This window comes from Cydia pomonella, chromosome 11 (assembly GCF_033807575.1).
Source record: "Cydia pomonella isolate Wapato2018A chromosome 11, ilCydPomo1, whole genome shotgun sequence".
Classification (NCBI taxonomy): domain Eukaryota; kingdom Metazoa; phylum Arthropoda; class Insecta; order Lepidoptera; family Tortricidae; genus Cydia; species Cydia pomonella.
In genome coordinates, this window is record NC_084713.1 from 5,623,388 (window position 1) to 5,839,174 (window position 215,787).

At 36.3% G+C, this 215,787-nt stretch overlaps 7 protein-coding genes across 10 annotated transcripts; 2 read left to right on the top strand and 5 right to left on the bottom strand.

The window, feature by feature from the left end:
* Nucleotides 1-15,729: 15,729 nt before the first annotated feature.
* LOC133522701 (general odorant-binding protein 68-like) lies at nucleotides 15,730-21,973 on the bottom strand. Its single transcript, XM_061858117.1, has 6 exons — nucleotides 21,739-21,973; nucleotides 19,717-19,794; nucleotides 18,529-18,645; nucleotides 17,393-17,538; nucleotides 16,677-16,764; nucleotides 15,730-15,862 (listed from the first exon to the last, which is right to left on the bottom strand). The coding sequence occupies exons 1-6, from the start codon at nucleotides 21,769-21,771 to the stop codon at nucleotides 15,782-15,784; spliced, it is 543 nt and encodes a 180-aa protein (XP_061714101.1). The 5' UTR covers nucleotides 21,772-21,973; the 3' UTR covers nucleotides 15,730-15,781.
* Nucleotides 21,974-24,367: 2,394 nt separating this feature from the next.
* Nucleotides 24,368-28,990, bottom strand: LOC133522700 (uncharacterized). The gene is made up of 5 exons (XM_061858116.1): nucleotides 28,848-28,990; nucleotides 27,045-27,125; nucleotides 26,175-26,294; nucleotides 25,110-25,340; nucleotides 24,368-24,566 (listed from the first exon to the last, which is right to left on the bottom strand). The coding sequence occupies exons 1-5, from the start codon at nucleotides 28,881-28,883 to the stop codon at nucleotides 24,483-24,485; spliced, it is 552 nt and encodes a 183-aa protein (XP_061714100.1). The 5' UTR covers nucleotides 28,884-28,990; the 3' UTR covers nucleotides 24,368-24,482.
* A 12,333-nt stretch (nucleotides 28,991-41,323) lies between these two features.
* Nucleotides 41,324-46,264, bottom strand: LOC133522686 (uncharacterized). Its single transcript, XM_061858091.1, has 5 exons — nucleotides 46,158-46,264; nucleotides 45,709-45,759; nucleotides 43,963-44,049; nucleotides 42,656-42,889; nucleotides 41,324-41,471 (listed from the first exon to the last, which is right to left on the bottom strand). Exons 1-5 carry the CDS (start codon nucleotides 46,191-46,193, stop codon nucleotides 41,442-41,444), a joined length of 438 nt encoding a protein of 145 aa, XP_061714075.1. The 5' UTR covers nucleotides 46,194-46,264; the 3' UTR covers nucleotides 41,324-41,441.
* A 9,514-nt stretch (nucleotides 46,265-55,778) lies between these two features.
* On the top strand, nucleotides 55,779-70,049 carry LOC133522687 (uncharacterized). Of its 4 annotated transcripts, XM_061858093.1 has the most exons (7): nucleotides 56,135-56,153; nucleotides 56,832-56,912; nucleotides 59,342-59,428; nucleotides 63,241-63,375; nucleotides 66,074-66,219; nucleotides 68,182-68,269; nucleotides 68,984-70,049. In XM_061858093.1, exons 2-7 carry the CDS (start codon nucleotides 56,868-56,870, stop codon nucleotides 69,116-69,118), a joined length of 636 nt encoding a protein of 211 aa, XP_061714077.1. In that variant the 5' UTR covers nucleotides 56,135-56,153; nucleotides 56,832-56,867; the 3' UTR covers nucleotides 69,119-70,049. The 4 variants fall into 4 exon arrangements, with proteins under 4 accessions (XP_061714079.1, XP_061714077.1, XP_061714076.1 ...); XM_061858095.1 differs by lacking the exons at nucleotides 56,135-56,153; nucleotides 56,832-56,912 and adding an exon at nucleotides 55,779-55,867; XM_061858092.1 differs by lacking the exon at nucleotides 56,135-56,153 and having other exon boundaries at nucleotides 56,247-56,912.
* Nucleotides 70,050-75,728: 5,679 nt separating this feature from the next.
* LOC133523115 (uncharacterized) lies at nucleotides 75,729-79,913 on the bottom strand. The gene is made up of 4 exons (XM_061858625.1): nucleotides 78,744-79,913; nucleotides 78,209-78,380; nucleotides 76,959-77,149; nucleotides 75,729-75,786 (listed from the first exon to the last, which is right to left on the bottom strand). Exons 1-4 carry the CDS (start codon nucleotides 79,823-79,825, stop codon nucleotides 75,729-75,731), a joined length of 1,503 nt encoding a protein of 500 aa, XP_061714609.1. The 5' UTR covers nucleotides 79,826-79,913.
* A 659-nt stretch (nucleotides 79,914-80,572) lies between these two features.
* LOC133522699 (uncharacterized) lies at nucleotides 80,573-92,115 on the top strand. The gene is made up of 5 exons (XM_061858115.1): nucleotides 80,573-81,069; nucleotides 82,140-82,208; nucleotides 83,523-83,651; nucleotides 90,081-90,320; nucleotides 91,899-92,115. The coding sequence occupies exons 1-5, from the start codon at nucleotides 81,022-81,024 to the stop codon at nucleotides 91,977-91,979; spliced, it is 567 nt and encodes a 188-aa protein (XP_061714099.1). The 5' UTR covers nucleotides 80,573-81,021; the 3' UTR covers nucleotides 91,980-92,115.
* Nucleotides 92,116-92,128: 13 nt separating this feature from the next.
* On the bottom strand, nucleotides 92,129-206,810 carry LOC133522693 (mucin-2). The gene is made up of 5 exons (XM_061858105.1): nucleotides 206,573-206,810; nucleotides 164,210-164,264; nucleotides 97,855-97,939; nucleotides 93,630-96,912; nucleotides 92,129-93,280 (listed from the first exon to the last, which is right to left on the bottom strand). Exons 3-5 carry the CDS (start codon nucleotides 97,911-97,913, stop codon nucleotides 92,450-92,452), a joined length of 4,173 nt encoding a protein of 1,390 aa, XP_061714089.1. The 5' UTR covers nucleotides 97,914-97,939; nucleotides 164,210-164,264; nucleotides 206,573-206,810; the 3' UTR covers nucleotides 92,129-92,449.
* Between the last annotated feature and the right edge of the window lie 8,977 nt (nucleotides 206,811-215,787).

Genomic DNA, 215,787 nt, shown 5'->3' on the forward strand with positions numbered 1-215,787 from the left:
TTCTCTATTCGTAGTTGCTTCCCTCTACAAAGCGGGAAAATGCTGAAATCGGCTACGAGCGAGCGTAGCGCTACGAAAACGTTGGCAGTGAATGTGCACACTGACATTAGTATTTTATTTAGTCATATGGCACTAGTAGATAACATCTGTACGATATCTAATCATGCATTTCGCTCATATTTGTCCGTACATGTATTAGCAAGACGCACGATAACCTACGATCATTTAGTTGTAATGTCAGTATACATTCAAATTGGCATGTATGTATGTTGAACGAACAAAATTGTATTTGTAGTCACATTTCTCTAGCGATTCTTGTGGAATTTTGCGAGCGCGAGATAATTATGAAAATTTTTGTTTAGATTAAATTTTTAGGAAATTGAAGTTGGTTGCTTAACTTACTTTGGTAAAGAAGATATCTATCCTACATTATTACGGCCCAAGTAAGTGTATATTTATAACTGACCTGTCAAAAGGAGGAAGTTATATAAAAATCGTATAGGGTTACAGTGGACCCCGGGTTCCTTTAGTGAGCAGTTTCTAAAATCCGAGACAATGCTAGAAATATGACAGAGAGAGTCTGGTTACATGCACCTTTCTTCTAATATTATGTTTCTAAAATGTTAAATGGACTTTAATAGCAAGTATATTTTCTAAATATTCAGTTTTCTAAGAAAAAACAACAAATCTTTTATTTAACCGCTGAACATTCGTTTTTATCTTTCTCTTTAATGTCAATGTATTTTTAGGGTACCGTAGCCAAATGGCAAAAAACGGAACCCTTATAGATTCGTCATGTCCGTCTGTCTGTCCGATTATGTCACAGCCACTTTTTTCCGAAACTATAAGAGCTATACTGTTCAAACTTGGTAAGTAGATGTATTCTATGAACCGCATTAAGATTTTTACACAAAAATAGAAAAAAAAAAACAATAAATTTTGGGGGTTCCCCATACTTAGAACTGAAACTCAAAAAATCTTTTTTCATCAAATTCATACGTGTGGGGTATCTATGGATAGGTCTTTAAAAATGATGACTGAATAGTTTGCGCGAGAGACACTTCCAAAGTGGTAAAATGTGTGTCCCCCCCCCCGTAACTTCTAAAATAACAGAATGAAAAATCTAAAAAAAATATATGATATACATTGCCATGCAAACTTCCACCGGAAATTGGTTTGAACCAGATCTAAGTAGTTTTTTTTAATACGTCATAAAATTTAAAAAAAAAAAATAATCAAACCCATACGTGAGGGGTCTATGGATAGGTCTTTAAAAATGATGACTGAATAGTTTGCGCGAGAGACACTTCCAAAGTGAAAAAATGTGTGTCCCCCCCCCCCCCCCCCGTAACTTCTAAAATAACAGAATGAAAAATCTAAAAAAAATATATGATATACATTGCCATGCAAACTTCCACCGAAAATTGGTTTGAACGAGATCTAAGTAGTTTTTTTTTAATACGTCATAAAATTAAAAAAAATAATAATAATAATCAAACCCATACGTGAGGGGTCTATGGATAGGTCTTTAAAAATGATGACTGAATAGTTTGCGCGAGAGACACTTCCAAAGTGAAAAAATGTGTGTGTCCCCCCCCCCCCCTGTAACTTCTAAAATAACAGAATGCAAAATCTAAAAAAAATATATGATATACATTACCATGCAAACTTCCACCGAAAATTGGTTTGAACGAGATCTAGTAAGTAGTTTTTTTTAATACGTCGTAAATGGTACGGAACCCTTCATGGGCGAGTCCGACTCGCACTTGGCCGCTTTTTTTCATAAAAACTGCGGAAAATCTATCTGGCACTATACATATCTAGCACTAAAATTTGATGATTTAAAATTATTAGTAAAATTAAATTAATAAGAATAATTAAATTAAGAGATAATTAAAATAGACAATAAAAAATAAAAACAGGTCTCATTAAATGTCATTTATCATAACTTACTAATGAAGCATGCGACTTTGCCCAGTGACGAACTACCTATACAGGGCTGTAATGAAATTGCTCCAGTGCAGAAACGTATCACTTTCTGCACACTTCATAGAACAACAATGCCACACTTTCGTAAAGATATAAAAATAAGTAAATTTAATGATAGCTCTAAAATCCTAAACATCTAGTATATGCAGTAAACGTTTGCAATCGTCTCACTTCAATGTAATCCTATCGTCCTACTTAATATTCTAAAAGCAAACTGGGTTTACTATTTGAGAAAATTAGTACTGTCATTGATATTCACATGCGACAAAATATCTGCTTATTTCTGAAGGGTAAAGAGAATTTTTTTATTACTTATTACATTTGCGTCTTTATGATAAGCACTTTTGATCATGGATTTACTCATCCGTCTTTTGGGCACTTTTCATCTTAATACTTGACTAAAATGAGGTAGGTCGGAGGCTTTTTAGTTGCCTTAATGACTATTTTGTTATTTTCATCATGAGACATCGGATTTGGGGTGAGATTTAATGACAGGTAGGATGATCCTATATCAATACAGTAAAACTAATAATACTGGAGGTTAATTTTCGCGTTTTCTAGGCAATCTATTGCCGAGTTTCCTAAACACAGTATATCATCCAAATATCTAACTGAGAGTAGACCTTGAGATCTTAAATTTGCCGCAACAGGTTGTAAAATCTTTGTAAAAATGTATGGCGCAGAACAGATTCCGAAGGGGAGAGGAACAAATTCAAATAAATACTTTGTATGACTTTCATGTATAGGTACTAAAATATATTCTTCTTTAAGATCTGTATTAATTATGTGTCAACCCGGAGACAGATCTCCGTTAGCTCGGCGTCAGAGAAAATTGGCGTGAATTCGCGCAGGACCTGGTCAAAATGGCGTGATCTTGTGTGTCATTGCGCCAAACTAGTAAGTAGTAGTAAATTATATCATGCATTGTGTTATACAGGTTATTTATTGAGTAACCTGCAATAATTTACAGGGTGAATATAAAACTCATACTGAGCAACTTTTATTATAGGACCAACCCAGCAGTCACGAAAAGAAAATTGGCGGTTTCATACATTATGGCTGTCTGACCTTGACATTTTCTATAGGAGAGCATATTTTTTTTGGGATTTCTGAATTGGTCCTATAGTAACAGTCGCTCAGCATGACCTATACACCCCGTATATTATTGCAGGTGACTAGCTAAATAAGCATCCTGTATGTCACACTTGTAAAGAGTGGCGATGTCAACAAGAAGTAAGGTACTTCTTATTCTAAATAATTAATAACTTATTCTAGAGTGACTAAAGTTCATGTAACACCTCTAGCCTCATGAGGCTTTGTGTACATACACGATGAAATTGTTAAACAATAGACGGTCTGAGGTCCTAACCAAGATGACAATTATTCATAGAAAATGCCAATCGAAACTTAAGACGGATGAAGGACTCGCACGAAATCGCCGTTTCACACAAAAGTAGTCCTCATTTTCCTCTCTGAATATCGACGACGACCGGTCTGGCCTAGTGGGTAGCGAGTCGCTACTAGCGACCCTACCGCCGCGAGGAGCCGATGGTCCCGGGTTCAAATCCTGGTAAGGGCATTTATTCGTGTGATGAGCATGGATATTTGTTCCTGAGTCATGGATGTTTTCTACGTATTTAAGTATTTATAAATATGTATATATTATATATATCGTAGTCTAAGTATCCGCAACACAAGCCTTATTGATCTTAATACCGTGGGACTTAGTCAATTTGTGTAATAATATCCTATAATATTTATTTATTATTATATTATTTATTTATTGAAAATATTCTGACACGATTTCTTGTATATCAATCACAGCTTTTCCACGTTAGTTTTTTTCGATTTTGTAATATAGATGTCAATTCGATAAGAGTAAGGAACATTTAAAATTTGTATGAAATCTGTTTTTCGCGACTAACTACAATAATAATCAAAAAATCTAAAGAAGTTAAACGTACGAGCATAGCTTACACAAACATCATATTATATATAAATATTTTCCATAATGTCAATATAAAGAGAGGAAACTGGGGACTACGTCTGTATGCTGAAGCACTTCCCTTTCCTCTTAAATAATTTGTCACGTGACTTTTCGTAGAATGCTACGAAAAAAATGACCAATGAGTTATCCCGATATATTTTCTTTTCCATTGGCTTTTGTCGATGTACGATTGGCATCGTGGCTACGCCCCCTGAACGTCACTACTATCTATCTTCACACTATCATCCACGATGACGCGCAGATTTGTCGAATATAACCTTTAATTACACGGTAATAAGAGTCAAGGTAGTCGGAGAGCAAGACCTCATGCCAGATGGGCAGACGACATTATAAAAGTAGCGGGGCCCTGCTGGCCACAAATAGCTCAGTAGGGCTAAGATGGTTGGCTCTTTATCATTTGTCACCATGCTTGTCACGTTCTAACAAGTATGTAAGCGCAAAAGTGACAGGCATAGCGACAAGTGATAAAAATGGAACCATGCTGCCACCGCAGGACAGAGAAAAATGGAAATCTTTAGAGGAGGCCTTCACCTAAGAGGAGGGGTTCGTGCAGCAAACAAAAAAAACACATAATATATAATTCATTTTACTTTTTAAATTAATTTTAGTTTGTTCTCACCTTAAAAACTATGTAACTTTTATTCTTTGCATGAAATAAAAGGCTTTTTATTTTATTTTATTATTTATAAGAGTCAAGGCACGCGTCTTCGTAAATGACACGATCGATACCTACTATTTTCCAGCACTGCATCAAACCTCTTAACTCTCTAATTCAAGTTTCATCGATGCATTAACCTGCACATAGTTCTAAGTTGTGACGCCACTTATCGTCTCACAACTAGATTACGAGACTTTGAATTTTGAACGTATGGTTCAACTTTACCTGTCTGACATTTGATGAACATACAAAGGTTTGAAAATCAGAATACACCGGCATTACTGCTGCAGTATTGCAGCGCGACATTACTACCGACTGCATTGCTGCCGCAAATGACAAAAATACGGGCAGCAACCTACATTTTGACATTGGCGGCATGCAGTCAGCGGTTTTACTTTTAAGGCCGGGACTCTTAACCAGGTCAGCACAGTTCCTGGTTCATTCCTGATCGTGCCGTCAACGTGGGCGCCGTCTCAGTCATTTCAGTCCAATCATCCTTTGTTTGCCCATCGTCTCCCACAGCTATTGTCGGGAAGAAAAACTGAGCGTTATCAGCGGTTCTCATATTAAAGTCGCTTCGATTGTCTATCAAACAATTACCTTAACATATTCAGGCTGCGTAACCAACGTGACAATTGTTAACGCTCTGTAGCATATCGTAGTCATTTCTCTCACTCTTCCATATTGGTGCGACAGTGACAGTTGCATTTCGTTCGCTACGGAGCGTTAATGATTCAAGTTGGCTACGCGGGCAGTACCTACTTCGGGTTCTTAGGTTATTAAAACTGTGGTCACCTGAGAGGGTGCATAAAATTTAGCATACATACGAGTATTGGTGTTGAAACTGTATGTTTAATTTTTTATTTACTTCAGAGTTCATGTAGGAGTGTATAGATGGTGTATAGTGGCTTTGTTTTTTTTTGGTTGGCGGATTTGCGCGATTTACGATATCTCCGATAACTGGCGGGAGATTGCGCAGAAACGAGACAACGGGCGTGTACTTGTGTTAGAGGCGAAGATTCATTTTGGGTCGCTTCGCCATTAAGTAAGTTGATTGACAATTAACAATTAAAAGAAATAGAGATTAACAAAATACATATTTTTATTTAGGATTTTGAATGAAAACTTCAAAATGTACAACATTATAGATAAAAGTTCGGCCGGAAAGTTCACGTTTGTCCCATCCAAAGAGATAATATCTTTTAGTCCCCCATATACGCTTGACCTTCAATAAAGCCTTGTTGTAAAAGGTTTCAAAATCTCACTTATACTGGCTGTGTGAAGCCATGCCATGCGCGCAATTAGCAATGGTAATAGAATTTCTAAGTTCACGCTCGGATTTTAAGAGACGAAAGCTAGTGTTTGCATTGCCATCTACGCATCCGTTAGTTCGGGGGAGTATTTTCGAGGTTTGTTTTTGTTAGTCTGGCGACATCCTTAATGAGCTTTTACAATTTTCCCAGGTACCCCTACTAATTGCAGTGTACTTGATCGAGGTGTCTGCTAAAATAAGAAGTTACACTAGTCAAGTTATTAAGAATGAAGTGGAGATTGAATTCTATACTGATTATGAAAGATTCAAATCATTTTTTTGAAGATCTAACGAAAGTAATAGTTAAAATTCATAAAGAGACCTGTATATCGTAAGTGATTATTGATATTTCGTATTATAAAAATGTCTTTGTAGTTATACCTTACAGAGATTATAATTTTGTATATAAAGGCATATGTATTTTGAAAATATTTTTTTCCTATATCATACCAATATTACGATTGCGATAATCATAATCATAATCATTTATTGTATAATTTTATAAATAACATATAATTTAAGCTTTAAAAATTCGTCGATGCTGTAAAATGTGTGCTCGATAATAGCTATTTCTGTGTATTTGCCTGTGAGATTTTACCGCTCAAACCATTAAACTGATAAGTCGAACTAATCTGTTGCATAAACTGTATTTGGGAAATTCCGACTACTTCAAACTGTCGGCTAATTCCGAAAATCACCCATAATCCTATCATCAAAATTCGGAACTTTTCAGAATTATCCACATACCGAAATATTTAATTATAAAAAATATATTAAGCTATTATCACACAATAATGAGACCGCTACTATGACAAAGTCCCTTTTCAGCGGAACATTAAACGTTTAAGTACATTGTAATAGTGCGGCGCCGTGTTTACTGGCCCCTTAAGCAGTTGCATTACCAATAAACGATATGACAGACATTACAATACTATTCTATGGCTCAATTTTAAAATGCATTAAGTGCTGAACGTGCTCGTAGTTCTATATGACATTTTATAAAGTTCAAAAAGTGCAAATTTTACTGGTAGAATATTTGTATAAGTGCTATACATATGTATAATCTGACACAGTTTGCAATCTTCTAGCATTCCAAATGCTTCATTACTGTGACCATACTCATTTTCGAATTATTTATTAGAAAAAAATATATGAATAAGTTTTACAGCCATTTTGTTACAGTACAAAGTAATATTACCTGCCGATTACTCAAAAACGATTTGTTTATAAACAAAATGATGCAACAAACACACAGTGGTTTTGACACGGTCGCATATATAAATTGAGACTGTCATTTCGTACTAACCCCGCTCTGTTCTGTTCACAACAAAATTGTTCGCGACTGTTACCAGTATCTATTTAAACTTTCTCTTTCCAAAACAATAGGGATAACGACACATGTTGAATTCTATTAAGGAAAACTAGTAAAATATAAAGCAAATGAGCAATTTATCATAATAATGTGGATATCAAAATAATAATACGAAATGATAAAAAAATAAAAGGCCTGAAATTTTCAAAATATAAGGGTTTTAAACTTCCCAAAAGGGAGGGGGATGTTGGTAAGGGGCGTGGTAGGGTCTTGATTGGTACTATTGGTTGTGGTGATGGGAGGGAGGGGGGAGAATCGTCTACCTTTGTTGCCGTGGCTGCAAAAAGTTTATATACAAAAACGCAATATTTCACCGAATCGAATTTCTTGTTTCCATACTTCAAGATGGGCTCTCAGTGATCGTGACGTCACATTCGCTTAGGTCAGATGTCAGTCGCTTTTTATGAAAACTGACCTTCCAACCAAGAGGGTAAACTAGGCCTTATTGGGATTAGTCCGGTTTCCTCAAGATGTTTTTCTTCACCGAAAAGCGACTGGTAAATATCAAATGATATATCCTACATAAGTTCCGAAAACTCATTGGTACGAGCCGGGGTTTCAACCCTCGATCTCCGGATTGAAAGTCGCACGCTCTTACCGCTATGCCACTAGTGCTTTGCCGCCAGTGATTTGTTACCTTCATAGTGTTACAAAATAAACCTGTTTGTCTGGCATATCCCGTTTATGTTAAACCGGGGATTACATTTACACTAGTCGTCTGTATTGAAGTGTTATTATTATTTGCGGATAACAGTCTAGCTCCCCTATTAACTACGTTTACACGATATGGAGTCAGGCAGACAAAATGTTCTGGACATGTGTAGTTTCGTAACCATGAGGCCAATTCAAACTTGCATTGTGACATTAAAATGATATTTAAATGATATCAGTTGCGCGTGCATTTCGCTCTTACTTGTCCGTAAATGTATTAACGCAAAAAAGACGCACGAGTGGTCGACTGACATCATTTTGATGTCACGATGTAAATTTGACTTAGCTTCTACATATGTCTCTGACAGATAAATAGCCTATAGGGAGTATCTCATTTTCAGGTTTCAAGAAATTTCGATCTCTATAGTTTACTTGTTCAAATATCGCTGATAATTTGAAATCAAACAGTAGATTGTTAACCAAGGGATTAAAGGCACCCATTCTTGTCGAGGTAGTTTGAGGCTTGAACGCAATATATGGCGATACATCCCATGACTGGAGCAAAAAAACATACATTTAATTTGTTATAAATATTGAAACCAATTGCAGTAGCTTTCATTCAATACATAGAAATCATAGATGAAAATAAGACATTCAACTTTTAACGCATAAAGCGGTAGAAATTTTCCAGGTGTCGGTTAAATATCAAAAATACTACAATTTTTCTCTTTTATATGTCCCATGATTGGTTCCGTTAACATATCAATCTTATCGCGAGGTCTACAGCTCTCCGAGCCACCAGTAATTAGCCAATATCATAGGATGCAAAAGGCTGGATAGCTTATTAGCGAAGGGTAATAAAGCGTGAGATTGCTGGGACGATATCGTGTCACTAGGTGATAAAACTACGTAGGTACGCTCGACACTATATATGCACACGTTGGTTTACATAAACAATAAAAACGGGAGTTAAACATGAGGGTTTAATACCAAATTGAACTGCGAGGGAAAACTAAAATCAGTTTTTATTTTTTTTCAATAGTAATTAGTAACGTTGTTGCAACACGGACATTATATTTAAATCCACCAAACAATTGAAAACTATGACATATCAATGACATTTCAAATATCGGTCGTCCGATATCCGAGATAGTACTTGCGTTTAGTAGCTATACTAAACACTAACCAATACGTAAACAGGTCCTAAGGATAAAAATAAATCATTGATTATCTCCAAACTGGAGTTAATTAGAATACCGATTTCTTTGAGACAGTAACTTAATTTAAGCTCAGGAATTCACCTTTGAAATTAACGGACTTTAAAAATACATCGTGTAGGTAAAACGGTTCTAAAAATGGTTGAAAGCATTATAACAAATTCGCCTTATTTATTCTTCTCGAAAAGTCGGTGTTTTGCAATGTTTTAAATAAGCCCCACGAGCCTATATATACCTCTTTATTCATAATATACAATCATACCTTAAGAGCGGGAGTCCTACAGATTTCGAAACAACATTTTATAAAAGTTTGTTTATCGGTAAATTGGTATTTGTATTTTACCGATGCTACGTTCCATCAAAATTTCTGTTATTATTATGTTGTCAATTTGTATTTGATTGACGTACTCAATATATTCAAATGTAGGTCTTTAATATTGCTCAAACGCACGAATAACGATCCATAAACGCATGTAACACAAATGTGTAAAATCTACTATTGCCGACGAAGTGATTGCTCGGTGCTTATAAATTTTATTGCAAGACATAAACCATTAAGTGTGTACATAGTTGCAATCTATCCTTCCATAATGTCTATTCGATTGTTCTTATTTACACAGTGCGTGAAAGCAAGGTAATTAAGAAAACCATTCAAGTTCAAATTGATAAAGTCCTTTCAACTTTACTTTGAGTATGTAAATAATAGGCTAGCTAGGTGACAAGTTTTTATTGATTAAAGGATGACTCACGCTTGACCGGCCGGGGCCGCGGCCGGGCTCGAGCGTCCGACACGTCATTTTCTATGACGGCTGATCGGTGATCACGTGGTGCTTTCCATGGAAAACGAAGCGCCGAAAGCTCCGGCCCGGCCCCGGCCCGGTCTAGCGTGAGTCATCCTTAATGGTATCAGTCAATCCGCTGTTTTAAGGCTCAAATGTTTACATTCAGTCAGTCAGACAATCGTACTCTACTTAGTTACTTACATCCGTAACGCCTCTTACTAAACACAAAGAGAATTTTTTATAGAGGCGTATTGTCAAAGTAAATTTTGTAGTCAACTAAATTGCTGCCAGCTTTTGACACAGGACTAAAACTCTTAGAATTACTTACTCGTATGGCTATTTGACCCTTGTTTTTTCACTGATTTGTGTTAATTATCAAAAGTATAGTATCGCTATCTATTCGAGCATAAGTTTTTCTTGATTCTTGGAGGCACTTTTTTAGACTTTATTTATCTTATTCGAGTTAAATTGAACTGATACGGATATATTTTCTAAACGGTACTCAATAGTGACGTCAAGTTTGAGTAGAAGTCGTATTGAAGTATGGAAAACAAAACCATTGCCTTTTCTGATGGCGTAATATTGCGTGAAATATGTAGTTGCCATACAACCTTTTGTTTTTTGAAACTTTAAAATCTTGTATTTTTTATCATTTCCATTTTTTAGTCCTCAATTTATTTTAATAAATTGCACATTTTCTAAACTAGATGTTGTAATAAAATTCAATATGAGCCTCCATCCCAATTCAGCCGACTACTTTGTTTGGACTGCACATTCATCGCCACAAGCGCCAAGTATAATTAGTTTTTATCAAGTCATGTTTTGATGATAAATCGCGATAACTAGTTATTATATCGTAGCAAAGATATCAAGTGGCTACGTCAGTGACTTAAAATCGCACCAGCGACGCTGTTAGCGGTAGAACGCAATCGCTATGGCCGAAAGCTGTATAGTGGTTCATCTGATTTTTTCAAACCCCATTGAGCACCTTCTTAGACATAATCTAGACAATTATAGTACCAAAATACCTGTACAAAAAGTGGTTTTCGAGCTACCGCTTTTTTTTGATACTTTATTATTTAGTTTATTTTTATAGTCAAATCAAGTCCTTGAGACAAATACCTATTTTAAGTTCTACTACATTTTTTATCTGTAATAATAGTGATCTTAAATAAATGGGATTATCTAATCATTCGCAACTAAAATGTGTTTTTTTCTGTTTAGCTACACACAAAAATTATGTGTCAAAAAATGCTTACAATTAGAGTAAAAATGCAGCCATCACATTCAAAAACATATATTAATTATGTGAATTGAGAACCTCCTATTCAATTCTGAAGTTGGTTAAAATTACATTTAGCTTAATGAGTGTTGTTAAGATATAAAAGGGAACGTGTTCACTTTGTAACGAATTATATTAAGCATACGACATATTTAGACGTGATTTAATTGCTTAAGTCATTTAAATCATATTCCATGTCAATCTTTATTAAGTAAGAGGCATCTCGCTGCCGCTTTCGACGCTTAGTGATATGCTACTGGAAATTTTTCCTTACCGGGAAATTGCCAATAAGTAAAATGCCAGGAAGATCACTATTTTTCCGGTTAGGTATATTTCTCTAGAAAGGTAACGTTGAATTTATATTTAATACAATTAATTAAGCGTTTCCGATTTTATTGCTTTAACATAAACATAGGATAGAGAAATGTTAATTTAGTTGGAAATTTTATTTATATATATATTTAATGGTAACTCTTGATTTGAAATTCATTGACGCCCGGAAATACAATTATTGTATTGTACTGCACGGCTACCATGAGTTGACATTTGACATTTACTCTACTGACTGCGTAGACGTCAAGTGTCAACGCATGGTAGCCGTACTGGAGCGCAAACTCGTTGACATGTGTATTCTGCCTGCCCTACCCTACGATGCCCAAAGTGGGTCACTCACACAGATTCAGAAGTCCAAGCTGAAGCTTTGTCCTCTTTCGTCTTTAGCGGAAAATTAGGAAATGGGAATGAATTAAGATCTGGTATTATTTAATAAAAAAAGTGAAATTACTTAAGATGCAGAGTTAGTTAGTTCGTTTTGCTGGGAATTTTCAGCAAATCGACATTCATTGTGCCTATTTTGCGTATAACGAGGTAGCGCTACTCTAACAACCCCAGCTCCTCCACGAAACCTAGCAAAGTCCTCAGGTTGCTACCTGCCTCCTTCAGTGTGCACTGAGTCCCTATGTATTTGCTCCTATATACCTACTTTTACCTGTTTACAGTCTAGGAGAATACGTTTTATTATTTCCTCTTCTTCCATGACGCTCTCCACATGGGGCTGTCTGTTTTACCCATAATTATGTACATCGGTGTTTGCTTAGTGTGTTATGTTCTGTTATTAATCCTAAGATGCAGACTTTTTTAATTATTAAATAATACGTCTCTCACAAATAAACCCATAAATTATCCTTAAAATTCAAGAAACTGCTTATAGATAAATTAGGTAATAATTGCCGACACGCCAAACACTTGTTTTATATCAACATAATTCATGCATACAAATCTCTAACAATTTGTTTTCTTCCTATTAAAGGCCGACTTTTGTTGACGTATAACTATTCTGGTATCCGTTGGCTCGTTGGGTGGATAGCATTCGGAAGATTGCGGGTCACTTCTGGATGAGATTGCCTCAGGACCGAGATAAGTGACATACTAGAAGAGAGGCCTATGCTCAGCAGTGGGCGATAAAAGGCTGATATGATGATAATGATGATATTCTTTCCTCAAACCTTCTACAGTGACGTGTCAGATTCTAGGTCACAGTCCAATTAAGAGTTTAGCCAGTTAGTCAATAAGGTGCTTGCCGGCATTTGCTCAGCGTTTATGTCGGCGTGCGGCGACAAGTGTTGGCTATTTATGGCGGCCTAAGCGGTCGAAGCGGCGGGAAACAAGCTAGAGAAAGATCTTGGATAGAGTTCGCACAAAAACTCGGCCGATATTCACATTCCCATACAAACGGAGTTACGTGTTGGATTGTAATGAAACTTTGCACATACAATGATATGAGGTGTATCTATGCCTGTAATTAGTTAATATAGCTTCAGCTTATAAAAGTACGAGAAATAAAACAAACAAAACAAAATGGAGCAAAAATAAGTTTTGTAGGTATGAAAAATTGAAATTCTGTATTTTATTAACTACGGTATCTGAATACGGTATAGATATACCTTATTCTATTGTAAGTACAAAGTTTCAGAGCAGTCTAGCAAGTCGTTTTAAAATGAGATCGTAATTACGTTTGTATGGAGAACCCAGCTTGCTGCGGATTCTTAAATCCTCAGTTATTAAGTTTCGTATTACGAATTTGATGATGAATGAATGAATGGATTTATTGCGTATTTGGAAATTCAGGTTACAAAGTAGCAGCTACAATTGCAGAAAATGCGTCACACCGAACCCTACCTTTACAGGTGTACACGCTATTACATCTATTTCTAGAATTATATTAAATACAAAATAAAAATTACAAAATGTCAATTAATATAAATAATATTCAATTATTAAATGGTTATGGTGGGTCCAAGTAATCATTACGGCTGTAAAAGTACTTATTTATAAGCCACATCTTAACAGTATTTTTAAATCTGTTACTATTGAGATTCTTAAAACTATCTGGCTATTTATTAAATATGTCAATACTCATCATAAAACAATTATTACATGTCAGTTTTAGTCTAGCTAAGGGCTTGTATAGTTTATGTATATACTGGCTTCGAAATTCTCTGGATGATAATTCCTGGACCTCTTGAAACATGTATTTGTGCTTATGTACAAATAAACAAACCTCCAAAATATACAAACTATGTAGCGTTAGGATGTGGTGCTTGATAAAGTATGGACGGCATGATTCAAGTAGTTTGAGTCCAAATAAGGCCGTCATACATCGTTTCTGAATCAAAAATAAGTCCTCTCTGTCTGTTGAATTTCCCCATGTTACAATTCCGTATCGCAAGGCCAAATCCACGTAACCATTATAAGCAGTAATAGCGGCCTGAAGAGACACAACCTGACGATTTTTTCTTAATGCATAAACAAATTTATTTACTTTGGAACCTAAAGTTTCAATATACGCTTTCCAATCGCAATAACTGTCCAATGTTATACCTAGAAAGGTCATTTGCATCACTTCTTCAATTGGGACACCATTATAATTTAATTTATATACAAATGCACCTTATTTCTCCGGGATGTACAAAATTGCATAAATTTAGTATTTGTCACATTCACTTTTAAGTTATTTACAGTTAACCAGTTTATTGTTTGTTCTAAAGTCATATTAATATTATCATTATAATTAGTCAAATCAGTCCACTCTATAATTATGGTAGTATCGTCAGCAAATAAAATGGAATCATTAGATAAGGATTTGGGCAAAACATTAATATAAATTATGAACAGCAATGGGCCGAGGATACTGCCTTGTGGAACGCCATATTTATTTTCTATAAAAGATAATTGGTGTGGTACAACAATTCTATCATCAGCACGGTAACTTAAAGTCTCAACACATACACACGTAACGAATTATATTAAGCATACGACATATTTAGACGTGATTCAATCGCTTAATTCATTTAAATCATATTCCAGAACCCAGAACCCTAGTGTACATTTTTTCGATAACGTGACGTTACATGCACGTTTGTACCTTTGTACCTCACGTCTCGCTATCGAATAAATTTACACTAGAACTTCATATTACGAAACTGAATACACCACGCATACACTAGGTGTAATGTAGTAGTCAAATAGGTGAATGAAGTAAAGTCACTGTTTATTATTATAATATAACGCATATTTTTTATACCAATAGGCGGAATGCGAATCAACCACTAATTTGCTATCAACTTGGTGCCTAAATGTACATATGTACCCATTCCTATATACAAATTTTTTATATGCTTATTATGTTTCTTTTCTTTCGGCTTGTTGCTTGTTATTTCCCGTGATTCTTCTAACTTGATGGCTGTATTGGAATCTCATGGTTGGACAAACAGGAAAATGTTTTTAAGGTCCGGTTCGTCGTCGTTAAGGTCGTGTTCTTCTTACTGAGCATAAGCGCAAGCGTTATGGATGTGCATGCTCGGAAGCGCAGATATCATGTTTTGGTATTTAAACAACACATAAACTCGATTATTTTTCAAGATTTTGTTTTTGTCGGTTATTTTAAAATGACGTATAAATATAGAATTTTATTTTGTATTTTACTTGTTTGTACGTTTAAATAACAAAATGAATCATCAAGTTTCCTCAATCACGATATTGCCGATTTTTAGAAGCAAGTTTCATATTTTTAGCTTTTGTGAAAAATTTAAATTATTATATTTAAATTAGGGTCGGCAACGCGCATGCGCACTGCTTCTGGAGTTGCAGGCGTACATAGGCTACGGAGACTGCTTACCATCAGACGGGCCGTATGCTTGTTTGTCACCGCAAAGTATTAAAAAAAATAGAAATATTACCTTTGTTCGTGATTTTTTTTCTATCGAGCCAAAGTCAAAAACTCAGGATACGAATCAATTAAGTCCCTCGAGAAAGGTCTCAAGATTGCAAATTAAATCTATGGCAGCTGTATTGTGATCCAAAAAAGCGCTACCACCTTTTAAAAACTCCGTTTCTTGAATCTACTGTACCTTAACTTGGAATTGTAACCTGATGGTATGGGGAATAGTTTTAAAGCGATTTTAGCAAGTTTAACATTCCTGTTTTATATATTTCATACAATTCACTATGTTTAATCATAATAAGGCATGCAGCCTTCTAAAAATGCTCGTGTTGCAGTGCAGGCTTGGGTTTCCAACCAGTTAGGACAGTTCTGAAAATTAAATAATTGTCTAAGATAAAAATAGTGCACTTGGAAAGGTGGGCCGAAATGGTTACCTACTCAGTGGGACCCACGGAACACCATAGACGGTGCAGGATGGGATAAAGGCAGACCGAAAAGGAGATGGGCGGGACGGGACTTGAACGCATTCTATCCAAAATGGTGGGAAAAAGCCAATGACATGATCAAGTGGAGAAAACGAGGGGAGGTTTTTTCCCAGCAGTGGGATACAAAAATAGGCTACCAAAAAAAGGGTACAAGCAGGGCGGGGCGTGCGGCGTGCATGTTAAACACATGCAAACGTATAGTAGCGGCCTTAGTCCATGCTGCTCAAATCCCTTGTGAGCCCGACGCCATGCTGCACGCCCCGGCGAACGCTCCGCTGCGAGCGTCCACTCAGGCCTCACACTTATGCTTGTAATATACACGATACTTACTAATTAGCCGTCGTTTGGCCTGTTCTGACAAAATGGTAACAAAGAAACCCTACACTGAGCATGGCCCGACATGCTCTTTGCCGATGTTTTCTTAGTGTTAGACCTAGTTGCGACGAAAACTGTTAATGGTTATAATAATTAAGTGATACATTTCAATATACCCATATCACCCATCGCAATAGCAATGCGATAGTATGAAAGGTGAATTAAATTTGAAAGGAAATTGATGTCGCCATTTTCTGCAGAAATAAACCGGATTTTGCCTATGTTCTGTTTACAATGAATGCCATCTACTATCAGTGCAGATTAATTGACAAGTGTTGTCTTAAAATGTTACGAATTAAAGAGAAAGAGATGACAAATCTTACGTTATAGAAATTAGATGTGATGCAGAAAAGTAGTTTGTCCGCTTCACACATCTCCTTTGGTCCAAGCATAGGCTTCTTACCAAGGCAGCTGCAAAATTACAATATTTTTTGTCAAAAATGTAATTTTTATTACAAGTTTTTATCGCTGACTGTATTTTTCTTACCATAGGCTAAATGCCTGACTGAAACTCATCGAGATAATTCTAAAAAGCCCAAAACAAAATTAGGTTGTGTTGTTTAATTACAGAGTTCCTATGGCCACCTCCTGTCTCCATCATCAGATCAGCTCGATGCACCATTTGCGCAAAATCAGCCAAGTTAAGCCGCGGCCGACCAAGAGGTTGTACTACACCTTCTAAATATTCAGGATAAAGGCCAATTGTATATCCTTCCTTAATCAACTTATAATAACTTTCTGTCGGTGAAGGAAAACACGGTGAGGAAACCGGGCTTATCCCAATAAGGCCTAGTTTACCCTCTGGGTTGGAAGGTCAGATGGTAGTCGCTTTCGTAAAAACTAGTGCCTACGCCAATTCTCGGCATTAGTTGCCAAGCGGACCCCAGGCTCCCATGAGTCGTGGCAAAATGCCGGAATAACGCGAGGAAGAGGAATAATTTTCTGTCGATGTATGGGCTAGTACTCAAGTGAATGTAAGAAAAATAAATTTGCTCTGAAATCACATTGAAATTAAACTAAGATAAAGATAATCACCCACATGTCTTTGACAGCATTAACTGCAGGCAAGTAGTCCCTCCTCTTCGCCACCCACCCGTTCAAATACTGCTTAACGGCATCCTTGTCAATCTCATCGTTGTCGAACAGCAAATCGTTGTTCCGGAGTAAGCAAGTTCTTTCTGCACACTATAGAATAAAACTAAGGTTAGTATAATTGAAACACTAATAGGCAACAGGTACAGTCAGCATCAATAGTAGCGGATGAAACAACGCGCCAAAAGTATCTGATATTCCGGATAACTTTTCCAAATATAGATAAATATCTAAAATTTACGTTCAAAACTATATATTTTACCGTCTTCATCGTTCTACATATATAACCACCACATTTTGTTAACACCACCACATGCTGTTTTGGAATGGTAGATACTTTTGAAACCTTGTTTGATCCGTTACTTTTGATGCTGACTGTACAACTAGAGATACAGAATTAGTTTATTTAGTATTTGGGTATAGCCATAGAGAAATAAGTAAGCATTGTGTTCACTCCATACATCAGGGGCAGTAGCAGTAATGATAAATTAGCTACTTGACGCTAGATGTCGATTACGAAAGTATTAAGCATTTTGGTAAGAAAACTTATGTAAGGAGTGAGCACTCTATGCTTACTTATTTCTCTATGGTATAACAAATATTTGTTCGTGATGTATGGATGTCGTCCGCATATCTAACTATGTTTTATCGATATATGTAGTAATACATAAATTGCCTTAAAAGCTAGGTTTATAGGCTAGGTCGATATGTGTATGATTACCCCACAATTATTAATTTTATTAAATTTGTTAATTTAATGACCGGCAATTTTAAACTTTAGGCGACTAAGAACATGCAGTCAAATAATAATTCGCAACCGATACTCATGAAATATTATGAGCAGGATGGATGATTTTTTTTTATGTCGATTCAGTTTTTGTAAATTTTCAAAATGATGGAGCAATACATTTATTTCGTTTTAAGATATGCTCGCGAGGTCTACAGCCAGAGCCACTAGTTTAATAAGATTTAATGGTAATTTTTCACGTCTACATATTTGTATTCACGCTCGTAATTAGCTAGGGTCGCCATTGCCGATCACGGCATGGATAGCTATATAATATATGTATAAAGATTATGTACATCAGGTGATCCACGATTGGCGAAGGTTTGCACTTCTTCATGCTTCCCACTACTGCATCCCGCTTTCGTTTCTATTTCGAACAGATCTGGAAAAATGCAGCATCGCTTGGGATCTTCCTGAAATCACGTAGAACGTCATTATACGTCTGCCGTGCTGATTCAAAAAGACGCATGTCAAAAAACTCAATTTTTACTTTTTTTAATTTAGTCAATAGATCAGATATGAATGCATCTTTTTTGTATTACAAATAAAAATTGTTTGCAATATTTTTCAAAAAGTTATTAAGAAAATTTAACACATGTCCAACCTCATGACCTATGTGCCAGTGGTTAAACAAAAACTCGTTATCTCCATTTTACTAATGACTCTAATGAGTAATGTCTGTTTCCCAATGTCCAAGTAAATTACTCAATAGCTAATTTACAAATAAAGTAACTTTCAGATAAAACTTTCTGCAAAACTTAGCACTTTATCTACCATTTAAGCTTATTTGAATATTGTGAAACGCCAACGATGACTTCATTTATCAGATAATAAGTGACTACTATCTTGTGGCATGGTGACAAATGATAAAGGGCCGACCATCTTAGCCCTACTGGACTTTATTTGGACATTGTGAAGCAGACCCTTAAGGACGCATATATCTAACATGCGCGTGCGTCTTTATAGATTAGTGAACGTGACGAATTAACTAGGATTGAAGTTAGATGGATAAAACGGTACTGTAACCAGTAACAGGCCCATTCCAAAAATATAATGTGATACTGATCTAACATGGATTTGACAATTTCTTTATGGCCTGGTGACGAGACTTTAAGCCATGGATCTGACATCATTCCAATAAAAGATGGTTCCAATCTCTTTTAGAGACCTGCTGAATTGCGCATTATGTCAACCTTCAACCAAAAACGTGGAGGTACTTCCCCAGCTGTTCCCTGCTCTAGATCTGGAATGACATCCGCTATACTGTGCACTACCACGCAAAGCGAGATGACATACACAGTGTCCATAGCTCTCGAAAACATATCTGTGGTTATTTTACTTACGTTTGTATCAGAGAAAATAACGACAAATATTGCCGTTTGTACTACACATTAGAAGAGGGCAAATTATGTGCAATCTAGGTGTCTTCAAGGCAATTTGAATAGGCTGCATAGGTACTACTGAATCAGTGAGCTATTTCTTACCACTGGTAATTGTTTGCATTGTGGTGATGACAATTTTGTTAAAAAAGCCCATTGAGCTGCATCTTGAGCAGAAATAACCTGGAATATTTTATTAAATCAGAAAGTGCATAACTAGACACATAAGAGAGTACATTGTGCAACGAGGGGAGTAAAGGAAATTTGGTAACGAATGCGATAATTCCCACCAGGCTGAAGGAAATTAAAGACCTGAGTTTGCAATATTCTTACCCTCGCACACAATGTTTTTCATCACACTTGTGAAGAAAAAAACTAAATTTTAAACGAAATAATTCTTAAATACGGTGACATACCAAACATGCGTCCACCATGTTGTTATTTCTTGACAGGTTAGGAATCGAAGGCACATACCCATTCGGCATTCAGCCATGATTGAAAATTATGTAAAAACACTCACGGGTAAATTAAAATATAGGTGTATTTTGTAAACCGCTACTAGATTAAGTACTCAAAATTGTGAGAAATATATTTTTAAGCGGGTACTCCATACATGTAACTAATTGTCATTACTTAAATGGGTCTTTAAAAATAACTTCAATGTTACTAAAAACTTTTTCTGGTAAATTGAATACTTTTGAAAAAAACCGTTCGTAATTGTGTCGTAATCGTGTTTATCCCTCTATAACTTTCGAACCAAAGTAAAAAAAAACATGAAAAAATATCCGGAGATTAGCCGTAAAAAAGTGTACCAACTAAAAAATAATTCGAACATGATCCCTTAATAAAAGGTCGTAAGTGCAGCATAAACACGCACTTTTGCGCGACATGCAGTTATCTAGAACATCGATAGAAACTTAAGAGGCTGTCAATACCGAAAGCGCGCACACTGTCTATTTATATCGGAGTAAATGAGATAGCACTGTCGCATGTTACTGGGCCTGGGCAAGGGAATAATAAGAAAAATATTTAAATAAAAAAAGTGGATTATTAGTGTAATATTTTACTCAATAGCGGTTTAGATATAAATGTTTTGAAATTGTGATTTTAATTGCAGACCCATAAGTCAAAACCATAAAGACATAGAACCGTTTAATTGTGATTTTAAGACCAATCTATGCAATTTTTTTGTATGGAGCCGATTTCGTTCAATCATGTATCGAGTACAACCACGGTCTTTGAAATATAATTAATATGAACATATATTTTTCTTACTTGACTAAAACAAATAGTCTTTCTTAAAAAAACTGTTTAAGTAACATCAATTTCAAGGACACAACAAAATTGGTAACTACGCATTATCACTAATTACTTCTCACTGATGATTACCTTTTTTTAAAAAAAATTAAGCGTCCTACATGCTTTTTTAGGGTTCCGTAGCCAAATGGCAAAAAACGGAACCCTTATAGATTCGTCATGTCCGTCTGTCTGTCCGATTCTGTCACAGCCACTTTTTTCCGAAACTATAAGAGCTGTACTGTTCAAACTTAGTAAATGGATGTATTTTATGAACCGCAGTAAGATTTTCACACAAAAATAGAAAAAAAACAATAAATTTTGGGGGTTCACCATACTTAGAACTAAAACTCAAAAAAATCTTTTTTCATCAAACCCATACGTGTACATACCCATCTATGGATAGGTCTTGAAAAATGATATTTAGGTTTCTAATATCATTTTTTTCTAAACTGAATAGTTTGCGCGAGAGACACTGGTAAAATGTGTGTCCAAAGTGGTAAAATGTTGAACGAGATCTAGTAAGTAGTTTTTTTTAATACGTCATAAATGGTACGGAACAACGGAACCCTTCATGGGCGAGTCCGACTCGCACTTGGCCGCTTTTTTATTATGTAAATATTGTTAATACACGTTAACACTCTTCAATATAAAACAATTTATTTCTTAAATGTCACTATTAATGGTTTATTACCAATCGTTGTTACCCAACTAAACGAGAAAATACGGCTATTTATCGGGTGCTTTTAGTAAATACCGAGTAAACACATTAAATATTTACTCTCCCCTACCCATCTATATCATATATTTATGAATAAAAACAACACTTACTTTTAAAAGTAATACTAAAAATATTATTTGCATTATACTTTCTATTGTTTATTAATGTTTTTCCTTTTTTAACTTAACAATGCAGACTTATTAAATAGTATTGGTTACTATAGTTTTTGTCTCTCAATGACTAAAATAAGAATAAGTATAGTGCAGAACAATGAATGAAGTCATTATAAACCATTCGTATTGTTTTGTATTTAAGGGGGATTCTCCTCAATTTTTTTACTAGTCTTTTTTTTTAATTGTGGTATATTGCGTATTGAGTGATATTCAAAGGTGCGGGCGGGGTAAAATAAAGTAAGGGATATCTTTTAGTAAAATGTGTCCGAGTATCAGATAAGTGTCAGTCAGTCGGTCCATATGGATCATCTGACTGAGAAGTTTTTCGATGAGCTAGGAGATTATTCTATACATATTCCGTCTAATTTTTCAATCTAATTGATAGAATGAGTGACAGATTAAATGTTCCAATCGCGACAATAATGCGGCAACGATTACACAATTCATCAAGGAAATTGACAATGTCGTGCTGCTGAAACGCTGCATTTAAGTGCTGTTCGGGTATTAACTGCAGCTGCATTACTGTTGGGACCGCGATATATACGTTTTGTTGACGCTGCTATATAAGTCGTTTTCATTGGTAAAATGAGTGATGGAATGACCGATGTAGTTTGATATGATGTCAAGAGCCAATTTCTATCACCGCACCGCTCGCCGTCGCCAGGTTGTTCATCCTCACACCCTAGCAAGGCTCGGAAACGGTTAAATTTCCAAACCGTTATCATGTACTTGGCGCAAAACCTTTTAATTTTTTCGGTTTCACTCGAAAAACCGTTATTTTTAAACCAGTTTTTATGAGAACAGTTCTTGTCAATTTAACCGGTTTAGAGCAATAAAAACCGGTTTCTTCCTATGTGAGTGTCTATGTTTACGTGTCATACCATCAAGCCGGTCGGCCATTTCATCGCTCGTTGAATAAACCGGTTTTTTAGGTTTAAATAAAATTCTTAAAACGTTCGCGTTCTTATAAAAGTTCGGGGGAAACCGAAATAAACCGGTATTTTGTAAATCAATTCCGAGCCTTGCACCCTAGAACCTAAATAGTCGAGTAGTGTGCGGTTTAAGAGGAATTTTACCTGCGGACGCTCCGGCTGCGGAATGCGCTCCCTTCCGAGGTTTTCCCGAGGGTCTACAGTATGGGGTTCTACGAAACAGGAGTGTACAGGTTTTTAATGGGTCGGCAACGGGTCCAAACTCTACAGTTATTGCTTACCATCAGGCGGGCCGTATGCTTGTTTGTCACCGACGTGGTATACATAAAAAATAGCCGCGGCAGTAATGCGGCGGGTGAACTTTTAAATGTGTCCCCTTAAGAGATTGTTTAGGAAACACGGAAGCGTAAAACTACTAGGATCTAATGATTTATATAAGCATTGCATTGCTGTATCATGTAACACTGCCGGTGTCCTATTTCGTTTCCTTCCTATATTATGTGTCAATCAATAACTAACCAACTTTAAAGAGGAGGATTACCACTCCGAAAGTAATTTGTTCAGTATCTACCAATAAAATAACCACCATACATAATAAATACCAATAAAGGGGAGAGCAAATGATGATGTTTTTATATAAAAATAGAGGATTGGTTTTTAATATATATCTAGAGGTTGAAGACATATTTATTTCTCCTTGTCTTTTCTACTAATATCTCTACAGTTTTTTTTTTATGGAAGCAATTTTTGTGATGTTCGTAGTTTAACATTTATCCCCGTTTCGGGGCAAGTTGTTCCACATATAATAAATTATCAATTTAACATAGCTTTCCCACCAACTATTAAGAGTCTTATAAGAATTACGTACGTAATAAGTAATGTAAATTATGTTATAATATTTTATTGAATATTTAATAATATAATTCAATGTTCAAATTTTATTTTAATTGTAATTGTGTATGGCGTACTCTTTGTGTCTATGACCCTTGTTGGTCGAAATAAATAAATTTATGATTACGGTTTATGCTTCGTGAGACTAAACGCAATTTTTTTTTCAATGTTTATGGCCACCTTTTTCGCAATTTTTTACTACTTTTGCTAAGTTAACTTTTTGCTTAATATTTTAACGTTTCACCTACTTTTAGACTACGCTTACGGTTTCGCCATCACAAAAAATATTTGGTACAAAAGAGGTCTATCAAAGTACAGAAGGATTCGTTTTATACAACTCTGCGTATATTGATCAACCGCTTACTATAACGTCATTACTGTGCGAAGTTTGGTCTCCATATAAAATTCTTATGGTTGAGTTGCTACTATAATGGTTGCCAAAGCTGAGCGTTTCTTGACATTATTAATACGTGCTTCAAATAGGTTTTGATATCTTTCATCCTTACAAAATTATTACCGTCGCAACAACTTACCCCGGTAACTTCCAGCCCCGCTCTCCCCTACTAAAGAATAAACATATAGTCGTTATATACTGGGATAAGAGAGGATAGGGTAAGGACGGGATTCGGGGCAAAACGAGGTAAGTTGTAATTTAATTTAAAAAAGTAACTAATTAGATTCATCAGATGCATAATTATTATAACGTTATCCCCGGCTTGTGATTTTATCGATTTAAAAACTAATTACATAGAAAACAAATTTAATTTCGGATGGTATATTTACATGTCTGAACGCCAAAGCCTACTCTAAAAATAAATACAATAAAGCAAAGCAGAAAAATTTAATTAAATATTATATTTAGTTTGGGAAAGGAGGTCTGCAGTCATCCATGTGAGTCCTAAGTGCTGTGCATCCCTCAGTTTCTTGCCAAGTTGGACATTTCTGTGAAAATATAATATAAAATACGTTATTTAACAAGTATCAATTATTTCACTTAACTTAAGCATTTTAAGCACTTTTTTAGGGTTCTGTACCCAAAGGTTAAAACTGGACCCTATTACTAAGACTCCGCTCCGCTGTCCGTCCGTCTGTCTGTCCGTCTGTCATCAGGCTGTACCTATCTCATGATTGACATGAAATTTTCACAGATGATGTATTTTTGTTGTCGCTATAACAACAAATACTAAACAGTACGGAACCCTCGGTGGGCGAGTCTGACTCACACTTGTCCGGTTTTTTTAATATAATAACCGTTGTACTGAGAGGTACCGTATACCTAATTTTACTTATCATTTCATTAACACTTAAGTTTACATCTTTTGTCTTTGTAATGTATGCTTATGGTGTAATAAAGTTTAATTTAATTTAAAATACCTACATTATGCTTATTTTATTTCGTTTTTATCTTGCTAATGTATGAGTCATTTTTACAGCATTTCAGTTTCCATCCAGCGGGCTAAGCGGGAATAAGCGTATCCAACTTACATCAAAGATAGTCGAGCTGACACAGAACACGATCTTATTAGCTTCGCAGATCTGCGGCGGTCCGAATAGGTTCTTCCCAATACATCGTTCCTTGGCAGCATCTGCTGCTGCTTGGAACTCTTCGTTCTTCGCTGCCCAGTCGTCTAGGAACTTCGTGATGGCTTCTTCGTCGATGTCCTCTTCTTCGTTGAGGAGCTCGTACTTTTTCAACATGCATAGTTGTTTTGAACACTGCAATAGATAATAAAAGGTAACATAAATAAATAATAAATTTAGTCACCTGCAATAATTTACGGAATCAATGTTTAAGAAGTCATACTGAGCAACCTTTACTATAGGACCAACCCCGAAATCGCGAAAAAAAATTGACTCTTCCGTACAATATGTCAACATCAGCCAACCAAAATTTATGGGCTTATGAAGCTCAATTTAGATTTAAAAATTAGTAATATTTGATACGAACTTGAAGATCGCTCACGCTGCATCAACATGCATGAGAAATGAAGTGATATGCGCAACCAATCACCAAGACGATTGTCAAGGGCATATCAAAATAATCACAAATTATTAATTTGGAATCGACTTCCAGGTTGAAAAGTGTTCATCTTATCCTAGTATTCTGCTTGTCTCCTCTTACCCAAGACTTGGAACCGGTTTATGAAATACGGGTTTACTTTGGTTTTCCTCCGAACTTTTATAAGAACGCATATGTTTTAAAACCTTTATTTATAACCTAAAAAACCGGTTTATTCGACGAGCGTTGAAACGGCCGGCCGGCCTGGTGGTGTGCCACGTATTACATACCGACATAGGAAGACACCGGTTATTTTGACAAGAACTGTTCTAATAAAAAACCGATTAAAAAATAACGGTTTTTTCGAGGGAGACCAAAGTTAAAAGGTTTTGCGCCAAGTAAATGACAACGGTTTGGAAATTAAACCGGTTTCCGAGCCTTGCTTTACCCCACTTGACACCTATATAATAAATTTTATTCTTATGACATTAATGTATCTTTTATAGCTGGTGGAATTCCTTGTATAAATAAATACAAAAAAATATGGTTACATCAGGTGGTCCTCGTGGTTTGGCATCAGGATCACTGTCATCTAGTTTTTGGAAGCCGCACTCAGCAAAATCCTCGTCTGTGAAGAAGGGCGGGATGGGACAGCATTCGTGAGGCTTTTCCTGTCACATTTAAATATTCTAAATTAAATCATATATTAAATAATTCCAACTACACGTAATGTAATAAACCCGCGATTTTAAAAGTTAAAATAGATCGCCTCGTCCATTAGTAAAGCAGTAATTATGCTGTCAACGTACAGTACGATTGCCAATCAAGTTACGGCGCTGTAGAGCGCCATCTACTCTAGCTTCGTATACGGCGTAAATACTTTGCACTTTTTTATTCATCATGTTACCTAAGGTAAACTAGCACGAGTCATAAGAAATCAAATTTCAAAAAATCAAATTTGTATTATTTAGGTTTGCAATAAATTAAATTATGTGTATGCGAAACGCCCCGCCGCTATGAAGTCAAACCTGACAGTTGACCCTATGATTACAAAGAAATACAATTATGATATAAAATAATTATTAGAATTAATAATAAAAAATATAAGTAAACTATAACTAAATTGAATCTAAAATAAATCTAAAAATGGCCCCTGCGGTATCGTACCGAAGACGCTGGGAGCATTTCCTCGCTAGATCGTTACACTGATGCGCTGTGCTAGGAAGCTGCCAGCTCTTTGGTCCCCTGTGGCGTCTCTGAGTCTCTTAGATAGATCTTTGAAGATATTGACCCTTATATATACGAAGCTAAGACCTACCGTTTAACCGATAGCGTTAGTGTCGTATGTATAAGGGTCAATTTTAACTGGCAGGATTGACTTCTTAGCTGCGTTTTACTTATAATTAATTGTGTATACTTACAACGGCTGGGGGTGGTCCTAGACATTTTTGAGGGATGTTTGGTGGTAAACTTGGTGGAAGTTGGCCTTGTGCGAAAATCACCTGAAAAACAAAGAAATAATTTTACTAAATATTAAAATAAAAAGAACAAATAAAAATCCATTTTCTGCAAAAGAGATGGCTTAAAAGTTAAACTAGACATTATGAAATACTTACATTATAGCATCACATAACCCATATAAAACAAAGAGGTTAAACGATAACAGACTTTCGACCACCGACTTAAAGTCTTATTTAAATAATGGTTTTATTTAAATAATGATTTTCCCACACCTGCATAGCACTAAGTTGTCATTGTTTGGGCTTGTATGGTCTCATTGTTTGTCACGCAATTTTTTTTATGCTGGTTGTTGGATAATATTTTGTATCTTTTATTATTTAATGAAATGCACGCACACAACCACTATTATGTCCAATACGTTGTTATGTAATTTTATATAATTTGGCAAAATGTTCCTTAAAATATGTAATATGGGTTAATATGGTTTCGAAAAATTTGCGTCATTATTCACGATGGGCAATGTAACTAATAGTTAACTAACAATGATAGGTACAAAGTAAAATAAATAATATGATTACGAATTCAGCGAACAAAAATTCTCTTTAATGTCTATATATTCCATGATTTCCATACTGTAAAAGTTTATGATCTCTTCATTATTTCGGCCGCGTAGACTTCGTAATGGGTACTCTCATACAAAATAGGTAACATAATACATAGCACTCCCCATTTCACTTGAATAGCTTTAGCACACAAATTCGCCCGTATATGTATTGAGTTTTTAGCGAAACCTTGTTAGTCTTGTCTTCAGGGTCATGGACAAAAATAACAATAGCCGAATAGTCAAATGCATATTAAGGAAATAATTACACGCGTCAACGAAAAATGTAACCTATAGAAAAACTAGACACTTTTTATACGAGGTGAAATTTTAACCACCGTTCATACTCTGCGTTGTGACTTTATAGGTAAAAAGGCGATTAAAAGTTTAAAAAATTTTGTCCAATCAGCGGCATCACATCAGCCGGAATGTATGAAACAGTCAAATTTTTCTTCGCGATTTCGGCATTGGTCCCATAATAAAAGTTGTTCAGTATGACTTAATATAAAGTCACTACGTAGTGTGAACGGTGGATAAAATTTCAACCTGTATATTATGATTTGCCTACCTAATGGATTCGGCTTATTGTGCCAAAATATTGGCAAATACGCTATACTCATAATCAACACTTCATCAAAATTCTTTGGTATTCACAATTTGATTTTGTTACTTAAAAGGGACAAAACAAAACACATTTAGGTACAGCCACGGACTTTAAATGTTGACCCATTTGGGGTTTACTTTACATTGGACATTCATACCGTTAGTATTGGCAATCAAATCAGCTTGAACCCTAAATTACTCAACAGTCCGTGACTGTACCTAAAAATAGAGGGTTAGTTCACATCGTATTGTCATGCTAGACTATATCGATAGTGGTGTTCTCAGTTGAGCTATCGATACATCACTCAAACATTTTTTCAATTACTCCAATTTTGCACCTTATTCGATTTTATATTGAACAGTCGCGCAAATTAGTTAGCAAATTTGCCGATAGATGGCGCTGTACAAAAATGTATGCTTATATTTCTGGTCAAAAGTCTTGGTTGTACAGAGCCCTTGGTGCGCGAGTTAAACGAATACGCACTTGACCGGCTTTTTAAAGGTAAAAGAACACAACTCCTGGCCGGTCTCTATTTTTCGTAAATAAACTGTAACTTACATGGATAACAGCAAACAACACACAGCCTCTGAACATGGTGGCGAATGACGCCGGTGCGCGGACGCACCGTTTTATACCACCATCGTAAGGTCAACCATTGTGAAGTGTCGCCATAGAGGAAACTGATGGGTAATTGACAGTGTTTTATTGCTAGTCTGGATCTTAATCTGATATTGGTTGCAAAGGTTTAAAGTGTTCCGTGATGTTATTGCACATGTAATGTTTGATGACCGGTCTGGCCTAGTAGGTAGTGACCCTGCCTATGAAGTCGATGGTCTCGGGTTCGAATCTCGGTAAGGGCATTTATTTGTGTGATGAGCACAGATATTTTTTTCCTGAGTCATGGTTTTTAATGTATTTAAGTATTTATATTGATAACCCATTATGAGGCTTGCTTGTGTCAAGCCCTACGATCTGTCGCGGATGGTCATACTATTGGCCCGGTCCGAATGGTCGGAGTGTGATTTACCCAAGTTATGCCCGTTTTCCGTGTCATTATGTATTAAATACTTTATTTAATGATGTATGGTGTTTTCTCCTTTAACAATATATTATATTTATCGTTGTCTGAGAACCCACAACAAAAGCCTTCCTGAGCTCACTGTGGGGCTTAGTCAATTTGTGTAAGAGTTTCCATTTTTTTTATTAGCCTATTTGTGGGTCCCACTGCTGGGCAAAGGCCTCCCCTCTAACTTTCCAATCCTCCCTGTGCTGAGAAAGATCCCGCCAGTCCCGCTGAAACGCATCGAAGTCTTCACGCCATCTCTTTCTCGGTCTGCCTCTGCCACGACTACACTGGAGATGCCTGCTAGTGGCTATTTTAGCCCATCACCCGTTATCATTCATCCGGCAGACATGTCCAGCCCAGTCCCACTTTAGCCTGGCGGTCATATTATTTCTTAATAGGACATCTTACTTGCGGATCAAAACCTGTTAGTATAAATAAACTTTAAGATTATGCGGCTTGCCTTGGGTATTACAAAATAAATGGACTCAAAAGCCTAGGTCATTATTTTCTTAGTTTATCCTTATAAGCATGTTAACACCTATTTCTTAAAAGTTTCATGATGAATGTCTTAGAAAAATGTATCTAAATTAACATTCAGCAGACGCTGGTTTTCCCGAACATTTTTGACCTTTGCCAGTGGCAAGCCCCAGTATCTTTAGGTAAGTCAGAGCTTATTTTGCTGGCTTAAATATATTTTGGGGGTTCCGATGGTCACCTTTGAGAGCGTCTGACAAGCACTTCCGGCAAAAAAATACTATCGGATTTCGCTTTTCTGTGTCTATCAGTAAATTTCTAACTGCTGCCACAACTATTATTTGGGTATCAGATGGGTTAAATCAGCCTCCCTTTTCCGCACCGGTAGTGGCCAGCTTTTTTATACTTTCGCAAGTGCTTTCGTAACAGACTATCAAATTCGGTTTTATCATCACTTTTATGATAAACCATTGTGCATTGCATCGCGGTATCAAATTGATACGAAATTTTGCATTCGGCTCTTCTATCATACGCCTAATGAGTTATTAACTAAACCTTATTTTGACGACCAGTCTGGCCTAGTAGGTAGTGACCCTTCCTATGAAGCCGATGGTCCCAGGTTCAACTCCTGGTAAGGGCATTTATTTGTGTGATGAGTACGAATATTTATTCTTGAGTCATGGAAGTTTTCTATGTATTTAAGTATTTATATATTTATCGTTGCCTACGTACCCACAATACAAGCCCTATTGAGCGTACTGTGGGACTTAGTCAATTTGTGTAATAATCTCCTGAGTATAATATATATTATTACATATTTATTATTAGAATGAATGATTCAATTAGTGTAACCAACAGTGAACAACAGTACTTATATCTTATTATCATAAATTATATGACAAGAATACATTGAGTGATGATGTCTGATTAATAAATATGATATATATAATTCAAGTCACAGCCGAGACGCCCTGATTGAGACACAATTGACAACGAGACAAAGTTATTCTATAAACAAATAGTCCTAGGTATCTTATTGTGCCCAAAAACAAATTATGTATTTTCTTTATTTATTATGGTTATCGCAGAGTTTCTAATTTTCCAACTGCTAATTCATTTCGGACTATTAAATTTACTATTTATGTATACAATAACAATATTGTACACGATACACATGTTTCAACAAAGTTACTTTTTTTATTAATTATAATTGGTTGTTTATTACATGTCAAAAGGTATTAGGTTAGGTATTATAATTTTAATTAATCTAGGATTGATTAGGTATGTATTAGTGTAGGAATACCTACAGCGACTACACCCACACGTAAGTATAAGCCACATACCTTAGTAAATTTTTCGCCAAAACATCGTTAAGTTCTAACTCTTAAATATGTACCTAAACATGGAAACAAATTAGAGGAACACGTATATTTTCCTTTGCAGAATCAATGTGAACATGATTACTATTTATTATGATTACTATCATGATTACTAGAGATAAGATAAATATAGTTAAGGTAGGTAGCAATTGAACAGTGCATGACTACTTAATGATCAGAGATGTGAAAAATAGTTTATAAAAAGTATTTAAATACAAAATACAAATACTTCCTTGATATACTATTTCAAATGCAAAATACAAAATAGTTTTCAAATTAGTATTTAAAATACTAAATACAAAATAGGTATTTTCAAAATGCTTTTTTAAAATACAAATACTTTGCGATAAAAGGTACTCTTAAGTAGTGAATACCTAGTCTGAAATAAAAAGTTAGAATTGCTCGGAATTTATAAGTTGGAAAGGCTTTCTTTATTCTTTAAAAATAGTGTGTATATCAGTCCTCTAGAGTGCAAATTTTGTGTCTCCTCATGTTTACCGGTTGAATGGACTTTTAAGTGATGGTTTTTAACGGTCGATTATTAAAAGCATTCATTTAGATTTGTAATGTTTTACAGCTAGCATATACCTCTCGTTGGTCGGTGAAAACGTCTCGTTTGTGTTTCACCAGGGCAGAAAAGTTTGTTTACCTCTCGTGCCTTGAAACCCTTGCAACGCTTAAGATTCCACATTTTTAATCTCTCGCTATGCTTGTGGTCATTTGCGGCGTTACTAAACAGATTCACCAGTTCCATGTTAAAATAATAAATAAATAAATAAATATTATAGGACATTATTACACAAATTGACTAAGTCCCACAGTAATAAGCTCATTAAGGCTTGTGTTGTGGGTACTAGACAATGATATATATAAATATTTATAAATACTTAAATACATATACATAAGGTCGATATTTAAACGATAGATACAATAACAGCTTCGACAGGAAAATATAACTAAGTATGTAATAATAGTCTTAAGCAAAGTGGCTTATTGTGTTAAACACTGTACACACACACAAATAAATAAACAAAAAAAAAAAAAACAGAAAACACCCATAACTCAGGAACAAATATCTGTCTTCATCAGGATTTGAACCCGAGACCATCGGCTTCATAGGCAGGGTCACTGCCCACTAGGCCAGACCGGTCGCCATAAAAGAATGAGAGAGTTGCAAGGATTGTAACGTCAGAAGAGATTGTAACTCCTACTTACTTTACCTAATAAAAAGTATTTTGTATTTTGAAAATAGAAAATAGGTCCCAAAAACTATTTGAAATAAAATACAAAATAGTTTTCTTTAAAAGGTATTTAAATACAAAATACAAAATAGGTATTTTGCATTTTGTATTTGCATTTTAAATACAAGTATTTCAAATAAGTCACATCTCTGTTAATGATTATGGTTGTGAAAAAATATCTTCACGGAAACTTTAAGCGTAACTGCGCCTGACGCATAATAAAATTATAAGCGAAACTATTTTCCTTCCTGGACAATATCAATTCATAAACCAGTAAAGTGTGAATTCTGATCACGTATAGTTGATATTAATATCCAGGTCACAGATGTATGGTTTATCTGAGGCGATATTATTTGTTATTATAATGCTTGGCCAGCACTAGACTGACATTTAACCCTAACGACTCCTACTATTCAGTATAGAAAAGATGTAACTGACTTGTATGCCCTACCTAGGTTTGCCCTTTTTATGACTTCTGAATGGGGCAGAGGAAAAATATGTCGCACGAAGTCACTTTAACGAGGATCAAACTAATGATCTATTTAATTTACTTGCGTAAATGCGTTTGAATAAGCTTTTGCTTCATTGTTAATAACAATAATAACTGATGAATGTAAACGATTAATATATGCCTATTGTTTTTATGAAAGTCTTATGTATGCAAATGGGCTGTAATTTTCTTTTTAATAATATCGTTAGTCTTTTTTGATGACCGGTCTGGACTCTGTCCTGGTGGGTAGTGACTCTGCTTATGAAGCCGATGGTCCACGGGGTTCGAATCCTGGTAAGGTCATTTATTTGTGTGATATACACAGATATTTGTTACTGAGTCATGACTCAGTAACAAATATGGCTTTTTTCTATGTATATAAGTGTATGTACTCCTAACTCTTTCAAAAAGGGCGATCTTTACTTTAGGAGGATTGACTATGAAAATAAACAATAAAGCCAATATATTAAAAATAATCCTAAACCCTTATATACAAACCCTATAAACATTTCAATAGCGTGATGTAGAAATCGCCGCTCCCGGTACAGCGCCATCTCACGGGATATTTGGTAACAGTTTATATTAAAGAACTTGACGGAAGTATGGACGCGAACAATAAGTATGTATTTTTCTATATACATAAGTAGGTATGTATATCGTCGCCAGTACCAACAGTACAAGCTTTGCTTAGTTTGAGGCTAGGTCAATCTGTGTAAGATTGTCCCCAAATATTTATTTATCTTATTCATCTCCAGATATGCTACAAAAGGATAACTTGATCCTTGACCCATTAGGAAACCTCTCAACATTTACTACGTCATTGGTATTACATTGATTTAAAAAGAAAAATCGGCCAAGAGCATGTCGCGACATGCTCAGTGTAGGGTTCCATAGTTACTCTTCCATCACAATAAGCTAAACTGGAGCTTAAATTATAGTAGATTATTAACCAAGGGATGAACTGTGGATAGTACGGCTTTTTACTATGAAGGGGAAACTTTTTGCAATAACTCTAAAACAGCTAAACTGATCATGTCCGCTATAGTTTTCATTTAATGTCTTTCTTAAGCTCTACTTCCACCATTTTTTTCATATTTTTTTGACCTGTGGTTCAAAAGTTAGAGGCGGGGGGGGACACATTTTTCTTCTTTCGGAGCGATTATCTCCGAATAAATACACTTTATCAAAACATGTTTGTTGAAGACCCCTATTAGTTTTGAAATACCTTTCAAACGATATCCCACACTGTAGGGTAGAAGCAAAAAAAAAAATTCACCCCCACTTTACGTGTAGGGGAGGTACCCTAAAAAAATAGATTTTATTTTACGACTTTGTCGTCTTTATTGATTTATAAAATTATATAATAAATTTCAGCTTTCTAGCACTAACGACCACGGAGCAAACCCTCGGACATACAGACAGACAGACAGACAGACGGACATGGCGAAACTATAAAGGTTCCTAGTTGACTACGGAACCCTAAAAAGTAAAATTATTATGATTAAGTTACATGGTGGGTAAGTAATCAGTTCGATTGTACGTACGAAAATTTCTATTTACTTATACTACGTCGGTGGCAAACAAGCATATGGACCGCCTGACGATAAGCAGTCTCCGTATCCTATGAACGCCTGTAACTCCAGAGGAGTCACATGTGCGTTGCCGACCCTAATACTCCGCACCCTCGTTGAGCTCTGACAACCTTACTCACCGCCAGGAACACAACACTATGAGTAGGGTCTAGTGTTATTTGGCTGCGATTTTCTGTAAGGTGGAGGTTCTTCCCCAGTTGGGCTCTGCTCTAGATCTGGAATGACATCCACTGTGCTGTGCCCTACTATAAAAAGCGAGATGACATTCAAAATGTCCATACCTCTCTTTTGGACTTAGATTAAGGGCGTACCGGGTCCAAAAAGTGGTGAAAGTGAAGTCCAGAAAGTGATTTACCCTCTCGCATAACCCGACACAATGATGTTAACACAAAATTACCGGAACGATCTATAAACCGTAGTTTTATTAAGTATTATTTTTTACTTACAGTGAGAAAATAATATTATGCAGAACATTAATAGTTTAATGCTCTGTACTAACATTTTATTGATAAGTTAATTAAAGCTATACATACATTTTACATTTATACTATGTAGATACATAAATAATGAAAAAAAAAACATTAAAATTGACTATAAACTAAACAGGAGTAAAAGTAAACAAAAAGAAAGACACAAATACAAAAATTAATCAAACAACCCGTCCCGAGCCCTCCCAGACGCAAAGGTGCCCATCACGCTCGCCGCGTTGCCACGCTGAATCGCGATAGACAGCCTCTGTATCAGGAATGACCCGGAACGAGGATCATGACCCCTCTCCCTCAACCGCCGCCCCAATTCGCCCAAGAAAATTTTGGCCTCGGCACACCAACACCCGGACGTCTCTACCGCTAACGGGCCTCTAATGCTCTGTATAATATTATTTTCACACTGTACGTAAAAAAGGATACGTAATAGAAAGATATAAGAGAAAACTTAATAAAATAATTTATATTTACTTGTTAGTACAAGTAAATATATTATTATTATCGTATGGCTTTATTGGAAAAATAAAATACAAATCAAGTTTACAAAAGTAACATTATAGTCAAAGTTTAAGGTCTAAGTTTGATAGCCATTTCCTGGCATCCGCAGTTATCGCGTGCAGTTCTTTCATGCCTCCAGAAAAACATCTCATGGGGCATTCCTCCACGATGTGCGTGGTTGTCAGGTCTGGCGCGCCACAGTCGCAGTTTGGTGAGGGCTTATAGCCCCATTTATGGAGATTATGGTTGCAGCAGCTGACATCGGTCCTTATTCTATTCAGTGTAACCCATATTTTTCGTGTCTCATCAAGCCCGGGTGGTTCTTTTGTTGGGAGTATACATATAATATAGTAGCTTTAATAATAATAATATATTCAGTTAAAATAAGAGCCGCATCATTTCGATACTTCTTTGAGATTTCCACGTTACCGGCTGATCCTAGTGTGGGGATCATTATACTGCTTCTCTTATAATTCCAATTTCTTTAAATATTTTTATTTATTAAAACGTGTAAATCATTAATATATAAACTATAATTTTGTGTTAGCCCACTCATAAATCATACCTCCGTACATATATGTACTACATATCCTACAGCTGAACCCATTTGTTTAAAAATAATAATTTATATAAGTAAGTATGTGACCACATATGAATAAAAATTTTGGGGGATCATTTTTTTTGAGCTCGATTAAACATCAGGAATTGATTTAAATTTGACTTCTAAGATTTGATCCACACATTTACATAACTGATACGGTAAGTTAAATAAAAGCTTGTAATAATGACCTATCAGCTCAGCACAAGCATTATAAAAAGTTATTTTACAGTACATATGGGGCTACTTTATAGCACTAGTGCGAGAAGTAGCATATTACGTTACTGTGTCGAACATTTAAAGGGCCATATGTACTGTAAAACGTTGTACGATACATGTGCGAATAGGTAATTCGCAACTCGTGTCGATTTAAAACACTCCCTTCGGTCGTGTTTTAATTTATCGCCACTCGTTTCGAATTTCCTATTTTTCGCACTTGTATCGTAATGTACTATTGTATTTTTTTGGCTATTTTGTTGTATATTAAGGTTCTGTGCTATCCCCAACGCTGTTTCTGCTGCACATCAATGACATGTTGTCTATCGGCGATATTCATTGCTATTCGGACGATAGCACTGGGGATGCCTTTTACACAGGCCGCGCTAACATCCCTCGTTCTGAGGTGCTGGAGAGCCGTGAAAACCTTGTGTCGGATATTGAGAGCACTCTATCCAGAGTTTCGGTGTGGGGTCGGGATAATTTAGTCCGGTTCAACCCCACAAAGACACAAGTTTGCACGTTTACCGCTAAGAAAACCCCATTTACTGTGGTCCCACAGTTCCAAGGCACAGCCCTTACCATGTCAGGGAGTATTGGGATCTTCGGTGTCGACATCTCCAGTAACGTCCAATTCCGTAGTCATCTGGCAGGGAAGGCTGCGCTGGCATCTAATAAACTCGGTGTGCTCAATAAAGCAAAGCGATACTTTACTCCAGGGCAAAGACTGCTACTTTATAAATCGCAAGTCAGACCCCATATGGAGTATTGCTGTCACCTTTGGGCAGGAGCACTTGGATGCCAGCTTGGGCCCTTCGACTCAGTTCAAAGACGTGCTGTACGAATCGTCGACGATCCCAAACTCACAAGCGGTATTGAACCTTTAAGTCTAAGGAGAGACTTTGCCTCCTTATGTGTGTTCTACCGCTTGTACAATGGGCTGTGCTCTGAAGAATTGTTTGACATGATGCCCACGGCTACTTTCTATCACCGCACCGCCCGCCGTCGGCAGGGTGTTCATCCTCACACCCTAGAACCTAAATGGTCACGCACTGTGCGGTTTAAGAGGAACTTCCTCCCGCGCACGCTCCGGTTGTGGAATGAGCTACCTGCCGAGGTTTTCCCGAGGGTCTACAGTATGAGGTTCTTCAAAAAAGGAGTGTACAGATTTTTAAAGGGTCGGCAACGCGCATGTAACACCTCTGGAGTTGCAGGCGTCCATAGGCTACGGTGACTGCTTACCATCAGGCGGGCCGTATGCTTGCTTGCCACCGTCGTGGTATAAAAAAAAAATATATTGTTAATTTTGTTTAAGTGGCAATATTTTTTTAAAGTTACTGCCGTTTAAATATACTTAAAATTCTAACATGGCTATATTTTAAACAAGCGACCCCCCCCCCCCCCCCCCCCGGGTTCGCATGAGTTACACAAAACCTTACCAAATCATAATACCTAAACCTTTCTCAAGAATTACTCTAACGATAGGTGAAAACCGTATGAAATCCGTTCAGTAGTTTTTGAGTTCATATACGAACAGACAGACGCGGCGGGGGACTATGTTTCATAAAGTGTAGTGGAGCTGGCTAAACTCAGCTATAACATTTTAAACTGCATCACCAAGATGACTAGGCGTTGTAAATCTGGAACCTTGACTAAACCTTATTCTAAAACAATTAATTTGTCATCAGACATGCATTCATCTTAAATCGAGCCGTAACATACTACAGAACTGATTTACCTAACATTTTAAATCTTATTTTCGTGCCAAAAGGTTTAGAATCGGTCAGCTATATCAGTTGCTACGTTGCCGCGGTCTTTAAAATTACTGAGCGCTTTAGAAACTTGTCATTGTTTGAGCTGATATATTCCATCCACCCAAGCGTTTTACGCGTCACAGTAACAAAACTGAAATACCCATAACCACTTAATAAGTACAAAACACATATCGCTGCAATATATGTAACTAGATGGTGTAGTCATTACGTGTTGAGGTGTTGCCGAGCTCTTAAGGTTCACGCCGCGCGCTGTCACATTAGTTTCCAAGCGAACCCCAGGCTCCCATGAGCCGTGGCAAAAATGCCGGGACATCACGACGAAGATGATTAATCTAGTATACGAACGCAACCTACTTATGTAAATTACAAATATCAAAAATATCATAAGGGTAACCAGAGCCTGTAAAAGTGTAGGTTGCACTTGAATTCGTAAAAAAATAAGTACTTATAGCTTATGTAAACCACGATTCTCGTTTGTTTAATTTATTTAATGTTCATTCTTTTTAACCGACGTTCTGCATTCGGTTGTGGCTATTTTTTTTTATGTACGTTCACCGATTACTCCGACACCTGTGGTCCAATTTGAGTAATTCTTTTTTTTGTTTGAAATGTGTTATCTCCAAATTGGTCCCATTTTAATTTGGTTCTGATCTGATGATGGGATCTATGAGGAATTGAGGGAACTCCTCATTTTTAAAGGAACGTGTATGGTGATTTGGGTGTTTTCTTAAGCAAATCGAGCATTTTCTCTCAAAAACCATCAATTTGATGAAGTGGATCTGATGATGATGATTTTTTTTAATGATTATTTGAATGTAGTATGTTCACCAATTACTCCGACACCCGTGGTCCGATTTGAGTAATTCTTTTTTTGTTTGAAACTAGTTACCTCCAAGGTGGTCCCATAATATTTTTGGTTCTGATCTGATGATGTAATCTACGAGGAATTGAGGGAGCTTCTCAATTTTTAAAGGCACCGACTAAAAACATATCAGTTGGTAATGCATATACTTAAAAAAGGATATTTTATTTTATCCTTTTTGAAGTCGGTTTACTTTTTATTATTGTTTATTATTTTATTTGACACACTAGTAGCTCTTGGAGCTGATGCGTGTATATCGCAGCACTTGTGTTTATTTAGCACCTTTTAATGTTCTAAAATGTGTATCTAGTCTATTTTTGAAAGAGTTCACTGACGGTGCACTAACAACAGTTTCTGGTAAAGAGTTCCACACATTTACTACACGATTTGGCAAGAAGAGTTTCCTAGGGTTGCTAGCAGATGGAGGTTTGACTAGTTTTTAAGAGTGTCCTCTCAACCTTACATTCTGGCTTGATATGTATAGTGTAAATATTTGGAACATTGTAGTGTCCAGACAAGACTTTGTATGTCTCAATAAGATCACCTCGCTTCCTTCTGTCCTTCAATGTTGTAAGACCTAATTCCTGAAGCCGTTCTTCATATGGCTTGTCTTTCAGTGAAGCAACCATTTTAGTTGCTCTTCACTGTACTTTTTCCAGCAAAGTGATGTCCTTTTTAAAGTAAGGGGACCATATCTGAAAAGCATACTCAAGTAAAGGAGTACCAATCCAACCAAGTCCATATTATGAATAAAAACTTTTGTAAGAAGTTTTTATTCATAATACAGACTTGGTTGGATTGGTAGTTACAAAACAAACATTTACCTTACTACCTTTTTCTATAGTCATACACTGTCCGGATGCGGCGTCCACGGTCTAAGAATCAGTGTCGGGGCCTTGCGTTGACAATTACACGTTGGCTGGCCAAGGGGGTCAACGGCCGGAGATAATGCTGAGATAATGGCTAATTAATTAATGTGAGGTTCATTTGGGATAGAGGTCAGTGTGGTAGTAAGGTCGGACTGACCGGGGGCCTAGCCAAGATAATGAAGAACCAGGGGGCTTAGTCAAGATCAGTATTGGGATGACAGATGCTACAAAAAAATCACATGACTATTTCCATATGTTGTTAGGATCGAAAGACATATCCACTCAAAAATAATATAAAAAATCCAAATCTAAAACGTAAGTTTGGGGTACAACTTTAAATAGAAATGCCCAAGCCTCTATTTTCACCACGCTGACAAGTGCGACAGTTGTCAAAAAAATTACAGACCCCTGTTTCACCACGCCAACATTTGTCGGTGACATATATTGATTGAAAATGGCCAAGTGATAGGTGACACCTTGACAAGTGACAATTTCGTAAATTATTTTGCGTTGAAGTACTCATAAACATGACAGGCATTATAGTACTTGTTCATCTTATTTTGTGAAACAAGAATAATTTTTACAAGTCGACATATTTGTCAATTTGTCGGTAATTCTTGACACAAGATCGTTGCTTTCTACGCGCCATGTTGTCATTACCCGAATCCATTTGATGCAGTGTGTACATTGTTTGTTGACAATCCATCCAGCATTATAACAAATATGGACTGTATTAGTTGTCTGAGAATAAATAATTTATATTATATAGGTATATTATTTTTTACCTACAGTTTTTTTTTAAATGAAAAGTCAGTGATGTCAAAGGAGAAATCTATTCGTGATTTGTATATTATTCCCTTGTATGAGAAAGAATATCACTAAAACTGCTTTCAGGGACACTTCTATACAAAAATACTCGTAGTTTACAAAATTGTCACTGTCACCTGTAACTTGACAATTGTTATTCGACATATGAAACTGACCAATGTCGGCGTGGTGAAATAGGGGCATGGTATCAATTGTCAGCGTGGTGAAATAGGCGACTGGCGCTATCGATAGATATCATGCACATAGCCAATAAAATAGTAAGTATTCATTGTATTTCTTCGGCTAATTACCTTAAATGCGTGCAGTTTAAGCTTCTTCCTTATTCTGCGACCAGTAATTTAGTATTGCACTGCACTGCATAATTAGCCTACTGAGGTAAGGACATACCAGGAACGGGTAAATGTACAATTGTGTAACCCAATGTCATCAATGAGGAGGATATTAGGCATACTAGTAGAAATATACAATTTATCTGTGTGTGTACCACGTCTAGACTAAGCAAAAAGAAAGGGCTGTGACATAGCCTACATTTTAATTTACAAAAAAGGAGAAGGTTACTTAACTATTAAAAATAATAAAGTCGACTAAATGCCAAACGTATAACTTGTTTCTAAATTGTACTTCAAAACATTGAATAACAGTGGAGAAATAAAAAAAAATATTAAGAATATACAGATTTATTAATTTAGAATTTAAAATAATTATGACGGAGATTTTACTACTGTTGATGTTGTTCAAATAAATACTCTTATATAAGTAATCTAAGTACGTGCCTTTGTTTAGCATTTCCAAGCTGATTCAGGACATTTCTGAAAAAAAAATACAGCAAATAAAGAATAGTTTTTTTTTACGTACACATAACATTGCGTAATCCTTACGTATTCATATTCATTTATTCATAAAATTAAAATTTTACATGTCATTGGTGTAATATTAATAAGTATTTCAGTTAAATCACAATTCATTAAAATAATTATCATCAAAAAAAAGAGTATATTTAATTAACGTCTATTATGACAAACGGTGACAGGATGACGACAATTTTTAAGTGCATAGGTATTAAGGTGACATTCGGATAGCAACTGCAACTACTACATTACTGTTGCGGCCTTGACACGGGTTATGTGACGGATTGAACGTTCTAATCGCGGCAGTAATGCGGCTGCGAACGCCACTCATTTTACAAGCTATAATTTAACTTGCCGGTTTCCGATGAAGCTGAAAATTTGCATACATATGTAAGTCGAATGACAATGCAATAGTATGGTACCATCGAGCTGATCTGATTAAGGAGACAGGAGGTGGCCATAAGAAATCTGTGATGAAACAACGCATCCTAAATATGTTTGGGGGTTTTTAGAATTGTCTCGATGAGTATTAATTGTCTGTGGAAAGAAAAGTACAGTCACCGATAAAAGCTTGTACCAAAATTTTTTTTTTGCCAAAAACTTATAACCAAGGGAATTGCCGTAGACGTTTAGCGGTGTGCGGCATAACTAGAGTCAGACCCAGCTAAGTTACTAGGGCTTGTTATTTTGATAGCCCAGCCTGTGCAAGTGTTAAGTAAACGTACTTACCTACGTCATACTTTCATAGAAGTTTGACGTGTAACACTTACACTGTCTGCGCTGTCAAAATCGCTACCAACTTAGCTTAACCAATTAATTAATATAAAAACGTATGTAACAGACAAATTAACAGTCTTAAGGCAGATGTCGCTAGGGTACCTCCCAATAAGGCTCTTATGGTAGAAATATTTTCTGTATTGGGTAAGGTCTTGGTAGCTCAGATGGTAGGGCGATCCCAGTGGTCGTGGGTTCAAGTCTCACCCAAGACAGCAAATCTTTCCACTTGCACTATATTTCTAAGTTTATTAGCATCGTTTGCAGACATATCTGCTTGATAAAAAAATAATTTACTACTAGCACCATCTGTTGGCGAGTAACGATAACACGAATATATTGTAAATATTGTAGTTTTATCGTAAACATACCTTTAACATAGCGATACCAGTGCAAGTAAAGACATCGTACGCCTTACAGGAGTAGTCAAGGTATTGTCTTAAGTCCTTGTCTACGCAGTCGGCTATAGCCCGTTCGACGGCTTGCGACCAGCCGCTGTGCGCCTCTGACCATTTCTTCAGATGATTGCGGTAAGCTTCTTTGTTGAGTGTGTTTTTGTCGACGAGGAAGCCTGACTTTTCAAAGACGCATTGGACGTCGTTACACTGGAAAAAACATATTTGTTATGCTTCGGTGCCAAGTACAGTAACGAACTTTAACTGTTGAGATATTTAGGGTTTACTTTACATTGGATATTTTATACCGTTAGAATTTTTTTTTTTGTTTGGTTTTTTTTTTTTTTAAAGCGACATAAAAAAAAAATACCAACCAAATAAGCTTGAACCCTCAATGGCTTAACAATTAAAGTCCGTGACTTTACATGCAGCGTCACATTATTTATACTTTACAATATGACGCAATACGCAATGAAAAAATGTTTTTGATTTTTTTTTTAATTAATGGAGGAATAGAAAAATTTATCAACCTATATCTGCGGTGGCAGCATGGTTCCATTTTTATCAATTGTCATTATGCCGATATTGTTTTATTCAGAAACACACCTATGGCGAATCTGACCTCCACAGAGTCGGGCCCACTCAGATTCCGGCCCAAAACCAAACTGTCTCAATACGAATCTGCCCCGGCCCGCCCAAAGGGTATATATCATTATAGTTTATTGCCGGAAATGTGTTGTGATGAGTTTATTTATTACTCATTGTCAATTGTTAACGAGCATATTGTTAAGCATGACCATGATACTCGGTCTATAAATATACAATATGAAGATGATAATTATAACTGGATCACAATTAAAAATTATCAAGTAACTGGCGAGACGTGATTCATTGTATATTTTAAGATAAATGTGCGCGAATTATGTTTGCTTAATCACTAACATAAATATGTTATTATTTACTTTAACGGGAATTAGTAATTTGTCGTTCTCCGAGACCACGCCGACAATGTCGTCCTCAAAGGTAATTTTAAAGTTTAATATACGTGATGATGTCGCATTAATGCAGATAATGATGTGTGAAAATCGTGAAAGTTTCCATCAGTGTTTAACAATAAATACGAGGAGTCAGACCAAGATAAGTTGGGAGCCATTTTAATAGCCCGGACGGTGCAAGCGTCAAGTAAATGTCATAATAGAAGATTGACGTTCAAAATAATCCATGCACAGTCTGGGCTATCAAAATCGCTGCCAACATATCTTGGTTTGACCTAAGGTACTTACTGGTCCAGGCAGTTTAGGGTTCGAGCACTCAGCTAAATGCTTAGAGTCTCCTAACTCCGGAATATCACAGCAGGCTGACAAAGGTTTCTGAAAATATAAAATAATTCTTTTTTTTATAAGGAATTAGCTGCTATCTGCATAAAACATAAGAATAGACCAGGAACTCAATATGAAAGTAACAAGCGGATTTTGATTTTAATAAGACGTTATGAATTAGATCTGGATTTGATACATATGGATCTGATATATCAGTGCCAAAGTGACGTTTTTGGTTGAAGAAATCTTACTTTTGACACTGACAGATCGGATCCATATCTAATCCAGATCTTTTCTTTATACGTCGGTGGCAAACAAGCATACAGCGGCCTGATGGTAAGCAGTCTCCGTAGCCTATGTACGCCTGCAACTCCAAAAGAGTTCCATGCGCGTTGCCGACCCTAACACTCCGCAGTCGTTGAGCTCTGGCAACCATACTCGCCGACAGGAACATTAGGCTGCAGTTTTTTGTAAGGTGGTGGTACTTCCCCAGTTAGGCTTTTCTCTAGACCTGAAATGACATCGACTGTGCTGTGCCCTACCACACAATATGAAATGACATTCACAGTACCCAAACATAACTTGTTATCAAAATCAGAATACGCCTGTAAGGTAAGTACAAAGATTTTAGTATATTTTGTTTGTTATAGGTAACGATTCCATAAAGTGTTTTTCTTACCTCGACGTTTGTCTTACTCTTCTCACTTAAACCATTTTTTCATTCCCTTTGTTTCATCTGTTTATGTTGCCTTACACAGCGAACAGTCGCAATTGTAATGTCGGTTTCTTATGCTTTGCCAATATCAAAGTGTCAGGCGCTAAACTATCTTAGCCCGAACCCTAGAACTTTAGCGTCTAGAGTCTAACGTCTTTTGAGCGTTGGCGGCTATTTAGCGCTATAGAAAATGGCGCTGCTGTTCAGGCTGCGTAGACAAGATGTCAATCGTTAACGCTCCGTAGCGAAAGAAACGCAACTGTCTGTGTCACACTAATATGGAAGAGTGATAGAGAGAGATGACTACGCTACGCTACGGAGCGTGAACGATTGGCATCTTGTCTACGCAGCCAGGACGCGTAGCCAACGTGCATATCGTTCTCGCTCCGTGGCAAACGAAACGCGACTGTCACAGTCGCACTAATAAGGAAGAGTGATAGAGAGAGATGACTACGCTTCGCTACGGAGCGTTAACGATTGTAACGTTGACTACAAGGCCAGTTGCACTAACGTTGCGTCGAGCAGCAGCCATAGAGATGACTAAACGCCGACTCTCGTGAGACGCTATTGTGGAGTGACCCTTAGTTCTACCACATAGCAGAGGGCCTAGCCAAGATAACAATCGTTTGCAGAGAAACGCTGTCTCTATCGCACTAATATGTAAGACTGATAGAGAGACAATAGTGTTTCTTTTCGTTTTCGGCAAGGATTGTCATCTTGTCATGAGGTGGTTGGTAAAATTAGTTTTGTGGCCCTTTTCCACTTTGAGATATTCGGTATTGAGATTAAAGCATCAAGTTGCGGTTTACTTCTTAACACCCACCACCCACCTCGGTTAAGTGGTTGGCTTATAGGTAGCTAGAATAGGGTAGTTAGCGTTAGTAAGTAAACCGTATTGTAATGTCAATTCAATGTTAAATAATTGTTGAAGAATTAAAATAATCAAATTCCTCAATATTTAATTGCTATAATAACAATTCCAGTGGGTACGTTACCAATGTGGCTCCCTTCCGCCTTTGTTGTAGCAGTAGGTCAGCATTTACGATCTGAAATTTTAGATTTAAATGTCAAAAATAATAATTAAACAGTTATAATCAATACGCTGATAACTTCTAGACTAAAGGTGACGTTCATGTGGCAACACTAATGCAGCGGCAGTTGCCATCCGAAGTACACCTTTACGGTGAGTAAATAATTCATTTTATATACATGCGCTAAAAATAGATACGGGCAAAGTTTAAATCTGCATTATTTATAATATAAAACCCAAGTCATTCAGTAAATTCAGGTTTAGGTAGAATTGTAATTTTAGAGCCCTCATTTACTTTAACAACAAATAATTTTAAGTTTAATTGTAGCAACATTTGCCATAACAAATGTACCAACTAAATGCGCGCGAAAACTGTGATTACAATCTATATGTAAATAATAAAAATACACAAACCGAACACATCAAAAACAACGCGAATATTTTAAACATTTTTGCACGATTTGCACAACAGTTGATGAGGAACTGAGCCGGAGAAACTTATCAAGCCATAACGACTAGTCTATTTTATAAACAAGTCTATCTGCAGTCAAAGGTGAACATTCTTGGAAAAGACTTGTTGTGACATTTTATATTAACGGGAATGTTGAACTGCGTATGTGTTAAATGTACTTAAGGAAAATAATAATGAATAAAACATAAAAATAATGGCACCTTGATCTTGAATTGTAATGACGCATAAAATACTTGAAGAGAGACAACGAAAAGAATTGAGCAAGAAACCGATTCCTGAATTGAAAAATTATTGTAACACACGTGTGCACACCGACAATCATTATTTTTGAAAGATGTATTCGACTCCCCACACCAGAACCAGCGTATCAGGAAAATAAATGTATCCCGGCTTAAGTGGCAGTGGGCGGCCCATGTTGCTGATGGGGTAGAAAGGTTCTCGACTGGCGACCACGTACCGGAAGACGCAGCGTGGGAAGGCCTTGACTAGATGTGCTGATGATCTTGTTAACGTCACGAGAAACCGTTGGTCAAGGGCAGCGAATGATCTATTGTTGTGGAGATCCAAAGAGGAGGCTTTTGTCCAGCACTGATTTCATGATTTACTATTTAGAGACATAGACCAACATAAGGGCTAAGCCAAGTTATGAACAGACAGAAGGACTGACAAATATATGAACATAGCGAACCCATACCTAAAGGTTTCCATATTGACTAGATAACACTAAAAAAACATTTAAGATAACTAAGCTTGGCCGCAGATTTCCAACGCATTTCTCAAATACAATACAATACAATATAATACAATACAATACTCATTATTGAACACCTCACATAGTTGACAATAAATGTACAGAAACAAACGAAGACAATTTGATAGAGGTAACAAAAGGCGGTCTTATCGCTTAAGAACGATCTCTCAAATTTCAACCGTTTATCAAAATCTTCGTCAACACTCTCTCAAACGAAAAACATGTCGATCGCAGAGATTTGTAGATTTTTAGTTTAACTGGAGTGGTTGTAAATGGGACCCCAGTGGGACCTAAATAAAATTACAAAAATAATTATGCCTCTTGTACAAATGTAAAAGCACTTAGATTTAATAAAACTAAGTTGTTTCATTAACTTCCGTCTTTTTTTCCTTCTAAGTTAACTCTCGAGGGAGAGATCCGACATTTCTTCGCCAAATTCGAATAATGAGTCGCAGTTTCTTTAGGGAGGAAAAGTATACCGCAGGTGGAATTCGTGAAATCGTTACATACATATTTCTGATTGTTCTTTGGGAGATTATTTAAAAATAACTAAGCATAACTAACTAACCATTATTCAATACACAGCGTAAATTTATTTAAATTATTTCTAAAATGAGACTCCGGAGTAAACTGGAAGACTTTTGAGCTAAAACAGCGAGTCGTCTAAAATAATGAAGAGTGATTTTTTTTTTACGCCCATGTGATAGTGGCCAAACGGCCAAGAAACATAAGGCCCGATTCGAAGAATGAGATACGATAACGATAAGTTCTCATTTAGATATCGTTTGTGTGTTGTATAATTGACAGAACCAGTTCGATTTGGACAACCAATGTCACTTGAACGTTACAAATATCGAAGATAGATCTTATTGGGATCACAGCGGAATCGAAACAAACGTCAATTTTGACATGTCGTTTAGTTATCGACATTTTAAAGATCTTTCCAAGATCTTAAACGTGTCTTAATCATTCTTCGAATCGGGCCGATATTTTGACTTAGGTGTATTTGAAGAGTTTGTGAAGTTAGGGCGTGAAGAGTTAGAAGCTTGGGTCTACTTGAGATCTGATAAGTTTTTGACAGTGCGAGTCACATGGTCTTGTCTTGGCAACATTTTACATGAAAATGTTTTTGGTGGGACGACAGATGCTACGAAAAGTCACGTGACTATTTGCATACATTATTTAAGTATCGACAGACGTTTTCTATCAACGATTGCAATCTTGGCTAGGCTCCTTGGACGCATTTCTCGCTGTCTAGTGGAACACTAGTCAAAACTGAGAAATGTGGCAGTCAGGAAGCCTTTGCCCAGTAGTGGGACTTTTTAGGTTTTTGAACCAATAAATCTCGAATAAATTGTGTGCATGACATCACGTCGATTTGTCATCTCCTTTATGACTGGTAATAGAAATGAAATTCAAAGGAATATGTATATTATACATTAATATACACAAATAATATTCAAAAAGAGACAAGATATTTAAAAATCTGCCGTGCACCTTGAATTTGATGGATTTTATATGCAATACTACTCCATCCAAGCTAATTTGTAACGATGTGAATAGAACAAAGTGAGAGGGTGTCATTATAAAGGTCATATTCATAGAAATTTCACATTAATAATAACAATCCCACACTTTGTCATTGCAAATATCATTCAAAGTTAGTTTGGTCCAACTCTAAAGCCTAGTAGGTAGTGACCCTGCCTTATGAAGCAGGAGGTCCCTGGTTCAAATCCTGGTAAGGGTATTAGTGTTCATCACAAATATTTGTTGCTACGTTATGGATGCTTGCCGTGTATTCAAGTACTTATCTCTGTCTATCTATTATATATATAGTCGTCTAGTATCTAATAAAAAACCGCCCAAGTGCGAGTCGGACTCGCACAGAAAGGGTTCCGTACCATTATCTATAAAAACGGTCACCCATCCAAGTACTGACCTCACCCGACGTTGCGTAAATTCGATGATTGCATGAGAACCTCGCGATTGAAAAGAAATATTTATTTTATTCTATTTTTAGTAATTGTTGATATAGCGGCAACAGAAATAGATAATCTATAGAAATTTCAACTGGCTAACTATCACGGTTCATGAGATACAGCCTGGTGACAGACGGACGGACCGACGGACGGACAGCGGAGTCTCAGTAATAGGGTCCCGTTTGACCCTTTGGAAACGGAACCCTAAAAACTAGCCTTATTAAAATAACTGCGGGGAAACATCAATTTGTGTAAGAAAATCCCATAAAATGTATTTATTTAAATATCAACGTGACGTCAATACTCGTAATTTGTGTAAAACACGTACAAAACACCGTTTTTCGGCTACTACGCAGAAGTTTCGAAAGCCTTTTGGGCTGCCTGGTTTAATTTGTCTCCACCAAGGAAAATATTTACATAAAATTTCTCTCCATAATTCCTTTGGGGTTAAAATACATTTTCCTTGTAGTTGTTTTACATTAACAAGACAAATGAAATGCTTGGCTGTTAATGACAGGTTTTACAAATATCGATGGCTTGGTACAGTCAAAATATTTAATTTGTGACCTATTTCGTACCTTGTTACAGTGACAAACAACATGGTACGAAATTGGTCACAAATTAAATCTTTTGAATAACCTAACCAAAGATCAACGTTTAATTCAGGCTAAGCGTCAAGGACTAAGGATATTGTAGGCATAATTAAAAGATAAATGAAATTTCATTCTCTAGTGATGATTTGTAATTATGTTACGTAAAAAGGAATATAAACGCTTTCAAGAAATTCTATATCAAACATGTATAAAACCTTCAGTCCAGTCCATTAAATTATAATTTGAAACTTTTTACTACTTTATATTATGATCATAATATATTATGTATGTATGTATAAACTCTTTACACAAAACATAAATATGGAACAAGATAGGCAGTACAACAGCGAACTTATCCCTTTAAGGGATTTATACCAGTTAACCTTTGAGTAGATGAGAATTGATTAATAACGGTAGACAAATATAGTACAGAGTACAATAGACTATATGTATTCTTTTTTCGAAGAAAATAACCTCTACTTGGTTAAAAAAAAATTAACACCGGAGCTGTACATCTTGCCGCCTGAGGATAATAAATCAAAATTTCTTTATTTGCCTCTATCACTCTTGCATAGATAGGTATTCGAGCATTAGAGAGGCAGATAACGAAATTTAGATTTTCGCGATAGATCTGATAATTTGTTGCAGGAAGGGTTTAAAATCTTTACCTAGCAGGCTCTGGGATGAAAATCTTGCGTAAATTAGCATACAAACCTTTCTTATTAGGTTGCTATTGAGTTTTGCAACACTGATGGCATGAAAGGATTCAGCCATGTCTATATAATTTGAACGTGGTGCGAGAACCAGTCACGTGTATTGTACAGATGGTAAAATTTATTCTAAATTCATTTAAGTACCTAAGTAATTTATTTTTGTACACTGTTTTATTTACACATTATATCAACATTTGCTAATTTCGAGCGTATAATTTATAGCCCTATAAATAAACAGCAACTTTATACACCTAAATACAACACCTGGACTCGCTGTTGCCATCGCTTCAAAAAACTCATTTAGACTAAAGAATTCATTTTCTTCAAGCTTTATTTAAATACTTTCCACGTTTTTTTTAACGTGATCGCTTAAGCCATTATTATAAAGTCTATTCCAAAAAACTTCTTTACTTATTAAAAATTCGCAAGTAAATTAAATAAATTCCGTAAATTCGACACACACTTGACACACGAATTTTTACATAGCTTTTTATTTTAAACGCACAACACTGATTTTCCGTCATTACTAAAAAGTAAAATAAAAGCGAAAGCAGACGCGCTAAGGCGCGTGCGACTTGCAATTAGGAGGTCGCATGTTGAAACCCCGGCTCATACCAATGAGTTTTCCAGAACTTATGTACCAGAATTTGATATTTACCAGTTGCTTTTCGGTAAAGAAAACCTGAGGAAACCGAACTAATCCAAATTAGGCCTAGTGGAACGTCAGATGGCAGTCGCTTTCGTAACTGGTGCCTATGCCAAATCTTAGGATTAGTTGGCAAACGGACCCCAGGGTCCCATCAGCCGTGGCAATAAGCCGGGACAAACGCTAGGAAGATGATGATGATGACTAAAAAGTAAAATAAACCTTTAAAAACTTGCAAAGTATTTTTTTAAACCTAGCTCTTTAACTTTTCCTACCTCGGCTGTGCTATAAGTGTAGATAAAAAAAAATCGTTCTCAGAAAAAAAAAAAACAAAAAGATAACTAGCAATTCGGTCAGGATCCTTATCACACAGAGACAAGAGGGTAATTCCGCTCTTACCAATATAAAAAATATGATGATGATACTCCTGACCGATTTCCGACACAGCGACTGTGTGTTCTTTTTAATTACCGTTAACAGAGTGTAACTGTTCCACTCTCTGGTGCGCTTTTAGATGGCTCGGTACCCAGCCTTCCTACTAAACTTCCGAACGCATTTTGGGCACGTCAATACACCACCTACATAATTGTAGGAAATAGAGGTTGGCGACCGAGCCTTAAGCCCATCTCGTTTTCGGTCGAGTTCGCTGCGACGTTCATCTTCAAAATCGCCGACTTGATCACACTCGAAGCGCCGCCATTCCGGCCGCTGCATTGCCTTCCTCTCCTTGTCAGAAGGCTCTAGTTTGCATCTCTTCATATGTATTTTCAGAACGTCCTTATATCGTAAGTACTGGCCACCGCTTTTACGCTTAACATTCTGGAGTTCTGATAAGAAGATGCGATAAAGTATATATTGATCATTAGTATCCTTGCATCACTTGCGTAAACAAGTGAGTCAGCGATTCAGCCGATGAGAATAAGCAAGTAAGTAGGTACCTATTCACATGATTTGTGCGACTCATTTGCTTCGATTTCTCTCCTATCTGGTTTACGGCACATAAACTCTAACGATGCGGCTTAAGCGTAGAGCGGTTCACTAGGAATACTAGAAATATTTCTGGTGAATTTTATAATTTTAGAAAACCTACTAATTATTTCATACCGTAAATTTCTCCAAGCTGGTAATTTCCAGGGAAAATTTCCGCAAATATTAGTCAGCTCACACTTATAAACCGACTTTTACTAAAATTATATTTTATGTAGATACGTTACTTTTAGAAGTAATTTCCTGATTTTTTCAGGAGATTTCTCAATACTTATATGTACGAATTTTCCGAATCTATTTATTGATTATGTCACCCCAAATTTTGGCTAGTTAATCCAAACCAGCATCATATTGCAAAATCGACATTGTTATCCTATTTGTAAATAAATAAATAAATAATAATTTATTCCAGTAAAAAAAAAAACAATTCTACATAAAAAAAAACTTCTGTCAAACTGCAAGACAGTTTGTTGGCAGAGGGACTGCCTTAAAAAATAGAAAACCGTTTCCCTTAAGCTTTTGTGTGTAAACATCTCAGGTGTCTCTGTAGATAGCAGGTGGTGCATATCGGGAATTAATTTGATTTTTACTTGTTTAAAGAATGTTATTGAGAAAACTCGATAGTCATGTTCGTAACCCATTAGAGAATTCGAAACCTGCTTTGTTCACTAGTTTTCCTTTATTTGGTGGTTTCTTTTATAGCCCTTGTCACTAGAAGACGGTAAAGATTCATAAAAACTGAATAAACTTAAATCCTCGGTTAGTAAGTTTCGTATTAAGGATTACCCACGCTACGGTTCCGTGACCGGGTCGAGGCATCCAACACTTCGTTTTCTAAGCATCACGTAATCACCGGTACTCGTCATTGAAAATGAAGTGTCGGTTTCCTCGGCGTTCTAGCGTCAGTCATCCTTTAAACTTAATAACTGAGGATTTAAACCGTCTAAGTTCTTTGATTTTTCTCTCGCATGTATCCCGTCGCATGGACCGCTTAGGCCGCCATAAATAGCCAACACTTGTCGCCGCACGCCGACATAAACGCTGAGCAAACGCCGGCAAGCACCTTATTGACTAAATGGCTAAACTCTTAATTGGATTGTGGCCTAGAACTTGACACGTCACTGTAAGAGGTTTGGGGAAGAATAGTAATACCTGTTGTTGTTTGTTGTTTTTGGTCGCAGGGCACCCCGGAGGTACATAGGGCCACAAGATCCTTCCACGTGTTTCTATCTTGAGCAAAGGTCTTAGCCTCGTTGCAGCTCAGTCCTACGTCTAGCAACTCGTTTTCTACGCTCCGCCTCCAGGTGTGTACGGGGCGTTTGCGGGCTCGCTTTCCGCCTTGAGGCCGCCACTCATACTGGCGCTGATCGTAGCTCCTCTTCAAAGGGTCTGTCCGGTCCATCTACATTTCCGCAGCGCAACTTCTTAGGCGATCGGAGATTGTCGGCACATACTGCACAAACTCTACACCTTAGTCAAAACTATGTGGCTTGGTCGTTTCGCTACCGTCACATGGGCGTAAAGTGAAACACCTACACGAAGGGCGTTGTATTAAAAAAAATATGACTTTGGCTTCATTAATTCATTAAAAAACCGGTCAAATGTGAGTCTTAGGTACACGTGCCCCATGAGCTTCTTACCATTGCATGTTTTTGATACTTAAGAGGGAAATATAATATTCAACTCAATCGCTACGTCAGGATCAAGTACCGCTTAGTAAGAGGCGTTTCGTACGTAGAGTACCTACGATTATGATAGTGACTGTAATTTCTGACTTTTGTATTGCTTCAACGCATTGGGTTCCATATAGACATTTGATCCTTGAAACTCATCGGATCGACTAATACTATTAATAAACACTTGTCACTTGTCTACGTTCTCAAAGTAACCCTTTTAATCACTCGAGTTTATTAACTTGAACATAAAAGGTTTTCTTAATTACTTTGCTTTCACGCACGGTGTCGATAAAAACAATCGAATAGACATTATGGAAGGATAGATTGCAACTATGTACACACTTAATGGTTTATCTCTTGCAATAAAATTTATACCAAGTATCACTTCGTCGGCAATAGTCGGCTTACGTGGGCGATGACTCGCGAATGCGACGCGGCGCGGCGCGGCGGCCCAACGGCATTCGGAGATCGCCCACGTAGGACACTTCCATAGGTATCAAAGGATTGAATTCACCCGCGCCGCGACGCGCTGCGCCGCTTCGCGTTCGCCAGTTATTCGCTCAGGTAAGACACTGCCTTACATGCGTTTGAGCAATATTAAAATACTAAACTTGATTATGTTAATTAGTAAAAGAGTTAACATACCTATAATATTAGAATAGAAAAGATAGTATGGATTCGTTTAGCTTACAGTTAATTTTCGAAATAATCATGCCAGTACAACCAATGGGTTTACACATTTAAAAATAGGTAAATAATATCACATCAAATTCAAAGAAATTCCAACGAAATTCTTAATGCACATTTTAACTTATCCGCACCCAAATATTTAATATCAAAGAAAATTATGATTGATGTTTAAATGTTTTCGTTTTCCGAAAACAAACTCTTAAGTTGTTAGAAACAAATGAATCGCAAAATACGCGAAAATGCGTTACAGAATTTTACCATAAACAATAAATTGACAATGGCGTATAATTAATCTTGCTTGTGAGTGAATTTATTTCAATAAACGATATTCTTTTAGTCAGGCTTTCATAACAGTACAAATAAAAATTCTTATAATGGTGTGACCGATCGATTATTTAAAAAAGAAACATCACAACGACTGTTTGGTGACATCAAGCCAGCCAGCCAGCCATCAGTTTTATTAAACATCGCTTTTTCTCATAGTATTTACGTGTTACTGGTTATCACTTTTGGCAAGAATTATATAGTATTTTATATATGTATATATGTAGGTATATAATTAGACTTAAATTTTAAAGTTATTTTCGCTACTGCTATTTAGTTTTAATTTAGTTTTTTTGCATCTCCTAATTAGTTAAATTAAGTTTCATTTCTCCACTACCTAAAGGTTGTCTGGAAGAGATCGCTCTGTAGCGATAAGGCCACCTGTTGTTTACCTCTATCTTCGTGTATTATATGTGTTTCCACGTATATTTTTTCTGAGGTTGTGCAATTAAGAGGATTTGTATTGTATTGTATTTCCATTTATAACCATTTCAAGCGGTGTATATTTGTATACTGATACGTTCAGTCATGTTTTTTTTAGCTTACCTTACTTACGATAACTTGAGTGTTATTTCATTTTGAATTAATTACACGAAAGATAATCAACTGGTAACGGTAAATTATTAAAAAAGTGTTAATGATTATTAATTTAGTAGGTAGGTAGGTTGAAACTTGATTATGTTATATATTTTCTTTTTTTATTGATTTAACCTCTTCTTTAGAAGTCGGTTACAAAACATTTATGGTTGAGACAAAATATAGGAAGGAACTGAACATGTACATGATACAGCAATGCAATGCTTGTGTTAGTCATTAGATCCTAGTACTTTTACGCTACCGTGTTTCCTAAACAATCTCTTAAGGGGACACTTTTATCACACAAAAACTTTCGCGAGTCGTATTATAGGTACTTACTTCCCTCAAAAAAAAAAACATAAAATATATTACATGCTTATTTTTGTTTTAATGATACCTCTAGTCTAAATATATAAGTAATTAACCCTTTTCTAGGAACTTTCAGTATTATCTACTGGATGTGGCCTGTAACACAAGCAAATAATTTTAAAATAAATTATACTCCTTAAACGATGACACTTTCTTTAGACTTCCTATTTTTCATATAAATCAAACATATCTTTAATGTACGCTGTCATCAGTGTTATTGACATTGCTTTTCCTTTGGAGTTGCAGGCGCACATAGGCTGCGGAGACTGCTTACCATCAGGCGGGCCGTATGCTTGATTGCCACCGACGTAGTATATAAAAAAAACACCAAAAGCGGTACACAGAGAGGTAAGAAACAATGAAAATAATTTTGAGCCACCTACCTACCCTAAATGACACTCCTATCTAACACTGGTACATATCACTGAAGGTTATCCCTTCTCCATAAATATCGCTCGCAGTTTTGAATATTACTCAATACACAATTTCCCGCTATGAAAAAAAAGTTTAATCACAACGTCATAAAAGTTTTTATTGGCTACTATAAATTTCTGTATATCAAAACTCTTGCTCAACATTGCAATTTTTGACGTTGCCAACTATGGAGGGTAGAGGCAAGGAGAACAATTTATGAGTATGAAAATCCATCGTGTCCATCAAAAAACCTTAAATAGGTCGCGCCACAATACATGGCGAACAAAATTTTGATTTGATAATAAAAATCAAATTACTGACAGCGCACTTCACTCCGTCAATAATGTCTAAGTTCACGTCATTCACGTTCACGTGCTACCCTAGCGCCACCGGACCTGCCAGCTGGACACTTTGGCAACAGGGTTATAACCGCGAAAATCGAAATTCGCAAATTGTGGACATTTTTTTCGGTCATTCTAATTACGCCTCATTGGAGTAAAAAAGAAAGATCCCGCAATTTGCGAATTTCGGTTTTCGCTGTAAGCACTCCGTTTTCCCATAAGAGATTGTTCTCCTTACCTCTACCCTCCATAGTTACCAACAAACGGTGTACTGTTCAGTCACTCGCGCCAAACTATTGTGATCTCTAGTTAGACTTCTTTCTATTTCCTTTTTCTTTCCCGCTCCAATATCGCAGTATATAATTCTGCTCCAGTTTCAATCAAAATTAGAGTTTGCTAGTTAAAAAAACGGAACGCACAATTTGGTTGTGGAGAATCCCCCTTAAATTCAGAACAATACGAACGGTTTATAATGACTTCATTCATTGTTCTGCACTATATTCTTACTTTAGTCATTGAGAGACTAAAAATATAGCAACTAATACAATTTAATTTAGTTTTAGTTGTTAAGTTAAAAAAAGGAAAAAATTATAATGGAAAGTACAATGCAATTATTATTTTTAGTGGTGCTTTTAAAAGTAAGTATTGGTTTAATTAATACATAACTTGGGACGGGTTTTTTAACTAGGATTTGGTATTTGTGACTTGCTTTAAGTTTAGTTTTAATTTAATTAAGTTTATTTAAATGTATTTATTTTCTTATGAATTCACGAATAAAGTTATTTATTTTTTAACAAATGCATAATTATGTTTATAGTGTATAAAAAGGACTTTGCTGATCTCATAGAAATTTCAATTCTTACTAAAGTATAGAGTTAAGAGGGAAGAATAGCTTTTCGATCTTAGCGAAATAACGGTATTTTTTCTATGACATTTAATTTAGATTTAGATTTAGATTTATTTTATTTACGATGAAAATTACACTATAAATTTGCTACATTCCTCAAAAGTATGTTGATCTTCTCATCATGATCGTCAAACATTACATTATAAATGAAAAATAATAAAATTAAAATTAATTGTGTCTCCCAATAAGGATCGTCATGTACAAAGAAAAATATGTCAATCATTATAAGAACCAACTTAATATTAATTTGGAATTGTCATAAAAATGTCAAATAAATATGAAAATATTACAAACAAAAATGTCAAACCTTAAATATTAATTTAAAATTTTATTGTATGACTTTAAAATACGCCAAGTCTCAAAATACAATTTACATTATATATAAAATTATGATAAGACAACTAAAACTAAACCTAACTAAAAATCCCTAAAAACTACCTTCTAAGCCTAAAAATTTAAAATTGTTGTTAAAATGTCATATAGAGATAAAAATATTACAAAAAGAACAATATGTCATTTCGGGATAAGTATATCGTTTTCGACTAACTAAATCTTAACAAATCACTTTGATTTTGATGTCGATCGCTTCAGCATAATATATTCTAGGTTTATAGGTTTCGCTTTTTTTTAATATTTTTTTTTGTTTTGCAAATTTTGAAACAAAGGAAAACCTATAAACCTAGTCTTTCATTGTGTCAATAACATGTTAAAAATCATGAAGAATGGAAAATATTTTGAAGAGGAAAACGTTGTATCTTTTTGTATTGACGATCACGTGGTATAAATACTTCCCTCTTGGACTGTAAGCACGAAGAATTTCGTACGTTAACCCGACATTTTAGCTCCCTCTATCGCCCGTGCGTAATTATATTACAGTCTCGCCCAATATGCCGGCAGTCAATGTCACTGTGCGAGCGGGACAGTAAAATAATTATGTGCGAGCGATAGAGATAGGTCATGGTAGGTCAATATACCATTTTTAGTGAGCTTCCGTATACTTATTATATGTAGGAGAACTCTTCAAATCTTTTGAAATTACATTATTTAACGCTGCCTTAACTTGCCTTTATATAAGATATGTATGTATGTATGTATATCTTATAAATCTACCTTATCTTATATATAAAATAAAATTAAAAAAATTAAAAGCATTTATTTCGGATAAGATCCATATACCTATACAAAAACACAAAACAACAAACAATTAAAATATTTTCATATAAATTACAAAAAATAAAATTAAAATATTAATTAAATTAAATTATATGTATGTATATAAATATATGTGTATATATTTTTTGTGTTTGTATGTTTATATTATTTTAAAGTTTATAAAAGTATTTAATAAATAATAAATATTAGCGGGACATCTTACACAGATTAAACTAGTCCCAAACTGAGCAAAGCTTGTAGGTACTATGGGTACTCGGCGGCGATATATTTATTTTTATATAGATAAATACACACTTTTAGAAGCAGAAGCATAGAAAAATCCATGACTCAGGAACAAATATATCTGTGTTACCGGGATTCGAACCCAGGACTTTCGGCTTCATAGGCAGGGTCACTACCCACTAGGCCAGATTGACTGGTCGTCTAATCTGTCTTCGGTCTGTTGACTTATATGTATATCGGCAAAACTCATTCAAAGTTTTAAGTACTTATTATATTTTCCTTTTACCCAAAGGTTTAATTATCGGAGATGAAATTTCAGTTTTCACTACACCAACTGGTAAAGGCTCTCTTGACTGTTCAAGAACTAATGAGAAAGTTGCATTTTATACACATGAGGGGCAAAGTAATCAGATGCAAATTTTGAGTTGTTTCCTTATGTTAGCTGGTAGAATTGACTTTTAAGTGATGATTTCATTTGGTTTGTTTTTTTTGGTATTTCATAGTATTTTCCTCGCGTTGGTGTGGTGAAAAAATTTGAATTTCACTTGGAGGCAAAGTTTATTTAACCCTAGTTCCTCAAAACCCTCGCAACGCTCAATATTCCACTTTACGAACCAGTCGCTACTCGCGGTTCAAATTAGGAATCTTTTACTTGCTCGGGTATCAATATTAGCGAACGATTAAACAACAACTTTGCCCCCTCGTAAAACAAATAACTATTGGTTTTGTCTAGCGCATAACATTCTGATTTTAACACTATTTCAGGTTATTTTTGCTCAAGATGACGATGAAGCAGCACTTAAATCTTTTGCTTCACAATTGATGTCGCCACTATGCAAACAACTGCCAGAGGTAAGAAATAAGCTCATTGAATCCGTGGTACCTATCTTCCTATGTAGCCTATACAAATTGCCTTAAAGACCCGGGTATGTCCTTAAACTACGCCCAAAAAGAGTATGGGCACTGTGAATGTCATCTCGCTCTGTGTGGTAGAGCAGGGCCCAACTGCGGAAGTACCTCCATCTTACAGAAAACCGCAGCCAAATAACACTAGACCCTACTCATAGTGTTGTGTTCCTTCCGGTGAGAAAGGTTGTCACTCAACGAAGGTGCAGTTCGAGGTGAGGGTCGGCATCAGATTAAACTAAGGTGGCAAAGATTTTGAAAGCCCAGCCTAGCCTGTGCAAGTGTTAAGAAAACGTCATGATTTCATAGAAGTTTGACGTTCAAAATAACACTTAAACTCTCTGGGTTGTCAAAATCGCTGCCAACTTATCTTGGTCTGATTCTAGCCAACTAGTATTTTTATTTCAGGAAAAAACCTTGCCACGAATTAATGAATGAATGAATAGTTTTATTTCATGTAACACATGGATACATATTTTTATTACTAGAACTTACATACTATAATGGCGTTATTCATAAACGCATTACTGTCCTGAATTAGCTATGAATCGTTTGTCTTTATCTATCATTTTGACTTATGTATTTGTAAGAAAGGGATAAAACATAATTTAACTAAATCAGGTCCGTAAAGTTTTATGAATTAGGGGGTAAGTGGTTAATAGGCACAGTAAATTTAAATTTAAAGTAAGACAACACTGATGGGGGAATGCAATCCCTCACAGTGCGACAAGTAGGGACAGTCAATCCTATCCGCTATCATTCATATGATGCTGTTGGGACTGCCACGCACCCAATGCACCAGGGATGCTGCGCGTGCACGCATGGCATGATGTCATGGCATGGTGGTGGTATATGCAAAGAAAAAATTGTTTAAAATTCAAACGATGACGTTCGCGCCAAAAAGGCCGCCGCCGTTCTTTGTTACCTGGTGACGTCATAATAACAGGGCAGTCACAAAGATACGTTAAATATGAAGTACATTTTTTTTTAATACAAATTGTGTACTTGTCTGCTAGTGACATCACTCATGAGAAAAAGATGGTGGTTGGCGTTTGCGGTCACGTGACATACAGATAACAAAACTACGATTCTAATTTAGAAAGTAAACATAAACCTTATGTATTCTAAAAAAAATAGTAATACACTCTTATTTGATATGGTAAAAATATTTTTTTTATAATTTAATGTTAATAGATGAAACTTTCCCATTACACATAACGATACAGGTGTTTAGAGCGGGTGGGCCCCATAAAAACTTCACATGCTTTAATCACCCTAATATTATTTATTTTTCATCACACTTGCTCGAAAAAGATCTTATTTCATGCAGGTATACAAAAGGATAGGTTTTTTTGTCAATAATTTATATGAACCAAGTAAGCATAAATGAGTTTTAATTTTTAATGTCTATAAAAAAAAATGATTAATTTAATAGCCATCTTAAATATTTTTGCAGAATTTTCAATCGTGGTTGAATGCCGGATAGGTCTGTGCCTTCAATGCCTAACCTGTCAAAAAATCACAATATGGCGGACATATGTTGAAACGTGACCGTATATAAGAATTGTTTCGATTAAAATTTAGTTTTTTTCTTCGCAAGTGTTTGAAAAACATTGCAAACTCGAATCTTTAATGCACTCCAGCCTTCATGCGGCTGTCGTGCAAGTAAAGACCTCGTTTGCAAAATTTCAATTACCCCCCTCGTTGAACAAAGTAGGTACTATTGAGTACTTAACGTTATATCAACACCACACCATTTGTGCCAAATTCATTTTATTGTTTTATTTTCGCTTTTTAGGGTTCCGTAGCCAAATGGCAAAAAACGGAACCCATATGGATTCGTTATGTCTGTCCGTCCATCCGTCCGTCTGTCACCAGGCTGTATCTCAAGAACCGTGATCTAGCTATCACTACAGTTGAAATTTTCACAGATGATGTATTTCTGTTGCCGCTATAACAACAAATACTAAAAACAGAATAAAATAAATGTTTAAGGGGGGCTCCCATACAACAAACATAATTTTTTTGCCCTTTTTATAAATAATGGTACGGATCCCTTCGTGCGCGAGTCCGACTCGCACTTGCCCGGTTAAAAAAAAATAAAATTAAGCTTAAAATTAAATGAAGCAGCTCTCTAAACTCGACGTCTTGTAGGAAAGTCTCTTTCTATCGCACTGCATCCGTATAGCTACTTTCTTGCCTTCCGTTACGTGACATTCCTAAGTGCAAACTAGCGATGTCCATAGAATGTGTTTGTTGACTATTGATAATCCAAACGAAATTAAAATTTCATTTGCGAATGAATCACAATACCTAAGACAAATATTGGTTACTTACATGAGAATTATACATTCACAATTGTTTACACCTACAATTGTCTCTTGAAACTAAATTATATTATCAATTCAAACTAATTTATATGTATATTGCGGTGGTAAACACATTGCAAAAATTAATGTCAATTACCCATTTCATACAAAAACATACGGGTGCAATTTCAGATGAATCATTTTGAAGGAAATTGCTGGTTTTATTTTTTATTTTTTCTGCTTACGACAGCCAACGTGGCAATGATGGTTCCGTTCAGCCAAATAATTAAATATAAAAGTTTTTGCCTCAAGGGCCTATTTTAGATATAAGCTATTATAGTAATCATCTGTATATATCCATTATGTATATTGTTATTGTCAATAAATAGCATGTGTAGTGAAAAAGTTTTTTAGTGAAAAATTGTGTTTATATAATGTGTGTTAGTAAAATGTAATATTTTATATATAATAAAAAAAATACCATTTATTCATAAAGGATGTTTCATAAACGTGGGTTTGGTGGGATCTTGTGCTGCTATACGAAAGTGAATCAGGAGAAACTTTTACAGATTTTTGAAAATCATACAGGTTGCGAGAAAAACGTCTGTAACATATTTTTCACCCCAGTATCGCATAATTTGATTTTTGAGTGAGGCAAAGCTTTAAAGTGCGAAGTGCTTGGGTGAAGGACCAGGTGTTTAGGTGAATGGGTGAATAGATGTTGGGTTGGCTGATACATATGTATTAAGAAAAAGTATATTGTTAAAATGTGTGTTGTCACTTGTTAAAGAAAATTTTAGCTTAGATTAGTGATATCCAGTGATAGTGTAACCGCCCTTTTTTATCAATTTGTATATTTTATTATTATTGATGTATTTGGAAACTTACGAAGCACAAAGAAGGCTAATTTTAACAACTGAGTTAATGTAACACCTATTGTCATTAACATAGACACACAAGTCACCCTGCATAAAAATATTCATCGCGAATAAGAAATCAAAATAGCATCTAAAAGTCACCTACTTGCATATAATTCCTCCATTGTCTTAGGTACTTACCATCATCTATGACAATCTACTTATTCAACGCGTCACATCACTAGCGGCCGGCAGACATTTTTGTCTGACGCCCACGTGACTTTGAACGGCCCAATTACGCCACAGGACTCGCTCACCGCGTCCCCCGCACCCCTGTATTTTTGGCACCATCGGTTTTGTGAAATAATTGCTCGAAGCTACTTTAGGTTTTATTTTCTACGAGTACTCCTATTTGCTACTGTCGGACGTACGTACAATCGTACAGGAACATAATGGTCTCATCAGTTAAATCAGCGCTGGGAGTCGTCAGCAACATGCTGAGATGAGGCAATTTTGTGGCACTTTATTCTTTCAACGTTGCATTTAAATTATTTCCTTTTTTTATCTTATTTCTGATGACATTGTACGTAAGTTTCAGAAAGAGCCCAAAGAATGCTGCAATATTCCAGATCTTTTCTATCCGGAAACCTATGAAGGATGCATGGGGGCAGAAGAAGAAGAAGAAGAAGAAAAGCCGAAAGGACCCATCACTCGTGGATCACCTGAGGTAAATATACCGAGTGTTTTTTTTTTTTACTCCGTTAACTTTGGGGTATGGCGAAGGACATTAAAGAAATCTGAGAGGCATAGTTATTTTTTTAATTTTTTTAATATATTTTTTATTCCTAAAAAGTAATTAAAAGCGTTGTTGTAACCAGTTTTTTGAGTAAGTTACTTAATTTAAGTTCACGAATGCAGCCTTGAAATTCAGGGACTTAAAAAACACAGTATATATACAGCGTCTATACGACCGAAAATTGCTATTTTGACCGTGAAATATTGCGTGTATGTATTTAGTTGTCATACAATTTATTTTTCGATAACATTTAAGGAATCGAATGGTATAATTTTCTTCTTTATATTTTAAAGTAAAAAATTAAAATTTGTGAGCCTTTGAAACCTTGTATTTTTTTTAATCTATTATAAAAAAATGTCTTTTTAACTGCCATTTTTTTATAATTAATGGCCCATTTTCTATTCATTTAGCTAAATTTTGTTATAATATTAACATGTGTCAAGTACCCAATTAAATCGATGCGATTACAGTAAACTGTGAATTAAAAGTATAAGTACGTTTATCTTATCCGGCGTCGCATTGCGTACATGGCTACTGCATGTGTGGAAACCATTATCAAAGCTGAATTATTTCAGTTTGTAATGTAATTTCATTATTATCTTATCTCACATATAGAAACTAATACTAGAAGCGCTGGTGGCCTAGCGGTAAGAGCGTGCGACTTGCAATACGGAGGTCGCGGGTTCAAACCCGGCTCGTACCAATGAGATTTTCGGAACTTATGTATGAAATATCATTTGATATTTACCAGTCGCTTTTCGGTGAAGGAAAACATCGTGAGGAAACCGGACTGATCCCAACCAGGCCTAGTTTACCCTCTGGGTTGGAAGGTCAGATGGCAGTCGCTTTCATAAAACTAGTACGCCAAATCTTGGGATTAATTGTCAGGCGGACCCCAGGCTCCCATGAGCCGTGGTAAAATGCCGGGACAACGCGAGGAACAAGATATAAAAACTAATACAGTACGATGCGCCGCGAGCTTATCTGCATTCAAAATTCAAAATTCAAAAAAAAATTCTGCAAGTAGGCCTCAAGGGCTCTTTTACAAGTCAATACAACATTTATAGTAACATCATATAGTGACATAAAAAATACATAACAACATTTATAAATACAACAGCCAATACCTGAGTAAACATTACATTATAATAATCTTAAAATAAATAATTACTACAATACAATAGAGATGTATAGTCTCTATGGTTAAAAATACATTAAATCTGGAGATGTAAAAGGTCCCCAATGTCAGAGTAGGTACTAATACTAATAAGATTTGGAAGTGTAAAGTCTCTCCAAGTGTTAAATAAAATTTATACTAAATAAATAAATCGCGTCTGGTCTGGACTGTTAAGCAAGCAGTCTCATAAACTAATGCTACAGAATACATAACTAGTATGTACCAAGTCAAGTCAAGTACAATATGACAGAGACGTATAGTCTCCACGGTTAATACATTAAGTTTGGAGATGTATAAGGTCGCCACGGTCTGAGAAAGATAATAATACACAATAATAATGACATCAATAATATTTGGAGGTGTAAAGGTTCTCCAAATGTCAAAGAATAAAAAATAAATAAAAAATTGTATGAAATACATGTTTCACGTCAAGAGACTGTTAAGCTAACAATCTTAAAACTAGTTCTACAGAATACATAACTACTATGTATCTAATATGTCAATGTCATCATCAAAATAACTAAAACATAACAAACATTAATACATAAGGTTGAACAGCTGGAAACAACAGCGCCATATGCCTCTCCGGGACACTGCACGCAAAACTATTACAGCTTTTGAGACTGGATACTTGGCCATGATTCCGTGTCCTTTTGACACTACTGTCTTTTGTCTAACTTTATAACTTTCGGAAATATAGCCGAATTACACTCCAACACAAAATCGATCTTATAAACATTTTCAACTCAACTCAACTTTTTGTCCAGAAAACTGGCAAATTTAGTCGTTTTACTTTTACCCTTGCTTACCTCAAAAGGACAAAACGGAACCCTTATAGGAACCCTCGTGCATCTGTCTGTCCGTCCGTCCATCCGTCTGTCACAACCTATTTGTTACAAAACTACTGGACTACTTTTATACATACGTATATCAGTGACCCAAAGACGGACATGTAACGTCAACAAATAATATTTAAATATAGGGGCCACTTTTGGGTAAGTGAGAAAATTAAAAAACAAAGTTTTGCAAACTATATGGTGTATCAAATGAAAGGGCTCACTATGAGAATCTCAATATTTTTTTTTTAATAATTTTAGGATAAACGATTCAGAAGTTATTCAAGAAAATAGACAAAAAATTACAAATCCCCCACTTTATCTCCGAAAATATACTGATTTAAAATTATAACAAAAAATATACATAAACAAAATAGTTCTTCCTTACGGCTGAAGGCCAGACGCATCCAAGAGCGGTGCGCCTTTAGGTTCAAGCATGAGACTGACTGAAGTAAAGAAATGTGTGTTACGGACTGGAGAAAAAAATGCCTTGATAGTTATTCGAACCCAGGCTATCTTCCTTCGGAGGATGGGACACTACCGACCAGGCTAGGAAACCGTTTTACCTATTAGTCAATTCTAAATTGCTAGGCCTAATCTCAGTTTTATTCCATAGTGTGCAAAAGAAACTTGCTATCTCCGGAACAACGATTTGCTGTTCGACAACAATAAGATTGACGTAGAATCCGTCAAACAGTACCTGGACGAGTGGGTAGCGAAGAGGAAGGAGTATATGCCCGCAGTTAATGCTGCTAAAGATAAGTGGGTGATTCCTTTTTTTATACTTTTATTATAATGTAATTTCAGAGTGACTACTTTTTCGTCAGAAGAAATACAAAGACAGTATATTTTTGAGAATCATCGACTTAACGTTCAAAAATGCATATAAGAGGCTCAGTAACTCAATTCGATAGCCAAAAAGTAACGTCTCCAATAGACATCACATGGATATCTCAACATGTCCATAGTTGGACAGAAGGTTATAATTACCATAACTTTTGATTGAGGAAGAGTTCCAATCTAGACACGCGGCAGCGTGTCCAGCCAAGTTCAAAGAAAAAGCTACTGGTGACGCAGCCACCGTTACACGAACCATTTCGAGCTTGATTGAGGATAAAATTTCGATTATTCTTCATCCGGAATAGTTAGAAAAGGTAGCACCTCCTTGACGAGAACTATATCAATGATCTTAAAACAGTTTCCTCTAGACTCGCAGTTAATAATAGATCATAAAGAAAGAATGCAACTTGAAAGTGGCAAATATCTACTAAACTATACGGATCATCCCCCACTAGCGTCTCCCGAGCATCATCATCTAGTCAACTCTATGGTCCATTCCACCCCACACTAGCGTCATTTAAGCGTCGACGTCTAGTCAGCGCTATGGAAAATGGCGTCGCTGCGCAGTTGCGACAAGGTTGCGTCGAGCACGAGCAGCAGCCATAGACGCTGACGTTTGGGACACGCTAGTGTGGGGTGGCCCTAAGTGCTCGGCACAACGTTGGCGCAACTGCGCAGCGACGCAATTTTCCATAGCACTATTGTGGGTATCGAGAGTGGAATTAAAAGGAGGAAAATCTCTTATGGCAGAACTATTGCAAAAGTGACCAGCTTTCAGCTTTAAATAATAGTTCTTAATCTCTCCGGTGGCGTTAGGTAGGCTCATGGATTACATTAGTATAATAATATAGAGATAAAATGGGGGAGGGGCAACAAATAACCCAACCAAATTACGTAGGTTGTTTGTGGTATGATGTTGTCAGCAATGTAAAAACTTGTTTTTAATTTTTTCGCATTGCGTATGTTCTGTCCCTCAAGGGCGCACGCGTATAGCACATCTATATAAATACTAGGTCTATGACATTTTATTTCGGTGTATTGTGGCGCCGTCTATTTAATGTTTTTCGATGGACACTTTTCATACATAGAGGTTTTCCTCCTTTTATTCCACACTCGATAATTGTGGGGTAACCCGGCACTTTCTACTGTATCAATATGCCTTGATAAGAGTTGCAATAGCGTATGTGATAGTCATAGTCATATTTTATTCAATAACAATTTACATTGTGTTACAATTTAATTTACATATAAATATTCTTATAGTTACGCAAACAAATCTTATAAAAGATTAAACCCAAAAACAAATCATTAAGAAATAATAATGAATAAATAGAAAATACTAATGTCATGAAAAATATACATTGAGACTAAATTTAATTAAGAGGAAAATCTAAATTTTAAACATAATTAAGTCAATTATTTATATGACACATATTTATTTATAAAGACACATATTTATTACATTAATCTATAATTTATTACATTAAGCAAATAAATATTTCTATTTCTATTTCTATTTCTATTTCTATTATTTTACTAAAATATTCCTCCACAGAGTAGTAACATTTTTTCAACAAAAAAGCATTTAACTTTTTTTTTTAATAAAGAACGATTATAGATTGACTTCATGTCAATGGTAGCTAATCACTTGCTATTTTGCAGATTGTTTGACCACTGTTAGATTAATCATAATACAAAGGTTGTGGCAAATTTGCTGCCGAAGTATGAAGAGTTTCTGATTTTGTAGTTAGGTGCCATATAACTTTGTCACTTTTACATATAACTGCTTCCAGTTTTCAAAACGAATGCAGATATAAACCCCGTACATAAATATACTTTTTTTATGATGTTATTGATGAATTACCTACTTTTCTATCTTTGCAGCTGTCTTGGCAACATCCCTATGTTTGGACCCAAAGAGATGTGTGACGCGAGCAAACTCATGTTCTGCATCACCTCTAATTTCTTGTCTGTAAGATTTTTTATTTATCTCTTGCTTTTTATAATTCATAACATTTTTAGACAACACTTGTATGAACAAGTCTTGATTAATGATAATCTGCATTAACAGAAGTTGTGTTTTTTTTGTAAATAATTATAGCCCAAATCCTGGTTCATTTCTGCGGGGAAATTGCGACATTCATTTTCTAATTAAATTCACCTTTTATAATGCTCGCATTTTGCTATGGGAATGTTGAGATTTTTCACTTAATCTATTGAGGAATTTACAGTTTTTTTTGCAAGTAGTTCAAACACATTCCCAATAGAACCGACTAAGTGCGAGTCGGACTCGCGCTCCAAGGGTTCCGGATATCACAGAATTATTATTAACAATGTTTTTTTTCTTACGTGAAACGTAGGTGGAACGTCTTTAAAAACCAGTAGGGTTGAATCAAAAACCAGATGTAAAGGAATTGAATGTACCGCTGACAGAGATAGCGCTAATTATGCGCTAGAAACGACGGATTCGGAGCTAGAATGACACTTATGCGCGGTGTTTATTTAACGATTACGTTAATACTCATAAATCCATGGACGGATTAAAACAGTGGTGTCATTTTGATAAATGTTACTCAATATGTAACAAAAAAAAAGTGAGATTATAACAAGCTGCAAAAACATGTGAGATTTTTTACATATATTTTACGATACGTAATATTGACTAAAACATTTTTTTCATTTTCAGAAATGTCCTAGCTGGCAGGAAACTGAAGACTGCACTGCATTACGAACATTTCTCGAAAGCTGCCTGCCCTATTGCCATCCGAGATGGCCAAAATTGATCAAACTCGCGATGCGCTATGGCAAAATCAGGAAATGAAATATAACTCCTTTGTGATTTTGGGTTTTCTGGAAATTGTTTGCCCGGGCTATCAATTTTAAAAGCATTTTTAGCATCCTCAAATACTGCAATCTCTCACTTTGTTGGCAAAGGCCTTAAGATATTTCCTATGAGACCAGGTCAGACATGCTATGAGTGCATGCCAAAAAGGCTGAGGAAGCCACACTGGAAATTTTGCGAATTCCTAAACCTCGGCTAATTTTGAGTAAACGATTCGTGTGACTAATCATTTTAGATATAGAGTTAGGAATATAACTGGTAAAAGAATCTTTAAATATAGGAGAACCCATAAAGCAAAGAGAATCCTTGTCTACTAATTTTATATTAGGAGCCAGACCCTCAAATCTGGAGCACGGTAGTGCCCCCGCCAAGTTGAGCAAAAAAGCGGCACGGCACCATCCTCTTCTCATAGCAGTTCAGGCTATTTTTGACTACTTGGTATTACATGGATCTCACAACTTTTTAGGGTAGAAGAAAGTTGCAAGACTTGTTTTTTTTTTACAAGTTATGTTTTTAATGACATTTGGATTTTAAGTCGGTCAAAGTACAAGAAGATTTTTTGAATAAAGAGTATGCATTTGCTGAAATTCAGTTCCAAACCAATATTTTCGAAACTGCTTAAAATACAAATCAGAGAGCACAGTATTCACGTCGCCTCCTCGGGTTCCGTCATCTAAGTACCAGACGTTGAGTTGAATTTTGATTTCAATTTTTTAATAATTGGATTTTTAGCCAAACTAAAAATGGCTGGCCCGAGAGGGTCACCCTACTGACAGCCAACCTCAGAAGATAATTCATGTGACTTAATTTAGTTTTAAGTATCCTTAAGTTTTTATTTTCTTAACTGTAATCTATGTGCGTAAATAAACAAAGGTATTATTGTGTAAATAAAATAAATATATATCTTTTATTTTGGTTTTTATTTACGTACATGACTTTTATGATTAAACCTACCAGGTATTCATACAAACTTACTCTGAAATTAGAGTTTTCCTTGATGCCGTTAAACTTACCGAAACGAAAATACCTACATATACTCGTACAAAATGGGATAGGGCAATCACTTATAATTTTAAATCTATAGTCGAAGGTGCACCTCACAAAATACGGCATTGCGTGAACGAATATATTTTCTTTGGTAGGATTGGCCTTTAGAACCCAAGGATGGATTTAAGAAGTGGAGCAAATTTTTAGAGGGGGCGCTCTCAACTTTATCTTGATATCTATATCATTTAGCTAGGTACTAAGCCAAGTTTGGTATCATTTTCGTATAAATCGGGGATGCCGAATTCATTATGGTATCATTTTGACACCATTCCGAAGTAAAAACAAATAAAATATGGAAAAAAAAACTTTGGTTTAATTCCTATTCACGCTAAAATCGCTGAACCAGTTTAGATAAAATTTGGTATAGATATATTTTGAGTCACGAAGAAAAACATGAGATAGTTTTAAAAAATAAATCAAGAAATATTTTAGGACATTATTACACAAATTGACTAAGTGCCACAGTAAGCTCAGGGCACAAAGCTTGTGTTGTGGGTACGATATATATTATATATTAATATTTATAAATACTTGAATACATAGAAAACACTCATGACTCAGGAACAAATATTCGTGCTCATCACACAAATAAATGCCCTTACCAGGATTTGAACCCAAAAATCGTCCCTTAAGCGTGTGAAAATGTACCGCTGAACCGTTTTTGATGATATTTGGTAAATAGATAGTTAGAGTCCCTTTTATCCCTAAATTTTTCACTAAATAAACTGATTTAGATGTAATCTACGTGTACATCTTTGATTTAGTTAAAAATAACACCCAATTTGACTTAGAATTAGAACCAAAACTTAAACAATTATTAACCTCAGAAGTCGCCGACGCTGAAAAACCCCAACCTGCATCAAAAATCTGGTGGATCCACTTCCTAAATACATTTTAGGGACAGAAAGATTTATTCTCCTAAAGGAAATCGTTTGTTCAGACAACGCCGTATTTGACCTTTTTATGCTTTCTCTCACCATCACTACTAGCAAAATTTTTATCTAGAAAGAAGCGCTAAATAGTTGTACATGCTGCATTGTAAAACTGATTATTACTAATATTATAAATGTAAAACTAGCTCTGTCTGTTTGTTACCTCCTCATGCATAAACTGTTGAACTGATTTAGACGAGATTTTGTACGGAGATAGTTTGAGACACGAAGAAGGGCATAAGATAGTTTTTATCAATCATCGTCATCATCATTCCACGCAGACGAAGCTATTTAATATAAATTTAGAATCACTACGCGAAAATAATTTGTTCCTGCCTATATTATATAAAACAATAGCAGGTTCCGTGTTGTAACTTTCAAGGGAATTCATTGTAGTTTACAAGCGAACTTTGCATAGTTTATTATATTGTATCTGTAACTTTCCGAAATAAATCATAACAAATTAGAAAGACCGCAGATTCAGTCCCACAGGCAACCACAGGTACAGGTACCTACACATCTACACTAAAGGGTGTAACAAGAAAAGGGAACCCCTATGAGGGCATTCTTGTTATCGTGTTGTGATTAAGAAAAAGTAGAAAAAATTGTACACGAAAAAAAAATTATTTTCTATGGATGGAGCATGAGCTGGAGCGAGGCCAGAAGGCGAGCTGAAGATAGGAAGGCGTGGCGCGAGCTTGTGAAGGCCCTTTGCACCTCTGGGGTGCTTTAGGCCAACAACAACAACAACATGAATGGAGCAGGTTGTTCAAGTCGGCCAACCCGCCATACAAAGTTCAAAAAAATTCCCGTCATATATTTTTTTCTTCTTTTCATTATCAGAAGTTCTGATTCAGAACACGATACTGGCGGTACGATACGACCTGCAGCTATATGTTCAAGTGCACTGATGATGTACGATATTAACACCGCCATATCATTGCTAAACGCTGATCTAGATCTCATCGCTGAATAGTCTGCTTTGGTATTTGTGTTAATCTGGGTAGCCAGTACCATTCTCTCAGCTTAGTCTGCAGTTTTACTATCGCACTAATCCTGTTTGATGAGTTTGTCATTCCCGTGTGCACTAAGTCTAAGAATACAGGATTAATTCTTGATTATACCCTTTCCTGGAGCAGCCAGCTAGCAAAATATAAGTCGGAAAGTTTCAGGTACACTAAGAACTTTGTATCAATTTAAGAATTTTCTCCCAGAGACTACAAACAAAATGCTAGTACAAGCGTTGATTATAGTGATGTGTGTACAACAAATGCCACTCAATAAACTAGAACGTGTCCTCAACAACGGCATACGATTTATCTTTGGCTTACGTAAATACGATCGTGTTTCCTTTTACCGCCGGCTTAGATCCCTTCGAATATTTTTTGTTCCTTATTTTCAATCTTGTCTGAGCCTTCTGCTCCTGGATATCTAAAAAAATAGTTCCTGTCTGACACCCCTAGTCCCGGATGGGAGCTGTGTTTATCTTGTGTACTCAAACTCACAATTCCTACTCACCGCGCTGGGTTTATGTCTAACTCCTTTGCTTCTCTGGAATTCGCTCCCTCTCAATAAAAGACAAGCCCCGAGCAAGTTAGTTTTCAAGCGGTAGCTACATAAGTATCTGTTGAAACCAGAGTTCGAGTAGCATCCATCATTAAATATTATTTAGTAATTATGCATGAAATATATAGTATAGGAAATACATATATATGAATTACATATATTCATTGCATTTGCTTGCACTCTTCCATATTCGTGCGACAGTGACAGTTGCATTTCGATCGCTACGGAGCGTAAGCGATTTGCACGTTGGTTACGCGGCCTGATACCTGGCACTCGGGATACCTGATAATATAGATAAGTGTAGTATTTATCCCACGAGTAATATTGCCAAGATGAGACCATAAGGCTCGCACTGTCAACATTTTACCAGATCTCATGTAGAGCCAAGCTTCTAACTCTACAAGCTCTAACTTCACAAAGTCTACACCTTAGTCAAAATGTGTGGTGCTACGAGAAAAGGTAGGTTAAAATTAAAGGTAGGTTACCCTTGCGTTATGCTTGGCTCGTCTTGGCGGGGGCACTGCCGTGCCCCAATGCAGATATACCGAGAAATACAAGTCAAGTGTACTAAAAATGATGTCAAAATAACAATGTGAAGATCAATAAGCGTTCAGGTATACTTCCACATACCTAAATTGTTGAATAGAGTCGGACCAAGCTAAGTTGGCAGCGATTTTGATAGCACAGACTGCGTAAGTGTTATTTTAAACGTCAAACTTTTATGAAATTATTATTTATTTATTGCAAAAATTTACAAATAAAAGAGTATTTAAATTTATTTAGTATTTAAATTAGTAAGTAAAAAAAAAGAGTACAAATGGTGGACTTGACACCTTGAGGCATGCTCTATCAGTCAACCATTGGGCTAAACAGAAACAGTCAGAAATTATGACGTTTACTTAATCCTTACCTTGGTCTGACTTTAGGCTCCTATCGATTTTATTTACAAGTGGTTCTATTTATCACGCAATATTAAATTTCACAATTAAGGGTCTCGGGTGGCTTAAAAATATGCTGACTAAAATATCTACTGCAGCATATTGTTAATATCTGGTATCAAAGCTAAAGTAATTTTGTTACAGTTAAATGATGTTCAGGGTACTTATTCGTCCCTTACGCGGTAGAAACGGTGGGTAGCTGGGAAGGTGACGTGAAGCATTTTACACGCGAACTAGGCCGCCGTCTCAGGCAGAAGCCAGAAGGGGGTGGGGGAGCTCCGAGTCGTTCCTGGTGCAAAGTCTGTCCTTGGTAATCCAGTGTGGAAATGCTGCGGGTATCATGGGCATCTACGCACCGGGGACGGCGGGGAGCGGTTTGTTTGTGTAATTTTTTAGTCAAATTTTTACTTGTAATAATTACTTTTAGTTTTTAGTCGTAATTTTTAAATGTTATTTCATTATAAAATCAACTTATATTAAAATTGAATACGTTTAATCCGTTACTCACGTTACGGACAATCTCTTATCGGGGAACTGTTGCTAAAGTATCCTAGCTAGCTAGCTAGCAGCTGTAAATAATAGTTCGAAATCTCTCCGGTGGCGCTAGGGTAGCATAAGGACATGACATGAACTTAGACGTTATTGATGGAATGAATATTATTTGATATTATACCACGAACGATACGACACTTAAGACGATATTTAAGTGCGCTCGCAATGTATCGTGGCGCGGTGGCGCCATTATTTATGGGTTTTTTATGGGCACTTTTCATATACAACGATTGTTTTCCTAACCTCAATTTATCTAAGAATTTGACATGAGGTGCATCAATTTCCCCCTGCTTCAATTCTACACCAGCAACGCTGCAGCAGGAACGCTACTACAGTTTCCATCCAAAAGCCACCCGTGCAGTTTCAAAACCATGATTAAAAATGTAAGAAAATATAGAAGGAGACAATTTAAGAAATGGTATCTAAAGGGGGGCAGTAAATAAAAAAGGAAAAGTAGGGCAATCGGTAAGCTCTGGTGGCCTAGCGGTAAGAGCGTGCGACTGCATGAAACCGCGGGTTCAAACCCCGGCTCGTACCAATGAGTTTTTCGGAACTTGTGTACGAAATATCATTTGATATTTACCAGTCGCTTCCGGTGAAAGAAAACATCGTGAGGAAGCCGGACTAATCCTAATAAGGCCTAGTTTTACCCTCTGGGTTGGAAGGTCAGATGGCAGGTCACTTTCGTAAAAAACCAGTGCCTACGCCAACTGTTGGGATTAGTTGCCAAGCGGAACCCAGGCTCCTATGAGACGTGGCAAAAAAAGCCGGGACAACGCGAGGAATAAATTCCCTTCTTTTGAATTTTGGTCTTAAAACAGTTAGCAGCATTCAGAAAGATATTGTACCTACTAATTCAAATGCGTACCTAGTGACCCATATATGGAGCATGGATGTGTAATTAAAGTATATTTTTTTACCAATCAATCAATCATCAATATCATCTCAAACGTCAGATTGTAGTAGATGACTGTTAAGTGTTATGAATTGTATAATGAAACCACCATAGCTGAGTATAGACTGATTTATTATTTTCTCGCATGCCGCTGCAACCTACCCTACATCTTAATCTACCCACATATAAATACTGACAACTCCCCTTTGAAAAAACAAAGAAAACAATTACACAGACTTAAGAGTGAGAGTGAATATACACACTATAGAGCATGCAAATTACATATACTTAGGTATTTTCCTATTATTATTTTCATTATTCATACCATCTCCTTCCTTTGAATAATACATTAATTAAATTAATTATATGCATGTATTTATTTATATATGTATATATTTTGTTTTTTTTTTTTTTTTTTTATACAAGATAAGAAATAAACTTACACATGCAAGTGTAGGTATCTATCTAAATTTAAATTCATTCCACATTTATAAAATCATATACGAATAATTGTGCTTATTATTTTTATCACATTTAATTTAAACTTTTTTTTTATTTACGCTGTTTTCTAATTTAATCACAAAGACTACACTTTATTCTTTTCATCTTAATCATGCGAACATAATTTTCATTGTTTACCATCTGAATAGGTACTTAATCTAGTTGCGACGAGGTTCAGGTACAGGGTAGGTCCACCGATCAGGAGGTCTCACCATCCTGCCAAAGCGAGTAACATAATAATTAGTATTATTTGCGGAATTCATTTGCTCGCGGTTAGGACTAAGACCCCGGGAGCTGATGGTAGGCTGCGACGCACATGGCACCGTTATATTTATATCGTCATAGGTACATATTGCAGGTTGATCTGAGCGCTGTGGTGAGTCAGCGATCAGCTGTCTACGATTACGTCTTAGAATTCTACCAGACATCATTTTTATAAGATATGACCGCGGCCCTACAATACCATGTACAGTTCCGTTTTGCCATTCATTGTTTATTCTTACCTTAACCTTATCACCTACTTGGAATTCTCGCAGGTGCTTAGCACCTTTATCGTAATAATGTTTTTGTTTACTTTGACGCAGTTTTAGGTACTGTTCGACATTTCGCGGGATTTTAGGAGCTAGTAATCTTGGAGAACATGGTAAAAAACTACGCAGTTTCCTGTTATTCAATAGTTCAGCAGGTGAAGGCAAATTATTGTCAAGCGGGGTATTTAAATATTCTAACAAAGCTATGTTAAAATCAGATTGATTGAATGTGGTTTTCTTTAACATTTTTTTGATGATTTGAACTGCTCGCTCCACCTGACCATTTGACTGGTGGTAGTGGGGGGAGGAGGTAACATGTTGGAAAAACCACTCTTTAGAAAATGTTTTAAATTCAGATGAAGCAAACTCAGGCCCATTATCCGAAATTATCACTTCCGGTATGCCTTGACGTCTAAATATTTCTTTTAATTTTTTAATGACAACACCAGAACAAATAGATTTGACCTTGACTACTTCTACAAATTTGCTATAGTAGTCAATTACTATCAGATAAGATTTCCCATTAAAATGAAATATATCTATGCCTAATTTTAACCAGGCTCTGTTTGGAGGTTCATGCTGCATTAATGTTTGCTTGACGTTTTGTTTTCTAAATGTCAAACAAGCTTGACAATGCGAAAGGTAATCTTGCAACTGTGAGTTCATATGGGGCCAAAACATGATATCGCGCGCTCTTAGTTTACATTTTTCTATTCCTAAGTGGCTACTATGTGCGCGTTTCATAATTTCTGATCGCATGCATTTAGGTATGACAACACGATCTCCCCTCCAAACAATTCCATAAGCAACTGATAATTCATTTTGATATGCATAATAGGGTTTTAATGTATCACTAACATCTTTTTGTGATCTGGCCATCCTCTTTTTATAGTTTTAGTTAGCTCTTTCAATTCAGCATCATCTTGCGTGCATTTTTGTATTTGTAAGAAGTGCGTATCAGTGAGCGGGTTGCTTGCCGAGATGGCGCACACCTGCGCGCGCACGTCGAGGTCGCTCGCCCGTGTGTTGTCATCGCCGCCCGCGCCGGCCTGCACCGCACGAGATAACGCATCGGCTATATATAAGTATCTACCAGGCTTGTATATTAAATTAAAAGTGTACGGCTGTAATCTTAGCAACATCCTCTGTAATCGAGCGGGCGTATTAACTAACGGTTTTTTAATTATGCTTACTAATGGTTTATGATCAGTTTCGATTGTAACATCATTTTTTCCATATATGTATGTATAAAACTTTTCACAAGCGAAAACACAGGCGTATAATTCCTTTTCGATCTGTGCGTAGGCTTGTTCTGTTTTTGTCAGAGATTTAGATACATAACAAACGGGTAAACCATTTTGAAGTAAGCATCCACCTAGTCCGTTCTTACTCGCGTCTACTGAAATCGTCACCGGTTTTTTAACATCATAATATTGCAGAACTGGAGGACTACATAAGCATTTTTTTAAAGCATTAAAACAATTATCATGCCTTGGTTCCCAGTGCCAGTGTACGTCTTTCTTTAATAACTCGCGTAATACATAAGTTTTTTCAGAGAGGTTAGGTATAAAGTTGCCTACATATGTGATTAATCCGAGAAACCTCTCCAAGTCCTTGACACTCGCAGGAGTAGGCATGTTCATTATAGCACTAGTGCGTGAGTCATCGGGACTCACTCCGTGTTGCGTAATCTTATGGCCCAAGTATTTTATCTCTGATAAGCCTATTTTGCACTTTTCTTTGTTTAGTTTTATATTTATTTCCCTACACCTTTGTAACACTTTCCTTAGTCTAATGTCATGTAATGCTTTAGTATCGGCATAAATTAACAGATCATCTATGAATAATTTTACTCCTTCTATGTCGTCAAAATGTTCATATAATTTCCTATGGAAGATTTCAGACGCGGAGGAAATTCCATACGGCATGCGTAGGAATTTGTACCTACCAAAGGCGGAATTAAAAGTGCAAAGGTCACTACTAGCTTGGCTCAACTTAACTTGCCAAAAACCTTGCTTGGCATCAAGAGTGCTAAAGTACTTTGCCCCCGCTAGACTTGAAGTTATTTCATCTAAAGTGGGCAATTTAAAATGCTCTCGCTTAATTACTTTATTTAAATCCTTCGGGTCAAGGCATATTCGCAGGTCTCCGTTCGGTTTTTTAACAACAGTCATGCTATTTACCCAGTCGGTGGGTCCTTCAACTTTTGCGATGATGCCTTGATCCTGCATTTCTTTCAATTTATTTTTAACCTGTTCTACTAGCACAATTGCCAATTTTCTAGGGGCATGAATAACCGGTTGAGCATGGTCTTGTAATTGTATTTTGTATTCTCCTGGTAGACACCCCATACCGTCAAAAACGTCGGGGTACTCATCCAATACAGAGGTGGCGTTATTTGACCTACCTATAGACAGCTCATGGACTCTTTGTACTAAGCACATTTCTCTACAAGAGTATCTACCAATTATTGGACTTGACTTGAGCTCAGCTACAATAAACTCCAAAATGTAAGTATTATTTTTATACACAACTTTTAGATTACATTTACCCGCAATGGGTATCAAGTCTTGTGAATAACCATATATTTTTACCGCGGTTGTACTAAGGGAATGCCTATCTATTCCTAATATTTTTAAGTACCTTTCTGGCAAAACATTTACCTCAGCTCCCGTGTCCAGTTCAAACATAATATTCTTATTGTTAATGGATACAGTTACAGACCACTCATTATCATTATTAAATTTATTATTTACCTCATCGGTGGATTCCCCTCTTATTTCATACACGCGACACATTCTCGAGTAGTGATTTCGTCCATGGCACCTGTCACACAGCTGACCAAATGCTGGACACTGGAATCTTTTATGTGTAGACCCACATCTCGAACAGCTATGGCCGCCAGTCCTGTTGGTTTGTGACGACCGCTGCCAATTGCCGCGCGCCGCTGGCAGGTTGTCGTGCCCGGGAGCTGCGTGTGCCTGTCCGGGGCGCCCTCCGCGCCACGATCCACGGCGGCGGCGCCCGCGATTGTTCGCGCTGACCGCATGCACCGCCTTATCCTCTGTATCCTCATGTTCTTGTCTATAACAACAGCTCGGTTGACCTTGACGTTCCATCGCTATTTTTTGCTTAGTTTTGATTTCATGCACATGATGTTCCACATTGTCCTGCTTTATGTGACCAGCTTGAGCACGGGATATTTCGGCTAGCCTACATATTTCTATAGCTTTTTGCAGCGTCAAGTCACTTTCTCGTAGAAGTCGTTCCCGCAAGCTTGTCTCCTGAATACCGCATATTAACCGATCCCTCACGAGGTCACTGCACAGATCTTTAAACTCACACTTTGCCGCCATCACATTTAATTCAAAGACATACTGTTCAATAGATTCGAACTCCTGCTGGTTCCGTGTGAAGAATTTGTGTCTCTCTACGGCGAGGTTCTTTTTGGGTTCAAAAAATTCGTCTAACTTCTTTAACAACTCATCTACAGTTTTTGACTCTTCGCTAAACTGGTCATATACCTCGCGGCACTTATCACCTATTATATGCAGTAAAATGTTAATTTGAACCTTTTGTGGTTTTTTCGCGATTTCACAAGCTTCGTAATAAATTAAAAAGGCTTTTTTCCATTTATCCCATTCTTTGCATAAATTTCCCGATGTAACGTTCACTAAATTGTTCTCAAATTTGAACGGTAATGGCGGATGCAGCACTGACTCCATTGTGGCGATAAACGATCCTCACTTTCACAATACTTATTTATTAATAACGACACACAAGTTTACTTATAACCGAACAGAGTTTTTACACTTTATCTATAATTTTACATTATATAAGTCTTTTTTCCGGCTGCGCCATGTTAAGTGTTATGAATTGTATAATGAAACCACCATAGCTGAGTATAGACTGATTTATTATTTTCTCGCATGCCGCTGCAACCTACCCTACATCTTAATCTACCCACATATAAATACTGACAATGACTGACCGGAAACCCATAGGCCAGCAAAGCCTTGAAAGGAAATGGCGATGGATCAGAAACACCCTCAGTAGACCGGACAACCACCTGTCCAAGTAGGGTTTCCACTGGCAATCGACTGGCAGTACACGGTCGTAGCGGCCTTGTACCTCATGGAGGCGATCAGTTGAGGACGCTGGCTCACCTGGACTCGGCTCGATAGTCCTGGAAGTAGCCGCCATGGATCACGAAAAATAGAAATTTCTTCTGCAAGTCCTTTGTCCCTAATGAGGGATAACAGGATTACAGCATCATCAATATTATCATCATTTCACGCGCAGAAAAAGTAGCGGCGAGAAGCCAACAGCGTAAAAAAGCAACTTAATAGCCGAATAGCGATGTCATCCTTTCCACCTTTGGATATCGGCAAAAAAATAACATACGGACCCGGGTATGCAGGTACTTAAACAACCTCCAAGAGAGAGGTATGGGCACTGTGAATGTCATCTCGTTCCAGATAAAGAGCAGGGGGAGACCAATTGGGGAAGTATTTTACCTTAATAAAACCGCAGCCAAGTAACACTAGACCCTACTCATAGTATTATGCTCCTGTCGGTGGTAAGATTGCCAGAGCTCAACGAGAGTACGGAGTGTTAGGGTTGGCAACGTGCATGTAACACCTCTGGAGTAGAGTTGCAGGTGTTCATAGGCTTACCACCAATGTAGTATAAAACAAAATTGTAATGTTAGTTTCCTTGATTAGGTAATTGGAATCTAGTTTTCCTTTAGCCATCTATGTTTCCTAAACAATGTCTTCATTGCGATACGATTGTTTTTGAACTGCTCAAGCATTGTTCCCCGTATGGCACTTTAAATTTAGTTTGTGACGAGTACCGACAAGAATATACTAATGTACTATTAATGTGTAATTATTCGATAAAAAATTGTTTAATCTAATCAATGGAAAGTGTGAATAGAATAATTTTGATATTGGTTATTACAACAAAAGTAAGTTTTATTCGATTTGTGTGCTTATAGTATGAGACAGTGTGCAGAAAATGATACGTTTCGGCTCTAGAACTCTGTACTGTCTAAGTACGTTTTTATATTTGCCGATAAACAATTAAAATGTCGGTTACAATGGATTTGTTGTTTCCATTCTGATAATTAGCTCCGTAGTACATAAATAACGATATTTTTACCTAAATTGTTAATTGAAAGTACTTATTTTACTTTCCTCATATTCGAAATGAAAAGTATAGTATGTATGTAAACACTTTATTTCAAATTCTCTTTGACTCAGATAACGGAGTTTTTGAAAAGTCGTAGCGCTTTTTAGATCACAGTACGGTTGCTAAAAATCCACGAATTCCCCTTAAACTTAGGGGGAAAATCTACAGGACGATCGAAAGACCTGTTGTAATGTATGGATCAGAATGCTGGGCGACGAAAGTGATGGATGAAAGAAGAGTGCACGCAGCGGAAATGAGAATGTTGAGATGGATTTGGAGTGACGATTAAGGATCGGATTTAGAATGAGTATATAAGGGGGAGTTTGAAAGTAGCACCGGTAGCGGAGAAGATAAGGAGTGGTAGGTTAGCATGGTATGGGCATTTAATGAGGGATGAATGCCATATAGGCAAAAGAATGTTAGGAATGAATGTTGTTGGACGGAAAGCGGATGGTAGATCCAAAAAACTATGGATGGATTGTGTGAAAGAGGATATGAGAAAGAAAGAAGTGAGTGCTGAGGTGACGAAAGATAGAGGAAAATGGAAGAAAAGAACCTGTTGTGCCGACCCCACATAACGTGGGAAGGGTAGAAGGAAGAAGAATACGGTTGCTTAAAAATTAATTAGCAATCTTGAGGCATTTCTCTAGGGACCTCAGCGATTTGAATCCTGAGTTTTTAACTTTCACTCGATAAAACACACAATAAAATAAAATTCAAAAACATGATATCTGCGGTCCAGAGCACACCCATCACTCTCGCACACGCTTATGCTCAGTGAGAGTAGAACATGAACCTACTAGGCCGTAAATTACTCAAAATAATAATGTTAGATCAAACTTTCAGGTATATGGCCAATTAGAACCTATAGATGGAGCAGAATGGACGGAACACTGTAATATACGACCCTACATGGTAAGTATATAAGTTTTTTGATATTCATACAGGTCCTTCATAGTAAAACTGGTAATAGATCTGCTTTATCTTATTAATCTACTTTATCTACACAACATCATAAGAGCTCTACGAGGCTTTTTTAGATAACAATACCAAAAATTTACAAAATTTTTATTAATTAGCCAACTTGAGTATTTCATCAGTCATTGCATTTGTTATAGGTAGTGCCCCCTTTAATTTGTATCAACGAGGGTTTAGAAACGAGCTATTACTCAGTGTTTGATGATGAAGCCGGAAGGTGGTCACCGATAACAATAAACCGTGTAACCAAACTACTTCATGTACAGGCTCGTTTGATTGGTCTCAACAAGACCTTTGATACAAGGTGATATTCAGAGTGTAATAATGAAGCCGGAAGTTGGTCACCGATACCAGTCAACCATGTAATTAAACCTCTTTGGGTACAGGCTAGATTTTACACATCGTACTCAATCAATGTATGTTTGCTACTATTAAATATTATTAAATAATATAATGTTTAAACTACAGACGGTCTACGGCAGTGGTGGGCAAACTTTCTTCATGGCGGGCCCGAAAGTTTAAAAAATATCTGAGGAGGGCCAGAATTGCAGCAAAACTTTGCTTTTTTTTATAATTTCGCGGTCTATATACAAATTATTTCGAAGGACCGGCGGCGGGCCGGATAAAATCTTTTCACGGGCCGGAGCTGACCCGCGGGCCGTAATTTTCTCACCACTGGTCCACGGGAACTCCATCGCCATAAATAATAGTACATTACGATACAAGTGCGAAAAATAGGAAATTCGAAACGAGTGGCGATAAATTAAAACACGACCGAAGGGAGTGTTTTAAATCGACACGAGTTGCGAATTACCTATTCGCACATGTATCGTACAACGTTTTACAGTACATATGGCCCTTTAAATGTTCGACACAGTAACGTAATATGCTACTTCTCGCACTAGTGCTATAAAGTAGCCCCATATGTACTGTAAAATAGTATTGGTAATAGTATCGCACTTGTATCGTAATGTACTATTTTAGTGTTATAGTTCATATCATCCACGATGACGCGCATATTTGTCAAATCTAACCTTTAATAACATAACATTACGAGTCAAGGCACGCGTCTTCGTGAATGACACGATCTAAACAGGTGAAAAGAAATCCGACCAGAATTGTATTCATTTCTTTATCGTTAGAACCTTCTATCTTAATGTGGGATTCAGTCAATTAGTGTAATAATGTCCTATTTTTCTATTGACTGGTAACTGTAATATTAATATTTTTGATGCTTTTTTTGCTTGGCAGTATCGGCAATGTTGCATATTGCCCCCATTCTTCAACCGAGATGTAGCAAGGACCTGTGGTGCCGTGTTCCAGGTTAATTTTGAGAACCGTGGCAATATCACTGGTCTCCAAAGACTTTCTGAAACTGGAGTGAGTATATATTATAAGATCAAATATATTACCTACCTGTGCGCTGGAGGCCTAGCGGTAAGAGCGTGCGTTCAAACCCCGACTCGTACCAATGAGTTTTTTCGGAAATTATGTACGAAATATCATTTGATATTTACCAGTCGCTTTTTGGTGAAGGAAAGCATCGTGAGGAAACCGGACTTATCTCAACCAGGCCTAGTTTACCCTCTGGGTTGGAAGGTCAGATGGCAGTCGCTTTCGTAAAAACTAGTGCCTACGCCAAATCTTGGGATTAGTTGTTAAGCGGACCCCAGGCTCCATGAGCCGTGGCAAAATGCCGGGACAACGCGAGGAAGAAAAAAAATTACCTACATAATATATCTTTAAAAGTATTATCTAATTAATCCCTTGATAAAACTAAAAACAAGTTATTTTGCTGAAAGACTAGGTAGTAGATATAAAAGTTGAACTCTTTTTATTTTTCTTTTATTACAATTTTGACTGGCCAATGTTTACATAAATATTGTTAGCTAGGTTAACTCGAGTTAATTTATTTTTACGGAAGTTCTAGTTACTCTCCAAACCATTAATTTTTACCTACCCGTAGCGCCATCTATGTGATCTGTTGAAAATCACGCTGCTTTGAAAGGCAGTAAAATCCGGCAGTTGAACTAAGGTTACGTAGAATCGCATTCAGTGATTTGGAAATTAAGTTGTCTCTAAAGTTAGACGATAAAGAATTTAAAGAAATATTAATATTAAAGGAGACAATTTTACCGTTACATAGGATAACATTCTCATACTGATTGTAGAAATTAGGACAGAAAGATTCAAATAGGTAAATAAAGTGATACTCTAAAATACAAAGTTGAGTTCCTAATCATTGTTGTAGATGGCGTTACTTTAGAATTGTTTCAGTTTTTAAGGAAGGTGTTCAGGGAACACAAATTTTTATGGAGATTGACAGTGCTTACTGTTTTACTTGTGCTTTGGTTTGGTTAGCATCTAGTAAATAAAGAAGTCTGTCAGCCCCATACAACGCGGGATAATCGTCAATGTTATAGATTAGGTCCATTAAATAATAGTTTTATTTTTTAGTTATTTGCATATGAAAACTGCTACCCTTCTCTTATTTATAAATTTTATAATTACAAAACGTAAAATTGTACTTGACTGACCGCAGTTCGCAGTTGAGCTGATAAAAGTAGGTCTAAAGCATAAATAAAGCATTTTGAGCCCTTAGAAAATGTTTATTTATTTTTTCTAGATGGCGGCATTAAATAAGAATAGGCCTAAAATGCTTTTACTATTTATTTATTTAATCGTAGGGTATTACATACATACACAGAGTAATCATAAATCTATTTGAATAGAATAGATAGAATAATATATTTCTTTCAAGGATTTGGCATTACAAGACCAGCAGTACATTGATCCCCACACTAGGCTCAGCCTGTCACGTGGGAATCTCAGAGAAGTATCGAAATGGTGCGGTTCTCATTTTAACAGAATACATTATGGATAAAGCTAAATTAAATAAGATTTTTTTATTATATGACTAACTATCAAACTAAGCACAAAAACAGTTAAAAAGGTCTCAGTAAGTTGTATGTAAGTGAAAGTGTTTATGTGAGGGTATGTGTGTATGTATGTGAGTATGTATGTATGAATATGTGCGTGTGTATAACTACGAAATGTGAGAGAAAACAAAATAAAAGAAAAGTAGCTGTACAAGTTATTCATCTTTCGGGAGCAGACGCAATTGAATATTGTCGTCTACTACAGTCATTTCAAAATATCCTCTGACTCATCATAGTTCCAAGAAAGTAGTAGGGGTTGGATATGCCTTTTTGCTTCAGTTAAGTTACAGTGCCTTATGTCGCAGATTTTTACTAATTTATTCTATAAATGCGGAAAGAGATAAGCCGAGAATCTCATAGCAAAAGCAGTTTTAACAAGGGGCTTGGGAATTTTGTACACTCTTTTTAGTATCATGTCTTGTAGATTAGGCTGACGACTGACCATATTGTGTACGTAAAGGGAAGCACGCAGTAAAAACAATCTACGAACACTTAAGACGTGCGCTTTAATAAAAAGTTCAGAAGTAGAATACCGTCGGGGGAGTCCTAGGCAGACTTTCAGAACTGCTCTTTGTGCTCGCTCTAAAGTGATTAAAGTTGATTTAGCAGAACCACCCCAAGCGAGTATACAACAACTTAAATTTAGCTTTTACTTTGCTATATTGTACTTTGGATAGGGAATGCAAACCGGTTTTAACCGAAACCGAAAAAACCGGTTAAAACCGGTTTTTTGACGGAAACCCAAAACCGGGTTTTTAAAATTTGAAAAAACCGGTTTCGGTTTTATTCGGTTTTTTATTTATTTAACTAAGTTGCATGTTTTATTCATTATAAGGGTGTAAATCGGTCCTAAACCGGTTGAATCGACATCAAATCAAATAATGTGGTGTTGTGTTAGTTTGATCAACAAACCAAAAAAATAATTTTATATAATTGGTTTGTTCCTATTCCTAGTAACAAATAACATTAAGTCATTTGACAATTCCCATACAATACAATAAAATAGTCAGATATTCTGTCTTTAATTTCGTGGTAAAATCGTGTATATACGAGGGCTGCTATTTATATATCCGGAAACCGGGATTACAATCTTCTTAAGTATTTGACCTCCATGGTAAAATTTGAACTTGTTTAAGTACTGGCCGGTATAGTTTTTCTTTCTTATTAACGCTAGTGTTTTGTATTTGACGGGTTTTAAATGTCATCTCGCTGCAAGAATGGAACTCACTCGTGTAAATATTCGTGCTATGATTTATTATGATTTTCGACGTGGTTTAACGCAACAACAGTGCATAGATCAACTAACTTCAACTTTTGGTGATGAAGCTCCATCTAAAACTACTGTGTATCACTGGTTTAGTGAGTTCAATCGTGGACGTAGTATGCTTACGGACGAAGTTAAGGCAGGTCGCCCGAAATCGGTCGTTGTACCACAAAATATTGAGGCTGTACGAAAACTTATAATGGACGACCGACATGTTACGTACCGCGAGATAGAGTCGACTCTGGGTATTTCTATGACTAGCATTAATAGCATATTACATGATCATTCAGCTGTAAAAAAAATTTGTTCGCGTTGGATACCGCACAACTTAACTAAGGAGCAAAAAGATGCTCGCGTTGAATGGTGCAATAAAATGTTAAAAAAATATAACCGTGGTGACTCAAAGGCCGTTTATAACATCTATACAGGTGACGAATCCTGGATCTGCATGCGATCCCGAAACGAAGCAACAATCAACGGTATGGGTGTTTCAAAATGAGCCGAACCCTACGAAAGTTACTCGTGCAAAAAGTACATTGAAACAAATGGTGGCCTGCTTCTTCGGCATTAATGGCCATGTAGCTACAGTGCCACTAGAAAACCGTAAAACGGTTAATTCAGATTGGTACACGACCATTTGCTTACCGGAAGTATTTGAACAAATTCGTAAAACTAACCAGCGACGAAGAATCATTCTTCATCATGACAATGCCAGCTGTCATACGTCACGCGAAACAACTCTATTTTTGGAAGGTCAAAATATGGAATTAACGGGTCATCCGCCGTACAGCCCTGACTTGGCACCCAATGATTTTTATTTATTACCCAATATAAAAAATAAATTACGCGGTCAACGATTTTCGACCGCTGAAGATGCTGTCGACGCATTCAAACAACACGTTATGGAGGTACCTCAGGCGGAGTGGTAGAAGTGCTTCAAAAATTGGTTCACACGAATGCAAAAGTGCATAGATCATCAAGGGGAATACTTTGAAAAACAATAAAACCATTTTCAGCCGTGTACGTTTGTTTTTTTGTTTCCGGATATATAAGTAGCAACCCTCGTACTATACTAGCATTCGATTTTACACGTGAAGCAATCTTTTCTTTATTCCATGGCGATGAATTTAAGAATTGTTGATTCTAAAAACCGAAACCGGTTTTAACCGGTTTCGGTTTTTTTTGTGGTAAAACCGAAGAAAAAACCGGTTTTGAAAAACCTCCGGTTTTTGCATTCCCTAAGTACAACACAGCCGGTGTTATAGCAGGATGTAACATACTGACCCGTCATGAGTCACTGACAATGTCAAAACTGACATATACGTTATCAAGAACGTAATTTCCTTTCTATAGGTACAGCTCGCTCGCACTTATATGCGAGTACGAGCGAGATGCATAGAAACTAAGTTACGTTCTCGATAGTGTTTATATCAGTTTATATCAGATAGAATTATAGTTAATAAGTATATTCCATACTGTGTTTAATAATACTTAGTTTAACACGTTCACTGCGGGTTGAGTCAAATCCGCCTCAATCTCGACTTTACGCTGGTGCGGGGCTAAAAGTTCGTGTTATCTCTCTCGTGCGGGAACTTCTGCCGTTTAACTACAAGACGTACGACAGAGTCAAATATACATTTCTTTATGTTTTCCAAAGCCGGACTCGTTGGTACAAAAAAAAACGTTTGAGGTCTTAATAAGCCTCAACCGCACTAGATATATTTTATTTTCACTTAGTGCGGGTTGAGGTTTATTAATGTCTCAAGAAAGTGACCTCAAGGCCGCACTGAGCGTGACGCGGGCGGCGCGGGAGTTGACCGCTTCACGTTAGTGCGGCCATAGTTATCGATATTGAACCACGCGTGTTTTGCGTAAATAATAGGTATAACCTAAAAACGACAACGATCGTGACCGTTGGATAGGTTAAAATAACGTACATTTGTGCACACGTAACCGAGACATTCATTTAATTTAAATACTAAAATTTAGTCTTAAATTTAATCCTAGACTTTGTTAACTTTCTAACAAAATTTTAATACAATTTGAGAGATTGCAGAAAACTGAAATAATTTGACGATGGTAAGAGTATAATACATTTTATGGCCCGCATAGCATGTAGAAAGAAGTGGTTTACTTATTTGCACAGGCTTGCAGTCTGTATGTTTGATAGTTCAGAAGTTGTTTGTAAAAATGTGTGAATTCCCTCCTTATAGTGTCATCCACTGGGCCGCTAACCTTACTGGGATTCGAACTCGAAATAATAAATACAGGGTGTAACAAAAATGGTGGGGATCCGTTTAAGGGCATATTCGGTATCGTGTTCTGATCAGGAAAAAGTAGAAAAAAAAAATTTTTTTGACGCGAAAAATTTTTGGACTTTGCATGGAGGGTTGGCCGACTCGGACGACCTGCCCCATAGAAAAAAAATTTATGCCCTTAAACGGATCCCCACTATTTTTGATACACCCTGTATAGCATAAATGCATTAGATTAACTTAAAATGGCGTCTGAAATATTGTATCGAAGATGGTCGATGAGATGATGATCATCGATAGTTTAGCGATAACTGCCATTCCCTTCACTAGACTTAGATAAAATTTAGTGCGTTTTGAGGCCTAAAAGACCTTAAAGATTCTTTAGGTATTTTTTCTTTAACCAAAGGTCAGAACCAAAGGCGAAGCTAAGGGTATTTTAAGCATTTAGTGACGAATGTATAGCACATAACAAAAACACCTATTCCGAGTACAGGCAAAGTTATGAAGAATTTAATTACCTACTGAAATTCGAGGTCGATTAGGCCTCACCCGCACTGAAAAAGAGCTTAGGTTTGGGCTGATTCGATCTCAACCGCACCAGTTGAAAGTTCTTTAAGATTTGTCCCGCAGTGAACGTGTTAAGAAAATATTTGCTATGCCCTTCTGGGGTCCATGAGAGACTGAATTATTTTGTAACAACGTTTGTATTTTTACCATGGTGCAATAAACGATGATTGATGATTGATTGATGATTGACCTGGTTCTCTGTCTGTAAATGGTCTTCCACCTTGATGCATAAACTAAAAACCTATACAATCATGACACTCATGGTCCGATTCATAGAATGAGTTACGATAACGATAAGTTCTGTAGGGCTAAGATGGTCGGCTTTTTATCATTTGTCACCATGCCTGTCACGTTCTAACAAGTATGTAAGTGCGAAAGTGATGCATGACATGACAGGTGATAAAAATGCGACCATGATACCGCTGCTGCAGTACTACCTCTGGTCTGATAAGTTCTCATTTATATATCATTTATATGTCGTATAATTGATAGAAGCAGCTCGATTCGGGCAACCAATGTCCCTTGGACGTCAGAAATATCGTGGATTGATCTTATTAGGATCACAGTGGAATCAAAACAAACGTCAATTTTAACATGTCGTTTAGTTATCGATATTTTAAAGATCTTTCCAAGATCTTAAACGTGTCTTAAGCATTCTTCGAATCGGGCCGTCACTCTAAGCACCAATAAACGGGGGGATGTCCTGTCCTTTAGCATTGCAATTTATTATGTACATATTGCATACATGTATTGAAAATTCTAACATACTCGTATTTCTTTTCAGTGCAGCTATTGGGATTGCATACTAACGAAATACGATCTCAAGTCGGACGAAGATAACAAATTACTGGACATCTCGAAATACTACGAACATTTGAACAGCTGGGTTGAACTTAATCCAGATTTCAGCGATGTCATGTTGAAGGCTAAGATTGAATGCAAGCAGAATTTTAGAATGAGTTTACCGATACCTGTTTGCGAATTTAAGGATTTTAATGCTTGTCTTAGGAATTATATTAATGTGGTTAGTATAAGTATCATAAAATCAATTTGACTATATTCGATTGACCTTTTACCAGTGGGGCGACACTCCTCCTTTCGGTCCTTCTCGGTTCCGTTCGGCTCAGCATTACTCCGAGCAATTATTAGGGTTGGCACAACTTGACGTCCCTTTGCGTGCACGACCACAGATAAGTTAATGACTTGAATTTTGACAACCCTAAATAGCCTAAAGGGATAGTGCCATGCATTAAAAAGGGACTGCATGATTCGTCCCTGAATCGCTGTCAAATTCGGTTTAGTAGGAAGTGTCATTTCTGTAGTACTATTATTTATTCTGTGCCTTTACCTGGCCTTCTGTCTGCCATGGCCTTGTTGGAATGCACGAAGGTTGGTATTGGGCTGCAGCCTCGCGCGTCATGTGAAGTTAGTGGCAGTCAAAAAATAAATAAATAAATAATAAATACTATAGGGCATTATTACACAAAGTGACTAAGTCCCACAGTAAGCCCAATAAGGCTTGTGTTGTGGGCACTTAGACAACGATATATATGTTATGGACCAAGTGATAAATTGGGCATTTTTCATAATGCCCGGGCATGTTAGTGTTAGTGCAAGTTAGTGAGACTATAGCCCGTCGCACTGCTCCACAGCAGCCTTCCCCCGTACGCACAAAGCTGGGGATCTATAAGACTTACGTCAGATCGAGGCTGACGTATGCCTCTCCTGCCAGGAGACGCTGAGTCTGCAAGCGATTGTTAGAACGCCGCCAAAAACGGCCAGAAATGGCCACCTTAAACCCCCCAGAAAGGGAAGTAAAACATGGAGTAAGTTGGTTTTTACTATAATTCGAAACTGAATTCGGAAAATAAGATACGTCCGCGTCTATCCATATTCGGTTTCAATTCAATCCAAAACTAAACAAAAACAGTGAGCGTTTAACAGTAAACAGTGAATCATTTGACGTCGGCACGCTGCCATCGCAGACTCTGGTTGGTCAACGCGTGTCCAATGAATCTTTATTATCAAATGGCCCAACGACCACGTAGCAATATTGATAATGACCAGACAATGTGATAAATAATGAAGTTTAGACAATAATTAATCACTTGGCCCGATATAGCTTGCCATTATTCATAATTCCCGGGCATTATATATAATGCCCACATTAATCACTTGGTCCATAATATATATAATATATAAATACTTAAATACATAGAAAACACCCAAGATTCAAGAACAAATATCCGATGTCACATCAAATAAATGCCCTGACCAGGATTTGAACCCGGGACCATCGGCTTCATAAGCAGGGTCACAACCCACTAGGCCAGACAGGTTGTGAATGATTATCAAGAAAAAATAACATACGTAGTTCGAATTTAGCGCACGAGTGACTATCAATGCTTGTATACCCATAAACTAAGTTTAATATAAGGCAATCGTTTTGTTTAATCTTCCTCGTATCGTATCATTTCATACACACTTTTTAGCACATACCTACTGATAAATATTGTTTGCGTTCGTACTGGTGTTTTTTGCTTTTGTTTGAATGGATGTGAACCAGTAATACATTCTTTAAGTAAACATTGTTTGGTTTCAGAACTGTCCGAATGTTATTCCAACTCCAGACTGCATGGAAGTGAAGAAATTCTACGAACTCTGCCACGAGTTTTATCAGTAATCAATAACTAATGGTGAAAAATATTAAGGATAGGTACTGTTACAATAATTAAGTAGTAGTTTAATTTTATTCCTATGTTGTGATTATTAATGAAGGTTTAAAATAGAAAAAATAAAGGCAGCTTTAATAATTAAAACATCATTATTTATTCTAAAATCAAAACTAAGATTTTGACGAGACGTCTCGACAAACTATTTACTTAATAGTTGTAATACCATCATTCAGGCATTCAACTTGATATCAATTACCACTATTTTATACACATTTAATTACGAAATCAGGAGAAAGGTACACAAAGCCGTACAAGATGCATGTACTAATTGGCAAGCCACTTGCATACCAATGCACTTATAAGTAATACTGTCACGTGAATGCTCATAGCTTTCATACTCCCTACACTTCAGTATCTCCATATCACTTTCCTTGGAGGAATTAATATTTAAACTAAGCTAACAGTCTTTTTGACGACTTCAAGGCAAAAGCCGTGGATTGTACCGGCCGACGTAGAGTATCATGCCAGAGGGATTGTGTCTTACGAAGTAAAGGAACGGCCGGTCAAACTTTAATCTTGCTGGCTGGGCGTTCCTCGCTGGGAGACGAGCTTGTCTTGGGCGCAAATGCAGTGGTAGATTCATGGCATCTCCAACGTCATGCGGATCATGGAATGCTCTCTGGTAATCCCTCGGCTCATCCCATCCCGTCGCCCATCGAGACGTTCTACGCCTTCTGGCCAATTCAATACTCTCAGGATACTCTTCTATATGATGTTGCTCACCAATAATCCCTTCGCCACAAGTAACAAACGTCGTCGCTTGCACCATGTCCGACAAGTAAAGATCCTTAGACGGGCCATTCAGACCTCCTAAATCAGCGTGCTCGGCATCGAACAAGTCTTTCAATCCCATCTTTTTAAGAGTCGAAGATACATTAAAGATTGACTTGTGAGAGAAGCGCGGGATTTGAAGTTCCAATCCAATTCGTGGTAATAACGTTCTGAGAAGGCGATTCCACGCTGGTGTACTTGGGTTGGAGTCTAGCAATCGTTTTTCTAGTAGCTCTAGATCTTCGGCGTGTACAACGTTGCCTTGCTGGCCTGGCATGAGGAAGAGTGTGCTGATGATTGAGTTAGTGTTGCCGAGGGCTGCAGCAGTGGCGTCGAGGACTGGATCATAGCCAGCGAGGAATCCTTTCTTGTAGAGTACGGCTGGCACAGGGACGAGGCGACGTTGACGCACGTTGGGTGAGACTACGAAGTACATTTCACCATCTCTGCCTTCTACGGATGAGCCCGTGCAGTCAGTCTGAAATTGAGAAAAATATTTATTTAATATTAGTTTTTAAACTTTTTAACCACGGCTCAAAAAGAGGGGTGTTATATGTTTGACGCCAATGTCTGTGGCATTGTAGCGTTCCAATGGATGGACCGGTTTCGATGCGTTTTTTTACGTGAAAACAATTTTCCTTGCGGTGGTTCATAGCATATAAAATAGCACCAATTCTAATAAAATTACGTTACCAGTTGCAACACAGAAAAGGATCCGCGGAATTCTATAAACAAAATTTGTCATCATCTTCTTCGCGTTGTCTCGGCTTTCCTCGGATGATGAAATCGTATTCAAAAGTAAAAGTAATAACGATTATTCAACTCACCTCAAAAATATTTGTTGAAAACGCAGCAAGCGGAGGTTGCATAGTAATTGTGTTCGCTTTCATGTACTCAATTATTTTTCCCCAAGTGTACCTCTTTACCAACAGATTCGTCCTTCTTCTTATAATATCGCTAATCAATTTGAAGTTGATTTCTTCAACATGACCATTGTAGAAATGCTGAGCCCGCTCCTTGTAAAAAGTAAGAATTTGGCCTTTATTTCGGTCGCTGTAAAGTTCTCTTATAAACGCGGAGATAGCAACTCCAGACTCAGGTGTCGTTTCTATAGAATCAGAAATATTTTTTAGGGTAAAGTGGGGATTAAAAGTGACCATATCATCAAGTTTCAGTATTTCGTTCATTTCACCCGAAGTTGCGCCTCTTGCTCCCATGAACATCATAGCCAACATTGATGTGATAGAAAATGGGGACAAAATAAAACTCCTCTTATTTGGAATAGTTTCAGCGATAGCATTCCAATACCGGAAAGCGAGCTCATTGCAAAGTTCAGTAAATTGCGCGACATCATCGCTTAAGTCTTTTGTGGTCACCTCCAGTCCTTGATTTTCCTTAGATACGTCCAAAACTATATCTTTATCAGGGCTTTCTGGGTTATTGCCGTCAGTTTTAAATTTATCTTTCGGTATCTCATTTGCTTTCGGCGGTGCAACAGTTGAGATAAGCTTCCAAGAGTTATTTCTTTCATTGGCGATTTCTTTGTAGTCAATATTGACTTTCTGAATCTTCTTTTTGAATTCATCTACCTTTGGGAGAGAAACCGTTTCTTCTTTATGGTCATCTCTAACTTTATCATTTATTTTATTTTGATTTTCTGAGCCTGCTTTATGTGAAACCTCTTGTGGTGATACAGTTTCAGTGCTTGATGGTGTAATTTGTTCTTTCATAGGCAATCCGGGTGCATTTATAACGGCAATTACATTATTTTGTTTGTCAACACTAAGAGTTTGAATCCCGTGGGAATTTATAGGATTTGATGGTTTCTCAGTGCTATTGGAGGAAGAGATTTTTGTTAAATCATTTTGTGTTGCAGAAACACTATTGGCATTAACTGTGTTTTCTGTTTGTGTTATTGTATCTTTCTTATTATCTCCTTTTTCAGTGACATCGTCATTTGTTTCATTTTTTATTAAATTTTGATTAATGGTTGTATCAACCAGCGCCAGCTCGGTTGTTGATGACATGTCATTTTTCGTAGATTCTTGAGAAATAATCTCGGTTTTAGTAGTAATAACAACTGTAGTTGTGTCTACAAAATTTTCTGCTGTCGATATTACATTGGACTCTTGAAGTTTATTTTCACTATCAACAATGGATTGAGGAGCCTGATTCACAACTTGAGATAACAAATCATCCATAGATTCTGATAGAATAGGATCCATAGGTGTTTCAGTTGATGTTGAGGTAGTAGTTTCTAGTCCAACGGTAGTCTTTGATACCGGGTTGCTTACTTTATTTATTGTTTCTTTGACTTTCAGTGGCGGATTATTATTTTGTTGATGGGGGTTAATCGTAGATATTTTGACGAAATTATCATTTTCGTTTTGAATATCAGCCGTTTTATTTTGAGACTCGTTTTTAGACTCCGATGGGATGTCCAATTCTAAACTTTCTTTGCTTTCTAAATCCATGTTCATAGCGTGAGTAGTGTCTAATAAACCACTCGTTGTTGGGATAGGTTGGTAGTTGGCACTTCCAAGGTCTGATGCAATCTGACTGATACTTTGTGCAACATCAAACAAAGGAATAATGGGTTCATTGACTTTAATATCATTGTCTTCTGAAATTGAAATATTATCATTGATGGTTTGCGGTGGCTGATTTTCAACAGACATAAATTCTGTTGATGAGATGGCAGTTGAAGGTGATACAGATTGAGTGGTTATGGTACTAGCATCATCTTTTTCAAGTTCACCGCTTTTAACAGTAGATGAAACTGGTACTGGTGTGCTAGTCGTTGGTTTGTAAGTTGTAATAGTTGGTTGCGTTTCTGCCTCTAAAGTAGTTGATTCTTTAAGCTTTGATGTTGACGATACTGGCGGTTGTGTAGTACTTTCCGATGTGCTGACGAATTTAGTCGTCTGGGTAGGTTTTCGTGTAGATCTCTCAGTTACATAGGCTGCTGTAGAAATTGGAACAAACGTACTAATCTTCTCATATACAGGGCTAGTTTTTTCTGTTGTAGAAGTTGCATGTGTACTAGTTTGAATTTTCGTTGAAGGACTTTCTGTGTTTTTCAAAGTTGAAGTTGCAACCTGTCGTTGAGTGGTAAAAATAGGTTTAGCTGTGGTAGGTTTTGAAGTAATTTTAGCAGTTGGTTTAGAAGTTGTAGTTAATTTTGTAGTTGAGGCAGTCGTTCGTGGCTTAGAAGTAGTGGTAGTAGTAGTAGTACGTCTAGTAGTGAGTGTCGTGCGAGGTTTCACAGTAGTAGTCGTAGTAGGTTTTCTAGTAGTAGTAGTAGTGGTGATTTTAGGTTTAGGAGTGGTTGGAGTCGATGTTGTGGTAGTCGTAGTAGTAGTAGGTTTTTTAGTTGTTGTAGTTGTAGTAGTAGGTTTAGGCGTCGTAGTCGTAGAAGTAGTAGTAGGTTTAGGCGTAGTAGTGCTGGTCGTTGTAGTAGTTGTTTTAGCAGTTGTTGGAACTTCTTTAAACAATTCTGTAGTAGACGAAATTTTTTCTGTTATTGATGGCTTTGCAACATTTTGTACTGTAGTGGAACTTCCGATCGGGTTACTTCCTTCCTTGCTAAGATTGTCATCAAAGTTAATACGGTCAAACTCAATTGTTTCTGTTTCTGGGGTAGTAAAAGATGCAGAAGTCTTATCTGGTACGATATCGACTCCAGTGTTTCCAAAGATCGATGGTAAAATTAGACTCCAAGAATCAGACACATCAGGTGTATCCAATGTAGGATTCAATTGTGGTTTGTTTTTATGAGCTTCCATTTGAGCCTTGAGTACATTCTGCACATTAGTGACAACGCTATGAACTTTAGTGTAAGGTGGTTGACTGAAATTAAATGCAATCGTCGGCTGATTATCATTAGCAAACGTAACCAGTCCTTCTGCTTCTTCACCAGCCGCAACTATGGCTTGAATTTCTTGTAAAGTCATGAGTCGTTTAACCAGTTCTCCGGATTCATCGAAAGTGTAGAACTCATAGCGGTCTGGGGTTAGGAGGTTGACAGGGCTGCCGACGGTCGCTGGCCCATTAGATGGTGGTGGTAAAGTATTGCCAACCGCGTCGGCGATGTACGGACGCTTGGAGCCCCTGAAATACACATACAAAAAAGGTATTAATATCTACGGATAAATTACGGCAAAAAGTGGAAGTCTGGACGTTTCATTTATTTTCAGCATTACTAATGGACATCCATTAGCCTAAATATAGAAGATTGCTCGTTTTTAGGGTTCCGCCCTCTAATATATTTCATTTATTAAAATGATTTTAGCTTCTATGCTGTAACCAATTGTAATGGTGGATAATAAGCTATGTATTTTTTTTTATCTTATGAACCAATTGTGAACACTATTTTAGATCGGTAAACAAGAGCTAGTTATCTCTAAGAATATAGATTAGGACTAGCGCTATGACAACAGAATTAGGAAAAAGTTAGCTATATTGTACCACCGCTTAAAACTAATCAGTCTAATCACTTTAAGATTCCCTTAAAATAATTGGTAGATTATAATGTATGTATATATGAAATTTAAGACATTTAGATATTATACACTGGTTAATTTATTAAGTAAGTAAGGTAAATCTAAATAAGAAGTGACTTACAAATTGAAAAAAAAAAATTCATTTGTTCTAATACTTCTAATAGTATCCGCCCGTGTAGCCAACGTGCCTAGATATCGTTCACACTCCGTGGCGAACGAAACACAACTGTCACAGTCGCACTAATATGGAAGAGTGATAGAGAGAGATGACTACGCTCCGGAGCGTTGACGATTGTAACACACGCCAGAAGTGACTTTACTTTAAATATGTCATATTTAAGTAACAGAAAACGAATAAATGAAACGCCTGTCAGCAACCGAATGCAAAATCCCATGAAAGGTTTTAATACCGAACATTAAATAATTGATTAGATATTATAATTTAAGTATAATATAAGTCTTTATTACTTTGATACCGCACAATCCTGCGGTGGTTTCATAAAGAGAGAAACATTTTTTTTATAACAATAATAAAAATATATTCACTCACCTGCTTTCATCAGCCAATACGCAGGTGGCTGCAAGCAGCACACACAGTGTCGCACGCATCTCGTCCGCCCATACACTCAAGAACCCTGAAATTTAAAAAAAAACCGTTAGAGTCCTAGGTTCTATAAGTACTCTAAATTGGGGTCACAGTGTCTACAATCGAATGAGAAGAGCGCAACCATTTGTTATTGGCACGTAATAGATTATATTTTCAGAGGTATTTATGCGTAATATTTTTGTTGTCATTTTTTTCTCGTTTAAGACAATGTAAAGTATTCCCAGGCTCGCCAATTGAGCACCACAAAAAGTTCGAATTTGCGGTTTGAATGAATTTGTGCCGTAGTTTGAAAAACTGCGCAAATGTAAAACAAAAACTAGTTCTATATGTGCAGTCAAATAATTTAATTTCAGTACCATTTCGTACATTATCACAGTGACAATCAATATGAAAGTCGCTAGGGATCTCATAATTGTCACTGTAACAAAGTACAGTCACCATCTGATATCGGAGCGGTCAAGGTGTTCACAAATGTCGGAACACGCCTCTATCATCAAGGCACTAGAGTGCGTGTTCAGATATTTTTGAGCACCTCCGCCGCTCTGATATATCTGATGGCCACTGTACGAAATGGTACTGATATTAAATACTTTGACCGTACGTAAAAGTTCAGTTTATCCAATGTGTTACTTAAAACAAGTAAAATACTTCGATTTTGATATTAGTTATATTAAAAAGTCGTAAAACATCCATTCCATCCTCACCACTTAGATGGTTGGCAGTCCTCAACTGTGCGTTTTTCCAGGAACTTTCTGCCTCGCACAGCTAAACTGTGGAATGAACTGTCGCCTGCGGTATTTCCGGACCGATACGACCTTCAAACCTTCAAGAAAAGAGCGTACTCCCATCTTAAAGGCCGGCAACGCACTTACAACCCCTCTAGTGTTGCAGGTGTCCATGGGCGGCGGTAATCGCTTACCATCAGGTGATCCGTCTGCTCGTTTGCCTCCTCTACCATAAAAAAAAATATATATATATTTATGATATAGCTTGCTGTAGTTTCTTAGTAAAGCTAAGAAGGCACCAAGTCTTACAGGCCAATGAGGCCAATATCTGATTGATGTCATTAGTCATCGTGCATTCCGCTCGTACTTGTCCGTACATGTATTGGCGCGAGATGGTACTGAAATTAAATACTTTAACCGTACGTATAAGTTCAGTATATCCAAAGATATTTGATGTGTTACTTAAAACAAGTAAATACTTCGATTTTGATATTAGTTATAATACTCGTAAAAATTCGTAAAACATCAAATAAAATCTCTGGCATAATATGTTACTACATACATATTATAACATAAAAAAATACATGATTTGTATAGTGGTAGAAATTGACGTGCGCTTCATCTCATATATCAAATCAACTAACTCTATAGGGACTACTGAATGAAATATATTCAACGTAGGAGCTAATAAAAATAAAAGTATAATATAAAGAATAACAATTGAACTTTCCTACCTGCGGTGCAACAGTGAATAAGAAATGGACATTGCAAGTTTAGAACGAAACAGCATATATTTTACTTTACAAAAGCTTTTGTTCTCCTTGCAGTATCTCTGTAATAAATTTAGCATACCTACTTGTAACAGCTTTCTAAGATAAGTATAAGAGATGTGCAAAGATGAACAATTAATCATGTAGTTATTTTAGCAAATGAACATACAATATAGCTGTAGATATCTTGCCAAACGTTAAGCTTGACAATTTCATGACTGCAAAATATAGGACACAGTATAGCGCCATGTAGTTCAGAAGTCCAAATTACCACATCATGCATTATTCAACTGTACACGTCTTTAATTAATTTGTCTACGACACCTCCGTCGGTACAAGATGCATAAATCTAAACTTTATAGCTAGTCTGAGCACCAAGAGCATAAACGTGACCAAAATCGATCTATAATTGGACTGAGCGTCCAGTATGGTGTCGCGTATTACGAAAGACCCAGCTACAAACACTTCCTTCTTAATACCATAGACATCTTTATAGTTATTGCAATCTTTTATGTAAGATAAAATTGATATAAATCAAAATAGGATAGCTACAGTAGATGCATTGTTAGATTCAAGATTTGTGTCGATACAAAACCACAGTTATAAACGCCCAAAGTGGGCTGGTCACGTAAGATAAATTTGACCACCAGTAATAACAGATCACGCAAACAAAATTGTACGTTCAGACAAAGAACGTTAAAATCTCGAAGCGCAAAGAATTCAGTTAATGTTAAAATGACAAAAGAAAAGAAAGTTAGTTAAAAAAATGTTTTTACACAAAACATGGCAATTATAATTGCCAATCGCAAACAAAAAGTGTAAATAAACCTGTCGGACCAGTCGCGGCACGGTCATTGTCACGAGAACTAGAACTACTAGTTTCTTGCCGGCTGTTGACTCAACACACAATTCTTTTTGTTCATTTTCCATTGCTTCTTTAACTTGTATCGTTACGTCTACAGGGCGCTGCGGGAGGTGATGGACTTGGTTCTTTTTGTAACACTCCGGTATTTGGTGCAAAGACTCATTTATTTGACCCCACGCTGTGAACCGCAAGTTCCGTTGTATTTTGACAAGTTGTTTGCCGACAAAGATGTGGGACACCTGACATCCGACCAGCCGGGAATTTAGGTCAATCAACTAAGTGCGTTAAATTATGTAAGGATATTAAAACAGGTGAAAGACCTCGTGCTTAATATGGAAATTTATGATTTTAATCCCGGAGATGGTTATGGCATCATAAACGGGATAGCCGTTTGATAACCATCCGCAGGACAGTATAATAGTGTATTAAACTTCACAGACGGAAACATAACGTAGAATTTATTTAGCCTGCAATACTTGCTTTCAAACGGCATAAAACAATACAATATAACTTTGAAATTTTATGTTCAAGAATGCAGAAATGAGGTTGTTTCAAAGTTGTATGGGATGGGTAGACAAATGGCAAACTTGACACTTGTATGCGTTGTAATTGTAAGCAACCACATAGCGCGGTCGGATGAGTCCCCGCAATCACCTGACGCAAGCCGTTATGCGCAGGATAGTTATTTCCAATGCTTACCTAGTCGAAGGTACACGTACAAGTGTATGGGTGCTGTCAGAAAATCATCTATAATTATCATAAATTTTTAATACAGTTTTTTTACCTAGTGAAAAAATATTGAAAAAACATTACAAAGTTATTCCCATTTCTTACTATGTTATGACGCTTTTTTTATATACATTTCGTATGGATCGTCACAAAACAAACTCATCAATTTTGCATAAAAAATTTAGGACACCTATTGCTGTTTTTAATAAAAAATACCAGTGGTTTTGAGTAGAAATAACCGGATAAATTCACATTTTTATGCAAAAACGTAATAACTAATATGGAAGAGTACCTAATAGAGAGATGACGCTACGCAACGAAGCGTTAACGATTGGCACCTGATTTCATTAAAAATCGTATAAGTTAGATTTCTACTAATACCATGCAAAACGGCATGTTATTAGTAGAAATTCCCTTTCTCAAAACCCAGTTTTTCAACAAAAAACCTCTCGAGGTCACTCTCAACTGGTTTGCGCGAGAACTCGCCTACCCAAGCGCACTGAATGAGAATACGTGCGCAGGAGTCGATGCGCTGTAAACGTGAGATAATTACGTCGGAGCATCCGCCGGTGATTGACACTGACATGATGTGATGTAATCTAGATCTGGGTCGTAAGCGATGATGATACGAGTTTTTGACTGAGAATGACTTAACGACTCTGTCACATTTTTGAAAACTTTGTAGCCCGCCGATGAAAAGCCATTTTTGAGACCTGTTGTTGCCAAAATCATGTCATCAAAATCGTTGCTGATATTTACCTACTGCAGAAATGCAGAGGGCAGCATTTTGTAGCAGTAAGGTTGCACAGCAATACTTGCAGACTACATTGCAGCGAGAAACTACAACAAAAATATTTTATCGTGACATTAAGTATACTAAAGACTTTTCCTCATATGTATGCAGTTTTAATCAGATCGTCACCTTTATATAAATTAAGGTGTTTGTAACAACTATCAAGGAAGTTACTTCGTCCAAAATTTATATTCAAATAACAACAACATTTGTTTTTAGGCGTCAGCCGGCGAGCAACAATAATATTTCTGGATTAAATAACAGTACTTAAATCATAAAATCATTGATTGCAGACAATATTAATCCATATATGTATCACATTTATAAAAAGATTAAAATAATAAAATTAAAAAAATATACTAAAATTAGATAAAATTAAAAACGATTCAAAACTAGACATTCAAATTTGATTAAGCATTTCATTGATTAAATAAAAATTAAAAACTCTAAAATAAAAATTTATAGAAAAGATTAAAAGGTTATGCGAACTCATAAATAAATTAAAATGTCAAGCTTAAATTATTGTAATTAAAATGATGTTTTTTTTTTATTTGAATGTACCATACAAACCACCATACTTTACAGTCATAACGCCCCCAACTATGGTCCAGGGTCAATACAAATAGGTATCTTCGTTCAGGAATTATTATTCTTTGAATGTCATGTCATAACAAGTTCTAAAGCTAAATATTTGTGTACAAGGTGTTTTTTTAAAGTCCGTTAATTTCAAGGGTGCATTCCTGAGCTTAAATTAAGTAACTTTCTCAAGGAAACCAGTATTCTAACAAACTCTATTTTGGAGATACCTATTCAATGATTTATTTTTATCTAATAAAGCCCCTACGAGCGTGTACACTTGCTTTAGGGCCTGTTTACATATTGATTAGTGTTTAGTATGAGTTTTCACACTTCCTACTATCTTTGACGATCGATATTCGAAATATCATTGATATGTCGTAGTTTTCATTTGTTTGGTGAATTTAAATATAATGTCTATATGTCACATCAATTTGAACTTGAGTGATTTTTTGTTTACGGTACATAAATTTAATAACAATACAATACAATACCTCATGTCTAGCATATTATATACGATATATAGGTACTCGTACTTAACTAGTCATAACATACTGAAATAAATATTTTATTCTATTGTATAAGTAAGTACGCAAGTATTACGAATAAACGTATCTACAATTCTACGCTTCAGTGTGTTTAACTTCCATAATATCAAACAGTAAATCTTTGCCCACAACTTCGGATATTTCTGCAAAATTACAACAGAGGGAATTTCAAAGTGCTAACGATACGAAACTGCCTCATAAGCCCCGAGAGTATAAGGAATAGACTTATGAAAGTTACGAACTTTGCACGAAACTTGCAGGCATGATTCACAGATCACCTCGACTACAAGATGGAGCATTTTGGTGACATCATTTTCCTTTATAACATTAGTGACGTCACTCATTTTATCAAAGAAGTTGACTGTGATAACGCTTACGTCTACGCCGCAACAGTTTTTCAGCGCCTTTAAGGCTTTTGGTAGCTAGCTAGATTAAGGTGACGTTGAGAAGTCAGCAACAGCTAGTAGACCGAGGATCAGGAGCATATATCGTTAGTCATCGCTTCCCGGCTGATACTTTGTCAGATGATAGTTTAGATGCTGTTTAATAAAAAAAACCGTCAGCCGGTTGTATTGCGATGGAAAGACCGTCAGCTATTCACATGAACATGTAAAAATAGCGCCTTACCGCTTTATGTCCGCAAAGTATGCGTAATGTGTAAATTGCGTAATCTGTTTATTTGAAATGCCTGATGCCTGCCTGTAAAGTTTCATGATTTTGTTATTACTATCAAAAAAAGGTAAAGCGGTTATTTTTTACATGTTCATGCGACCAGCTAACGTTCTTACCATCGCGTTACAACCGGGCGGACGATTTTTTAAATTAACAATAGCATCTGAACTATCATCTGACAAAATATCAAACGGGAGGTGATGAAAAAAAAAATACGTGTTTCGGTGGCTGCCATTCCCCAACTCACTAACAGAGCGGCAGCTGACGTCCACGAGGGTTCATCATACATAGCCAGCAGCACTGCTCGCTCAATTTAACAAGTAAAATTGCACTTTGTAACTATGTTGTATGGTGACCTCGCACTCTTTGTAAGTTTATGTTTATGGTTTACGCTTCATAACGCGGTGTCTGTGTAGTCTAAATCAGGATTATGTAAGATTTCTCATTGTTCCAACTTTAATGTCACTCAAGTTTGACAACGAGTCTCATAATGTCCTTAAAAAGCAAAGTTAGGTATGTGTTCCTAAAAGACCATATGCTTTCAAGAGTGTTTTAAAGACTAACTTTTGCCTGAACGCTTAACATATTTGGGGTAAAGACTCGTTCTTAAATTGAGTTAGAAGTTTGTGGAGTCTGTAGAGAGCGGTTTTGTTGCCAAAATTTCCGGATTCTCTGGCAAATGGAGCGTTGCCGCAGGAGGCTGCATACGTGTTCGGAATTATACAAATATCTTTGGAAGAATAATAGGTTTTTCGATCCATTGACGTTGGGGCTTGGAAAAGGTCGATCACATACCAGTTATGTTTACAGGTATCACGGCGGTGGCAAATAAGCGCAGGCCTCTCCAAATATGAGTGATATCTACGAGTATACACCGTGTTTTTATTGAATTCCGTTAACTTCGGGGTATCGGTAAGTTTTATTTTTATAAAAAGTAATTGAATGTTGCATATAGCGTTGTTGTAGCACGGGCATTACATTGAACTCAACCAAACAATTGAAAACTGTGACATATCAATGTCATTTCGGACACCAATCGTCTGAGATAGTACTTACGTTTAGTAGCAAATGTATGAACTCATATTAAACACTAATCAATATGTAAACAGGCCCTAAAGCAAGTGTACACGCTCGTAGGGGCCTTATAAGATAAAAGTTAATTATTGATTATCTCCGAAATGGACTTAATTAGAATACCGGTGTCTTTGAGAAAGTTACTTAATTTAAGCTCAGGGATGCACCCTTGAAATTAACGGAAATAAAAAAAAATACGGTGTATACCTACTATACTATACTATACAGTAGCAGAGGTGAAGTGTTTAAAAATGATATGAACTTAAGTTTTATGTTAAAAGAATAATAGCACGATTATTTTGCACATCACGCAGCTTCATACAAAATTGCGTCTTTGTATTACAAAATGCGATTCGATGCTGATAGGTGACTTTACCCCTAGTTTGCTAAACCACTTGTGCTGCACTCCTAACTGTGCAGTACTAAAAATAAGGGTTTTACTTTTGTAGCATTTATTTCCAAAAATATTATTTATATTATAATTTTTTTTTTCAAAATCCATAGCTGTTCATTTTGACAGATCTATATTGTTATTCTAAAATGTCACAAAACTTAGGCAATTACTAGCTAAAAGATCATTCTTAATTTGAAACTGAAACTTCGATGTCAATTTCTCTGGATGAAGTGGATGTGAAGTAATCTGCAAAAGTTTGCGAAGCGATTAAATTGGAATGGTTCTCTGCATTTTAATACTGTTACTAATTTAAAATTATAATAAAAGATACTGGTGATATTCCAAGATAGATAAAGGGATGGTACTCTGCATATGCATACGTTAAACACGGGAGATTTTCAGTACATTTTGTCGCTTTTATAGGGTTTACTTAATACATCAAAATAATAGCTCGTGTGTTTGTTCAGTTGTTTAAATATGGACGTGTAACTTAAATAAAATATTTTTGGTCCCACTGTAAAAATCTCAATCATATACATATATTTTGTATAATTTTTAAATCGATAATTTAGAAGCTATTTAATAATAGTACATTACGATACAAGTGCGAAAAATAGGAAAGTCGCAACGAGTGGGGATAAGTTAAAACACGACCGAAGGGAGTGTTTTAAATGAACACGAGTTGCGAATTGCCTATTCGCACATGTATCGTATAGACCAATAGTGGGACCGGATTTTTGTCCTATAAGTTTCGATAATTCTAAAGAGTGAAAAGTGATGTTTATCTGGTATGGGACATATTTTTAAGCATATTTGTAATATATGAAGAAAATTTAGAACGAGCGTTAGATATAAATAAGGTATTTATGTATTTTTATTGATGAATTTTGAATATTGAATTAAAGTACAAAATTTAAGCATCGTCTTTTATAATATGTATGAGGCTTTATGCTATCAAATTTTTAGAAAAAAAATCACAGTGCTACTTTGTCAAACTCAAATTAGCTTATTATTTTGTCAATATTGAATTAAAGTTTGAAAAATCCACAATATCATATCTAAATTCTTAAGTTAATAGGCAAGGCAAAAAATTAGAAGAATAGGATATGTGCTTTACAATTAATATGCGTTTTTTGTCCTGTAAGATCTAATATTGAATTAAAGTCCGTAGAGATAAGTCTATTACTATAAAATAATATATGCAGCCATTTTATGGAAAGTAAGAAATATCTGTGTGTAGCTTGCATTGTAATAGTAAAATCAACTTAAAAAGGCGCGAAATTCATAACCACGCCGCGCTGGTCCGTCAACATGTCGGCTCGGCGCGCGGGAGCCTATCGTAGCCGACCTAGTGAGCGATAGATACCTCGCCCCGCCCGCATCCCCCGCTCAGCTTCGCAAGCGCTGTTTGTCTTTTCTTTCAAATCATTCATTTGTTTGTTTATCGTGCACATAAATTAGATGCGGACATTACATGAATTTAATTATAGAATAAAAGTTATTATGACTTCAAAATGAGTGAAAAATGTTTGATATGTGTACTGTACTGACTTAGTAACAGAGAAAAAACGAGGAATTGAGCAGTTAATAACTGCGAGCAAATAATCTTTCTTGGTGATGGGAAAGTTAAATATTTCTACGGGAAGGAGGAACTACGTTTCCATAAAAAGTGTAGATTATACATTGAGTCGAAGGCTATACCGGCGTACAAAAGACTAATGGAGGTGGCATCAGAGGGCTTACCGCGAACCACGTTCGACGTGTTGCCTCCCTGTCATACTTACGTACGAATTTACAAGTGCGACAGAGAGGTAACACGTCGAACGTGGTTCGCGATAGGCCCTCAAATGTACAGCCAAGTGACGATGATGAAAATTACATTTGTCAAAACTTTTGTCTTTTGTTACCATTGTGTTACCCGCCTGTACTTACTTTCAATTCAACATATATTAGTAGTTTATGTTACTGCTACATAATAAAAGGCATTAAAATACACGAGTGTGGGCTTAGGAAACGAACGAAGTGAGTTTCTTAAAAAGATCACACGAGTGTTTTGATGCCTAATTATCTTATACCTTTAAACGAGCAATTCTTGTATATATATATTTCCGGGATCTCGGAAACGGCTCTAACGATTTTGCTGAAATTTGGTATATGGGGGTTTTTGGGGGTAAACAATCGATCTAGATTAGTCTTATGTTTAGGAAAACGCGTGTTTTCGAGTTTTCATGCGTTTTTCTTTCGACGCAGAATATGGTCGCTAATTTCGTGTTGCCGGCCACTGTCCGTCTGGTCCAGCGGGTTAAGACGCGGACTGCTAAACGAGTGTTACGGGTTCGAATCTCGCCTGGTGACTAACTTTTGTTTTTTTTTTATATGTTCAATTTTATATATAATTTTTTAATTTTTATTGTTTTAGACAAGTTTAATTTAGTAAAAGAATGTAGTTAAGATTATCACCTATACTCCTATACACCACCATATTACAATAAATAGTTAGTTATAACCGAGCAAAGCTCGGTCGCCCAGGTACTGTATAGTTATTGCAGGTAGTTCGCAATCACATTTTAGCACAGGCATTATAAGAGAGGTATGGGCATTGTAAATGTCATGGCTCTGTGTGGTAGGGCACAGCACAGCGGATGTCATTCCAGATCTAGAGCAGAACCCAACTGGGGAAGTACCTCCACCTTACAGAAAATCGCAGCCAAATAACACTAGACCCTACTCATAGTGTTGTGTTCCTGCCGGTGAGTAAGGTTGCCAGAGCTCAACGAGGGGTGGGAGGGTGTTAGGGTCGGCAGCGCGCATGTAACTCCTCTGGAGTTGCAGGCGTACATAGGCTACGGATACTGCTTACCATCAGGCAGGCCGTATGCTTGTTTGCCACCGACGTAGTATAAAAATAAATTAAAAAAAACACACAATTAAAATATTTCATACGACATGTGCTAATTATTTGTCTCAGTGTAAACAAAAATATATCATAATTATGATATCAATTTTCAAATTCAAAATGGCGGACATGTTTTATAACTTATTTTAAGAAATTATGAGTAGTTTAAGACTTTAAAAAGCAAGAAATTGTTTCTTGCTTCTGTTTGTTTCATGTAGTATTTGATGTAGTATTTGATGTTTTCATTATTTTTGAAAGTCCTCAGGGTGCCGATTACGAAAATGACATCCATTATGGAACCCAAGATGGCGGACATTCATTTTTCTTAAAAATCGGTATGGGTGTCATCTCCAAGGTTCTTCGAGGTTCCGATTACGAAAATGACGTCCATTTTGCAATCCAAGATGGCGAACATTATTTTTCTTAAAAATCGATATGGGTGTCATCTCCGAGGTTCCTCGGGGATCCGATTACGAAAATGACGTTCATTTTGAAATCCAAGATGGTGGAAATTATTTTTTCTTAAGTCGATATGGGTGTCATATCCGAGGTTCCTCGGGATTCCGATTACGAAAATGACGTCTATTTCGAAATCCAAGATGGCGGAAATTAATTTTTCTTAAAAATCGATATGGGTGTCATGTTCGAGGTTCCTCGGGGTTCCGATTACGAAAATGACGTTCATTTTGAAATCCAAGATGGCGGACATTAATTTTTCTTAAAAATCGATATGGGTGTCATCTCCGAGGTTCCTCGGGGATCCGATTACGAAAATGACGTTCATTTTGAAATCCAAGATGGCGGAAATTATTTTTTCTTAAAAGTCGATATGGGTGTCATATCCGAGGTTCCTCGGGATTCCGATTACGAAAATGACGTCTATTTTGAAATCCAAGATGGCGGACATTAATTTTTCTTAAAAATCGATATGGGTGTCATCTCCGAGGTTCCTCGGGGTTCCAATTACAAAAATGACGTTAAATTTGGCGGTTCTTGTTGGTGCAGATTTCAAAAATAGAGACCATTTTAGAATTAAAGGTGGTTGATATCACGGCTACACACATCGACACCCATTTCAAAAAGTAGCGTCCGCCATATTTATTGTCAAAATAGATGCCATTTTTGAAATCCACACCCCTAAAAACCCAGAAAACAACACCCATGACGACTTTTTCAAAAAAGTGACGTCCGCCATCTTTATTTCCAAAATGGACGTCATTTGTAAAATTAGTACACATACATCATACAACATGAAAACTAAAAACATTTCCATCCTCTTTTGGGCAGTTGTGTAAGTCTGTGATAACCCTAGGTAGGTACGGAGACCTTGAGCGGTGTCGGCATTTACGCAAACATCAGAGGCGTCGGCCCACTGTTACTTTTTACACTGTGCTTTTAGTGTGTAAACGAAAACGTCACATGATATATCAAAAGAAAAGTTATTTTATCTTATACCTTTAAACGAGCAATTCATGTATATATATATAATTATATTTCTGTGATCTCGGAAACGGCTCTAACGATTTCGCTGAAATTTGGTATATAGGGGTTTTTGGGGGTATAAAATCTATCTAGATTAGTATTATGTTTGGGAAAACGCGTGTTTTCGAGTTTTCATGCGTTTTTCTTTCGACGCAGAATATGGTCACTAATTTCGTGTTGCCGGCCACTGTCCGTCTGGTCCAGCGGGTTAAGACGCGGACTGCTAAACGAGTGTTACGGGTTCGAATCTCGCCCGGTGACTAACTTTTGTTTTTTTTTTATATGTTCAAGTTTATATATAATTTTTTAATTTTTATTGTTTTACACAAGTTTAATTTAGTAAAAAAAATTACCTATGTAATAAGAGAAATCGACAATAGATGGCGTTACTCTGTGACAAGTGCTGTAAGGTTAAAATCGATTGTAAATAATAATAATTGTCAGTTCACATTTTACTTTTTAAGTTTATGTAGATTATCACCACCATATTACAATCAATAGTTATAACCGAGCCAAGCTCGGTCGCCCAGGTACTATATTACTAACTGTACTAGGTTGCCTTTTTAACAAGTTGGTCCAGTCCATGGTTGCCTACATTTTATATAAAAATCGGTTAATCTAGGCGACCATTAACTGGACCAACTTTTTTAATACGGCAACTTTCAAATAAGCTTTCATTTGATATATCATACGATGAAATAACAAACAAAAAAACTATCCGTACGCAATCTTACAAGGCAACCTACTTGAAATGTATCACTGTGAATTTTGTCTTACATTTATTTCTTATCAGAAATAAATAACATGAGGGTGCATATACCTTATAACGTATCTCTATATAACTATCGGTTATCAATATTAGCATTAGCGGTTAACAAAAACATTCCCCTTAAAACAAATAACTATCGCGAGGAAAATACCAAGTCCAAACATCTGAAAAAAATCGGGAAAGAAAAGCTGCAACTGGCTTTTAAAATGGTACAAGGAAGGGTGGTCATCTGTATGAGAATGTGTTTTTTTTGTCTCTATTTGACCCAATGGTTGACTGGTAGAGAATGCCTTTTGGCATTAAGTCCGCCATTTGTGTTTTTTTTTTGTTTGTGCAATAAAGTTTAAATAAATAAATAATATTCATGTAACGCGATAACGAATTCTACGTGAACGAAACCGCGGGCAATACCTATTATAGTAACAACAAAATAACAATTTTCTATTGCTATTAATTTAAAACACGCTTTAGGAATTTTTTTGATGGACCGTAGACGCAGTCAAGGGCACCCCGCTCCCCACTACCGTTGTTCGCTGCCTCCTGCCACAGCGCGCGGCGCGCGCAAACTTGCCACGCGTTTGAAACGTAACGTATTTATATAAGCAAGGAATGCGTACATATCAGTAATGAGTGTCGCCGTGATTTTATATTTCTAAATTTTTGTTTAGTAACTGAGATCATTGTTGATGATCGATTATTATTAACTCTACAAACTTTAATTCAATATTAGCTATTCTGCTTAACCTGAAATCAATATCTAGACAAGCACATTGTCTACATGTCTAACTTTTTACTAGAATACTAAGTTGATCGATAATATCGTAATTTTGCAATATCAGCAACTCTAATTCTATATTTACAAAATAACTCGTGTTTTTACGTTTACCAGAAAGCAGCTGTTCCAGATTTCTAAAAACTGAAAATTGTACATAAATTGAAGTGTTATTCGATATGCTAAAGTTTTCTGTAACTTTAATTCTATATTTACTTAGTTATTAGCAAAAATTAAAATATTTAAATATAACCGAAAGCTCAACCTTAAAATTTCTAACTTTTTACCAAAGTATTATTTAACATACTCCCAATGACATATCAAAAAAGAAAAAACTTTAATATTATCGAAACCCATTTTTGTTCAACCGCTGGTCTAGTATAACATTTTACAGTACATATGGCCCTTTTAATTTTCGACATAGTTACGTAATGTGCCAATTATCGCACTAGTGCGGTAAAGTAGCACCATATGTACTGTAAAATAGGTTAAAGTTGACAAACTGAGTACCCAGTGAAATAAAATGAGTGTCCACATTACACAGTTTGCACGTAGGTAGGTAATGTAAGTATGTCTAATGTCCAATCCATAATCGAGATATAGTTATTTGTTTTATAAGGAGGCAAAGTTGTTGTTTAACCGCTCGTGCTAATATTGATACCCGAGCAAGCGAAAGGTTCCAAAATTGAACCACGAGCGTAGCGAGTGGTTCGAGAAGTGGAATCTTGAGCATTGCCAGTGTTTCAAGGCAAGAGTGTTAAACAAACTTTGCCTCCGAGTGAAACACAAATATGTTCACCACACTAAAGCAAGGAAAATACGAACTAGGTATAAAATATCAAAAAATCAAACCGAATCAAATCCAAATGAACGTAATAACTAAGTTATCATTCAAAATCACCATTTAAAGGTCAATTCTACCGGTTAACATAAGAAAACAACTCAAAATTTGCATCTGATTACTTTGCTTTCTCATTAGTTTTCCAACAATGAAGAGAGCCTTTACCATTCGGTGTGGTGAAAAAATATTTCATATATTGAATACTTGACTAATTATAATTGTAATAAATCCTTATTACCCAACAAACTTCGAATAAAGGTCGAGTGCGAAAGTTTTATCTCAAGGAAAATTTAGTTAAGTCCAAGTTATGGGAACTTATTAACGAAGAACTTTAACTTAATCAAGTATAACGCGGCAAGAAATATAATTATTAGAGTCAGGAATAAAACTTGGAATAAGTTTCCGACTTTTGTGCCAAAGCACAGAATACATAATTCTCATTATCTGACAGACCGATATTTGACATCAATAGGTCACATTCAGGATACAATCATGTTATCTCTTCCTAACGTATGACACGTTCTCTTTCTCGCTTGGCAGAACGGAGTAGTCGTAAGACTCGTAAGCCGCGTGCGTAGTTCCCATTTTCCTCTCTGGATACTGACATTACGGAAAATATTTTTACATAATTTGATGTATATTAACCATAGCTATGCCCCTAAGTTTGACTTTTTTCGATTTTTGTATTATTAATAAATTTAGGAGCGAAAAACAGACTTCATACAAAATGTTTAATGCGTCTAACTCCTATCATAACTAAAAATTCGAAATAAAAAACGTAGGGACATAGATGTGCTTGATATACAACAAATTGTGTCAACATATTTTTATTTATTTATTAATAAAACTTAAATCTATCATTACAGGTTTAGCCTAATGCGATAGATAAGCGACAAACCAATAATCAGAGTTATTGACTATATAATTATAAACTTAACCTAATGTTATCATTGCAGCCTTTGTGAGATCATTCAGAGAGCACGTAAATATGTCCAACTTCAACGCAAGTTTATTGATAGTGCGAATGACCCTCGTTAGCGGGGCTTCCCTCAGCAGTTTTGTGCGAGCAAGGGGTACGGCCAGCAGCGGCGGGCGGCGGCGACGCCACACGTGCCGGTCCGGCACGTACAGCGCCAGGGCGTGCAGGACCCCGGGGTTACACAACTCGCCTCTCATCACCCTAACTACATATGAAGCGAGGGCAAGTTCCCGCCTCGCCTCTAGCTTGCTATACCCTATCATTCCCAGCACGAACAGCGTGGGATACAGCAAGGGATACCCCGGATATTTTATAATGTTAATATCCAGAGAGGAAAATAAGGACTACGTTTGTATTAAAACGTTATTTCGCGCGGGTCCTCCACTTTCGTCTTTAAAATTCACGCTAGAACGATCCGAGTCCAAGCCGAGACGTCCGACACTTCTTTTTCTATATCATCACGTGATCACCGATCATCCGTCATAGAAAACGAAGTATCAGACATCTCGGCCCGGACCCGGACCGATCCAGCGTGAGCTATCCTTTAGGGCCGGTACAGACGGACTGCAACTCGACTGCAACTTGTATGGGAACTGCACGTCGATGTTGTAGTTGGAGTGCAGTCGGCATGCCGTTCCCATACAAGTTGCAGTCGAGTTGCTGTCCGTCTGTACCGGCCCTTACATTTAGAAAATGTAAAGGATAGCTCACGCTGTAAAAGAGCGGATGTCATGGGCTGGAACACCAATGTACCAATGTTTTTTGGAATTTATCTACAAAATATTATCTTAATTTTTGCCGAAGCTGTTTGAAGTAAAAATAATAAGGAACTATTTTTTCAACGTTCGTAAAGTGGTGCTTATTTGATTCGCTTTCAGGCTCATAACACTAGATATCATACACGCGTGGTAATTTATGATAATCTGATCGAGTTAAGATTGTAACTAATTGCTAACAATATGTATGCAGACGGAGTCTTCTTAAATTGGTCGAGTATTATTACAACATGGACTCTGGGGTGCGGCCGCCCCGGCGGGAGGGACAAGCGGCTTGATCTAGGGACCGACAGACAGTCTAATAGATGCAACGCTGCATACTGATTTCAAAATTAAAATTGTATTCATATTAACATTTCCTTTCCTCACGTGTGTTGAAAAACGTCATATGAAACACGTCGGTTTTCTTATTGCACGCTCGCTTTCAGCTCGCGCGCACGACAACGCTTGCTACGTTATACGTGTTATGAGTTATGACAAACGCAGCACACTTGTATTACAATGTACTGTAATTTTAACAAGGCTTAATTTTCTGGATTGGAAGGTCAAATTTTCTAAAATAAATAAAATTGGAAAGGAGGGCTTTCAAATACTGCGTCAAATCTTGCGGCTCTTTTATTTTGCATAAGTATTTTGCTATATATTGAGGCATATTGGAACTTTAAAATAGTATATATAAAAAACACACCAATAGATAATTGGGACATTTGAGACCTCAGACGAATCCTTATTATTGATATGGTTTTGATATATGTGCAGCAAAGTACATAATAGGCTGAATGGGATGTTTTTTAAATAGTATCAGTCGATCAAAAAGCGGTGGTGGCCGAGTGGATATGACGTCCGACTTTCAATCCGGAGGTCGCGGGTTCAAATCCTGGCTCGTACCTATGAGTTTTTCGGAACTTATGTACGAAATATCATTTGATAATTACCACTAGCTTTTCGGTGAAGGAAAACATCGTGAGGAAACCTGCATACATCTGCGAAGAAATTCAAAGGTGTATGTGAAGTCCCCAATCCGCATTGGGCTAGCGTGGGGGACTATAGCCCAAGCCCTTTCGCGCATGAGAGCATGAGAGGAGGCCTGTGCCCAGCAGTGGGACGTATATAGGCTGAATTATTATTATTATAATTATTATCAGTCGATCGGGTTTGCTTTGAGTTGCTGACTCATTGCATTAAAGCAATACAATTCAGAAATACAGTCAATGTCTGACAATCGTACACAATGCACAAAACGCCCCGTCTATAGTGCCGTCGCGATCACTAAGCCGTCTTGAAGTATGAACAAGAAATTTTGTTATAAATATTCATCATGTGTCAATGTCATAATCTCAATTATTCGATGTGGGAATAGAGCTGCTTTTCAAAATGGTGGAAATCGCATCGCTGATAACACACACCCCGGGGACGGAGATAATAAAGATGGCTCCCGTCAGGCACCACTTTGTCTCCGTTATGCTTTTATCTCTATGTATATATTATATCGCAAATTATGTTCCAACAAGCACACTTCTATTTCTGATTTAAGAACATTAAAAAAAAAATTCTGGTCTAAGTAGAGGCATACCTAGCAGCTAAATTTATGTATCCATGTTTAATACTTTTTGTTTTTTCTAATGGTCCGTTATTGTTACCCAAGATAAATAAGTAACTCAAAATCTCCTCCATCAAGTCGCGAACGATTTAATAATGAATTCGTTCGCGTGTTTGCAGCTAATTAGAGTGAATGACCGGCTAAACGATTATAACGCTCATTTGTAACTTTTATGCTGTAATTTTTACACTTTGTAAGCAATTTCATCGCATTAATACTGCTATTTTGTCAGGAAAAACGGGAAGTTATCTTCATGGCAACATCTCAAAATATTTAGCAGGAATTAATAACTGTATTTTTAGGATTTATTAGGCAAGCAAGAAATATTTAAGTTAGCTATGTATTTTAGTTAAGGAAAGCCACAAAGAAAGAGTAAAATTGATATAACCAAAAAATGTGTTACAAAATAACTATTTACATATTAAAAAAAAAAAAACCTAGGCTTTACAAATACAGAGCACAATCAAAATTTAGCTTTGAAAATAGTACATTACGATACAAGTGCGAAAAATAGTAAATTATATTTACAGTACATATGGGGCTACTTTATAGCACTAGTGCGAGAAGTAGCATATTACGTTACTGTGTCGAACATTTAAAGGGCCATATGTACTGTAAAACGTTGTACGATACATGTGCGAATAGGTAATTCGCAACTCGTGTCGATTTAAAACACTCCCTTCGGTCGTGTTTTAATTTATCGCCACTCGTTTCGAATTTCCTATTTTTCGCACTTGTATCGTAATGTACTATTTAACGTGTGTAATTATGAATATACCTACCTATTCTAATATTACGTAATGATGTAGTTATTCTTACGGTTACTTATAAGCGCCAATAATTTAAGTTGATAAACATTTAGGTTTATAGCTAAGCCCATAGACTTCGTCATTAGGCCATAAATCTAAGTTAGCGCCGTACCTAATTAGAATTCAAGCCAACGCTTAATTAATCATTGTCAGGCGCAACACAATACGTCACGTGTAATCATAGTCATAAACTGATGCAATTTCGTCGCTCCTATAGATCGTTTTTAGGGCTCCGTAGTCAAACTGGAAAAATTGAACCCTTATTTTATTTATTTATTTAAACTTTATTGCACAAAAGAAAAACTTAATGTACAAAAGGTGAACTCAATGCCATGAGGCATTCTCTACCAGTTAAGGTTAGGGCAAAGCAGAAAAGGTTGTAGGCGGTGCATTTAAAACTAAAGATATTGTTATTAAAAGAATTATACATTAATTATAAACTACTTAAATGTTTAGATACACTACATGAATAGATACATATATAAATTACATTAATAAATATCACCTTATAGTTTCATCATATCCGTTTGAGCGTTCGTCCATCTGTCGTAAGTCATAGCCATTTATCTCAAAAACTATTAGGTATATTTGAATGAAATTTGGAATATAGGTGAATTTTGTGAGCTACTACTAAGTTTAGAAGTTAAAACTAAGAAATATACCAAAGTAATATTTCCTTCCTCTAACATTTGAGCCGGACGTATAAAACAATATGATCTCATCTGCCCTCCACCACTGGAGGGTTTCGTTACTTTTTCTTTATTATAATTTTATTATAACAACTGTTATTATAAACTCTCTGCCCCTGTGACGGAAATACCCCACAAACAATAGACCACCTTCTACGATCATGCTCCAAATTCAGCATAGCAAGATTCAACCATGAAATCATCTGTCATAATCTCCAAATTCACCTGACAGACTCCCAGACCTCGCATTAATAGAGAAAGTACATTGGCCTCATTTTTCAAACTATCCAGGACTATAATCAACAGTCTAAAAACGTTCAACAACACATAAAAAAAAACACTTACGGATCCAGCCGCCCGTAAACTTCGCGGGGACTGGACCCAAAATTTTAAACGCATAACTTAAAAAAAAAAACAAAAAACGACTTTCAGTTTATATTAGGTTATAATTCCAAATAGTCCCAGATGTTCCAGCTCCACGCTATATTAATACGTACGGAAACCTCGTCTTGCAAGTCCCATTCGTACTTGAACCAATGAGATGGTGTATCTCGCTCCTCGCGTGACGGCACGCACACAATCAAACACGTGGGAAGTAGAATGCTTTTTGTATCAATTTGGGCTGTGATTTGGTATAAGTATTACATAAAATGAAGACATATTAGTTACATTTCATTAGCGATGAGATATTGCCACAATAATCAATTTTACATCGAACAATTTTGCAATGAAAAATTCTGTATCAAAGTAGTATGTTTCATCATTCCTATTTTTTGTTCTCAAGTACTGTTCCTGCACTTAAAAGTACTTACTACAAACAACAAGAAGTACATAACAAATAGCTTACATTATAAAGAGTATGATATAATTATATGACATTTATTTAGTTAAGTCTCAAAGCGAATTAAGAAGTAGGCAAGCCTGAATGGCATCGTGCAGCCATTACTGCCTTTACTCTACAACTTTGTCATAAGTCATAAAGCACTTAACGTCTACTAAACTACTTTGAAGAACGCCTCAAAACCTTAGACAAACGTAACCCCGCTGCAAGTCAACGGTACTAATGACGTAGAATCAAAATGTCATATCTCTATACTAGTAGCTATTCCAATCGGACACCGAGTCGGAACCTCAGGCAAACCAGTCAGCAGAAGGGAATAGTAAGTCCGATTCTGATCCGATTCACATCGAAGTAAGATTATTAAATAAATTATTCTTAACAATTTTAAGGTAATCACGGTTTATACCCCGGTCGATTTAAGTCTAGTAAATTATTCTTGTTCTTCATTCATCGTGCTGATAGAAAATGGTTAAGGGATAGAGATAGAACTGCGTTCGTCTGTCCTTTAAGTGCATTCTACTTCAAGAAGATGCCATTGGGACTGAAAACTGCGCAGTCCAGTTACGGAAGCTCGTGTCAGCCCTTGTGTTTACAGAAACACCGGTTAACTTTAAGCGTTGAACTCGCCTAAATAATAGAAAAGACTACTACCGTATAATAAACGTCAAGGTCATCATTTCGATCGCTAACTGAATTTAGGACAGTCAACAGTCGCGCGTCAATGTAACCAAGTAGAATAAGTTACAGATCTCAAGTAAGACTGTTTTTTTATGTGTTGGACTCGGTACACGACAGTAACATGGCTAGGTCGTCGGCCGGGCTAATAGTCTCGTTATTTGCGGGAAAAATGATAATCACTGTGTTTGCATAGACACCGTCAGTTTGAACAGTTAGAACTTGTCGTTCTTATTCACATTGTGGTAGAATTGAATGTTCAACTTTTAGGCTTGCAAATAAAGTAGCCCAGTCTGTCTTGAACTGCTGAATACGTATTACTGTTAGTAAAATAGCGATTCTTAGAAATCAAATTCATTTTATTTTCTTATATATATTTAACGAATGTCAAAAAAACTGAGACGCAAATAGTTTTTTCTAACTTTATCAGCCTGTGCCTTACGAATAGAGAAATTAAGTTTGCACAACATTTTATGTAGGTACCTAATATACAAATAGGTCAAATCTTCGGTGGTTACTTAAAGACTCGAGATAATTTATCGCATGCCACTCTTAAACTTAAAAGCAGACGTGATAATATGCTTGGAAAAAAAGATTAATCAGATAAGAAGCATCTCTTAAGCATATCGAGTGTGGTCTATCGAGGCACGTAGTATGTTAAGTATCTTTCATTGGCACGATCACCAGCCAAGATAGTAATAGTTCATCGATGAACGATGAACTATTTAAAATAGTTTAGAAAATCCGTATCCATTTTGTACCATTTGGCGTTGAAACCTTAGGTCCATGGGATCCAAGCGCGCACAAGTTTTTTTCAGAAATCGCGAAACGTCTGGTTGACGTAACTGGTGACCAAATAGTTGGCGGCTTTCTCGCACAATGTATCAGCATTGCGATACAACGAGGAAATGCCGCCAGCATCCTTGGTACCATGCGTGAAGGGCCTATTTTAGATTTAAGCTAGTCACAGTCATAGTAATGCTCTGTATATATCCATTATAAATTTGTTTATAAATGAACTATTTTGCGGGTGGACGATCGTCCTTTGTCCTGTTTCGGTATTAGGCACTGGGTGTGCTATCAAAATCATCGCAGACTTATCTTTATCTAACTGTGTTTCATTATCTTATGTTTTTTACTGCATTTTCATATATCATGATTTTCTATAAAAAATAATCTTTAGCTATAGGTTTTACCCGTCTCCCCTGTGAGTTGTGAACAGAAGTCCGGTATACTGGTTGTACAAACGATATTATACAGCGCGGTATGGCTCGATGAATAGAACAAACAAGACCCCCAGACAGTTGGGTCCGAGTTACACCTAACCGAGTTAGCGGATGCTGTTGATGCGAACTTATATTTATCTAATAGATTGTATGAGAAATGTTAGTAGAACACAACAGCTTGATCTAGGTACCTATAGGTTAAATGAATCTTTAATTATAACTACATACGCAGTCGCCATTAATCAATGTTAAATTACACCACCAAAAAGAGTAAAATTAAGAAAATAAAGGGAGGATGAAGATTTGGACTGAAACAATAACAAAATTCTTAAATATATAAATATTAAATATAAAAATTAAATAATTGTTGAATATCAAAAATTCTTGGAGCTAAAGACGAACACTGAAAGAACATCTTGAATAGACCACCTAACACCAATCTGCCTCTGATTCTGTGGTAAATTTATCTTATATCAATATTACAGTACGTACTTATATATATATAAAAGAACGAATGAAGAAAAAAAAATTGACTCTCCCATAGGAAATTTCAACATCAGACCAGCAAAATGTATGAAACAGCCAATTTTTATTCGCGATTTCGGGGTTGGTCCCATAGTAAAAGTTGATCAGTATGACCTAAACATAAATGGGTCTCTTTCTTTGCCTTTTCTTTCTGTTACTTACTGTATTTTGACTCTATTTTAACATAGAATATGGTACAATAACCGCCCACAGAACAACGTGACATTTACAGTAATTTACCTTACTCCAAATAAATCAGGAACTGACTCACCAGGCGGCGGAGAAAGTGTCGTATTGTATACAATATCGGTCCAAAGGTTTGCAAATTTGACCCAAAATTTATGTAAAAGTGTTTCTCAGTCACGAAACATATTGATTACCTACCTATTCAGAATTCTAACTTTTTAGCAATTTTTATGCTCGCCAATATATAACGTGGCTTGAAGACTGAAGAGAAAAAAAAAAAGATTTCAATAAAGTCGTTTATACAGGGTTATTACAGTCGTTACAGATGCAAAATAGATATTGCTCCTCAATATAACACTTGCTAAGGTAAGAAAATATTGGGGAAAATGATAGCGCCAAAGATAGGGCAAGTATAATTAATACTTAAATATGAGTATTTTCTTTTTATATTTATTCTTAGACACCTAGTAAAACAATTACGAGTACACAACCTTTTTATCCTGAACCGTAATTGAATTGCGAAATATATATAACTATGTATGAGCCTGCAGTCATTTTATGCAGATATTGTAGTGGGAATAGCTTTGTGAAATTGATGGCGACAAACATGGACGTCAAAAAACTACAAAAAATATATATTGCGCCTCCAATCAACGCTTTGAACCATCGTAGCGAAAAATATGAATATTTACTACGTGCACAGTGACACAGTAGGCATATTATCTACAGAAAGAATATTATCGCAGTGAGCTAGCAGCAGAATCTGTGCCATTGGTCATAGTGATTCATGTGATATCTCAGATCGCGGCGCCTAAGGCCAATTGACACGATCAACTAACTCATATGAATTAAAAAATGTATCCTACCCACTAACTTCTATTCTAATTTATAACTGACGAAATACAGACACAGACATATTAAATATTTTAAAACGGGTTTGAACTTTTTGAAATTAGCATTTTTGAATTTTGACGTAGAGAGTGTTGTGTGCAACCCATAATTTGAGAATAATGCCGCAATCGGTTACGGGGAGCTGCAGCCCACAGGCTGCGTTGGTTACTCGTCTTAAAATATGTGAGTGACCAGTTTTAGTAAGTATACCTATTTAATATAACTGTATAATCATTGTCAACCGTGTTATGTTAAATATTCTTTATTTGATTAGACAGATTCTATACATATATTATTTTTATGGACCATTAGGTCCATTAGACAAACTTTGTTATGGATGTCCTTTGTGCACTTTGGAAGAACCTATATAGTGTTTAGGTTTAAGTCTTTAAATAAATGAACTTTACGTTCAGAACTTAACGCTAGTAAATCACCAGCAACCCACAACTTTTGTGAAATATTAAGTAACATGAATATAATTTTCTTCTTAATCTACCACTGGCCGATGATGTGTTCACGAATGTTTATTCAAATATCCGATTACCTTACTGTTCATTATCTTTTAACTGCGGAGAACAGAACACTAAGTGAGAGCATCTGTTTCATTCCAACGACATATTATGTCCATTCGCCGATTTTATTCACACGTCCGTGGACAGATTTAACGAATTTATTTTACTGTGATTTGGCATTTACTGAAAATAAACATGAATGAAACACTATTTTTTTTAATATTATAAAATAGTGTCCAGATAGAAGTTGGACAGTCCTTAGGAACCGTGAGATTGAAAACCTAGTGGCTGAACCTAACATCATGGGAGATACGAGTAGTAAAGCTCACATATTCTGTTGGTTGGGCAACTCGAGAGAATGGATGAAGATCGGAACGTGAAGAGAGCGTACCTGGGTCGCCTAGCAAGAGGACGTCCTTTCGGATACCCCAGGTATCGCTGGCGCGACATGGTGGAGGTGGATCTGCGCGAACTTCCAGTCCACAATTGGCGATCAGTCTCACAAGACCGAGAAAAGTGGCGCTGTCTTGTGTTGGAGGCCATCAAATCATATTTTGGGTTGCTGAACCAACGGAGTAAGATTTTTTATGATAGTGGCATAATTTACTTTTAGGTGCGTATGATAGTTAGGCCTAAGATTGTAAAGACGGTAACACATAGTAGATAGACTGTTCGCTAGAGACCTCCCAAGAGGCTAGAGGCTACTTAAGGATTCGATAAGTTTACAACAACTATTTGCATGTTGCTGCCAAAAATTGATATCGGTAGAGTGGAAGTTTTAAGTTTGAACTGGTTGGGGCTTTAAACTTATGACTAGACAAGCCGCAGATAAATTGGCCTGCTCTTTATTTTCAGGAGTTATAGACAAAGGTTCTCAGTCTAAAAATATACACAAGTCAATGTAGCAAGACCGTCTATCAGGTAACACCGTCTACATGTTCTTTCGTCGCTTCTAACTCTTGCGTTTGTACATATCCTCTACTTAGTACAGAAGGTCGGTAGATAAAAGATATATACACAATATGTATATGCAACGTACGTATACAAATACGAGAGTTAGTACAGCCAAGTTTTATATGCCGGTCTTCCCCACATTGACCTTAGTAGGTATATAAGTAATACACGGCAGATTGACAATCTGATCGAGATCGCGAAAAGTCGATAAATTGATGCAGTGGTTTCATGGCCCTTATGGACATTTTTGGAATGTCCCACAGAAACGTGAATATTTAGACAGATATTATGACGATGGTTTGTGAGATCGTAATCCTTTAGTGTTTAAATTCAATTCCAATTTAGTACTTTCACTTCAGCATTTAATATCTGTTAAACTGTCAGGCACTAATATTGTTCCACTCATCATTTTTCTCAAATCTGCATTTAAAACACACTCAATTATATACGTTATTTCAATACAATAAGTTACACAATTGAGCGAGCCATTAAAAGATGTGAAGTAAAGTGAACTATAATAAGAAAACGTCAATTCACGTTTAATCGGGCCATCCCATCCTAAGGACAATTACTAAAAACGTCCGGAAAATACGGAAAAATACACTTTTAGTGCACACCATTGGGAAATAGAAAACGAATTGAAACCTGAAAGCGTTAAAAATAGTCTGAATAGAGATAAAGGAGTTAAAAAACTTCCATTAGGTAAAGCCGGACAAAGTTGGCTTGTATTCACTTTGCAGGCGAGTTTTGGCATCAATCCAGTTAGTCTCTATAAAAATATTAGGTAAAGGTAGGCCTCAGAAAAATGTACTAATGTAAATTCGTTCTATGGTAAATGTATATTTATGAACTATTTTATTTATTTATTATTAACATAAACAGATACGGAATCCTACAAAACAGTTTACACGGTTTGACAACGGTTACAAGGTAACTACGCAGCTTCTTACCAAACTTAACTTTATTGGCTTCCTGTCTGATGTCTGAGGGCAGGCTGTTAAGTATATAGTAAGCGTTTATGTAAACCGATGTTTATTATCCTGAACACCATTTGTATTGTCTTACTGTTTTTATTTTCATCCAAATTCTGCTAGCTGGCCCCTGTTTCACCACGGGAATAATAAAATTGTCGCCTGGCACTGACACTTCACCGTATGTCGCAGGCTCAACAAGTTATAATTGACGCTATGTACTGTTGTTACTTTCCTACTGAGAAATAAACAGAAAATTTAAAATGTAAGGTAATGTCAAGTTCGTGAAAAAAATAGGCTCCAAGTGGTGAGGATAAGCATTTTTTTTATTTTTAAGAGTAGTAAGGTAGGTATAGATCGTGTTAGTCACGACGACGCGTGCCTTCACTCATATGGTCATGATATTAAAAGTTAGATTTGACAAATCTGCACGTCATCGTGAACTACATAGATATTTAGATGTTCAAGTTCGCTAAATAAAGACGAATGTTTAGAAAAATATGATCTTAATTCCTACTTTGAACAAATACCTGGCAGTTCTCCCTGTTTACATCATTAGCGCACTAGCTGGAGCTCATCAATATGTATGTTCCTCTTGAAGGTGGAACGTTGCACGTAGGTATTTATAGTATTTATCCCGGGGACCGCCGACGACGCTTATAATGGTCACGAGATGTCGTGCTTGTGGTGCCACCAACGACTGATCAGGGTTGCGATTCGGATTTTAAGGATAGATAGTGATTTTAGTGATACCTGTCACAGATGTGTTATTATAAATATTTGCGATCGGCAATCAATTTTATAATTTTGCATAAATATGAATAGGTATAAATATGGTAGGCAGAGACCACAGATTTCCACTTGCTACGATCCTGACATACCTCTTTCGCTTCCTTCACTTTCATGACAATACACGCTCGTCGATTTAGGGTGCTCTTGACCTGGCCTTTCTTCAGGATTTCCCCGATTTGATCAGAGAAAGTCCGCCGAGGTCTACCCCTTCCAGCTCCCTCTTCTACTTCTTTCTTATACACTCTCTTTGTTAACCTTCTTTCACTCATTCTTTCCACGTGTCCAAACCATCTCAACATACCTTTCTCAATTTTTGTCACTAAATCTTCGTTCAGTCCACTCTTTTCCCTTATCACACTGTTCCTAATTAATGTTGCCACGAAATCATGAAATGTGATAATAAAATGTGAATCACAAATTTAATTGTTGATGAAATTGTTTTTCACTTAAGCCTAATGATGCTCATTTGATAATTAGTTGCATTACCTACAAATTTAGTTTGTGGATTAGTTTTACCGTTTTAAAGTGTAATGAACCGAGATACAACTGAGACATTAACATATTAAATTACTAGCTGTGCCCGCGGCTCCGCCCGCGCGGTATTCGATCTGTGTCAGTAACCGGCTCATTCACCACTAATTTCTCTGCCTCTCCTCTGGAGGTGGAACTTGAAGTAAAGTTGACAGATGGATACGCTAGAGGACTGTAGTCTAGATAAAATATTTTACAATTAGGTACCACTTAATAAAACTACACTCCAAAATCAATTGTTATTTTTTTCAAATTCGTCCTTATTCAAATTTTTGACGTGATTTAAACGACATAGAGTAGTAGATGTATATCCGAGAATACAGTTCCACTTTTGACAAATTCCGAAGAAGCATGATTGGAACTCCAACTTTCAGGGTTAATATGTATGCTGGGAGTCCTGAAGCACTCAATGAGCTAAGGAACTAAGGAACTCTACCGGGTATGTTGTGACATTGCCTTCATCCAAGACAGTGTTAATGGAATTATATACTGCATGTTCACCTTCGATTTCCGCCTGCTCATTTTTCTACGTGAGCATGGACCGTTCCTCTATGGGCGTGAGTATGGATCTCTCACAAACCCAAGAATGGCTCAGGTCTCCGTACACGCTCCGAATGAGATTTTCAATGGATGGAACGATCCTGCATAACGTCTCTGGTAGTTGTGGCTACGCCTAAAATCACGATCGTCGCTATAGTTTCGTAACCTCAATGCGTTGCGAGACTTTCGTGAAAGGTTCGCTTTTTATTGGGAAGGCATTTTCAGTTTTTAGTTCTTATGGCATTTTAACGCGTATAAAATGCGAGTCCCAAATCGTTTGACATTTACACCGCAAACATCAGATATATTTTATTTTTCATAGTACTTCGTAGCCATTATTAAGTGCTTAAAAGAGGCGATACGTATGAATATGGATACGATAAAATTACGATTAGGTATAATTCATGACGGAGAAAATATTTTTTTGATTTTGCCACTACTTAACTATGTAAGTAAACTCATTTTTAACCGACTTCAAGATTTCAAAAGGAGGAGAATCGAGGGAACTCTTCAAATATGAAAGTCATACATATAATGATTTTTGTATTTTCTTTAACAAATCTAGCATTTACATTTAAAAAAGTGACATTTGATGAAGTGGAACTGCTGATGATGATCAGAATGTAACTCTTCAACGATATACAGTACACGTTTGGCGATTTGTCCTCTTCACTGTGTTTGTTAAATAAATTAGATTTTCAAGATATTTTTTTGTCAAGTTCGAGTTCTGACGATGGGGTCCATGAGGAATCGAGGGAGCTCTTCAAATGTGAAAGGCATACATATAGTGATTTTTGTATTTTCATCAACAACCTCCTCCTACATAATTAGGCGTAGGACGCTCTCTTTTTAATTTAATTGTATGAAATCAAAAATCAACAATAATCGTTCTTTCACCGGTCTACCTCATTAAAGTCGGTTTTTTTTTCTTAAAAATTATTAGTTTACTTGATTATTAAATTTTTACTCAGTTTTCCAAAAGATGGCACTGAGCAATGTATGGCAATTAATTTACTGTCATTTAATTTCGTTGTATTATTACATCAACACAATTGAAAATGAACTGATATCCGTACCCCCCTCTTCTAACTTTAGAGTTAATTTGGCAAAATCCTTCGTCGGTGGCTTAATTTTAGCACCATATCTGTTAGTTTAGCAGGGTATTCGATACTCGTAGCACATATTTGTTGTAAAAGTTTGCACCTCCTTCCTAAGTAGCGCCATAAGATTCAAGTGCAAACTTAACTCAATCGAGTGTAGTGGCTACCCCCTCTTCTAGGGGTTGAATTTTTATAGCCTATAACTTGGCCGGGCATTTTCTCGACATATTAGTAAAGTTTGCATCAAAATTCGTTCAGCCGTTTTCACGTGATGCGAGGTCAAATAAACAGACAAACAGAGAAACAGACAAACAGACAAAAATTCTAAAAACTGTTGGAACGTGTTCTGTTAACGATTCTTAGTATCCCCAGCCTACTTGTTTTCGAATATCTTCCATGTACAGACTTTCGACCCCCTTCAGCTTTATTATATGTATAGATAGATAGATATAGATAGATGTATTATATTTTTTAATGCTTTCGTTATGTTTCTGGGCAATTATTCATTCCTCCATTTAATTACTGGGATTAAAAATTCTAAGAGTGCTTCAAAGGCCGTTTAATCCATTAAATTATTGAAAACCAACGAACGGAGGAAATTGTTGACGTCCAGCAATGCAGCTTTTACTTAGAAACAACTGATTTTATACAGGATGGAGCCCTCGCGCTTGGGGTATTCCAGAAAAGTTACGGGCATGTGACTCCACCTGACAATATTTTTGTTAAATAGAAAATATAAGTTTTTTCAACCAAGGCTCGGAACCGGTTTTTTCTTCATACAAAAAATATCAGTATTATTACGTTCTTTTTCGTGCTTTGGTTTATTATTTCATTTCTAATGGGACTATCAAATAATGCGAAGTTGTAACCTAAATACATGATCCAGTCCTACATAAAGAGTATAAAATAATTAAAAATATTGGGTTTTTTCGGGATATTAAAATAAACCGGTTCCGAGCCCTGTTTTCAACTTTGCTCGCATTTTTAATAAGTTCTCCCGTACCGAATGTGCATTATAGTTCTTTAACAATAATATGTATGGTCGTAAAAAGATTTCATTTAGTCTGTAATGGCATAAACTTTTAATATAAGTACTATAGGGAAGAACCTATCACTATTTAGCAGAGATCTATAGCACAGTTAAACCAAGAAAGTGTATACTAGAAATTTATTCAGTGTTTACATGAGAACTGTTATTGACCGACTTACATACATAAAAGTAAACAAACAATTCATAGAACCGTTGCTACACAAATACAAATTTGACAGGGTTCCGTCTACTGCCAGTACTGTGGCCCCTTAAAATAGGCGTAACCAGATTATACAAATATCACATTAACATAATATTTCAATACGCCCCCTTAATGTGCATATTCAAAATAAACGGTAACACAAATAAAACATATAAAAACAAATCAAAGTGATATCAAAGAACAACTATAAAAAAAAAAACAATTAACAAGCAATGCCCAAACCACGCATGCACATATAGTGCTTTTCTCTAGGCAGAGCCTTCGTTAATATGTCGGCGAGTATTGAGTCGGTCGGTAAGTACTTTAACTCAATACTCTTATTGTCCTTTAATACACTTCGTACAAAGTGGTACCTTATGTCAATGTGTTTACTCCGAGAATGAAACATTGGATCGTTCGCAAGGTAAATCGCCCCCTGATTATCTACATGTAAAGATAATGGTGCAAACTTACGTAACCCAACTTCAGTAAGTAAGCTGTTCAAGTAGATAGCTTCCTTCATTGATGAGGCTAGACTTACATACTCTGATTGACAGCTTGAGGTGCTGACACATTTTTGCTTCTGCGACTTCCACGACACACATCCACCTCCTAACATGAAAACATAACCGGAATAAGAACGCCTATCTATCAAACATCCTCCCCAATCAGCATCCGAGTAACCATGCAAAGATTTACCTGTCTTTTTGTAAACAAGTCCATATTGTTTTGTATGCTTTAGGTATCGCAGCACACGCTTTGCAGCATTCCAACATTCCTCATTAGGGCAATTCAAGAATTGACTCAATACAGCCACGGTATTCGTAATATCAGGTCTTGTTCCCGTAGAGAGATACATCAGTGAACCTATAATCTCACGATATGGGTACTGTTCACTGTCACTGCACTTATTTGCAGATTTTTCAATCTTTTGCTTAACTTCCATAGGCGTAGATATTGGTTTACTGTTATCCATATTAAATTTGATTAATAAATCATCAATGTATTTTTCTTGTGACAATTTCATGCTTTTGTCACATCTGTCAAACTCTATGCCTAACATATATTTCACAATGCCATAATCTTTCAATTCAAACTTAGTGGCCAGTTCCTTTTTGAAATCTTCGATGCATCCACCTCTTTGCGAAGCGACGAGAATGTCATCCACGTAAACTAATACAAAGAGTTTAGTTTGCGAATCTATATTTTTAAAATAAAGACAAGGCTCATTTAAAGATGCTTGTAATCCCATGGACTTCAGCTGCTCGTCCAGTCTGATGTTCCATTGTCGACCAGCTTGTTTAAGCCCGTACAGCGATCTTTTGAGCCTGCACACACTGCCTCCAGACCTCAGGTCACATAACATCTTACTAGCTCTTTCATGTATAAGTGAACCTGGCTGCTCCAATCGTGTTAGATCTTGCAAATATTCATCTAGGAGATCTGGCACCTTCATATATATTTCCTCTTCTAATAATCCATTTAAATATCCCGTATTAATGTCCAACTGATGAATTTTAAGATCCAACTCCACTGCAAGTGCAACTAATAGTCTTATCGAGTCAAGCCTAGCGACTGGCTCAAAAGTTTTCTGATAATCGATGCCGTAACGTTGGCTAAAACCTTTTGCCACTAGTCTGGCTTTCTTCTTCTCTGTTAATATATATCGGCAACCAACAACATTTCGACCCATAGGTTTTTTAACAACATCGAATGTATCGTTTTTGATTAAACTTTGAACTTATGAAATTATAGCGTCTTTCCATCCTTTTCGTTCGTTACCGGATAAGGCCTCCTTTAGAGTTATTTCGGCGACTCCAGCGAAATCCACACAGTCTTCATACTCTCCAGTCGACTCAACGCCTTCTTCCGTGGAAACCTGTGGCTCTACATCAACCATGTTGTATATCTTCCGTGGACGCCCAACATGACCTCGATCCAGTCGTGGTCGCCCTGGACCTCTCTTTACTATCCTCCCCCCATCAACATGAACATCGTCTTGATGATGATCGTGTTGAGATGGTTCCATGACAATATATGGATCGTCTGTCATTTGGCGGGTTTCAACGGGAACATCATCTCCTCCTTCAGGTTCTGTATCACGACTACTCGATGACTCGATGCACTCATCCTCGTGATTGGAGATATGTATTACCGGATTTTCACTAGTTTGAGTCGGATGGAACTCTACATCTATCGATACAAGTTGATTTTGAACATTTATCGATTCTCCCAAGTCGATTTCAAAGGGGTCAATCTTCAGGTTCACGTTTTCTTTACCTTCACTTTTTGCTTCGTGAAATTTCACATCTCTTGACATGATAACTTGTCGTTGTTTTGGCATCCATACTCTGTAACCCTTGCGATCCCTAGGATAGCCTACAAAGATTCCTTCCAGGCTTCTTGGTGCGAACTTATCTTTCCCGGTTGACTTGTCCAAGACGTGTACCTTAGATCCAAACTTGTGTAAGTGGTCTAACTTGACAGGTCGTTCAAACCATTTCTCAAAAGGTATCTCACCTTCAAGACTTCTGGTCGGACAACGATTTCTTACATGGCAAGCTGTTGCTACAGCATCTGCCCAGAAACCCGGAGAAAGTCCTGACGAAATCAGCATACATCTCGCCATTTCTAACAAGGTCCTGTTTTTTCTTTCCGCGACCGAGTTCTGCTGGGGTACTCCAGGAATTGTCAATCTTCTTGCTATTCCTTCTTTCTTCAGGAACTCGTCGAAATCCCGATTACAGTATTCGCCTCCGTTATCTGTATGGAGATAAGTTATTTTACGTCTGAATAGATTCTCTACGTGATTTTTATATACCTTGAATGTAGTGAAGACTTCACTTTTCTTACTAAGAAAATATACTTCACACCATCTCGTATGATCGTCGATAAAGGTTACGAAATATTTCGCTCCATTTATTGACGTATGCCGCATGGGTCCTACGAGGTCAGAATGTATGATTCTCAACTTTTCATCGCATGGCCCACTCGATCTAGAAAAAGGCAACCTACTCATTTTTCCTTTCGCACAAATATCACAATCGTACAACTCGGCTACATCTGCCATCTTTAAGTTCATGCCAGATTTGTTTAAGACTCGGACAAGATCTTTCGCATTTAAGTGACCTAAATACTCATGCCACGACCATACGTCAACCTTTCGCTCAGAAATCGCTGACACTCCATCACAATGTTCCTCGACGTAATATAGATTACCTTTACGATTCGCGACAAGTTTAGTGTTACCATAGCTATCTTGAACACTAGCTATGTTTTTCTTGAACGTAACGCTATACCCTTGATCAGTAATTTTAGCTACTGAAATTAGGTTACATCGCAAATCAGGAACAAATAGAGTATTTGGCAGTTGCACTTCAGTTTTAGAACCATTATTACATGAAGAAAATCTTACTGTCCCCTTACCTTGTACGTTTGTGCTCGAATTTGTCGCTAAATTTAGCTTACCGGGCAACGGTAGTAATGTAGTACCAAATTTATCTGTATCGTTGCACAAATGTGACGTACACCCACTGTCAACGATCCAATTTCCATTCTCGTTGCAAACAGCATTAACATCTGAAACACAATTGAATGTTACAAAATTGGAATCAACATCTGGTAATTCATTTAAGTTCGACACATACTTTGCACTATCATTACGTTGTACTTTCATCTTCTGTGTACACTCAGAGGCTTTATGTCCATGCTGGTGACATTTGAAACATTTATACTTAAATTTCGAATTAGCCTGCTCAGGGGCATCATATGCGTCTTGACGATGCTCTATTTGTTTCTTAGGCTTAGAAGATCTCTTTCCTTTTACAAGAAGTGCCTTATCTACACTTTCTTTAACATTTCTGGAATGTTCCTCTTCTAATATCTTAATTTTCAATGCGTCTGGTTTTGGCAATGCATCTCGAGATTCTATGGCACATCTAAAATTGTCAAAACTGGACGGCAAACTATACAGAAGCATTATAGAGATCAAATCATCATGCATTTCAATATCCATGTCCGCTAATTGGCTTACTACATCGAAAAATCGCATGACATGTTCTCTTAAGTCACCACCTTCATCCAATTTACGCAGTAACAACTCTTTTAATAGCGTAGCCTTTTTCGCAGGTCCCTTGGAAGCATGAATGTTCTGTAACTTTAACCATACGTCACGCGATGTCTTACAACCTCTCAAATGTCGTAATTCGCTCGGGGTTATGGATAAAATTAGGTCAGACTTAGCTTTAGAATCGCCAATTTCCCATTTTGCTGCTTCGGCTACCTCAGCTGGTTTCTTGATACTCCCATTAACGTATCCCCAGGCGTCGTTTTTTATTAACACTGCTTGAACTTGGATCTTCCATGTTTCATAATTACTCTCGTTGAGTTGATCAATTTTTACACTACTACTCATTTCCGCTGAAAATTTCTTTCTTTTACCGTTAACACTATTCTTGAATCGTGCGTAGGCTACATAACCACTGTGGGGAATAAACCTATCACTATTTAGCAGAGATCTATAGCACAGTTAAACCAAGAAAGTGTATACTAGAAATTTATTCAGTGTTTACATGAGAACTGTTATTGACCGACTTACATACATAAAAGTAAACAAACAATTCATAGAACCGTTGCTACACAAATACAAATTTGACAGGGTTCCGTCTACTGCCAGTACTGTGGCCCCTTAAAATAGGCGTAACCAGATTATACAAATATCACATTAACATAATATTTCAATAAGTACAATATACTTGCGCACTCTTTATAGAAAACATATTTATGAACAACTAGTCTAGAGAGATCCCCTTTTATTATGATAAGATACTGATCGATAAAATTAGGTTATTTATGTTGCTCTATGATTAAGGCAGTTTTCGGTCAATGTATAAGAATAATGTAAACAAATATTTTATAGGTAGGTAAGTAATTCTAACTCAACTACGATTGGTATCCTAACTACAGGCAGACCATTTATTTTTTATATAAATCGCCTTTTTCCCGTAATTAGAAATTAGATATAGACAGTTGTCTAAAGTATGAATCACTGCTTTTACAAGCCGGCTAATAATTGGCGTTTAAATTGTAGTGAGTTCAGACGGCCTCCCTGTCACACTTACGAACTAATTTACAAGTGCAACAAAGAGGCGACACTTCAAACGTGGTTCGGAGTAGACCCTCTGATTCTTCTTTCTCCGAATGCAGCTCGCCGAGCACTGAACAGACGACCGTGTGTGCCTTGGATCGCGAATAGCATTGTGTCCATTGTTATTGAATTATTATTTATAACAAAAAAAATCAACGAGTTTGATCGAAAATAACATTACGCATTATTATAAGCAATTCTCATGCTTTCGTGCAAAAATAGTAAAAAAAAATGGTGCATTTTAGACCCGTTTGTGATTTTTTCTATAGAGCGAAAGTAACAAAATCAGGTTTCAAATCGATGAAAACTAGAGAAATGCCTCAAGATTGCTAGTCATATTATTTGCCAACCGTATTATGATCTAAAAAAGCGCTACTATTTTTAAAAAACTCTGCTGGCTGAACATTTTGTGACTTAAAGCAATGTTGAGGAAGTTCATGCTACCAACATTTCCATTTTCCCATATCAATTTGATAGCATAATATTCAGTAATTGAATATCGTCGACGTGATAAGATGTAACCGAAATATGAGGCTCGGAGGGGCTTCAAGGTGATTGAATTAATATGATGGGAAAATTATATTATCGAATAAATTATTTTGAAGATTAATTTCCTACTGCTAGTAATTTGTTAAAATAATTTTATTATACTTACGAAGCGAGAGTTTTAGATAATTATAATTTGTGTCTCAACCAACCTATGTAAGGGGCAAAATTCATCGTATTTTGATCGAGGCACTTATATACAGGCAGGAAAAAAATAGTGGGCCCTGGAGAAAAAGTACCTTAAATCATTAAATTAGCTCATTTTACTTCAAAGAAACATTCTTTTCTCAAACATGCAATGAAATATTGATGTTTTGTTCCTTATAATAAGCTGCGAATTGGAATAATGGAATTTCATACAAATCTTGCAGGCCTAGGCCGGCAAAGACCTCTTTTTTATATTCATTTACAATAACAATATACATAATGGATATATACAGGTGATTACTATAATTAGTTTTTTTGTGTTTTATTATTATTTCAGGGTTCCCTGGATGGGAATGTTATTATTTTTGCGCTACGACGCCTGGTTTAGGAGATACAGCCCTATAAAGATTTATGCATGACTGAAAAAAAATCCCACAGAAATAATAAAAAAAACACGAAAAAGAAACAAAAAAAAAAGCGTAATGGCGTGCGTCATAGCGCCAAAATAATCAAATTTTTGTTCCCATTCAATACCCCACGCACTGAATAACCTGTCACATTAGGACGTTAAACAATCATCATCATCATCCTATTTTTATTATTATTTCATTGCATGTTTGAAAAAGAAGAAGGAAACCCCAAAGTAATAATAAAAAACACAAAAAAGAAAAAAAAGCGTAATGGCGTGCGTCGTCGTAGCGCCAAAATATTAAAATTTTCCTTCTCCTTCAATACCCCACGCACTGAATTACCTATCACTATAATACTTGACAAAAGTAGATTCCATTTTCAAAATAATATCAGTATCGGAACGCAAGAGCCGACAATCGGGTGCCGTTGGTTTATTCGAAATCGAAATGGCACCGGCCAGTCCGATTTTCAATTTAATGGACAATAGCTACATGATGGCGCTTAGAGCTGATTGGTACCCAGATTACGTGGCAGATATGACACTTGTGATGGAAAAGCGAGCTGAAACCGAACTCATTTGCATTCTAGCTGTCTGACTGTTCTGTTTTTTAAGTGTGACTTACAATGTTTAATATGTTAGACTAGTGGGTATTGGAATTGTTTAGGACTGTGTAACCGAAAATTAAACACTAGCTAAAATGAGCGGAATATCGATTTATTTTGGTTCTACCTCTTTCCTCTAGACCGATACTCCCATTTAATTGGGGTCGACCCTCCTCGTTTGTATCCTCCACTAAGCTCGGTTTCGTGAGCGCTTGTGTCCATTTGAGCTTCCTTATAAGGTCTCTTTCGACTGTCATCAGCCAAGTGGTGGACGGTCTTCATGGTCATGTGACTGGGCTACAGGCAGATCAGTTACTAATAGGTGATCTTCTTTTTCGTCTTTGGACTAGGCCGTGGCCGTGGCCACAGATCTTAATATTAGCATAGTTAACATTGTGTAAAATAAAAGAGATATACTATCCATCCTTGCACACTTTGCTACCTCGCCTTTCTTTGATAATGGCGTATCTGATTATTTAGTCTGTGATTGGCTAACGTACCGTAAGCATGGGTAACGTGACGTACAACGGAGCTTCAAATAGGCGCGTATAAAACTGCAGCCCCAGTTGCCTCACTTTTATCTGAGAGTAGCATATCTGAACTGATTTGATCTGCGATTCACCGTAGTGTAAACTAGAGTAACGTGGCGTAAAACGTAATATAGGCATGTATAAAACTGCATTCCATATTGCCTCACTATTGTTTGAGGGTGGCGTATCTGACATAATCCGCGATTATGAAACATGCCTAATGCTTTGACCGCCAAAGTCGTCAACTGAAGCGTGCAGCTATAGCCCAATATGAACCTTTGTGCATTCCGATAAAGTTCACGGTGACACGCCGCGCACGCTAGGGCGTTCATAGGGTTAAAACGTATTGTAGGTAGGTACTGTAAAAGGGTACCTACTATTCTTACATGCTAGACATCAAACAGATATTTGAATCATATTGGAATCATATCAGATAGCTGTCATTCGCGCAGGCGGGGCGTCTCGCTCGCACTAATATGGACGAGCGAAATGAACGCGTGAATGACAGCTAACTTATATGATGCCAATATGATTTAAATATTGGTTTGATATCAGGTGCACGTTGTACAGTCAGCATCAAAAGTAGCGGACCAAATAACGTTTCACAAGTATCTACCATTCTGTAACAGCTTAACAAAAAGTGATGTATTTAATATAAAACAACTAAGACTGTAAAAGATATACTTTTGAGCGCGAATTTTAGAAATTTATCTATATTTGGAAAAGTTATCCGGAATATCAGATACTTTTGGCGCGTTGTTTCATCTGCTATTTTTGATGCTGACTGTACTTGGCCTGTACAAGTATAGTAAACATATCCCATGATGGGACTGGTATCAGTAATGGGGTGATTTAGACAAATCCTGTAAAATAAATATTTTCCATCAGTTTTCAAACTCTGCCAACATTTTACCATAAACAAGAGCCATAGAGCTGCATAAGTTTAATTTTTCATTCATATTTATTAGTTTGAAAATTAATGGCGTCATACATCCCATGACTGGAGAAAAAAAAACATAGTTTTAATTTTATAATAATTATGTATTGAAACCAATTGCAGCAGCTTGTTAAATTAAATACATAGAAAACATAAAGGATGAATAGAACATTCAACTATTAACGCATGAAGCGGAAGAAATTTTACAAGTGACGGTGAAATATCAGTAATATTCCAAATTTTCTATTAAACGTCTCATGATTGGTGCCGTTAACATACGTCACATATAGTGCTGCAGCTTCTGTTGGCTGACGTATCTGATATTATTTGATCTGTGATCAACGTACCGTAAACGCGAGTAACGTGGCGTAAAACGGCCGTAGGTAATATAGGCACGTATAAAACTGCAGTATTGGACGGCCGATAATTGAAAACATGTTATGTTTTTATTTGTTTTATCAAAAAATGTTGCACAGCTTTTAGCGTTTTTTTTCACAAACAACTGGAAGTTTTGGAATTCATATAAAGGATTGTTACTTCTGAGGTTAAAAAAATAAAACATAAAAACATGGACTGAAATTTGAATATGGTTTCAAATAAGTTATTTTTGTTTAGATGTTTTTGTATATACCTAATACTTATTAGGTATATACTTTAATTTTATGGGTAAAGCCATTACTAAAAACACATTTTAATATTCCTGGCAACATGCTAAAAATAACCTACTTAATTTGGTCGGGTCACCACCACCACACCAAATTTACCATACTAAATTTACGGTGGGGAATAGAAAAAAGTGAGACAAGGACAAACAATAATAACGCTTTCTCTGCTACTCCTACTGAAAGATGACTATCCCGTTCTGTCAGGTCCCCCCACCACTGAAGCCTAATCCATACTTAATACTATATTTATGGGTTAAATTCGATATTTCTTATCGATGAATTAAGTACGCTTGCTCGATGAGACAGTAGGTGTTATCCAGAGCATATAGTATCGATTTCTATATCATTTTCATTTATATATTTTTGTGAGAATGAGTTCAAAACTAACCATCGATAATCTCGAAGGTTGCGACCGATACGCATCCCTATAAGCACGTAGTGAAGAGAGCGGGGCCGGTCCAATGATTTATGGCCTCACCGGAACGACTAAATTATTTTTCATTTTATTTATAGCTTGAACTATAAATAAAATGAAAAATAATTTAGTTCAGACCTTGGTCCATACACTGTTCGTTTTAACTTTTTCTTGAGCCCACTAAAAATTATGTTATTTATCATCCTAAATTTAAATTTAAATTAAATATTCTAGTGTTTAGGAACTAGGCACATACACCAGTAATAACTACATACACTCATGTACGTCATGTGTAGCTACCACTGAGTGTATAGTTGTACTATATATAGTTGGCAAAAAGGCTTTTCAAACTGAGTTATGGCGTCTGCTATTTGTTTATTACTACTGAATCATAGTTAAATAAATAATAAATAAATAAATATCATAGGACATTATTGCACAAATTAACTAAGTCCCACAGTAAGCTCAATAAGGCTTGTGTGTGAGGGTACTTAGACAACGATATATATAATATATATATTTATAAATACTTAAATACATAGAAAACACCCATGACTCAGGAACAAATATCCATGCTCATCACACGAATAAATGCCCTTACCAGGATTTGAACCCGGGACCATCGGCTTCATAGGTAGGGTCACTACCCACTAGGCCAGACCGGTCGTCATACTCTTAATAGTAGTTATACTCTTAATTACGATATCCCAAAGGGTAAGGTAATAAATAATGTAAAAGTAGCTCGGTTCTCTCACGACGTCCCCGACAATAGAAAGGTGAAATCGGACACCAACAGGCGCCAATCGTGTACAGATCGTGTCATTCACGAAGACGCGGGCCTTGACTCGTATAGTCATGTTAGTAAAGGTTAGATTCGACAAATTTGAGCGTCATCGTGGATGACACGAACTATATTGCGAGTTAGTAAAGGTGGGTTTAGACCACAGTAACATTACTGCTGCGTTACAGCACAAGTATTGCAGCGTCAAATTACTGCCGACTGCATTACTGCTACAAATGGATATTACTGTCCAGATTTTTGGAAACTATAGCCAAGTTTAACGACAAGTTCACAAGACAAGTTCTAAAGCTTCTTCCTAGCGTATGACCCGGCTTATTGCCACGGCTCATGGGATCCTGGGGCTCGCTTGGAAACTAATCCCTAGAATTGGCATAGGCACTAGTTTTTACGCAAGTGACTGCCATCTGACCTTCCAACCTAGAGGGGAAACTAGGCCTCATTAGGATTAGTCCGGTTTCCTCACGATGTTTTCCTTCACCGAAAAGCGACTGGTAAATATCAAATGATATATCTACACAAGTTCCGAAAAAACTGCGCGACCTCCGGATTGAAAGTCGCACGCTCTTACCGCTAGACTACCAACGCAGAGTCGAGCTCTAAAGCAAACCAACAATACTATCTTCTTCCTCGCGTTGTCCCGGCATTTTGCCACTACTCGTTGGAGCCTGGGGTCCGCTTGACAACTAATCCCTAGATTTGGCGTGGTATTTACGTTTTTAGTTTTTACGAAAACGACTGCCATCTGACCTTCCAACCCAGAGGGTAAACTATTGGCCTTATTGGGATTAGTCCGGTTTCCTTGCGAGGTTTTCCTTCACTGAAAAGCGACTGGTGGATATCAAATGATATTTCGTACAGAAGTCCCGAAAAACTCATTGGTACGAGCTGAGATTTGAACCCGTGACCTCCGGATTGCAAGTCGCACGCTCTTACCGCTAGGCCACCAGCGCTTCAAACCATCAATACCATATTCGACTGATAAAAACAGATACTTAATACAATAATAAATTCAATCCAAAAACGTTTAAAACTATGAACAAAAACGTATCATTGTTTTTTTTTACAAAGAATGAAGATTATGAAGACTAAACTAATATGGAGACATTACTAGTTTACATTTAAACGCAGATCACACGGTGGGATAAAGCGCTACGGCCCACGGCGGTACAAGTATAAATAACGACGACAAACACTCGTTGTACCGATAGCCATGCAGACGTTTTTAAGTGACGACTAGGGTTTGAAATTCGGATTCCAAATGTATGAAATTATGCGGATCTAGTACCGGATCCACGTATCTTCCCGTACATTTCAAAACCGTCGTGCAAACCCTAGTGAAGACAAAGTAGAGGAGAATCTTGTTAAGCAAGAACTACCGTTGTCTTGCAGTGGTAACTGAGGTAATGTACTAACTAATAACTACACCATACAAAGACATACCCATAACTTTACATTATAAAAATAATAGTATGTCATCACCTCATGGTCCTTATCATCAATTTCACTTTTCTTATAGTAACTACGTCGGTGGCAAACAAGCATCCGGTAAGCAGTCTCCATAGCCTAACGACCGTAACACTCCGCACCCTATTTGAGCTCTGGCAATCTTACCCACCAGCAGGAATACAACACTATGAGTAGGGTTTAGTATTATTTGGCTGCGGATGCTGCGGTTTTCTGTAAAGTGGAGGTACTTTCTCAGTTGGCTCCGCTCTAGATCAGGAATGACATTCGCTGTGCCGTGCCCTAACACAAAAAGCGAGATGACATTCACAGTGCCAATACCACTTCATGAAATGTCGCTTTATTTTGCTAAACCTCCACTGTTGCCCGCGGGATTTCCGATACGACTTTTAAACCTTTAGGAAAAGAAGGTACTCCCATCTTAACGGGGTCCCTGACGCCAATGACCTTCGACCTGAATCCCTTAGTTTTCTAATGTTTTTTGTAGCTTATCATTTTAACAACAGCGGCTGTAAGCAATATAGTACACCATATTTACTTCAAAGTTCACTGTCTTCGAGATATTTGGCATCAAAGTTGAACAATTTTAGGCCAAAAAACTGGTTTACTGGACATAATTTTTGTGGTAATTAGTTTAAAATTAAAATCTCTGCCAGTTTTAGAGACGTCAAAGACGAAAGATGAATCTCCAGAAAATCTACAGAAAAAAAGTGTTTATTTAGACAATGTTTAAAATATATATAAAAAAATAAGTGTTCATTTCTTTCAAAATCCAGCTGACCAGAATGGAGATACAAGATTGAAGACCCGTTATCCGTTTGTGTTATAATTCTATCTATAGTGCAAATGTAGGAGTAACGACTCAAAACTAGTCAAAAATCGACGAAAACCACGGAGGCCGAAAATGCAACTTGCAACCCTTCTGCTGTTGCAGGTGTCCATGGGCGGCCATAATTTCTTACCATTCAGTGTTTTTTCTGCTCGCTTTCCCTATACCATAAAAAACCTATACGTGGACAAGAGCCCGTATGTTTTCCCAGTATCCCAGACAACCATTACGAATGCTATGCACTCACAAAGCACTCTCGTAAAAGTGCAATGCAATTTTGTAATGGACATGACAACATGTCGCACTATACGGTCCGTGGCAAAAACTGGATGAAAAGCTTAAGATATTTAAACCGAGGACGAAAATATAGTAGGTACCATCAAGGTGTTATAGTTCAATTTAATAAAAATTAAAAAAAAAGAATTACGTTTTTACTTTAATGTCTAAGCACTGATCAGTGCGTACGAATTTAAACCTATTGTATTAAACAATGGATTTAAATTCATGCGCAATGATCAGTACTTAGACATACGAAGGGTTAATTATCTACTAAGAAAGTTAGGTTTAGAGATTCTTTATTTACTCATAAGAACAATAAAGTTCACTAAAATGAGCTTAAATATTAGATTTTCTTAAAAATAAACATAAATAGCATGATCGCTAGAGGTTTATATTACATTGTTATGTATGTGTATTTTTAATTTGGTTTTAAATGCACTAAGAGACTCACAATCCTTCACATTATTTGGTAGTTCATTATACATCCGTGCTCCCTCACATATTACGCTACTTTTGCCATAACCCGTTCTATTTTTTCGAAGTAGTAACTAGTAACTTGTTTGTATTTCTTAAGCAGTGTTTACATTTTGTATGTGTAAAACATATGTCTGATGTATTTTACTTGTTAGGATCTTTCTTACAGTTGGTCTTTCTTGTATAGCAATTTAGTACTCATTTTATTGTCAAATCTAAATAGTGCCTTAATGGTTTTGTTTTGGGATCTTTGTAGTTTTTGCAGATTGGTTTTGGCAGCACATCCCCATATCTCGATTAAATAATCTAAGTGTGTTCTCACTAACGAGTTATATATTGTCAAGCGGGCTTGGTGAGGAATGCATGTTATTATTCTACGTAGTGTATCGGTTACCGAAGATAACTTAGATCTCACGTGTTGCATAATATATGATCTTTCCAACTTAATTTGTCATCTAAATGTAGCCCAAGATACTTCTCATGGTGGGAAAGATTTATAGGTTGGTCATTATTTTTAGCCTTAAATATTATATATGACATCTTTTTTGTATTTATAGTTAAGAAATTACATTGACAGCAATAGTTAAAAAGATTAAGGTCGTTTTGGGCTAGAGGGATAAGATCTTCTATATTATGACCGAAATAAAAGAGATAAGTAGGTATCATCCGCGTATAAAGTTATATGCCCTGTCAGTCCAATTTTGGAGACGTTGTTTACGTATATTCCCTTTCCGTAACTGGCGGAAAGAGAGACCTAAGCCCTCCTATGTGTACACGTTCAACGCAGCTGGCCAACTTTATTGTCACGCGTGCAATAGAGTATTTAAGAGCAAGTTCGGCCTGGCCAGCCACATTAGGGCTCATGCTAGACAACGTCCATAATGTGTTTATTTGGGGTTGCCGTCATCGAAAACGATGAGGAGGACTATATATATTACGTATATTGAGAAAAGCAGCGGGCCTAGAATCGATCCTTGAGGAATGCCACATGATATTAACGTCGGATGGCTGCTGTTGTCACCTATTTTAACAAGTTGTTGTCTTTCAGTAAGGTAAGATTCAAAGATTTTATATGCAGAACCTGTGATACCCAAGTTCCAAAGTTTCTGTAGGAGAAGAGTGTGGCTAACTGTGTCGAACGCCTTTTTTAAATCTATAAAAATGCCTAAAAAAATAAAATTTTATCAACAATATTTACTTTAATTTTTTTTTATCAAATCTGTGGCTGCAGATAGGGTATTTGACTTATTTCTAAAACCGTATTGTTGAGATGTTAAAAAGTCTATATTAGTAAGATGTAAATTGAGACGATTGTACAGTACTTTTTCGTAGATCTTGGATATCACAGGCAGCACCGATATAGGCCGATAATTTTCCGGGTTTGATTTATTACCTGATTTAAAGATAGGTGTCACCCTCGCAACTTTAAGACTGTTTGGAAATTCGCCAATAATAAAGTTTTCATTTAATGCGTTAGTAAGGTTTTCTCCTATAAGGTTAGCAATACATTTTATTGATTTTGTACTTATTTCATCGATACCCGTACTAGTATTAGCATTTAGACTGTTAATGATACTATTTATTTCATCTATGGAGCTTGAATGTATTTAATTCATAAGTAGGCTTTATCGTGCAAATATGTGAGTATATATTTCGTTTTATCTTCGGTTGTTTTTGGCATTAGATCAGATAAATTTGTTTTAATAGACGAGAAGAACTCATTAAAGATTTCGCAAATTTGATGACCATCTTCTACTGTTTGAGAATTAATTATGAGTTTAGGGGGAGCACAGATATCTTTCCATTTATTTTTAGAGAGTGTATTGATCAAATTCCACATTCTTTTCGAATCTCCTTCACAACGTTTGAAAGCTTCGAGATAATACGAATCCGTGGTGCGTTTGATCAATGCACCAACTTTGTTTCTTACATCAATAAATTGATCTTTTTTGTTTATTTACCGTACAGGATCAATATTTAAACGTTCTGCAAAATGTTATTAAATTCCACGCAATTTTAATTTTGTAGGAAACAGTCTCTCTTAAACTATAAATTATTCATTATTCTGAAAACAATCTTTTTTATGAAAATACATACATTATTACGTTTGTAAGCTGTTCTAAGTCGGAAATTATGCTTTCGTACGTGTGTCGTTAGTTTAAATTATACCTTGTTACTGGTTGTTCAAAAATACGTCGAATAAAATTTGTCAAGAATATTTTTCATACATGTCTTTTACAAAATGTCATTATAAATAGAAACTATATTTACAATATTTTAACTAAAACTAAGGTAATGACCTTGAAAATATTTTTATTTAGCTTTGACACACAAACGCAACGGTTTTATTTTAAATATCAAATCAGTTTATTCAATCAAATTAAATATCAGTCAAAAAAACTGTGTACATTGTTTTAGGCCAACCTGTATACGAAAAGAGGAAAAGCTCTAAAACGCAGTAACTAACAAACTACTAGTGACTAAAGTCATAATATTAAAGATGGTCATAAAATATGAATAAAGATAAACGGAGTTGTGGTTAGCTACATCTGCATAAGCTTTGACTGTTATGTCTGTCCCGTTTAGATCCGGAAAAGTTTAGATGCGAGCTGTTCAATTAATAGGGTTGTTTGATTTAATCATTGTTGTTGTTGTTGTGTTGATACTTGTGAGACACATCATTATAATGGTTTAGGATAATCATAATATTATCTTCGATTACCGCGATATAGTTCATGTCATCCACGATGACGCGCAGATTTGTCAAATGTAACCTTTAATAACATAACATTACGAGTTACGAGTCAAGGCACGCGTCTTCGTGAATGACACGATCAATAAAAAAAATTACGTATAATTATTATATAACTGATTATATCACGTATAAACGTATCACGTATATTAACATTTAAAATACATCCAGACGCATATTGTAGTTTTGACAAAGGTGAATATATTTTCCCAAGTCTCCCGTTATCGCTGTAACTGGTTCAAAACTTCGGAAATAATCTGTTTACATAGTTTTATTAGAATAATCACATTAATGAAAGTTATTCAAAACAACGACGTATCAGAATAGACGCGTTGTCATTATGTCCAGGATTAGACTTGCTCAAATAGAAAGTATTTTATTTTTATGGATTTAAATATGTTCGGCATCGTATGTACCCACGGAATAAATAACGGGAACATAGCTACAAACCTCAAGAGTTTCGTACTTTGTATATTTGTTAACAATGTTTTTCTTCAGTACTCACGCTTAACCGTAGACTTTTTATACTTTTCCTATTACAAATACCTTATAGACATAATTATATAACTTTCATCAAACTTAAAACAAAACATAATTTAGGCAACAGAATGGCGTGGCTCCGTTCAATGGTCTACACACACAGTTTTCTCGGAATTTTCTACACACGACACCTTTCTGCCAGAAGTCTCGATGGTTCACTGCGGTGATCGCGGCACGCACATCATCAAGAATTGAAGTGCACGCAGTAGCACAATCAAGGCTGGAACACCCACATCGTATAACCGGTCTTCCGGTGCACCACTTCAATAAATAATAAATACCAAAACAAACAACAAACAGCAAATATAAAAACTAAAACCAAACCTACCTTTCTATATTCTATGATATTAATTCAGGTAACTGTACCTACGTGTACAATCGGACTGTATTAAGGTCAGCAGGGCTTCAAAGTCCTGCAGCCATTTCCGCATCTACACATTACCGTCATCTAGAGGTTATTAGATATCGATCCAGTAATCTAGAACTAATGAGGCAAACGGCGGCAAATTGCAAGCTTATGCGCTCCAACTTAAATATATGTTCGCTGATGTGCGGAAATTGGTGGGTGGTTTAAGTGCATAATTCTAAGGTACTCGTAGAGTTGTTGAAGCGTTATCAGCGTTAAATTCCCACAGTTTGACTTAGAGTGTCTACTTTGCTTAAGGGGGTCCCCAACGCCAACGACCTTCGATCTGAATCCCTTGTTATCTAATTTTTTTTGAAGCTTATCATATTAACAGCAAGGGCTGTAAGCAGTATAGTGTCACATATTTACTTCAAAGTTCACTGTCTTCGAGATATTTCAGCAATCGAGTAACGAAACACGTGTTTTTTTAGACAATGTTTAAAAAATAAAAAATAAAATAAGTGTTCTTTCAAACTCCTTAACAGTATGTATTTATATAGCAATATGTCTATATATATGTAGTAATATCATTTGTGTAACATTGTAAATAATGTTATTAATGACCAAAATTGAAAATAGTTTTTCACGTCAGCAGCTCGAACAAGGGTAATTTGCTGCTTAAAAACAGTGAGAAAAAATAACATTCATGTGACCTTTATATTCGAATGTCATTTCAACGTGCGGGGCCTAATACAAGTTCGAAGTATTTGGATTCCATTGTCTTTGTCCCTTTTACGTCATTAGCACAAGAAAGAGACAAAAAAAGTGCATACGTAATTCAACGGTATATTGACGGTTTATAATAGACCCCCGAAATAAGTCAGACCGCATCGTTCCAAAACACCCGTAATAATTAATTCTTCATTCGTAATAATTAATTATAGAATAAAAACACCATATTTTACGTATTTTATTATACAATGAAAACAATGAACTAATACAAATTTACGCAATTGTTACACAGTAAATAATTCTACTTAACTACTTTTAACGATCTCTACTATAGTTGACAAATAGTAGTATCGGCAATTCGGACCGTATCTTACAAAGTTTTTTTTTACAAAAAAAAAAGTTGTCGATTGAACTGTCAATTGATGTTCGTTAATTCATTATTTTCGTATGATTTTATTGAAATTTCTTTCGTTTTGTTTTATTGCGGTAATTAAAGTTAATTGTTAGAATACCTTCAGAAAACATGAGTGAAATAGTGATGAAGACGGATTAAATTTTTTCAGGTTGTATTTTTTGATGGCTGACTGACGTGAAAATTTTTGTGTACTACACGAGATCAAAGTTATTTACATCTCGTGCGCTTTTGAGTCTCTTACTACGCTCAAGATTCTAAATTATAGAATCTTTCGCTTGCACGGGACTCAAAACAAGCACTCGAAGAAATATCAAACTTTGCTCTCTTGTTAATATTACTTATAGTTGTCATTCTTTCTGAATTATTTTTCTCACAGCACCCACATTCCTGAATTTCTGTTTTGCCCTATGGTTGACTGGTAGAGAATGTCTTAAGGCATTAAGTCCGCCATTTGTACTTAGTTTTATTGTACAATAAAGCTTAAAATAAATAACTAAATAAATAACAGCAAACGAGTAACGAAAAACGTGTTTTTTTTAGACAATGTTTAAAAAATATGTAAAAAAGAAGTGTTCATTTCTTTCAAAATCAAAATGAGAATACCAGAATGGAGAAAAAAGATTGAAAAACCGAGAGCCGTTTGTCTTATAATTCTATCTACAGTGCAAATGTAGGAATAACGACTCAAAACTAGTCAAAAATCGATGTAAGCCGCGGGGAGCCCCTTAACAGTCTTTTTTTATTGTTTTTATTGTTTTAACAGTAACTGTCACACTGACGCATACATAAAATAAAATAAAAAAACCTTAATAACTAAGAGCTTAGTGTACAATAAAATTGAGGTAAACACTTCATACAAACTAAAATGTTGTACTACCGAACGAAATTTAATTCTTTCTTTTATATGAAATATTTATATATTATGAAAAAATGTCACAAACTTATTTAAGTGTTACTACATAATATTGGTGATGGTCTACTTCAAATCGGCATATACATAAATATCAACAAACCTACCACAGTTAAATAATTGTGGAGCAACTTTTGGAGTACAATACCTCCTGTACAAAGTGAATGTAGCTACATTTTATGATACTTACTAAATATATATGAGACTTGTGTATGTAACACTTTTTTATTTATTCTAGGTTTCACCTGAGTGACTCATAAGATGCAAATAAGGAGAATATTTTAACTTTCTATGGTTTCAGATTCCAAATTAGATAGACATGACTACACTGTGCAGCTCTTGAAACTTACCTGCTACTAGCTTACATCAAGACAAAATGACATCATTTCAAAGGCTTAATTTAGCAAAGGAGATCTTCCAGTAGGAGCAAAGTTATAACTATCACACAGTACACTGTACACAGTATACTGTGTGCAGATACTTTTGGTGCATTTGTAAGGATCATTATTTATAAATAGCTTATATTTTGATTATTCTTACTTTTGTCTATGACAAGCTTATAAAAGAGTATCAATTGACTCTTACTTATCACTGGTTCCCGCCATTTTGAATTGTTATAAAAAGACGGGTACGAAGTGACAAGCTGACAAGCGGCCAATTCGAGTACAGACAAGTTATAGTGAAGACGTCTTGGAATATTTATTGTATATTGGATGTTATTATGTTGGTACCAAGCGAATATGTAATGTTTTAGGAGGGATTTAAATCTTCTCGGGTCAGAGGTGTAGGGTTAGAGCCGGCGTAGCTTTATTTGACGTTCATAAGCGCATTGCAATATGCCTACTTGGAAAATTAACTACTTATCTTTATCGTTATCTTTATCTTTAATAAAGTCAATATATTGGTACAAGTATTCGTTTTCATCATCAATCCGGAAATATCCCAACACATTGTCCTACGTAATATTATTGCAGCTCACTGTAACATTTAAAATGTAACAGGGGTTTTAAAGGTTGAGCCTTATTGTTGAGTTTATGTTATTTCGGTTGTTCAATATTTAGGCTGCCTTTCCAGAGGCGGAGATGAGAGTAATCAACTACATTAGTTGTACTTCGCTCCTTAAATGCTATTGGTTGCATCTTATCATGGTTGTTCCTCTTATCTCCGCTTGTCTCCGTGGAAAGGCCGCCTAACGCTACGAAATGTCCAATGTAAAGAAAATCCTAAGTGCTTTTCTTTGAGATAGGAAGCAAACAAGCACACAGGTCACCTGATGGTAAGCGATTACCGCCGCCCATGGACAATCTCAACACTAGAGGGGTTGTAAGTGGGAGTACGCTCTTATCTTGAAGGTTTGAAGGTCATTCCACAGTTTAGCTGTGTGAGGCATGAAGTTTCTAGAAAACGCATGCTTATTAATAATAAAATTCCGTTACTGTTATACGATGTAATTTTTACTTTCAAAGTACCTTAAGCTCGACATTGTGTAGCTTGCGGTCAAAAGTGTGGACTCTAAATTCCCTAAACTGAGTTCAGGTTTTTGCTTTAGAGTAAACAGCAACAGAGTTAGTGTAGACAAGGACACAATATAATTCTACAATGTTATGTTTCTCCTTACTTAGAAAATTATCTTTAAAAAAAAAAGTCGCACGAATCTAATTTAGACAAATATTCTTAACATATGTATTCCCCACGGTAAATAGGTGTGTTGTACGACATGTTGTGACGAGGTACAAATTAACAAAAAATATATCTTTGTAGTAGCTTTTACCCCAGGCTCGTTTTTTCAATTTTGTTACCGGTGTTATTTGTCACCGTTTCTCTTTTTCCCTTATTAAATCCTGTATGAGGCTTATATAGTAGAGCTTACGCCGAGGCACGTTGGATTATCAGATGTTTGTAGAAAAGGCTGATTTTCGTCTCTGAAACTAACTAAAAGGCTTATTATCTGCAAAAACTATCACATATATTTTTTAAGCAAAACAAAAGATCTGGGAAGTATGTATGCTGTATTTCATTCACAAAAAATCTAGCATTAAAATCCATCATCTCGATTTTAACGGCAATTTTAAATAAAAGCTTATTGGAACTGGTCTTTCTCAAAGGCTCTTCAATAAAGCTCTTGCAACCTTCCAATCAGTGTGCATCAGGCTTTTGTGCAAGATAAGACTCAGCCATTCGACACGAAAACAAGGGAAGAATATCGCAAACACAACTCTTTACTACCCTGCACTGCTATGCTCTGCTGTTATAAATAATACAATAATTTCACAAAATACAAGGAATTAAGGACATTGAACAAAGAAATATTCCATTATCAACATCATCATTTTAGCCTCCAGGTCAGGCCTGCAGGACGAGGAGCAGGCCTCTCTTTGTGTACGCCACTTATCCCGGTCCTGGGCTAATCCTCCAGAAGTGTCCCGCGATTTTTCGAATGCCATCCACCCAACGAGCCAACGGACGCCAGGCGCTTCTTTCATCCGAAAGCGGCCACCAATCCGTCGACATTTTGGTTCACATGCCATCCATCAAGAAATTTTTAGACATCAAAAACTACCGCATAATTCATAGCTCCGGACGAGAACTGTAAAAAATATCACATTATGTTCATCAATCACAATAAAAAATGGAACTGCAGTGAATTTTGAGCGAGCTTAATGTTCGCCAGCAAAGCCGGTGGTGCCATCAATGTTCATTAGAAGTAAAAAGCTTTCCGTGTAATACAGCGCATGCTTGATATTTTAATGTAAAATTATACAATGTATTTATTCACGTATAGTGGAGCCCTTAACCACATATAGTACAATGCATTGTATCGACAAATCACCCCCCATACGTATGTTTTTTCTCAACCATTTTAAAACTGCACCCTTTCAAAGTTTTATGGTGCCATACACTACTGCACTTGGTTAATATACCGATAAAAATCGTCGATATAAAATTGTTTTTTTTTTTAATTTTATCTTTTTTTACGAAAAGCAAGGTCGTTGATTGTACTTTTTATTGTTAATTGATAGAACAGGATATCAGCTAAAAGTTGACATCTAAATGATAGCCCTAGTTAAAACCTTTCATAAGTTACACGAGTCCATCCATGACCTTCTGTAATGTAATCACTATTCCCTCTTTAAATAAGTAACAATGAATGTTTTCGCATATTCATCCACATATGACGTCATTGAATTCATCGTGTTAAGTTACTTTAGTTTAACGAATGTAGTTTTCAGGAACCAAAGCAAATCGTTTAAAACTAGCAGAGTTTTTGCAAATAACAAGTTACAAACAAGTGGGAAAAACCAACACGAAACATTGTTTCCACAGTTTTATTTTTTAATTAAATGTAACCTCATTCCCTGCAAGGTGCCAGTTTGACACCGCATTAGATCGTTGTTGGTATTTCCTGGACAAAAATAGCTACACTACGCTTCGTTAGCTGGCAAAGAAAAGAGACAAGTGTCAGAAACCAACGACATTTTCGCAGAGTAAGTTTTTATAATGAATTTCTTTCTTGGAACAATCTATCTTATAAATAATAGTATTATAAACAGTCGTGATATAATAGAGAGGTTTTTAGTCGAGTACCATGTTTAAGCAACGAAGCTTGCTGAGTTGCCTAAGTAAAGTACGAGGTTGAAAGCTTGGTTAAAAAAAAAGCTTGTAAAAATAGTATTTTATACAATACTATTTCCACGAGTTATCTAAAATAATACTTTTGTTTACTATAAAACCTAAATAATTAATGAGAATTAGTAAGTATCTCAGTAGACATGAACTCGCGACTCCCGCGCTCTCGCCCCACGCCCATTTAGTACTTTGTATGGGAGCGCGGCGGCACGTGATTGGTAATTTTTTTAATTTGAATATATCGAAATGAACGCTATAGTTGAGTTGGAGCCCATAGATGAAATCTTAATTCGGCCATTACAGTCGAAGAGTAGAAAAAAGATGTTTTTTGTATTAAGAATGACTCACAGTAGAACGGTCCAGGTCTGGGACTCGTCCTAGGCGTAATGAGTTCGTTTTTTATGGTGGCTGTTCGGTGACCACGCCATGCTTTCTATGAAAAACAATATGTCACCCGCTTCATCTAGCGTGAGTCATTTTTATGGTAAGCCAAATATAAAAAAAAAGCTTATATTTTATGTAGTATCATTTACATTAAATTAATGTTAACGTATATTAAATAAATTATGTGTACTATGGTTAATAGCATACAATAATCTGACATAATATTGTTTGTATCGTTAATGTTATCATAAAATAAAATATACCATTTTACGAGTATCAGACAGTATTTACATTATTTTTATAAACTACGGAATCCTAAAAAGTACGTTTGATTGATAATGTTACAATTTGTATAATTATCATATCATATCATATCATATCGTATCATATCATATCATATCATATCAAGGTAAAATTGGTTTGTAACGTTAAACTAAATTACCTTGTTTGTAAAAAATGTTATTCCGTTAGTATACAAAATATTGACGCACTTACGAAGAACTTACATTTTTTGAAGATTAACGCTCATTCTCAACTACAAAACTTACCCAGTTTTCGTGTAAAAAAACACCCAGTTAAAGTAAAAGAGTAAACTAACCGGCCAATTTCCAGCATGCACCGAAGTGTACTCGGTGTCTGCTCTGATTTGTTGATCTGCGCCGAGTGCCCTACATTCTAGACAAAAGCCCGGCTTTCATGAGCCAGCGACCAATTTACTTCTCACACCATTTTTCCTCGTACTTTGTGGGGTTTATGAGATTTGGTAAAATGAGGTTGGTGTTTGATGAAGATTAGTTTATGAAAATGATGGAAATATTCATTTACGAGTATTATATAAGTAAAAAATCTGTTTCAAATATAATTTTTTTAAACAAGATCTCATTGTTACTTATCGTAGACATCACAATGGATTCATTTGAGAAAAAGCTATAAGAATTTTAACAAAACCAGTTTTTATGTACGTACAGTTAATGTGTAAGTACGTAACCGTGACTAAGCTGAATGAAATCGACGCTTTGGTAATGTTGAATATGAATATAGATATTTGCAATCTAGTTTTCTGTCACCGAATATAGTCCAGTAAATTAAATTTAATGATCAATTTGCGATCAAAAATATATGCAAATACGAGCTTCAAAATATGTTAATAAGGTTAACCACAGCTCGAAACAGATAATTTTTAGATTTGGCTTGAAATTGTCAGCCGGTAAAGCCAGTTCTGGACCAATTAACACGTAGTAACGCGAATTTGCAGAATTTCAGCCCCATATGTTTTGCGAGGATATTTGTTTCCTGTTTAACGATGAGTGTAAAAATAAACCGTTCGTCTACTGGGTGCAAAATTAATAATTTAATAATGAAGCTCGCTTATATGGACAGCCAAGCGTTGAGCAACTAAACTGAAGCGACATAGGGTAAAGTTCTCAATAAATTATATTAAAAATACCTTGATATTGTCATATATTGTTGTAGGAAAGTCACAATTGATTCCTTGAAAAAGTTTCATTATGCCCAAAACTGGGTAGTTATCCTACGCGCCAACGAGATCGCTGTCGCGACAACAAGGACAATTACTTTACTTTATAACAAGGACCATATAAAGCGACAGTTGTCAACATGTCAAGTACATGATTTAACAGAGAATATCGGGTATTTTCTGTCAATAATAGCCTTCCGTGTTGGATGGTCTGCCATCTTGTGGTCTAAATCGAAAACTTAAACTTGACATTGACACTTCACAAATGAATAAATGCTGCCCCTCAAAGTTCACGCTAATTCATTATAATTATTGAGGTTCTTGACATGAACTTATCTGTCACGTGATAAACGCGATCATAACACGACTTTGTACAACCATCTCATCGTGTAAATTGTGAATGGTTGTAAATAGGCGAGCACGTTGTTGCAATCAATAATGGTTATTAATTAACCAGCCTCGCGCGTCGCCCGATTGAGATAAACGCGTTTTCCAATCGCCTATGGTTATTTTGGTGTAAAATTGCTGGTAATTTTCACTTCAGAAATAACCATAAGTAAGTAGTATAGTTTAGCCTAGAGACACATTATAACTAAAATTTATGCAGATGCATAATCAAAGTCAAAAGGAATAGCCTCATTTATACATTAATAAAATAAATAACGGTTTTATATATAATTTCATATATAAAATATTTTAGATTTAGGTAATTTCATGATTCATTTTAACAGTAGTTTTCAATATGTGTCATGGAGTTTCAAAGAGGGTGCGGGGTGTTAGGGTCGGAAACGCGCATGTATATTATTATTATTATTACATCACAATACTTCTGGAGTTGCAGGCGTACATAGGCTACGGTAACCGCTTACCACCAGGCAGGCCTTATGCTTGTTTGCCACTGACGTAGTATAAAAAAATGAAGGTCCTCTTTTCGAGTAAAATAAAGCTATTTTCCTTCCTTCCTTCTCTATTTTCTTAGCCAGTCCCTCACTACTGCAAATCATGAACACTTAGGTACATTTGCAGCCCTAGTGATTTATCTACATCGTCTTTGATCTGTTGTTGCCCCTTAACATGCATTTGAATTTGACTAAGGTGGCTATTTTTACTTGGTCAAACTTTGTTGGTGGAGGATTCTTGGACATCATGGCCAAAATAAGAATCTTTATCTTTACACTATGATAATTATTTACTCCCAATGAAAGAGTGGTTGTAAAATAGTCATGTTACAGAAATGAACCATCAAACAGTATAAATCTCCCTGTTATCCGACACTTACTTGTTGATTATTGAATCATCGCTTATGAAGTTTTACTACAAAAATGCACTTTCTGACGCTATTTAACCTAAACGATGATTTATCACACGATAAACGCCCTCATAATACGAATTTTATTAGGTACCGCCGCTGCAGCGTCGATGTAGATCAATAATGGTTGTAAAGCCGGTTACACACTTGCAGCTAAATTGGAATGTTATACCTAAAAAGCACTAATTTCCTTGATTGCGGCAGAGTGGCAAAAGTGCAAAATTTTCCCTTCTCTTTTGATCGTTTCTATGGCCTGTATATATACCCTTTGAGGTCTTATTAGCAATGTGTCAAAGAGAATTTTCAAAAATTGCAAAGCTCCATGAAATGTTCTCGGTATTATTTTCTGCACGTTTATTGCTAAACCTTCTTACAGTTACTTTCAATTGTTATGACACTTGAAATAGATGCCAATGAGTGACGAAAATTTTGAATGAAACAGTCATCAACACGAACATTGAGTAACAATCCCTGATCTGAACGCGAATTTTCTAAGTGGAAACTTGCAAGGGAATTTTCTCATGAATGTTTCCAGGAATTTTTAGAAATTTTCAGAATGTGCTACAATTTGCACATTGCTAGGTATTATCAATGAAATGCTATTGTCATTTATGTTTAGTGGGCTGTTCTCACACCGAAGGTCAGCAATGTGTATAGACTAGAAAAATCCAGATTTCCGTCACGCGCCCTGTATCTCTGCGGTAGTTGTGTGACTAGCCTTAAAGCGAGAACGTCGATGCAATCAATAACGGTTATTAAGCAGCCTCGCGTCGATTGAGATAAACGTGTTTTCCAGCCCACCTTAACCGCAAATACATATCTCCCTAGAAACCTAGGATTTGACATGGACAAACTAGACATCGGAATTTATATTACAAATAGAGCAAAGTCATTTGTACTTGTCGTGGATACGTTGCTGCTTGTGCCAGTAATAAAAGATGACTCTTTTTAAGCCCTATATAACCTTCCATAATCCTTAGCCCTATAAACTCTTCGAACATGTTTTAATTCTCGTTCGAAATTCAAAATATTTGCTCGCGTAGCGTGATTTATAAAGGAGAGGAGGGTTTCTCCTTTATAAATGATGGGTTAGCTTAGCATGGCTTATTCAGCGTCATTTTTTTTTGCCCGGGGATCGCTCATTTATTTTTGTGGTTAGATTGTTGCTAGAGCGGACCTACCTATGCATATGTTGCACCAAGTTAAATAGCACAAAGTGAGGGAATGTCATTAAAAATATCATACATCATAATTTTTTTACGTAAATAATGACATAGCCACACTTTATCATCTCAAATGCAATGCACAGTTAATTTGATCCGACTCTACACATGTGAACGACGTGAACGTGTATAAAGCCCATGTAAGCAAGTTCTGCACCGACTTGCTTGACAGAGCAAAATGTGGAACAATTATTATTTAAAACGTCATATTCGTTATCGAAATAATCGCGCCAGTGTCCCGGAGGGGTAGGCCGAGACCACAGATTTCCACTTGCCACGATCCTGACATACCTCTTTTGCTTCTTTCATTCTCATAAAATTCCTCATACGCGCTCGCCGGTTTAGGGTGTTCTTGACCTGGCATTTCTTCAGAGTTTTCCCGATTTGATCAGAGTAAATTCGCCGAGGTCTACCCATTCCAATTCCCTCTTCTACTTCTCCCTTATACACTCTTTATTAGCCTTCTTTCACTCATTCTTTCCACGTCATATTAAAATAAAGTTACGTAACTTAAAAATAAAATGGAATAGAATAGTCTCGAATCAAATGAATATATTTAATAGTCTAGACAGGCTATTTAAACCTCGATGACGCATTAACATCGACGTTAAACGTCAGTTACGCTGTCACTTTCGCCGTTAAAATCATTTCAATGTTGGAACGAACAGTATTCATGTGAGAATTTACTATTTATTGCCGACTCAATTTCATCGTGGCAAAAAGTTTTTGTGTCTTATGGTTATGAATTAAATCTCTCTGGTTTCCTTCCAGGTAACCTTGAAGGTGCCATATTGAGCTTTAACCGCTTAGAATTTTTCATTGAGCTTGCTCGTGCTCGTGGTACGAAGTTACACGAAGTTTCGTCTTACTTATCGAAATGAGCTGGATATTATATGTCCTATATTAAGACTACTGCAGTTAAAAGATTAAGTATAACAACTTTTTCGTGTCATTGAGTATATTTTTACAAATAATACTGATACCTTTACCGGAATTAAAAAAAACTCATGCACTTTGATAAGTCTTAATGATAGTTCATCAGTAATACCTATATAGCTACAGGTATGATTTACCAGAAACCAATAGAAAGAGACGAAACGGACACTTAACGATGTCGTTACTAAGTATAGTTATTGTTTATTACACGCATATTGGACACGCAATCATAAACAATAAACATTTCGGTCAAGTATGAGGCGGGCTCGCGCGTTGAGGATTAAATTAATTTTACCATAAACATGGTTTCAATTCAGAAGAAAAATCAATGTTCCTTCCTTACAATTGTAAAGCATCAATTATAAAATTACAAACTAGTGGTACTGAGTGGGGAGCTGTAAACCTGTTCTCGCGTTAAAATGAATAAGTGTAAATATGAAAAATACTTACAAATAGTTCATTGAATAGTTATGAAAGTGAGCTCACAATGGTCTTAACCGCCATAGACGCTATTGGTTTAAGTCCTTTATGCCAATTTCCGCATTTTGAAATGATTGAATTCCGAAAACTGGATATACAAAAAAAATGTTGAATATTGAATCTGGTCACAAAATTTACCGAGATAGAGAACAGAATCTTGACATACGAAAGCAATGCCCGAGTTAAAAGAAAGACCTTCGCTAACACTACAGTCAATTAGTTAACAGTTTTTGGAAATTAGTATAGTCAAGTTAAGAAAAAGTATGGAAGTAAGTCGTGTAGTCGTGCTTTTTTTGGATTTGTTAGATGGCGCAACTAGATTGTTTCCCCCGAGTTGCACCGTTTCTATTATGTACGGAAGACCGTTAAATTGTAGGTATAAACTATAAAGTGCCGTAATTTTGGAGTAAATTAAAAGCTATTAGGTTCAAGCTAAGTAGTGTATAGAGAACACCTTGGTGCATAGTATATCTTAATTAAAAAGATGTGCAATGTATGATACCCTAAAAATTTTTTTTTTCGATTGCGGCTCGAGGATAAGTCAGTCGGTTGGTGCAATCTCAAGTTAAGCTTTTTAAAGCATTATAAACATTCAGTTAACTTTGCACGCCTGGGCAAATTATGGAACATGTATTTTTAATTATTTTGTACATTGTGCTTCGGGGGAAATTAAGAGAGACGTGAAAATTTTAAAAACGGTACTCATCTAAAGACACTACATTTGCACTAAATAAAAAATAGATTTTTTTTACCGGAAGTTTGTCAAAAAGTAAATAGAATTAATCGCAACGAACTGCAAGCGAAGGTGGTTGGCCGCACGCGGCGCGGGGCGCGCGGCGCGGGGAGATAGCGCAGCGCGCAGCTAGGGTTTGCAATATCCGACAATTTTTCGGATCCGGATACATAGAAATAGGATATCAAGAACGACTGTCAAACTTCAAAAGTGCGACCAAAAATGAAATGCAAGTTTGTGCGTAAATTGTCAATGTGAGATCAAAAATAGTGATGTCATGTTACAACATATTAATAATCTATCGGTGTATGACCTCTTTATCGACTACTTATTCAAATGTGTTTGATTGTATAAAAAAATGTTATACGAGTAGGTATGAAGTCGCTTCCCTTAGGGTCATATAGGGCCCAATAGGTGCCTTTGATGAAACCAGCACCATATTTTAGTATGTTGTTAAGCATGTTATTTTGACTAAAAAACCATCGGGAGACAGTTTCTAACGTGGTTAAGTCACCAGTTATGACGTCATCAAAATGGCCGGTGCCGTGTTCAGGATATTGCGTATACCACAGCAAGTATATCACATGTAAGCTTGTGTGGGGTGTCATAAAAAGCAAAATTAAATGCGCTGCAATATCGTTTATATATTTGACCTTGTAAATACCATAGTTTGCGAGAAATTTTAAGTTTTATTTAAATTTTCCCGAAAAGAAATCCGTTTTTTGTTTTCATCAACTTTACTAGTAACTTTACAGGAAGACATTGTATCAAGATATGAATGCTACATTAATAAGCTATAAAATTCCATTAAAATTTTGAAAATCGGTTTATAAACAAGCAAATTACACTATTTTTGTTCCATACCGGATGACACCACCAAGAGTCGGATGGCTGTTTCAATACAATTTGCAAGGCAAATGATGTTTAAGTAAAGGTAACTTAAAATATTTTCGATAAAAGTATTATTATCAAAATTAACAATACTGTTAAAGTTACACACTAATTAAACAAAAATATTTTTTTTTACGTATTATTTTGTCCCAGAGCATGCACCTTCGCATGCGCAAAGCATAGTGTATTTAAATCCGTGTTTTACTCCCCCACACCCTGTACAGCATTCTTTGCACTTGCAAGACAATAGCTCCTTGCAGAGGTGTACGCTGGTCCATCATTTTTCTTTCGCCAAGCCTAGTTGCAAGAATCTAGCATTTGTGGGTCGCTATTCAGGTAAATTGGTCCCAATGTGGGTCTGTTAAGCCCTTTTTATATGCTGTAGGAGAGCATCCTGTTGAAGGAATATACTCGATCGCTCTGGTTTTTCCTAATCAAAACCAAATCCTAAACAAGATCATCCTCGCAGTATTTACATTACCTATTTGTGTCCCTACTGGGAAGTTATATGTAGGGTTTGCAATTAGAATATTGTGATGTTCTAATTATTCGAATATCCACCAAAATAAATATCCGAATAAACTGATTTAGATAACAAAGAAATAACGTTTTTAACTATGTTTTAATACAATGATATCACCCCAACTAATTTTAAATGATTACTTGATTACTATAATAGGCTAATAGCTAACATAATGTTATCTCTAAAACCGTACTTAATAAGGAGGGTTTATATCTGGATTAGCTGGTGCATAGTTGGAAATACATCCAATGCCTCACCTCATGTTCATTCGTCATGAAATACTAACTATGAAAGCAATACTTACTTACTTCACTGGATCAGTGACCCAAAAAGAATCTTGGCCTTTGATACAAGAACAACGTCACTCTGCTCTATTCTGCACCACTCCACGCTAGTTGGATACTCCGAGGGCGTTTTAGGGCTACTCTAGCTCCCTATTTTTCCTACGCTTTCATCTTCTCTATCTTCATCTCTGATAGGTCCCAGAATATTCCGCCAGAATTTCGTCTTCTTCACTAAGAACTTGTTCTTTTTTTTCTGATTCAGAGTCCAATGTCCAGATGTCATTCATCAAAATCTAATTATTGTCTTATAGACTTGAATCATGGACAGTCTACTGATCAGCTTGGACACTAGAACTCGACGAAGCGCTGCTGAGCATCTTAGGGCATTTTGGATTCGAACATCTATCTCCTCTTCCCGATTACTTTAGGTAGGTCTTTTCTTTTCGATCTGCGGTGGCAGCATGGTTCTATTTTTATCACTTGTCACTATGCCCTTCATGACAAATGATAAAGAGCCGACCATCTTAGCCCTATTCATTTGGAGATATTCTAGTGGTTGATTATCAGACCAATTTTCTCTCCTTCCTACTCTACTATCCTAGCCTTGGCCTTCAGGTTGCTTTTGTTTTGAGCCTATAGCCCCAAGTCATCAAGATATCCAATGATCTAATGTTTGCATTAAGCAACATTCGCATTCATTGTATAAAGTTACTGCGTGACATGATGTACCTATCAAAATTGATGTGCTGTTAGTATTTGAATTGATTAAATATATGAAAATACTATATTTAAATGACAAAATGGTATGAAATTATTCATAAATTTCATTAGAAAATTGTTCCGGTTATAGGTCAATACAATAACCATATTTAACGGATCCGTAATATCCGGATCTTATGACCCGATCTATATTGTTCCGAGACAGTTTGTTTGACACTTTTGACGGGCAACGAGCACAAATCTTTCTTCTGGCATTAAAACGGAACTATTGTTTTAAACAATCATTGAGTGAACTAAGTAGTCTAACGTTTTCGTAAGTATATGGAAAAACGCGATTTTTCGAATTTAACAAACATTGAGCGTACCTGTATTTAATTTGTTGACTGTCTGTCTACATACTCAGAAACCCTACTATTTTTGCAGTACATGCCACTACTCGTGCCTCAAGAGCCGTGTTTCGTCGGTGCATCTACGCGCGTTCCTTCTCTTGCCACTAATCACGCGCTTGTCGCTTCTGTGTATTTATTGCTCTACGTTTTTGGTACTTGATTACAAAACTGCATGTTCCGTATAAAAATGCCAATTTTTTATGGGGTGCGAATGTAAACAAAATCAAATGAATATGATTGCATCAATTTCCAATAGTATTAAAATTTCCCCCGAAGTACAACGACAGTAAAACATGAAAAAACTACTTTCCGGGTGTCGCACCATGGTGCGAATTTGACATTGGATTTAGATATTTTTTCTAATTATTTACTCAATTTGCACCGAGTACATTACTTTCCCCAGACCCGCAATGGCCAAAATAGATTTTTTTTAATGTTGTTTTTTTTTTACCTGTTCCGTAGCTTAAATTAACATAAATAACACGTGCGAATTTAGATATAAGTGTTGTAAAACGTACGCCAAATTACACCGAGTACACCTTTTTTCTCTTCTTAGTTATAACCATTACATTATTTTCAGCCGATTTCACCCCTTTCCGGGGGGGGTGAATTTAGTAACGATTGTATAAAATTCGATTTTTAGCCCATACAAAACAATCCGTAGTGATTTTATTAGTCCTTAGAATTAGTTCCTGACTTTAGTGAAATTTGAGTTAATTTGACCGTACTAAATAATGTTAGTCAGGCCACGACTCGATATTGTTATTAATGCAGCTGACTGTCATAGCGGTTTTTGAATGGTAGCAGTCAGCAAGACGGCGCGGAAATTCAGCCGTTATTGGAAAGTATCTTTAATATCAGTAGGTAAGTTTCAAAGTCGCAATTATAAAATAATCTTATACATTCGTGGCTGCATGATATGGCCTTATTGCTGCTGCCAAATGACAATATCGACTTATGGCAAAATATCAATGTCTTTAATATGCAAATATTATAGAAGCCATAGAAGGTTTATTAAGATCTGATACATGTGATACATCTCACGGAACCCTAAAAAATAATATGCCACAATCACGGCACTACGTTCATCACAAACCAGTGTTTAAACGCCAGTCCTCACGCTTTCTTAGCGGAAAACTGAATCAACTCTAAAACAGACCCATTTTCCTTGGAAATAACTTAGCAAGAGGCTTAAATAGGATGATTTAATTAAGTTAATCTTGAGATTGCTGCGCGGAAGTTAGGGAACTACATATTTATGAATGCAGATTTCTGAGAAATATCTTTGGAAATACTTGTAGAAAACCGCTTTAATCAAGTGTTTTATACAATTTTTTCTGCTCATTGAGTAGATGTTTAGAATAGACGAAGATTGAGAAGTGTAATTTTTTAACGGGTCAATTAAATACATACCTATTAAAGTATCTTATTTTAAATGTTGGAGGCACTTATTTTAGCTTAGTGGATAATAAACCGTCCACATTATCAGTGTATTTAACTACAAAATAATGATGATTATATTAAGTTATATTAGTTTTATGAGTACTAAAGCAATAAAATATCTTATAAAGTGTACTTTTATTAAATACCTGATTTTATTTCATATAATTATTTATCCAAGGAATTACTTCCTGAATCTAGATAGGCCAACTTCCCGTTTCATCCCGAAGCTGGTCAGAATGTTAATGACGTAAGAAACAGGAAATTAATCTTAGCATCGCAAAAATATTCAATAACAAGTATAAACACTATCTCGGCTGGTCAGGGTTACCACACGTCTGTACTTTTTGGACTTTATAACAGACTGTCTGGAATATCGAAATATCAGATCTGAGATCACTAACAACTGGACATAAAACATATAACTGCACTCGTTTTGTAGGTAATTTCGTTTTGTTGCTTCAATAAATTAAAAAAAAAAGCTAAAACCATAAACGGAGAAAGATGGAGACCGTATTCATATAGTACAGTCAGCATCAATAGTAGCGGATGAAACAACGCGCCAAAATTATCCCAGATAACTTTTCCAAATATTGATATGTTTCTAAAATTCACATTCAAAAGCATATCTTTTACGGTCTTAGTTCTTCTATATTTAAGACATCACTTTTTGTTAAGCTGTTACAGAATAGTAGATACTTATGAAGCGTTATTTGATCTGCTATTTTTGTTGCTGACTGTACGAGTATTAATATGTTAATAATTACAAAATCATAACATGGATGAAACGTTTCGTCAGTGTCCAAGTAGGTGTCTCAAACTTGCTTTAAACTGCTATAATGATGAATGAATGAATAAACTTTATGTAGCATCGGAATAAGTTATTTTAGATTATGAAGTGCCGCTTACGCGTTAGTACGAGTAAATTTCTCACCAACGGACGCAAACTGCAGCAATTAGGATGCCGTTCAAATCCACTTACTTACTGAGTGTCATTCAATTGGTTGTTCACAACGAAATACTCGAACATGTAAAATACCTAGACATGAGAAGTAGGTATGAGAACTTTTTTCTGGTGTTTTTTTTGGGCATATTTTTGACCATTTGTCACCGAAAAAGAAACTCCTATATACCTGTTATACCTGCAAATCTTCAGAAAATTCTTTTTTTTTACATGTTGGAAAACAATTTCATGGAATACTTCTTGACAAATATTTTTTAGTACAATTTTACTGATGCCACCTTCTTAATTTTATTGATGCCAGCTTGACTTATATCTATTATCAGGGATTTCCTTAAAAGTTTAGGAAGGGTCTAGCAGCCCTACATAAAGCCCTTATAAGATATTCTTATCGGGCTCCGGCTTCGATGAATTCCGCGATAGGCATACAAATCCGGGTCTTACGTGTTTCGTGATTGTTTTGTTATTTATTACATTTACTTTTTGCCTTATGAAATTTGTGGGGTTCGTGAAGAAAAAGATAAGATTTACTTACTCGTACATAGGTGACGCTTCTGAGGAAAAGGTGGTATTTAGGTATACAATTTGAAATTGTTGTGATTATAGATAATTTATAAAGTACAAATTAATACGTGCATAAGCCAATATGGGTACCTAAAATTAAGAACACATCCATGAAATCAAATAACAAAAAATGCATTTGAGTTCAAAGAGAATGCAAGTTGAAGTGAAGGTTAAAAAACCTCCCTTTTTATCATACAATAAGTAAGAGTCGATCAAGCACCCCATCATGCCCCGTAACATGTAACTAATAGGAAAACTAATCAAATTGTTCCCGTATTCTCGCTCATAAAGTTCCAAATTCAAAATAGATTTCCATTAGCTATTACGGCTACAATGTGGTAGGGCAGAACTCTCTCATTACTAGCATTCTTTCATTTTCGTGCCGTCGGAATAAGCAAATTGAACAAAATCGGAAGGCATTTAATTTAAAATGTCAAGTAGCCAACTGTTTATCGTATCCTTGCCCAACAAATTCGAAATTGAAACTGGGTTTTTCATAGCTGTGGCTACTAAGTGTGTTGTAACAGAACTCTCGCTATATATCCCGCACTTCCTTTCTACCAAACAGCGAGACGTAACGAGCATTATTTCATTACCGCGCGGTCGGCATAAGCAAATTGGACCGGGACCGCAAACCATTTTGGTCAATCGAGTCACGTAAGCTACATAACGTGGCGTAACACCTGTATCGGAACCACGGTTATCAAATTGATATATACAGGGTGACCTTAGCCATTGGACAAACCCTGAAATCCCACGTAGGGTTACTTATCAGGAATGACGTTAATATTTTTTTAATTAGAACAAAAGATAAAAAAATATTTTTTTCGAACAAAAGTTATTTGCAATAATCGACAACAAAAAGAAACACACTGTGTTAATCTTTGGCAGTATTTTTGACAATGTGTTCGAAATATTTGATAATCTTGACCTTTTTCAAAAGTCAGAAGCATATTAGTGTCATAAATAAAAAGGATAATCAAAAAGGTCGAAGAAGGTTCCATACTATTCTTTGAGGATATTACCTAAGGAGTTACTAACACATACAGGCTGCTTCAAAGTAAAAAAAGGTAATTTGTTAATTTCTTCGAAACCGCTACACCGGTTGTTATGATGCACTGGTTCTAAATACCCTAATGCATATGTACATTTAGGCTTTGTCCAATGGCTAGGGACATACTGTATATATATAGAATTGATGATAGTTATCCATTGTAAACCGATGTCTTAGAAGAGAGTAAGAGATTGAACTGAGAAACTCTTGGTGTCTCTTCTCTTTTCTGGTATATTTTTTGAACTGCTAAAAAGAGCAGACTAGGTACCGTAGATAAGTAATTGTAAAATAGCAGTTGTAGCCTTTTTTAGAATTTAACAATTGAATATTGTGTTGTAAAAAAACACAAAATTTTGATAAATCGAGTCAGACACATAACATGCCGTAGTTACGTCGTACTTTATTTGATAAACAGATTTAATAGTAGGTTATGTGACTGCTACGCAAAGGCATTATTCACTCGTGTGATTCTTTTATGAAACGAATGAAATGAGTTTCATTTCGAATAAAACGTCATCTCGACTGATATTAGAATAAAGGTCAAATCAAATTAATTTGTTTCTCAGAGATATTCAAAATTTTGATGCAGAATTGTAAATAAATATTAATATTTTGCAGGACTTACTTTTTATGAATGCTCTCCCAGGACAATTTTGCAGCTGATTCTGATAAAATTAGATCTGTAAACAAATTAATTGACATTAATAACAGTTCTGACAAAACTAAGTAAGTAAAGGTAAGTAACGTATTCATACAATAAAGGGACGATATATATGAAGAACAGAATAGATTTACTATTATTGAATCAGTGAGCTACATCTATGGCCATGACGTCACGTCGTCAATTTCTATTTTTTTATTTTAACAGTATTTTTATTAAGACAAAACGGGGCTTAACAAACACAATATCTTAGTTCGAAATATCTACAGCAGCTGCCGGCAAATGGCTAATAATATATACAAAACAGAGCATTCGTTCAAAACAATGCATTTAAATGTATTCATTTTATGGAGGAACGGAACTTCTAACATCTATCTCTGGCACTGGAAATGTAAACATTAGATACTTACTAAAATAAGTTTTTTGATCTTGATATGACATTAGCGTTTTGTCATTATATATCATTCTGATACATCAGCGGACGGTAATAATGTTTCTATTAAAATGTAATGAATGAAGAGATTGTAGTGAATATTCTTTTTTTGAAGACTGCTTTTATCAAGTAGGCCAATATAGACCAATGCTCCCATCATTTTTATTTATAGGTTAGTATGCCAAAAATGGTATTGTTTGCCAAAAGCGCACCATAAAATGTTGCATACTGTAGGCATCTTCTTCCGTACTATTTTTTAAAAATAAAGCATAAAATAAGTAATACGATATAAAGTGTAATAAAAAATACATGCATCGTAAAGTGAAACAATTTAAGTGAGGTGGATATGTGACGGAAGATGTCACTTCCCGCCTCTTTTAAAGTAATAGGCGATCGTCGCAAGTCGTTCGGCAAAGTGGCTTTCGAGTTATCAGTGGGACCAATTGAATTCTTTTCGATTTTTTTTGGAAGCCCTGTTGTCACCTATAGGTAGATAGTGATATTGTTATTTCTGACCATACTCTGAGGGTCAGAAATAACAATAAAAAGGTCATACAGAACAACTGTTACCATGGGGCGAGCCCCGAAAACGGACGAAAAATCTACTGTCTTTTACATTCTGTCGAATCATAGGTATGTCAATATTTTCTATGGAACAGCAATATTATCCGTATTAAAATTTGTTCAATATGATCTATATACAGTCCGATTCAAATTTTAAGATACATCAAATATTAGGTCTAAATACGATATGGATCGGATATGTCAGTGTCAAAAGTGACGTTTCTGTTTTAACAATTTCGACCTAATATTTGACGTATCTTAAAGTTCGAACTGTTCAATTTTTTTATTATTTCAAGATCGACATTTATGGTCACCCTCTTTGTTTTATCCATATCAAGTGACAAATTTAATATCATCGCAGTCTGGTTACTTTTGAAGAATCGTATCTCACTCAAGTGTGTCATTTTATTTTCTTCATAATCAAAGTGCTGTCATAACGGCTAAAGAAGTTTTATCTATGTTAATGAAGTGTTGTAGGGTATCCATGATTGTACATAATCAAATTTGCCCTTAGAAAAAAGTTAGATGACCGAAAAAAGCGTGATTGTTTTAATTATATATGACGTAAACGATTCATTACCATTTACTGATTGTGTAGGCTTGGTCCTGTTCACGTCTCATGAATCACCCTGTATATGTCACAAATACTCTTTATCGAAAATAAAATAACAGTACAAGTTACAACTATTAAAAGTAGAGGGAAATCAATAGGCGTTCTTTTTGTAATACAGGTTAAACAGAGTTTTCCAAAAACTTTTTTATTTATTTATTAGGAACCTACATAGTCTGCTCTCATTATTTATTAGGACGATAGCAAAATTACTTATGCCATCAAACATTTACTTTTAAATTGTCTTCCTGGACCTGCTGTAAAATTAAATTCACAAACAAAACGCTTCTGTGAAAATTGTAAACAAATTAAGTCATCTTTTAATAGCTCCGGCCTTTGCTCAATTAGAAGCTTTTCCAGTACTTCCTCCTATAAATTTAGGTTTATTTAAACCGAAAAGCGACGTTTTTTATTTCACTTTAAAATGCTTTCTTAATAGACTAGAATATTTATTCTGCTTGCAGGCACTAAGTTAAAACTCCAATTGGAACTGCATTGCCGTGCCGAATTCCTACCGGATGCATTGTCACGGGAAAAAACGTTGTCAATGCCAAGATCCTTAAGAAATTGCCGTTTTCCGTGGCAATTTAGTCAGTAGTATTGTCGCACCGCATTTCTGCCGGCTGCATTGACACGAGGAACGTTTATGTCCTTGATAACCGACTTTTTTGATATGATTTATTTTTTCCTTAATATTTATGTTAGGAACATTGTGACATTGTTAAATATCATGTAATTTTCAATGATAAATAAATGAACCTATCTATCTATCTATCTATCATTATACACGATAAAAAGCCTGCAGCAATACAGCGCGGCAAAGCAGCGCAACTGAATTTAATCTTCTACCGAACTAGAGCGACTAAAATATTTGTTTGCGTATTTTAAAAGTACTAGCATTCGAATTTTAAATTCGAAGTCTACTCTCCACCGACAGACCGTTCTATTATTACAAAATGAAGAATCGTGGGAACATTCGTATTTATTCAACGTAGATTTGACCTATTAAGATAAAATGTATACTTTTTAGTTTTATTTGAGCTTTTATTTAATCATCCAATCTTGCAACTAAAGGTCTACTTTTATATCGATTAACTAAACTTATATAATAGCAATAGATACCTTTAGAAGTACAATTTACGATAACTTTACAAAAGCTCGTATGCAGATATTTTATAATGTACTTACCAAAAATTGGTCTAAGTTCAAACATCGAAATTTCGTTACCGTCGATAGAGAGGCAGATAACGATATTCGACTTTGATGTTCACGGTAGGCCTAAGCAAGCTATCGTAATCGAGAGATACAAATATACTCAGTCACAAAATTCCATGGGCACTTTCTGAGTGAATTCAATTTAGCAGCTTGCTGTACATTCATAGATACCTATCATAAGTTTTCCTAGCAAACGTTGCTGTCTGAATGTGAATAGTTAATTTAGCAAAATCGATAGCACAACGGCCGAGCTATTTAAAAAGCGCTGCGTTAGATTAGAATTATTAAATGGTCTGTTCTACCAATGACTAACATTTTTAAAAAGTTTTAAATTGTTCAGCACGTTTGCCCTCAAAACCAGGAGATTCAGGGTGGTTTCAGACTAGCGTGTTCTACGAGTGTACGCGTACGCACGTGTGAGCTCGTATAGACCAAACGTAAGGAAATGTAACGCTCGCGTAAGCTCGTAAAAACCAAATGTAGGTAAATGTAACGCGCTTGTACCGCCGAAACGATTGTATACACGCAGAAAAATACCCTACTATGAAACCGCTCTCAACTGGAGCGTGCGTTCGCTGACTCGTTGAGTTGGTTGGTTGAGTGACCCGTTTAAATATATTTCATATGTCTGAGCCTCACAGAAGTTTTAATATTATTATCTAATGGCCATATCCACATAAATACCGAAACCACTCTAGACATAGTAATCTAGATACGCAATTACTTCAAACATGAGCACAAATTAGTCAAAACGTACCCGCTCAAAATTCTAACCACATGTTTGTAAATTGTATTATTACTTACCGTACCGTACCGTACCTATGTAAAATACCCAAATTTATCTTAGATACGCACTACTATAAATTATACCATAAATTTACCATACCATATTCTATAAGTACTATAGATCTTTAATAAATATGTCAGTAAGGATACAATCTTCAAATCCCTTTTCTTTTACTCTAAGGAACCTAGAGACCATAAACTATGGCTCGATCTGCTAACATTATGTGACACATGAATTTTAATTGTAAGTATGTACCTATGGACTTTATTGTCAACTTCCTTCTGTTATTTTTTTGTTTTATACCGGAACACTTTAGGTGTTTATCTACCTGTCTGTCTGTCACATGCGGTTTAATATAATACCAACAGGATACCGAAAACATACGGTATAAGATAAGTTTTTTTTTTTGGTAAGGCGGTAAAATTCACAAATGAATCTAAGTCAAATAATTCTGCAGAATCACAACAGAATAATCAGGCTGATTGTCCTTACATAACCCGTTCCACAAACCTGACCTAAGCAAAGCATTGTTATATTATCAATCTATTCAAACCACACCCATTGTGCATGCGATGCAACAATGAAAGTATCTGATAGAGAAATGTCAGCCATGCAATTTGACTTATGGCTCTTGCAAATCGTGAAGCAACTACATGTGATAGCTAAGGTTACGTTGCATAAATCTGTAATTACCTACCCGTCATCTTTAAATAGACCCTTATCGTAATTGACGCTATCTTTTGTGAGCACAATGAAGAAATTGGTGCTAGCATTTCTGTTACAAAAGGACCTTGGTATAGCCTTGGGGTAACAAATGAATGGGTAGAAAAAACAATTATTGCGTAAATAATGGACGGATGAAATGTGAATGGCGTTGATGAAAACCGTGATTAATATGATGTATCATCACATAATTGCCTTTTAAGAGGCAACAACAATACCAAAGAAATCTTTGCTTCTCACCAAAATAAAGATAAAATGTTAGTAGTTTATTCTTCAAGTAGGCATATTGTAATGCGCTTATGAACGTCGAATAAAACTACTCTTGCAATAATATAAAATTATCCTTTATAAAATAATTTATGTAAGTAGTAATTATAGTAAAGTAGGTATATGAAACATTTGGCATTATGCTAATAGCCAGAAAGGGAAATGGGGACAAAGGTTGCATAGAAAAATGGTCGTCCACCATCCTTATAACGTAAAGAAGATTGAATGAATGCTGTTTAACTTTAACGATGTAGAGCTGACTAGGGACGATTGCACGAGATACAAAGTTCACTTATTCGGTTGAGTGCTTCAGAAAATATTATAATACTGCGAAAAAGCTCCTTCTAAAGTCTACCCTAGATTCCCTATCTAATTTAATATATAATAGGTATAGGTAAGGACCAGTGTGTGGGTTGGTTTATGAGGTAAAAAATATAAGGAATTATAAAACTTTCTCTGGGATAACACCAATTTGACCTACAATCTATTTTAGTTGAAACGTTGCTTCGATATGCAGTTAAGCTGCATTATTCATATTAAAATGAAACTTATTTGTTGACCTCATGCCACTTACACTAAATAACACTTAGATTTAAAGATAGGTTTAAGAAGCGAAAGCAAAAACATCCTGTCATATAGAAATAAATTAGAATTTCACTTTCCAAACACATTTAAATGGATTATATTGGAATGTAACGGAAAGCCCGAAGCGGTAATAGAAGCGGTTAGGCGTGACCTTCACCTATAAATTATTACGTTAAACAGGAAATATCGTATCACTTATAGCTGCATTTTATATTAAGTTTAAGAAGAAGAAGATATGACCGTTTATAATGCAGTGAACATCCATTGTAGATATCAAAGACAATGATATTTTATCTATTTATATGATAATAAACTTTCTAGAGGTAATTTTAACACACTGATGTAATTTACTTAGCTACAGCTACTAAAACTTCCAGACACTTTGGTAGTACTCTCACTCCACCGCCTTCTAAAGAGTTTTTGCCTATGAATTAGCCGCCCATTCATCAAAACTTATCAAGACAAATGAAGTTGTAATTGTCAAAATAAAGATTCAAATTAAAATGGAAAAGGGAGACCTTTTTACAGATCTCTTGGCGGCCTGAAGTTAATTAAAAGTTATTGAAATTACAGAAATATGTTTTATCTCGTTTTTTGTATTGCGGTTAATTTGATTTCAAAGCCGCTGTGAAATAATCATTATTTCAGTCTAAGGAAACTAACTTATTGACCTGAATAAAAATATGAGCCTTGAACAACAATTTATGATTAATACTGAACAAATATTCAAAACCTGTACCAGTTTTACAGAAATATAAGGAAAACAGCTATTTCAAATTAAAAAGCACGTTCAATGTTCGCTCGTGTGGTACGCAAGCTTGTTTTTCCAACTGGAGCATATATTTCCCGTATTGCTTTTCGGTGTTCCGATGGAAATCATTTCATATATCGGAAATACGGGTAGAAAAGACGGTGCTATTATTTCAAAATTTTGATGATAAAGTACACAATATTTCGCTAGATTTTTTTCTACGCAAAGACTTGAGTGAAGAGCTTTTTTTTAATATATTTATTATAAAAAGGTACTCGTTATGACTCTTAATACAATATCAAAGCAGACTGTGGCGAAAGGTACATCGAAGGTAAGGCACATCAACTGAAGCGGAGATCGGTGTTTAACAGTGGATGTCGTTTTACAGAGTTATATTTTAATTATTACCTCATATCTGAATAAACAACTATGTGTAGCATTTTGAAAGATGGTTGTGCCTGGTTGACGACTTTGGGCTGATTAACCCTTTACTTACGACCCATGTGATAATATATGGCCTTGTCGAGTCAAAAAAGAAAGTCAAAAATTGATAAGTAATAATAATTGGCTAAAAAATGTAGATCCCTAGGAGTAGAGAGATTAAGTATGTCGGATTATACTCTGGTATTATTAAGACATACGAGACTTCAATTGAGTTTGCCCGACAGTAAAATTCAGGTGCAGTAATATAAAATAACATCTACTCCGTAATGCTTTCACGCTTCTATAGTTATTTTCAACTGCCGAGAACACGGCTCTTTAATCAAACAAGTTTACACTCCACTGTTCTTTGACTAGCCTGAAAATGCAGATCCTTTGTCGAAGTATCAAATAATTTTATGGCAAGTTAACTTGGCCAGCTGTCCACCAACTCGGTCGAACTGAGCCGCAGGGAATGAGAATTCTCTGTTTGAATATTCCCACTAGTTGCGTTCCGCGTACATAAGTGAGTCGAGTAACAAAAGGCCCTCCTTACCCACGTCTTTGAACGCCTTTCAAAAACCAGGCAGTTCCCAAGTTAAGCGTTTACTTATTCTCGTACCGCCCACCATAGCTAAGGAAGTTTGAATCTAGTTGGATTTTGAATCGGATAAAATTTAATTTGTTCAAAAATATGACGAACCAAATTAAATGCAACATTGTTTGTTTTATTGAAGGTTGAAATTTCTTTGAAACAGAGTGTACATAGTAATGTACATTGGGCACCACGAGGAGAGACTTTTAAGGGACACCGACATGTAAAAAATTTCTTAAGTAACACAACAGTTTGTACAACGAGCAGATCCACTCACGGCGAACGCCGTATGATGCGGTTGTCAATTTTTTTGCAAGAATATAAAGAAAATCAAGCCAGAAAAACCGAATCCTTGACTTGACAAATAAATAAATAAATATTATAGGACATTATTACACAAATTGACTAAGTCCCACAGTAAGCTCAATAAGGCTTGTGTTGAGGGTACTTAGAAAACGATATATATTATATAATATATAAATAAATGGAGCATAACTATTAAGCAGAGCAGTCCAAATGAGCATTTTTGCTATAAATTCCACGATACGTTGTTTTCAAGACTTCTATAGACTATCTTCTTTAGGTCCTTATTTAAACAGAACATTTATTATAGAGACTTGAGACGAAACTCGTGTCAAGTTTTTCTTTTATAGATTCAAAAGACTTGTTCTTTCTGACTCCAACTGGTTTATTGGAGCCGTCGACTCGCCCGTTCTTTAGGCGATTAGAATGTAGGTATCTCCTCTTAGTTGCGCCAAATTGCTTAAACCTAACTTTGGTATTACTTAAGGCATCATTATACCTAGAGTGTGGTTGTAAGCTATAGTTTTAGTGCATATTAATAGCCTATTTGTATGAGAATGTAGTTTCAGTCCACCTATTTTACAATCAGCTGCAGAGATAACTGACCTGAATTTGTTTGCAGGGAGGGTCAACTATCTCTGCAGCTAACTTTGCATGAAGATATTATTTTTATGTAAATAATGAGCAGTCTCCTCTCCTCCTCTAGTATTGATTTTGAGACATTTTCTTACCTGTTATTTCTTTAAATGTCGGCAATAAATTTGCCAAAAAAAGTAACCGTTTAAACTTATGGAAATTTATTATTTTGTAACCTTTTTTTTATTTTTTTGTAAACAAATAATAAACGCTTACAGGTTTTTTCCTCGCTAGACGAATAAATGTAGTCTAAAAATAAGTAAAATATACAGTGAGTACCTATATAAAAACCTAAAAATAATACATACACAGAAAATATCGATAACTCAAGAGTATTTATTTTCGAGCTTGTTACATAATACTTCTTTGGACCTCGAAAAGGTTAAACATCATTAACGACTAGCCTAAAGTAGCCATTAAGTGTAGAGCTTTACTACCTAAAACAAATTAAAGCTAAATTGCGACTCTCTGCGCACATTGTATAATCTTTCTTTACGCTCACTCGGCTCAAATCTCTGCATTTCAAGCGCCATAACTTCCTCCTTAATTACACCCAACAGGTATTATTTACTCCCTCTTAAGTTGTTTAACTCATTGCCAAAGTTTTTATAGGTATGCTTGAATTTTTGTACGTATAAAACTAAACTTTAAGCATTTTTGCAAATTTTGTGTTAGTTTAGTGCATTTGTACAACTTGATAGACACTCATTCGTTTATTCGGAAAGACAACCGTAGTTCATGAAGGAGCACATATTTAATCGTACGCCCCAAAAAAATTGTAGCCAAGAGTACACATCTTAACATTTCGCTCACCAAGATCATCATATCGGTGAGATATCACTAATATGTATTAACTGAATAGTTTGTATAATTATATCCAGTTACTCTTTTACTTAACGACTTTCGAAAAATAATGCTACTTTATTTAGTTAAAACGTTGTATAACCACTACAAGATCTATAAAATAATTAGAAAAATTAAGTACCTAATCCTCCTAAAGCATACACGTTTCTTGGAATCGTGGCTTTAAGCCGTGTTCATTATAAAAGTATCATCCGAGGCCAAGTTAAAGTCGTTTATAAGTCAAAACAACTTTGATAAACTCATGACATCTGAGCAATAGCTTCAACTCTCTTATAAATTAGTTTGTTTACGGAAAGTTTATTTCATTTTTCTGAGACGTTTTAACGAGTCAAGTTTAAATTGAGCGAGTCATTTAGTTTGAGTGGGGTATATTTAAATGTTTAGCTGTAAACTGAAAAGAAGAAAGTTTTACTTTTCCTCACAGAATATTCTCGTAATTGGTCCGGTCGTGTGCTGGTCTCAATCTTATTTTTTTGCGATTTGAATATACATAATAAATATTTTGGGACAATCCTACACAGATCGACCTAGACCCAAACTAAGCAAAGCTTGTACTATGGGTACTATAGGCACTGGATGATATCATAGGTACTAACTATGGATAAATACATACTTATATACATAGAAAACACCCATGACTCATAGGAACAAATATCTGTGTTCATCATCTGTGGTCGTCACGATGGCGATATGATGTTAACAAATCAGTATACAATATGTTATGTTTCAAACTAACGGCTCGATTCGAAGAACGATCAAGACACGTTTAAGATCTTGGATAGATCTTCAAAAGATCGATAACTAAACGACATGTCAAAATTGACGTTTATTTCCGCTGTGATCCCAATAAGATCTATTTTCGATATTTCTATCGTCAAAGTGTCATTGGTTGCCCGAATCGAGCTGCTTCTGTCAATTATGCGACATACAAACGATATGTAAATGAGAACTTAAAATATAAACCAGAACTTATCGTTATCGTATCTCATTCTTCGAATCGGGTCTTAAGATAATGGTAAAAAGTATTGAGACATTGGTTACCTACTAAAGTCGCGTGGAGATATCTGATTCATAGTAAGGTTTCAAGAAGGCAGTACCTACATCTTCTTGAAAACCATTCTACATTGCGAACTTGCAAGTAGGCAGGTAGGAGTTATTTCGCAGAACAAGAAAAATAATATAAGCTCATGGCGCTTTTGTTTTCTTTATATAAATTGAAATAACATGTAAATATCCTATCAAAAATCAAAAGTAATATTTTCTCCAAAAATATTCCACACAACGCCTGAATTCTTATAACGCCATAGCCGGGAACGGGAAATTGGGCATAAAAAGGAAAACACAGCAGAGAAGCGCTGCAAGTATGAAGCTTACAAAGGGAACAAGACGATTTAGTGTAGTAAGGTCGATCTTCACTGATGAAACTTATATTTTACGAAAATACATTAGAAAACCCAGCAATTACGTTTATACAACTATTTCATGACCAGTAATTTTATTAATTTTAACAACAGACCTGAGAGGCTCTTTAAGAGAGGAGTTCAACCAATTTTAAAATTTCAATCCGAGGAATCGTTTTGATTTAATCCTTGCCGCTTATTTTCGCCATCTATCTACGCGACAACAATTTCATCTTAGCCACTTGTTGGCAGTCTTCAACTGTGATTTTCAAAACTTCCTACCTCCGATAGCTAAATGAACTGTCGCCCGCGGTGTTACCGAACCGATACGATATTTAAACCTTCAAGAAAAGAGCGTTCTCTCATCTTAAAGGCTGGCAACACACATACATTCCCTCCAGCGTTACGGGTGTCCCTCAGCGACGGTAATTTCTTAACATCAGGCGATTAGTATGCTCGTTTGCCTTCTATATAATAAAAAAATTAGGGACGATGATTTTTTAAGCTAGTTTTCCAAAGCTAATCTGAAAAAGAACCACCCACCAATTTTGCATCGTGTATAAGATAGGTATCTATAAGAAACCATTCACTATTAAAAAATTTAATGTCTCATATCAATTAAATACTTTTGCAGAAATCGCTAAGCGTCTGGTTGACTGGTAACCGAAGAGCTTGCGGCTTCAGCATTGCGATACAACGAGAAAATGCCGCCAGCATCTTTGGTACAATGCCTCGACGGCCTATTTTAGATTTAAGATAGTTATAGTAATACCTTTGTATATGTCTTTTATGTAAATAAAGATTTTGTAAAAAAATATATATTAAATACGGAAATTCAGGCCATGATATGTTTGGCAAAGATTTTGATAGCCCAGACGGTGCACGGGTTTTTTTAGACGTCAAACTTTACTTTATGCTGTATCTGTAATCCCAATCATTCATCTGAAAGTCGAATCCCATTTTCTGAAAGTCGAAGTGTCGCTTCGCTCAAGCCTTGTCCCAACTCTGTAAAAACAGTCGCGGAGGCGCTGAAACGCCTCGCCGATAACTGAATCACTGCTAACTACCTGCTGCCTTTTTACTGCGACAAAGGAATTAGTGCGACAAACGCCTTCCAGACAAACGGGACAACTGGAGTTACGTTAAGATAATGCTTTGTTGAGTTTAGTTTTGCGTGCTTGAAAATAAATTACTGAAAAATGTTCCTTGTACAAAATTTTTGTACTAATGAAGTCTAAAAGTAATTGGAGTCATGGTTGTTTTTATGTATATAAGTATGTTAATATTGTCGCCTAGTCCCCAAATGTACGTAAAAACTATGCTTTGTTTGTGTCCCCCAATATTTATATTTATAGTAAACGTCCCTGTGTTGGGACTGGCACCAGTAGTGGGATATAAACAAATCCTGTAAAAAAAGTATTTACGGTCAGTTTTTAACCGCTAGCAACAATTTGCCATAAAGAACCAAAGATGGCGCCATACATCCCATGACTGGAGCAAAAAAACATAGTTTTAATTTGTTAATAATATTGAAACCAATAGCAGTAGATTTCATTAAATACATAAACAAACATAAAGGACGAATAGGACATTCAAGCTTTACCGCATGAAGCGGTAGAAAATTTACAGGTGTCGGTGAAATAATAAAAATACTCCAAATTTTCTCTTAAATGGCCCATGATTGGTGCCATTAATGTGGTTCGCATACAAAAAACAATTGCGTTTTATGAAGTCATTACACACTATTACTACATAAATATGTGCGCATCTATCTACTTTCGAATATTAGTTTGCACTAAATTGAAAACGTAATATTTTTTATCAATGTAACACCAAAATAAAGTTTTTTGCGTGATTTCTGTATCAAACAAAGTTTTTCTGTCAATTTAGCGCAAACTAATTTTCGAAAGTAGACAGATGCGCACATATTTATGTAGGATTCGTGTGTAATGACTTCATAAAACGCAATTGTTTTTTGTATGGAAAGCGAACCACCTGAACATATTTATTTATGTAGTTAAAGTAGGTACATTAGCGCTTTAAGTAGTAGTAGTTAGTAACTCGGTATAATACCTGCAGCTTCATTGCGGTGATATTAGATCCCCTTCAAAATGAATTTACTTTAAAGTCAGCTGCAGCATTTAATACTATTACCGCTTGGCTTTAAATCGATTACCCCTACCGATGGCATCGATGCTATTATGGTCCACCAATAACTACGTCTACAGTTCAGGTGACTTGGCGACTAAATCTATTTAGTTCATATCTATTAGGTATGCCGTCCATGTAATAAACCTTTCCTGAAAATCTAGGGTTGACTAATTATTTACTGGCAGATAGATTTCAGATAGTCAGTATTTACTTATTGGGCTAGCAATTTACGGTAAATTGGCACTGTCCGGTGTCATAAATTTCGAATGCTGTTTTCATTTAGACACCATAACTATTTATTATCATAGCATCCGGTCTTGTTGACGAATGGGTATTGTTTCGTCCGACCCGTCCGCCATCGGGGCATCATAACATTAGGACACATTAATTACTTAATGATCATTAATGACTTAGCCTTCCTGACACTTGGACATATTTGCTAAAATACTTTGACGTAGCCATAGCAACGTTGTACAAAAAAGTGTTATTTTCTGAATTGACAAGCATCCAAGCATTTTGAATTTTCAGACACCGCTTATTGAACTTACAGCAAATCTAGCACATTGCTATTTATACCTACTTATAGTTAGTATTCTGTCAAAAATCTAAACAGTTATTTTGTTTCATTTTTCCGTTAGATACTTACAGCCCATTTATTCATCAAATCACCATGCAGTGTTAATTGCCCTAGTGCTACAGTAACTGTTTCCCAGCGGTTAACTGTGCAGTTCCCACGGCAATGTTAGCATCCGAAAAGGAATTACTTAGTACCGATACGTACAATACATAGATATTCTACGTATTATACGTATAGGTATTCTGTATTTTTGACTTATAATATTATTGGCGAAATCTGACAGATGTTGTGATAATTTTCTTTACTCAGGGCTTGTTTATATTGATGATTACAATGGGAATCTGGATGATCAAAGATGTCTTGTACCATGAAAAATAATAGAATATCTACCTTTTTCGTATAGAATTTCAAATTTAACCACCGATTAATATAAGTAGGAGTGTTATGAACGTACCTAGAAGGTTTGTTTTGTAATCACTCCAAGTCCAATTATTTTATTTTTCAACTGCTTCTAGATCAAACACACAAAAGCACACGGTTATTGTAAGCGATTTTTTAGTTTTAACAATCTGTTCTGTTCTTAATGGCCTTTTGGGCAAAATTCCTAGAGTGCCAACAACAGAAAGGTATTATTTACAGTAGGTACTTATGGTATATTTTACACATTCATACAGTCAATTAAACGTACAGGCCGCTTAATTAAAAACCCAGCCTTACTTGCTCAAGTCGACATTCACACTCAGCTGATATACATTGAATGGCACAAGTTCAATTACCACCATAATTAACAAGGCTGTTCTTCGCTTTTTACTAATTCCTACACGATATAAAAACTTGTTATTGTACATGTGTACTGTTATTGTACTGGGAATAATTGTAAAGCCAGATTTTAGCACCGTACTGTTGTCTTTACTGTGATTCTAACTTCCGTGTGAAACTAAAAAATAAATAATAGATAAACCCACAATAAGCTCAAGAAGGATTGTGTTTTGAGTACTCAGATGATACGAACGATATACATAAGTAATACACAAATACGTACTTAAATACATAAAAAAACACCCATGACTCAGAAACAAACTGCTCATTACACAAATAAATGTCCTTACCGGAATGCGAACCCAGGACCATCGGCTTCATAGGCAAGCTCACTACCGACTAGGCTCGACCGGTCGTTATACTATAAACTATAAATTAACATAAGTATTTAAGTTGTTTGTACATATTGGTAAAAAAGAAATCATTTTCCGTAATTATTTTGTGTCCGTAATTACATTATCGGCCCGATTCGAAGAATGATTAAGACACGTTTAAGATCTTTAAAAGATCGATAACTACCTAAACGACATGTCAAAACTGATGTTTATTTCGATTCCGCTGGGATCCTAATAAGATCTATCTACGATATTTCTAACGTCAAAGTGACATTGGTTGCCCGAATCGAGCTGCTTCTGTCAATTATACGACATACAAACGATATCTAAATGAGAACTTATCTAAACCAAAACTTATCGTTATCGCATCTTATTCTTCGAATCGGGCCGTATGATACCTAGATTTTCTGACATTTGGATTTATGCCCTAGGTACTGCCAAGTAGGGCATTGTGACTCTGGACGTTTTGATACTTGAACATGTATGCCCCTAAAGGTAGATAAACTTAAAACTCATTTAACTTCATCAACTGATGCCATGGAGATAGTAGAAAATCGTTTTAATACTAGCAAATATTATTATTACGTAATAAGTAAAAACAATAGAATTTCCAGCCAGTCATAAATCGTAGCTTAATAAATCATTTAACAAAAACAAAGGCTATAAAGCATTAAATTTAATCACTTAGATAATCATTTTCGTAAATAAATATAATCTATGAAAGCTTTTCTAAGCAATCAAATAATCCGCAGGCCATGGTCGATTACAATATACAGGATGATTCATGAAACGTGGTACGTTCGCATTTTTATTGCTTGTCACGTTCTAACAAGTATTTAAGTGCAAAAATGACAGGCATAGTGACAAGTAATAAAAATGCTGCCACCACATGAATCACACACACTCAGTAAATGATAATTAATCGTTCACCGTCGCATTTAAGTAAAACAACTACGTTAAGAAAAAAGTAAAGAAAGTGGATATAGGCCTCTTTCTTTACTTTTTTCTTAACGTTTTCGGTAAGGATGATTTTTTTTTATTATTACCAAAGCCACCTAAAGATTAAGCCTCGTTAACCGTTATGCGTGTTATGATAGCATTTTGTTTATGAAGAACTAATATTGTCACTTGTCATTTATAAAGCAAAGATTGTCCATGCATATCGTAAATAAATTAACTTCTTTTTGAACACTAATTTGAGCCTGCCTCCGTCTCCTAATTCAGCCTGTATATTGTATACTTAGGACCAGTTAATGATTTAAACAACGGCCTGAGGCGGAGAGTTGAAGTTTATGGATGTTTACATTGGCTTTGTGAAAACGCCTCGATTTTGGCAAGATTAATATGTTTAGTTTGGTATTTTCTTTATACTCGTAATTATTTATTTGTTAAATAGCTCCTGCCCATGACTTCGTTTTCGTGAAATGTTGATTTTTTTATACTAAGTACTGTAGTTAAGACTAAATTATAAAAAATCTTCCAGAATTTCTTTATACCACTAAAACCTATGCCTGGTTTAGATTTGCGGTTATATCAAAAATATACAAATTATATTTCCTAGTTGCGTATGGCAGAAGAGGCATCAGAGTCAAGTGAATGCAGTGTGTGTAGTGTGAAATTAAAAGATAGAATTAGGAACAGTGTGATAAGGGAAAAGTGTAGACTGAACGAAGTTTTTTTTTTTTTTATTATAGGACATTATTACACAAATTGACTAAGTCCCACACTAAGCTCAATAAGGCTTGTGTTGATGGTACTTAGACAACGATATTTATAATATATAAATATTTATAAATACATAGAAAACACCCATGACTCAGGACAGGAACAAATATCCATGCTCATCACACGAATATATGCCCTTACCAGGATTTGAACCCGGGACCATCGGCTTCATAGGCAGGGTCACTACCCACTAGGCCAGACCGGTCGTCATAAGAAGATGTAGTGACAACAATTGAGAAAGCTATGTTGAGATGGTTTGGACACTTGGAAAGAATGAGTGAAAGAAGGTTAACAAGGGGAGAAGTAGAAGAGGGAGCTGGAAGGGGTAGACCTCGGCGAACTTCCTCTGACCAAATCGGGGAAATCCTGAAGAAAGGCCAGGTCAAGAGCACCCTAAACCGACGAGCGTGTATGAGGTATGTTATGAAAGTGAAGGAAGCGAAAGAGGTATGTCAGGAACGTAGCAAGTGGAAATCCGTGGTCTCTGCCTACCCTTCCGGGAAATAGGCATGATTATATGTATGTATGTATGTATATTTCCTACACAGAATACGTGTTTAGAGCCCTCTGGCGATGGTCAGCGGCTTATCTCCTCAACCATTTCTACTCGTATTCCGATATAACGAAGCCACGTAGTGCGTAATGATGCGAGTAGTAAACACTGGCAAAACGTGCCAGGTCATTGCGTAATGGTTCCGTAGTAAATAAGTCATATTTTTATAGTTAATGTTTTTGTTTTTTTTTTTGTGAGTGAAGTAATAGTTATTTGTGCAACAAGAGAGGAAAGTTGGTTTTTCTTGCGAGTGTTGATTTTGAGTCCTGAGTAAGCGAAAAATTCTAAGTTAGAATCTTAACCGTAGCGAGGGTCTCAAAACACGAGATGTAAAATAACTTTGCTATCGTGTGACACATACAACTTTTCACCTCAGTAGTGAGAACAGATTAAAGGTTAAAAAAATTCAACATCAAGTAAAGTTACCCACATTTATTTACATTTATGAATGAAAGGCATCATCATTATGACGAAAGCTTATCTCACTCCCTGGAGTGAGGAAAGTCGCACTTTCGTCACTCCCCGGAGTGACGAAAGTAGGCTTGTTCGAGCTACTGAGGTGAAAAATAAAAATTACAACTATATGATACTATATGTGTAGGGCTCAATAATTCTAGATGATGGTACGCAACTAGTGACTAAAGTTGGAAGACCTAAAACAAATATAACATCCAATGTCTGGTAATCCACGACGCCTGGTGTTTACGACCAAAACACGACGAAAATATGAAGAAAATCATTTTGTTTAGATATAAGTTTAAAGTAAATTAAAATTTCTTGCATTTGTGGTTTTCCATCGGATAAGGGTCCTTTCCTTCATTCATGTGAATAAGGACCCTTTTCCTGATGGAAAGCCACATTTTATTTCTTGTGTTATTTAGTACGAGTATTTTATTATGCCATAGGTAATTATTTAATTATAAACCTACTAAAAGCATGGATACTGGCATTGTCAGTGTATTAGACTGTTCACCTAATAAAATATAAGTAATACAGTGTTGAGGTATAATTTGTTTATACCTAAACAGATTATACACATAACATATTATTATTAGACATTTATTTATTTATGATTCTTTTGTTTACATTTTTATGATTATGATTATGATTGGTTACATTTTTGTATAACATGTAAATAAAATTTATTATAAGAATCCGCTAAAAAGTTTGATGCAGTGTTAAAGTTTTTGGATAAATTAATAGTAAAACAGTACCTACATTGCTAGACCCGAATAGTAGTCTATTAAAGGGTTTCCGAAATATTTTCCATCTGCCCACAGAACCTTACCCATACTCGTATTTACGAGCGGCCCGGAGCATTGCAAACATCCCGATATTACTGCCGCAGCCATGTCATTAATATTGGATATTTCTCGTAAAACGTTGCTTACCTTTATTCACAAAATCTTACTACCTCTATCCGACCAGTATTAAGATTCACTTGTAAATACTGACAGTTATTACCGAGGTTGAGATCAAGTTATAATAGGTTTAAGGAGAGGTGCAGACTCAATCTTTTGTGATTTGCCTGTTCTATAAACATCTGGAGGGCTCTGTTTAGTACCCCTCGTGTTCTCGTAAAACTCAAAACAATGAATTTAACGATGCTTAATAATCAAGGAGGGGGAATTTCATTTATTATGTATTAAACTTTATTTCGCAAGTAAAAACAAAGGCCAGACTTAATACCTGAATATTTATGTTTAACCACACTCTGCCGTATATGCTATTAAAAAAAAACATAGTGCATTATGTAATGCACTATGTTTCATCCGACTTCAAAATATACAAAAGGAGGAGGTTCTTAATTCTGTTGTAATATAATACACTCTCAATCAAAAAAAAACGTAATCGGTCGTGAAATGACGGAGTTCTGAGGTAGGTAACAAATAAAAAAACATACAACAGAATTAAGAACCTCCTCCTTTTGAAATAATTAATAGAATCAGGCGTTACTTTGCGGAAATCCATGCTAATTAAAACAAGAAATATTACTTTGCTAATCCGCGAGAAAACAACTGACCAAACACACTTGTCGGGTGTCAGACCGTCAACATCTCCAGCATCTCCTGAGGATGCCTCGTAGAGAGGCGAAACACGTGTCGAGTTTTGTACTTTTGGTGGTGGGTTGTTATATTTATTTGCGTATTTATTTTTGCGGTGGGAGGGTGGGAACATTAATTGCATGTAAAAATACGCAAGTAAGTATAACGGGTTAGCACTGATTGACTAACACGTTATTTTCTCGCGGATTAGCAAAGTAATATTTCTTGTTTTAATTCTCCTCCTTTTGTATATTTTAAAGTCGGTTGAGAATAATGCGTAAAAATCTTCACTGCCTTATATTACAATGAATCAAATGACGATTTCTTCAGTCCTCTACAGCATCGACATTTAATCTTTAAACAAATGTTGACCACTTTATTTTAATTTATATTTATTTCACATTACTCTCGATATTTGTAATGACAAATTACGCTGTCATTAATGAATAAAGTTAATGAATTCCATTTGTAGTGATACGCACACTCTCTCACATGTACCGCATAAATACCCTAAGTAGCATAGTCATCATGTACGAGTATCAGGTTAAACCTACATATACTCCTGAGATAGATGTTTGTCTTTACGTCCCACATCACATGGCGATCCTGCCAGCGCGGCGTGCTCTAGTACTACACTGGCGGCGGCGCACCGCGCCAGCTACTATAGTGCAAAAGCCCCTAACTGTGATTTAAAACTAACTCAAATATCATCGTTCTGTAGGGCTAAGTTGGTCGGCTCTTTATCATTTGTCACCATGCCTGTCACCTTTTAACACGTGTCTAAGTGTGAAAGTGAAGAGTGAAGTGGCATAGTGACAAGTGATAAAAATGGAACCATGCTGCCACCGCAGTTTAGTTTATTTATTAACCATAATGTAACATGATGATTACATGGTAAGTCAGTATTTCACAATATTATACACTATGAATTTACTATACGAGTTCAGGTGTGATTATTATTTAGATGTCGCAGATCTAAGTCAAAATCAAAACATTTTTATAAAAAGAAAAACAACACAAGCAACAGCAACAAAAACACACTATTCACGTATCATATGATATACTTATGATATGTGCAGTATGCATAATTACTAATAACATTAGAATAGAACTCGTGGACCATAGTTGTGGTACTAGACCAGTAGCGTGGGTTTTACGGTACTTTTATAAAAACTTGGTGTTCTGCCTAGGTCCCGTAAAGTAAATAATTGCTTCCATCCAGCAAAGCAGTAAGTATAAGGTTTCGCCCAGGAGGACTCACGTTTCGTCGTTTTAACGTTATTTATCAATGTCACACTCTAGCAAAGTAACTAGCTAGACCAGGGGTTCCCAAAGTGTGCGCCGCGGCGCCCTGGTGCGCCGTAGAAAGTAAAGAGGGGCGCCGTGAGTTCTATCATTATCCGAAACTACAAATATTCGCGGGTACCTATTTGAGCGCTCGCATCGGTAAATAATATAGCGTCGTGTCACTCTTTTTCGACCGTGATTTTAAATTTACAAGGGCGCCGTTGCAAACTACTAAACTTGTAACTGCGCCGCATGTTGAAAAAGATTGGGAACCCCTGAGCTAGACAAAGGATGTCTGCTAGACATTGAGGTTACTTATAATGTCACAAAGCGTTTTTCTTGTCGAGATTCTACTACATAGTACAGTCAGCATCAAATGTAGCGGATGAAACAACGAGCCAAAAGTATCTGATATTCCGGACAACTTTTCCAAATATAGAGAAATTTCTAAAATTCGCGTTCAAAAGTATATCTTTTACAGTATTAGTTGTTCTATATTAAAGACATCACTATTTGTTAAGCTTTTACAGAATGGTAGGTACTTCTGAAGCGTTGTTTGATCCGCTACTTTTGATGCTGACTGTACTACCTACCAATACCTTAAGATGTATTATATCTTGTATATTGAAATACTTACCAGAGAAAAGTAAATTAATTAATAATTTTAACCTTTTTTAACGCCGTGTGCTTCACGATTTTTGTAGATAGTGCTATTTATTAGGTATATTAAATTTGCATTTTAGGTTCGAAGCGCTGGTGGCCTAGCGGTAAGAGCATGCGACTTGCAATCTGGAGGTCACGGGCTCAAACCCCGGCTCGTACCTACCAATAATGAGTTTTTCGGAATTTGTGTACGAAATATCATTTGATATTTACCAGTCGCTTTTCGGTGAAGGAAAACATCGTGAGGAAACCGGACTAATGCCCACAAGGCCTAGTTTTACCCTCTGAATTGGAAGGTCAGATGGCAGTCGCTTTCGTAAAAACTGGTGCCTACGCCAAATTATGGGATTAGTTGTCAAGCGGACCCCAGGCTCCCATGAGCCGTGGCAATATGGCGGGACAACGCGAGGAAGAAGATATGCATTTTAGGTTCGGTGTACGGCATCTTACTCCTTATTTCTAAACGTGAAACTGGCCGGCGACTTTTAGGTATACAGAATCATAATGGTACTATAAACGCATTTTAAGCAAGTACTCTTGCAGCGCCATCTAGAGCCTTTGAAGTCAAAGTAGGACTTGAGGTCTTCACCCCACTGACACGGTTGCCGATTTCGTAATAAACTCGCGCCGTAAGAGCGTGTTCACACCGTCCGATTCCAAATCCCATGTCAGATGATCCGTAAAAAAAATAACCGCTAGAGTGTAATGTTGTAATCCTTAATTGTTTTGAATTAAATTATGAAAACGGATTATTTCCCGTATAATTAATTTAGGTATTACATACATCCTAACGTTGACTTCGGGATGTATTTTAAATACATCAAGGTCAGGCCAGGCCGAGGTCAGGTGTGATCGTGGTCAAACGCCTGCCTATCCTCCATAAAAAAAAACATTATCGCTTATAATCGTCAATAATGAATACGTCAACCATGAAGTGGATAAATAAATATAAAAAGGCGTTTTAAAAATTTTACTTCTTTATCGAATCCAGCTTCTGATATCGGATGTGAAAAAAAATCGTCGTAACATACACTAAAAACAAATGTATAAGTACTACTTAGATATCAGTAGTAGATGGTATTCTAAAAATCATATCACAGACTCCAGAATATTCTATTTAATATACACCCTGAGACCGAAATCTCACTACACCGTGAAATTACTTTATCATATTATAATATTCTAATACAGAGTATCAATTTTCGCTCAATATTTTTTTTGTTCATACATAATTCACATGAACTATGAACTATCGGTTTTCTTTACCGGGTAAACAAAGCATACAAAGCAAATTTGTTCCTTGTGACCTTGAAAGTATTTTTAAATTCACAATTTTGAAATTGTTTGTAAAACAAGTAGGTTTATAAACCTAAAACCGGGACAGTTTCTATTTACAATATTTATTTAGTTATACTGAGGTTAAAGCGGTCCTCATTCTATTACTCGGATCCACACCTACCACCCTTTCTGAGATGAAATTAAGAGGAAAGGACAACTACCATTAGGTACAAAATAAATAATTGATTCTATGTTTATGTAGATTCAGTGAAGCTTATAAATTTCAGATTGTTTTATTGAAGCGATTATAAGAAACAAATTTGTTTGTGTTTATATATTGTTGTTAAACGAATAAACATTGTTGATTGTTGTTGATGTATTAGTCTAAGTAATAATATTTATATTTTAAAAGATACGTATTGATGTTTCACTTTATTTATATTCATTCCGTACAGTAATAAACCTCTAGCAGACATGTTTATTCAATCTCTTTTTTTTTGTAAACCGCTACATGACGAATGACTCGTCATTCCGATTAACTATTATAACTTGTTTTTTTAGCATCAGAAAAGGGGTAAACAATCGAGACGTGTTTTTAGGGTTCCGTAACTCAAAAAGAAAAAATTGAACCCTTATAGGATCACTTTGTTATCCGTCCGTCCATCTGTCTGTCAAGACCCTTTATCTCGAGAACGCATGGAGGTATCGAGATGAAATTAAAACCATGTGCTCAGGTCTACGGTTTCTTGAAGCTGTGAAAAAATCAAACTTCGAAGTTTACGTAAAGAACCGTATATTTCGACATTCTCAAGGGAATCAAAATTTATAGGGTACTTCCCGTTGATCTAGAACTATGAAATTTGGCAAGTAATGTCGTTTTATACTACAAGTAGGTTTAATTTGTACGGAACGGAACCCTCGGTGAGCCATTCCGACTCGCACTTGTCCGGATTTGTATTTAATTTAAAAACGCTTTAAAAAAAAATTACCTACTTTTCCTTATGAAACCTTATTAATGCAAATGATCATATTTATTTGCTGTGACTAATTTTTCATAAGCGATTTTCAACAAAATATACACTTACCCCCTTATTCATAAACGTGTACTAAATTTACGATGCCGCTAATAATCGTTTGTCCCTTTCCGACGTATTGGTATGATGGAAAGGGACAAACGATTATTAGCGGCATCGTAACTTTAGTACACGTTTATAAATTAGGGGGATAAAGATTGTTTAGCCTTTTTCTTATGCAAAAAAACGTACTGCTAATAGATTAGCGTTGGTCGGTTCCCACCCGATTCTCATCGGAGGCAATTTTTCAATCAATCCGTCGATGTCCTCAGCCCGATTGCCTCGTCTAGTGATAAAGTGATGTATGGGAAATCTGTTTTATTTCTTGTGAGAATCCAATTTGTCAAGTAAATTGCTATTGACGATTTTCTGCTTGAGTTCGCGATGAATGGAGGTCTAAGTTTTATCATTTTTTATTTTACTCGTAGAGCATTTCTAACGATGGACAGGTATTACGAATGAATGTGGAAGGAAGTGAGAGGAAAGGCAAAGCCAGAAAAGATGGATGGACTGTGTGAGGGATGATATAAAACGAATACAAGTGAATGATGAGATGACGGGCGACAGAGAAAGACATGCTGCGTCGGCTCCAAGTGAATGAAAAAAGGGCAAGCGAACGTTGAGTAACTATAACGATGGATAGGATGTTACTCGCGATGGCTAAATGTAAGCCTGCCAAATCCATTTTTGAAAACAGAGTTTGTATTGTACCGATTTTTATAGACATTAAAATTAAAAAAAAATGGTTTAGTCTCTTCAACCGACGACACGTATTTAAACACAACTGGGTGATAAGGGAAAATTTAAAAAGTTTTGTATAGAAGAAAAGATTTTTTCTTTTGCTTCTTAGGAACGTCGATATCTACCTATAACACTGCTAATAATGATATGTGTTGTATGGTCAAAATTTAAAACATAAATAAGTATAACGGGATTAGGTATATCTTTATATTCACTGAGTTGTAACAATCCACTAATAATAAATAATAAATGCGATTTATAGATTTTAAAATTTAGCTCAATTTTGGGCGTGAGGGACCATGACAGACCGATTTCAACGCGCAGGAACCCGCGGGAAAAGCTAGTATTTAAGACTTTTCCTTATGAAACCTTATTAATGCAAATGATCATATTTATTTGCTGTGACAAATTTTTCATAAGCGATTTTCAACAAAATATACACTTACCCCCTTATTCATAAACGTGTACTAAATTTACGATGCCGCTAATAATCGTTTGTCCCTTTCCGACGTATTGGTATGATGGAAAGGGACAAACGATTATTAGCGGCATCGTAACTTTAGTACACGTTTATAAATTAGGGGGATAAAGATTGTTTAGCCTTTTTCTTATGCAAAAAAAACGTACTGCTAATAGATTAGCGTTGGTCGGTTCCCACCCGATTCTCATCGGAGGCAATTTTTCAATCAATCCGTCGATGTCCTCAGCCCGATTGCCTCGTCTAGTGATAAAGTGATGTATGGGAAATCTGTTTTATTTCTTGTGAGAATCCAATTTGTCAAGTAAATTGCTATTGACGATTTTCTGCTTGAGTTCGCGATGAATGGAGGTCTAAGTTTTATCATTTTTTATTTTACTCGTAGAGCATTTCTAACGATGGACAGGTATTACGAATGAATGTGGAAGGAAGTGAGAGGAAAGGCAAAGCCAGAAAAGATGGATGGACTGTGTGAGGGATGATATAAAACGAATACAAGTGAATGATGAGATGACGGGCGACAGAGAAAGACATGCTGCGTCGGCTCCAAGTGAATGAAAAAAGGGCAAGCGAACGTTGAGTAACTATAACGATGGATAGGATGTTACTCGCGATGGCTAAATGTAAGCCTGCCAAATCCATTTTTGAAAACAGAGTTTGTATTGTACCGATTTTTATAGACATTAAAATTAAAAAAAAATGGTTTAGTCTCTTCAACCGACGACACGTATTTAAACACAACTGGGTGATAAGGGAAAATTTAAAAAGTTTTGTATAGAAGAAAAGATTTTTTCTTTTGCTTCTTAGGAACGTCGATATCTACCTATAACACTGCTAATAATGATATGTGTTGTATGGTCAAAATTTAAAACATAAATAAGTATAACGGGATTAGGTATATCTTTATATTCACTGAGTTGTAACAATCCACTAATAATAAATAATAAATGCGATTTATAGATTTTAAAATTTAGCTCAATTTTGGGCGTGAGGGACCATGACAGACCGATTTCAACGCGCAGGAACCCGCGGGAAAAGCTAGTATTTAAGACTTCATTCATCACAATGGAAGTGAATGGAAGTTCGTTCTCGTTTAACATTTCCTCGCTTGGAAACAGTTATGTCTCTACGAAAATATCTGTCTTTATCTGTTTTTTCAAAACAAACTTTGGTATGGTAATCAATATTGAGGATGTTTACGGTACAAGTCTCTTAGCAGGAAAGCTGCAAGTTAGACACTAATAGTATACATAATTCATCAAACCTTAAAGTCAGCTTTGAATGTCAAGGTAAACCGGGTAAACGCACAAAGGACGTAGTGGTAATTTATTCACAACCCCCAAATTGGGATGCGAATCCGACACATAAATTGTTAACTACCTTGCAGCTGTAGTCCTACGTATAGCAGGCATTATAATATAACTTCTGGCGGTGTGACATTTTGGTGGTTCCGTGGGAATTTTCCGAAACCTACACCAGAACAGGTAAGGTAACGCGTAAAACTGTTTTTATTTTTAAGTTAATGCTTATGTGTTGTGATCATAATAAGTGTATTATAGTCTGTAAGGTATCCATTAGTATCTATGGGCCTTTGCTTTGTTGTCTGTCAATAAACGCTTTTTGTTTTTATTTGATCTCAAATAAAACAATATATCAAGGTATATTTATATGCTTCTCCACAAAATAAATTATGAAACAGAAGAATATAGCACCAAAAATGACGCATCCATTAAGGTAAAACTACATTTGCATGCGACATTAACGCTTAAGTGCCTTTATAGCAAAAAATGCATCATTGAATTCATTTATTATACCCAGAGAAACCGTTTCATTACTCGACTATCTCATTTATTATACCCGTGATCCCAAGGGAGCGATGGCAAACTCGTACAAGTTACTGTCCCGCGTTACTGTCCTGCTTACCATAGTAATAATGAACTTGCCCCGTTTTGCGCGGTTCCTCTACGTGAGGGAAAGTCAACTCCGCTTTTTTAGCATTTAAATGTGGGTAAATCTGAGAATGTTGTTGGACATAAAATTTGCCTACAAAATGTACAGTTGGCGGAAAAGATATGATTATGTTTTTGTATTTTATCCCTTGGTAATAAGGCGAATTATGTTTACATAATATAAAGCTGTACCTACAATGGAGTCGGAAATTTGAACGCTGCATTTGTTTAATGGAAAGCGGTAGGATATGAATGTAAGTTCCTAGGTTTTTAATATATTTTGGATAGTGTTGGTTAAGACTTAAGTCCTTTGAGTCCTATGCTTTGTGACTTGACTCGGTTTTTCCGACACTTGTAATGATTTGAAGTCGAAACTCGAGTTCTTTTAACTTTAGAAAACTCTACAATTTTTACCAAAAAATTTCAAGACGCAGTCCTCAAATAAAAGTCACCTCACCTAAAAATAGGTTTTATGTAACGTCTATTTTCAGATAAACATTTTTTCTGAATTATTTTTCTCACTGCACCCACATTCGAGAATGTCTGTTTTGCCCTATGGTTGACTGGTAGAGAATGCCTTAAGGCATTAAGTCCGCCACATGTACTTATTTTTATTGTGCAATAAAATTTAAATAAATAAATAAACCTACAAAATTGTTGACGAAGTCTGTTATCAGAGGCCCGTCCGTTTGATTAGCGCTTAAAAAGTCTTAATAAAGGTCTCGACTCAGTACTTGAGACTTGGAAGTTTGTTAAGCGCTGAATCTCGTAAAAACTAATTTCTAGTCAGAATTGCGAGCCCTTTTTCATCCTTATATGAGAAATAAGTCTCCTAAAATTTCCATACATTTTTAAAACTTTCCTTTTTGTTACCGCCATACAAAGTATACGGGGAACTGGTAACACAATAGGAATAAAGGTCTGGGACATTTTTTGCCCCATTAGGATCTACAGAGTTCGTGATCCCAAGTAGAAAAAATACAAAATTTATGAAAAAATAAAAATTAATCCATACAAAAAGAGAAAACGTTATTCCACATCTAAATGTTTTCCATTCTCCATGATTTTTAGAATGTTATTGCAAAATGAAAAACTATGTTTATCATATAGGTTTTCCTTTTTTTTCAAAATTTGCAATACAATAAAAAAAAAAAAGGGAAACCTATAAACCTAGAAAATATTATGCTGAAGCGATCGACATCAAAATCAAAGTGATCTATTAAGATTTATTTAGTGGTTTTTTTTTCTCCCAATGGAATTGCATAGAGAATGTACCGTTATTTCGCTAGGATCGCCAGGCATTCATCTTCAAGCATATTCTTCCCTCTCAAAGAAAGTATCATTTTTTTCAAGAAACGCTTTCCTAGCAACACTAATGCTGGAAGAGCTAGAACTCTGACCGGAAGACTTGATAAATATTATAATAGTCTAAGTATAAGTACTCTCTCGTGGGATGAATAATTTTATCGCGGACCTCAGCTTGCATACCTACTTTGAATTTTCTTTACTTATGTAAATTTTATTATGATCTTTTGAGTGGGAAGTTGATTAAATAGCTAACGAATTTAATCTTCCGTAGATTATGTTAACAAAAATGGAGATAATCTTTAGTTAGGTGCCTAATTGTTTTATTTTTATTATCCATAATGGGAAGAAAATAATATAGGCACGAGTTGTGTTATTTATAAATTTTAGAGAAATTCAATCAAATTCAATTTAGAGAAATTTATAATAAACACGGGTGACTTTGTACTGATATTTCATTGCTTAGTACATTCTCTAAATACTATATATACAATAAAATACAATACAAATCCTGTTTATTGCACAACATCAAAATAACATTTACAAGACATACATGACAAGAGGCGGTCTTATGGATAAAGACATATTCTTATCAGCGAAAGCTGGCTAAAGCCTAGTATTTCCTCGTTGTCGGTTAGCCTACCTGGTTTTGTGCTCATACGCAACGATCGTACCGGTAAGGGTGGAGGTGGTGTTGCCATATACCTTCGGTCCGATATTCCTTACAAGATCATTGACTCTTCCCCATCCTTATACTCTGGCTCAATGGAACATCTGTTCATAGAGACTAAGATGCGCGGAGTCAGTGTGATTGTCGGTGTAATTTACTGCCCCCCTACGATTGACTACTTTTCCACCTTAGACAGTCTTCTTTGTAGTATAGGCTCGGAGAACACACACCACATAATCATGGGTGATTTCAATACCGACCTTCTGAAGGACCACTCCAGGTCACTGAACCTTAAATCCATTGTACAGGCGAGCGGCTTCTCCATATTACCTCTCAATGCTACTCACCGCAACGCGGACTCGCCTGATACTTGGTTGGATCTGATACTTACGTCCTCTACGGAGCATGTCATAAATTCGGGGCAGATGTTGGCTCCTGGGTTTTCGCGCCATGATCTTATTTACACCAGTTATAAAATCAAAGTGCCCAAACCGAAGCCTACAGTGGTACGTCTTCGAAACTATGCTCGTCTGGATATCGAGAAGTTAAAGCTGGATGCCGCTTCTGCTAACTGGGCGCCGACTTTTGATGCACAAACTGTAGAAGATAAAGTACTCGCATGCAATAAAGTCCTTCTAGAGTTGTTCGATGCTCATGCGCCGGCGCGCGACGTCCGTTTGAGGCGGCCCCCAACTCCATGGATTACCAGCGGAGTACGAATGGCGATGACGAGAAGGGATCGAGCCTTCCGTAAATATAAGCGTGATCGGTGCGACGAAAACTGGCGTCTCTTCAGGGTTGCACGGAACCGATGTAACCAGATGGTGAGGGTTGCAAAACGCCGATATATTCATGACAACATCTTGACAGCATCTCTTACGGACACTTGGAAGTTTTTAAAGTCTTTGGGTGTTGGAAAGTCCACGAACAGTTTCGATCCATCCACTTTCTCCATAGATAGTCTTAATGCCCATTTCTCGAATACCACAACATTAAACTCTGTTATCAAATTTAAAACTATTTCGCTTATTGCTTCCCTTCCATCTCCTAACATTACACCTTTTCTTTTTGCCCCTATCACACCCGAGGATATAGGTAAAATCATTAGCTCTATTAAGTCCAAAGCGGTAGGCCATGATGATATAGGTCGCGTTATGATTCTCTTCGTTCTGGAAAGTATTCTTCCTGTAATAACCCATATTATCAATTTCTCTTTTCATACTGGACAATTTCCATCTTCTTGGCGTAAAGCCTATGTTATCCCGCTACCCAAAATTTCTAACCCCAGCTCTCTAAGTCACTTCAGGCCTATATCTATTCTTCCATTCATGTCCAAGATACTAGAGGCTGCAGCACATAACCAAATTTCAAAATTTATCTTTTCCAACCGTCTGTTGTCTCCATGTCAATCTGGGTTTCGGGCGGGGCATAGTACGACCACCGCGCTTTTGAAAGTCACTGAGGACATAAGACAGGGCATGGAATCCTCGAAAGTTACAGCGCTTGTTCTCATTGACTTCTCGAATGCCTTTAACGTTGTTGACCATGACCTTCTATTGGCTGCTCTTTCCCATCTCAGGTTCTCATCAGAGTCAATGGCATGGTTTGAATCGTACCTGTCCGGTCGCTCCCAAGCTGTCCGTAGAGATAGGTGTCAGTCTGATTGGTGTGATCTGAACACTGGAGTACCGCAAGGTGGTATTCTCTCTCCATTGTTATTTTCGGTGTTTATTAATTTCATTACACACGGACTCAAATGCGACCATCACCTGTATGCAGACGATCTGCAATTATACGCCCAAGCCGAGGTAGCGGATGTCAATTCCGCAATTGAGGCTATCAATGATGATCTGGATCACATAAGTGATTGGTCTAGTTCTTTTGGCATCTCTGTCAACCCTTCTAAGTGCCACGCCATCATTCTGGGTAGTCGATGGCAACTCTTAAAGTTGAATGCACTTTCTGTTGCACCGATCATTTTTGACGGCTCGGTCATACCTATTTCGAGTCAAGTGAAGGACCTCGGTTTAGTCATTGACAGGCATCTCTCATGGGACGGGCAACTTTCGGAAGTGAGCCGGAAGGTCACTTGTACCTTACGCACACTCTACCGTTTCAAAAATTTTCTTCCGGTATGCACAAAGAAATTGCTCGTTCAAGCACTCATCCTCCCGCTCATTGATTATGCTGATGTGTGTACAACGAACATGTGTCAAAATTCTCTCAACAAACTCGATCGACTCGTAAACAATGGAATACGCTTCATTTTTGGAATTCGAAAGTTTGATCATATATCTAGCTACCGTCGCCAGCTCAAGTGGCTTCCCATACGTCAGCGCCGTTCCTTTCGAATACTCTCCTCACTTTTCTCTATCCTATTCGAGCCCTCCACTCCAGAATATCTCAAATGTAACTTCAACTTTATGACCCCCCGCCCAGGCTGCGAGCTGCGCTCTGCCCGTTCTCTTAAACTCTCTGTTCTCCCTCACCATACTGGTTTCCTAAAGTCTTCTTTCGCTGTTCAAGCAATCCGTCTTTGGAATGCGCTTCCTCTAACGATTAGACAAGCCGCAAACAAGCTGAATTTCAAACGTATTCTCTACAAGCACCTGCTAGATACTGTCTAGTGGGACCCCCCCCCCCCTCTTCCCCCCTGCCCCGCACACATGCAGAAGTATATTTATGTATATTGTATAGTATATTATGTAATTAATTTATATATGTATTTATAATGATAATTTGTGTAGTTTATAAAAGTATTATATATATTACCTATTAGTTTGTATACTGGCTTAGTAGTATTAGACTTAGTATTTAATTTTGGAATATTTTTTTTTCACACTGCACCCACCTTAGCAAATTTCTGTTTGGCCCAGTGGTTGACTGGTAGAGAATGCCTCAAGGCATTAAGTCCGCCTATTGTACATTATACTTGTACTTGTGCAATAAAGTTTAAATAATAATAATAATAATAACGTAGACCTGCTCGCGTCGGTGAACTGGTTACGATTCGGGGACCTCTTCGGAGAAACCGAAGGTTTTGCCTGTGCAATTGCGGACGAAGTGATGATGACGAACAACTATCGGAAATATATCCTGAAGGACGGTACGGTCGACATTTGTCGGGCATGCCGCCGTCCCGGAGAGTCACTCAGGCATATCATTTCCGGTTGTTCTCATCTTGCTAACGGCGAGTACTTGCACAGACATAATCTCGTAGCCAGGATTATTCACCAGCAACTTGCTCTTCTATACGGCCTTGTGGACCGCGAAGTACCGTACTACAAGTACTCACCTGCGTCAGTTCTCGAAAATGGTCGTGCCACGCTCTATTGGGATCGATCTATTATTACCGACAGGACTATTGTAGCCAATAAGCCTGACATCGTGATAATAGATCGATCGCAACGCCGGGCCGTGCTCGTCGACATCACCATCCCCCATGATGAGAATCTCGTGAAAGCCGAGAAGGACAAGTCCAGTAAGTACCTAGACTTGGCTCACGAGATAACCGCCATGTGGGATGTTGATTCGACGATCATTGTCCCGATAGTCGTTTCAGCGAACGGTCTCATAGCGAAGAGTCTCGACCAACACCTTGAGAGACTCTCGCTAGGTGGTTGGATCAAGGGTCAGATGCAGAAGGCGGTGATCTTGGACACGGCGCGGATAGTCCGCCGGTTCCTCTCTCTGCGGCCCTGACCACCGGCAGCTTGGGCCCTGCCCCGCTGCTGGCGGCACCCTAGGTTAGGTTTTTTATAATGTGTTTATATATATTTTGTATTGTTTTGTGAGTGTTTTTATATTTTACTTTTATATTCATATTATAAATGACCTAGCCTAAGACCAAAAATAAATAAAGGAAATAATAATAATAGGAACATATACAAGTAACTAAAGATAAAATATCTCGAAGACTGTGTTTTAACGTTTTTTAAAAATATAACAATATTGTTAAAAAAAAGGTTAGTTACCGAAGTGCTAATCCGATAATGAAAAACTATCTTACATTATAACAACGGTACCTAACTGTATAAATTCAAAACTCACACTTATTGTTATTCATAGAAAATGGCAAAGTTAAATCTGTAATTCAACTCACGGTAATAAAACTTTTATAAGTAAGTAATGGTGCGTTTTTATGTTTGTTTGCTGACTGAGATAGTTTAATGCTGTAAGTTAAATTGCGAACGAGTTATAAAAGTAGTCCGGAATGTGCATTTATGTTTGACGTGGACTTATATCTGGAAAATAAGGTTGTGTTATGGTCTTTGTACTTACAATCATACAGGTGAAGCTCATAAAAGCGTGTTAAAAAGCAACTACACAAACACAGCATTAAAAGTACAGTAATTTTATAGTTTTTCTGTTCACAAAATAGCTCGCTTGGCTTTTGAGAATTAAACGCAAAAAGCAATTCTAAGCGGCATTTTGAACACTCCATTTTTCCTTTTCTAACACAAAACAAAATTAGGGCAGCCCTAGCCACAAAAAACTCGTTAGCCAAATAAATAATAAAAAAAATCAAGAGCCGGCGCCGCTCGTAATCGAGGTAATCGAATCTCGAATTCGCTTTTTTCCTCTCTCACTTATCATGAGATAAAAATAGTCTGAGGTCATTCACCGCGGCGGTGGCTTTTTGCTCTGCATTTGTTCAAATAAGTATGGGAAATGGAATCGGCTTTTTGTAAGTCCCGTTGACTTTACTCGCCTTGAAAGTTTGTGATGACTCGACTTTTGTTGAACTTGTTTGAGGTTTCGGTTTTATTTCATTTTTACTTTGGGTTAGTGGAGTCTGTGGGATATTGTGTTTTTTGGATTTTTCACGGCAGTAAAGTTGTAAAACGAAACGTTTGAAAAGAATAAAATGAAGCAGAGTTTAAAATAAAAATTAGTTTCAGTTTACAACTCTAGCAAACTTTTATTTGTTTTGTATGAAGCAGACACAATCTATTTTGCCTTGTTTTTTCTTTTGTTTGCTTTTCGAGATATTTTATCTTAAGGTTCTTATGTACAGTCAGCAAAACCATTAGCTTAGCACACTTGTATGTAAATTACATATTTGGGTGCATGGATGCTAAGCTAATAAATTTACTGACTGTACATGTATTGTATTCAAAATTATGAAATATATATACAAATTTGACCTGCTTTATTAGATATCTCTTAGGAGTAATTAAAATTTAAACACAACACAACTTGTAGGTATTTTCTTCCCATTGTGAGGAATAAAACGTTTTTAACAAGATATTTACTCCAATATTGTTAACTGAATCTACAGAAGATTAAATTGGCTAGCGCATTTATCCTACTTCCCAATTAAAAGATCTTTTAAATAAAACTTACCTATTTAGGTAACTACTAAACTATTTACTCATTAAAACCCCTGGATAAGTAAATATATGTATATCGTTAAGTGTGATATAAATATGTACGCGAAGTTCAGTGATGGTGTAATTTAAGGAAAATATAAATAATATTTAAGTAAAATGATACCTACTCATTATGTTCTCATAGGTACATGCTTATTAATTAAATTCAGAACACTGATGAGTCTAATTACTGGAAACTTCAATTGCCGTGGCGGAAGGTAAAGCCAATTTCACACATTTTAGATATAGATCAAACGTGCAAATTCCACAGAGAAGTATGCTAAAACACCCAGTCTCGCATAGGGACTAAAATAGCTATTTTACATCCAGTGCTACGTGACGCTTGATTGCAAAAATCAAAGTTTACAAATTGCGGGCATCTTTGTGTGTCACTCTAATTACACCTTCATTGGAGTAGAAGAGAAAAATCCCCGCAATTTGCGAATATTGGTTTTCGCGGTAGAATACCGTTGTAAATGCCAAACTAAATATAAATATATCGATAAAATGTTTTTTTTTTTACTTTTTTTCAAGCAGGCAAAGAAATACTGCACTACTGCAAATACTGCAATCGATGTTGCTGCTGCCACATTTGCGGCAGCGATGCAGTCGGACGTATTACTATAGCAGTATGCCGCGTGACATTGCTTGCTATTGACTTGCTGCCTCGGCCGCATGTAATTTTGGTGTAGTCTAAATCCAAACAGTAGGTACCTTTGGTTTGCTGCGATGAGATCGGTAGCAGTCGGAATAGATGAGCAAGCAGAGAATCCGAGCACGTGTTGCGGCGGCTCTCATAATTACTCATCGTTTGCATACCTACTGCCGACTAACGTTTAATTTTCATCTCGACGATTGTCGACTGATCGTGGTTGTCGGCGATCCTAAACCCCTGTAGTTGCAGGTGTCCATAGACCACGGTACTGTTGACTATCAGGCGGGTCATATGCTTGTTTGCCACCGACGTGGTATACAAAAATAATGTAAGTAATATGAAATTAGATAGACTTATGCTCGGCATCAAGACCGAGTAAGGAAGTTCTAGATCCGACGCCGCACCAAGGTGGGCGCCGTTAGCTCGTTGGGTAGACGAAATTGGGAAGATTGCGGGTGCACCTTTGGATGAGATAGCTCAGGAACGTCACAAGTGGCGTACCTACTTATTTAAAGATAAGTCTATGCTCAGCAGTGGGCGATAAAAGGCTGATATGATGATGATGCATTCCGGGCTACCTATTACAAAAAGTTGCAGAACCCTTCCTATCAAAATTGAATTCTATGAAATTTTAACTTGGTTTCTGCAGTGTGATCGACATAGCAATGTGAATACACGAGCCGGCAGAGAAACCAGGCACGTGTTGCGACGGATCTAGTAATTACTCATCGTTTGCATACTGCCGACCTAATATTTAAGATAGGTAGGTATGAGCACTGTGAATGTCATCTCGCTTTGTGTGGTAGGGCACAACACAGCGGATGTCATTCCAGATCTAGAGCAGAGCCCGACTGGGGAAGTACCTTCACCTTACAGAAAACCGCAGCCAAATAACACACGACATCATAGTGTTGTGTTCCTGCCGGTAAGGTTGCCAGAGTTCAACGAGGGTGCAGTGTTAGGGTCAGCAACGCGCATGTAATACCTCTGGAGTTGCAGACGCCCAGAGGCTACGGAGATTGCTTACTATAAGGCGGGCCATGTTTGTTTGCTACCAACGTAATATTTAAAAAAAAACAGGGGTATGGCATAAGGTCGTATGTGCCGTAGACTGCCTTTTCACTGAGGCGGAGGTTCTCGTCTCCGATGAGCGGGAATCAACCAATGGTAATCCACACGTCTTCTCCGCTCAGCTGGATTAAACCAATGCTACCTCTTGGTTAATTCCCGTCCTCCCTCATCTCTCGAAAGTTATCCTCATTATAGTGGTGTACCGACGCCATCAGATTTATCGAACTGGGCATGGTGCTCAAAATATCTGAACATGCAATTTAACGTGTTCATAATAGAGGTTTGTTCAGATATTTGTGAACACCTTGTCTGCTTATACGTATATGATCTGATGGCGACTGATAGGGTGTCTGTTAACCTGAGCACAGTTTATATGATTTTAAATCAAAAGCAATAAGTAGGTACTAATAAATACCTACTGACATTATTCCAACGAAATACCTTTATATAAAAAATATTATTTATTAACCCATGTGATGAACATTTCTCTTAAAATAATACACAAACTCTCAAAAACTAAAAATAAGATGTAAAAATTAAAAACAAAACTCTTCAAGAAAATTTATGGTCACTTATTTCCAACGACATACTAGCACGGAAAGTAGGTTGTCGTTGAAAAGGCGCCATTTAAACGCAAGTGAAAGGAATGGCAACCCCGTCGGAAATAGTTCACGCCGGGTTGCCAGCTAAAGCCATATTCGCGTAGATTAAAAGGAAATTGAAGACTCGGTTACGGGGTATTGGGATTATTTCGTAAATGAAGTAGGTAGTCTTATTTTGGTGTGGGGCAAACTGTCTAATTATTGGCGATACGCTTTATGGACTAAATAAAACAGTATTTACTTTTAATTTAAATTAATTCTTCTTCTTCCAGTGCCATCTCCTACCGGAGGTTGACTATCATGAGGGCTATGCGGACTTTAGACACAGCCGCGCGGAATAATGAACGTGTGCTCTGTTTAAACCATGTTCGAAGATTTTTAAGCCATGAGTTACATCTTCTTCCGGATGATCTTTTCCCTTGCGTCATTCCTTGGATAATTAGTTGAAGGAGTGCATACTTCTCGTTTCGCATGATATGACCAAGTGTCATTTCAAAAATCATTTCAAAAAGGACTCTGATTAGTATTTATTCTGATCACATGCATCCTTTCTCTCCGGTCACTAGCAATGGGTACCTATATAGTTTATTTTTGTCGTAGGTAATCAAATTTCAGAAAACACTGTTGTTCGATCTTTTTGTGTCATGAGCTGACCTCAAATCCATAATGACAAGAACATTTTTTACTGTTTTCCGTTTCAAGATCTCTAGCGAGCTCAATATATATTTTTAGGAAAACATCCTACCTTGTGACCGTCGTGTATAATGATGACCATTACCATCAACTCCCATTCAACAATATTTGAATAACCCCAATGCACCACATATACGGCAACATAAGCTGCGGGTAATGAAAGAATTATGGCATGTGTTGATGAAAGGAAAGCTCGAAGGAACTTTCTTTAGGGACTAGTTTCTTAAGAGGTTAAAGGCGAAATACGTTTAAAGGAGTCCTATTTACTTGATTCAAGAAAATTGACAAAAAATAGATTAATGATGTGGCCTGCTCATTAGATGGGCTTTTTGCTAAATAAAAAAAACCTTTGATGGAGCATATCGCAAAATATCTAAGTACTTTATCAGGGACGTGACGCGTATGGCAGCTAACCTAAAAGAACCTGCAGAAATATGCAGGATTATAGATACCGTTATTCTTCTTCTTCATTTATTCTCAGCATTTTCGCGTCCACTGCTAAACATATGCCTCTTTCATGGATTTCCAAGTTGTTCTGTAGGCCGCGTTTCTATTGCCAAGTCGGCCCTGCCGTCTTTCTAATATCGTCCGACCGTCTGGCTCGTAATCACATCGGCTTCCCTGTCGAGGTCTCCAGAACAGTACTCGCTGACCCCATCCGTCATCATCCCTGCGACAGATATGGCCGGCCGATTCCCACTTCAGCTGCGCAATTCTTTTGGCAATGTCGGTAACTTTCCTGCGTTGGTGAATGTCCTCATTCGAACCGTTATTAAAGTTATCTAAATAACGTTATCATGCCAAATCGGCTCTTTAGAGCTTTAACAGAAATATACTTATATCGACACTTTTCTACAATGCCCCTAAAAATCATGATTGCTATAAGTAATTTATTTATTTTTCTGTAGAAAACCACTCTAAGTCCGGAACTTAAAGCGAAGACCGCACTCGTGTAATAATAGAGCTTTTACTAGTAGACAGCGTGGAACCGTTCTCCTCTAAATTAAGAGGAAACAGCTGAGCCCCTTCTCAGCTTTGAGAATTCCAAATAAATATCTCCGTCGCGCTGAAATTAGTGCGATAAGGACAACTGCAGAAGCGGCGAAAAATTGAAAATTTCAGAAATCGGTGTTTCGTTCTCGACATTTTCCTCCTCCAAAACTCAAGCAATCGTAACGAAATTTTTGGAACGGATTGTCTGACCGTTTTGATTTTGGCGTATATTTTTGCCGATTTTGTATTCTAGGCGTCTGTTTACGGCGCATTTTTTTGGCCGTTTTAGTGCTGTTTGAAGTAATTTAATTCATAATTCACAATTTTTATTGTATAAAAGTGAGTAAAAATTTTTTTATATTTTGTACTTATAAAAATTATTTATCCAGTGTCAAAATCAAGAGAGGAAAATGTCGAGAGCGTTTGTATGGAAAAATGACCACTAATGTTCCCTCTTAAGGCATAACTATTAGAAAAACAGAAAAGCCTATTAGCGGAGTTTATGATATCGGCAACCCGTCAAAACAGCGCTGACCCAATTCATCGGCCTGCAATGCGCACTGCAACTGAACTAGATTTTTAAGGACACGCTTTAAAACTAGCGGGTAGATGATTAGAGGAGCAAATTGTATATATTATCAAATATTTTACACATTCTAGGAAGCTTCTAGAAAAGAATTGAATAAGAATTAGTGTACTAAGTTTCCTTGGTTTTTTTCTTTTCCATGTCATGTTTTTGGCAACACATAAGCAGCACAAAGTAGTTTTATTTTAAAAATTTTGAGAATCCTAAGACCCTGTGTCAGTAAATGTATTTAATACTAAATTACAAACGTTAGAAAACGGAACTTCAAGTCAAAGGGAAGTCATTCATGTTCACGCTTGTGTGTTGTTTTTACTACATGTGTACATTTTTAGTGAGAACCTTATTTAGTAATCATCATATTAACAGAGAAGTTACTGTTATGTAGACGCAACTTTATCTGAAGCAACGCAATGTTTCTCAATCGTCTTCACTTAAAACTTTTATGCTCTGTATCCCTTAACTAACTTCAGAGACAAAAACCACATTTCAGGCTAGCATGCACCGGGCCCTAGATAGAGCGGCTTGGAGAGCACTGGTGAAGAATGTCCACAGTCATCACGTCCCTCAGCCATGAGGATACGACAAGGAAGAGAGAGTTCTCTTAACGTCGTCGGGTCTTACCGCTCCGCTGTTCAACGGCGTGGCCTTACAATTTTAATGTGGGAAAGAAAATTGTTCAACAAAACAATGTGATGAGGCAAACGCCCTCATCGGGTTAGTAAGATTCGTGACTCAAGAAAATATGTATTTTCTACAATCTGTAATTTTGAGCGACATTGAGGACAGATATATAAATACAATACCCCCTTTACCCTTACCACCCTATAACATAATATTTTCGTATTTTTATGCAGAATTTTTAGGACTAAATATTCTGTTTCTAAGGATTTTATCTTATTAATTTTGCGTAGTTGTTGTATCATTGTACATAGAAACGAATTAATTTCAGCAAGCCTGCTGTCACAGATTCTGCATTGAAAAACAACGAATTGGTTTTTAGTCTGTACTGTAACTTTGAATTGAAAAAGTTTGTGTCAATGTGTTTTTCTATTCTCACAATTTTATATGTGACAATTTTTTTGTTTCGAACCACCTCTTTTGTTGATTACTACATTGATTATAAATGATTTTATTTCATTAAATGAGATTTGATCAAATGGGTTAGTTACAAATTTAATATTTATGAAAAGTACAATTTTAAAAGTTTTATGACCACGAATATGAATTTCTAAGTGTACCAACCTAAATAAGTGAAAGCTGCTTTTTTATAATACCTTAGAGTTAACTTTGCGATTTTTTTATTAAAGTTAAATGTTTATGCATTAAATAGCGTGCAAAACTCCATTTCCTTTGTAAGCGAAGCATATTAAGCTTAACACAACCCCTTTCACAGCAAGCTTTTTATTTAGCCGCTAGCTTAGCCAGCTTCTCGGAAAATTAAGATTAGGTTTTAAAATACAGTCCTGTTTAATGTAAATGCAAAAACAATGTATGGCCCGGATTTTGAACGACAAACGCGGCAAAGCGAAGATAGGTGAAATAGGTATTTGTTATACAAGAGAGCAAAGTTGTTGTTTACGTTGTTTACATCTTGTGCTTATGTTGAGAGTCAATCAAGCGTAAGATTTGAAGATTTAGGGGTCTCGACTCGTAGGTTCTTAGATGCTACAAGGGTTTCAATGGAAGAGACAAACAAATTTTGATACCGAGTGTAACAAAATAAAATATTTTATGAAAACATCACAGAACTTATTAACAAATTGATGTCCTTTAAATATTATTCAATCATCGCTTAAAACTCAATTTCCGCCACCTAACGTAAAGAAACAACGCATTCAACAAATTAGGTACTTTTCCTCACACCCGATCGGCGAGGCTCTCAAAAAAGTAGGGAAAAGTTGCATTTTATCCTTTCGAGTGCAAAGTAACTTGTGGATAAAATTCAATTTTACACATACATTCCATAAAGCCTTGTGTGGTCCTGGCTATGATAAGCGTTCAAAGAATCTTCTGGACGCTCACAATTCCCCATTGCTCCAGTTTTTTTTACTTGCGCTTTGCCGGCTCTTTAATAACTTGTTCATTTCTTACTGTACCTTAAGAGAAAACCTTAGAAAGGAGCTCTTTCTACAGCCAGAGGAAATTGCTCTGAAACTCTACCTACTGGACGTAATAATTTTCCTAGGTAGGTACCGAAAAAAAAGCATAGTGGATATAGTCTATAAAGTAAATTTAGAATTTATGTAAACAAATAATTTACTAAAAAATAGGTAAACTCTGGCACACCCACTTTGTCATTAATGCGCCAATGTCCATATTTTCTATGGGAAGCCAAGTCTTCGCGGCTTCATTTTTTTTTTTGTCAGTTTATAATTTGTTTCCTAGTTGAAGTAATATTTAAATTTTTACGATAAATATATACAGAGTATCTATTTAGTTTTTATGACATAAATACCCTGTATACAAGGTGTAAGAAAAATAGCGGAGATCCGTTTAAGGGCATATTCGGTATCGTGTTCTAATTAGGAAAAAGTGGAAGAAAAAACTTTTGAAGCGAAAAAAAATCTTTTTCTATGAGGCATGCGTTCAAGTCGCCCAACCCGCCATACAAAGGCCAAAAATTTTTCGCGTCAAAATTTGTTTTTCTTCTGTTTTTTCTTTATAAAAACACGATATATTATGAACTCAAATTTTTTTGTCATTTCAATCAAATTACAATTTTTTGGAGACTTTCCACTTGCTAATTAATTGACCGAGCGTCACCGAAGGTCTCCGTTTCAGCTTGGGCAAAAATGTTTTCGTATATCCGGAAGTTCTCCTCTACGGTTCACAATTCTCAACCAATTCTCATGAAATTTTGTGAGGTTCGATGATTAAACATATTTTTTTCGGTACTATGCCGCAGGGGCCATTTTTAGATTTATTTTAGTTTTAGATTTAATTTAGTCATATTTTAGTTTTAGTTTACATTATTAATTGTTTATAAGGTTATATTATTGTACTAATATTCGAACTAACTTTCAAATTGGAATACACTTTTTTTTTATTTTTATTGATTCAGTTTTTGGATTCTTTTCAAAATGGCGGAACTCAGTTTTAAGTTATGCTCGCGAGATCTACAGCTCACAAAGCCACCAAGTTTAAATATGTCAAAAAGTGACTTTTGTTTTATTATACGGACCTGCCGCGCACAGACACGCCTGTTTTACTTTACAAACTTACCTTTGACTACGCTGTGTAAGTACTTACTAAAGGGGCCCACTGCTTACGTGTTGCCTCCCTGTCACGCTTACGTAAGAATTTACAAGTGCGACAGAGAGGCAACACGTCGAACGTGGTTCGCGGCAGGCTCTCAGTTCGCCGGACGATATCGCCCTGTCAGTTATTCGCGATTGTCAGCTTTTGCGAATAGCCCCTCAAGTACCTAAATATTCTTGTACAAATAACAATACATTTTACATGTAAAACTACAAATATTATTAGGTAACAACGGGCGGTCTTATCGCTAAAAGGGATCTCTTCCAGCAGCGTATGTCATCGCGTAGCTTTTTTGCTAGCCATACGAGTAAAGTGTATTAGTAATATTAGTATATTCATGTTTTCATTCATAAGCGGGGTGGTTGAACTTGCAACCGGTTGCCAATCCGCAAGATGATTGAATTAATCTGCTATAATTTCAATACATTATTATGATGAGATCAAATTTTATTTGTATGAAGTAACATTATTACGGTACCAATATCTCATTTTAAATTAATTATGGCTAAATAAAATTGAAAATAATTAAAAATAACATTTGTGATTCTAATGAGTCTTTGCAGCTAGAAATAGACACTTTTTTAGTAAATAATAGCCTAATCCCTTCGATTTTTATTTCTACGTACCTAATATTTTTTAATCAAACATATATTTTAGGTACCGCTAACCTAAAAAAGTGTAACTATATACCAATTATAGGGTATACATTTGTAGTACGTTAAATATATAAACTTTGACTCCCGAGATCGGTCGTCTGTTTGAAAATAACATCAAGAAAATCAACACACATCAAAGAAATATACTTACGGTTAAAGTATTTGTACTTATTCATTCAACCAAAGAGCAAATCCTTTACCTTAACGATATTTGCACTACATCAATATGAAAACACGGCAAAGCTCTTTAACTGTTGTATTCTTTTTTCCCCGCAGTCAATGCTCGAATCCCGGGGCAACCGGTAAAAAGAGCTTTGCGAACGCGTGCTTAAATTGCGACATTGCTAGCTTGCTTACATGAAGCTCAGGAAACTTGAGTTTTTACGTCGGGCAATAGACAAAACGCGGAGGAATATAATAAAAGGAAAACAGAAACATATTTTACACTATATTTAAAATACCTTCAAAATTGAATGTTCATTTATTATTTAGTACTAATACGTTACATGATTGATTATCTATTTAAAAACATTTTTTTTAATATAACATTAAATAAAATGACATAAGTACAGTGTAAACTTTTTTATTTTTCAACCCCTGCAATTGGCAAAATATAAATAAACTATATTAAAAACTTACCAAAAACGAGCAAACTGCCAGCAAAACTATAACAGCAACATCAAAAAAACATCTCAAGTTCCAAATTTAAAAGCACGTAACCGAAATTTCGAAAATGGAATCGTAACTTTTTAAATCGCACGAACACGGGCGCGGCGCGCGCGGGCTTCGACGGGTAAAGGTAGCGACACACTGCGAGAGCCTCGGTGCCCCCACCGACTATCACTCCACTTTCGTCCCCCGAGTGCAAGACCGATTTATCACCGTATCTGTGTTAACTTAGTTCCCGAGTCCCGGAAAGGTTTGACACTTTGTTTTTAATCCATCAAGGTTTTGCATAGATAGTAGGGAATAGATTTAGTTTTGAGCGTTGTATGCATATTTGATTTTCTGTGATAGTATTAAGTTTTCTTGGCATGATACATTACTATTTATCTGACTAGCGAAGCCAAAATAGGAGGGTTGTGTTTATATTTGTGTTTGTTTGACGACCGGTTTGGCCTAGTCGGTAGTGACCCTGCCTACGAAGCTGATGGTCCCGGGTTCAAATCCTGGTAAGGGCATTTATTCGTGTGATGAGCATGGATATTTGTTCCCGAGTCATGGGTGTTTTCTTTGTATTTAAGTATTTATAAATATTTATATATATATATATATATATATCGTTGTCTAAGTACCCTCAACACAAGCCTTATTGAGCTTACTGTGGGACTTAGTCAATTTGTGTAATAATGTCCTATAATATTTATTTATTTATTATTTATTTATATTTATATGTAAGTCCATTATACATGTGTGAACTCCTACAGAACAACTAGGTGACTGCAATAATTTTGAATAATGATATTATTCGTTGTTGAGAACATTATTATATGAACTTTGTGGTTTTATATGTTAAAGTTAAGAAAAATGGTTTCAAGTACCCAATGAAATGAGAAAATTTTAGCTGAGCTTAGGATTCTGGTTCTATTTAATTTTAACTTTTCATCTTTGATTACTGAGCATTTGATTGCAAAACGCTGAATGGAAAGTAAAATTAAACAAACCCTTTCGTAGTCTTTGACTGATTAGTCGGGTTCGTGGTTAGGCCGTCTGGTCCCGAAATCAGAGGTCGCAACCCCTTGCCCGAGGGTTAAAAAAGAGTTACAGTTTGGTAAGTCAAGCGTGATAACGGTAGAGTAGTTTAAAACAATGCGATTTGTTTGAGGTGACACAAAAATAAATGAGAGGAATGCCTTCAGAACACTATGACACTACACCGTTGGCTTATCTTAATTTATGATTAATTAATTACCTGTGTAAGTATGACACGAAATAGTATATTTCATTTTGTTTAAATATTTACTTATGCATGATTTATTTGCGAAAACTAACAATATCGGTGCTTGGGAAAGTATTTTCTATCAAAGTTATTGTTATTTTTTTTTTTAATTTGGGAACTATCTTACACATACCGACCTAGCCCCAAACTAAGCAAAGCTTGTATTATGGGTACCAGGCGACGACATACATACGTATATAGATAAATACACACTTATAAACATAGAAAACACCCACCACTCAAGAACAAGTATCTGTGTTCATCACATAAATACATAAGTGCTCTTACCGGGATTCGAACCCGGAACCATAGGCATCACTACCCACTAGGCCAGACCTGTACTTTTATGTCCAAGTTTTTGTGTTTCGTTTCGTGCCCAAATGGAAATATTTTTAGTATATAAGGCCTGAGAATCATACTGTTTATTTCTTATGTTAGAATAAAACATGAATAAACTCCAAAAAGAGAGATGAGTACAGTTTTTTTATTCTACTGTTACTGAATAACTTTTTTGCCAGAGAATATGAAGATTATATCTTTATTCACCAAAATTATTTTATATAAATCAGTGCCGGGCGAGCGCCGAGGGATCATTATAATCTAGTTTAAATTATTGACTTTACTTTGTGGTTTGGTTGTTTTTGTGTTTATTACACAATATTTACAATGAAAGCCAGTTCGGGGCTACACTTAAATAAATAGTGAAGCTTAATGAAAAGGCAGCGTCGACACAATGTAAATAAAATCGGTGATGCTGAATGACCATTTTGCGTAATTACTTTTATTAATTAATGTTGATTATTAATTAAAATAAATACTGTATTATCCGTTTGTATAGGTACTTTTAATATAAGTACATGTATATTTTAATCAGCTTTGGGTCCAGTTGAAACATTTAGGACCTAGGTAAAGTTTCAGGGTTTTATGCAATAAAAAAATGTAGATAGGTTTGACAATTTTGGTAATTGTTGTGGGTTGGGTTGTTTTTTGTCAAATATTAGTCTCGAAACGAAATTTTATTCATTATTTTGCGTACTGAATTCCGAAAGAAAGAACTATTTATTGACAATAACAATATACATAATGGATATATACAGATGATTACTATAACTAGCTTATATCTAAAATAGGCCCTTGAGGCATTGTACCAAGGATGCTGGCGGCATTTCCTCGTTGTATCGCAATACTGATACGTTGTGCGAGGCAGCCGCCAGCTCTTCGGTCACCAGTTACGTCAACCAGACGTTTCGCGATTTCTCCAAAAAACTTGTGCGCGCTGGGACCCCATGGACCTAGAGTTTCAACGCCAAAAGGTACAAAATGGTACTCTCTACCGAGGCTATTATATTTATTACGTTTCAAAATTTCGGCGCTTTCCGCCGCTGCGCCCGCTTTTACATTAGTCCGTTGGAGGTGGGACGGTGCCAGTGTGTCTACGCAGGTAGCATCCCACACTAACATCCGTCCCAAGCTCCAAGGAACCAAGGACACCCCATCAGGCCTCTTGCCATCATCCCTGATAATGCCAGTTGGCTCAAGAAGAGCAGGCACATTGATGGTGGCAAGAGATCGACGAATTATGTCATTAAGCGACGCATGTCTTGAAAAACAACCTGCACTTTTTTGACAAGATAATCCGTGGTGTCCCAGTCGGTCCACGTCCGTGCCACAAGAGCATATATGTGGCGTACATACCGAAACCCCGAGTCGCAAACCAGTCGCCAGTCTTAGGGAGGTCGGATCCAAGAAAGTACCAGTATTAGGTGAAGGATGGGCATGTAGCCAGTAGCCGGCTTCCCGGGCTCCGACCGCCAAAAGTCTCGCGTGATCTGGAAAGTAGGTAATGCAATCCAAACATTTGAATACATTTCTTCTTTACATAAATATACTTATATCAACATTATAACATGAGATACATATATAAATATACACACATACATTACATATACACAGCGGCATACTAACGGCCCGAAAATTAGATACGATAACGATAAGTACTGGTCTAGATAAGTTCTTATTTAGATATCGTTTGTATGTCGTATAATTGACAGAAGCAGCTCGATTCGTGCAACCAATGTCACTTTGACGTTAGAAATATCGTAGATAGGTATTATTGGGATCACAGTGGAATCGAAATAAACGTCAATTTTGACATGTCGTTTATTTATCGATCTTTTAAAGATCTTTTCAAGACCATATACGTGTCTTAATCATTCTTCGAATCGGGCCATAAGAAAGAGACAAAGCACCTAAATTGAGGTCTGTCATGCAGGCACTATAATATTTTTCACATAGCTTGGGTGCTGTGACAGCTTTCATCTCAATACAATTTGGCATTTTAAGGTTAGAAATTGTATTGAGATGACAGCTGTCACAGAGCCCAAGCTACGTGAAAAATATTATATGTCGTGTAGCATTGTGGTGATGTTTATTTATCGTCTCAGGTAGTACAAGTATTCCCAATTTATCAATAGTGTACAAAAGTGACATTATTCACAAACCAAGTAAAAAAAAGGTTCTGTTTATTTCTGTACAAATATTGAGTCACTTAGTTATGCCTGTCATTTTCATTCAGCTTTTCTTGTAATTAAAGAGAAACAGACACATTTTAATTACGCAGTTAAACACATACATCTCAATAGGTACATCTCAATAGTTCTCACAGAAATTGGACACAAATCCTACTTTAAGGGCCATTAGCCTACCTATGCACGCAAACATCTAAACGTAACCATTGAAATCAGTCAAGCGTCGTTACATCAAAGAGCTATTAACAAACCTATGAATAAGCATTTAAAGCATAATTTGAGCCTTTAGATCATAGCAAATATGCGGAAACATAGGTCAGATTTATGCTAGTAGTTGTGAATAACAAGCAGACACGCTTGTTCGAACAATTAACAAGAATATAATCGTCCGGTCGAGTACGTAGGTCAAGTGCGCGGTCGAGTGAATATAAAGTAACTTGTCAGCGAGCGCACTCGCCTAATATAACGCTTCTTTATTTTTGCACATTTTAAAGTTAAGTCAGTTAATAAGTAGGAGAGTTTTTTCCGACTATCTTCTTACATATTTTCATAAAAATTATGTGAAACCGAGTTAGTTTATGTTACAAATAGAACATGAATAAAAAAATATTCGACAGTAAACGGCTATTCATTTTAATACATGTATTTTAGTCGATAAGCAGATCATATTACAGAAGCATATAATTATATTATATTATTAATATAATATTACGTATAAAATACCTAATAACTATCAACCGTCTGGTTAACGTTATGCGTCTTTCTTGTGGAAGCCCGGGACTCTATTACTAAGACTCCGCTATCCGTCCGTCTGTCTGTCTGTCCGTCTACCACTAGGCTGCATCTCAGTTGAAATGTTCACAGATGATGTATTTATGTTGCCGCTATTACAACAAATACTAAAAAACAGGAAAAAAAATATTTAAAAGGGCTCTCATACAACAGACATGATTTTTTTGCCGTTTTTATAGATAATGGTACAGAACACTTCGTACGCGAGTCCGACCCCATAAACAAAAGTCTTCGAAAAATGTAATGTCCTCAGAAAAAAAAGGCCAGTTTTCCGACGAACGTTTTTGAACCGTGAGCGTTTATTCCCATAATGCTCTTTCTATTCTAAGCTGCGTCGAGCGACTCGTCTCCATACAAAGTGAGTTCACTCGCTCATGTATTCAGGCTGCCGCATTAGGAGAAATTTACTTTCGACTCCTTTGAGACGCACAATGGCCAGAAAGTTATTCATAAGTCGATATGGACGCGTTGATTTGTTCTGTGGGCCCCGATTTGACACGCACTCAAAACATATGGTTTGCTAATGATTTGGAACTCTCGTGAGGAGTTGGAATATTAATTTATACGAATTAGACAATCCCAAACTGCTGAACATAGGCCTCTTCCGATACGCCACTTTATGCTTACTCATTTCTCTATGGTTATTAATGAATTCACCATTTCGCAACGTACCTACATAAATCTACTTCTGTTTTATTTCTTAAAAAACCGGCCAAGAGCATGTCGGGCCATGCTCAGTGTAGGGTTCCGTAGTTACTCTTCCGTCACAGTAAGCTAAACTGGAGCTTAACGTATAGTAAATTGTTAACCAAGGGATGAAACGCGAGTTAAACAAATAGGCAAATTTGCATAATCAGTACCTAATTAGTCTTTTTACTATGAAGGGGAAACTTTTTGCGATAACTCAAAAACAGCTAAACTGATCATGTCCGCTATAGTTTTCATTTAAAGTATTTCTTAAGCTCTACTTCCACGATTTTTTTCATATTTTTTGGACCTATGGTTCAAAAGTTAGAGGGGGGGGACACATTTTTTTTCGGAGCGTTTATCTCCGAATATATTCACTTTATCAAAAAATGTTTGTTGAAGACCCCTCTTAGTTTTGAAAGCCCTTTCCAACGATACCCCACATTGTAGGGTTGAAGCAGAAAATAAAATTCACCCCCACTTTACGTGTAGGGGAGGTACCCTCAAAAAAAAAAATTTTTAGATTTTATTGTACGACTTTGTCGGCTTTATTGATTTATATATCCATGCCGAATTTCAGCTTTCTAGCACTAACGACCACGGAGCAAAGCCTCGGACAGACAGACAGACAGACAGACGGACATGGCGAAACTATAAGGGTTCCTAGTTGACTACGGAACCCTAAAAATGGGATTGATGCCCACCGTGGGGGACAGATGACTCGTCGTAAAAATGAGCCAGAGGATAAGATGCCCTTTGAAATTTATTTTCACGCTCTTTAAATTATAGCCGCGGAAGGTTTTGGCACTCATAGACGAAACGCGTAAGCGGGGCTTATGTCCACAGCGGCACTGAGGCTTGCGGGGGGAGCGATTGCTATTATGTAGTGGACTTTTACTACCACAGTCCTTCCTAGTAGGAATTAAAATCGAGGCATCTATCCCACTGGGGCATCTATCCTGGAATTACCCTATGTTATTTTCTTCTCTGTTACGTTCTGTGCTTCCAATGAATTTTGTTACATACAGACGACAGTCTGTGCGGAAACAGAAGACTCGTGTAATATACGGGGCCCAATACATTCCACGACTCTTCTCTTTTCGCACAGACTCTACCAACAATTATTCGCCTAAGTCCTCTGTATTTAATATATTCAGTTCGCGGGAAAGTTAATGTCTCAAGTGCATCATAAAGGCCTCTACCGGACTACACCTGGCCTGGTTATTTCCAGAAAGGAACCGGTATAAACTGACCTCAAAGTCCACTAAATTTATAAGTACCCGGAGTTCACGCTTATACTTGCCAGCCTCAGTGAAATGGTTTCCTGCAACAGGCAATACGAATACGATTTGAAGTCTTAATATCTCCCTGGCTGCCTTTTTTGAATAACTTTATTCGTTTAAAAAAATACGGTTTAAATTTTCAGTTTCTGTCATTCTTTAATTTATTTATATGCAAAAGTTTTTTTATGTATCTAGGCTTCCTCAAGGCCGGTTTTTTCTTAGGGATTACAATATACTGAAAAGTAATTATAATAATACATGTTTAGTAGATCTGGCCTGCCTAAGTGCTCTGATCTGGCCTAGTGGGCAGTGACCCTGCCCATGAAGATGATAGTCTCGGGTTCAAATCCCGGTAAGGGCATTTATTTATCTGAGGCATGGGTGTTTTCTATGTATATAAGTATGTATTTATCCATATACGTATGTATATCGTCGCCTAGTACGCGTAGTACAAGCTCTTCTTAGTTTGGGGCTAGGTCGATTTGTGTGAGATTGTCCCTAAATATTTATTATTATTATTTTATTATTTGTCTATGATAGGGTCATTCTTATTGCTGTTATAATACCTAAATCTCTCAATAACTTGCAAATGTAAATGTAACCACTATCTGAAACTAAAGAGCATTGAAAACGGGTAATTTTGTATAGAAATTCGGACATAATTGAGCCAAATCAGAGGCCAAGATCCTTTTTGGGTCACTGAGCCAGTGAAAACACTAAATAAAGAAAATACTCGGTGATTTTAAAGTTGAAGGTAGCTGAAGATCGGACTATGATATTATAAACTTATAATATTAAATGTTTACTTAATGAATTTAAATTAAATGAAAATCTTTATTTCAGGCAAATACATTCAGTTAGAAATGTTATGGGCGACTCCCATGGTAGTTACTTAGGTAAACTAGGTACCTACTCCAAACGATGTTAAGTAAACTGTGAAATATTTATCAGACTTAGCGGTTTTGGTTTTAGTCGTTTTAAAATATGCATCCCACCGTCACTCAGTAACAGATGTGGCTAGCACCACCTCCCTAGGGAATTAAACCTCTTTGAGAACCACTTGAAATATTAATGTTAATATCCGGAGTGGTGTCTTTGTGATGCTGGATTCTGAGTGTTAGAAGTGCAGTTGTCCGATAAGCCTCTGGACATTTAAGGAAGATATTAATTTTCGATTTTACATAACAATTTGGCGAAATGCCGCCTAAAGTTGAATACTGTCGTATTATCGAGCAAATTCCTCCTATCCGTGCATCACACACAAACACACATTCAATGTAAGTATACCAATTTTGTACTTGCTATGCTACATTAGCTCTAAAAACCAAAGAATAATCTGGTTTTATATCTGGTTTAATTTATCACCCATATTGGATTCACATACTGTAGGTATATACACACGTTTAATTAGCCCGATAGTTGTTTAGTTTACAATTACTACCTACTTTATATTTCCATCCAAGTAATGTAACATTAAAAGCAGGAAATTTTTGTAATTTTTTCCGATCCGCAAATTAATCAAGAGGTTATTTGGAAAGGAGGCGATAAATCAACGTATTACAGCGCTGTGATTCCACTAGACACGAGCGAGTTGGGGACTCAAACAAACCAAAATGTAAACGCTTTCCGATTAAAGTAAGAACAATAAGCACGAATAATTTTGTACATTCACCACTAAGTCAACCAATCGATCAATGACAAAACTCGCACATGGAGATGGCCAAGAAAGCTCTTGCGTAGTTGACGGATCTTTCCTAAGGGGACAACTGTAGAAAGATCCCTATGGGTCGAAGTATATACGAAAAGCAAGGGCCTCTGAAAATCATAAGAAAAGATAAAATAACAAAACTCGCATGCGAGTTCTCGTACCGTCTCAATAAGCCTTTACGAATCCGGACGAGATAGACCTTATTTACTGTGGGTCTAGGTTGGTTTGTGTAAGATTATTGTCCTTTATTATTTATTTATCTTAAAGTTACGGCACACTGGTTCATCAGATAAATAATAATTTTAATAAAATAAACAGAAAAATAATTTGACCTAGTCCCACAGTAAGCGCTAATGAGGCTTGTGTTGCGGGTAGAAGACGAGATATAATAATAAATACTTATACACGGTATAACACGAGGAACCCAAAACATTTTTACCACGCACTTCTGAGGCCAAATGAAGGAAAAAATATTGTATGAGTTTAACTAAATTTCGCAAAAAAAAAAAAAAAAAAAAGTATTTGTAGGTACATAAAAAGTTAATGTCATGGTAAAACTGGCACTGAGAATGAATTCTTTCGTTTTTTTTAAACCTAGTTAATGCAAAGGTTACTTGTCACTTTTGACATTTATCAATAAGGCTATTTAGACTACCCCCATAATGGCATCATCGTCATCAAAAAGGCGTTTTGCTGTAAGTTATAATAAGTTTTTTTTTAATTGGTATTAACTCTGAAACTAGGCGAAATCTAGAAAAGTTTATATAACATTTTAGTCTCTAAATGTGATCAGGAATACACTGTCAAAATCTTTTGGTTTCCTCATGTTACACCGTTTATACATAGAAAATATCCAGGAACAAAAATATTTGGACCTTCTGCTTCGTAAGCACAGGAGGCCGTCAAATGCCAAATAA

Bases quoted from the DNA above. Each gene is read 5' to 3' on its own strand.
- LOC133522701 (XM_061858117.1), bottom strand. From the start codon at position 21,771: ATGCAAATAATATTTTTAGTATTACTTTTAAAA. The intron at 19,795-21,738 runs GTAAGTGTTGTT...AAAATATTCCAG, and splicing joins TTTTAGTATTACTTTTAAAA to GTTATTTCTGCTCAAGATGC. The intron at 16,765-17,392 runs GTGGGTGATTAT...GTAATTTTGCAG, and splicing joins GTTAATGCTGTCAAAGACAT to CTGCCTTGGTAAGAAGCCTA.
- LOC133522700 (XM_061858116.1), bottom strand. From the start codon at position 28,883: ATGTTCAGAGGCTGTGTGTTGTTTGCTGTTATCCAT. The intron at 27,126-28,847 runs GTAAGTTACAGT...TTTGTTTTTCAG, and splicing joins TGTTGTTTGCTGTTATCCAT to GTGATTTTCGCACAAGGCCA. The intron at 24,567-25,109 runs GTAAGTTGGATA...ATATTTTCACAG, and splicing joins TCAGCTCGACTATCTTTGAT to AAATGTCCAACTTGGCAAGA.
- LOC133522686 (XM_061858091.1), bottom strand. From the start codon at position 46,193: ATGTTTAAAATATTCGCGTTGTTTTTGATGTGTTCG. The intron at 42,890-43,962 runs GTAAGTACCTTA...TGTTTTTTCCAG, and splicing joins ACCCTAAACTGCCTGGACCA to TGTAACGACGTCCAATGCGT. The intron at 41,472-42,655 runs GTATGTTTACGA...TTTTTTTTTCAG, and splicing joins CTGGTATCGCTATGTTAAAG to AAATGTCCTGAATCAGCTTG.
- LOC133522687 (XM_061858093.1), top strand. From the start codon at position 56,868: ATGGAAAGTACAATGCAATTATTATTTTTAGTGGTGCTTTTAAAA. The intron at 66,220-68,181 runs GTGGGTGATTCC...CTATCTTTGCAG, and splicing joins GTTAATGCTGCTAAAGATAA to CTGTCTTGGCAACATCCCTA. The intron at 68,270-68,983 runs GTAAGATTTTTT...TTTCATTTTCAG, and splicing joins TCACCTCTAATTTCTTGTCT to AAATGTCCTAGCTGGCAGGA.
- LOC133523115 (XM_061858625.1), bottom strand. From the start codon at position 79,825: ATGGAGTCAGTGCTGCATCCGCCATTACCGTTCAAATTTGAGAACAAT. The intron at 78,381-78,743 runs GTACTTAAAAAT...TCATGCCCCTAG, and splicing joins GTAAATGTTTTGCCAGAAAG to AAAATTGGCAATTGTGCTAG. The intron at 77,150-78,208 runs GTAATTAAGCGA...CGTGCGGTGCAG, and splicing joins ACCCGAAGGATTTAAATAAA to GCCGGCGCGGGCGGCGATGA.
- LOC133522699 (XM_061858115.1), top strand. From the start codon at position 81,022: ATGGAAAGTGTGAATAGAATAATTTTGATATTGGTTATTACAACAAAA. The intron at 82,209-83,522 runs GTAAGTATATAA...TTTGCTTGGCAG, and splicing joins GTAATATACGACCCTACATG to TATCGGCAATGTTGCATATT. The intron at 90,321-91,898 runs GTTAGTATAAGT...GTTTGGTTTCAG, and splicing joins TTAGGAATTATATTAATGTG to AACTGTCCGAATGTTATTCC.
- LOC133522693 (XM_061858105.1), bottom strand. From the start codon at position 97,913: ATGCGTGCGACACTGTGTGTGCTGCTTGCAGCCACCTGCGTATTGGCT. The intron at 96,913-97,854 runs GTGAGTGAATAT...TGTGTATTTCAG, and splicing joins GTATTGGCTGATGAAAGCAG to GGGCTCCAAGCGTCCGTACA. The intron at 93,281-93,629 runs GTGAGTTGAATA...TCTCAATTTCAG, and splicing joins TTTCAACAAATATTTTTGAG to ACTGACTGCACGGGCTCATC.